The 288,358-nt window shown below is 42.9% G+C and overlaps 6 protein-coding genes, 4 long non-coding RNA genes and 1 pseudogene across 17 annotated transcripts in view; 7 read left to right on the top strand and 4 right to left on the bottom strand.

The window, feature by feature from the left end:
• Nucleotides 1-41,447, bottom strand: part of LOC103875922 — a 42,273-nt gene extending 826 nt beyond the window's left edge. Inside the window, exons 1-3 of one of the 4 annotated variants that reach the window (XR_004177294.1) lie at nucleotides 41,336-41,447; nucleotides 21,228-21,365; nucleotides 2,484-2,784 (exon numbers count right to left, since the gene is read on the bottom strand). This is a non-coding gene — a long non-coding RNA (uncharacterized LOC103875922). Of the gene's footprint in view, nucleotides 1-2,483; nucleotides 2,785-11,347; nucleotides 12,213-21,227; nucleotides 21,503-22,468; nucleotides 23,844-41,335 lie in introns of those variants that run through there. The other 3 variants (XR_002516153.2, XR_002516152.2, XR_002516154.2) reach the window with 3 other exon arrangements.
• Nucleotides 6,208-9,377, top strand: TCHHL1 (trichohyalin like 1). The gene is made up of 2 exons (XM_021923715.2): nucleotides 6,208-6,345; nucleotides 6,810-9,377. Exons 1-2 carry the CDS (start codon nucleotides 6,208-6,210, stop codon nucleotides 9,375-9,377), a joined length of 2,706 nt encoding a protein of 901 aa, XP_021779407.2.
• Nucleotides 41,448-41,784: 337 nt separating the features above from the next.
• Nucleotides 41,785-42,360, top strand: LOC103875923. Its single transcript, XR_002516155.2, has 2 exons — nucleotides 41,785-41,970; nucleotides 42,055-42,360. It is a non-coding gene; the product is annotated as an uncharacterized LOC103875923 (long non-coding RNA).
• Nucleotides 42,361-52,787: 10,427 nt separating this feature from the next.
• S100A11 (S100 calcium binding protein A11) lies at nucleotides 52,788-57,356 on the top strand. Its single transcript, XM_009181365.3, has 3 exons — nucleotides 52,788-52,924; nucleotides 56,052-56,204; nucleotides 57,034-57,356. Exons 1-3 carry the CDS (start codon nucleotides 52,922-52,924, stop codon nucleotides 57,193-57,195), a joined length of 318 nt encoding a protein of 105 aa, XP_009179629.1. The 5' UTR covers nucleotides 52,788-52,921; the 3' UTR covers nucleotides 57,196-57,356.
• A 28,409-nt stretch (nucleotides 57,357-85,765) lies between these two features.
• On the bottom strand, nucleotides 85,766-86,168 carry LOC101014696 (annotated as a pseudogene).
• LOC101018512 (putative neuroblastoma breakpoint family member 7) lies at nucleotides 85,766-166,193 on the bottom strand. Of its 2 annotated transcripts, XM_031652795.1 has the most exons (12): nucleotides 166,033-166,193; nucleotides 103,775-106,269; nucleotides 103,463-103,672; nucleotides 102,037-102,139; nucleotides 100,996-101,210; nucleotides 99,883-99,943; nucleotides 98,239-98,450; nucleotides 96,952-97,003; nucleotides 96,019-96,191; nucleotides 90,844-91,080; nucleotides 88,686-88,900; nucleotides 85,766-87,461 (listed from the first exon to the last, which is right to left on the bottom strand). In XM_031652795.1, exons 3-11 carry the CDS (start codon nucleotides 103,635-103,637, stop codon nucleotides 88,695-88,697), a joined length of 1,434 nt encoding a protein of 477 aa, XP_031508655.1. In that variant the 5' UTR covers nucleotides 103,638-103,672; nucleotides 103,775-106,269; nucleotides 166,033-166,193; the 3' UTR covers nucleotides 85,766-87,461; nucleotides 88,686-88,694. The 2 variants fall into 2 exon arrangements, with proteins under 2 accessions (XP_031508655.1, XP_031508652.1); XM_031652792.1 differs by lacking the exons at nucleotides 103,775-106,269; nucleotides 166,033-166,193 and having other exon boundaries at nucleotides 103,463-103,756.
• S100A10 (S100 calcium binding protein A10) lies at nucleotides 127,566-138,706 on the top strand. 3 transcript variants are annotated; one of them, XM_003892622.3, is made up of 3 exons: nucleotides 127,566-128,189; nucleotides 135,374-135,526; nucleotides 138,300-138,706. In XM_003892622.3, exons 2-3 carry the CDS (start codon nucleotides 135,395-135,397, stop codon nucleotides 138,459-138,461), a joined length of 294 nt encoding a protein of 97 aa, XP_003892671.1. In that variant the 5' UTR covers nucleotides 127,566-128,189; nucleotides 135,374-135,394; the 3' UTR covers nucleotides 138,462-138,706. The 3 variants fall into 3 exon arrangements, with proteins under 3 accessions (XP_003892671.1, XP_009179607.1, XP_003892673.1); XM_009181343.4 differs by having other exon boundaries at nucleotides 127,587-127,714; nucleotides 138,300-138,705; XM_003892624.4 differs by lacking the exon at nucleotides 127,566-128,189 and adding an exon at nucleotides 129,306-129,414 and having other exon boundaries at nucleotides 138,300-138,705.
• Nucleotides 166,194-169,877: 3,684 nt separating the features above from the next.
• On the bottom strand, nucleotides 169,878-215,300 carry LOC103875914. The gene is made up of 4 exons (XR_001893712.3): nucleotides 215,188-215,300; nucleotides 214,517-214,675; nucleotides 173,336-173,437; nucleotides 169,878-171,228 (listed from the first exon to the last, which is right to left on the bottom strand). It is a non-coding gene; the product is annotated as an uncharacterized LOC103875914 (long non-coding RNA).
• On the top strand, nucleotides 178,667-179,936 carry LOC116269663. Its single transcript, XR_004177273.1, has 2 exons — nucleotides 178,667-178,870; nucleotides 179,396-179,936. It is a non-coding gene; the product is annotated as an uncharacterized LOC116269663 (long non-coding RNA).
• Nucleotides 215,301-215,499: 199 nt separating the features above from the next.
• THEM4 (thioesterase superfamily member 4) lies at nucleotides 215,500-265,779 on the top strand. Of its 2 annotated transcripts, none has more exons than XM_017947118.3 (6): nucleotides 215,500-215,754; nucleotides 237,865-238,051; nucleotides 244,576-244,735; nucleotides 246,070-246,180; nucleotides 258,009-258,133; nucleotides 265,440-265,779. In XM_017947118.3, exons 1-6 carry the CDS (start codon nucleotides 215,656-215,658, stop codon nucleotides 265,553-265,555), a joined length of 798 nt encoding a protein of 265 aa, XP_017802607.1. In that variant the 5' UTR covers nucleotides 215,500-215,655; the 3' UTR covers nucleotides 265,556-265,779. The 2 variants fall into 2 exon arrangements, with proteins under 2 accessions (XP_017802607.1, XP_017802614.1); XM_017947125.3 differs by lacking the exon at nucleotides 265,440-265,779 and adding an exon at nucleotides 260,208-260,488.
• Nucleotides 265,780-276,234: 10,455 nt separating this feature from the next.
• Nucleotides 276,235-284,064, top strand: THEM5 (thioesterase superfamily member 5). Its single transcript, XM_003892620.4, is given in 6 exon segments — nucleotides 276,235-276,482; nucleotides 277,392-277,593; nucleotides 279,633-279,771; nucleotides 282,686-282,796; nucleotides 283,116-283,240; nucleotides 283,876-284,064. Coding segments are annotated over 6 exon segments (744 nt in total). The 5' UTR covers nucleotides 276,235-276,359; the 3' UTR covers nucleotides 283,920-284,064.
• Nucleotides 284,065-288,358: the final 4,294 nt, after the last annotated feature.

Below are 288,358 nucleotides of genomic sequence, written 5' to 3'. Positions count from 1 at the left end.
TTGCTAACTTTATAGCCATGAGCAAGATAATTGACCATTCTTTTCCTCATCCTTGGTGTTCTAAAATGTCCAAGGATAAATCTAGTGAAAATCTTGTGGAGTCTCTAAGAAATATTCACCAATTCTTTGATAAATGTATTTCCTTTTTTTTCCCATTTTATCTTTCCAAGTTTCTTATTACTTGAAAGTGGGATCTCTTAAGTTAATTATATATGTTTCTTCTTTTCTCCCACCTCTTACATTTCTTTCTCTTTTTGTTGTACATTCTAAACTGTATTGTCCAATAAGGTAGTCACTAGCCACATGTGGCTGCTTATATTTAACTTTTAATTAATAAATATTAACTAATATTAAAAATTTAGTTCCTCAGTCACACTAGTATCATTTCAAGTGCTTAGTAGCCATATATAGCTAGTGGCTACCATACTGGAAAGTGCAAATATATAAAGTTCTATTGGATAACACTATTGCAAAAGATTTTGTCAACTTTGTTTTTTTTTATTTTAGAAGTTACTTTGAATCTAAAAATATTTTTTTGTTCTCCAGTTGCCTCTTTTGCCTTTTGGTCTTGTCTCATTTTAAACTCTTTAGAATACATTAATTAGAATTGTTTTTATTTGTTTTTAAATTGATAAACCAAAGTTGTACAAAAAAGTATTGTACTTGGATGATGGACACCCTAAATACCCTAACTTGATCACTATATGAATTTTGTTATATGCATGTAACAAAATTTCACATGTACCCCATAAATCTGTACAAATGTTTTACAAAGAAGAAAAGAACTGTTTAAATGAAAATAATAAGAAAAGTTGCATATATTTATGATGTACAGTGTAATGTTTTTGTTTTGATACATGTATAGATTGTGAAATGATTAAATCAAGCTAATTAACACATCCGTCACCTCACATGCTTATCTCATTTAAAATCTACTCTCTATGCAATATTCAAGTATACAATACATTATTATTAACTATAGTCATCATACTGTAAAATAGATCTCCAGACATAATTCTCCTGTCTAACAGAAACTTTGTATCTTTTGGCCAACATCTCCTCATTTGCCCTTTCCACACAGTCCCAGGTCACCACCATTTTACTCTCTGCATCTATGAGTTCAACTTATGAGATATGCAGTATTTATCTTTCTGTGCCTGGGTTATTTCACCAGGCATAATGTCCTTTAAGTTCATCAGTATTGTCATAAATGACAGTATTTCCTTCCTTTTAAAGGCTGAATAGTTATTCTAGAGTGTGTGTGTGTGTGTGTGTGTGTGTGTGTATCTCACATTTTCTTTATCTATTCATCCACTGATGGACACTTAGGTTGAGTCCATATCTTGGCTATTGTGAATAGTGTGCCACAGTGAACATGGGAGTGTGGATATCTCTTTGACATACTTATTACATTTCCTTAGGATATATAGCCAGAAGTAGAATGCTAGGGGTTAATATACAAAATATATAAGGAACTCAAATAACTCAATAGCAAGTAAACAATCCAATTTAAAAATGGGCAAAGGACCTGAATAGACATTTCTCAAAAGAAGATATACAAATAGCTAACAGGTTATTTGAAAAAAATGCTCAACATCACTAATCAGGTAATTGCAAATTAAAACCACAATAAGATATCACCTCACACCTTTTTAAATGGCTAGTATCAAAAAGACAAAAGACAACAAGTTTTGGCAAGGGCATGAAGAAAAGGGAACCCTCATACACATTGGTAAAAATGTAAAGTGGTACCATCATTGTGGAAAACAGTATGGAAGCTCCTCAAAGAATTAAAAATATTAATTAGAGTTTTTTAATTTTTCTTTTGTTATCTGAATTACTTCTATTTCCTCTAGGGTCAGTTTTCTTAAGCATAATATTGTTCTTTCTCTTTCCAGCTGTTGACTTATTCATATGCTTAAATAGTCTTAGTTGCCCATTTATATCAATAAAAAGATCTGGTTTTTCCTGATTTGCATAAATAGGACCATTTTTACACTCAGTGGGAATTTTGTGGCAGGTTTGGGGAAAAAATCTTCCAATTTGCAAGTAAGTGGCTATCAGGCTGCAAACTTCCCCTACCTCTAAATGTTACCATAAAGCAGGTTTTCCTGTAGCAACAATATTAATACTAGATGTCTTTCAGACAGTCTATTAGTTGGTCAACAAATACTGACAGAGCACCTACTACAGTCCAAGTACTCTCCTAACTTCTGAAGATAAAGTAGAAAATAAAGCACACAGAGTCCTGCCCTCAAGGAACTTACATTTAGTATTTGTAAGAAGTTTGTCCAATTTCTTTAGGAAAGAGTCATGTGGAATTTTGCTAGAGAGATTAGAAAGTAGATGCCCATATATCTATGCTCTACACTATAAAGTGGAAGAGGGAGATGGGAATGACCACTAAGACAGAATCCCTTATACAAACCCTCAACTACTGTGCCTGTTTACAGCCCCATTTCTCATTCATACTTCCATCATACCTGCTAATTCTGAGTCCAGTGCTTTTCCAGGTTCAGATTTGCCTTCACCTCTGCCATGCCCTCATAATACATTCTGGGATGAGGCTTTCTCCACTTATTTCAGTCATGAACATTCTACCATCCACTTTCCATTTTCCATAAATTTATTGAAATCTCTTACTCAGTTATGATTCTCCTTTATTTCTGTTCATAATTTCAGTTTATTTTTTTCTTTTTGTATATTGATCCTTTTAGAAGATTTAGGGACTTTAGAATATACATTTTTTAGTTCATCATCATCTTGAACAAACTTCTGTTACTTCTGTAAGTAAAAAAGATAATGAAAATATAAGTATAAGCTGCAGTCCTCTTTTTTTGCTTGCCAAATTTTCCAGTATTATAATCATTAAAAATTGTTTTATTAGCCATTTCTTTTCAAAGTAGCCATCATACGTTTTATCTAAAGCCCTCATTCAAGACTTCAGTTGTGACCTTCGAAGAATAATTGGCTCTTAAAGATAGTTCTATATTAATCAACATATTTTTGTTGTGTTCTTCTCCCTCAGCCTCTGATCCCGCCTTGCCACTTCCTTTCTATACTATCCCCATATAAAATTAGACAGGGCTGTTAGAGGGATCTGTTTTGAAGGAGAAGAAAGGGCAAACAAGATCTTCTCTTTGGTAATTGTTGAGTTGTTTGTGGCTTTTTGTACAGCAATCCAAATACTTTTTTTTAAGCACTGGACAGAAAGCAATCTCTTTCCTCCTGTGGCCATCCCTCTTAGTTACCATGCACCCAGAGTATGGGTATTAATTAAATGGTCTTGAGTAAGGACTAAAAAAGCAGGAATGCCTATAAAACAGTTACAGAGCCACTGTTTAGAGGCAAGGCAAGATCCAACTCTAACTTCCTAAATAGAAACTGTAACATAAAACCATAGACATTTAAAATTGAAAGAGTTCTATACCCTTCACAGTAAGCCACTCCTGTCTTACGTCTTCCCATGGCAAGACTTCTCCCAAAACCTAGCCAACAGATCATGATTCAGCCTCTGTAGAAACACTTTATTGCTCTAGTAGTGGCCCAAGTCATTGTCAGACAACTCTGCTCCCTAGAAAGTTCTTAAGAGATAGAGTCTGCTTTTTAGAAAGTTTTAAGCATTGATTCCAGCTGTATTACCTGGCATTACACAAATAAGAAACTCAAGGTAATGAAAAAAACTATGGGTTCCGAGACATACTTTCTTGAGACATTTCATTTCTGAATCCTGGATCTGCCATTACCTAGTAAAGGTATACGTCCGTAGGTAAACTGCTTAACAGCTAAAAGCCTTAACTTTCTTATCTGTTAAAAGAGGATAATAACTACCTAAAAGGGCTGTGAGGATTAAGATAGTCCATGTAAAGCTCCTGACATGTCATAAGTGTTCAATAAACATTAATTCTTTTCTCTTCCACACCCATAAAAATCCTTCAAGTGTTTGAAGACAGTTATTATGTCTCCCATAAGTGTTTCTTTCCAATCCAGCCTTGAATATACCCAGTTCTTCATGAGACTGGCCCATGAGCTCCAGGGCAGGAGGATATAACTTACTCAACTCTAAACACTTCAGTTCCTGGCATAGTGTTGAGAAATAGTTGGTACTCAGGGGATATTAACCAATCAGAACTAAGATGACCTTCACATGCCAATTCCAATTCCCCGAAGTCTTCTCCCTTTGGTGGGATGCTGAGAAATTGTTTATAGGTGTAAATTATCAGTATGGATGTTTTTCTCCAAAATTTAGTTCCCTTGTATGTTCCTTGATAATCAGGAAATTCAGAATAAGGTTTTTGCTCAACAGTAATGCTTCCCTTAGCTTCAGCTTTCTCATATAATTACCCCCATTCCCACCCCATCTTTAACTTGGTCTGTGTCTTTTATATTTGTTTGCATTGATCTGTCTATTTCTTTCATCCCTGACAAGGAGGCAAGGGTGTTTTAAAACATACTCTATTTTTAAAAAATATTTAAGAAAACCATTGAATCTAATTCTTATTTTTATTAAATATTCTCTACCAAGAAGGATGCAGATTAGGAGACAAAATGTTTGCCAGTTCAGCATCTCAGACTCACTTCTGTTCTCAGCTTGATGATTTCAACATCTCCCTTTCCCCTTTACAGGGAGAACACAGTAATGTAGATTATCGGTTCCAAGTTCCTTGGATAGTAAAAGTGTCTTTAAAAAGCAAATATCAATCACATTTTTAAAATAGCACATCTTAGGTAAGCAAGGTTTTGCACATCAAGCAAGAGATTTTTTTTTTTTCTAACTCTGCCTCTGGGCAAGGAGAGCCGAGCATTGAAACCTCTGAATCAACTGTTGTCTCCACTTTTGTCACATGGCTAAATGGGGGCCTTTATTTTTAAACACGTGATTGACACCCCTCTCTCAGGGTTGGGTCAAATACAGGCCATCCTGCGGGCAGACAGAGGAATCAGATGACTTATGAGGTCCCTGCCAGCACTATGATTTGTCAGACAGAAATATAATTACATCCTTAGGTTAAAAAATGGGGGAGGGAAGCCAACACTACCTTGAAGAGCCTTCAAAACTATAATCTGCAAAAGTCAGTTAATGATTCAAGAAACCCCTTCCCCTTTCTTTTGATGCATCTGAAGCTAAGATTTAATTGAAACTGCCTAAAGAAGGAAATAAAATTAAGACAACTGACAACAGAGGAGGGGAGACTGGATTTGGTGGTGATGTCAGGTCATCAGACCCAGAGGGTGTCTCCTTCTTAACTGTGCAATTAGGACCTCAATAAAAGGTTCCAGCTACTGCTGTCAGATCACAGCCCGCTGCCCCACGTTCTACCTGCTCTTGTTTGTGAACTAGGTAAGTCCATCTGCTTGAGCGTACTTGGGATTTCATCTGCTGTTTTGCTTATATGTGAGATTGCAAGAGGATTTCAGAGGAAACACACTTTAAGTCTATGTCAACCCTTATTAATAATAATAAACTGGGAGTGCCAGCCACCTAAATGCATTCCTTGCTTATGGAACTTCTTTGATCATTTTCTTTTTCAAAAAAAAAATTGTTTGGACATCATAGGCATGAATATTATTCAACAAGGCACAGGATCAGATCTCTATTGCAATGAAAATGTAGAAGCATTTAAAGGATGGGAAATGAAGGGGTCGGGACATGGAATCATGTCTTCTTGGTTAAAGCATGTTGTTACCACCTGCAAACATAGGGGTTAATTTTCTTGGTGTGACTTCTCTTTCCACTAGAAACTTTACTAACTTTAAAGGTTATACCCTCCTAACCAGAGGAGGCTAGACTGAGCCAAAGAGAGAGGAAAGCAGATAGACACTCTTGGATGAGGCTGGAAGAATGGGTCCAACTCTATTGGCTTCATTTCTGCATTTCAATCCTTATGCTTGAGTTCCCTTATCACCTTCCTTTTGCAATGAAGCTTTCTCTGAGCACATGAATGTTGCTGTTTACTGAAGGTTGGGGTGAATTGTCTCTTATAATACCTACCTATGCTGGATCTGATCTCACCACAATGTCTGGTACAAAACTAAATCACCCCTGGAGTTCAGATATAATATTTTAAGATACAGAATAGAGCAGGGGTTGCAGTAGAGATGGGGGAGGAACAAAAAGGATGATTTTGGTATCTCCTCCCTGAAGGACCCATCCTGGAAAATGAGCTTTGTTTATTCTTTCTCACAGCCTCTCCTGAGTTTGTAAAGATGCCTCGGCTCCTGAGAGATGTCCTCTGTGTAATTGAGACATTCCACAAATATGCCAGTGAGGACAGTAACGGGGCCACACTGACTGGCAGAGAGCTGAAACAACTCCTCCAGGGCGAGTTTGGGGACTTTTTTCAGGTGAGCTGCTCACAGAGCTGTGGAAATTCTTTCCCACTCACCCTTTCTTTATAATCCAAGCAAGATAAGCATATGTGATCCCCAACCATTTTACATCTAGCTAACAGTTCTCAGCACGCACTGTCTCTTGAACAACTATTTTCAGTCTCAATTCCCTACTCTGTTCAATTGCTTAGAGAAAAAAGAGGTTTTCATTACTGGGATTATTGCTTCTGCAAAGCCGACTTCTGAAAGGAGTCACAAACCATTATGCATCAAAATGCAACTCACAAGTGTTGTAAATGCTCTTTCCCGGGCATAGCTCTCTGATGAAAAATGGCATGCAGAATCAATAAATTCTTGCTATTCTGGGAAAGTTAACCAGTTACTGAGGAATGGGGTCAGAAAAATAGGATTCTTGGGAGACTCATAGGAGACTGGACCACATACAGATAAGCTGACTTCTCACTGTGTTTTTCATGTAGCCATGTGTCCTTCATGCTGTGGAAAAAAATTCGGATCTTCTGAATATTGACAATAATGGCATCATCAGTTTTGATGAATTTGTTCTTGCAATCTTCAACTTGTTGAACCTCTGTTATCTTGACATACAATTGTTACTAAGTTCAGAACTAAGACAGGTGACTAAACCAGAGAAGGAGAAGCCAGATGATGTGGATCTTCAGGCAACCACCGGAGATGGTCAGTGGACAGCGGGAACTTCCCCAACTCAAGAAGAGAGGATGCTTCCTTCAGGAATGGCATCATTATCTCAGCTCATCCCTGAAGAAAGTGGAGCAGTTGGAAACAACAGAGTGGACCCATGGAGAGAAGCCAAGACTCACAACTTTCCAGGAGAAGCATCTGAATACAACGACCCTAAGAACCAACACCTGGAAGGAGATGAACAGATTCAGGAAGTGGCCCAAGATGTACAAACAACAGAAGACAATGAAGGCCAACTTAAGGCAAATAAGCCAATGGCAAGATCAAAACAGACCAGTAGTCCCACAAAGAGGAAGGGACAAGATAAGAAGATCTCCCGGGAGGGAGACGAACCAGTCAGAGAGCAAAGTGTCTCCAAGATAAGAGACCATTTTGGAGAACAAGAAGGAAACTTGGAACCCCAAAATTCACCACCAGAAGAAGAAACACAAAGATCATCTGAAGATCAGGAAGTTAGAACAGAAAAGGAGAAATACTCTAATACACAAGAACCACCCCTGCAAGAAGAAGATGAACCCAGTTCAGAGCGTGCTGACCTGCCAGAACAAGCTGCTGCCAGGACGCTATCTCAGACACAGAAATCAACTGATCCCGAGGATGTCTGTAGAACATTTGACACTCAAGAACCAGGAAAGGATGCTGACCAGACACCAGCTGAGACAACGAATTCGGGTGAACCTGAGGATTATGGCAGAACATCTGAGATCCAAGAAAAAGAAAGTGAAACAAAGGACCTGCCAGTCCAAGGTGGTAGCAGAAATGGTTCAGAAACACCTGACATGAGAGATGAAAGGAAAGAGAGGAGAGGCCCTGAGACCCATGAAACAGCAGGGCAGAAAGAACGTGACAGAAAAACTCAGACACTAGTCCTGGAAACCCAAACACAGGATGGGCAGTATCAGGAATTCCAAGGATTATCAAAATCAAAAGATGCTAAAAAGGATTCTGAGACACAATATCTAAGCTCAGAAGGAGGAGATCAGACTCACCCTGAACTTGAAGGAACGGCAGTCTCAGGAGGAGAGGCAGAACACACAAAAGAAGGCACAACAGAAGCATTTGTGAACAGAAAAAACGCACCTGCAGCAGCAAGGACACTGGGGGCAAGAGAAAGCACACAAGACTTAGCACCACTTGAGAAGCAGTCTGCAGGAGAAAATAGTAGGGCCACCAAGACTCATGACAAACCAGTTGAGGAGGAGGATGGTTACCAGGGGGAGGACTCTGAGTCACCATTCACACAGAATGATGAGGGGTCTTCTGAAACTCCCAGTAGCCTGGCTTCAGAGGAAGATAACAGCAGCTCAGAGACAGGTGAACTGCCTATGCAAGGGGACTCCAAGAGTCAAGGGGACCCACATGGAGAGTCTGTGCAAGGAGGTCACAATAATAACCCAGATACCCAGAGGCAGGGAACACCTGATGAGAAAAACAGAGCTCAGGAGGCAGTGGTGCCGGCAGTCAGAGGAGAGGATGTACAGCTCACAGACCACCAGGAACAGCCTTCCAGAGGAGAACACAAGTATCAAGGCCCAGGGACCAAAGGCCCAGGTGCAGCTGTGGAGCCCAGTGGACACCCAGAAGCACAGGAATCCACAGCAGGAGATAAAAACAGAAAGTCCCTGGAAATAGAGATCACAGGTGCCCTGGATGAAGACTTCACTGACCAGCTTTCCCTAATGCAGCTCCCTGGAAAGGGAGATCACAGAAATGAATTAAAGGTCCAACGCCCAAGTAGCAAAGAAGAGAAAGGTAGAGCAACAGAGGCCCAGAATACTATGTTAAAAAGTCTGGATGAGGACAATTCAGCCTCCCACAAGATACAACTTGAAACAAAAGAAACTGTAACATCTGAGGAGGAAGATGAAAGTCCCCAAGAGCTGGCAGGAGAAGGTGGTGACCAAAAAAGTCCAGCCAAGAAAGAGGAAAATTCTTCAGTCCCCTGGCCAAGTCTTGAAAAGCAGGTGCAGAGAGACCAAGAGCCCTGTTCTATGGAGAGGGGTGCCATCCATTCCAGTCCACTATACCAGTACCTACAGGAGAAGATACTGCAGCAAACAAACATAACCCAAGAGGACCATCAAAAGCAAGTTCAGATAGCCCAGGCATCAGGCCCAGAGCTTTGTAGTGTATCACTCACCAGTGAGACCTCAGATTTTTCTGTCTTTTTCAACTACAGCCAAGCATCACAACCATATACCAGGGGACTTCCACTTGATGAGAGTCCTGCTGGTGCACCATCTCCCCAGGCCTTGGAAGATAAGCAGGATTACCCTCAGAGAGAGAGGCTGGTACCACAAAGGGAGGCAAGCACCACGAAGCAATGAATCATTATCATCTCAACATGCACCCGATTTCTCTCCCAATCACCCTCACTATTCATGTGCACACATTCAGATGCAGATTAACAATATTTTAAATTTTCTTCCTAAATTTCTACAAGAGCAAATAATAAAGTATTCAGCAGTGGGAGCCACCACTAAAGAAACATCTGAACAAATACAGTCAGTAAAACTCCTACCAAACGATGCTACTTCCAAGTGTCAAAATGGACTTTGTCATGAGACAATTTACCTCAATGTACCTGTCATTAAAAATAGAAAAATTCCTTCCATATCTTTAGCAGGTCCCAGTTTTTCCAACTGATTCATTGAATTTAAAATGGAGCAGTAGGAAATTATGAGACTCTGCAATGCTATCTCATAATCATAAAATATTAATTCATAGATATAGATTACTCTGCTTCATGACATTTCCTAGAAGTATTTCAAGTTCATCCTAAAATTTTATCCTTCAAAATAATTTTAGACAACACCATAACTTAATTATGATTTTGTAGCACTTGATTAAAGTAAATTTATGATTCTTTGCTCATGTTCAGGTGCAGCTGAATCTATTACCATGGATTCATTCATTCAACTACTCATCCAACAAATTTTTATTAAATCCCACTCCTTATGCAAACTTATCATAGCTTTTGGCTCAAATAAACAATCAGAATAATTATGAGAGAGAACACAAATCTAAAGTATGTTTGATTTTATAAGAAGCTCTTATAACCAACCATCCAGTGAGTCTACTAAGTGTTTACCTATATGGTTTGATGAGGGCATTAAATTAAAATTGATAATTAAACAACCTGATGATCAATTTCTTTTGTTGGTTCATTTTTTTTCCCCTTCATTCTCCATCTTGCCTTGGAGACACTGATCAAAAACAAAAACAATCTTAGTTATTTGTGTTTTTTCAAAATACTATAATTAAAGTATGATGCTCTTCCAGCTTAGTCATAACCCAAGAAAGGAACAAAATTGTTATCATACAATGTTTCCTGAAGCCAAAAAGCAGTCCAATACTCCATCTCCCATTGCATTCTGCCTTCTAGGTTCAGTATTCTTCCACTTCAACCTTCACATTTTCCAGAGCCCAAAATCCAAGTAGATACCCTCCCCCTCTAATATTTTCAGCTCTTTTCATTCTACACTCAAACATGAATTATATCCCTACCTGAAAATAATATTATTTTAAATGAGCAAGAGACATGAGACAATTCATAAAAAAGAAAAATATATATTTTTTTTCTTTTAGCTTGTCTATGCTCTAGTATATATACACACAAATACACATATACACTATACTAGAGCATAGACTTACTAAAGGAAAAAAATTATATATATAATTTTTTAGCTTATAAAATTATATACATAATTTTTTAGTTTATAATACTATATATAACTTTTTAGTTTATAAAACTATGTATATTTTTTAGTTTATGAAACTATAATTTTTTAGTTTATAAAACTATACATAATTTTTTAGTTTATAAAATATATTTTCAGTTTATAAAATTATATAATTTTTATTTATATATAATTATATATAATTTTAGTATAAATATATATATACATACTAGAGCATAAACTCATCATCCCTTTTGGCAAGCAATGTGGCAATAGGTATCTGAGTCCATAAAAATGAAAAACTTCCTTATTAATAAATTCACAAAAGAAGCTATACAGATAGCCAATAAACATTTGAAATCCTCACTAGAATTGAAGAAAATGTGAATGACAAAACAGCTCCAGTGGCAATGGTGCTGGCAGTCAGAGGAAAGGATACACAACTCAGAGAAACAAGAACAGTCAAAAAGCAGAAACATTTACCTATATGGTTTACTGAGGGCATTAAATAAATGGGCAGTAATCCCAGCAGTTTGGGAAGCCAAGGCAGGAGGATCACTTGAGCTCAGGAGTTTGAGACTAGCCTGGACAACATAGTGAGATCTAATCTCTACTAAAACAGAAAAAGAAATCAAAATTTTCTGTACAATAAGCATATTTTATTTTCTTAACTGAAAAAATTAAAAACTTAATAGCAATAATTTTTAAACATTCTCTTAGTATTCTAGCAATCAGCCCTAATAGAATGGTGGGCAGAAAGAATAACAGTTAGCTGAATATATATATATGTTTTTGCCATCAACCTTCAAGAAGTATTCCTTTGAAGGTGATGTTGCCCTCCATCCAATAAGCCTAAAGACTTCCAACTTCCACAGTTCTGGACAGTGGGCACTGATGACCATCTTTCATGAAATACTCCCTTCAATGGTCTTTCCCCATCTCCCCAGGTAATTCCTCTCATCCAGTTCCCAAGACTGTGCGGCCTTTCCAAGGACTCTTCTTTTTATGAACTTTCTCCTCGTGAGAACCCATGCCTGGTCCAACTTACTATTATCTTTTTCACACTGATGAGTCTCAATTCACCTTGTTCAAATCTGACTGTGCACTTCAATCCAGTCTCTACAAATGCTCACAGATATGATGCCTTCTATTGTCAACGACTTCCAGACAAACTGGCTTGTCTTCTCAATTTCTTTCCTACTGCCATTCTCTCAATCTTCATTCTATCATGCTTCAAAGGCACAAACTTTGGAATCATCATTTGCCTTGTCTTATTCTTCACATCTCATCCACTCTGTTATCTCAATAGTTTTTCTTAAGTCTGTATTATAGATCCATCTTTCATTCTCCATTCCCTGTAGAACTTCATGTACCCTCCACCTAAAATAATATCTTTCCCCACAACTTTTCCTGAATGACCAAATTCCGTTTGTCTTATGGGATCTGATGCTGATGACACTTTATTCATTCATTCCAAATTTTCTTTAAAAAAAAAAAAATCCATGTTAGTGCCAGATATTAGGCGAAGTATTAGGGATACAGCAGTGTCCAAAACAAGTTAGCTCGTCATCTTGGAGCTTGTATTCTACTAAAGGGAGAGACAAACAACAATAAATAAACAAGACAATTCAAGGTAATAATGGAAGATAATGTGACAGAGAGGAGGCAGGGGAGTAGGGAGGCAGAGGCAGGCAGGACGCAGCTCCAGAGTACTGCTTGAACCCTTCCTGATGCTTCGGCCAGAGCAGATCTTATCCTTTTCTGAACTCCATAGTCTTTATTTGTGCTATTTAAAAAATCATTGTTTGTTGAGTTATAATTATTTGTGTGCTTGTCTAAGCTCTCCTTTTAGACTATAAACTCCTTGATGGCAAGGCTCACAACTTACACATCTTGCTATTCTTCAGCAGCATGAAGTTTGGCGCCAGATGTATTCTTTTTTTTTTTTTTTTTTTTGAGGTGGAGTTTCAGTCTTTTTCCCTAGGCTGGAGTACAATGGCACTATCTCAGCTCACTACAACCTCCGCCTCCTGGGTTCAAGCGATTCTCCTGCCTCAGCCTCCCAAGTAGCTGGGATTACAGGTGCCTGCCACCACAGTTGGCTAATTTTTTTGTATTTTTAGTAGAGATGGGGTTTCACCGTGTTGGCCAGGATGGTCTCGATCTCTTGACCTCATGATCCACCCGCCTCAGCCTCCAAAAGTGCTGGGATTACAGGTGTGAGCCACCGCACCCGGCCATGCCAGATGTATTCTACGGTTTCAATAAATGTTTGTTGAATACATAAGTGAGTGCCTATATCATTGCAACAGCCTCTTCTTAGCTGTCCCCCTGCTTCTTGTCCAGTCCCCATTCAATCACTTATGAATTTTGCAAAACACTGTTTGCACTTTTTCACCTCCCTCTGTTCAAGACCTCTCAGTGACACTTTATGCTTTCCTACATGCCACATCAAGTTTTAACTGATCAGAATCTCTATAATCTCTCTCTCTAATTACAATTTACCACTAGTTCCTGTAGAAATCTTTCAGAAGCCATAGATTGGTCATCTAATTGTCTTTTAACTTTTAACCCTCACCTTAATCATTTAAATTCTATCCTATTAAGTCTACAGGGACATTGTTGGGATTGAATTCACTCATTCATTCATTTTATTTGAACATATTTATTAAGCACTGGTCATGTGCCAGGCACCATGGGGTACACTGGACATGCCTGAGTGAATGGAACAGTCATGGTCCCTGCACTCATGTCCCTGCATAAGAGAGGTGGTCTTAAGACAGAAAAAAGTTCTGCAAAGGGCTATTCAAAGGCAAGTTGTTAGTAGTATTATTACTTCCAGCTCCGTGCCTCTGCTCTTGTGGTCACCCTCCCTGACATGTTTTTTTAATTTCCTCTCTACTTCCTCAATTATACCTATCCTTCAAGCCTTAGACTAAATCTGACCTCCACTAGAAATCTCACACGGATCTTTTAACTATTACATCATTCATAGCCTGCACCATCCAGATTAATTCTTTAATATTTACTAGCTAATATTACTCATAATTGTTCTCAGCATTATTTCCCCAAACAAGTAGATAAAAAGCCACTGAAGAGAAGGAATAATTTTTATACCCTAATACCCCAAGTGTCCTTGAGTAAATTACTTAACTTCTGTGACCTCAGTATCTGCCTGTATAAAATGTTATTATAATTCACAGTTATTGTAAAGAATTAAAAAGAAATAGAGCTTGTGTGCAGAAGTTACAAAGTATGCCTATAAGTCAATGAGTAAAAGGCAATCTCTTTTCTTAAAAAATAAAAAGGAAAAGACATAAAAGAAGATATTTTCAAAGCCAGTAAAAAAGATATTGGCTCAACCTCATCAGGTATCAGATAATTGCAAATTAAATCATATTGAGAACCACTCATACCTATCAAATGTCTGAAATTTGCAAGTAATAATGTCAAGTGTGTGCAAAGATGTAGAGCAACTAGAACTCTCACACTAGTAGGAAAATAATTGATATAGTAATCATTTAGGAGAACTGTAGGGCAATCTCTGTAAAGCTAAACATATGCAAACTCCATAGCTAAGTAACTCCAGCCCAGGCAGATAACCCAACAGAAATGCACCAAAAGGCATATTGAAAAATATTCATTGCAGCATGGTTTGTTACACCCCAAAGGAGAAGACAATCCAAAGATCTATTAACTGAAAATGGACAACAACAAATTGTGCTATATTCATACAATGCACTATTATACAGCAGTGAGACTGAAAGAATTAAAGCCATATGCCACAACATAGAAGAACTTCACAAACATAATGTTGACAAAATTAAGCCAGACACAAAGACCTTCATACTGAGTGGCTGCATTTACATAAAGCTCAAAAACAACAACCAAAAACAACACTAATCTATGGCATTAGAAGTCAGGATAATGGTACCACAAGGGAGGAGGGAGCGGATAGAACATGGGGACTTTCAGGGTCTTGATTAATGTTCTATTTCTTGATTTGGGCAGTGGTTACATGGAGGTGTTTACTTTGTAATAATTCATCATTATACACTTATGACCTGAATATTCTTCAATAAGAAAATGTGTTTAAAAGGGGATAAGTGGAACAATATATATGAAAGTGCCCAGCAAACCACCTGGCATTAGTAGGTGCTCAATATGTATCTGTTTACTATTTAACATTGAACCTGGAATAGTACCAAATATGAGAGACACTTTATTCATCTATTAACTTAACAATTGACCACCTACTAAACTATGTATACAGGGTATATGGTGAGTAACAAAACAGACAATTCATAATAGCTTTCACCAAGTCACATATTGAAGTCAGATCCTTAATTTTGTTATGTACATTGAATAAAACTCCCTCATTCATGTGCTCAATTTTTGCCAACACTATAAGAAATACACATGTGAAACTCACCACTTCTTCGGCTGTCAAAATGCTGTTGAGAACTTTGTCCATTTTATCATGTGGTACCCACCCTTATAAAGTCCCCCATGAGATATTCTTTTTAGAATTCAGTTCTGAGAAATGCTCTCTTTTGCCACAAAAAAACTTAGTTATCTTACTTTCTGATTGTGAAGGCCATGTAACTGATGGTGTTTTCCTTTGAGAATTGCTGTCAGAAATCCCTGAACCAAGATTGAAGAGCAATAACAGCAATTGTGTTGACCCTCATGGTCAACAAATTTGAATTTTCCTTTTTCTTAGTTTTAATTTTCTACTTTTTTTATGTAACCACTTTACTGTGTATGATAAGCTGCTTCAAATCCATATGAAGAGGCTGTAAATAAATATACTGAAAAGGGAAAAATTAAGTCTCTCTCAAAGACTACTTCATAAGTAGTGGATAAAGACATACTTTGGTTTATATACAGTGATCTATGTTTCTAGTTTTACAACCACTTTTAATGCCAGGAATATGTTTGTCAGAATCTAGGTTAGGAAGGTGGAAGAAAGAGCCGCAGACATTCAGACAATGGTCAGAGATATCACATACTGCAAGGAGAACCCAGGATTTTACATAAGGACCCAAATGCAGCTTCCAATAGCCACACCCACTCTGTCCTTAGGGTCAATTTGACCTCATCAGGATTTGCCATCACTAATCAATCAGTCAATAAGCAGTTAATGACCACATTGGAACAATAAACAGCTAAGCACTAATGGAATCCAGACCCATTTCAAGTGTTAAGTAGTTAAGAAGAAGAACAAAATTTGATCTCTACCCCCAAGTAGTTCACAACATAATTAAGACAAGACCTGCTCGTGAAACAACTGGAGAGCGCACAGCTCAGGGCATGAATAAAGCTTCATCATCCAACTCCTGCCAAATGCCTCAGTGCAGGCCTGGCTGGTCATGGCACCTATAATCAGTGTAGAAACTTTTTTTAAGGGGGGTAAAATATGGTAGTTAGAGTTGTTTATTTGTTTTTCAACAAATATTTACTACATGACTACCGCCTGGTAAGCAATTTCTAGGTGTTGGGAATAAAGTGGTGAACAAAGCAGAACAAGTCTCCACCCTCATGTTTCCACATTCTAATGGGGAAAGTAGAAAATAAACAGAGAGACAAACAACTGTATACTAACTCATGTGGGATAAATGTTAGGGAGAGTAAAAAGCAGAGTAGGAAGGTAGGGAGGGAGTCAGGGAAAGTGAGAGTGTTACTGTTTAAGAGAGGATGGTCAAATGATACCTGAACAGAGACCTGCAGAAGGTGAGGAAGAAAATCATGCACTTCAGAAAAGAGCACTTCAACAGAGGAAACAGCATGTACTAAGGCCCGGAAATGGGCATGCCTGGCACATTCAAGGAACAACAAGGAGGATGGTATGGTCGGAATGTTGCGAGCAATGATGATGACAGTGGGAGAAGAGGACGTCAGCGAAATGTGGACCCAACCGAGTCACCAGGGAAGGCTCCCAGGAGAAGGTGGAGTTTGGCTAGCAGAGATGGGCCTGGTTCCCCTCAGGCCAAAAGGAACAACATTAACAAAGGCATTGAGGCAGGCAAGAGGGTGTGGTGCCCAGAGAGCCAGGAGTACAGTCAATCCTATTCCAGATATGGGCAAACAGGAGAGAAGCCTGGATGGTGAGGAGGGCCTGTGGTGGAGTCTCCTAAAAACAGCCATAAACCTTATTTCTTGAGAACTTGTCAAACCACTGAGATAGGAGTTGCAACCCCAGCACTGTCCTTTCCACAGGAACCCATCCTAGGCAACATTTTAAGGAAAGAAAGTAAAAATAGAAAGAAAAGAGAATTTGAAGAAAAGACGGAATTCTTCCATTACTATCGATATATGTCTGGGTGTATATGTCATCTGAAGGGGCCAGCAGGGTTCCTGACAACATTAGGATTGTCCAGAACCTCCACAAAATATCACATGTGTTTCTTCCTGACCTTCATAAACCACTGAAGGAGAAACCAGGGAATGTTTCGGAGCCAACTCTGAGGGTGGCTGATGACACACAACTGCCCCTGAAGGGACCCCCACGAATATGGACAGGAGTTTCTTTTAGGTCTATGTCTGGGCAAGTGGAGCATGAGGATAGGGATACCTGGAGGCTGAGACAGGGAGCCTGAGGCAGACAGGAAGACTCTCAGCAGTCGTGCTTCTTTGCTGAGCCCTTTAGATCAAGCTTAAAGCTCAGGCGTTTTTGTAAAGCCATGAGAATATTCTGGTTTCCACTGGGTAGGTTGAGGCGGTTTTGAAACACAGAATCTGAAATTTGCCCAGCTGAGTTACTAGCTCTACTTGAGTAAACTGCGGGACAATAATTTTTCTCAAACAAGGGTTTAGTTAACTGTTCCTCACCATTCCCCTCACTTCTCCATGATTCTATGCCAGGCCTGGGAGTGGTATGGAATCAGATCAAGGAGCTCCTGTGGTTTCTGGTCTCAAGAAGCATACAACCTGGCCCAGGATATGAGATTAAACTACAGGGGAAAACCATGTGGAGACTTGTGTACCGTGTCCACCTTGGTTTTCTCTACCTCTAAAGATGGAAAAGCTTGGAAAGAAAAACACCAAACTGATAATGGTCATTGCCTCTGAGAAAAGTAAAAGGGAATCAGGAGAGACGGTAGTAGTCAAAGAAGTCTTAGATGTCATCAAGTAATGTTTCAATTTTTTCAAGGATCAGGAATGTATATATTATTTTTGTGTAAATAAAAATTACTTTGAGATCTATAATTACTTCCATGTTTTAATCACAAACAAGAAAATCATACCCCATACTGATTTGGGTCTTAAAATCCTTAACAATCATAGTTTCAGAAAAAGGTCTTGATACATAAGGAAAGTCAGTTAAATGTTAACATTCTTTGGCCACTGGGTTTATTATCTTCTTCTAAGAAAGACACAAGGGATGAGAACTTTCTGCTTTTTTCCATTTTCTGATCAAGAAAAGTTTGACTGAGCTAACCAAGAACATGTCAAGGATCTGAGAGTCCCCTGCCATGCCCCAGTTCATTCAGTTACATCCCTTCCTAATTGTGAACATGTTTAGGGGAGCCTACATTCCTGTAATTACTGGCCCCAGTGTATTTTTAAAAGCCTCATTCGGATGGAACAAATTGTTTGCATTTGGTCATGCTGAACCTCATAATAAACACAATAACTGGGATTTGCACGGTGCTTTTCTTCAGATGAGCTTAAAACACATTACAATCCAGTGTTTCCCTGAGCCACACCATATCCTTGTGACACATCCAAGAAATGGTGACCACTAGATCCCACTGCTGAGGCTCAGAGAGATTTAGTAAGATGCCTGAGGTTGCCGAGCAGGCAAAGTCCAAATGTGCACTCAGGATAGCCACCCCCAGCAGCAACTCCTCCGATCACCAAGCTTCTCCTACAGACAACTTGATGCCTTCAAATGACTCTGGCAGTCTCCTCTTATATGTAATCATGGCTGTGGACACTTTCCAGGAAACTCCTCTCAGGCAGTGTCAAGACAAACCTTGACACTGAGGCGCAAAGACTATGTCACCAGAAGAGTGTCACCACAGAAGTCATTCTGTCACCATTGGGCATGGACTCTGGGTCAGAAAATGTCCTGCTCATACAGGCAGTGTGGGTGGTAAAGCATGGGCCCCGGCACCAAGCAGGCCTCCCCACTGTGTGACTGTGGCAGGCTATCTCCTGGTGTGGACACACAGTAAGTGTCGCTTTCCCTTCTCGTAGCAAGAACTGGATGTATTCATTTTCAGTCTACTTGGCTTTTATTTTCCCTGATAGAAACTAATAAATTTTTAGGTAAAAGAATGAAAGAAAAGATCAAACTGAATGGAGACTTCAAGTCTGGAACGAATGGGGTGGGAGTAGAGAGGGGGAAGAGACAGAGGTAAGAAAAGGCACATGAAGAAAGAGACAATGAGAAACAGAAAGAGATTGAAACATTGAAAGGGGGGAAGACAAAAGGAAGACAGAAAAGAGAACAGAGACCACCAGAAAATGAGAAAGAGCAGAGAAAAGCAAGAAGGCCCAGGAATCAGATAAGCCAAACTCAGGAGAGAAGGGCAGCAGACCAGGTGTGTCAGCAATAGCAGCCCTGAGACCACAGGCAAAACCCAGAAGCTGCAGGTCTGGCTGCCAAAGACGATTTACCAAGAGGGTGGGGAGACATTTGCACAAGGATAATTCCCTCAAAAGCAAGGCTTTTCAAAGCAAGAATTATAATTATCTCTATTACTCTTATTAATCACCCTGACGGCAACTAATGACCACAGGGAGCCCGTTCATCAGGCTCCTGCCCTTTAGACACACAGGGCAGTCAACTCCTCCAGGGTCACCCAGGGTGGGTGGCGTGCAAGCTGGGGAGAAAGACCTCCCTCCTCCTGCTTCAGTAGTCAGCCATGCCTGGGGCTGTCTGAATACGGGCATGAAAGGGTTTCCTACACAAATTCAAAAATAATGAAATATTATTGAGTCAAGTATCTGGAATACTTCCTCACAGAAACTATTTTGTTTTGTTTTGAATAAATAATACACTTTAGACATTCTAGAAAAAATAAACTCCCCAGGGCCATGGGGATGTTTAGGAGAGAAACTGAAGACATTTTATATTTTTATTACGGACATCAGGGAAAGCTAAAAATGTCTTTATTACATACAATTTTAGAAGTCATGGAGGAGACTTAAAAACAAACAAACCAAATTAGATGTAAACAGATTTAGAATCCAGGCTTGTGTTGCTTTGGGAAACAGCAGTAGCCTAGGGCCTCAGTATCCCCACGCCCGAAAGGTGTCTCCTTGTGGAGCTATTCTCAAAATCAGGGTGAGCAACAAAAAAAAAAGGGGGTTCCATGCTCCTCAGGAAATACATTTGCCTGTATTCACTTACCTGATTTGACAGCTCTTCAATCTGTTTGTCATATCCACAGGCTATTAAAGATGTCTCCAATACTGCTTACTTCATAGCCATTAACAAGATTATAGAACTAGCTATCTCAGAGAATCCTACAGAATGCCTGCAGTAAAGGTGGGTGGAGGGGGAGCGGTGGGAGGGAGAGCATCAGGAAGAGTAGCTAATGGGTGCTGGGCTTATTATCTTGGTGATGGATTGCTCTGTGCAGCCAACCACCATGGCACACGTTTACCTGTGTAACAAACCTGCACATCCTGCACATGTACCTCAGAACTTAAAATAAAAATTGATAAATTTTTTCAAAGGTGAGTGGGAATTATTTGTAGTATCATAAAGGATTATGTTAGAGTGCATCCACCTATACATAATTTCTTCAGAAACAAAAAAACTACTTATAGGCTGGTGAAATTGAAAATGGTTTTTAATTTTCAAGAAGTGACGTTTCAACAGACCACCAACTCTGCAGCCCACAGATCCTCTCCTGTGTCCAACATTTGCTGCTATCACCACCGAATAAGAAAAGTTGTTATCTCTCGGCTGGGCACAGTGGCTCACGCCTGTAATCCCAGCACTTTGGGAGGCCGAAGTGGGCAGATCACAAGGTCAGGAGATCGAGACCATCCTGGCTAACACGTTGAAACCCCGTCTCTACTAAAAATACAAAAAAAGTAGCCAGGTGTGCGCCTGTAGTCCCAGCTACTGGGGAGGCTGAGTCAGGAGAATGGCGTGAACCCAGGAGGCGGAGCTTGCAGGGAGCCAAGATCGCGCCACAGCACTTCAGCCTGGGCGACAGAGCGAGACTCCGTCTCAAAAAAAAAAAAAAAAAAAGAAAGAAAAGTTGTTATCGCTCACACAGGGCAAACATCTTATGCTTTGACAGCTTTGACAGCAGATAGACACAGGGAGACGGGTCATGAGGCACAGAACCACCCACCAAAGGAACAGGCCAGGTGAGGATTAAGACAGACCCACATTTGTGTTTTACATCACAGTATAGCAAGCATCTAATGCAACTGGGCACTTCAGCCTCAACACATCCAAATAAAATGTACAATTGCAGACAGTGAAAGCGATCTTGTTCATGACTAAAATGGCTCAGGTTAAGAACTCACTTATTTTACTTGCAGGAGATGAGGCCACTCTTGGTTCACAAGGTTTTTCTTGAGAGTACTTCAGCACACTGTCAAGACATCCTGGTGGTACTATGGCCCCACAGGGATGTGAGAAGTAGCTGTCCCTCAGGAGCCAGGCTGTAGACACAGAACAAATGCAAAATAGGGGTGGCATTCAAGGAAATGCTGAGTTTAAAAGCCCCGCTGAGAGGGGAAACAGGTGGAAGGGGGTTTGGTTGGCAATCAGTCAGTCCATTATACACCAAGGGTGTTGCCTGCAAAAGATGGCAGGTTAAAAGCTGTTATTAAAATCCCTGTATAAGCACCAGGATCCCCAAGCCCAGTATTCCATAAGCTCTCAGGCCTGAGTCCTCCATTTCTCTTGGCAATCTAGGTAAGTTCTTCAAAAAAATTCTATTTGTGTTTTTATAAATGTTTTCCTTTCTTAGTATTCTTATGTAGACAATTAGATTGCACAGATATAGCTTTGGCTTTCTGGAAAATTCTATGAAATTTCTAACACTGACAAGTTGTAATCAGAATGACAGGAGCAATATCCTAGTGGACTTTGCCCATGTTTTAAAAATACTGCTCTATCATCTTCAAAAATGGCATCATCTAAGAAGAGCTCCTGTCTTAGTCCCTAGCCACTGCTATGTGTAAATTATGAGACTGTACTGACATAACTGCATCTCCTCCTCCAAGCTTTGAATTCCTTGAGGAAAGGAGCTATTTCTTATTCTTCTCCCAGAACACAACACAGCATTGGCACAAAGGAAATTAAGAAATACTTGCTGAGTCAGTTAATTCATTATTACTGCCATTGCAAAACTTTCTAGCTGCAAAGGATCCCAGAGGTCAGGTGGCCAGTAGTTCTTGCGGCTGCAAAGGAATCACTGGGGAGCTTTTTAAATGCAGAGTCTAGGACTCTACCCCAGACCTATTGGGCCACTCTCGCTGGAGGTGGGGCCTGGAGTCTTTATTTCTTTAAAGTTCCCCCTGATAACTCTACAGTACAGCGAAGTTTGGGAACCACAGACCTAATCCAACATCACTCAAATCAGGGTTCACTCATTTGTTTCTGCACCCATTCATCAGGTGTTTATTGAACTTCTACTATATTTGAAGCACTAGGATAAATAAAAAATAGATAAGACACGGTCCTGGCCCTCAAAAAACAATCTCTAAAGGAGTCAGATAAGAAACAATCCAATAAATCAGATCTTTACACTGTAATTTACCTCCAAGAGATGAAGAAAGAAGGGATGATAGAGATTCAGGAAAATTAAACAACGTAGGTATTCCTTGGTGCATTCCAGGTGCACTCCAGTTGGCAAAACAAGATGCCTCCCTATCTTCTGAGGAGCAGCATCAGTATCATCGATGTTTTCCACAAGCACGCAGAGAGTGATGGAGACTGCTAGAGGCTGAACAAGACAAAACTCAAGACACTTCTCAGGCAAGAGTTTGGAATGGCCTTGGAGGTAAGAAGGACAGGGACTCACTCCTTGCACATTTACTCTGTTACTTGGAACTGTCTTCTTGGCTCCAGTGACACTACCCTCTCCTAGGTGTCCTCTTATGTCTCCAGCTGTCTCCTCTCAGTCATTTCAAGTTCCTCTTCCTCTGCCCATCACTTAAGGGTTGATATGTTCTGGAATTCTCTTCTCACTCTATGCATGTCTCCTGGGGATTTCATAGACTCTCACTGCCTCAACCACTGTATGCTGAAACCACTCTCTGTATGCTGAAACTTTCAGTCACCTCATCAACCATATCTCTCTCCTGTGCTTCAGACCCGTGGAGCATCTCCATTAGACATGGCACAAGCATTTCAAATTCAACTTGTGCAAACCTCATCTTCCTTTTACATCCTATATCTAAACAAATACAGCAGCACTACCCATTCATTTGTCCAAGCCAAGAACTTGGGTGCTAGCCTTGACAGCTCCATCTATTTTACCTCTCACATCTAATTGCATCACCAAGCCCTCCTGATTCTGACTTCTAAATAAATATCTCTCAGACCTGGCCACTTCTCTCCTCAACCACTGCCCCTGAAGTGTTCTAGGCCACCAGTATCTTTGACTTGAATTATTGCAATAACCTCCTAATTGATCTCTTCCCCCTCTATTCTTGTCCTTCCCTATCAACACTATCCACAATCTATTACTTACATGCAGCCAAAGTGACCCTATTTAGGTGTTTGTCATACAGGCTCCCATTTCACCCCTGTGGCACTTATCACAGTGTGTTATAATTACTTGTTTACTTGTCTATGAAGGCAGAGACCATGTCCTTTTGTGCTTTTATTTGTTTCTCTGGCATCTGGAATCATTCCTGTTATATATTTATTAATTCATTTATTCAACTGATATTTACTTAGCATCACATACATGCCAGATATCTTTGTAGGCTCTGGGAAGAGTAGCCCACAAAATAGACATGGTTCCTGCCTTCAAAAAACTTATAGACAATAAACCAAATAAACATAACAATGTATAGTTAAAAACACTATGGCTGGGCATGGTGGCTCATGCCTGTAATCCCAGCACTTTGGGACGCCAAAGCGGGCAGATCACTTGAGGTCAGGATTTGGAGACCAGCCTGGCCAACATGGTGAAACCCCATCTCTACCAAAAATACAAAAATCAGCCAGGCGTGGTGACACGTACCTGTAGTCCCAGTTACTCTGGAGGCTGAGGTAGGAGAATCGCCTGAACCTGGGAGATGGAGGTTGCAGTGAGCCAAGTTTGCACCACTGCATTCCAGCCTGGGCAACAGAGCGAGACTCCATCTGAAAAAATAAAAAAACAGAAAAAAAAACAAAACCAATAATAAGAGTTATGTTCTGTTGGGAAGTCAGAGGAGATTCTTTAAGGAAATTACATTTAAGTCAAGACTTGAAAGATGTGTAGGAGTTGACTAGATGAAGAATAGGAAGTGTTCCAGGATAAAAAGGAATACAAATAAAGTCCTTGAGTAAGGAAATAGCTTTTGTGCTCAAGGAACTAGAAGTTCAGTGTGGCTGGGCAGAAAGAATGTCAGGAGATGAAAGTGGAGAGCCAGGCAGGGACTAAATCAGACAGAGCTTTTTCAACCATGTTAAGTCATTTAGATACTTTCCCCAAATGCAATAGGAAGGCATTAAAGAGTTCTGAGCAGAGGAATAACTAAATCTAAATCACAAATTTTTAAATTCACTTAGTGTTTGGATGGGCAAATTTTTAAATTCACTTTGTATTTGGATGGGCAAAAGAAGAAGCAAAGAAACCACTTAGAACACTACTGCAGAGCCAGGCACAGTGGCTTGCACCTGTAATTCCAGCTACTTGGGAAGCTAGGGCAAAAGGATCACTTGAGCCCAGGAGTTTGAGACTATAGTGAGCTGTGATCATGCCACTGCACTCCAGTCTGGGTGACAGAGTAAGACCCTGACTCAAAAAAAAAAAAAAAAAAAAAAAAAAAGGCTACTGCAACAGTATTGGCAAAAGATGATGGTAGCTTGGATTGAGGGAGTCCAAACAATGGAGAAGGAAAGAAGTAGATGGGTTGATAATATATTCTGGAGGTAGAAACAAAAGGCTTTATTATGGACTGGACTGTAGGGGTAAATGAGAGGAAAGAATCAAATACAGCTACCAAGCTTCTGGCTTGACAAACTGGAAGGATGGTGGTGCCATTTACTGAGATGGGGTGGACTTAATGAGAAATAGACATAAGAAGAAAATCAAGAGTTGGACATGTTGCATTTATTCTACCTGTGATATATCACAGAAAAGATGTCACCAAAGCAGTTAGACATACATGTCTGGAACTCAGAAGAGAGATCTGGCTTCCACAAAGACAAAAATCTGATTATCATCTGCTAATTGATGGTATGAAGCTATGAGAATAGATGAGAATGTAAAAACATAGGATAGGAAAAGTGTCCTATACTAAACCCTGAGTAACTCCAACATTTAGAGGCTAAGTAGAAAAGGAGAAACAGCCGGGCGCGGTGGCTCAAGCCTGTAATCCCAGCACTTTGGGAGGCCGAGACGGGCGGATCACGAGGTCAGGAGATCGAGACAATCCTGGCTAACACGGTGAAACCCCGTCTCTACTAAAAAATACAAAAAACTAGCCGGGAGAAGTGGCGGGCGCCTGTAGTCCCAGCTACTCGGGAGGCTGACGCAGGAGAATGGCTAAACCCGGGAGGCGGAGTTTGCAGTGAGCTGAGATCCGGTCACTGCACTCCAGCCTGGGCGACAGAGCGAGACTCCGTCTCAAAAAAAAAAAAAAAGAAAGAAAAGAAAAGGAGAAACAAGGATAGAAAATGGAAACATGGGGCCAAAGATATAGAATGAAAACCAGGAGAGTGGGATGTCACGAAATACAAGATAAGAAAATGTTTCCAAAGGAAGGATTAGTCAGTTGTGTCAACTGAGGCTTAGAAGTCAAGTAAAGAAAAGATTGTGTCCACTGTATTTGGTACAACGGAAACCACTTGGTATGGTGGTGAATATGGATGCCAGAATGGCACATAAAGAGTAAAGAATAAAGAGTAAAGAGTAATAAAGAGTAAAGAAGAGAATAAAGAGTAAAGAAGTGGAGAATAAAGAGTAAAGAAGTGGAGACATTTACAGATAACTCTTTCAAGAAGCTTGGCAATAAATGGTGAGAAGAGATATTGGGTGGTAGAAAGAAAGAGACATGAGATGTGAGAATGTGGTGCACAGGAAATTTTTTTCTTTTTTTTTTTTTTTTTTTTGAGATGGAGTCTTGCTCTGTCACCCAGGCTGGAGTGTAGTGGCATGATCTCCGTTCACTGCAACTTCTGCCTCCCGGGTTCAAGCAATTCTCCTGCCTCAGCCTCCTGAGTGGCTGGAATTACAGGCACCTGCGGCCATGCCTGGCTAATTTTTTAATTTTTAGGAGATATGGGGTTTCACCATGTTGGCCAGGCTGGTCTTGAACTCCTGACCTCAGGTGATCTGCCCGCCTCCACAGCCTCCCAAAGTGCTAGGATTACAGGCCTGAATTGCTGCTCCCGGCCCACAGGAAATTTTTTAAAGTATGATAGCTAATAAAGCATACTCCTTCTCTGTCCAGAATGATCCAGTGGAGACTAAAGCATCAAAAAGTCAAGAGAAAGAGAAATTATCAGAAGTAACTCAGTCTTTTATAAAGTAAATGGCATGAACTCCAGGGCACAAACAGATGGATTTGCTTTGGATAGAAAGAGAAAAATTTCCTCTACTGCTTCAGGAAAGAGTACGCATTAAAGAAAGTTTGTTCCTTTGCTTGGATAAATGAGAGAGTTCTAGTTTGGTGACTTGGATTTCATTATAAACCAGAGTCATCATTGAGAGTTGGGGGGAAAAAGGATGTGTTAGTGGTTAATAAATACGTAATAAAACAATGCTATATTTTATTCATACTAGGAATATACATTTCAGTTACTCTGATCTCAAAATATAAAAATATATATAATATTGCCATAGAAAATAATATCCAGTAAAATAGCTATAAAGAGAACTAGAAAACAGAACTCTTAAATGTCCCCTAAGGAATTTTCTTGGTAACAAAGAAAACATAAGAGAAGGAAAAAAATAATAAATGATTCATAAACTACTTTCTTGATTTTTTTCCCACAGAAAACAAATAAGTCTGAGACAACAGAAAAAGTCCTCCAACAGCTGGATCAAGATGGTCACGAAACAGTTGATTTCAGTGAATTCATTTTGCTGGTGTTTACAGTGACAAAAGCCTATTATGCATGCATTAAAAATAAATAAATAAATAAATAGCCCTTCTCTGTCCTGAATCAAAGGAAATGGAGAGAAGATCTGAAATGCAAGGCCAACAAGCAAAAGGACTCAAAGGCAGACAACTAAATAAAGAAAAATGTCAAGGGACAGATCAGAGCCCAGAGTCCCAGGATGTTTGGAGACACAAAGTGAGAGACCAAATCCTAACACCCAGTGATGATAAGAGTCATGGAGTCAGAACTCATAACCAAGAATCACAGCATGTTAGAAGACATCAAGTGACAGACCTGAGCCCTGAACCACAAAATATTGGAAGACACGAGGTGACAGGCCAAGCCCAAATACCAAGCAATGATAGGAGGGGGCCAAGGGAGAAACCAGAGCCTAAGATACCAGGATGTTGGGAGATACCAAGTGAGAGACCAGATGCCAGCACCAAGGCATGACAGAAGGCATCAAATGAGAGACTGGAACCCAGCATCCCAGGACGTTCAAAGGCACCACATGAGAAACCAGATCCCAACACTGAGGGATAATGGGACTCACAGAATGAGAAATCAGACCTTAGAATCTCAGAATGTTGGAAGACACCAAGTCAGAGAGAAGATTACAACACTGGGACCTGAGGGGAGTCACAGACCTGAGTGGAACATTGCAGGATGTTCCACGATGTGAGGCAAAACACCTGGGCCCTGAAACCCAGGATGGTGAAAGGCTCCAAATGAGAGATTTGGTCCCAATAGCAAGGCATGACAGACAGCGTCAAGTGAGAGACCAGAGTGCAGAACCCCAGAATGTTGACAGACTTCAAATAAGACACATAAGCCCTAAACCTCAGGATTTGGGGCAACACCAAGTGAGAGACCTAAATTCTAAGATCTGTGATGTTAGAAGAAATCAAGTAAAAAACCAGGTCCCACCACTAAGGAATGATGGCAGTCTTCAAGTGAGAGATCAGAGGCAAGATTCCCAGGATGTACAGAGACACCAAGTGAGAAACCAAATCCCAACAGCAAATAGTGATGGGCAACGACAAGTGAGAGACCCAAGCCTAGAATCCCAGGACTCTGGGAGATACCAAGAGAGAGGTCATAAGTCAACACAAAGTGATTACAGAAGTGTTCAAGTGAGAGATAGGAGGCTAGAACTCCAAGGTTATCTAAGACAATCTGGTAGGGAGCAGATCTTAGAACCAAGAGTTGATAGCATCGCCAAGTAAGAATCCAGAACGCAACACCAAGGAATACTGGGGTGCATCAAGTGAGAGAAGACAAGATTCTAGTATCTCAGGATGTTGACAGCAAACAAGTGAGAAACCAGGATCCAGTTCCAAGCAATTATGGAAAACATCCAGTACAAGACCACAGACCGGAACCACAAGATCAGTCAGGGCAACAAGAGCAAGCTCTAAAACCAAGAAATAATGAGATACAGCAAGTTTGTTATTAGACCACAGCACCAAGAAATGAAAAAAGAAGATACCCAATGAGAGAACTGAGTCCACAACAAGGTAATGAAGCACAACAAATTAGAAAACGAAGACCGGAGGTGAAAGATAGTGAGAGACAAGAGATGAGTGCTCAGACCTCAGCACCAATGGATGAAGAGAGACATCTAGTGAGAGAACTGAACTCATATACTCAAAATAGTGGAAGACAGCAAATTAGAGAGCAGAGACTATCTCCAAGAGAAGATGAAAGACTGGGAGTCAGTGATCAGACACCAATGCTACAGGAAAATGGGAAACACAAGATAAGGATTCAGACCGTAGTGACAAAGAATAATGAGAAATGCCAAGTGAGAGACCTGAGCCCAGAGCCCATGAATTATGAGAGACATCAAGTTAGGAAGCAGACACCAGAACCCAGAAATGATGGGAGACACCAAGTCAGAGATCTGAGCCCAGAACCGAGGAATGAAGGGAGATTTTATTTTAGGCAACAAAGATTAGCTCTAACTGAAAGTGAAAGACATCAAGTGACTCATGAAAGCCTAGAATCAAGGGATAACGAGAAAAGTCAAGTTAGAGAGCAGAGACCAGTTCCAAGGCCATATGAAAGATTCCAACATACAGACCAGATCTCCAGATCAAGGGATGAAAGAAGACAAGTGAGAGACCTGAGTCCTGAGCCCAGAAATAATGGGGAACACCAAATTAGGGAGGAGAGACCAGAACCCAGGTATGATAGGAGGAGTCAAGGCAGAAAGCAGAGACCAGATCCAAGATGTGATGAGAGAAGTTAAGTTAGAGAGCAGAAACCAACTCCAAGGCAATATGAAAGGTTCCACCACAGAGACAAGATCTCCACACAAAGGGGTGATGAGAGAAGTCAAGAGGGAGACCTAAGCCCTGAACCTGAGAATGATGGGAGATGTCATGTGAGAGACCTGGGCCGAGAATTCAATAATGATGGGGAATACTACGTTCAACAGAAACAAGGTCCAACACAAAATCAGAGACACCAAGTGAGAGACAGAACCCCAGCACCAAGGAATGATGGGAGAAGTCAGATGAGAGACCTGAGCCCTGAACCCAGGAATGATGGAAACAGACACCAGGTTAGGAAACAGAGACCAGCTGCAGGAGAATATCGAGGATTCCAGCACAGAGACCACATCCCCTCACCAAGGGAAAAGGAGAGATGCCAAATGAGAGACCTAAGTCCTGATCCCAGGAACGGTGTAAGATACCAACTGAGAGACATGAGACCAGAACCCAGAAGTGATAACAGAAGTCCTGTTGGGAGCAGAGACCAGCTGCAAGACAATATGAGAGATCCCAACATAGGGTCCAGCAGCTCACACCAAGGGATGATGAGAGAAGCCAAGTGAGAGACCTGAATCCTGATCCCAGCAATGATGGGGAACACCAAATTAAAGTGCAGAGACCAAATCCCAGGTATGATGGGAGAAGTCGGGTTAGAGAACAGAGATCAGCTCGAAGGCAAAATGAAAGATTCCAACACAGAGACCAGATCTCCACAGCAAGGGATGATAAGAGAAGCCAAGTGAGAGACCTGAGTCCTGAACCTGAGATTGATAGGAGATGCCATATGACAGACCTGAGCCTAGAACTTGATGATGATGGGAAACACCACATTCAAAATCAAATACCAGCTCCAACAGAAAATCAGCGATGCCAAGTGAGATCTCAGACCTCAACACCAAAGAATGATGGGAGAAAACAAGTGAGAGATCTGAGCCCTGGACTCAGGAATGATGAAGGACACCAAGTTAGAGAGCAGAGAATAACTACAAGAGAATATGAAGGATTCCAACATAGAGACCAGATCTTTACACTAAGAGATGATGAGAGAAGACAAGTGGGAGATCTGAGCGTTGAGTCCAGGAATGATAGGAGATATCAAGTGAGAGACATGAGACCAGAACCCAGGCATGATGAAAGAAACCAAGAAAGAGATCTGAGTCTAGGCTCTAGGAATTATGGAAGACACCAGGTAACAGACATGAGACCAGAACCCAGGAATGATGAAAAGACAAGAGGTTAGAGAGCAAAAACCACCTTCTAAAAAGGATGAGGGTCATCTTAGGGGCAAAAATGAGAGAAACTCTGGAAAAGGCATATCTGTGAGAGAATTTGACCATGAAACAAAAGAGCAGCTAGGGAGAGAACCAGATCAAAAGTATTTTCCCAAGCAGGAGGAAGCTGAGCTTAGAGATTTAGATCCTTAGGAATTAGCATCCACCAGAAAAATTGGGCCAATAACTTGTGAGGTATACTTATTTCCCAAGAAGAAAGGTAACTGGTTATGCTATTTTCTTCGTGACCCATCTGAAACAACAAATACAGGAAATCGGCTCAATTATATAGGTTTGGAGATGTGTAAGAATCACAAGAATGGGGCAAGTTATTGCTGCTACCTAATTTGGGATCCAGAAGAAGAATATATATACCAGGATGAGGAAGGAAGATGGGAAGATTATGCTGATGACCAGCAGGATGATGTCTATCATATTTGGAAATCTGAAAAGCACACTAGATCTCTGAGGATGAGTTCTAAAGTCACATCCAGATGCTGCAAAAAAATTTCACCTCCCCAGTTGGCTAAGCAGATTGTCTTAGGCATTCTCAGCTTTTTCTTCCTCCATAAACCTCAGACTCTATCTATCATAGGTCCAATTCTTCAACTTTTGGTTTCTGGGACTCTAACAGTTTTTAGGAATGGCTTATGGTAAAAAGAAAAATTAAATGTTGTATAATATTCTTCAGTAACCTGTGAGTTTAATATCAATAAATTATAACTCTCTCCAGGCTCTTCTGAAAGACATTTCAGATTGTAAAGCCAAATTATAAACCTTATAAAAAGTATAAGAAATAGTTACTAAGCATTAATTTCCCCTTGATTTTCTTCTAGTCTCAGATTGAAAACAGAGATAAAGCATCATTGTCATGGCCTCTAGAACAGGGCTTATCTTTCACTCATAAAACATATTTTTATCCATTCTTCAATAATATTCATACTCACGTTTACCTATTGGAGCCCACAAAAAGCAAAAACAAGTCCTGGTTTGTGCTTCTGTGAAAGATACCTCTAAAACAAAATCTCTCCAGTTAAAAGTCAAAGGAGGGACAAAATAGATTGCACAAATGCGAGCAAATACAGCAGAGGTTGCAATATTAAGATCTAACCAATAAAATTCAACATAAAAGCAATAAGTGAATCCATTCTTATTGTCAAACAGTAAAATCCACCAGAAAGATAAAACTGTCATTCAATCATTCTACAGCTATTTATTGAGCAACTATTATGTGTCGGGCACTATCCTAGGGGTTGAGGATAAGCTACGAACAGGACAAAGCCTTCCCGCCATGGAGTTTACAGTTAGGGGAAGAGTAATATGTCAAACATGTCCAACAATACGGGATCCAAATGAAAAGAAAATCAAGCTAGAAATACAAGGAGAGACTCACAGAAAAAATAAAAACAATAGAAGAGGGGACATATGTCTCCATCTTTAGCAGGAACATAGAGAATAAATAAGTTCATAGAAAATTTGTTGAAAATTGTTGTGAAGAACATGGGCTTTGTGGGCAAACCAACCCAGCTTGCATTTGTGGCTCCATCACACTCCTTTTATTTAGGTTGGACATGAAATCATTTTAAATGCTAGTTTTCTCATCTGGAAAATGGAAGTGATAAAAATAATATTACCTACTGAGATAATGCATTAAATGCTTCATGCAATGCCTACCATAAAGATTACTATCAATATATGTTAGTATCTTTTTAAATATTTCTATGTAATATATATGAACTCTATCCACTTTACAAAACACACATTTTTAAGTAGCATGAAAGATTCTAAAAACTGATCATAACACAATTAAAACCTCAACAAATTTCAAAAAGCGTGCCGGGCATGGTGGCACATGCCTGTAATCCCAGCACTTTGGGAGACTGAGGCAGGCAGATCACTTGAGGCCAGGAGTTTGAGACCAGCCTGGCCAACATGGTGAAACGCCGTCCCTATCAGAAATACAAAAATTAGCCAAGATCACACCACTGCACTGCAGCCTAAGTGATGGAGCAAGACTTCATCTCAAAAACAAACAACAACAATTTTTTTAATTCCAAAAGCATACATAATGCAATTAATATGTTTGATAATAATGCAATAAAACTAGAAATTAATAATAGATGAATATATCAAAAATACTTGAAATTTTTAAAAGACTCCTAAATAACTCAAGTTGAAAAAGAAAGCAAAACTGCAAAAAAGACTACATTTTTTAAATAACAATTAAAAGTCACTAAATATTAAAGTCTATAGCTGCAGCCTTAAACACTTTATTTACTAAACAAGAGGGAGTAAATAAGGAATAAAGTAAGTATTCAATTCAATAAGTTAGAAAACTAATACACAAAACAGACCTAAGAAAAGCAGGAAATTAGTCAGCTTTTTAAAAGAAGAAAATCTGGCTGAGCTCAGTGGCTTACACCTGTAATCCCAGCACTTTGGGAGGCTGAGGCAGGAGGATCACTTGAGGGCAAGAGTCTGAGACCAGCCTGGGCAACATGGCAAGACCCTGTCTCCATATAAATAAATAAGAAAAGAAGGAAACCTTGCCATTTGTGACAACATGGATAAAGTTAGAGAACATTACAAATACTGTATGATTCCACCTATCTGAAGTATCTAAAATAATCAAACTCATAGAGGCAGAGAATAGAATGATGGTTGCCAAGGGCTGAGAAGAGGAAACAACGAGGAATTATTTTCAATAGTTATAAAGTCTCTGTTATGCAAGATGAATAAATTATAGGGATCTAGGTACAATATAATACTTATAGTGAACAATACGGTATTGTACACTTTAAAATACATTAAAAGAACGTATCTCATGTTAAGTGTTCTTACCAAAAATAAACCACAAAAGAACACAAAGAAATTTTTGGAGGTGATGGATATGTTCAGTGTGGTTGTGGTGATGGTAATCATGGTGTATGCATACGTCCAAACTCATCAAGATGTATACATTAAATATGTGTGTTTTTTAATATACCAACTATACTTCAATAAAATTTGTTTAAAAGAAAAGCAGGAAAAAGAAGATTTTTTTTTTAAGTAGAAATTCAAGAACTAGAAAGCAAGATATTGTGGACAAATGGTTAAGGCAATGGACTACAAAATAGCCATGGAATCGATGAACAGGCCAAAGAACTCAAGACATTTAATAAACAATTAAAATAATTAACAAAGAAGAAAAGACTAGCTAGTTAGATAGATAGGCAGATAGATAGATAGATAGATAGATAGATAGATAGATAGATAGATAGATAGATAGATAGATAGATAGATAGATAGATAGATAGATAGATAGATAGACAGATAGATAGATGATAGAAAGATACATAGATACATAGATGTCTATATATCTACAGATAGACACATAGATACCAAAAACATCTAGCTACAAGTACAGAAGAATAGACTTGTAACAATTATTCTTAGAAAGATAGAACACAAGGAAAGGAAAACGTCTGGGGGGAAATGGATGATTTTTTTAGAAAAATTAATTCAAAAGAAGTGTAATCATAACCAATTTTAAAAAGTTGTCAAATAACTACCCTCTTACCCTTTAAGCAAGACAGTTTCACAGGTGAATGTTTTCAAATATTCACGGAACAAATCATTCCTACACTACTATTTAAACCATATCAAAGAATACAAATATCAGGAAAGATTTACGGTTTTTTTCCAAAGATAGCACAGCCCCTAACATCAAAATTCCAAAGCTCCCCAAAACTATAGATCAGTCCTACATGTAAGTATAGATGAAAATCCCTGAACGAAATACCCAAGAGCAGTTTTTCTTTTCACTTGGATTCCACGAGGAAACGCTCTGTGCTACCAGGTGTGGTTCAATTTAGAAGACCCCAGTTCTCTAAGAGAAACCCATTCATGCAACTCATTCTGAACTCAGCAGAGGAGAAAGCCTGTGCAATTAGCTCTATGGAGACATGGAATTTTAAAAATACATGTTACATGTTTTAATTTAAAATTATGAAAGCACCAGGTGTGGCTGCTCACACCTGTAATCCTAACACTTTGGAAGGCCAACGCAGGCAGATGGCTTGAGCCCAGGAGTTCGAGAACAACCTGGGCAACATGGTGAAAACCCGTCTCTACAAAAAATACAAAATTTAGCTGGGCACGGTGGCACGAAACTGTAGTTCTAGCTACTCAGGAGGCTGAGGTGGGAAGGTCACCTGAGCCTAGGAAGGTCAAGGCTGCAGTGAGCCATGGTTGCACCACTGCACTCTAGCCTGGGCAACAGAGTGAGACCCTGTCTCAAAAATAAATAAATAAAATTGTGAAAGGAGAATTCTATTTAAAATCAACAATGGTAAAACATAGCACTAATTTTAAAATTAAGAAATTTCCTTCATTCCACAAATATCTATGCAGCACCTACCATGTGACAGACAATGGCAGGGCACAGGATACACAATGATGAAAGAAACAGCTTTGCAGCTGACAGGCTAGTGAGGATTGCAATTAAGATTATAAACTATAAGAGTTATACAGGAAAAGAGTGGGCATTATAAAACAGAAAAACAAGGAGAACAAAATTCAGACTGGAAAAGGGGATAAGAGAAAGCCTGTCTGAGGATGTAACATAAGAACAAGGATATGTTCTGTGTCCACAGGATTTTTCACTAATGCTGAAAAAACAGAAAAGAAAGAAATTAGGTACACAAATTAGAAACCAAGAGGCAAAATGGTCATTGTTTAAGACACCAGTATTTCTACTGAGGACATCTAAGAGAATTGACTGAAAAGGTATGAGATCCAAAAAGTTTAGTAATGTGCAGTTATAGAACAAACTTCCCTCAAAAAAGTAACTTTCTTATATATCCATAAAAATCTAATAATTAATATCAGGGAAAGATTCTGTTTATCACAATAGTAACGACAACAATATAATATGCACTTAGGAGTAATTAATGTGAAATATGCCTCTGATACAAACTGGTTTAAAGAACATAAAGGAAACTCCGATTTATGTTTCCTTGTTCTGTTCACAGAGCCATCTTCTTCTTGGATGGGAGAATTCACCGTTATAAGGATGTCAGTTATCCCCTTATTAGTCAATACCTTGAACAGGAACTGTATAGTAATGAAGTGTTTGGAACTGTATAAAAATGATTCTAAAATTTATCAGGAAGAATATACAGGCAAGAGTAGTCAGGACAATTTGGGGAAAGGTGTCAATAAAACGGCTCATCTTATTGTATATTAAAAGTATCCTAAGCTAAAGTCATTAACATACTGTGATAGCGGTGGTAATAGGCATGAGAGGAAAAGTCAGTGGAACAATTAAAAGGCCAGAAACATATCCAAGTCCAGCTGTGAGAATTTAGCATTTAATGAAGGAAATATTTCCAAATCTGGAGGCTCACTCTTTGCAGAAGCTTGGCTGGAAAAGAAGCCGGAGACCCGACATAGCTAAATAGAGTCAGGATAGGGGAAGTATGGCAGGCTGGCTTAGGGCCGTTTATTTGGTGAGAAAAATGCAATACAGAGCAGAAAGCGGAAGATAAGCAAAGGGGATCATTGATGAATGAAGACTGAGGAGCTAGGTGGGAGGGCGTGGGGTCCAGGGCCCTGGGGAGGAGCAGGTCCCCTCTGCAGTGGGAAAGGGAGTGCAAACGGCGAAGGTGCAGACAAAACTGGATAAATGTGCTGCACAGGGGCAGGGAAGAGCTGGAGGAGTCGGCGCCTAACAGCTCTGTCTTCCCTGTGGTAGAGCAAACAAGGCCATCTGCCGAGAGAGACGGAGCAGCGAGGAACATGCTGAATCCTGAGGAGAAAAACACCCGAGCAGCCCTGAGACTTGAAACCACACTGGGTGGCAGCTTTATTCCCTCCTCACCCAGCCCTCTCATGCCTCCACCTGAGGCCGAGCCCAGCTTCAGACTTTTTGAGTCCCCTCCAAGTTACATGTGTGACAACGGCGTAAAAGATATCAACCTGCATTGAACAAAACCCAAGAATACGAATCTATTCTATGTCCGTCATTGCAATAATCTTCTGTAGAAGCCGAGGGAATGACATTAAACCTCAACTCGTTGAAGGAGTTTCTGGGGGTTTGGGATTGGTTTAGTTTGGTTTTTGAGACAGGGTCTTGCTATGTCGCCCAGGCTGGAGTGTAGTGGTGCTATCTAGGCTCACTGCAGCCTCCACCAGGGCTCAAGCGATTCTCACACCTCAGCCTCTCGAGTAGATGGGACCACAGTCACCCACCACCACCCCTGGCCAGGAGTTTCTAAAACACCCTTCAGGTGCGATCTTGTTCTCTCCTGTATTGCAGGAGAGTTGCAAGCATTCGTTCCGTAGATATCGTTACTCTAGTGAATGAATCCTAACTTCTGTCCCTGTCCGTGCTATGCAAACATTTTCCCAGCAGCTCCACGAAATCTATCTTCACCAGGCCCAGCCAGCTCACCTGCAATGTAAGTAGCCACTCAATTCCCCATTAGCGGCCATCCGGAAAGAACCCGGTCTTGGAGATGTGCGGCCCTCCGCACTTCTTGTCCATGGCTTGTGCGCCACCTGGTGGTGACTTCCTGCAATGTTTCATGTAGACCCCGCTTTAGGCAATAGCGAGTGGAGAAGAAACCTCACTTCACTGCCCTGGCCTGGGCTGATGGTGAGGGGTTAAACCTTGTGTTCCTTCTTGGAATTTATTTTTTTTAATTGAGGCAGGGTCCCACTGCATTGGCCAGGCTGGTCTTGAGCTCCTAGGCTCAGGCAATCCTCTTGCCTTGGCCTCCTAAATTGTTGGGATTACAGATGTGAGCCACCACACCTAGCCCCTTCTTGGAATTTCAAATAGACAGCAGATTCTCTCCTTCTCGTGCTCATCTTTAACTTAGATTTTAAGGCAAAGAGTGCTGCACAAGCCCTAAACTCAGTTCCTTTGGGGATACGGGGTGGTGTTCCTACTGCACTGTTAGATTGTAAAATTGTAAGAGGCATCATCAATTAAAAAGGAGCAATTGCGGGCAGGGGGTGACTATTACATTAAATGAGCACTTCAATTTTAAGACACGCCTGGATTTCAGAAATGTCAAAACATATGAATAAATGGGTATTAGAATATGGCTTTCGTCTGTGAAATCTGGATAGGAGTGCAGTGTCTAGTACACGTTTATTTCAGCATCAATTATTCTATATTATAGCTAGCTCTGGTAGGCAACTATTTCAAAAATCCCTACCCAGAGGAGTCCTCCTGCCAGCCATCCTACTGAAAAAAACAAAAAGACCAAGATAGAAACTGTAAAAACAGGCTGGGCATAGTGCCTCACATTTGTAATCCCAACACTCTGAGAGGTTGAAGTGGGAGGATTACTTGAGCCCAGGAATTCAAGACCAGCTTGGGCAACATAGCAAGACCTCGTCTCTACAAATAATAATAATAATAAATTAGCTGGGCATGGTGGTGCACACCTGTAGTCTCAGCTAGTCAGGAGGCAGTGGAATCACTTGAGTCCAAGAGGTCAAGTTTGCAGTGAGCCATTATCGTGCCACTGCACTTCAGGCTGAGAAACAAAGTGAGACCCCCATCTCAAAAAAGCTGTAAAAATAACTTGACCTTCCATTAATGGAGTTGTGCAGAGCTGACAGCTGGCAGTTCATTTGCTAGGGACCAGGATTGCAGACTGAGAATGGGCTACCATCTCCAGCCTGCAGTTTGCTGAGCGGGAACCCACGAGCCAAGAATGAATGCCCCTCCCCACCCCATCCCTGCCACAGGCACAGACTCAGGCATGTGCTTAAGAAAGGAGAAAATGTTATTAAAATAACAAACTGTCTCTTCTTACAGAGTAGGACTGCCCAGAAAAATGTCTTGACATGAGTTCAGGGTGGAGGGTGACACCTGGAGGACTCACACAAGCAGTGAAATATGACTGAGAAACTGCTAGTCATGGGAAGAGAGGAATCTGGGTTGGTGGACAGGGGAGGAAAAAAAATAAGGAGGAGTCCACAGCTGGTGGAAGGCTGTGTGAGGTGTGATATGACCCCACCCAAGACTCCCAAGTCTTTAACACACACACATACACACATATTTGCATGGGTTTTTTTTTTTTTTTTTTGTTTTTTTTGGTGGAAATCTAAGAGAAGAGGCCTAATTATCCATGTCAAGCAGGGAGATAGCCCACACTGGGAGGAGACAGCCATGAGAATGTGAACCCTGGGGACCCACTGAGCTCACCCAGAAGGACTTGGAACTTCTACTGGCATGGATTTAGTGTGGGGATGATTCATATTAATTTTATTTACTCTTGAGAATCACAGAATCTCTGGATCACACTTGGGTAATATACAGCATGGGCTTTTGCAAACTCTTTGACTTGACGCCTTTAAGCCAAACTGACCGGCCCATTGATCAAGCACTCAACAGCACTGCTGACACTAATTGACAGATATGGGTGGGACCTTCCTCCCCGCTTCGATCCTATTCCAGTTCCTCCTGTTTGTTGGCCTTCAGTTTGATCTCCTTGTTCTAAACACATTCCTGCCTCTTCGATTTGGTGTGGTATTTTCCCCAGCTCTGACTCCAGCAGTCCCCTATACCAACTTAAGCTCAATCCTCTGGTCCATTCTCTAAAGGTCTAGTGTAGCTGAAACCACCTTACCCTGAGGGGGCTGTAACTCCCAAAGCCCCCACAAAGTGGAGCAGGGAGTTGTGACCCTATAAAGTGCTATTCTATCAGTCATACCAAAGAGCCTCACCATGGGCTCTTGTGACCACCTCCCTCATAATCCCCTGTTGGTGAGTGAGAATTATTAACATGCAGACTCTTGACCTCCTGAATCAGAATCTCTGAGTGTGGTGTCCAAGGACCTGAATTGTTAACAAGCTCTCAAGGTGAGACTTGTGCACACTGAAGTTTGACAACCACTACCCTAAATAAGCATGATATTTTTCAGTGTTGACACTTGCACAGTGAGGTATGGGATGCTCTTGGTCAATTTAACACTCTGATAAAATAGATTCCAATTACACCATGAAACCATTAAAAATGACAAGGTAGAAGAATATTTAATGACAAGAAAAGGTATTTATAACAAATAGTTACGTTAAAATAATCAAGTCTTATCCCACTTTAGAGTAAAATATGAATGTTTATATGCACATAGAACACAAGTCAGGAAGAACATACCCTGGAAAATTAACCTGCATAATAAAATTGTGGGTGCTTTATTCTTTTTTCTACCTACATTTTCTACATTTTGCAAAATGTACACAAGTACATGTGCATATTGTAATGTCCGTGGGAGCGAGACTTTGTACTGCTGTTGTTGTTGTTGTACTGCACTGTTGTTGTTTTCAGTTTACTCACTTCATTTTTCCTTATATTACAATGTGTTGCTAAGGCTTCATGATCTCGCATAACAGTAAAAACCAAAATCTGTTCTCATGTTTGTGCAACAGGAAGAACTGCATCACATAATATTTTGCAAGAACTTGAATCATCCCATTTGGCTAAAAAGGTATGACATTATTCTTTATCTCTTATAATGTTTATGCACCAAAATTTACTTGATACAGTTTATAAGTTGATTAATGCTAAAGACAGGTGTGTGTAACAGGGTGATTAGAAAAAAATAGATGACACAGACATAAAAGCATTCACTGGATTGGCCACTGTAATTAATGTTTGTAAATCCACAAATGAAATATTTTGCAATTATGGAACAAAGAAGGTGGTCATCATCTCTTTAACAAAATTATAAGCCATCAAAATTTTTTAAAGTATTGCATTTTAACAATGCAGATGCAAGAAGAACCAGAAGCAATGCTAAACTAGAATCTATTACAGATGTATTTGAACTCTGGAGTCAGCTATTTACAAAATGGATATGTGCCAGGTTCATGCATGACAGGTGATGAGCAGTTAACTGCATCAAAATACACACACACATACACACACACACAAAATAAGCAAATATGTGTGTAGCTTCAAATCTAGGAAATATGGAGTAAAAATTGGGGTTTGCTATAGCTAAATTCTTATTTCTTTTCTTTCTTTTTTTTTTTCTTTTTGTTTTTGAGACAGAGTCTTACTCTGTCTCCCAGGCTGGGATGCAGTGGCGCGACTTCAGCTCACTGCAACCTCCTCCTTCCAAGTTCAAGCGATTCTCCTGCCTCTGCCTCCCGAGTAGCTGGGATTACAGACATGCACCACCATGCCTAACTAATTTTTGTATTTTTAGTAAGATGGGTTTTCACCATGTTAACCACCAGGCTGGTCTTGAACTCCTGACCTCGAGTGATATACCCGCTTCAGCCTCCCAAAGTGCTGGGATTACAGGCGTGAGCCACTGCACCCGGCCTATTATTTCTAACACAGTTTTGTTTGTTTGGTTTTTTCCTATTCTTACTTCTATAAGTTATTTATAAGATGAATCAAAAGATAGATGATAGATAAATACACAGATAACAGATAGATAATTAAAAGCGTCCATTAGACCTAAATGGTAAAAGGTGATCATTTTTCCTGGTATTCTGAGGGTTAAGGCCTCACATGATTCCTGTAACTCTACAAGTTACTTGTTAGTTGAGTAAACCTGAAAGAGATTAAGAATTCGGTGGCCTTTGTGAGGCACTGCCCCACCCTGCCCACCAGGCTCTGCCGCTCCAAGGCAACTCCAGACACCTCCTCCCTCTCCCTGCCCCCAGCTGGTGAAGTCACCAGAACTGCCACCCTCTGGCATTGTGGGGCAATGAAAGTGGGTGGAGGGAATGAGGCACCACAACAGTATTTCCCTCTAGCAGCTTCTGGGACTGGGTTTTCTGGCATTTCTATCGCTCCCAAATACCTGTAACAGGCGGTGTTCATATCCCTAAATCAGAGTTCTGGCTGCTGATGTAGCAGGACTGAGACCCCGAAGCCAGCAGCCTCTAGGCACTCCACTGGCAGGCACAGCCCAGGGACCCACCCCCCGCCCTCCTGCAAGATAAAGGAAGCAGCAACTCAGACATCAGGGTAGATGAGTCACTTCCTGGGCAGTGGCTCAGGGCCTCCACTCTGCTCCAGGCCTAAAACCCCCTTTCCGCACAGATCACAAAAACCACTCGTTTCCTGTCCACAGTTAGATTTCTTTACTGGCCAGCCTGGCTTGGAGGGAGGTGCAGAGCAGCCAGCCTTAGAGAGCTAAGGACTGAAGTCTCTACTTCAGGACTCCTCCCTACTCCCCGCACAGGCGACCAGATCCCGAGGCTGCAGGCAGAGTGTGCCTTTCTGCTGCCCAGCGCCCCCTCAGGCCCAGCAGCACATACTGTGATCCTCAACCTGCTTTGTTTCAAGCTTGCGGTTTAAAACGCAACTTGCTCTAGAAGGGCATTTATTTGCCTCTCTTCCTCTAGACAGCGCCCACCAAACCACAAGGAGAGGCCCTGAAAAGTAACTGGAAAGTCACAGACCGTTCTGGCAAGCGGAGTTGATGAGAAACAGGTAATTCCTGCTCATGGGGCTGACTGCTTTTGTGCTTTGGCTCCCAGTCAAGAGGTGACTAAACACAGAGGGGAATTTTACCAGGCCCCAGAGACTCGGATTGGAGCGAGAGATCTCCATGGGCTCAGCTGGGAAATGAGGCACAAGGAGCCAGCCCCGGAACAGAGACCCCTCCAGAGGTGACGGCTCCAGAACCGCCTCTTGCCACAACATTCGATGCCCTGGCTTTGATGTTTTGTGTCTCAGTCGACTTGCTGACTCACCAACTTGGGAGGTAACTTGCTTTCCCTATCAAAAAGTATTAACCCTGTGTCCAAGTGTTCTCATTAATAAAAAGAAAAATAAATAAATAAATAAATAAAATTTATTCTTTTTTTAAAAAAAAAAAAAGTACAAACCTTGAGGGGCAATTTCGCAACAGCTATCAACATTTTCAGTGTTCATAATCTGGACATCATTGATTCTGCCTACTTTCAGGGGTTTTTCCTCAGATATGCCCAGACATACACATGATTTCTGGAACATTAATTAGAGAAAAAAATTGATACCATCTAATTGTCTTTCATCAAGAACCCACTATTTGGCTGGGTGCAATGGCTCACACCTGTAATCCCAGCACTTTAAGAGGCCAAGGCGGGCAGATCACTTGAGCTCAGGAATTTGAGACCAGCCTGGGCAACATGGGGAAACCCTGTCTCTACTAAAAATACAAAAAATTAGCCAGGTATTGTGGCACACACCTGTGGTCTCAGCTACTCCTAGGCTGAGATGGGAGGATCACGTGAGCCTAGGAGGCAGAGGTTGCAGTGAGCCAAGATTGTGCCACTGCACTCCAGCCTAGGTGACAGAGTGAGACTCTACCTCAAAATAAAAGAACCCACTGTTAGATATTTGATAGTCCATCTGTATTATAGAATATTATGTAGTCATTAAGAAGGGAGAGGCCGGGCACGGTGGCTCATGCCTGTAATCCCAGCACTTTGGGAGGCCGAGGTGGACAAATCACAAGGCCAGGAGATCGAGACCATCCTGGCCAACATGGTGAAACCTTGTCTCTATTAAAAATGCAAAGAAAATAAGCTGGGCATGGTGGCACACGCCTGTAGTCCAAGCTACTCAGGAGGCTGAGGCAGGAGAATCACTTGAACCCAGGAGGTGAAGGTTGCAGTGAGCCAAGATCACGCCACTACACTCCAGCGCGATACTCCAGAGGGATACTCTGTCTCAAAAAGAAGGAGGAAGAGGTGCAGGAGGAGGAAAGATATTCACTGGTGTACAGATCATTCCGTGAAAACAAAGCAAGTGGCAGATGAATGTATACAGTGTGACTCCATACATGTAAATCAAACAAAACAACAATCTCTTAACAACAGAGACACTTTCTGAGAAATTTTGTCATCGTGCAAACATCATAGAGTGTACTTATACAAACTTAAATGGTATAGCCTACTACACACCCAAGCTATATAGGATAGTCTGTGGCTCCTAGGCTCCAAACCTGTGCAGCAAGTGACTGTACTGAATACTGCAGGCAATTATAACACAATGGTAGGTATTTGTGTATCTAAACATAGAAAGGCACAGTAAAAATATGGTATAAAATATTTAAAATGCTACACCTGGCATCACATGGCATCAGCTGGACTAGCTCTAGTGAGGCTAGAGGATCCACTTCCAAGATAGCTCTCTCATGTGGCTGTCACTTTGGTACTGGCTCTTGATTCCCCTCTACTTGAGCTTCCTCGCAGCATGGTGGATGGGTTCCATGAGTGAGTGTCCGAAGGGAGAACCAGGGAGACATCATCTCACCTTTTAACATCAAGTCTGAGAAATCATGTAGCATTATTTCTGAAACAGTCACAAGCCTACCTAGATTCAAGGGGAAAAAACATAGAACCTACCTCTTGATGGAAAGAGTGTGAAGGTCACTTTGTAAGAGCATGTGGGAGGCAGATATTGTTTTGCCCATTTGGGGAAAATACAATCTACCAAGCTCCTCAACATCAATTCCACCCCAAACAATTCATCTTAGCTAATTAAGGTAATTTCATCCCTTTGGCCAACAATTGGTTCAGGGCTAGGCAGGACTGAACAGTTTTGGACAGTGAGACTCAAGAGAAACTTGCTTAGGGTTTTTGAGAAAAAGAAGTAAGTTTCTCCCACTTGAACAAGGAAATACATGCTCCTTATGTGCCGCCTGCTTCTGGTAGCCATCCTATGATTTCGAGGGAAATGTGGATCACAGGATAAAAAGACTGAAGAGCCTCGTCCCTGATGACATCACTAAGATGCTGAATCAATCAGCCCTGGTGACTGCTCTGCCCTGGAACCTACTTTTACGGAGAAAATAAATAATAATTTTATGAATACTTAACCCTATTTGAGTCAAGTTTCTATCCCTTTTATCCAAAATCTCCTTAACTTACCCTGTTTCTTCCTAACATTCTGAACATTGCTGAGCTAACCTGCCCATCCCCAGGCCTTCCAAGAGCAGGAGGTGAGATAAGGGAGCTAGGGAAAAGTGAAACTAGAGGAAGTCTTATCGCACAAAAATGATAAACCATCTAAAAAGACCACAAGAACCTTTAAATTCTTCGTTTGTCACATAAAAGTCCTCATGCCTGGTACTAACCGATCATGTCCTTGCCCTGTACCTGAAGTATGAAGAAGAAGAAAGTCTTTGAATGCCCTCTAGAAGGTGGGTGGTGCTACTAACAAAAGGTAGGATGGAGATGCTGGAGCCTGTCGTTAAGGAGCTGACAGTTTAACAGAAAAAAAAAAAAGGCTATAATTCAAGATTCACTATGTAATTCAAGATTCACATCACAAGAAAAGTGCAGATACAGTGCTACATATCAATGAAAGATACCAATGAAGAGACAGATTTTTTTAGTTGGAAAAGATGAAAGCCCCAAGATAAGGTGCTTTTTGAGTTGAGTCTTCATATGGCTAGAATTTGGATATAAGAAGATGGGGAGAACATTCCAGATGGAAGGAAGGAATCACAAGAATAAAAATCAATATATGGGAAACAGATTCCTAAAGGCTGGAAGATATTCAAAATGTGACCCAGCACTGGCCAATTAGAACAGTGACCAGTCTGCAGGGCTGAAGAAAGTCCTAGAGACCCTCTGTCAAACCATGCATTAACCCTTAATGTTACTTGGTTATGGGAATTGGGTGGACCAGGAGAGGGACTGGGGTAGCTGGGACTTCAGGCGGGTGGCACTCAGGGGTCCAAGCAAGAGGCTATTTAGCAAGTGATAGAGAAGAATTTCAATATTTTAACAACCAGTGTGTGGCACCAGTTCTTCCTAGTGAGAACTGGCTAGAAAATCAACCCTGCCTACAGGAAACAGTGAAAAGTTTCACTTCACTAGAGTTCACACTGAATGAAGGGAAATAATGAAAAAATAGCTGGAATTAGGCCACAAAGGAGTTTGAATTCCAAGATGAAGAATTTGGACAAAAAAATTAAGCATTACAGATCCACTGAGAATATTTTGATGACACATTCAGATCAGAATGGATTGAACGTGGATCTGACATGGTGTGGCTTCCTCAGAGTAGAAATTTAGCATATATGTGACAATTTGCTGTGGGTCGTTGTGAAAGAGAAAATTTCTCAGGTCTCCCTAACTACAGTGAAGACCTAAAAAAACTGCAAGGGAATACTTTAATGACTTCCAACCATCAGCATGAAAGATATCTAGAAGAAAATGAAGAGAAATGTGAATGTGTGCAGACAGTGGCAGAAAGCAAATGGTTAACTCCCACCAGCAATCACAGGGACTGCTCCAAGATGCCATCCCACAGAACACCTGAGAGAGCAGAGGGCCAGGAATTAGAGCAGAGGCAGCAGGAAGTGAGAGGTGCTTGAAGGAATAACAGTAATGACCCCCCACATTTGCAAAGTGCAGTTTACAAGGACACTTTTTTTTAACACACACGGCAATACTCTGAGTAGTAATTAACATTTGTATAACACTAAACCATTGAAAGAGCCCTTTTATATTCATTATTTCCTTCATTCTCCCCATCTTACACCTGAGAAAACTGAAGCCATTAGAAAACTGGAACTCAAACTCAGGTCTTTAGATTCCTTGTCCAGCATTTCCATTTACGCTAGTGTGGCCTCAGGGACTCTGGGGACTTAATCTTACAAATGTGGCCTCAGTGCTTCAGGCAGCAGCTGTAGGTTGTAAGAGAAACCTAAGTATCTCCCCTTACAGTTCTCCAAGGGGTAAACCTTCTATCCCAGGACCTAAATAGAAAGAGGCTCACCCTAGAGACCGGGTGCACACCTCCTGGTGCAGAGGGCTCAAGCAGTTTCTGGAAGGATCCCATCCCATCCCTGTTTTGTTCATCAAATTAGATCTGGGAATCCTTAAAGGCAAGAATCACGACTTTTTGAAATCTTCATATCCTCAGACCAGTTTATGGTACTTAACAAATATTTGTTGAATAAAAATGAATATATAAGTGAATATACATACAATACCCTTGGAAATATCTTGAGATTCCCCCTCTGCCCAGAAAAACAATACAAAGAGCCAAACAATTCTTGAAGCAACAAGTTATTTAATATTAAGTCATAAGTTTTTATTTTGTTTTGTTTTTCCAGACAGGGTTTCCCTCTGTTGCCCGGGTGCGGTGGCACAATCAAAGCTCACTGCAGCGTCGACCTCCACTGCTCAAGTGATCCTCCCACCTCAGCCTCCCGAGGACCTGGGACTGCAGGCACACTCCACCACATCTGGCTAATTTTTTAATTTTTGTAGAGATGAGGTCTTGCCATGTTGCCCAGGCTAGTCTTGAACTACGGGGCTCAAGCGATGTGTCCACCTCAGCCTCCCAAAGTGCTGGGATTACAGGCATGAGCCACCGCACCCAGCTCCTCACAGCTTGTTAACCTCCTTCATGTCCACTCCACTTAAACTGGAGTCAGTTTAGCACTCATCATGCTTAGATTTTGTCATCATTTATAAGGGCTCTGCCTACAACATGTTAAACTCACTGAAAAAGTAGATTATACCAATAACTTCTCACACCCCAGCTCTCTCCATCCCTCTTTTCCACTTACCTTGCTCCTTGATTTTTGTGGAGCCTTCCCACCACCCACCTTCTGTGTCCTTGCTCCTTCCTTCTTTGTCCTGCATGCAGTGCCAATCAAGTGAATTCCTTTCTCACCCATGCCCTCACCTCCTTCACCCCTTTATCCTTTGTTTACACCCATACGCACACCCCTAATCCTAAGTTCATTCCACAGCCCATTCTCTTGAATCTGATGACTAAACTTCGAAGCACACCTGGAAGAAGCCATACAGCCACACAATCACACAACCATGTGGATTGAAGTCACCACAAAATGATAGCTCCCTAAGCTTTCACACCACTCAGCCATTTTGGGTCAGCTCCTCTTTCCATTTCCTCTGAGACCACAGGACCTCCTCAAGTCCCCTACTCAATGCCTATGCCTTCCGTGCCCTCTACCCAATGCCTATGTTCACAGATGCCTTACTTCCTGCCTCATAGCATCAAAAAGGGGATGGGAAAGGACACCCCTCTGCAGCCCAAACCTACAAGCTATCTACAGCCTCCCTCCCACTCTTCTCCTTCTCCACCTCTGTGCAGTAATTCCAGTCACCCACGGCTCCTCTGGGGTCTTGCTTTATTGTTCACATTCTTTCAATCTGGAATCTTTGACTTCTCATTCTGATAACTCCTTCTCCACAGCTTGTAAACCTACATACTTTTAAATCTACCCTTAATCCTAGATCCCCTCTGGCTACCACTTTCTCCTTTTCTTCATATTCAATTTGATCAAATGAGTAATCCATACCCCCATGTCTACTCTTTATCTCTCTTCCTCAGTCCACTGCTATCTGTCTTTCTTCCTACCACCTCTCTAAAACTGCTCCGGCAAAAGTCTCCAAGGATATGATTGCCAATCAGGTGAACATATCTCAGCCTCCACCATACTCTGCCTCGTTGAAGTCTTTCACCTTATTGACCACTCCCTGTATATTGGAAGTCTCTCTTTATGAACTTTGATGACACCAGAGAAGCCTCCTCCTGCTTCCCTGATCATCTCTCCTCTTTCTTCTATGTTGGATCATTTTCCTCCACTTGCTCTATAAATATTGTTTATTCACCTAGGTTGAGCTTGTCGAGCAGCATCTGAATAGAGACTTCATCTGTCTTGTTAACCACTACAGCCTCCGTGCTTAGATAGCTCTCCACGCATGAAGATTCTTCTTATATATCTGCTCAATGAATGAGGGCATGTTGGAAATACTGGAGTGAACAGGGCACCACCTCTGCCCTCAAGCAGCTTGGAGTCCAGTGAGGAAGATGATTAAGTAAACATAAAATAACAGTAGAGTATGATACGAATTATGATACAACGAGCTATGGGAGAACATAAGATAGACACTGGACATGCTTAATTCCTCTAGCATCGAATTGTCCCACTTACCTCAGACTCAATTTGATCAATATCAAACCATCATCTTCCCTTAAGCCCCTCAAAATGTTATTCAGTTTATGTTCTCTATCTTGGGGATGGTACCACTACCACAGGGCTATCAAGCTAGAGTCCTAGGATTCACCCTTGATGCCTCCTTCTCTCTAACGCTCCACAGCTCAACAGTGGCCAAGTTAGGTTGGTTTTGCCTTTTCAGTATTTGGCAATTCCTTCTCCCCATCTCCATGGCCATCTCACCTTGGTTATTGCAATAATATTCTAATATTCTTTGCCTCTAGTCTTTCTTCTTTCTAGAACATGTTTTCTACACTTCCAAAAGTGAAGGGGGATCACATCACTCTCCTGCTTAAAAATCTTCAGTGTTCCTTGATACATAACCCTCAGGTTATAATCCAAACTTCCAAGTATATCTCCTAATGAGCTGACCCTTCTCTCTCCCATCTCACATCCCACAGCTTCTGCCTCACATTTAGCATCACCCCACACCCTAAAGTCTGGTTCTACTGAACCACCTGCAAGTACTGAGAACATGAACAATGTTTCATCCCGAACCTTAATTCTACACAAGCCACTATGTAAAACTTCCTCTGAAGACACTGCTGTAAGTCCTAAGCATTTTACATGAATTAACTCTTAATCCTCACAACAACTACTATTCTCTCCATTTTACAGATGAGGAAACTGAGACACAGAGCCAACGTATAACTTGCTAGATTTCATGTCACTAATATGTTGTGACAGCAACATTTTAGTGACTGGAATTTGAACCCCAGTCTCGTGGCAGTCTGTGGCTGTAAATACTGTGCTATCCTGCCTGAGTTCACCTATTTTCACTACCATGTTCATCCACCTGGTGAATCCTTATTTACCCTTCAATACCCACCTCAAGCAGCACTTTTCCAGGACACTTTCCTTGCACTCCCGGAGTTAACCTGTCATTTCTTTCCTGGCATTGTCATTGAATCTTTGTCACACCCTTGCTATTGGGTTTGTCACATTGTACTGTGTCCATTTCAGAATGAACCCAATGCTACACAGAGATCAAATTGCACATAAGAATTACCTTGAGGCATGGAAGTTCCTACCTTTATTTCCTGAGCAGCCCTTTTAATCATCTGTATATCATTTTTGTCTCTTGCTGTCAGTTTACCAGCTCTCACTCATCCTCAGCTCCTTGCTGGCTCCAGCCCTTCAGTTCGATTCATTGTTTGCCTACTTTGTCAAATCTACCTGGCCTGCTACCTTTCCTGAACTCTCCCTCCTTTGGTAACCTAGAAATCCCTTTCAGCATGACCCTGGGGAGCAGCTGTCAGGCAGGCAGCACTAACTGGGTGGGGCTGATCCCCCAACCTGGCTCTGGACAAGTCATACTTATTTGGTTTAGCATTTTTCTTTTCTTTTTCTTTTTTTTTTTTTTTTTTTTTTTGAAACGGAGTCTCTCTCTGTCGCCCAGGCTGGAGTGCAGTGGCGCTATCTCGGCTCGCTCCAAGTTCTGCCTCCCGGGTTCACGCCATTCTCCTGCCTCAGCCTCCCGAGTACCTGGGACTATAGGCACCCACCACCATGCCTAGCTAATTTTTTGTATTTTTTAGTAGAGACGGGTTTTCACCCTGTTAGCCAGGATGGTCTCGATCTCCTGACCTCGTGATCCTCCCGCCTCAGCCTCCCAAAGTGCTGGGATTACAGGCGTGAGCCACGGCACCTGACCTAGCTTTTTTCTTTGGTTTCATTCAAGCTACTTCATGGGGCTGAAGAGTTATTGAAAGAACAAATGTCATAGAGAAAATAAGAAAAACTAACAACTAGGTTTAGGAAGAACAAAAACGCTAATGCAGTCAGACTGCAGGCTCTTCACTCCCAGTGGTTCACCGTTTTCACAACTCAGCGAACACCCAAGTAGCTTTTTCTTTAATTTACAGTTAGCAATTGGCTTACATTCCCCTCTGTGTATTTCTTCCAAATTTCATAGCTTCCACTTACTCATGATGTCTTCTCCATAATTTTTATTTGCCATGACTTCATGTTCTGTCTATGCAAATATTCAGCTTCGGCTCTTCTAAATGCCTAATTCTCTATGTGCTTCTAATTTCAGCTTCCCAAGAACAAGAAGCTTTTCGGCGCTAGTTCATCTTTCCGTGTTATGTCATGAAACATCTACTACTGGCCATCCTATAGATGGGCAGTGCTGGTGTCCAGAGCTAACCTCAACCCAATCCACTCTAACAGGGTCACAGTGTGTCAACTCATGCAAAACTTGGCCACCTGGGCTGCCCCTTGAGCAGAGGCTATAAGTGAGGCATTTTCTCTTAAAAAGAACTGTAGTGGCTGGGCATGGTGGCTCTCACCTGTAATCCAAGCACTTTGGGAGGCCGAAGCGGGTAGATCACAAGGTCAGGAGTTCCAGACCAGCATGACCAACATGATAAAACCCCGTCTCTACTAAAAATACACAAAAAATTAGCAGGGTGTGGTGGCACACACCTGTAATTCCAGCCACTCAGGAGGCTGAGGCAGGAGAATTGCTTGAACCCGGGAGGCAGAGGTTGCATTGAGCTGAGATCACACCATTGCACTCCAGCCACCCACCTGGGCAACGAGAGTGAAACAACATCTCAAAAAAGAAAAAAAAGAAAAGAACTGTGGTGTGGAAGGCCCCATGATTGAGTGATGAAGTAATTTAGACAAATGATTCCTTAATATTTTGGGATCATAAATGTTTCTGAGAATCAGATGAAAGATATGGATTCTTCACCAGAAAAATTTCTCTTATGCAGAAAATTTACGTATAACTTTAAGGTATTAAGGAACCCCAGCAGCCATTCACGTAACACCCACCACCACCAAAGGTTTGAAGTCTATTACCTGGCACTTGAAAAAAATTGTGAGTCAAAAAGGCATTTAGACTCAGTGGCTCCAATGCTCTCAAGCAGGGAAAATGGTAGAGTGATAGTACCCTTAGCAAAGAAGAAGAGAAAAACAGATTTGGGGAAAATTAGTTATTCTTGAATTGTTGAGTCTGAAGTGCAAGTGGGACTCTCAAGTGGATTCATAAACAAGTAACTGAAAATGTGGGTCTGGAGTAGCTGAGAACTGAGATGGAGATTTGTCTCACGTGCTCAGGGCACCTGTGAGAGCAGGTGCGGGGAAGCAGTTCACACAATGCCTACAGCCCATTATCTTTCATTCGAATCTACTCTGCAGTTTTTGGAGACCTTTCTAAGCCCTCACTTTACTTGACAGTCCTAACAATCTTATGAAACAGGAAAGGCCTATCTCAAGACCTATTACAAATAAGGAAATGGAAGCTCAAAGGAGTGACAAGTCTTGTCAAAAGTATTGCAATGAAGTAACACACAAGACTGGAATGCAGGGCTTTTGATTATTAATACAACTCCCAATTTAGTTGCAAACTGCACACAGATAAATGCCTTACTAGCACGGATCAATTTTTAAGTGCAGTAGTTTGGTTTTTGGATTTTGTCTTTGCGGCTGTCCTCAGTTTACAGAAAAGTTTGAGAGAGAGGGGCGGCAGTCGTCCCTTGACAATAATCCCATGGCAATTGATTTGGCAATACTCACCACTGTTTACTGTTAAATATCTTCTTAAATATCTTCCCTGTGGAGCAATAGACAGCCCCAACTCCTAGGAACTTGTCTACAATTCTGACCCACACTCTGTCCTAATACTCTTGCTTTTGTTGTTTGTTGTTTGTTTGTTGAGACAGAGTCTCACTCTGCCGCCCAGGCTGGAGTGCAGGGGCCGGATCTCAGCTCACTGCAAGCTCCGCCTCCCGGGTTCACGCCATTCTCTTGCCTCAGCCTCCTCAATAGCTGGGACTACAGGCGCCCGCCACCACGCCCGGCTAATTTTTTGTATTTTTAGTAGAGACGGGGTTTCAACGTGTTAGCCAGGATGGTCTCGATCTCCTGACCTCGTGATCCTCCCGCCTCGGCCTCCCAAAGTGCTGGGATTACAGGCCTGAGCCACCGCGCCCGGCCCACTATTGTTTTTGAAAGAGACCTTTCTGCCTATCTAACCTAAATGCCCAGAATGAGCTCATGAAAGACCCACGGACATGGACAGACTTCCTGAAGACTACTGTGCAAAACTTGTAATTCTACAAAGTCAAAAATCTTCAAGATTCACAGGACGGGGTGGAGGGGGCCGGGGGGGAAAGAGGAGGGAAAAGAGGGAAAGGAGGGAGAGTGAGACTGCTTAAATCTCTGGAGAGGACGGTGGGTTTGATTCTTAAAGCGCAGTTCTGTGGTTAGCGCAGGCCGCCGTCCCAGGCCCAGCCCGGGAGGCGGGGCGGGGCGGGCGCGGAGGCTGTCTGAGTAAGGCTTGGGCAAGGCTGGGCCGGGAAGGGCGTGGGTCGGGGAGAGGTTCCAGACCCGCACGCCGCGCGCACAGAGCTCTCAGCGCCGCTCTCAGCCACAGCCTCCCGCGCCTCGCTCAGCTCCAACATGGTAAGCCTCGCTTTTCTTCTTCTTCTTCGTGGTCTTCGTACATGAAAAGAAAAAGAATTTTAAAAAACATACACACACACTTCTCAGCCGACTTTATCTTTGACTTATGTGTGGACGTGGCAGGAAACTGCAGGAAAAATCAGCCTCGTGGGATGGAACTAAGGGAAGAAGGGATGGAAGGAAGAAGCCCTAAAATCATCCCTGTGGTGACAGCCTAGGGTAGCAGCGGAGGTTCTTTAGCCTTCCCAGTCACGACAAGGCCCGGGGCTGGGAAAGAGGAAGTGCTGGCAGCTCACCGCGCGGGGGCGGGGACCAGTCCTGGGTCCGTGCCTGCAGCCCCTCGCCCGTGCTCTCCCGGGAGCCCAGGGACGCCTAGGAGCAAGTTGAAGGCAGGGGGCTGGAAAGCTGCGAAGGGTCACTAGTTATTTCTGTAGACCAGAAAAGGGACATTTTAGAAATTGGTCGTCTAGCCCCAGGGAAAATCGAAGTTTCAGTAAGCAGCCGGCAGACGGCCAAGACCCAACGGGACTGAAACTTTAGCCGGTCGCCGCCGGCAGCGCTGCGGCCAAGAATGTGGGAGGAACCCGGTCCCAGCTGAGCCCTCTCTTTCCTCTTCCTTTTACCCCACCATCTTTTTAGGGACTCACTCCGTAACTTATTTTTCTCTTGTTATCTCCTTTCATGTCCCGGTTGAACTCATATTTTCCATAATTCCACCTCCAAAATCTCTTTCTTTACCTCTCCTTAGTGAAGAGAGCCAGCAAACTTTGGCCCGCGGGCCAAGTCGGGTTTTCTGTTCTACCCACAAGCTAAGAATAAAATTTACGTTTGTAAATGGTTGAAAGAAATCAAAAGAAGAAAAATACTTTCTGACATGAGAAAAGTATGTGGAAATCAAACTTCAGCGTCTATAAATGAAGTATTGGAACACAGCCACGCCCATTCCCTTCCATACTGGCTGGGGTTGCAGTCCTGCTACAGCAGGGACAGAAAGCTCCGGAGGGTGTTGGTTAAGAATGAGAAGACAATAGTTGAGGTTTTTAAAATTGCTACTTCCTTTTCATTGTATTTTTTTATTCTTTCCTCAAATGTTGAGCGCTTAGCATGCATTTTAAAAATTATTTCACAGTATCCGTTTATCATAATGTTTGCTCCTTGCTATCGCCATCCCCACCAAATAAGACTCCAAGAGTGCCATGAGGTGTGGCGAGCACCTGTTCTCTCTTTCAGCCACGGCTCCACCCTGGGCAGAGCTTTTCGGTCTCTGGGCGTCCTCAGGACCCATCTCCAAAGTGCCCTGGAGCTCTAAAGATTATGCCATTACATTTTAGTAATTTGATAATTGTATTTCTTTCTTTCACTTTGGAGAATTACCTCTGGGAGGAAATGCAAAGAGGTTTTAATTTTCTTGTGGCTGATAGCAACAGCAACAGTTTTCAAAAGAAGGTAATCTCTAAATTACATCAAGACTGATGTTAAGGAGAGAAAAATGTGTAACAGAAAGGCACTGTGAAACTGGAAAAGCAAAACTGTCTGCATTCTGGAAGGAAAAGGGGCAGGGGGAGAATCTGTAGTTCCAGAGAAAGGTGACAAAGCCCACGCTCCTCAGCCTGGTGTGGCCTGCCAGCCAGCCTCCTTCCTGTCATCTGATACCTTAGTAAGACGGAGATTTTAGGCCTGATATAAAGGGCATGTTGTAACAGAACAAACACATCTGTTTCTAGGCTGTGGTATTTTGTTTCTCCCCTAAAGGCCCCTGAACCTACCAACACTTTTCTTTTTTCTTCAGGAAAAGTTCAATTTAGGGCAAAACAAAAATAGTCATCCTCCAACCATGTGATTCTTGGGTAAAAGTGTTAGGGTTCAGGGGTTCTAATGCTGTAAGATGCAATGGGAGGCAGGATCTCAGCTAGGATCTCTGTAGCATAAAGGCTGTACAGGAAGGAGGGATCAATCTGCAGCTGTGTAGCTAAGGGCTCAGATCAGTTCTTAGCACGTGTGAATTACGGAGTGAGAAAGCCTGTAGCTCTGAGCTCCAGGAAGTCCATCCTAAGAACAAACGAAAGGCTAAATGCTAAGTTGCAAATGTCACCATCCAAACATAAATCATTGTTAATGCTGGGAGGTGAAGTCTCAGAGGAAGGGTGTGGTCAGGCCGGTTTCCCAGGAAGTCTGTAATTGCGGCTTCTATCCACCAGAGGGAGCCCAACAGCTCCTCACTTTTGGGACCCCAAGTCCCTGCTGGAGTAACCGGATGACTGGGCCCTGTAGAATTTCCCTGAAAAATTCTGCTGTGAGGAAAGATGAGCCCAGTACAAGATTTAAATATCTTACATTGTAGATGCTGTGTAAGCAACAACCTGAGAGCTTCCTGGTTTGGAGTGACCTCCAGAGAAGCTCCACCTTCTCTGTCATTATTTCTCACCAGGAAGTGGAAGCCTGCAAGGCTAAGGACTGCAGAACGGGACTGAGAGGCCCAGATTCCAGGGCTGGCTCTGTCATATCCACTCCCTTCTCCTGTCCGTTTCCTCACATCTAAGATTAATGATTCCTAACTCTTAAATATGAAAGCCATTTTCAAACATCTAAAAAGTTCTCTCTCCCACTGCATACACAATGATAGCTATGCTTTTAGTTTTCTCTAAGGAAATGTGTGAGTCCCAGGAATTTGGTATTGCTTTAAAAAGAACTGACATTTCATTAATCACAAAAGCCTCCATACACTCTTGGAAAGTTGGAAATTATTAACCTATAGACAGTGCTTGGTGTGCATATGGATTTGTGGATATAGAGTTACACATGTATTTATCCACACATTCTAAAAGTATGAGTAAACTTTGTCACCCTCACTCTCATCTAGGCAGTCTACTGCTTTTAAACATGCCGACAATGCCCCACATTTACCCTCCATATATTTCACCTGGAATAAACATGTGGAGGGGGTAGGACGGAAGGTCACAGAGTGTGACTTTTTGTGGTTGTCTTGAACCCCTCAGCCCCCTGAAAAAAATGACTCACTCTTTTAGGAAACTGCTTTGACCTGAAATAAGATTCCATGGAGTTTTCTGCAGTATCCAGCCCTTGACTTCTTCCCTTGTCTGAGCCCTGCATTTTTTTTTCTCCAAAGGCAAAAGTCTCCAGCCCTACAGAAACTGAGCGGTGCATCGAGTCCCTGATTGCTGTTTTCCAGAAGTATGCTGGAAAGGATGGTTATAACTACACTCTCTCCAAGACGGAGTTCCTAAGCTTCATGAATACAGAACTAGCTGCCTTCACAAAGGTACTGGTCCCTGTCTCCCTCACTTCCCCAAATACCCACAACATGAAACGAGACCCTGACAGAATGGCCAGGAATGAAGGACCAGCAACTGACGCCCCACACTCTTGCTTCATTTTAACTCACTCTAAGCCAGGAGTTTTTCCATTTAGGAAGAGAGATATATGAAATGGTATATGACATAATGGAATTGTTTTCAAATTTTATTCTTACACCCCAAAGGTTCTAGGGCAGCCCTGTCCAATAGAACTTTCTGCAGTGGTGGAAATACATTCTATATCTGCTCTATCCAGTGTGGTAGCCACCAGCCACATGTGCCCACTGAGCACTTGAAATGTGGCTAGTGTGACTAACAGACTGACTTTCTAAATTAGTTAATTTAAATGTAAATGTAAATGTAAATAGCCATATGTAACCAGTGGCTCTAAGTGTGTATCTGCGTTGGCAGCTTGGGCAAGTGGAGGATGAGAGTGATTAGGCAGGGCCTGTGGCCTTTTTCCACCTGGACCCGTTGCAGTTTTATACAGTTTATCTATTGGAGTTGCATGCAACACTTGAAAGAAGTGTTCCGCTGGCTTTACAAAACTGAATAACCCCTAATGTCATAGAAAAAGCCCTGGACGAGGAGTGGGAAAACCTTTGGTCCAAGCCCCAGGTCTGCCCCTTAGGCAGGTCACTTCACCTCTTTTAGTCTGTTTCTGCATCTGGAAAATGGGAATATTAATAATCCCTATCCTGTACCTTATACTCCTGTGAGAATAAAATGTGGCAGCATATTTGAAAGCACCTTAGAAGATGCAATATAAAGGTATAATTATTATTATCTCTGCAGAACCAGAAGGACCCTGGTGTCCTTGACCGCATGATGAAGAGACTGGATACCAACAGTGATGGACAGCTAGATTTCTCAGAATTTCTGAATCTGATTGGTGGCCTAGCTATGGCTTGCCATGACTCCTTCCTCAAGGCTGTCCCTTCCCAGAAGCGGATCTGAGGACCCCCTGGGCCTGGCCTTCAAACGCATCCCCTTTCCTTCCAGCCTTTCTGTCATCATCTCCATAGCCCACACATCCCCTGAGCCCAGCATACCAACCACCTCATGCAGGCCCCACCTGCCAATAGTAATAAAACAATGTCACTTTTTTAAAACATGAACTGGAGAGTTGGTGAATTTGTGCATGGGAGGGTGGAAAGTGGGAGGAATATAAATTAGATTGATAGAAGCTGCATAGTAAATAAGAAAAATGCATCTTGGGTGTACACATAATCATGACTAATAGTACAGCCAGATTCATCTCTAAATTGTTGACTGATGGAGAGATGTCACTTATTGTCATTGTTTACTCACTGCTACCCCTGTTGGCCCTGTCATAGATCCTGAGAATACAACCAGCAAGACAGACAAGGTCCTGCCTTCACTGAGTGTAACTTCTAGTTGCAGGAGAGAACAATGACTAAATAAACAAAGGACTATCAGAGTATAATAAATTCTAGGAAGGGCAGATTATAATTATGTTACAGATTCATGGGGACTATGAGAGGGCACTATTCTGAGGACATGCCATTTGTGCTGAGATATGAAGAACTAGAAAGAGCAAACATTTGAAAAGAAGGAGAAGGCATTTAAAGAGAAGGAACAGGAAGGGCAGAGGTCCTCCAACGATGAGAAGGATCTGGGATGTTTGTGGAATAGAAAGGAGGCTCGTGTTGCCAAGGTCTTCATGTTTGGCTTAAGCTAGTGTTAACACTAGTTTTAATTTTCTAAACCCTCTGATAAAGCAGCAGGGAAAGAGAGCCCAGAAAGAAGGTAAGAAGACTGACCCAGGGTTAAAGATGACAGGTTAGAGGAGAGAGAAAGAGGGGCAGGTTTGTGCAATGTGCAATTATTCCTAAGAAGCACAGGGAAGAAGTGATGTGTTTCCCGAAAACTTCTGATTCCTTATCCATTTATAATGAGTTTTAACTAATTGGCAAAAATTTCTCTAGATCATGGTTTATTCCTTCATAAATTCAGTGAAATGGATTAGACCACATCTGAGGTCATTTTTGGCTCTGACATTCCAAAATGAAGGCCAGCGCCTTAGGGTGAGCCACTGCCTCAGCCGTTTACAGTTGTCTCAGCTATACCTGCAGCAACTGCAATTATCTTCAGCACATTTGAATCATCAAGTCTTTGAAAAGAATTCAATTTGACTTTCATAAAGATAAAAACTATCTCTTCACACCCATATTTCATTGGTTTATGGGATAATTAATTAAATTATACCTTACAAGAAAAACGGACCGGGTGCGGTGGCTCACGCCTGTATTCCCAGCTACTTGGGAGGCTGAGGCAGGAGAATCACTTGAACCCAGGAGGCGGAGGTTGCAGTGAGCCAAGATCGCACCACTGCACTCCAGCCTGGGCATCACAATGAGACTGTCTCAAATAAATAAATAAATAAATAAACAAACAAACCATGTTGTATTTGAGATGTGTTCCTTGTGTGTGCCTGCTCCTTGTTTTTGCAGCATCCATCTCCCCTTCTTCCTGAATCAAGTCCTGCTCTGCACTCCCCATCTCTTGGTGTTCTTAGTTTGGGTAGGGTTCTTCCCCAGTTCTAAGAGTCAAGGACACACCTATGCCGAAACTAATGAGTGCCCTGCATTCCTTTGGACACAGCAATTGGCCGAGGGTGGTCTTGTGATCTAAGCTGGTCAAAATAAAAGGAATCTCAGTACCTTCGCTGAAAATTCTGGGATAAAGGCAATTGCTTATTCCTCCTTCTCGGTGGATTGTAATCTGAGAGTTTGTAGCCTTAGACATGCCAATAGCCATCTCAAGACAACAGGGAAGGGATCTAAGAGTGGAGCCAACATTGGAGAAATGGAGCCAAGAAATTTTAAAAAGATACCAACTCCTAGTGCTACGCTAAGACCCTTGACCCACAGAAACTGTGAGACAGTGAAATTGTGTTGAGTAATTAAGTTTGTTGTAATTTGTTACACAATAACAGATAGCTAACACACAGTTGTAATTCTTAAGCTGTGCTAAAGCTAAAGCTGTGCCTTGACTGTGCAGCTATATGAGTCAATATGTCCCTGCTTTTGCTTAAAATAATTTAAATTGAATTTTCTATCACTTGCAACAATAAAAATCCTAGCTATGGGATATTAGGTTAAACAGATGAACTGGGAATTTGAGAAAGAGAGAGCTGAGCTGGAGATATAGAATAGTATGTCATCTGCACATAGACCAAAGTCATGAGTTTGGAGGTTACCCAGGGAAAATGAGCAGAGAAGAACTTCCCAAAACATGGTCTCTAATCCACCTGCATCAAAATCGTTTGGGGGGAGGGTGTTTTAAAGGGCAAATTAGGAAGTAAAGGCAGTACAAGGTAGTCTACTCCTTTGAAAAGGTTGTGAAGTGATGAGAAGGAAGAAGGTAGGATGTAGGGGTGGGACGGTATCTTCATAAATTTCTTCCGGTTCCCATTATGTCAGTGTTCCCATTCTAAGAGCTATCTTTACTCTTAAATTCTTGCAATACAGCTTGTGGTGAGCGAATGCTAAGATAACCCCCAATAATCCCCCATTCTCATATTTACATTCTTGTGCAATCTCCTCTCACTGAGTGTGAGCAGGACCTATGACACGCTTCTAACCATTAGAATACAGCAAAAGTGATGGTATGTCACTTCCACAATTTGGTTACATAGGACTGTCTTCCATCTTGCCAGCAGGGTCTCTATTCCCTTCTCAGCTTGTACGTTTTAATGAAGCAAGTCTGGAGAGGCTGACATGGCAAAGAACTGAGGATGCTCCTGAGCAACAGCCAATTACAAGCTAATGTTCCCAGGCTAACAGCCCTCGAGGAACTGAATCCTGCCAACAACTATGTGAGTTTGGGAGCGATTCTTTCCCAGTTGAGCCTCAGGTGAGACCCCAAGCCTGGGCAACACCTTGACTGCAGCTTTCTAAGATACCCTGGGCTGTAAGCCCAGTTAAGGCATGCCCAGACCCTTGACCCACAGAAACTGTGAGACAGCGAAATTGTGTTGAGTGATTAAGTTTGTAGTAATTTGTTACACAATAATAGATAGCTAACACACACTTGTAATTCTTAAAATACATTCCCGATGATCCCCTAACAATTCCTGTAATGAATGTTATATTCCTTTACATTTTAAATCATCTTAAATTTATACTCTTCCTTAAAGGATTATCTGCTCTCTGCAACCAAAAAAGTAAAACAAAAGACTCCTCAACACTTCCACACCCTCGATTTGCTGCCTTAAATATTTCCCTTTCGTCAAAATTACTGCGCTTTTGTATGTGTCTACACCAAAGGCTTCTATTTGCTTTATTACCACTCAGTCCTGAACCCCTTGAGTTCTAACACTTGCCCTCAGCATTCTACTGAAACGTTTCCCCTACTAGTCACTGGCCCAGCAGCCTTTGTTCATCCTTCCTGACCATTGCATCATGCAATGGATATTTGAATCTCTGTAATGTTTCAGACACTGTGCCAGGGCAAAGCAAAAAGAGTATGAGCGTTATGAAGCTGCTGCAGTATCCAGATCAGAGGTGGTGGTGGCCAGGAGAGTGGGTGGCTGGGGATGGATTCAAAGGATATTTGGGTGAAGCGTCACATGGGCTTGGGGATTTGGTTGGATGTGAGGCATGAGAGAAAAGAGTCTGATGTCCAAGGGCAGGAGGAAAGGAAGGAAGCATCTAGCATGGGAAAAAGATGAAAGCCAGAAGACTCAGCAAGCCAGTTTCTTTGTCCTGCTTTGTTCTAGCCACGCTGGCAGCCGAATGGATGATGCCAACCCACATTGAGGGTGGGTCTTCCTCTCCCAGTCCACTGACTCAAATGTGAATGCCCTGTGGCAACACCCTCATGGTAACACCCGGAAGCAATACTTTACCAGCTATCTAGGCATCCTTCAATCCAATCAAGTTGACACCTAATATTAACCATCACACTACCTCACCTCTCTAATGTGGGCACATTCCCAGGCCCTCATCTCTCTCTTTCTCTCTCTCTCTCCCTCTGCTTCTCAAGCTAGATCTTCTCTCCAAACTCAAACTGTGAATGCCCACTGGGCATTACTAACAGGACCAACACAATGTGCCCTCACTGGGCTCATTATCTCCTCCCCAAACCAACCCTTCCTGCTGGTGTCTCTCTACCACTCACTTTGCTTATAGGAGGTACTCCACAGGGGTTTGTTGATCTGAATCGTGAATTAGAAGCTTAGTACCAATTAGATCTTACTTATCAAAACTTGAGGGCCCAAGTAAAGGATTTCTGGTTAGTTCCCTTTAGCCTGGTGTCTTAAAGCCATGGCCAGTGATTTCTTTTTTTTTTTTTTCCAAGATGGAGTCTTGTTCTGTCACCCAGGCTGGAGTGCAGTGGTGTGATCTCAGCTCACTGCAACCTCTGCCTCCCGGGTTCAAGCGATTCTCCTGCCTCAGCCTCCCAAGTAGCTGGGATTACAGGCATGTGCCACCATGCCCAACTAATTTTTGTATTCTTCGTAGAGACAGGGTTTCACCATGTTGGCCAGGCTGGTCAAACTCTTGACCTCGTGATCCACCCCCCTCGGCCTCCCAGAGTGCTGGAATTACAGGCATGAGCCACCGTGCATGGCCCAATTTTTTGTTAAAGTAGCAAACAGACCAGTAGGGTGCCTGATATTTTTCCATCTCTTCCCTAGCTCGCTGTTTTTTGGGGATAGTGATACTTCTTTTTTTAATACAGGGTGCACCTGCTAAAGGAATAATATGGAGACTTAATGACTCCTGATTTTTTCCTTCTTGCGCTGCTAATGAATTAAGGAACACATCCAAACCGTAGCAATAATTGTACTAAAATCCACTGTGAGTGTGATTTATGCAAGAAAGATAATATAGCAAAATTTTGATAAATATACATGTTTTAAGTTAAAGTAAATATTTTAAATATCCCTTTTATAAATATCCATTTTCACCAATTTTTTTAACTTAACCAAACCAACTACAGGTCCCTACCCTTTAGAAAAGAGGACTGCTACCATTTTGCAATAAACTATCTTAAGCTTCTCCCTGTCCAGTTCAACCTCTTCCACTCCTTTCTCCACCCTGTGATCAAAGAAAGTTTTTAAAGGCAAATGTTCTGGTATCGCTCCCATGTGTAAAACCAGGCATTGGATCTTCTGAATATACAGGATCCCCTAGAGCCCTCAAGAGCCTTTGTGGTCTGCTCCCTGCCCACCTTGCCAACCAAGGCTAGAACTGATGTCACAGTGATGTGCCTCTGTGCTTTGACACACGCTCTTCTTGCTGCCCTGAAAGCCCTTGGCCCCCTTTCCACCTGTTTCTACTTGTCCTGTAGAGCAGTGTAACTATCATCTCCCCAAGAAGGCCTTTCCTAAGACCCCTATCCAAAGCTGATTTTAATGCTCTTATTCTATGCTCCAGAGCACTCCATTCTTGCCTCTATCATAGCACTTGCCACTCTACTCATAGTGGTTTTACTTGTCTGTCTTCTCTGTCTTGACTTTGCATTCAAGAACAGAGACCTAATTAAAGGCATCTTTGTATTGCTAGTACTTAATGTGTACTACAATTATAGCCATCCTACAATAATAGCCATCCTAATGAATGTGAAATAGTATCTCATTTTGGTTTCCTTTCACATTGTCCTAATGATTGGTGATGTTAAGCATTTTTCAATGTGCTTATTGGCCATTTGTATATCTTCTTTGGAGAAATGTCTATTTGAGTCTTTTGCCCATTTTGTATTGGGTTGTTTGTTTTTTGTTGAGTTGTAGGAGTTCTTTTTATATTCTGGGTATTAAGCCCTTATTAGATATGTGATTGCAAATATTTTCTACCATTCTGTGGGTTGCCTTTTCACTCTATTCATAGTGTCCTTTGATGCACAAAAGTTTTTAGTTTTGATGAAGTCCAATTTACATGTTTTTTCTTACACTGCCTGTGCCTTTGGTGTCATATCCAAGAAATCATAGCCAAATCCAACGTACATTTTTTTAATGAAGAAAAACAAGAAGAAAAAAATCAAGCAAATATCTATCTCTTTTGATGGAGATTTGGGCCACAGTGGTAGGACTTCTGCCAAGATTTAGCATGGAGCAGCTATAGAAAGCCCCTTTCCTACCACAAATAATGCTGGATAACATAGAATCTTCCCCTTCCCCTCAAAAAGTTAAAATACTTGGTCAATCAAAAGGCAGAAAGAGAATTATTCAGGTGCCAGAAGCACAAAGGGAACTGATAGCTGTCACAGTGCCCCAGAGTGGAGGCCACGTGGCCCAGGCCGTGGTGGAGAACTAGAACTGAACTCTCAGTGAAAGGAGAGAGCTACTAAAGAGCTGCCCTATCACTGATGGAGACTGGAAAGCTCAGTCCATCACCTCTCAAGACACAGAATGAGCCCTGGAGCGAGGCAAAGTCATCTGAGAGAAATCAGAGCACTGCACCTGTGTTCCCAGAAGGCATGGGGTACAAATGCACACTATTAAAGAAATTAACCAAAAACTACCCCCAGAGTTGTAAGGGCCATAAAACCCTAGACAAATGCAAAGCCACCTCGTGGAGACGCCTCCAGACATTTGGAGATGTCCACAGGAGATAAATACACTTAGAATGGGCTCACAGGCACACGAGGGATGACAAGTACATACAACAGACTAGAGATTTCGCACCGGGTAACAAAAGGGAGAGCAATCTGGAAGGATGTCAGCCTAAGTGTGTTTAAAATGGTCAAATAAATAAAGCAATAGATCAAACGCATAAAACAAGAACAAAAGTATATGAAAAAAAAAAAAAGAACCTAGTAGAGACTCTATAATTGAAATATACAGCCATGCAAATGGACCCCGAAGCTGGGCATTCCACCACCAGTTTGTGGCCCAGCTCCAGCGATAGGGAAGAGATCTCTCCCTGCCCCACTGCACCTCAGGAAGACCTCGGTGACTCACTGCACCCACCCACCTTACAATGACCCTATTGTACCATCCAGCAACCTGGTGAGAGGTGTGTTGGCAATTCAGGCAGAGAGACTGAGAGGACCACACCTGTGCAGCAACCATGATAATTCATGCTTTGTTTCTTGGCCCTCATTAATCTCCTAAATCTCTCCCAGTCACCACCAAGAAAGAAGACTGGGAGGGAGAGGCAAGTCTGCACTGGCTGCAAACTGGATTCTGAGTGATTTGAGCTGCCTGTAAGGTTAGACAGTGAGGGCGGAGAGAAGCTGTAGTAGTCCTAATTCCTGGCCCCACCTCTCTCCACCGAGAGAAACATTTCTGTTAGCAGATTCATATTTCATCCTCACAATGACTTAGTGTCAACATTATCATTAAACATGATCTGCAGAGTCACTAGGGATTCTGGTAGGAATGCAAACAAAGACAATGACTCAGGAACGTTACAAGTCCAGTCCATAAAGAGACTAACTTCTGGCAAGGGAAGAAACACAAATGTGAAAGTTGGGGAAAGTATAAATATCATGTAGGAAGAGAAGGTTGCTTCATAAATGCTAGCTCACCGTTCTCCTCATTTCCTCACTACTAAGCATCCTCAGCTCCCTGCAGCAACGCTTTCTCCTCCCCATTGCTAAAATTGCTTTCCCCAGAATCAAACAAGTCCTTACCTACCTTATAGCCAAATCCAGCAGGCTGTTCTCAGCCGTCATCGTCCTTGATGCTCAGCACTGGTAGATGTGGTTCACAGCCCCACCCTCTTGATGCCTGCAGAGGTAGGCTCCATGCGGCAGTGAACTGAGGATTGCTCACAATGGGGACCCTAGCCCAGCGCAGGGCCTGGCACCTAATAGCCACCCTATGAATGCTCAGTGAAAGAAGGCGTGCACCACAAGGTCCTGGGGAACCAAGAATTCCACTGTGGCCCATACATTTTAAGTCCTAGAGGATCCTAGAATGGGAGATGTAAAAAGCCTTCAAAAGGACCACTCTTTTAAACCATTATACTGGCAGCTGAGCCATGTTTCCCCATCATGGACACGTCTAGAGGGCAACACCTAAAATCATACACATCTCCTCACCCAGGACAGGGCAGGGGCCTTAGCCTGGGGCATATGGGTGGGCAGAGGGGGATGAACGATGAAAGCTGAAGAAGAGAAAGCAGGTGGAAGGGGGCAGCAGGGTGGGAACAGAGAGAGAAAACAAAGGGGGCCAGGGAACAGGAGGGCAGAGGGGAGAGAGAGAGAGAGAGAGATACAGATCTAGCCACTGAGGAAAAGGCCAGAAGAGAACACTGTCCTCTATTGAAGTAAAATAACTTCCACTTGACCACGGCACTGCAGGTCCTGGGCAGCACACGCTGGCCATGCTGCAATGTTTAGGACCTATGACATCTTCCCTTCACATCCAAATCATAATAGAGAGAGGACTCTCTGTCCTCATTGAGCCAGCAATGCCTTGCAATTTTTACCTTTTGTATCTGGTAACTTTCTACGTCTGCCCACTTTGTGGGAGGTGGTCCTTGGTGCACCAAACCAGGAGGAATCAGTGTTAGAGCTATGGAGACTCCACTGAAAGCCCTGGACCCTGGGTGTGAGGAGCGCCCCCACGGTGTAGGCCAAGAACTTGCAGCACTGAGGCTCCAGACACTCAGGTAAGAGTCAGTCTCTTGGTGAACAGCTAGATCCCTGCAACCTTCATCTAGGTCTAAATGGGCATAGGGGTAGCTTTTCTATGGACAGGCCCTAGCCAGGTGTCCCAGGTGCCAGCTGCATCCTAGGTAATTCATTGCAGACCATAGGATTGCATCAATACTAATGCTAGTCTCTTTAGTGTTTTTAGGTGTGGCTTTTACTTCCCAATAGGCTGACTTCTGGTTGCAGAAATCTCACAGGAAGCAAAGACCACATGGTAAGGAGGGAAAGGCAGCAGCAGAGTGGATGCACCTGGGGTCCCACAAACCTTTGGCTCTGAACCTTCAGCTAAATGGGGGAATTGGGTGGTTATCTTTGGATCTGTCCTGGCCTGGCCTCGCTGCTGCTCCCAGCTCCTGGGACCATGGGAATCCTTGTGCACCACCCTCAGGGGCCACAAGAAAACAGCATGGTCCTTCCCCATGGAACTCCCCTGTAGAGAAGTGGGGCACCTGGAATATTCAAGTTCCCGGGAGACTGGGGGCCAGTTGTTGGCCAGGGGAGACAGGTGGTTCCTGACTTTTGGTCACGCCATATCTGAGCTTGGCCTAAGGCTCGTGCTGCCCTGGCCTCCAGGATTGGCTGTGGAGGTTCCATCCTACAGCTGGAACCATCTTACTTGGTCTCCTCAAAAACAGATCCTAATCACATAGAAATACAATTATGCTTCTCCTACTGGTGTAAAGTCTCTCTGAGCAGACTGGACTGCTGATTTATGTAGAATTTGTGGAAAATGTGGGATTCAGAGAGTGGTGAAGGGCTCAGACATAAGTGAGCTGGTGTTGATTGGTTGGCACTCAAAGCTGCTCATTGGACTGAGTTGCTTTCAACTCACTGACTTTCAGAAGTGAGGGGCTAGCACTGACTGAGGGGCTTGCAGAAATTTGTTCACCGAAGTGAGTGGCTGCATTAGGAAAAATAAACTCCACTACATGTCCCTGGAACCTGTGAATGTGTTACTTTACATGTCAAAGAGACTTTGGAGAGGTGATTAAGTTAAGGATGTTGTAACAAGCAGATTACCCTGGAGAGCCCAGTGCCATCACAAGGGTACATAGAAATGAGAGAGGGAGGAAGGACAGTCCATGTCAGAAGGATGCCATGTGACAATAACTTGAGTGTCCATGGCTGCTGTTGAAGGTGGGAGGGCTACCAGTCAAGGAATGTGGACAAACCCCACATGCTGGAAAATGCAATGACACAGTCTCCTCACAGCCTCCAGCAAGGAACGCAAACCTGTCAACAACACATTCACTGTAGTGCAGTGAGACTTCTTTTGGACTTCAGATCGTCAGAACCCTAAGATCATAAATATGGGTTATTTGAAGAAGTTGTTTGTGGTCATTTATTACAGCAATAAGAAATTATAGCAGCAATAAGAAATTCATGCAGGGCGGGCATGGCGATTCATGCCTGTAATCCCCAACACTTTGGGAGGCTGAGGCAGGCGGATCACCTGAGGTCAGGAGTTCAAGACCAGCCTGACCAATATGGAGAAACCCCATCTCTACTAAAAATACAAAAAAAATTAGCCGGACATGGTGGCACATGCTTGTAATCTCAGCTACTTGGGAGGCTGAGGCAGGAGAATTGCTTGAACATGGGAGGCAGAGGTTGCAGTGAGCAAGATTGAGCCATTGCACTCCAGCCTAAGCAAAAAGAGCAAAACTCCATCTCAAAACTCCACCTCAAAAAAAAAAAGAAAAGAAAAGAAAAGAAACTCATGCAGTGGGCACAGATGAATTAAGATGATTTAAAGATTTAAAGCCAGTTCTGGTGGCTATTTGTAACCGTGGCTTCAGAATAATTACCCTTTTTTCCAGGCATGTAAACTTTAAAATTTTTTTAACTGTCATAATAAGTAATTAAGATGACACTGGAGATTGTCCCAACTGTCCCTGTACAAGGAGTCTAAGCCCTTACCCTCTGCTCAAGGCATCACAATGTCTGGTAGTGTCTGAGGATAGGTTTTGCATGGGTGATGTTTGGGGGCAGGGTTAGGCGAGCTCAGTCACTGGATTTATCATGTTCCCCACAAGGATGGCTGCACAGTGTTAGGAAGATGAGTGTTCTTTGTCATCTAGGCCATCTTGTTTCTGATGTCTCTTTCCATGCATGAGGAATTTCCCATATTCCAAAACTATTAGGATCACATACTTGCTTTCTCAGCTTCCCTGGGGCCTGAGATGTGGGCAGATTACTAAGGTAAATTGAAACAGCTACTCCAACTTTTGATGTGAATTGAGAGATTAAAGGAATCAGCACTGGGGAAATTCATTTGGGCCCCTGCAACCTAATAATCTCCACATCCCAAGATCTTTAATAACAGTGTCCAGGGCTGCAGACGCAGAGAGAAAGGCAGTGAGAAGGAAGGAGAAAGGTGAGAGATGAAAGGGAAGGAGGAATGAGGGGATGGAGAAATGAAGGCGGGAAGGGAGGTATGTAGATGACTCTCCCTAAAGTCACCTGGTGCTGAGTTCACATCCAGGCACCCGCTTGATTCTTTTGAAGAGAATCACCTTCCACTTCTACCCAGTCTCTTCAAGGATCAAGTTACTCCACTCTCCATTCTGAAAATATAAGTTGGCTTTCTCATCCAGCCTCCATCCTCCCAGCCCCCCGTTCTAACCCAGTCCTGAGGTTAGAGAGAGAAAAAAAAAAAAACCCAAAATCTCAGTCTTAAATCAAACACCTCATCTTCTGTTGTACTTTAGCCAGCAACTTCTTCTCCTGAATTTTCTTCTCTTGTATTCTGTGTGGCAAGGAAAATTTAAAAATGGCCCTTTGGATACTATGAGAATGTAGAAGGAATGATGTACACAGAGTACACAGCTGTACTGGTACTATGAGCAGCAGCCCTGAGAAGCAGCCCCGAAGCTATGTATCTATATGCATCACACATGCTTATACTTTTATTTTGTCCATATAAATGGTATACTTTGCATACATTGTTTTACATCTTTTTTCTTTAAAGTTTTGGATTGGTGCAACAGACAATCCTAGAATCCCTCTCCATGGTGAGTAACCTGGGAGAAAGGTTAGGAACACAAGAAGAAGAGAAAGACGCGTCATTATCCTGCCTAAGATACCTGGGCACAAGTGGAAAAGGATCATGACATCACCGGCTGCGGGTTGGCCATGTGGGCTGAGTGAGACTGAGATGCGGGTGGGGGCGGAGGATGGGTTCGAGGGAAAGCAGAAGCCCTCGACGCCATCAAAGGGGTTTGTGTTATGTTGATGAGGCAGCGCAGGGGTTACCATTTAGCTGGCCACCTAAAGGCAATGTAATCCCCAGTGTTGTTAAGAAGAATTGTGTGGAATAGGATTTGGGGTGAGGCTTGGAAAGAGGGAGACCTCTGCGGAGAGTCAGGCAAAGTGACCAAGTGTGTACCACGACAGGAGTTTGAAGATGTGCTGTGGCAAAAAGTAACCCCACATTTTCCTGGTGGGGGAGATACTATGGTCAGTGAAATGATTTTTCCAGTTTAAGATTTATCTATTACAAATCCGCTTTCTTAACACCTTGGGTTTCCACAACGTAGGAAATGCAACTGAAGGACTTATATTGGGGGTTTGGGGGGTTGAATTCTTTCTCTCCTCTAGCAATCACTTTTTTCACATGGCACGCATTTCTTTCAATCCACCTTGAAACATCTCGTGGATATGATCTGCTCAACTTTGTTTGTTGTGGTTGCTTTCAAGGTTTCCATAACCACTCTCTGCACCCTACTCTAACACACATACGCATCTGTGCTACCCTCCTGTGAACACTTTAGCTGTGAATACTTTAGTGCCTGCAGATTCTGTCCCGCTGACTGGTGGCTTGCAAAACTTTGCTAACTGCAGCCAGGTTTTTCACATATCTCTCTTGCCCTCTTCTTCCTCCTGTTCCTCTTCCTTCTCATCTTCTATCCTGGGCACAGCAGTACCACTAACTTACAGGCAGTACCTAGTGCTGTTTCTGCTGCTTTATACTCACATTTTTTTTTTCTGACAACAGAGAAAGAAAGATCCTCTGAATGGAACACTTTCCCTTTCTGAGGCTTCTTGTGGAGCAAGAAGGACCTAGGAGAGGCTCTGGAAATCTTTGGCCCTGCTTCAGGGCCTGGGTTGCAGCCACAGATCTAGCAAAGGTGGTATCACTCTCTTGCTACCCAGGGAGAAGTCAACTTGGGCCCGGTGTTACCCCTTAGGTCCCACTAGAGCTAACAGAAAGCTGAGACTTCCCACCTGGCCACTTTGATGTCATTGCCCATCCTTACTGCGGAGGACCTTTGGAAGAGTAACCAAGATTAAGGCTAACATCTCATAGAGAGATACATGTCCCGAAGGACAGGTTTTCACCACAGACCTCACAGGAGCATCTGCTCAGCTCCTGGGGCAAAGGGTGATGGGCCTCCTGCACTCCCCCACATAGGGTCAAGCAGAAACTGTTTTTATAACCAGTAAAGTGCCTTTTAAATACAAGAATTAAGGGTTTTCTTAGTTCATGGTTTCACACAGTACAGAATATATTCTGAATTCTCTAAAAGTTCCTATTCGGCATCTAGATTGACTTTTTGGTACTTTGATTTTTAGAAATAGGGGTGCTGCAACCTCTATGAAGTAACAGGAATTAGATTTTACTCTCCTACCAGGAATAATAAAGAAAAAAATAAAACAGACAAAATACACAAAAAGAATACGTTCAAGATCCTGGACATAAACCCTGAGACATGGGCACCTATCAGGTGAGCCCTAAATTGTTCTAACTTACTGCCTTGAGAGGGTTTCCAAGTTAGGCACAGGAAGAGGAAAGTGAAGAGAAGCTCAGTGAACCTTTTGAGTTGAGGACCCTGAGCTGAGAGTCCAGGGAAGTTACGGTATCATAGAGTTCACAGGAAGAGCACTAGGGAGGAGAGAGCTGCAGAGAGTAAATCGGAGTAACTGCAGAACATGACCCAGCACGCAGCACAGTGCGGGTCCATATGAGGAAGGCAATCAGGTTCAGAGGAAAACGCATTTGAAAAGATTAGAGGGGGCCGGGCGCGGTGGCTCAAGCCTGTAATCCCAGCACTTTGGGAGGCCGAGATGGGCGGATCACGAGGTCAGGAGATCGAGACCATCCTGGCTAACACGGTGAAACCCCGTCTCTACTAAGAAATACAAAAAATAGCCGGGCGAGGTGGCAGCGCCTGTAGTCCCAGCTACTCGGGAGGCTGAGGCCGGAGAATGGCGTGAACCCGGGAGGCGGAGCTTGCAGTGAGCTGAGATCCGGCCACTGCACTCCAGCCTGGGCGACAGCGCGAGACTCCGTCTCAAAAAAAAAAAAAAAAAAAAAGAAAAGATTAGAGGGAACGGTGCCTGGAGCTCATGCAGAGCTAGAATCATGCCTGTTTCCAAAAGACAGACTGAAAAAAAAAAAAGGGCCTCAAAATTCACAAGGCATAGGGTAGAGAATTCAGGAAGGTTTTGTGTCAGTAATAAGAACAGATTACCCCAGGACAGAGCACTGCTGTAGACCTCTTAACAAATCATAAAAGCAAGACCGGAAATGATCAAGCTGTTTGCCAGCAACTTGACTGCATCCCTGAAGAATCCTCAAAATTTATAGGGACACAAAAATATGCAGCAACCAACAAGGTAAAATTCACAGTGTCTGGCATTCTACCAAAATGTTTAGCCATATTAAAACAGGGAAATGACCATAATGAGGAGACAAATCAATCATGTTAAACTGACTCAGAGCTGACACAGGTGTTAAAATTACCAGAGAAGAACATTAAACCAGGTATTATAACTGTATATCATAAGTCCCAAAAATTAAGGAGACAAAAGGAAGATATAAAAAGATCCAAGCTAGCATTAAGAAATAAAAACTAGGGCTGGGTACAGTGGCTCATGCCTGTAATTCCAGCATTTATGGAGGCCAAGACAGGAGGATTGCTGGAACCCAGGAGTTAAGACCAATCTGGGAACATAGTAAGACACCATATCTACAAAAAATAGAAAGAAGTAAAAACTGTGATATCTGAGAGGAAATGAACTGCAAGGGATTAACAGCAAACTAGAAAATATAGAAGAAAAAAATTGGAAATATTAAGGCATAGCAAAGAAAAGTAGCCAAAAAGGAATGCTGGGAAAAACATAATAAAGGAATAAGCATCAATGAGCTGTGGAACAATTCAGCTGACCTCAGATATGGGTGACTAGAGTTCATCAAAGGCAAACACAGTGGCAGCAGAAAAACTCTTGGAAGAAATACTAATCTAATACTTATCAAGCCAGGTGTGGTGGTACGTGCCTGTGATCCCAGTTATTCAAAGGCTGAGGCAGGAGGATCATTTAAGCCCAGGAGTTTGAGACCAGCTTGGGCAACATAGCAAGACCTTGTCTCAAGGGGGAAAAAAAAGCTACCTCCAAAGAACAAAAAACTAATCTTGTCAAATGTAATAAAACTATAAATCCACAGATCCAGAAAGCTCACCATAATCAAGCACTAAAAATATGAAGAAATGACACCAAGGCATATCATAAATTGCTCAATGATAATAAAGAAAATCTTAAAAGCAGTCAGACAAAAAACACACGTGATTACATTGAAACAAAGATAATATAAGGATGACATCAGATTTTTCACCAGCCACAATGCACACAAGAATACAGTGGAGCTACATCTTTAAACACTCAGAGACTGAAATTGTCCGCATAGAAATCTATACCCTGCAAAATTAGCTTTCAAAAAACAAAGGTGAAATAAAGACACATTCAAACATATAAAATGTGAAAGAATTTGGCTGGGCAGGGAGGCTCACACCTGTAATCCCAGCACTTTGGGAGGCCAAGGCGAGGGGATCACTTGAGGTCAGGAGTTCAAGACCAGCCTGGCCAACATGGTGAAACCCCATCTCTACTAAAAATACAAAAATTAACCGAGTGTGGTGGTGTGCACCTATAATCCCAGCTATTCGGGAGGCTGAGGCAGGAGAATGGCTTGAACCCCGGAGGCAGAGGATGCAGTGAGCCAAGATCGCACTATTGGACTCCAACCTGAGCAACAGAGAGAGACTCTGTCTCAAAAAAAAAAAAACAAAAAACAAAACAAAACAAAAAAAAAGGAAAGAATTTATTACCAGCAGACCTGTGCTCCAAAAAATGTTAAAGGACATCCTTCCTACAGAAGGAAACAGGTATGAGATGGAAATCTGGGTGTCCACAAAGGAATGTCAAGCACTAGAAATGGTAACACATGAACAAATATATACATTTCTTTTCCTTATTAGTTAAAACTCTTTAAAAGGAAATTGAGGCCATGCCTGGTGGCTCACACCTGTAATCTCAGTACTTTGAAAGACTGGGGCAGGTGGATTTCTTGAGGCCAGGAGTTAGAGACCAGCCTGGGCTACATGATGAAACCCTGTCTCTTCTAAAAATACAAAAATTACACAGACATGGTGGTGCGCTCCTGCAATCCCAGCTACTCAGAAGGCTGAGGCACGAGAACCACTTGAACCCAGGAGGTGGAGGATGCAGTGGGCCAAGATTGTGCCACTGCACTCCAGCCCGGGCAGCAGAGCAAGTAGATTCCTAAAATTCATGTGGAACCAAAACAGAGCCCACATTCCAAAGCAAGACTAAGCAAAAAGATCAAATTTGGAGGCATCACATTATCTCACTTCAAAATACACTGTAAGGCCATAGTGGCCAAAACAGCATGGTACTGGCATAAATATAGGCACATAAACCAATGAAACAGAATAGAGAACCCAGAAATAAAGCCAAGTACTTACAGCAACTGATCTTTGACAAAGCAAACAAAAACATAAAGTGGGGGAAAGACACCCTATTCAACAAATGGTGCTGAGAAAATTGGCAAGTCACATGTAGAAGAATGAAACTGGATCTTCATCTCTTACTTTATATAAAAATCAACTCAAAATGGATTAAAGACTTAAGTCTGAAACCTGAAACCATAAAAATTCTAGAAGATAACATTGAAAAACCCTACTAGACATTTGCTTAGGCAAAGACTTCATGACCAAGAACCCCAAGGCAAATGCAACAAAAACAAAGATAAATAGATGAGTCTTAATTACATTAAAAAGCTTCCACACAGTAAAAGAAATAATCAGCAAAGTAAACAGACAACCCACAGAATGGCAGAAAATCTTCGCAAACTATGCATCCAACGAAGGACTGTGGAATTTATGACATAAAAATAAAATTGTTGGCCCAGTGCAGTGGTTCATGCCTGTAATCCCAGCAAATTGAGAGGCCAAGGCAGGTGGATCACTTGAGGCCAGAAGTTCAAGACCAGCCTGGCCAACATGGTGAAACCCTGTCTCTGCAAAAAATATAAAAATTAGCCAGGCATGGTGACACACACCTCTAATCCCAGCTACTCAGGAGACTGAGGAACAAGAACTCCTTAAACCCAGGAGGCAGAGGTTGCAGTAAGCCAAGATCACTCCACTGCACTCCAGCCTAGGTGGCAGAGTGAGACTCTGTCTCAAAAAAATAAAAAAAGAAAAGAAAAGAAAATTCTTGTAACAATAGCACAATGGCAAAGAAGGGACATATGGAGATATAATATTCTAAGGCTCTTACTCCATACTTGTTTCTTTGTTTTTTTAAAACAAGGTCTTGCTCTGTTTCCCAGGCTGGAATGCAGTGACATGAAAGTGGCTTACTTCAGCTGTCACCTCTTGGGCTCAAATGATCCTCCCAGCTCAGCCTCCCAAGTATCTGGGATTGCAGGCATGCACTACCACACCTGGGTAATTTTTAAGCTTTTTGTAGCAATAGGGTCTCACCATGTTGCCCAGGCTGCTCTTGAACTCTTAGGTTCCAACAATCCTCCTGCCTCAACTCCCAAAGTGGTGGGATTACAGGTGTGAGCCACTGTGCCCAGCCCTACTCTATATTTGAAGTGGCATAATATCACTGCATGTTAGACAGTGTTAACTAAAAAATATATCATATAATCCCTAAAGCAATCACTACAATGACAAAACAGTGATGGGTAATAATGAGTTGAAATGGAATAATAAAAAACACTAGTTTAAAGCAAAAGATGGCAGAAAAAGAAGGAAGAGAAGGGACAATTTGAAAATTGAGAGCAAGCTAAAACTGAAACCTAGCCCTTTCAATAATTATACTAAACGTAGAGGATCTAAACACACCAATTAAAAAACTGAGATTGTCACACTGGATAAAAACAAGATTAACTATATGCTGCTTACCAGAAATGCACTGTAAAAATGAAGCTACAAATACATGAAAGTAAAAAGATGGGAAAAAATATTCTATGCTAAGCATAGTCAAAAGGAAAGAGAAGCAGCTATATGATACCAGGTGAAGTAGATTTCAGGGCAAACCATATTTCCAGGGATAAAGAGGGTGATTTCATAATAATAAAGGAGTTAATTCTCAAGAAGATATAATTACCACCCCCCATGACAGAACTTGAAAACATATAATGCAAAAACTGATAGAACTGAAGGAGAAATAGATAATTCACCATATTGTCAGAGATTCCAAAGCCCCTCTCTTATTAATTGATACAACAGGTGTACAGAAAATTAACAAGGTTATAGCAGACATCAACAACACCATTAACCAACTTGTCCTGAATAATGTCTGTAGAACACAGCACCCAAAAATAGTATAAGACATATGTTACTCAAGTACACATGCACCACTGATCAAGACAGACTATATTTTGGGTCACAGAACAAGCCTCAAAAGATTTAAAAGAATTCAAGTCATAAAGATGTGTTCCATGATACCAATGCAATTTAGTTAGAAATCAGTGGAAGAAAGACTTTTGGAAAATTCCTCCAAATATTTGGAAAATGGGTAAAATACTTATAAATTACCCATTGATCAAAGAATAAATCAATAGGGAAATTAGAATTTTTTTGAAAAGAATAAAAGTGAAAACACAACAAATCAAAATGAGGAAGGAGGATTCATAGCATTAAAGGTCTATATCAAAAATGAAAAAAAAAAAATGCTTTCAAGTCAGTGACCTCAGCTTCTACTTTAAGAAACTAGAAAAGAGCAAATTAATTATCAACTCAGAAGAAGGTAAAACAAAGGTAAAAATGAAAATCAATGATACAGTTTTGGGGGTAGCGACTATGTTGTCATTCCATACTGTTAGCATACAAGTTCACAGTAGTTCTTCTCTGTGGTGCCTTCTGTTAATCAAAAGGTTGCCGGTTTGAGCTCACCTAGGAGCAGAACCTACTCATAACCTATCAAAGAGTTTTGAGCAGCTTTTATGTTTCAAGCAGCCACTTCATCCTGCAACCCTTACTTCCTCCTCATGATTTCTTCCTTTCATCACCCAGGGTGTTCATGAAGCTTCTCCCTGCAAACTCGTTTCCCCAGATCTTTACATAGTGCCACTGCTCTCCTTGCACTCCCTAGAAGGCAAAGGCTACCTTCACTCACCCCATCTACCCTCCAGATTCCAGGGGAACTGCCAGGGTCGGAGGCTGAAGGCATAGGCACTGAATCCCTTCCTCAAGCATGTGACATCAGAAGTCACCTTCTAAGTCACCATTTGCTCTCACTCCAGGTTGTTGCATCTCAATACGCGGTGTTCATCACAGGATCACAGGACACCACAACCCTTTGATTTAGGGCTGTCTTGTCCTTACCTTCTTCTTTTCAATTAAATTTACATACAATAAAATTGACCCATTGTAAATATATGATTCAATTATATGGAGTTTCTCAACCTGTACTACAGTCCACTTTTAGAACATGTCCTTTACCTTCCCAAATTTTTCCACTGCCACTGTAGCAAATCCCACTCCCTCCACTAGGCTCAGCCAACACTTTTTCTATTTTGTCTGTAAATGTATCTTTTTCTAGATATTTCATATAAATGGCGTCAAACAATATGCAGTCTTTTGTGACTAACTTGTTTTACTTAGCACAATGTTTTAAGATTCATCCATACTGTAGCAGGTGTCAGATTTTTGTGCTTCTTATTGCTAAATAGAATTCCATTGTATAGATAATACCATATTTTATTTGTCCATCTACCAGTGATGGACATTTGAGTTGGAGCTAATTTTTGCTATCATGAATAATACTGCCATGAACATTTTCGAAGAAGTTTTCTGTGGACCTGTGTTTTCATTTCTCTTGGATAGAAATGAATTCTTTTAAATCTGAACACACCAATTAAAACGATTTGAATTCTTTTAAATCTTTTGAGGCTTGTTTTGTGGCCCAAAATATAGTCTGTCTTGATCAGTGGTGCATGTGCACTTGAGTAACATATGTCTTCTGCTATTTTTGGGTGCTGTGTTCTACAGACATTATTCAGGACAAGTTGGTTCATGGTGTTGTTCATGTCTGCTATATCCCATTCTAGGGATGGAATAGCTGAGTTTTATGGCAAGCTAAGGTTTAACTTTTTAAGATACTGTTGAACTAGGTTCCAAAGTGGTTTTATCATTTTACAGTCTTCCCAGAAATATATGAGGGTTCCATTTTCTCCACATTCTCAGTAACATTTGGTGTTCCCTGTATTTTTTTAACATAGCCACATTAGTGGGTATAAAGTGGTATCTTATTGTTGTTTTAATTTGCATTTCCCATGCAAATCAAAACCACAATGTGATACCACCTTACTTCTGCAAGAATGGTCATAATAAAAAAATAATAGACGTTGGTGTGGATGCAGTGAAAAGAGAACACTTCTACACTGCTGGTGGGAATATAAACTAGTACAACCACTATGGAAAAGAGTGTGGAGATTCCTTATAGAACTAAAAGTGGAACTACCATTTGATCCAGCAATTCCACTACTGGGTATTTACCCAGAGGAAAAGAAGTCATTCTATGAAAAAGATGCTTGCTCACGCATGTTTATAGCAGCACAATTCACAATTGCAAAAATGTGGAACCAATCCAAATGCCCATCAATCAACGAGTAGATAAACTGTGAGAGAGAGAGAGTGTGAGAAAGAAAGAGAGAGAGAGAGATCTCACAGTTTTATGTGTATATAAATATCATATATAAATATGATATATAATCACAGTTTTATATATATATCTTATATATAACATATAAATTATATATATATCCTATATATATATGAATGATGGAATACTACTCAGCCATAAAAAAATGAATTAACGGCATTCGCAGCAACCTGGAGGGGACTGGAGATTATTATTCTAAGTGAAGTAACTCAGGAATGGAAAACCAAACATTGCATGTTCTCACTTATAAGTGGGAGCTAAGCTATGAGGATGCAAAGACGTAAGAATGACACAATGAACTTGGGGGACTCAGGGGAAAAGATTGTAAAGGGAGTGAGGGAAAAAAATCTAAAATTTGCATTCAGTATATACTACTCAAGAGATAGGTGCATCAAAAACTCACAAATCAGCTGGGGGCAATGGCTCATACCTGTAATCTCAGCACTTTGGGAGGCCAAGGCGGGCGGATCACCTGAGGTCAGGAGTTCAAGACCAGCCTGGTCAACATGGTGAAACCCTGTCTCTACTAAAAATTCAAAAATTAGCCAGGCGTACTGACGAGTGCCTGTAATCCCAACTACTTGGGAGGCTGAGGCAGGAGAATCTCTTGAACCTGGGAGGCGCAGGTTACAATCAGCCAAGATCATGCCACTGCATTCCAGCCTGGGAAACAGAGCAAGACTCTGTCTCAAAATATAATAATAAAAAAAAAGTTTGCATTTTCCTATTAACTAATGACATTGAACACCTTTTCATATGGTAATCAACCATTTATTTGTCTCTTTTGTAACAGGCCAATTCAAGTCTTTTGCTCACTTTTAAAATTGTGGGTTTTCTTTCTTTTTTTTTTTTTTTTTGAGACAGGGTCTCACATGGACTGCAGTGGCACAGTCTCAGTTCACCCCAACCTCCGCCTCCCAGGCTCAAGTGATCCTCCCACCTCAGCTTCCCTAGTAGCTGAGACAGACACCTGCCACCATGCCCATCTAATTTTTTGTATTTTTGGAAGAGACGGGGTTTTGCCAGGTTGCCCAGGGTGGTCTTCAACTCCTGAGCTCAGATGATCCACCAGCTACAGCCTCTCAAAGTGCTGGCATTACAGGCATGAGCCACCACACCTAGTCAGTTGTGTTGCTTTATATCTTTAGGTATTGTGATAGAAGTCATTTTATTAAACATTTAATTGCAAATATTTCCTCCTAGTCTTTGGCTTATCTATTTTTTTCTTAATAGTATCTTTTGAAGCACAAAATTTTTAAATTGTGATCAAATCCAACTAATTTTTTTCTCTTATGGCTTATGTTTTTTGTGTAGCGTCTTAGGACACTTTGCTTAACCCAAAGATTTTCTTCTTTGGATTCCTCTTGAAATTTTATATTTTACGTCTATCATTTAGGTCTGTGATCCATTTTGAGTTGATTGCTGTGTATGTGTGAATTTAATCCCCAAAGTCCCCTTGGGGAGTTTTGTCCAGATATTGGCAGGGGAACTTGGTGGTAAGTGAAGTTTAAGAGTTATCCTCCCCTAGCCCAGGGAAACAGATTTCATACCCCTGCACCTGTTAGTGATTGGCTAAGTGCCTTGGGAGAGGAGAGATGAATGGGATGTGTGGGTCCCTTACTCCGAGGTATGTCTCATTTTTTGGGAACTGGGTAAGGGGTTAATATCCAAAATATCTATGAAACTCACACAATTCAATAGCCAAAACAACAAATAACCTGATTAAAATACAGGCAAGGGATCTGAATAGACATTTTTCCAAGGAACACATACAAAATAGCCAACGGGTATATGAAAAGGTGGTCAACATCAGTAATCTTCAGGGAAATGCAGATCAAAATCACCCTGATGATATAACCATCAGGGTGGTTATTATCAGAAAAACAAGTAAATGTTAGCAAGGGCCTGGAGAATCGGGAACTCTTGTATGTTGTTGGTGGGAATGTAAATTGGTGCAGCCATTACGGAAAACACTGTGGAGGCTCCTCAAAACATTCCAAACAGAACTACCAAACAACCCAGCAATCCAGCTTCTGGGTATATAATCAAAGGAAATTAAGTCAGTATCTCAAAGAGGTATTTGTACCCCCATGTTTATCACAGCATTCTCCACAGTAGCCAGGACATGAAAACAGCCTAAGTGTCTGCCGATGGTGACTGAAGGGTCACCTCAGAACTTACACCCACTAGGAGGGCATGTTGAAAGCATGCCCACTTGGCCACTTTTACAACTTTCTTCTGATCAGAAAGGCACCACCTCAACTGCCTAGTGGATAACTGCCTGGGAGCAGGGCAACCCCTGTGCTTGCTCACTTCCCCATTTACCTAATAAAAATATCCACTTTTTGCTCCAATAGTGAAGTGACACATTTAAAGCGGGATGTTTTGTGCTTCTTCCCCCAAGCTACCTTTGGAAATAAATTGACTTTTTTGTAGCAGGCCTCATGCTTAATTGGACTCTACATGCGGTGAGCGACTAACCTGCTTTTGGTTACAGAATGAGTTTTAGAGATCTGATGTACAGCATGAGGACTATTGTTAATGCTGTATTATATACTTGAAGTTTGCTAAAAGAGATCATTGGTGTTCTCACTACACTGAAAAAGGCACTATGTGAGAAGGTGAGTATGCTAATTAGCCTGATTGTAAACACCCTACTATAGGGGTAAATGGAAGCCCTGAAGGGAGCGGAGCCATTAGTTCATTATATATATGTATATCAAAGCATCATGTTGTAGACTTTAACAATATACCATTTTAATAAAAGATTTCTTTCAACAAACATTAACAATACCATTAAAAAATATGAACTACATAGCAAAAGATGTGAACACCTGTACACTGAAGACTACAAAATATTGCTGAGAACAATATAAGATCTTTGGAGGCCAGGTGTGGTGGCTCATGCCTATAATCCCATCTAGGAGGCCAGGGCAGGTGGATCACTTGAGGTCAGGAGTTTGAGACCAGACTGGCAAATGTGGTGAAACCCATCTCCACTAAAAATGCAAAGAATTAGCTGGGAGTGGTGGTGGATGCCTGTAATACCAGCAACTCAGGAGTCTGAAGCAAGGGAATCATTTGAACCCGGGAGATGGAGGTTACAGTGAGCAGAGATCATGCCATTCCACTGCACTCCAGCCTGGGTAACAGAGTAAGACTCCTGGGTAACAGAGTAAAATTAAAATAAAAAAGATCTTTGGAATAGGAGTTATTTATTCTTATTATTCAAGACTCTTTTTGCTATTTGGGGATACTTGCAATTTCTTCTGAATAAAAAGTTCTGGGTTTTTTTTATTTCTGAAAAAACAGACCACTGGAATTTGAATAAGATTGCACTGAATCTGTAGGTTGTTTTGAGCTGTATTTCCATCTTAACTATATTAAATCTTCCAACCATGGACACAGGATATCTTTCCATTTATTTAGTTCTTCTTAAGTCTCTTTAAGCAATGTTAGGTAGTTTTCAGTGTACAAGTATTTCACCTTCTTAAATTTATTCCTAGGTATGTTATTCTTATGGGTGCTATTGTAAATGAAATGTATTAATTTTCCTTTAAGATTTTTTCATTGCTAAGGAAACTGGTTTTTGTTGGTTTATTTTGTATGCTCCAAGTTTGCCAAATTAGTTTATTAACTCCAGTGGTGTGTGTGTGTGTGTTATTTGGTATTTTCTCTATATAGGATCATGTCATCGTCAAATTGAGATAATTGTTTTTTCTTTCCAAACAATTTTTGCTCACCTTCATTTTTGAAAGATATTTTTAGTTGGTATAGAAATTCTAGGTTGACTTTTTTTCAGTACTTTAAAGCTATTGCAAACTTCTTGTTTGTAATGTTTCTGATGAGAAGTCGGATGCCATCCTTACATTTAGTCCTCAGGATTTAACATGTTTGTTCCCCTTTTACTCCTCTTAGGATTTTCTCTTCACCACTGGTTTTGATAAATTTGAGTGTAGTGTTCCTTGGTGTAGTTTTCTTCATGTTTCTTGTCCTTAGGATATATTATGTTTCTGGGATATTTGTGGCTTACGGTTTTTATGAAGCTAAGAAAGCTTCCATCCAGAATGCTTTAAATATTTTTCTAGCCATCTTACCCACTCCATTCCCCTCAGGGATACCATTTACCCCTATAGTAGGGTGCTTAAAGTTTTCCCACTGATGGGCTTTTTATGTTTTCAATTCATTTTTCTCTGTGTGTTTCATTTGTGTTAGTTTCTACTACTACTCCTTCTAGTTCATTAATCTTTTCTTCTGCAATGTTTAATCAAGTGTATTTTTTTTAACTTCAGACTGTAAATTGTAGTTTTCACTTATGGAATTTGATATTAAAAATATCTCCCACATCTTCACTTAATCAAAGTTATAAAAACTGCCCTATTGTCCTTGTCTGCTATTTCTAATATGTGAGTCATTTTCAACTGAATTATTTTATTCTTCATTATGTCTCATGTTTTCCTGCCACTTTGCCTGTTTGAGATTCTGGGATTTGATGCCAGACATTTGATGTCACTGCCCAAATGGGTCTAGTGACACAACTCGGCCTCAGTGTCTATGCACACCAAAGTTTGTGCAGCAGGAGAGGCAGAGAGAGCAGAGGCGAGTGTGTGCCACACAGGGGGGTAGGGAGTACCCCACTTGCGCTTGGGGCTTTCTTCTGCCTCATTGAAAAAATATGTGTTCCTTTTCTTTTCCATATTTCAAGCCTTATCCCTCCAATGACAGGACAGTCCTCTCTCCAGTCTCATCCCCTCCAATGGATGGACAATGGTTCAAAACAATTCAAGGCAGAAAGCATTATCTTAACAAATTCTGCTAAAACAAAAACAAAAACAAACAAACAAACAAAAAAACTGGACATCCACAGGCAAAAACAGAAAAAAATCCACAACAGATGCTGGCAAGGTTGCATAGAAAAAGGAATGCTTTTACACTGTTGGTGGGAGTGTAAGTTAGTCCAACCATTGGGAAAGACAGTGCGGCTATTCCTCAAAGACCTACAGGCAGAAATACAATTTGACCGGTAATCCCACTACCAGGTATATACCCAAAGAAATATAAGTCATTCTGTTATAAAGATACATGCTGGCATATGTCCATTGCAGCACTATTCAAAATAGCAAAGACATGGAATGATCCTAAATGCCCATCAATGATAGACTGGATAAAGAAAACGTGGTACATATGCACTATAGAATACTATGCAGCCATAAAAAGGAACGAGATCATGTTCTTTGCAGGGACATGGATGGAGTTGGAAGCCATTATCCTCAGCAAACTAACGCAGGAACAGAAAAAGAACACCGCATGTTCTCACTTACAAGTAGGAGCTGAATGAGAAGAACACATGGACACATGTTGGGGAACAACACATAATGGGGCCTGTTGGGAGTCAGGGTTGGGGGGAAAGAGAGAATCAGGAAGACTAGCTAGTGGATGCTGGGCTTAATAGCTAGGTGATTGGATGATCTGCACAGCAAACCACCATGGCACACGTTTACGTGTTCATCCTGCACATGTACCTCTGAAATTAAAATAAAAGTCGAAGAAAAAAACAACAAAAAATTTAAAAATCCACTTAAACCTCCATACTTGCACTAAAAGTAACTCAAAGTTGATTACAGAACTAAATGTAAACTGCAAAACAAGAAAACTTACAGTAGAAAACATGAGAGAAAATCTTCATGATGTGGATTTAGGCAAAGTATTTTTAGTTATCACATCAACATAAACTATTAAAGAAAACATTGATAAGTTCAGCTTCATCCAAATTAAAAATTCGTGGTCAGCACCAGATACTGTTAATAGAATAAAAAGATAAGCTACAGATTGGGAGAAAAATGTGAAAAGCACACACATCACAAAGGAGTTGTGTGACGGTTAAAAATTGTGTGGATCACTGTGACTGAGCCCCAGGGTGCCAGGACATTTGGTTCATCGTTATTCTGGGTGTGTGCTGGAGGGTGTTTCTGGATGCCATTAACACCAGAACAGGCAGACTAAGTGAAGCAGATTGCCCTCCCTATGGTGGGTGGGCCTCATTCAATCAACCAAAGGCCAGAGGAGGAAAAGGCCTAATAAGAACGAAATGCTTTCCTGGGTATCCACCTTTCCATCTTAGGAATTTCCGCCTCCATAATCTCATGTCCAAGTTTATATATATACACACACATACATGCCATATACATATACACACGTATATTAACATATATGTACATACACATTACATAGGTTAAGTAGGAAGTTTTGTAGTTTTAAAAGTTCAGCTATTCAATGATCATTGCTGAAGCTGGCCAGTGATTATAGGGGAGCTCCATTACATAATTCTGTCTCCTTTTTTATACTATTGAAGTTCTGCCTTCGAAGAATTAGGATAGGATAACAGCTGAATTTCTCCACATACATTTCAAAGCCCTAAGGATTAACACAGAGTCAGAAATCCCACCCATAACCCTGTCCCCCAACAACCAGGGCTAGGGAACACTGTGGCCCTCAGATGATTTTAGTTAGCCAGGTCTGGGAGCCACACAACAGCAGAGGGAGCAGGAAACACTATTCAAATAGAGGCCAGGACAGCGGGGAGGGCCTGTTCATGACAGAACACAGGAAAAGTCATCCACAGAAAGAGTGTGTGGAGAAACACAGACCACGCCTGAGACCTGGTAGATTAGAGACCTGCTGCTGAGGAATTGAAAGGAAGGGAAAAGGAAGCGGAAATGTCAACCAATTAGGGGTGTAGTTTTAAAAGTTCAGCTATTTAATGATAATTGTTGAAGCTGGCCAGTGATTATGGGGGTGCTCTATTACGTAATTCTGTCTCCTTTTTTATACTATTGAAGTTCTGCCTTTGAAGAATTAGGATAGGTTAATAGCTGAATTTCAAACTAACTCTTAAAACTTAACCAATTAGGGGTTTCCTAATTGAAAGTAACAAGTGCAGAGGACCACAGGTGCCAACCTCAGAAAGGCAGAATTGCAGGGAGAGGGAGGAAGAGGCCTGGACAAAGGAATCACCCTCTGGAGACTCATGGTGAAGAGAGTGAATGAAGTAACTGGCAGAAATTAGAGGTCCTGGTAGAACAAAGTAGAATCCCAGAATGAGAACACACCTCATGTCTGTACCCAAAGCAAGACAATATTTCCTAAAACCTCAAGAAAAATCATTTTTGGCAAGTACCTTAAATCCAGTGATGCGATCCATGTACCAAGGTAGTGGGAAAAGGTGATTAAGCAAAACTCAGCGAGACCTGATTCCCTGATGAGGACTCTGTTAAGGACGAATTCCTCTCAACAAGTGATGCCTAGGACATGCGCTTTTGCATAGCTCGTGAGCATCTATTTCATTGTGGATCTAAACCAAAAGCCAAGGTGGAGACAAGGTGGGAAACACAGGCTGTCACTGGTATATGCTTGGGTTGAACTAACACTATAAGAAATGGCAGGTAAAGAGGTCAGAGAAGAGGAAAATAATGTCTTTGATTGTCATAGTGACAAAGATTTGAAGATGAAAGATACAATTTAACATTTATAAACCATATATTAGTAGTGTGTCAAGTTAAAAGGGGACTAGTGATGTTAAAATGTTTTTAGTGCACTGTTAAGCATGCGCTATACAACTCTTCCTAAATAAACAAAAGGCACACACACAGACACACAAACACACACACAAAGAAAACAAATCACATCAACAAGGAAATACAGTAAATACACTCTACAACATATGGTAAATATAGACAAAAATATGGAAGAGTTTAGATATAAACAGGGAAATAAGAATGTTTTTATTAATCCATATTTTTATCCACCAAAACCAAACATTATAGTAAAAGCTTAAAATATTATATGTAAAAAATCCACCAGGCCAGAGTGATAGGCCAAAACCTTTTAATTAAACAGATTTAAAACTTAAACATTCTTTTTTTTTTAACAGCTGGTAATCAATTTATTAAAATAGTTGACTTAAGCATCTGCAATGGTGACTTCCGCCTCAACTTCTGGCTCAATACTGATGGAGGTAATCTGCTTAACAATCTCAGAAGGACTCTGCAAGTCAATGAGTTGATTGTGGATTTTCATCTGGAAATGATCCCATGTCTTAGAACCTTTACCACAAGTAGTTTTTCTTGTAATGATTCTCAAAGTCTTGGGAGGCATTCGAACTGGTCATTTCACTTTGAGATTATTTGCCTTTGCTCCTCTGATCAAGTCAGCACACACCTTCTCCAGGGATTTTACATTGCAGCTGATTAGAGTAATTCGAATTTGGTGAATTCCACCTCCAGCTCCATGGGTGTTTTTCCGGTATCTTTAAAAGCCATGGCTGCTGCGCGGCTTCCTTACCGACTTGTTCCTGGGTGACAGCAAGCAGCGGTGAGCCAGGAGCAGGAGCATGCAGATCAGGGATCCGCAACACCTATGACCGCGTCTTCCTCAAAGAGCAAAACTTAAACATTCTAACATTAACAGACTAAAATTAATTTGGGATGAAAGTTAAAATTTGTGCAGGGAATATTCTTTTTATGACAGAATGCCAGCAAAAACAAGTATATACTAATCATTGAGATAGAAAATTTCCAATGTACAAACATAAATATAATAACTGACACAGGCAGGGGTGATTGATGATAAACTGTTCAGAGGAAGATCGTTAGAATACACAATATTTATACTTTTTCATGCCACTTTCCAAATTAATTATAAATAAGGTGCCTTTATAAGCGAAAGATCTCCTAGACCCCTCCTTAACCAAGTGACCAGTCCTAGTATCACGATAATGGCGATGGACATACTGGATCTTCTCTGCCCGCAGATGGGCTGAGGTAGGAAACTCACAGTAGTGACTCTGCAGTGTTCCCAGCAAAACATTTAGGCTGAATTCAATCATGAGGACATTTTCAGATGTCAGAATGTAGAACATTGAGCCAGACAGCTGACCTGTCCTCTACAAACAAGTCCATGTCACCACAATCAATGACAACAACAAAAAGATGAGGAGATACTTTGGGTTCAAAATAACTACAGAAGTGTAGCTACATTATCTTTCTATTCTTTTTAAACCCAAAATGTCTCTTCTCCTTTTTGTTGTGTGATTAGTGGTGACATGGACTGTGTGAAGGAGACAGGTCAGTTGTCCTGCTCAGTGTTCTACATTCTGCAGTTGTCTGGTGATTACCTCCTAAGAAACTCAGGCTAAGCATTTTCAGCAAGAACACGGCATTGTTCATACTCTGCACTGGCAGAGTCCTAGGTGACACACTGTCTCCTGCCAGGAGCTCCTGAGTCCTGTTCTCTACAGGATAGGAATTGAGAGAAGCAGGGTTACGGCCTCTCAATGCTGTTTGTCCGTCTGGGCATTGGTCTCCTTAGATACTGATCACAATTGATCACAATTGGAGGGGGAAGGGCTGTGGCTTCTCAAATCAAAGGGGCCCCGTGGGTTAAAATCATCAATAGCATTTCATGGTCTTAAGTTCACTCCTCAGCAAAGGATCCCTGCAGTGTTGTGTTTGATCTTGAACTTGCTTTGCTGTTTTAGTCTTTTTCAACAAGTGAAAAAACTACTTTGATGACATCTTTTCATCCTTTTCATCCTTTCAAGTAGTATTTGGTACCTGTAGGGGAGAGGGAGAAAAAAATCAAATGAGCATCTTTGTCTCATCCTGTCTGGCTGAGTCTGGAGGGACTGCTAAGTGGGGATAACCCAGGGGCAAACTGAGCTCCTGCTGGGAGGACCAGCTGAAGGCCAAGCCTCAGGCTGGCTGAAGTGGCAGGTGCCATCCACAAGTGAGAAGAAACACCCCAGAACTTGCAGTCAGCCTGGGGTGCAGAATGTAGGGACCCCACCAGCAACTGGCAACATCAGTACCTTCCTTCTTGATTAGCTCTGTTTGGAGCAAAATGATTGCTTTTCACACTTCCCAGTGAGGATGTGCTCAGCATCAACCATGCATGCTCAGAAACAGAGCACTGCAGAAGGAGAGGACCCTTTGCAGAGAAACCCACCCCCTTACAACACCATGCCCCAGTCTTTTAAGGGAGGAGTGGGAGGGGCCCAGAAAGAATCCTGGATGTGAGAATTAGCAGGGACCTCAGACCACATCTACGTCCAGTTCTGCCTTTCACAACACAGGATCAGTGATGCCACAGAGCTAAGATTAAACTAAGGCCACATGGGTTGCTATTAACCACCTGGGAACTACAGCCCAGCCTCAGGCCCTTTCAATAGCGTTTGGAAGGAGGGAGAAAAAAAGCTCCAGTCTGGAGGTCTCAACAGTCATGAGAGGCTGTTGGGTCACCTTGGCTAGGACAGGAATAAAGTTTTACAAAGAAATATTATTTCATTGCTGCTTGTTTGGTTGGTTACAAATAAAACATGAAAAAAGAGAAATATAATCATAAGTATTCTTTCCAAGGGGCTCAGGAAAGAAAGGAAAAACAAGAGAGTCTACATGAAGTTAGCAAACAGAGAGTGAGGATTGTAACCTTGGCCCAACTTATTTTCCCAATTCCCTGAAGTTGATTCCACACCTGGTTACACCTTAAGGCATTTTAGCAATATTCTCAATATCTAGACCAACAAAACTCTGAAGCGAGAGGGACTCCCAAGACAGTAGCAGTGGGAACAGAGCAGAGTTCAGAGAGCAAAGAGCAGATGGAGATGGGAATGGAAGGTCTTGGCAGGGTGGCAGCCCATGAGACACAGAGGTAAGACCAGTCAGACGTGATAGCAGTTGCTGGAGAGAACAAATAGGGAACAGAAAAGCAATGGGAGAATGAGCTGTCATCATAGACAGAAATAAGGAGCGAGTGCAGCTAACAGCCATAGATGTGATTACCTTCGTAGCCTAAGCTTGCAGGCCAGGGAATCTGCATGCCAGTCTCCACTTGCTGAACAGCAGTTTTCTTTTGATCATCTTTGGTTTTAGGACACTTGCAGCATGAATGTGGCCAATGACTTGATGCCCATGTGTGTTGTCAGCTGAGCCTTCAAGAGCCTCACCTTCCAGCTGGGGAGGGTTCTTCATTCCAAGGGAAAGCTCTAAACCCAGCTCTGAAAATGAAACCACACCCAACAGCGTTCACTGTCATCCATGATCTTACTGTGACTTTCTCTTCCACCCAAGAGGAACATCAGAGAAGGAAAGTGGCCTTGGGCAAGAAAGTCCAAGGGGTAAAGGGAAGCCAAGGAATACATTTTTGTATTTTCTGTATTGTTGATTTTTCATGCATCACCCAGTAATGACAAGATTGCCAGGAGGAAAAGGTGATGCCAATTGACAAACATATTCAAGAAACTTAGGATTAATAAACACAATAGCTTCCAGGTAGATACGGCAAAGGCAAGGAAATCACACTGGAAACAGGCTGTGTTTTGGGAGGGAGGAGATTCTAAAAATCAAGCAAAATCAACGTTAAATGAATATATGAGAGAAAAGAATTGGGAAGGCTAAACGTGGGATATTGATGAAATGATCATACGTATATTGCATATATATACATTTTATTAAAAACACATGCCAAATATGCATAATGTATATGACAAATGACATAAATGCATATATTTATATATAAAAATCTATTGGAAGAAATTACACAGGGATGTGGAAGATGTTGAATTAACATTATAATCACTAACATTATAATCTGGTCCATTGAAATTCAAAAAACTTTTAGAAAAATAAGACGAACGAGAGAGAGAAGACATGGTGAGAAACAAATGCCCTATTAGACAGCAGGGAGAAGTCACCAGGTAAAGGAGAATGAAACAAAAGGCATTCACTCTGTCCTCTTTCCTGGAGCCTGGTTAGTGCTCTGGACTCCTGGGAAAGCCAGCAGGTTAGAGTGTTGGAGCCAGAGGGGTGAGTCCTGACTGGGAATCCACGGAGAAGCAAAAGAGACATCAGTGGGAAGAAATCAGTTTAAATACTAGAAGTTATCAGGGCACGTCAGGGACTATGCATCCCCCGACACTCACTGAGCATCTTCCGTGTGTCTTCTGCAGGGACCCAGATGGTGCTCATTACCTCACGTGACCCTCCCTCCTCCTGAGGACTTGGGTCTCCTTATTCCTCAGTTGAGGGCATCGCCTGACAGAGGAGCACACTCGGGGGCTCCAGGAGGAGATATTGAGTAGGACAGAGAGTAGGATGAACACGACCTGGGTTTTAAGGAAATCTGAGCAGAAGTGGATCCCTGTGAGAATCAAACTGAGGATATGACTGTGGACGTGAGTGGAGATGATGAACTAAATGGAGTTTCAGAAAAGACACAGATTTGTACACTTTCCATGAGAAGGTTGCCCTTTTATTCCTTTATTTCAAAATGAGGGGAAGAAACAGAGCAAGAAGCTGGATATGCCAGGCAACTGACTTGCGGGCCCAGGGTTTGTGCTTTTACTGAATGTGCCTAATATGTTGTTACTGAAAGTGCTCAATAGCGGAAAATTGACTTAAAAAGGGATGCTGACGAAGAGGAAGAAAACTGGCAAAAGAGACTTTCTAAGAAAACACAGGAAGGGGGTCCCTAGAAAGTAGAGATCCTAACAGTTACTCCTCCTCAGATGAAACTGCATGTGAAGTCATGTCCTAAATGCTAATTTATCAGAAAGATAACAGAATTAGATAACATGTATTCATAGATTTATTGAGTAATTTTTATTGAATTAGCCATTTGGAAATTATCATAATTAATGCTATCAACAATGATTGAATGTAGATGTTATTTTTCAGGCCTCTCAGATGACAGAACTGAGATGTAAATGCCAACACCACAAATGACTTGGCCGAGGTGAATAATGAGTAAGGGTTAAACCCAGGACCTGAGAGCAGATTTGATCCTAAACCCCAGGCTCTTGCTCACCTCACTGGGTTGGAACATTGTGGATTTCTACTTGACTCTGAGGGAGCACGAAGAGACCCCATGGCCTCCTCCCCTCACAGCACCATGATCACCAACACCCAGATTAGAGCTTCCTGGTCCCCTTTCCTTCCCTACCTTGGAAGGGCCATTGCTTCCCAGCATCACCGTTGGCTGTGAAGCTGCAGGTGGCGGAGGAAACGCCCCGCCTGGCTAAGCCATAGCCACAGTCAAACCCTTGATCCAGCTGCAGTCGCAGACAATTGGGCACCAGGGTTCTCAGCCCTGACTGTGCCTGTGAAGCCTGCACCTCTGACAGGTGGTGGCTCAAGTCTCCGCTCCAAGGTCCGTAAGGACAGTCCGCCTGGGTGGGAGCTGAAAGGAGAAGGGGTTTCAGTAGGAACGCTCTCACTTTTCCCTTTTTTAATCATGCCCAGAACACCTATCTCTGGTGTCCCTGCCTCTGAGGTGAGCCACCCAGTGGCCCAGGCCACAAAGACAGACATCATGTAAATGGGGTGATGTCACTTCCTGTCTGTGCCCGGGGATGCTGAGATGGAAGGTACCCAGGGCTGGATGTGCCTGAAGTGAAAAACCCCCACTTCAGCCCAGACGGCTTTGGATTGGCTAACAAGGCCATGCCGATTATTCTGTTATTATTAATCTCCATCCTGCAGCCTAGAAAGAATGTTCTGGAGAGCCTTCAGGGCATAGGAAATGCTGTTTTTCTCAACACACAGGAGTATAAGAACAGGGGAAGACTCAGAGCCTCCAGGCTTTGGGAAGGAACCATAGAAAAGGCTTTTGGGACATTGTAGACCAGCAGTCTCCAAGCTTCTTTGCCCCAGGGACTGGTTTCGTGGAAGACAATTTTTCCACAGACCAGGGTTGGTGGACGTGAAAAGAGGAGGATTATTTTGGGATGAAACTGTTCCACCTCAGATCATCAGGCATTAATTAAATTCTCATAAGGAGCGCACAATCTAGATCCCTTTCATGCACAGTTCACAATAGGGTTTGTGCTTCTATGAGAATCTAATGCCACCGCTGATCTGATAGGAGGCGAGGCTCAGGCTGGAATGCTCGCTTGCTGGCTGCTCATATCCTGCTGTGCCGCCTGGTGCCTAATAGGCCCAGGACAGGTAGCTGACCACAGCCCCGGGGGCTTGGGACCCCGTGCAACAGACCAAATACTACATAGGTGAACTTTTTGGAGTTCTGAAACATTTTGAATTTCCATTGCCTATAATTACTTTACCACCTACCCACACATATACATCTTGTTGCCATATAGTGGGTGTCCGCAGCCATAAGCAATGTTGTAGAGGGACCAGTCCCCTCACGGACACTTAGGGGCCACAGGTATCACCGATCAGCGTGTGTGGTTCTGTAGGGAGATAACACCGAGTACAGTCCTCATCTTACCCGCTCCTCCAGTGGGGTCCAGGCAGCACCCCTCATAAAAATTATCGCTATTTCCACAGGAAGAGGAAATCACACTCGCAGAAAGTGGACTAAGGAAAGACTTCCGGTGGCCTCACGCCAGTCCAGATCTGCCTCAGAAGAAGGACGGGGCCTGCAGGGGTTGATCCACGTTGCTGCAGGGCTCCTCTCTCTCCTCCCCTCTGCACATCCACATTCTCATCAAGGTTTCTCTAGGCTTTCTTAAAAATGCCTTCCGTGAATCTGTTCTCCTTCATCTTCCTGAGAGCACAGACTCATCACTGATGCCTGGCTTCATACATGCCCCCAACTGCTATCTCTGATTCTGCCATCTTCACACTACCAATTGTCTCAGCGATTTTATTGCCCAGAAGTCCCATTCTTTCCATGTCCCTACTCTGCTTCTGAAAACTCTCCACTGCACACCGTGCAACTCTCCCCCCTTGCCCTGCCTTTGTGCTCCTTCTAACTTCTGTCCCATGTTCCTATCCAGCATCACCTCTCACCACTCCCTCATACAGACTCTTCCCTGGAGTCAGGCTGGCTCCTCCCCGGCACAGCCCTGCACGGTGTCCCTTCCAGCATCTGGGACTTGGTGCCCCTGAACCCTTCACTCCGCCTCATGTGGCTTCCTTAGCTGCTCAGGGCACAGTTTACTGATCATTAACCATCACTCAGGACACTCAATGCGACTTCATGGTAGTTCATATTGGGCAGTCGGGGAAACATCTCAAAAGGACAAATCTGGTTGGGGAAGGCTGGTCAAACCCAGGCTTCCCATTCTTGTCCTCTGCATGTGTGATTTAAAATCAATGTCTAGGAGTGTTTTTAATTCTAACTACTTAATTTCGTTAGGTCCTCTTATCTCTCTTTTTCAGAATACTAAGTCTTCTTAAAATTATACTGTGAATATTGTTTGCATTTTCAGGAGAAAATGAAAAACATGTTCTCAAACTTCTGAAGTACTCTACATATTATTAGCTGAGCAGGTGGGGAAAAGTCCCAATAAGTGATCAAGTTATGATTTAGGTTGTATTCTCGCTGATTCTACTGTGACTTTCCCTGAAGCGAGAGGATGGGTGGAGCACATCAACTCCAGCACCACTGCTGGGGTCACAGCTGTGAACAGTACAGACTCTTCACAGGTTATCATCGGAACCCACACACAGATGCCTCCTGGTATAATTGAGACAGTGCATTCATGCATCTCAGCCTGTCTGCATGGATGAATATGGCCTCTCCTGGCCCAAGTTTCATGATGCCCTGGCAGAGCTGGCCCATATCACAGGCATCTCACTTCTGAGACATGTGTCTGAGCATTTCTCTTCCTCCTCATGGGAGCCTGGTCCTGGCTGGGGTCTGAGACAGAGCCCAGTAACTTTACAAGGGCTCCAAGACTGCCATGTTAAGAGCAGAAACCCACATGATACAGGGTGGGAAGAGACCAGCACCTTTCATTCCCTGAGAGCCTTCTGGAGCTGTAGGTCCCCCTGGAGGGACTGGAGGAGCCACCGGTTCTGCTCACAGACAAAGTGCACCAAGGTATTTATCACTGGGTTATGCACGTGAGGGGCTACAGAAGTTCTTTGTACCAGACCAGCAAATTTTGTGTTTCAGCTTGAAATTATTTCCAACAAATTTGCTACAAAGGGAAAATGCTTGAGCAATCATCCTAGCTGAGTCTCTGAGAGATCCCACTGTAGAGAAATGACAGCAATTGCACCATGGAGTCACGCAGACATGGGGCCCATGTTCTCACTGTGACTAGTCGGAGCATCCTGGGTGAGCAAAGAGAACTTGCTGAGCCTCAGCATCCTCAGCTCTAACATGGAGATGCTACCACCCACTTGCAAGTGCCCCATGAGCACTGAATGGTTTATAGCAAGGACAGAGCTCGCTTGGCCAGGGGCAAGGCATATAACAGGTGCAAGGGCGATATGTATTTTATTTCATTTTATGAATTGCTGTGGGCCGGCTGCGGTGGCTCACACCTGTAATCCCAGCACTTTGGGAGGCCGAGGTGGGTGGATCACATGAGGTCAAGAGTTCAAGATCAGCCTGGCCAACATGATGAAAACCCATCTGTACTAAAAAAAATACAAAAAAAATTAGCCTGGCATGCTGGCAGGTGCCTGTAATCCCAGCTACTTGGGAGGCTGAGGCAGAAGAATCGCTTGAACCCAGGAGGCGGAGGTTGCAGTTAGCAGAGATTGTGCCACTGCACTCCAGCCTGGGCAACAAGAGTGAAACCCCGCTGTCGTGGGGTGGGGAGACGAGGGAGGGATAGCATTAGGAGATATACCTAATGTAAATGATGAATTAACAGGTACAGCACACCAACATGGCACATGTATACATATGTAACAAACCCGCACGTTGTGCACATGTACCCTAAAACTTAAAGTATAATAAAAAAAAAAGAAAAAGGCCGGGCGCGGTGGCTCAAGCCTGTAATCCCAGCACTTTGGGAGGCCGAGACGGGCGGATCACGAGGTCAGGAGATCGAGACCATCCTGGTTAATACGGTGAAACCCCGTCTCTACTAAAAAGTACAAAAAACTAGCCGGGCGAGGTGGCGGGCGCCTGTAGTCCCAGCTACTTGGGAGGCTGAGGCAGGAGAATGGCGTGAACCCGGGAGGCGGAGCTTGCAGTGAGCTGAGATCTGGCCACTGCACTCCAGCCTGGGCGACAGAGCAAGACTCCGTTTCAAAAAAAAAAAAGAAAGAAAAAGAAAAAAAGAGTGAAACCCCATCTCAAATAAACAAATAAATTGCTGTGATCCTACAAAAGCCTTTGCTTATTTGAAACTCAAGGGGAAATGAAAAACACGAAAGAGGATGATTCCAGCAGGAAAGGTGTTTACTGACCAAAATGGAATGGAGGACAAAAGTTTCGGTCACTACTCTCATGACAAAATATTCAGATGGGGGACACTACAGAGTTACTTGCTCTTTCTACAAGAGTTTTGATGGGTAAAACTAACAATCCACATGAAATTCCCAGAATAATGGTACAAAAAAAAAACAGAATGAATGAGAAGAAAAGAAAATTGTTTTTTTTCTTACACACCCTATGAAACAGCGACCTCAAGGGGCACTTGCTCACAGGAAGGGTTTGCCGGAGATCATGGGGATGAGAACCACTGTGCTTTGCTCATCAGTTAAGCCAGCACCTGACCAGGGACACTAGCTGTTGATGGTTTACATGAGAACATGGCACTGAGACAACACATGATTGAAACCACAAACCCACACATGAAAGAAACCACGGGGCTCTACAGAGGATGCAAGCCATGGCCATGCACGGAGGAAGGGACGCTAACTGCTTCAGTGGAGGGAAGCCACCTCAGAGGAGGTAGTAGAGAATCTGGCTTGAAACATAGGAATCACGAAACAGCCCTCCAAAATAATGGGGGAAAACTGCTGGCACAGGTGGATGGCCAGAGAGAAGGGCGCTGTTCAGGATATGTGATGAGAAGGGCACTGTTCAACATAATGTCTGAAAAGAGAGATGCCCTATCTTAAGGAATGAAGTCTGTTATATAAAATTCTCCAGGTGAGCTGTTGTGGCTGAGAGTATGCAGTGATCCCTCATCATTCCCCTCTCTGGCCTGTTTTGAAACCTACAGCCTGCTCTTGTGAGAAGGGGTAGGGTGACAGAGGAATCACCTGCCACAAGATAAAGGGGTTCCACCCATTGAATGTCTAAGCTTAAAACTGGATCCAAGAACCAGATTCAAAACACTCTGAATTTATAGGGGCTGCCTGCAGCGATGATCCATCTCACCTGCACAAGTTACAGGAAACAGAATATATAGAGGCTGCCTGGGAGAACAGTGGAGCTTTGTGACCTTCGGGCTGGAGTACTCACAGGCTACATCCAGAGCAGAGCAGCCGAGCTGATCCTCCAATGAGCACAACGTGCTGCTGTAAGGCTGCTGGCAGTCAGAGAGGTCATGGGGAAGGGAAGGAGTCAAGTAAATTTCATCCAGACAGTCCTGCGGGGCGTCCTGCTCCTCCACCTCTGGCAGCTCTGGGCTCAGCCTGGTGGGTGAAGAACACAGAAGATAAACATCAAAGGGAAGAGAAACCACAGTGCCCAACTGGTTCTACAGAGAGGCCAACAACAGGGGCCAGAGGAAGCAAAGGATAGTCCCCTCAGAGAGAGAACAATCCTTCTCTATCTCCAGCAGGAGAGAGAGCAGCAGGTGCTCAGTGCCCTGGGTAGACAGTGAGCTGGAAAGGAAGGAGACGGAATGATCCCTGTACCAAAGAGCTGTGACATGGCACACGCAACAGGCCCCTGTGTCTTCATAGACTGATAGAGTTACTGTGACCTCAACATCTCTTGTTCTCAAAATTTTAGCATGATATAAATTGTTTGTATTTACATTCCTGCTCCCAAATATTTGCAAATATAAAGGGAAAGAGGCAGATATTAGATGAGCATCTCGAGTTCACTTTAAGCCAAAAAGACTTAAAGTGAAAAGGAAACTGCAGAAAATGTGATTGATCGGTTTAACCAAGTCAACTGAATAAAGATTAGTATAATTTTGAAGGAATTAACAAGAGAAACAAATACAGGTGTAAAATGACAAGAGGCCACTTCATTAATATTCACCAGTAATATTAATTTTAACTAATAATCCTGCTTAATAATTATTCCACATTGATAATCTTAACATTGCTAATATGGCTATTTCATGGTTGGCTGAATGAATGAACAGGTATGTTCTGTTTTCCCTGGATCTGGCATCTCCAGATATCAACAGTAAGTTAAATGTCCACAATTACTCAAAGTTACCTGGGGCATGGTGAGTCTTGATCTTCTTCCTCTTCTTGATCCTTTTCAATTTCTGCAATTAGTCAGACAGGGACAGACACATTAAGATGATTCCCCTATTCATGTAACAATCCACTGTCCAATCCTAAAACAGGAATATCAGTCTCCTTGGCATGAGAACAGGACACTGTGACAGATATACTTTATGAGGCCTGAGGGTCTGTCCTGACAGAGATTCCTTTGTTTTCATCCCTGAGCCTATGGGTGAAGTATTCCTATTCTGGTACATCGTTATCCCAATATCATGTGTCCCAAATTTGTGCAAAGGGTTATGCAATATTTTTCCAATCAATTTAAAGCAAATGCCCCAAACAATTTCTAGGAGAAAAACTGCAGTATTCAGCCCTGTCTCATCAAATACCCAGCTTGTTCCTGGTTGCAAGGATTTTAGACACTGAAACTAGAATGAAGGAGGAAATCTACAAATCCATGAGTCAAAATCACAATTGTGTGAATTTGTCACATCTGCCTGGGTCCAATGTCTTGAGAGTGGGGACAGGTGTGGTGGTGAACACTTGTGGTCCCAGCTACTCAGGAGGCTGAGGCAGGAGAATCACTTGAATACAGCAGGCTGAGGTCGCAGTAAGCCAAGATCATGCCACTCCGCTCCAGCCTGGGCGACACAGTGAGACTCCATCTCAAAGAAAAAAAGAAAAAAAAGAATCTGCGATGCTACAAAGAAACATCACATCAGCCATTGATGGGGTGGAGAACCAGGGCCCAGCCTTACTTTATGGAAACATATCAGCAAGGTAAAGAAGAAATGTTTCCGTCCAGGTTTCAAGGTGGCTGTGCAGCTAAGCAAGTTAACTTAAAGGAAATCAAGACTGAAGCTGAGAACACTGAAACCTGGGGAACAATATCTCCAAATACAAAGGAAAGGCTGCCAGTTTCGTTAAAAAGGAATAGAAACTCCATGGACATTGTTTAGGGACACATGAATAATTACACGTGATGAGAGATACTGAATCAAAACTGGGAAGCCTGACAGGTACTCCCTTCACACCTCCTGCACTCAGGTGAGTATGAGTTTGTCACACTTGCCTGGGGTCCAGTAACTTGATACTGGGCCCAGGGAGACAGAGGCATGACATGGGTGGAGCAGGAGAGGAAAATTCCCTGATAAATGTATTTAGTATCCCATCCTAGTTTTTGATTCAAACCAATTTGTGTGTATAGAGCCTATCTTCAGAGTTGATCTTCCTCAGCCTAGACAGAGGTACCAGGGACAAAGAATACAGAGGCTACCTGGGAGAATGTTTAGAGCTTCCTCCCCTTCATCATGAGAAGGTTCACTGTCTACAACCAGCGCAGAGTCAACTTGGTCTTCCTCAAATGTGATTTTGGTTTTCCTGTGAGGCTGGCTGGAGTCAGAAGGGCCGTGGCTATTTGAACAAGTGAGAGCACATTCCTCCAGCAAGTCCTCCGGGAATTCCTTCTCTTCAGCCTTCTGTACCTTCCTGATGAGCCAGGTGACACAGACATGACAGAAGATTAAATAGAGAGGGATTGGACTCCAGGGGGTCCTAGCTAGTTTTGACAGGAGGCATAAGAGAGTGGTCCCAGAAAGCAAACAGGAGGTTCCCTTTAAGAGGGAACAGGCACTCCTCCACTCTCTGCAACAGAGCATGGCTGCTATGGGGGCCAAAGAGGAAGACAGTAGTTGGTGTTCATTGTACTGGGCAGATAGGAGCTGAGGAGGATGGAGACTCAATTATCCCTGTATGGTACAGGCATGACACTCAGCACATACAGAGAACCATAACAGCTGCCACATCCTGTGTCTAAGCTGGGTTGAATTTAACATACTGTGGCCAGGGGAATGCAGGCTTTTGGCCCATTGTAGTTGCCAGAGAGGGTGTGCCTCCTAGACCTTTTTCATATTTTACCATCCATTATTTACCGGGGGAACCCACCCCCGATAGTCAACGTGGGTTCTTTTCTATTTCCCTAAGCATAGGCTGGTCTGAGAAATAAAGGGAAAGAGTACAAAAGAGAGAAATTTTAAAGCTGGGTGTCCGGGGGAGACATCAGATGTCGGCAGGTTCCGTGATGCCCCATGAGCTGTAAAACCAGCAAGTTTTTATTAGCAATTTTCAAAAGGGAGGGAGTGTATGAATAGGGTGTGGGTCACAGAGATCACATGCTTCAAGGGTGACAAAAGATCACAAGGCAGGAGGTCAGGGCGAGATCACAAGGTCAGGGCGAAACTAGAATCACTAATGAACTTCCATGTCCAGTTGTGCACGCATTGTCATTGATAAACAAGGTTCAAGAGCAGAGAACCAGTCTGACTAGAATTTGTCAGGCTGGAATTTCCTAATCCTAGCAAGCCTGAGGGCGCTGCAGGAGACTAGGGCGTGTTTCATCCCTATCTACATCTGCATAAAGGCAGACACTGGCAGAGCAGCCATTCAGAGGCCTCCTCTGGGAATGCATTCTTTTCCCAGGGCTGTTAATTATTGATATTCCTTACTGGGGAAAGAATTCAGCAATATTTATCTTACCTGTTTTTGGTAATAAGAGAAATATGGCTCTGTTCCACCTGGCCCACAGACAGTCAAACTTTGAAGTTATCTCCCTTGTTCCCTAAAAATCGCTGTTATCCTATTCTTAAGGTGTCCAGATTTCATATTGTTCAAATACACATGCTCTACAAACAATATGTGCAGTTAATGCAATCATCACAGGGTCCTGAGCTTACGAAGATGATGGGATTAAGAGATTAAAGTAAAGACAGGCATAGGAAATCACAAGAGTATTGACTGGGGAAGGGATAATGTCCATGAAATCTTCACAATTTATGTTCTTCTGCCGCGGCTTCAGCCAGTCCCTCCGTCCAGGGTCCCTGACTTCCCGCAACAATTATTGCTCGTGATTATTCAGTGTTACCTGGGGGCGCATGATTCCCGTACTTTCTCAGCCTCCTCAACGTAAACATCTTCATCATTTTCTGTGAATACAGAAGTGTTCGTTCAGATATTTCCTACTTCACACTCTGCAAGCACAGTCAGCCCAATGTGCACAGAGACATGAACATCTAGGCATGGGTCACCGTTCAACTGAAAGCTCTCATGTTTTATCTTTAACAAAATGCCCTGGCATCGTTTCCTGATCCATCAGGCAATGCATTTCTGATCTGGAGGGCCACCATCAAGATGTGGCCAAATATTGAAAAGACCTTTTGGTCCCCATATCACTGGAGGCTTGTGCAGCCTGTCTCTGGACTTTGGCAGCTGTCTCCCCCATCCTGCCACAGATCTGATTCCCAGGCACGGGCTTGGTGTCCTGTCACAATTCACATTTAGAAACTAATTCTTTCTCTTAGGAGAGGACAAGCAAACTTGTCCCACAATCTTCTATACATCAGGGGACTTCACCGGCCCTCCAAGTGGCTTCTACTGTGTTATTCAGGGACATTCTCTGCATGGGGAGTGCTCCAGTCTGAAGCCCTTCCTACCACCAAATGCCCCCACATCAAGTGCCTTCTCCAACACCACATGGCGAGGGGCTTTATCTCATTTTGAAAAGCAGTTGTAAGTGTTCCCACATTTGGATGCTTCAGACCCTTGCAAGAGACAATTTGCCTGCCTTTGCAGATGGAGAGAAACCCAGGGAGGATAAATCAATCATTCACCAACAGTTACTAAGGACATTGCTGAAGATAGAGCCTGGGAACCTTCATTCTTAGTCCAGAGCTCTTTTCACTCTAACAAGTGCCCTCCCATCACAGCCTCCTTCCTGTCCTTTAAAACTAGATAGATGCTGCCTCTTGTTCCAAAGACCACCTTCCATCAAGGAAGGAGGGATATTTGCAATACTGTGACCTCCAACCCCATGGGTTTCCCAGCTCTGTTCTTACCCAGGAAGTCCTGGTCATGTCATGGCCACATATGTTTAGTGGAAAAAAACACCACCAATACAACTGTCATTGTGGAGGTCTGGAGGTCTGGAGTCTCTCATAAGCCTGGAGTTTTGGGTCATCAGGGCCTGTGGCCACCTTACCTGCGCTGAGTTTGTGGATGAGGTTCTCCGTTAGCCTGCAGCCCTCAGCCAGCTGCTCTCGGAGATCCTGCCCCTGGGAGTTGTCAGGCTCATCCGGAGTGAGGAGGGCCTGGAGATGCTGATTCAATGAGCGGGAGGCATCTCTCCCTTCCCGTAACTTCTCCCTTAACCGGGCCAGCTCTCGTGACTGAGAGTGAACCAGGACTTTATATTGCCTAAGGTGACACAGTAGAGAAAATTTAGTAGTGGAAAGGGATGAGTGATCAGTTCTAATACTGCAACAGAGATTTCTGAGACAATGTCCCTAAGGAGACCTCCAAGCAGAAGGTCAACACATGTTTGGGGAAATGCCTGTGACCAAGAGAAAAAAAATTTTTTACAGGTTTCCTCTATATCAGAGAGTGCAACTGAAAGATCCTCGACAATGCTGCATTCATCTTTCTCTTTTGTAAACAAAAGTAGGTCTTTCTAAATCAGTTTCAAAAAGACATCCTTTCAGTTCCTCACCCTGGCCACGGACATTTATTTCCATGTGAAAATACACATAGTGCATCTTGCGGCGATTAGATACAAAGCCATGTACAGAAATGAGGCCGGGTGCAGATGGGGCAAATTGAAAAGACAAAAGAAGAAAAGAATGACAGGGTCGAGAAGGCAACATTGATTGAGTGAAAGAATGAGACGCCGCAGTCAGTCAGGAGGTAATTGTGACTAAGGGTAAGTGGGGTGGTGATGGCACACCATTTTGAGTATACTGAATGCTGCTGGGTTGTTCCACTCCTTTGGTTAATTTCGTGTTATTCAAGTTTCACCTCAACAGTTACTTGTTTGAAAAAGAGAAAACAAGGTTCTGAGAAAAAACTGCAACCCATAACTTATTATTATCCTGTTCTCTGATAAATATTTGTGTGTCGTGAGCCTGCCATGGCAATTCCTGCCCTTCCTCTGGCCCAGCTTAGCTCTTACTTCTCCCCGCCGAGCTGCTGTACTTCAGAGATTTACACACCTGCCCACCTGCCTGCCCCCACGGGCCCCCCTCACCTGAGCTCCTCAGCTTGCCCAAGCTGCTCTACAAGCTTCTCCTCCATGACCTGCAGCTCATCCCTCAGCATAGATTGTATGAGGTCTTTGCATTCTTCATACTCTGAGAAAAGACAGACACGCCTGCCTCAGTGGAAGGCTGGACATGCTGCTGTGGTCACTGCCTACAAGGCAGGAGGCAGGTCCATCCCAAGGACAAAACTGTCCCCAGTACCCGGCTCTAGGCAGGGATTTCCACATCTTTACTCTTCAGTCTCCCGACTTTCTGGCATCTGATCCTCCAAAATTTAGAGATGAAGAGAGAGAAACTCAAGGGCACACCAACTAAGTTGACAAGATGATTCAGCCACAATGAAGTGGAGTCAGAATTCACAGCCCCTGAGGTCTGACTCTGAATCCTGGGCCACTTTCCCAAGCCTTCAGCCTCTCCTGTAAACACTGCACTGGGCCATGAAGCACAACTATGTCAAAGATTTTTAAAATACTATCTGGATAAATTGGATAAAATATGAAGCATAAGACCATAAAGTCATGAAGGAAATATGCCCAAATACTAACCAAGTTTCTGTTAAGTTAGAAACAGTAGAATGAAGAACTAATAGTGCTTACTCTGTGCCAACAACTGTTCCAGGAGGTTTACAAGAAACAGGTCATAAATAATTGCAGCAACTTATAGAGGTAGGTATTATTATAGTACCCTATGGATGGATGAAGAAGCTGAGGAACAGAGAAGACAAGCAACTTGGATGGAGCCCAGGACACTGGCCCAGGGTCCCTGCTCTACACACTGCTACCTTCACAGAGTCTTGGGTGCCATCTTTCTTCCTCTGTAGGAACAAGAGCCAGTGCCCCAGGAAGCAGGACTTCCCTCTTACCAGGGTACTCCCGCCTCTTGATGCTGTCACTTATAGATACCACAGGTTCCATTAGGAGCAGAGTTCTCTTTAAGCTCCTCAGCAGGGGTACTGTGTACTAACACCACGTTTCCCCCAGGGTCCCCAGAACAGAGCTTTGCCTATTGGGCCTCAACAGAGACTTGAACTGAATGGAAGTTCATGAGTCCCAGACATTTAGACCAACAGACTAGATGCTACTTGTCTGCAGAATCTTTTATGGTACAGAGAGGATTCTAGTAACATGATTTAGCCTCTTGCTGAGAAAACAGGTGGTGCTGTACAGGTGTCAGAAATCAATAACTGGGATTTGAACTCTAGTCTCACCGCCACCTGACTGCAAACATGGAAAGTTGCTAAATAATTTGGTACCTCTGTCTTCCAACCTTAACAAAATGTTAAAATTCCCATTTCTGTTTTCCTAGAAGTACGGGAAGGAAGAAATTATTTTTGATAGAGAGAGCATTTAGTTTCTCAGAGAGAAGACAGGACGTCATTCATCACTTTCGTGATGGTGAGCCTATAGATCTTACTGTATTTGTTCTGCCGGCTGGCCAGGAAGCAGGCCACTTGAGTTACAAGAAATTTCTCTTTGATGTTTTTGAACTGCTGTTTCTTCTCTGCCAGCTGGGGTCGCAATTTCTCGTTGATTTCTAGAATGTTCATCTCTGCCTTCTCACTGGACCAAGGGCCAGCAGATACCACCATGCTGACGTTTGTGGCAGAAGAGGTGGAGCCAGGGACTGGGGAGAAGAAACGCAAACACATGATGGGTTAAAAACTGGTGAAATCAAATAGGTATAATCAGGACTGAGAGATGTCAGTAACTGAACTTCTTAACTTACTGTTGAGAAAAACGTGATCACTCCCCACAGCACTTTAGAGTCCTTAACTGCAAAAACAAGGTTTGATGAGCTCAGAGCTGAAGGCACTGCCTGTAGCTCAGACTCTGACAAGAGTGAGGGAGGTAGCAGCCAGCGTGCCAGGTAACGGTCTGCAGTTGCAATAACAGAATTAGAAGGTGGGGGTGTCATGGAATCTTAGGAGCCCTGTGTTCCAATTGCCCAGGCTTTGCTGAAACACAGGCGCCATGGTCTCACCTGAGGTCACCACCGATGGGGATCAATCCTTCAGCATTCACTCTCAGTATATGTGTACCCTTGTGACAATGCCACAGACCCATCTCTTTCCCAGTACATCTAAGCATATTCCTCATTGTTCATCTCTTGTGTGTATAAAATCATAAGGCAGAAATAGTTTCCCAACAGATTATATTTTCTACATGGTAGTCATGAAGTCACTCACTCCACCTTCTCTTATGTTAAAATAGAATTTAAGGCTTTTCCACAGTGTAAGATATCAAACTTTTAGACTGCCATGATATCCTGTGGGTCTTCTGCAGTTTTTTCTGTATTCACTAGAAAGTGAATGAATAATTCACTTTTTTAAAATGTTTTATTTCCTGTCTCAGTATTCTTCTTGCTGCATCCCATTGTTGATTTCTTTTTTCTTACTGGGGCACCATCTTGGCTTTTCATTACATTTAAGACCAGTTTGACATTCCTATGTCCAAAGCTCTTCCTCTGTGTGGGATGATTTGTTTTTTAATGTGACTGAACACTACATTTCATACCTGTCACTTATGGATGTCATTCTGGGCCCACGAGAGCTCTTTTCAAGGTATCAAGTGATCAAAAGCATTTATACAGGGATCTCCTGAAAACACATGTGACCATCTATCTTGGGAAGTCTTGCAAACCTGATACTATTTTGTTGTTTTCATTCAGTTTGCCCATATATTGAAAACAACAGGGCCATGAGCAGTTCTTATGGAATACTGCTTGATATATATTTTTCTGAGTTGGACTAACACCACCGATGTGTGGTTGCATTCCACTAACAGAACATGGCAATATCAAGGTCATGGTCTTGGTGATAGTAGTTGGTAGTTGATGATCCTCAGTGTTGCTGTGCAGTAGGTGAGTTTGAGGTGAGAGGAATGAGTAGGAAAGAGTAGTCCCCTGAACCACTTTCTCAGCTTTCATCCCCACCTAGGTTTTGTGAGCCTGGAACTTGGGAGACTGTTCTGTAGCCCAGGTCTCCTCAGTTTGGCTGCTGGACTAGCCTGAGTTGAAGGTGCAGTGGGTGTGACCCTGGGCTGCCCAGCATTCATGTGGAAGTGAAGGAAGGAGGACTGGATCAATCCCATTTGAAAGCATCCCTCTCTGCAGCCCCCACCATCCTCCGACTACACTGTGTAAGGATACTGCTTTGAGATCTATCAAAGGCTTTAAGTCAATGTATTTTCTGGTGTCTGGGAGACCTGACATTCTGTGGCAGAATGAAAATCTGTCAAGTTTTTTCATTTAAAAAATAATGAAACTGCAGGTTCACAAAGTTACGTGGCTTACTTGAGGTCACACAGGGATGAATTTTGAGCACTGCCAATAAAAGCAATCACAACAATTATTCAGTAATTATTCATGGGATACATAAATTCAGTAAATATTCATATAATTATTCAGTAATTATTCATTGACCAATTCGTACCAGGCATTTTGCTCAAAACTGCACATATTTGGACATCATATCTTCATCATAATCCTTAAGGTAATGCTATTATCCATAAGAATCAGCCAAGAAAGCTGAAGAAGAGGGATAGCAAATCATGTATTTGGCCATATTTCCATTTTTTTGGTTTTTGTGATGCTGGAAGAATGACCAGAATGAGTCACGGGAAGAATATACATTCCCGTATTATTTTCCAAGTCAGAGATGTGCCCTCCTAGAGTACTGGGACCAAAATTCAGAAGCGTCTGCAACCTTGCTTTAACAGTATGGGAAATAACCTCTCTCACCTGGAATTTCCCTGGAACTTTGGAATATACAATAGAAGTATGAGACCTGGGTCTTCCCTTGGCTGTGTTTAATTCACTCTTCTATGGAATACCAGTGATTCTCACTAAGACTTTTGCCTTTTTATAATCACAATGTATGTTTTATGAAGAAGATTTTACTGTTTGCTCTATTTAGAAAGAATAAATATAAGCTACGGTTTAGGTTTTATGCCCTGGACTTAATATTTTTGTGATTTCTGTTTTGAGATTAAATTCTCATGTAAATAGAAAAATACTTGTTATTATTTATAAGAGCAAATTATTGGTTTGAGTTTTTGAAGTCGAAGCACAAACTTTTGATTTTATGTTTGTTTGTCCTCATCAGTGCCACTCATTGTCTCTTGGTATGACCTGGTTGTGCCCCTGCACTTACCTTTGTTCTGCTGAACCATTTCCACGAACTGTCCAATTCCATCAGTGATTCGGGCTCCTCCCAAGGCTGCCTGAAATGGGCACAGGGATCAGGACGTCAGACACAGTCCAGACACAAAGGCAACCCATACTGTAGAGCAGGCAGCTGTGTTCCCACTTCCTGGAGTTGGCAGCGATGTCCTAGGACAGGAAGGAATGCTTTCTCGTTTAATAGGCAGTCCGTTCTTCATGTCTCAGTGCCTCTCATCTAGTGAACACAACTGTCCTGAACATGAATGAACTTGCTAACTTCCTGGTTTCTTGCTAGGAGGCTAGAATAGATTTATAAGACTTCCTTATTTACCCATGTCTGCTGAAGTCTGAATTCTTAGCAGAATCTTAGCAGATTCCTTTTCTTGTAAGGATCAGCTTAAGGAAGATTGGCCCCATTGCCATGCGAAAGAGGTAAAGTTAATTTCTACTCAAAGCGTACTTGAATTTGAAACTAGGTCTTCCACTGTTTCAAAGTCAGACTGTCACTGCCTCAGGCATGTGTCCTGAAGGGCTTGTGTCTCTGCTGTACTCAGGATAAAGGTATTTATCATCATGGCAAGTTATAATTAATTTGCCATAATATAATTAATTATCAAGATAAAGTTGTTTATCATAATGGCAAGGACAAATTTAGAAGACTTATTAAACTTACTTCTTTATTTCCCCAGCTGGCCAGGAAGTAGTCAGTAGCTACTGATATCATTAGTGTCCTCTGAATACCTTAGCTGTGTTAACTGCTTTGACTCCATATGGAGCTGAGGTGTTGGCATACTATACCTTGAGATGCTGAAATATGGCTGAAGTCCAGGATCACTGGCCCAGGACAGGTCATCCAGCTGGTGGAAACCACCAGAAGGGGAACCAGGCCATCCACTGAGGTCATCTCATGTGGCATGGGCCACTGGTTCCAATGAACCCACCATCACTACACTTCTCATGACTCACTGGTCACTAGACTGAGAATTCTATGAAAGCTGGGATCCCATTTTACTCATCTCTCTGTTCACAGTTCTTAGCTAAGGGCCCAGCATGGAGGGGCCTCTCAGCAGTGTTCATCAATGATTGAATAAAAGTGATTGCAAACCTCCAATCCTCTCACCTACATTTTCTGTCCCAAATGTCTTGTAAGGGATGCTCTTTCTCTCAAGATGCTGCAAATCCCCTTCCCTGGAGAGGCACCTGCTTTACACCATCCATGCCCCAGGATCATCCCCTGTGGAAGCTTAGAGAAAGACTGGTCTGTCCTGAAAATTTTCTCTTATGGTTCCCCCTGTCATTAGGAGCAATGCCCTTTGGCATACCCTCCCATCCTCTGGGCTGCTACAACACCTCAGTTTGGTAGAACTACCATATTTTGTTGAAATGATCTGCTTGTGTTCTCCCACTCACTGGCTTGAGATCCTCTGGGGAGACATTAAATATCTGACTCCCAAGTACTTAGCACAGTATAAAGAAAATTAAATACCCAGTAAATATTTATGAGAAACCTCCCTCAACTGTAAGGACAGAAGAATATTATTAGTATCAGTGATTCATATACAAGCAAGGGACACTTACTCTGGCACCTGACCTAGGGCGGAGCTGTTTAATGTAAGAATGGATGTCTCCAACCCTTCTCCCAGCATGGTTATTCTCTCTAACCCACACTGACCTGAAGAGCATCCACTGCTACGGCAGCCCCAGGCTCAAGGCTCCTGGGTCTGGGGCGGGGGCTCATGGTGGCATCCTCCCCGTCTTGAAGTTGCTGCTGCCCTTCACTATAAACCAGCTCTGAGTCAAGAGAGTAAGTTTCTCTCTCAGTCCCACTGCTCAGCTCACGCTGCTCCCTGAGAGCCTGGATGATGGTGGGCATTGCCCATTTCCCCTGAAGCCTCTGACCCAATTTGTCCTTATTCTCCCCTTCTTTGGTTTTCATTTACCAATGGCTTGTGGTTATTCTCTTCCCCTAAACCTGCTGACTTTCTTTCTTCCATCTGTTCCCTCAATTCTGGGCTTCCAGGGTGTGGACTCAGCTCAGGCTCCTGCAGGAGACACAGAGTCAGGTCTCAGCTTCAGGTCCTGGGCAGCATTAAAAACCATCTCTGCTCCTCAGAAACTCAGAGAAAACACAGCAGGAAGGGACCTCAGAGAGGAACAATAAGCCCCTACTTTACTGACAAGGAAAGTGAAGTCAAGAAAGACTAAGACTCTCCCAGGCTCCGTCACCGCATGGTGGCAGCAGATCGACCAACAAGCCCTGGCCTCAGCCTCCCTGTCCAAAGCACCTAACTCACCCTCCAGGAACTCACTGCTGCATTTCAGAAAACTTTGGATCAAAAATAGCAATTTCCACTGTGAAAACAAAAATAGTAAAAGGGCATTTCCTTGGACAAACCCTTTATCACGGTTCTGTAGTCCTAGTACTTATACTTAGTCAGTTGTCTTTCGCTGGCTGGTAGATTGGGGCAGGGAGCACATAAGGATTAAATAGTGCTTGACACAACCTGCTTTCCTGGCCTGGGATCTCAGCCCCTCCATTCTTTTTCAGAAACTTTCCTCTGCTGTAACTGCTGGAGAGTCCAGGCCCTCATGTGGGTCATTTCTCGATGAAGACCCCTGTTACTTTCTTCCTCTCTTGAAGGGCAGAGATTGGTTCTGGGACCCTACAGTCCTAGGTTTTCTTCTAAGCCAGCCAGATCAGCTGAAAGCAATCATGACCGAGAGAGGTCAGGTCAGCGAAGAGAGTCCCAGAGGAGCAGGGGGTTACAAGGACAGCCCCTCATGGAGATGGTCAGGACCATGACATGGGCAATATCTGACCAATTCTGCTAGGGAAGATGCGCCAGGGATTAAGGGGAGGATGCTGCCATAAGGAGAAAGGTGAAGAACCAAAGGAGTGCCAGAAGAAGGAAAATAAAATGATTTGAATAAAGATTGAAATGCAGAGCCCGGAGGCAAAGCCCCATGTCACACACAGAGGGTTAGTTCCAGGCTGTGGATCCTAATCAACAAATTCCTGCTGGATTTTGCTTAGCCCCATTTCAAAATGATTTTGGATCAGTGACTTTGTTCCTTCCACTTTCCCTCTTTTTGAACAAGAATCACTAGTGTTGTTATTCTATGACTGTCCCACCATTGCACGTTGAGGGCAGATAAGCTTTGTTCAGTTTCACAGGTCAGCAGAGGTAAGGGAATTATGTCAAGGATTTGTACTTGGGCCAGGTGCAGTGGCTCACACCTGTAATCCTAGCACTTTGGAAGGCCAAGGCGGATGGATCTCCTGAGGTCAGGAGTTCGAGACCATCCTGGCCAACAGGGCAAAACCCCATGTCTGCTAAAAATACAAAAAAAGATTAGCTGGGTGTAGTGGCACATGCCTGTAATCCGAGCTTCTCGGGAGGCGAAAGCAGGAGAATTGCTTGAACCCAGGAAGTGGAGGTTGCAGTAAGCCACGGTTGTGCCACCGCACAGCATGGGCAAGAGTGCTGCACAGCATGGGCAACAACTCCCTCAAAAAAAAAAAAAAAAAAATCTGTACTTAATGGACAGAAGCCTCATTCACGCTTGGTGTAGATGACTTAGATGAGATTTTAAACTTTTGATCAGATTAGATCTACATGACATTTTTCACTTTGAACTAATGCATTAATGACATGAGACTTGGGAACCTTAGGTAAGAGGGTAAACGTATTTTGCATCTGGGAGAAACGTGAATGTCTGGGGACGAGAAGTTGAACTGTGATAGGCAGAATTTCTAAAATGGTCTCCAAACATGCTGTACCCTTATCTCTGGAACCTGTTACAGTGATGAGACATCATTCCTGTGATTATGTTGTTACATGGCAGTTATATGACTTTAAAGAGTGATATGGTTTGGCTCTGTGAACCCACCCAAATCTCATGTTGAATTGTGATCCTGACTGTTAGAGGTGGGGCCTGGCAGGAGGTTATTGGGTCATGAGGGTGGTTTCTAATGGTTTAGCACCACCCCCCAAGTGGTGTCTCATGATAGAGTTTCCATGAGTTCTGGTTAAGTGTGTAGCACTTCCCCCTTCTCTCTCTCTCTCTCTCCTGCCAGCCATGTGAAGACCATGCCTGCTTCACCTTCCACCATGATTGTAAGTTTCCTGAGGCCTCCCCAGAAGCAGAAGCCTGTACAGTCCACAGAACCATGAGCCAATTAAACCTCTTTTCTTTATAAATTACCCAGTCTCAGGTAGTTAATTATAGCATTGCAAGAACATACTAATACAAAGGCTGAGCTTTCCTGAGTAGGCCAGATCTAATCACATCACTCCGTAAGTGCCAGAGCTTTCTCTAGTGGGTAGGAGAAGATAAAGTCAGAGGACAGGAGCTTGAGAAGAATTCCACGAGCTGTTGTTGGTTGGAAGGTGGGAAAGACCAAGTGAGAAAGAATGCCGGTGGCCTCTGGAGTCAGGGTGTCTCCTGGCTGAGAGCCAGCACAGAAGAAGGGATCTCAGTCCTCCACCCACAAGAAGATGAATTCTACCAATACATCTGTAGTGAACTTGGAAGAGTAGCCTGAGCTCTAGATGACAGCACAGTCAGCCCATAACTGGATTTCAGTCTCCTAAGACCCTGATCAGAGAACCCAATCATTTCATTCCTGATTTCTGTGGTTTCAAACCACTAACTTGTTATAATGTGTTAATAGGCAGCAACAGAAAACTAGTTACAGATGCATATCTCTAATCTTTTTTTCTTTGAGACAGAGTCTCACTCTGTCGCCCAGGCTGGAGTGCAATGGCACAAACCCAGCTTACTGCAACTTCTGCCTCCCTGGCTCAAGCAATTCTCTGCCTCAGTCTCCCGAGTAGCTGAGATTACAGGCATCCACTACCACACCCATTTAATTTTTTGTATTTTTAGTAGAGATGGGGTTTTATCATCTTTGCCAGGCTGGTCTTGAACTCCTGACCTCGTGATCCACCTGCCTCAGCCTCCCAAAGTGCTGGGATTACAGGCATGAGTCACCGTGCCTGGCTTCTACTCTTGATTTTATATTTTCACAGACTTATGCTAATCCTTGTAAGCACAAAAAAGTAAAAAAGTACAGGACTACAGTGAAATGTTATACTCACCTTTATGTGAGTACTGTAAGGGCTGTTCCAGAGCCCTTGCAACCTGAAAAGATAATGAAGGGCATTTCAGGCAGGTGAGTAGTGTCTCTTCAATGTTACCAACCAAATTTCTGAAAGAAAAAAGATGGTAAAATACTTAATTCCTGGCCGGGCATGGTGGCTTATGCCTGTAATCCCAGCACTTTGGAAGGCTGAGGTAGGTGGATCACCTGAGGTTGGGAGTTCAAGACCAGCCGGACCAACACGTAGAAACCCCATCTCTACTAAAAATACAAAATTAACGGGTCTTGGTGGTGCATGCCTGCAATCCCAGCTATTCCGGAGGCTGAAGCAGGAGAATCGCTTGAATCTGGGAGGCGGAGGTTGCGGTGAGCAAAGATCGCGCCATTGCACTCCAGCCTGGGCAACAAGAGCAAAACTCTGTCTCAAAAAAAAAAAAAAAAAAAAAACTTACCTCCACATAACATTATCTGTAAATTCATCATCTACATTTCTAATAGAAGATTTTTTTTTTAGCTCCTTCACTTGTGCTCACCAGATAAGGTATGAGAGCAACTATCAGTCACCAGCACGAATGAAACCATTCAAGGAGAGCAATAAACAGGACTACTATTAAGTTCCCCCAAAGAAAGTCCTTAGAATACAATATCTCTTCTAGTTGCCACAAAGTAAGACAATGGTCCATTATATAAAATTCCAATCTAATAAAAGTTTAAATTTAATGTTGTCTGTTTTCCAAATTTTTATTTTGTTCAGGCTCCGTCATGGTGACCAGGGATTAGAAAATGACTACAAAGAGGCTCTGGGGGAATTTGGGAAGGTAAGAAATGTATTCTAAGAGGGGATTGAGGTGATGGCTGCAAAATTCTATATATCTACTTAAATGATTAAATTCTACATTTACAATTAGTGACTTTTATTACAAGTACTTTTTTAAATGAAATTTCCGGTTTCTACTCCAACATGTAAAGAGTTAGGAAGTCACCATTTGTCCTCACAATAAGAAAAAAGCTGAACAAACTGAAAATTATCAACCCTTCTTAGAGGGACTAGAGGAGAGGTCACAGGGCAAATTGCCACCCTGAAAACTAAAAAGACAGGCAAATACAGGGAATCAGAGGTTAGCAGGAAGAGAAGATGCTGAAGCCAGCAACTGGGAAGAGCACATAAATGGTACTAACAGATTACTAGAAGCTGAGGGTGGCCTGACTTGAGCATTAAAAACTCCCTGGGTCCCAGACTTAGGGGGATCTCACACTTTTCTAAGTTTTACCACCAGGAGCCCCACCAGGTTCTCATAGTAAAGATCAGAAAAATCCCCAGAGAACTGACACTGCCAACTTCAGTACTAATTATAAAGCTAGAGTAACCACAACTGTGTGGAATTGGTGAAGAAAGAAAAAACAGACAAATAGGTCACTGGAAAAGAATACAAAGTTCAGAAATAGACCTACATAAATAGTCAACTGATCTTTGAGAAAGGCACAAAGGCCATTTAACAGGGCAGGGATAGTCTTTTCAACAAATGGTGCTAGAATGACTAGACATCCACATGAGAAAAATAAATAAATCTAGGCACAGATTTTACACCTTTCACAAAATGGATCTTACACCTGAATGTAAGGTGCAAAACTGTAAGACTCGGGCCAGGCACGGTGGCTAATGCTTGTAATCCCAGCACTTTGGGAGTCCAAGGCGGGCAGATCACGAGATCAGGAGTTCAAGATTAGCCTGGCCAACATGGTGAAACCCCGTCTCTACTAAAAATACAAAAATTAGCTGGGCATGTTGGTGCATGCCTGTAATACTAGTTACTCAGGAGGCTGAGGCAGGAAAACTGCTTGAACCCAGGAGGCAGAGGTTGCAGTGAGCCGAGATCTCACCACTGCACTCCAGCCTGGGTGACAGAGCAAGACTCTGTCTCAAAAAAGAAAAAAAAAAACTGTAAAATTCCTAGACAATAACATAGGGGAAAATCTAGGTGACTTTGGGTTTGGTGATGACTTCTTAGATACAATGCCAAAAGCACAATCCAGGAAACAAAAAATTGATAAGTTGAACTTCATTAAAATTAAAAGCTTCTGCTTTGTGAAAGACACTGTTAGGAGAATGATAAACAATTTATAGTAAAAATATTTGTAAAATACATATTTGATGAAAGACTGGTGTCCAAAATAGATAAAGAACTCTTAAAACTCAATCATAAAAAAGCAAACAACCCAATTTTAAAATAGGCAAAAGATCTGGACACTTCACTGGAAAAGATGTATGAATGGCAAATAAGCATATGAAAAAGATGCTCAAAATCATTTGTTACTAGGAAATTACGTATTAAAACAATGAGATACTACTATACACCTAATAGAATGGCTAAAATCCAAAGAAGGGACCATACCAAAGGCTGTCAAAGATGCAGAGCAACAGGAACTCTCATTCATTGCTAGTGGAAATGCAAAATGGTAGTCACTTTGGAAAACAGTTTGACAGGTTTTTTTTACAAAGCTAAACATGGTCTTGCCATACAATCCAGCAATGGCAGTTTTAGGTATTTACCGAAGTCATGTGAAAACATGTTTGTTTACTCAAAAACTCGCATCCAAGTATTTAAAACAGTTTTACTCATACTTGTCAAAAACTGGAAGTAACCAAAATGTCCTTCACTAAGTGAATGGCTAAACAAACTGTGGTATATCTATCTATACAATAGAATATTATTCAGTGATAAAAAGAAATGAGCTATCAAGCCATGAAAAAACATGGAGGAACTTTAAATACATAATGCTAGGAAGAAACTAGTCTAAAAACTCTATACACTGTATGATTCGAACACTAGGACATTCCAGGAAAGTCAAAAAGGTAGAGATAGTAAAATGATTAGTGATTGCCAAGGGTGGAGGAGGGATGAATTGAGTTGAATACAAGGAGGTTTTCAGCAGTGAAACTATTCTGTGTGATACTGTACTCGGGATTCATGACATTAGGTAATTGTCAAAACCCATAGAACCGTAAAACTCAAAGAATGAACCCTAATATAAACTATGGAGTTTAGTTAATAATAATGTATCACTATTGATTAATCATTGTAAAAATGTATCACACTAATGCACAATACTGATGATAGAGGAAATTGTGTGCTAGGGGACAAGGGAGAATAGGGGAATTCTCTATACTATCTGCTCAATTTATCTGTAAACCTAGAACTACTCTATAAAATAATATCTATTAAATTTTATTAAAGTTAGGATGCAACAGCCCCAAATCAAAATTTTGGCGGCATCCTGTTATTGCGTGGTTAATACTGGGCGTTGAAGTGCACCAACCTGGAGTCAGAACAGTTGGAGATATCAACACCCGTGCCTTCAACCTCTGGCCCCGTGGGTGTCCCTGGAATCCAGAGAGCAGATCAGTTAGCTCGAGACAGCCTCAGTGCTCCAGACAGCACAGGCTTCTGGTAAGGACAGGGAGAAACCATCTCAGGGCAGAACTCGGTGAAGACTAGGAACCCCTGAGACTCAGCAGCTGCCCCAGTGATGCCCAGAGATCAAAGAAGAAGGAGGCTGGGAGGAGCTGAGGGCTATAGGATGAGCTCCCTGCCTGCCTAAAGACACAAGCAGTGTCCCTGCCTAAAGACTGGTAAATTTTGAGAGAGAATCAGAAGCCAGAAAAAAAAAAAACAAAAAAAAAACCTTAGGTTTCATTACAGAGTGGGCAAGAAAGGAAAGGGAGAAGGGGAAGGAAAGAAAAGGAGGTAGGGAAGAAAGGAAGGGTTAGGGAAGGGAGGAAGGGACAGACAGAGGGAAAGAAAGGAAAGGAAGGAAGGGAAGAAAGGGAAGGGAGAGAAGGAAAACAAACTTGAGTGAAGGCTAGAACATCGTGGGTGGGCTTAAACCACCAGAATTTTCCATAAATAACCACGTGCTAACCAATTATAGTACAGAGACACAATAATGTTAAACCATATACTGTTACCATAGGTGGAGAGGGGACTCCCCAACCCCTCTATACTCCTCTGAAACACATTCAAAATCGGCTGGAGCCAGAGACATTGAGTTTTGCCTTTGGGCAAGTTTGGACTTCCCCAGGAATGAGTTGGGGTACTGTGACAGGGAACACCAGGCCACGACTTTCCCTGCTGCTCCTCATCTGCCTCAGAAGCTGCCCCGCTGCAGGTGGGGGCCTCAGCCCTGGGTCTGGAGTCATCCAATTGCCTTTTTTTTTTTTTTAAGACGAAGTCTCACCGTATCACCCATGCTGGAGTGCAGTGGCACTATCTTGGCTCACTGCAGCCTCAACTTCCCAAGCTCAGGTGATCCTCCCACCTCAGCCTCCCAAGGAGCTGGGGCCACAGGCACATGCCACCATGCCCAGCTAATGCCACGCTTCACAGCATTTCACTGCTTGCACTCGCTTCTAGTTCCCCAGGATGCAGTAGGCACGCACCTGGGAAGGACACAAACTGGCCGTGCCCCTATCTCTCTGCCCACTTTTGATCCCTACAGAGGTGGGCTCCATGGGGCAGTGACCTGAGATTTGCTTACAATGGGATCCCTATCACAGAGTAGGGCCCGGCACCTTATAGGCACCCCATGAATGCTCGGTGAAAGAAGACATCCACCACAAGGTCCTGGGTAACCAAGAATTATTCAACTGTATCCGATAAATTTTTAATCCTAGAAGATACAGGAATGAGAGACATGAGGGGCTTTCAAAAGTGGCCAGCCTTTTAAACCATTATACTGGCAGGTGAACCATGTCACTTCAGACTATGCCTTAAGTAGCCAGGATGTCTAGTTACATCTATATACAGATAGATAGATATTAGGTGATCTAGACATAGCCATATCTATAGCTATGGAGTTACAGGGCTATAGATATGTCATCAAGTGTATTTACCAAAATATGCATAATGGTTGTCTCTGGATATCCTTTTTTTCTTTATATGTTTCTGTATTTTTCATTTTTCTCTCAGTGGACACTCATTAACTTCATAATCAGAAATATAAATATATAAGTGTTAAACTTTCGATGTCTCCTCACCACACTCAAAAAAAGGCTCAAATGTCTATACTCGGCATTGGAGGCTCTTAGTGATCTGGCCCTCTGTGGTTTCCATGTCCTGATCTCCAGCAGCCTCCGAACACACACCCCACGCAGCTACAAACCTCCAAATCATCTATATTGCTCCAGGGGCTTCTCCCTTACTTCGTTTTCCTCACCTTCCTTGACTGGCTCTTACTTATCCGTCAAGATTATCTTTAAGTACCTCCTCCTCCAGGAAGCCTCCCTAACACCCACTCTGGTCCAGATATCTCTGCTTTCTGTTCTGCACTCCAGCAACAATCAGAGTCATCCCGGCCATGATAATAAGAAGTAAGTGTTGCTTTATTTGTCTGCCTGCCCTGTTAGACTGAGATTCCCAAAGGCAGGGACTGTATCTTTATTTCTGTATCCACAGTGTTTAGGTAGTGCCAGGCATACAGTTGGCACTCAGCAAGCACCTGAATAAATACAGACAATCCCTAACCTACAATGGTTCAACTTAATGAAGACTTTTTGACTTTCTGATGCTGCAAAAGCAATACACAACCACAAAGTTTCAGACTTTAAGTATTGGTGATTCTTTTACCAAAAAGTCTCTGGGCTGAATTTTCAATTTACGATACTTTCAACTTATGATGAGTTTACCTGGACATAACCCCATCATAAGCTGCAGAACATCTGTATACAAAAAAAATGGATTTGTAAAATATAATGGGTTTCTCAAATAGGTGTTATTATATATATATACATATATTCCTATTCACTTTGAATATGAAGAAATAGGTGCAGTGAGGTTAGGTGACTTGCCTTAGGTCACAAAGCTAATGAATGGGAGAACCAGAGCTCAAATCAGTTCTCTAATCTGCTTTCCACTTCACCATAGCTGCCACCATGAAATAGTAACAAGAAAAAATATGGACAGGTGTCTCATACCAGGAAGCTTTTCTATCAGGAATAGACCTTTACAACCGTCACAGATAATGTATTTACTGTTATGGTTTAAGAACAGATTAAGCTAAAAAGTTTGAATGTGTTTTAAAACATTTAAACTCATTTCTTTGCTGGAATAGATGATAAATTTTAAGTCATGTTTTTCAAAAAAGAGAAACTGAGCATGTTCAAGCTGACGTGGGCTATAGGGATATTTCCATCATTGCACTCTTCCCTTCCTCAGATGCCGCAGGACCGCTCTTCTTATCATCCTGTATTGATTACTGATTTATGGTTCCTGCCAAAATCCACTGTGAGCATACTCTGCTCAGAACACACAACACACCAAGAGAGATCTCTCCCCAAGGAACCAACAGGCATCAAGGGAGACAAAGGAGCAGATAGGCCATTTCCCTACTCCATGATAAGGGCCACGAGAGGCTAAGGGAGCAACATCCAACCCCGGTGTAGGTGAGGTTGGGGAAGCTTCATGGTGGAAATCAAATCTGGCCAAAACCTAGCGGCTGTCTGGTTCTACAATCTGTCCCCAGCTGGTACATCTACCTTCTGGCCTCCTTTCACTGCCTTCCATCACGACTTGTCTCCTCGCCTGGAGTGTGAATTCCTCAAACACAAGGACCGTGCTGCCTTCATCTGTGCGTTCCCCACAGCACCCAGCCCAGCAGCTACAGCCAAATGACAGACTCCCAGTCTAATGCCCCCACCACTAGATGGCTGAGCCTGGCTGGGGAAAACTATGCTGGAGCCAGGCATCCTGCCAGAGTTCCAGCCTGACTGTAAGCTGTGCAGGGAGCCATAGAGTGTTGCTCAGGAAAGAGTTATCTATGAACTGACAACTGAGAGAACCAGCGTCTACACACTCTTCCTTGCAGGTCACCATGTCAGGGGTGGGGCAAACAATTTAAGACTAATCACAAAGCAGGTTGTTTTCACCTAAGAAACCCCACCAGCAGCTTGGCAGCTTGGCAGCTTAGTCTGCACCTTCCTTCCCAAACCAGTGCTCCTCCCTGCATTTGGCAGGTATCAGAGCACAAGGTGTCCAGGTCTGGAAACTGCTAGGCAGTTCTGCTCCTTCCTCTCCCTGTGGAGCTCAGTAGCAGCAGCCTGCAGATTCTTCCTATTCTTTCTCTCAAGTCTGTACCTTCTCATCCACCCTCGCCACTATCATTCCAGGGCAGGCCTCCCTCATCTCCTGGCCCTCGTTTTCTCCCAGCTCCACCCCATTCTCACATCACAGCTGTTCCCTCCTCCACAGCTGGCCGTGGTTCCTCCCTCTATGATTTCACTGTGTCTACCATTTAAGTTTTTAGCCTGGAATTCAAAAGCATCAATAATCTAGCCCTCATCCCTCACCCAATCCCCCTTTCTAGCCACTCTTGCTGTTCCTCTAGTGTGTCCTGTGCGTACTCCCTGCGGCATCTTCCCTCGTGTTACTCCTCCCTCAGGACTGCTCTTCTCTCAGCTCCTGTCCCATATGCTCAGTCAAGCCTATTAAATCTGACCCAACCTGCAAAGCTCACTTCAAATCCTATGTCACCCATGAAGTTATTCTTAAGGATCCAGCAAGCGGGAGCCTGCTGTTCTGAAGTCCCCCGTGCAGCACTGGCCACACACGCTACCTCCCCTCAGCGCTGGCTGTGAACACTTCTCATGTTCCTGCCCAGACTGTGGTTATGTTCCCAGGCAGCTGTCATCGCTGTGGTTCTACCAAGAGTAAGGCAGAGTGGGGTGGTGGCAAGAGGGGAGGCTTTGGGGCTAAGCTTATCTGGGTTCCAATAGGACTATATCAACGCCCTTAGGGAAGTGATGTAGCCTCTCTGAGCTTCCTTTCCACATCTGAAAACAGACTGGGTATCTATTTCACAGGGCTTTTGTCAGCTTTACAGATAATATACGTCAACCACAATAAATTATTACTATAATCATAGCACTAATCCACCTAAACCATTTCTTGGAGTGATAATAAGAAACAAATAAGATAACATATGAGACAGAACTTTGTAGAATATAAAATTATTGTGTTAATTTTTAACTAGAAGATTTGGAGTACATTTGTTTTATTTGTTTTTTGTTTTTTGTTTTTGATGGAGTCTCGCTCTGTCACCCAGGTTGGAGTGCAGTGGTGCAATCTTGGCTCACCGCAACCTCCACCTCCTGGGTTCAAGTGATTCTCCTGCCTCAGCCTCCCAAGTAGCTGGGACTACAGGCATGCGCCACGACACCAAGCTAATTTTGTATTTTTAGTAGAGACAGGGTTTCACTATGTTGGTCGGGCTGGTCTTGAACTCCTGACCTCAGGTGATCCGCCTGCCTTGGCCTCCAAAAGTGCTGGGATTACAGGCATGAGCCACCACGTCCGGCCCATTTGTGTTCTTATATCATATGACCACATGTTGGTCATATGACCATACGTTGGTCATATGACCACACGTTGGTCACATGATATAAGACCTCACAGATGCCCCACTAATTACCAGCCAGTACAACCTCCAACAGCTAAGCACTTTGACTTTCAGAATATCCGTGCTCAAAGCTGTTAGAATGAATTCACTTAAAAGTCAACCAATAAAAAGCTGGTGGAATCCCATGCCCAAACTGAGGTTTTGGTCCATATGGTACCAGACACTAGTTCAACTTAACATCTTATTTTCACCTTTTTTGTTGTTGTTGTTATATTATACACACAGCATTACTTTTCTCACTGCTGAAGCCCAGAGAAATGCTGCCAAAAGCAAGAGAAAATGGGGTAGGATGTCAACCTAAATCACAGCCTCCATCTCAAGCCAACTGGGTAATCTTTCCAGTCCCATATTCAATCCTCTGGTTTCCAGCCAAGGCTTCCTGCCTGGGCCACTTAAGAGAAAGCAAACCCCACTGCCAAGCTACTCCCACTGTGGCCACCAGAGGGTCCCACAGCATTAGTTACAAAGCAAGAACACACCCTTTCCCAGTAAATTGTCCATTTTAAATATTTCCAGAAAGCCTCACAGCAGCCTCCCCAGCTTCTAGCCAATAGGACTGCCCAGAAACCCCAGAGCTAGCTGCTGCTAACATTGTTGAGGCATCAGTTCATACCAAGCAGCCAGCATTTCACAAGGAGTTTGAGTCCCTGGGGCCCCACAGAGTCCAATTTCTGTGGGTCTGAGCCCTCCCCAGCCACATTCCAGTATCATCAATGAACAAAGAGTATCTGTGGCTTCAGTAACTGTTTCGCTTTGACACAGCATCCGAATAGTTTCCTGGAACACCACTTGCTCTCAAGTTTTAATGAAGAAAAGAGAAACACACCTTATCAGTCTGGCAGACCACAGCCCATGATGGGCAGGTCATGTCTTGCAGAGTTCTCCCCCAGTGCCAGATCACTTCACTGAAGGTGCAGAGTAAGTCATCTCCTCCTTGGAAAACGACATGTCCAAGATCACACAGCTAATGGGCAGAGAAAATGTGATTTCCTCCCAAGCCTGTCTGAAACTCCAGAGCCTGCACTTATAACCACTATATGGCATAGTTGTTTTATTTTTTCCATTACCAACAAAAAGTGTTGACCAGATCCCTGTAGCTCAGCTGTACTCCCTCTCAGCCTCATCCCATGTCACACCCGCCTTGCTTCAGACACACTGGTGGTTTTTCAATTCCTCTAACAGACCCAGCTTCTCCTCATCTCTGGGCCTTTGCATAGGCTTTTCCCTCCCCTTGGGACACTTCCTCCCATCCCTCCTTTATTTGCAATCCTAGTTTCTCTTCCATCTCTAAGTCTGGGTTTATGTATCCCCTGCTCAGAGAAGCCTTTCCTGATTTCCTACCTAAAATGGGTCCCTTCAGTTCTCTCACTCAGATTCTTGATTTCCCATGATGCCACTCATTACAAACTTACCAAATTTTTGTATTAGTTTCATTTCCCCCTCTTTCTATTTTATTTGCCTTCCTGAGGTAGGAGGTGGGACTTGACGCCAGAGGCAGAGCTCAGACACCAGACCAGATTGAGGACTCGCTAAAACAGGGCTTAGGCAAAAGCAGCTTTCAATCAGACACACCCATTAGTGTGCCATGGCAATACCCGGGCAGTTGCCACCCCTTTCCATGGCAATGACTCAATGACCCAAAAGCTACTACCTCTTCCCTAGAAATTTCTGCATAAACCACCCCTTAATCTGCATGCAATTAAAAGTGGGTTATATAAATATGACTGCAAAACTGCCCTGAGCTGCTGCTCTCTGGCTACTGGGTAGCCCTGCTCTGTAGGAGTAGTCATGGAGCTGTAACACTGCCTCTTCACTAAAGCTGTTTTCTTCTACCTCTGGCTTGCCCTTGAATTTCCTGGCCAAAGCCAAGAACCCAGTGGGCTAAGCTCCCCTTTGGGGGTTGCCTGCATCATTTCCCACTATAATGTAAGGCCTGTGAGTGCAGAAATTTGTCTTCGTCATTGACATATCTCCAGGACCCATAACATGCCAGAAATTAGCAGGTATGCAGTAAATATTTGATAGATTATAATTGTGAGAATTTGCAGCTCACCTGTAGAAAAAGACAGGTGGTTTTCAACCCCAATCTAAGAGCTCTCCTATGTTTTAAAAAAAAAATTAAAAATCTACACTCCTTCAGCTTTTGCAGCTCCAAGAGATATGTGAGCACAGCGAGCACAGCCTCGGTGGAGTCCTCCCTGTCCCCTAGATGGAAGTCTGCTCAAAGACGTTCACGAATCACACACACTAGAAACCCTGGGCGACAGAAGAGCCCTGCTTGGCTTCCTTACAACTGCCCCTCCACAGAGTGGGAGATCACACAGAGGAGGCAGGGATCAGCCTTCCAGAACCTGCTGCTTGCTGAGCTGGATGGCTTCATGTTCATTAGATGGTTCAGTCTTTTCCATCACCCCAGAAGATAGGTGGAGACCCAGGTTCATAGTGGTGAAATCAATTGCCCAGAGCCATGCCGCTAATAATGCCCTTTTTCACATTCTTCAGCGGCTCCTATCACCTTAGGAAACTCCTTAGCAGAATATCTCAGGCACCCCAGGAAAGACACCTTCTCTCAAGACTCATCCTCATCCAAGGCTCTAAAGGACGCTGCACTCTCCTCATGCAGAATTGTGGGCAGTTCCTGGCACAGACATAGTACCTCACAACTCCATCAGGCACATGCCTTTCCCTCCTGCCTGCCCCCACAGAATGGGGCTTATTCCTACTTGTCCCTTAAAATCCACATAAATAAATGAATAAAGATAGCTCCTGATAGAAACATATCATAAGGAAACAAACATGTCGGCAGATATATTTATTCAAAAGTAGTCTTTGACATATAGTTAGTTTTGACAGTAAAAAGTTAGTGTTCAAAAAATATGGGAAACGTTTAACAAATTATAGTATTTCCCTATTTGGGGGCTACTAATACAACCATACCTGGGTTGGTTGATTTGTCTTCCTTTTTGGATTGCCAGCAAAATGTCTTGACCAGATTACTGCAAATCAACCGAGGAGGCAGGAAGAAGTGCTGAGACTCCTTCCCAAGGCATTGCAATTGGTAGGTAAAGTTTTTACAACTATGATTCATGCTGTTGACGTGGTATCTGGGCAGACAGAATGTTGAGCTGGGTTTTCACAGGCTTCCATGTGGTACAGGGCACAGCTTGATACACATCAAGAAACAATGACACTATGCATTTGCTAAGACCTGTGAGAACTTTGCTTCATGAGTATCTAAGAGAGTGACCAGGGCAGCAAGTAGTTCTACTCAAACAATGACACTATGCTGAGGTGTTGTCAGTTTAATAGTGTAATTACTACACATGCAAATTAATCCTTTCAAATGTGCTGCCAAAAATACCTAGCACTTTGTTAAGGTTATTTTGTAGCAAATAAATACTCAAATTCCAAGGTTCTTTCTCACCCACATAGCTAGTCTAATGAGGATGTTGCTGCTCAGCAAGTGATTTTCCTCCATACGGTGATTCAGGTACCCAGGCTCTTTCCAACTACGACTCTTCCATCCTTAGAACCTTGGAGTTCTGGCAGGTAGAGAGAAAGAATATGGAAAAGTCACCTCTTTACTGCCTTGGCCTGCAAGTGACACATATCACTTCCAGTCCCATTGTGTTGGTGGCTAGTCACATAGTTCTACCTAGGGGCATGAGGTGGTAGGAATACAATCCCTAGCTGAGCGGCCAAAACTCTACACCATGAAAAGAGGAACACACATTTCTGGTAGATAGCCCACCTTCTGTGCCATAGCCACAAACCCAAAAAAGTTGAGAACCACAAGGTAACAGGATTTTGTGGCTATGCCACATGGAGAAGTGGTAAAATACCCAGTACTGCCTAATTAGTGGATCAATCTCTCCAGCTCCCAGCATTTTGTACATTGGAACCTACCTCAACCCTGGTAGAAGATTTGAACATTGCCTTCTCATCATTTCAGAGATCACATGGATGGGGCCTCTGCTCTCATTCCTCCAATGGCCATTCAGTTGGCTACCCTCCTGCTAGGACACTATCCTTGCTGGGCAGCTCGGGCTTAGGCACTGGTCCCTGGTGCCATCAGCTGTCACTAGGGAAGCAGAGCTGGCTTCGCTGTATGCATGTGGTTGACAAGGTATAACTACTTCCTGGAGAAAGAACTGCCTAGGACCCCTTTTCCTAGAGAGACTATAAGCATGGCTGATACTTGAAGCTTTACGGACCTGCCAGTACATAGAGTCATTAAGAAACCACATGAGAACAGGAAGAGCAAGATGGGCTGACCATTTTCACCACTGTATTCCCAGTACTTAGCACAATGTCTTAGAAACCCTGCAGCATCCTCCTGGAGGTGACTCAGGCCTCAGAGCCCTGCTGGCAGATTGGAGAAGAGAGAAGAGAGAAGCCACAGTACAGTACAGTTGAACAGTTACTTGTCAAATAAAAAGGTGAAAAGAATCAGTAAATGAATAAACACATGTTCTTGATAAATATTTAGTAACATAGGAAAGAGTAAGAACAAAAGGAAAGAGTATGGGATAAAAATAGAAACAGTCAGATGTCACTTAATGATGAAGATACATTCTGAGAAATGTGTCCTTACACGATTTCATCCTGCAATCATCATAGAAGGTACTTGTACAAACCTAGATGGTGTAGTCTACTACACATCTAGGCTGTATGGTACAGTTGAGGGCTCCTACTACCGGTACAACCCTGAATAGCATACTGTAGGCAATTATAACACAATGGTAAGTATGTGTGTACCTAAACATGGAAAAAGTGCAGTAAAAATAAGGTATAAAAGATTTAAAATGCTGTACAGATAGGACACTTACCATGAATGGAACTTGCAGGACTGGAAGTTGCTTTGGGTGAGTCAGTGAGTGAGTAGTGAGTGAATGTAAGGGCCTAGGACATTACTGTACATTACTGTAGACTTTAGAAACACTGTACACTTAAGGTTACACTATGTTTAAAACAGTTTTTCTTTTATCAATAATAAAATAACCTGGTCAGATGCAGTGGCTAATGCCTATAATCCCAGCACTTTGGGAGGACAAGATGGGTGAATCACATGAGGCCAAGAGTTTGAGACCAGCCCGGCCAACATGGTGAAACCCCATCTCTACTAAAAAAACAGAAATTAGCCAGGCACTGTGGGATATGCCTGTAATCCCAGCTACCCGAGTGGCTGAGGGACAAGAAACACTTGAACCCGGGAGGCGGAGGTTGCAGTGAACCGAGATTATACTGCTGCACTCTAGCCTGGGTGACAGAGGAAGCCCCTGTCTCAAAAAACCAAAATAATAATAATAAATTAACCTTAGATTACTATAAATTTATGTTATAACCTTAGAAATTCTTTTCTCTGCTTTTTTTTTTTTTTTGAGATGGAGTCTCGCTGTGTCTCCAGGCTGGAGTGCACTGGTGCAACCTCGGCTCACTGCAACCTCCTCCTCCCGGGTTCAAGCGATTCTCCTGCCTCAGCCTCCCAAGTAGCTGGGACTACAGGCACGTGCCACCACGCCCGGCTAGTTCTTTCTCCGTAGAAATGGGGTTTCCCCATGTTGGCCAGGATAGTCTTGACCTCTTGACCTCGTGATCCGCCCGCCTGGGCCTCCCAAAGTGCTGAGATTACAGGTGTGAGCCACCGCACCCAGCCTAACTTGTAAATTCTTTAAATGTTTGACTCTTTTGTAATAGCACTTAGCTTAAAGCACACATTATATAGCTGTAGAAAATGTTTTCCTTCTTTATATCCTTCTTCTGTAAGGTTTTTCTATCTTTAAAATTTTTGGTTTTTTATTTTTTAAGTTTTTTGTTAAAAACTAAGACACACACACACACACAAAACTAAGACACAAACACATGTATTAGCCTATGCCTGCACAGGGTCAGGATCATCACTATCACTGTCTTTCACTTCCTCATCTTGTCCACTGAAAGGTCTTTGGGGCAACACACATCTCCTATGATAACAGTGCCTTATTCTGGAATACCTCCTGAAAGACCTGCCTGAGGCTGTTTTAAAAACTTTTTTTTTTAAGTTTTACTGTTTTTTTAATAAGTAGAAGGAATACACTCTAATATAATGATGAAAAGTATAATGTAGTAAATACATAAAGCAGTAACATAGTCATTTATTACCATTATCAAGTATTGCATACTACATATAATTGGTATGTGCTCTATTTTTATACAACTGGCAGCACAGTAGTTTGTTTACACCAGCATCACCACAACACATGAGTAAAGTACTGTGCTAGACAGCTACAAGGTCACTAGGCAAATGGAATTTTTTAGCTCTATTATAATCTTATGGGACCACTGTTGAATGCATGATCCATCACTGGCTCAAACATTGTTATGCAGTGAATGACTGTGCTTAATTTTATAATCAGTATGATCACAATTATGCAAATATTTGTTACATATGCATAAAAAGACTAGAAAGAAATATGAAAATGTTTATCTTTGGCTCATGTATTTATAAATCATTTTTTATACATTATATATTTTCCAAGCCTTCTAAGAATGAAATCTTTGTACAGATTAAAAAGTTACAATAAGTGATATTGTTGTTTTCAAATTTCTACCCAATGTTGCTTCCTGCAGAAATTATCCTGTGACCACTCCAAGAGGACTTGGAAGCCCCTCCTCAGTGTTCTCCTAGTATCCATAGTATCCTCTACCATTCACTGAGCACACTGGATTTTAATTGTTTGCTTATCTAACTCCCAATACTTGGAACTCTTCAAAGGAAGAGATCCCTGAATTCCCAGGCCTACCACACACACTAAAGCACTCCTAAGGTCTGTGGACCAGATGAAGAAATTAGATGAGTAGGGGTATGCACACCCATGCATTCCCATTCTAAACCCAGTCGCACTGCAATCCCTGCAACAAAAGGGATTCAAGATTTCCTCCACTGGTGACTGTGACCTGGGGACTGGGAAGTACTGTATACAGGAAGATCTGGAAGAGCTGTCCCCTTGAATAGTCAGCACCAGGATCGCAGGGAAAGTAATAGCTGAAATCCAAGTTGGGTTTTCCTGGCAACAGCCAAGATTAGTCAGAGGTGGCACTTGGAGGATTCCCCAAGTCTGCTCATTCCTTTGGGATCACTCATTCCTCCCAAGGCCTCCCGTGGGAACAAAGGAAAACCCCAGAGTTTGGCATTGGGCTCTTTTCCACCAACAGCTGCTAGTAGTTTGTATTTAACCCTAAGTCACAATTAAAATAAAAGGGAGTGAGGGGGAGGGGCGAGGAGTTGGTAAGCATCCCCTAGGAAACACTTAGGTTTTCTCTTAATTTATTCCAGAAAATTATTCTAAAGGACTTTTAAGGGCCACAGCCTAATGCCTTGGAAACTTAGTTTTTAACTTTTTTTTTTGAGACAGAGTCTCACTCTGTCGCCCAGGCTGGAGTGCAGTGGTGCGATCTCGGCTCACTGCAACCTCTGTCTCACGGGTTCAAGCGATTCTCATGCCTCAGTCTCCTGGTGGCGCGCACCACCACTCTCGGCTAATTTTTTTATCAGTAGAGACAAGGTTTCACCATGTTGGCCAGGCTGGTCTTGAACTCCTGACCTGAGGTGATCCGCCCGCCTCGGCCTCCCAAAGTGCTGGGATTACAGGCGTGAGCCACCGCGCCCGGCCAGTTTTTAACACTATTAGCCACTGAAACTGAACTATTGATCAAGTGAAGCCACAAGAGGGGTAAATCCCCTGTTCAACAAAGGGTTTGTGACGCTCTGGGTGCTGACAAGCCAAACCGCACCCTCCCTGCGGCACCTCGCCGGCCGGCGGGGCGGGGAGCCCGGCTTCTGGGGAGGTGCCGCCCCGCCACGGGTGCAGGCCGCCGAGACCCCCGGACGGACCTCCTAGGGCCAATCTGATAGTGCCTCTGAGGTTGATAGGACTCCACGTGCAACTCCCTGCAGGGTCATCCAGCAAGTAAGTCCTAGACTCGTAGGTGCCCACAGAGCCGGTTACCTCTGGTTCTGCGCCAGCGTGCCCCACCCGCAGGACGGCCGGGTTCTTTGATTTCTACACTTTCTAAAACCAAACCCGAGAGGAAGGGCAGGCCCAGGGTGGGGATGCCCTGAAATATTCGAGAGCAGGACCGTTTCTACTGAAGAGAAGTTTACAAGAACGCTCTGTCTGGGGCGGGCGAGGCCTCAGCTAGGCTGGTCCGGTAGCGAGGGCAGGGCGTGGGCCGCGCGCCCGGGGTTGGGGGAGTAGGGGGCAGGAAGAGGGGGAGGAGACAGGGCTGAGGAGCGCCCTGCTGAGCGCCCGCCAGGCTCCACCCGCTCCCGCGCCACCTCCCTCTCCCCACCCGCCGCTCGTACTAAGGAAGGCGCACAGCCCGCCGCGCTCGCCTCGCCGCCCCGCGTCCAGCTCGCCCAGCGTCCGCCGCGCCTCGGCCAAGGTGAGCTCCGCGCGGCCCACGCGCCCCTCCTGAGTAGTCCCCAGCCCCGGACCTGCTGCCCGGGGAAACCCCCGCACCCGGCTTCGCGGGGCGTCCAGGGCACCGCGGAGCTGAGTGGGGAGCGGCTGGTGGGGAATCCACTGCTTAGTGCTCCAGGCCACACCCAGACGAGCCCAGCAGCGCCCCTTCCCGGCCCGGGCGCGGCCACCCCCAGACCCACGCGGACTGGAGGAGGGGACACTTGTTCTTTAGGAGGGGACCGTGGTGTTGGAGCCCCTGAACCTCTTCCCTCCTCCCTTTATGTTTGCTTTACTCCCACCTTTCCTGCTTTCCCACTCGTCTCTCGGGTTGCCGAACCCCTCCTGCACGCCCCTGCCCTGGCTGACGTGTTTCTTGGTGGGTTCCGCCCGCAGGCCGGGTCTGCATGTTCGTACGTCGTCCCGGCTGGACGGCCCAACCAGGCGCGGGTAGGACAAGTAGGCAGCTGGGGGCGTCCCTTCCGTACCCCTTAGTCCCTCGGCCAAACAGGCGTTTCAGGTTGGGGCTTCCTGTTGTCTGCTCGACGGGAAGGGTCTTCCTGCCGAGGGCGGGAGGTCCACTTGTTTCTTCCTAACGCAGTTTGGCTGGGATGTGTGGGAGAGGGCCCTGTGTGACGTGGTTTCTCTGCTGAAAGGGTTCCCCTGCTATCTTAATAAGTGGAACCAGAAAGAGATGGAGGAAGAGCAGGCTTGATGAAGGATCTTCCAATCATAGATTAATTTGGCCCGGCGCAGTGAGACAGACAGACGTGCCATTGGTACTTGGTTCACCACCTGTGCTTTGGCCGAAGGAATGGCGCTGCCCCTAGCCGTGGACACTGCTGCGCTGTCCAGCCTTGGTCCAGCTCTGCCTAAGTGAAACCAGGAGTTCTGCCTTGTTGGCTGGGGGTGGAATGCAGAGCGCTCCAAGCCAGGCCAGCACAGGGGAGCCCTAAGCCAGATTCTGGGATGCATTAAGCCCACCCCGCCTTCCGCCCCCACCCGGTTCTGTCCCTGCGAGAGCTTCTGCAGGGCGTGGTTAGCACAAAGGGCTCCAGGATTCTCCTAGTGGTCTGAGGCCTGTGACTCAGCTGTGAGACCATGTGGGTGTGGCCGGTTGCAGATACTCTCGGTGGATGATCTGGACAGAACACTCCCTGAAGGAAAAGGAGAACTGTGCCATCTCAGAGGGCATTTTCCAAGAGGAAGTGAGTCACACCTGGACTGGCCGCCAGTCTGCAGGAGAGGTTTCTTGACTGAATTGCGGGTGAGGGCAGATAATTAGATCTGTAGGGCCTTGGCGAGACCGCTTTTCGTTATCGGCCAGTATGCGCCTGGCAGCCTGCCTCAGCCTTACTTGGGAGGTAGCCTTTCCCGTTAAGAGGTTTGCTGTTGTTGCGGGTATTTTTCCCCAGAAGCTTGAGTTTCAGTCTCCAGGAGTGAAGTTTTATGTTGTGTGTTTTAGGTGAGGCCAGGCTCATGGAAACACCCAGTCAGTGATCTTTGCCTCCAACATGTTGCAGCAAATTGCAAAAGATAATGCCAGGGACTGGAGTGGGAATGAGTTCATATAACTTATTGGAAGTTTCTTACCCTGCCCCCACAGATTCCTATCCAGTTTCTGTTTAATCATCCCTTGCAAATGATGTATTTGTTCCTTCACAGCCAGAGGGTAGTTTCTTCACTGTGGCCCTTGATCCACTATTTGGAGTTTCTTATATCGGTTCTTCCAGTTTTTTGGTCTACTGGGCATGAAGCAATTTTTGGGTCTCACCCTGCTTTCTAGGTGATGCTCTTCCTAGCTTTTCTCAGGCATATCAGATAGGCCCCTTTCCTCTAGTGTGCTGGCCTCTGGCCAGCCTCCTAAGCAGCCACTCCAGTGAGGTCAGGCCTGAGCTGGGTGGAGCTGAGACTGTGTGCCTCCCTGCTTTCTACTGACAGTTCAAAAAATGTGACTTTTGTAGAGCACAACCCACTTGGTATACCCTTGGACACAGTCCAGTCTTTTAAAGCGTAAAGTTGAGAGAAACAATGGAATTCTTTCAGGGTTATAATGTATAAATTAGCACTCAAAGTGCTGAGAAAGCTGGACTAAAATTTTAACATCTTAAGTTTCTCATTTTTCTGGGGACTCAACAAATTTAGGAATCTCACATCAAAAGCAAAAAGAGAATTTACTTCTTTTAAACAATTTTCAGCACTTTCTATCCCTTTACTAAATATGTACCACCCATCCTACCAAAGGATTTAACAGCAGTTGTGACAATAGCTATGTTGGCTGATCAAGATGATGCCTGAGCATTCTTTAAGGAAAAATTGATGTACTCGGTTAGATTGGAGGAGGTTTCTTCCAAGATCTTTCTTCCTATTGAATTGCATCTGAAACTTTCCTTTGCTGCCCAGTTCTTTAGTGGGCAAGTTTTATTTGGTGAGAGGTGAGAGAGACAGACTGGATCCAGATCCATTGCTTCAACTCATTTTTTCTGAATTTCCTTTAGAGATCAAATTCAGGAATGCCTTCTGGGTTCAATTTTTAAAAATCCAAAATTTCCAAAGCGAAAGGAAGGAAACCTCAAACATTTTAAATAACAGATGTTTGTTTTTACTGATGCTCTGCCGTTTATTTTCTGGGTGGGCTGTAAGAAAACTAGGGTATGGACAAGATACAGAGGAGCAAAGAGTGAGTCCGACTCACTCTTCAGAAGTGTCCTCTTTGAAACTGCAGCCAGGATCTGGGCACAGGTCCAAAGCAAACATTTGAGATTGTTCAGGAGCAGATACTTTTCTGAGGAGGACTCCTGCTTCCCTGCTACTCCCAGGAAAACCAAAATACATTATTATCAATTTCTTAACAATTCATTGAGCAGGCTCTATGAGGGCTGGGGCACTGGCTACTGGGACCCTGCTCAGAAAACCTGCAACCTAGTGAGGAAAGAAACAGAAACACAAATAACTAGAATTCAGGCCAAATGCTTTAATAATATTCCGTTAGCTGGTGAACGCCTCAAAGGCAAGCACCATGGAGAGCTTTGTGTGTGTGCGTGGGTGCATGTGTGTGTGAACACCCTCATGCCTAACACCATGTCTGGGACATTCAAAGTAGGTGCTCAGGGTAGGAGAACCAAAAATGGAAAATTGAATTCCTCCTATGGTAACTACATTTGTGGAGTCCAGAATTGTTTTCTGTAGAGAAAACTATGCAGAGAAAGATGTCTCAGCCTCCCTTCTTAAGACCTGTTGCTCAGGCAAACGTGTAGAGGGCATGTATAGGCATCAGAATAAAATAATTCAATAAAAGGTGAGTGGACAGCAAGGCTGTTATATCCTGTGGAGCTCAGCAGTGAGACAGCAGCACTAGAAAAGCATAAAGTAGAAGACAGGATGAATGAAACATGAGAAAACAGCAAGTGTTAGAAGAGAAGGAGCACAGTCATGTCATTCTGACTAGACCTGTTTAGCAGGACACGTATTTTTCCTTTTGCATATGGAATGTGCACTCCTGTGTACTCTGCTGTTCCGTTCATAGTTGAACACTTTTGGGGCCCCTTTCCTGGCCCTTCCCAGCTCTCACATTGTCCTCCTGAGCTCTGAGCTACAAGGCTTTCAGCCTAGTCCTGGGTAATGACACCTGTACCTCAGCTACTGCCCAAGGGATCGTGTGGTTCATTTATGCACATAACAGTTATATAGTGCTCCATGAATAAAAGCAGAATAATTTGTAGTTCTTGATCAAGAGAAGCTTAAATCTCAGTCAGACGAGTAAACAATTAAATGGAATTGAATGTTTCAGGTACAAGAGTAAGTTATTGGGAATAGAAAGGACACTGCTGCCTCTCAGCCCCAGCCCCGAGCCCTCCTGTCAAAGTGTGTCTAACCAGGATGCAGGAAGCCCACATCTGCCCAGGAATAGAGCTTGCAGGGTGGCTAGGTGAGGGTGGAAATGCCAGATTGAAGTCCCTGAAGAGCTTCAGTTTTAGCGGCTAACAGTCAGTGTTGCAGACAGCCCTGCCCAGGCAAGCCCTACCCAAGAACGGAGGGCCAGGCAGGGCTGACTCAATCGGGTAACTGTTGGCTGCAGTCATGATTCATCCTCTAGCCAAGAGAACAGTTTTAATCACAACATTTCCCCCTTTCCTTTGTCTTATTTTAAAGCCAATGTGCAGCTCCTTCAAAACAGAGTTCCTTGCTGTGGCCCTGGTCAGTGCCCTTTGGGGCACTGGTTACTGAGGAGACAAAGGCTTCCCCCCTAGTTTTCAATGCTATTTTCACCTCCTGGCTAGCCCCTGCTCTGCATCCTTATTGCAGAAGGTCTACTGGACACATAGGGAGTCAGCTGGCTGCAGTATTCATAATCCATCCACTGAATAAAACCGCTGGGGGAGGAGGGGAGGGGAGGACCCAGTGGGAGAAGGATGTAACTTCAGAGAGGGAAGCTCCATCACTTCGTAATGGCTGTGGGCAAGAGAGACATGGGACTGAGTGACTTCAGACCTGAGCACTCACTTGCTCTCTTGAAGAAGATACTCAAGGGTGGCCAGGATTTCCTCGACTGACAACTTGTATTTCTTAGGAGCTCCTAAATTCGCCTTTTTAAAATTTAGAGGTCCTTACCCTGCTGCATTCCCTTTCTTAATTCTGCACTTTCCTTCTGCCCTGTCATCTGAAAAAGGTAAACTAGGTACCCCACCCAGTTCCAATTTCTGGGATCTTTGGGAATTGATCCTGAAGTGCTCTGCTGCTCTGAACTTGAGCACAGTTATTTTTAAACCTCTGTGGTGTCTGACTCCTTTCCTGAGTTATTTAAGAACTGGGGTGAGATCCCATGTCCTTCTCCCAGAGGTGACTCGCCCAGTTCAGTTCTCTTAAATTGCTGGACTTGGAGTACCAATCTAGGCAAGGCAGACTCTCTGTAAGCCCACTGCCATCTGAAGCCCATATGAGGGATGGGGGATGAGCCAGATCTGAGCTGTGTCAGAAGAGAAGGAAAAGGGTGTGGTTCCCCTGGAATTCATCTCACAGCAGACCCTGAAGCATTCATTTGCAGCTCTCTCCAAGATAACTAACTGCCTTTCAGATGACTCATGCCAGATTTTGATTTATAGCATTCTTTGGCCTGCTGGTTCCCATACTTTTCTGGAGATTAATGGGTAGAATTTACAATTCTTAAGTGTTAATTGCTCAATCCTCATGTTTACCAACTCCACCTTCTCCTCTGTAAAAGAAAGCATTTGAGAATCAGTGTTGAATAGGCATCTCTCAGAGACCGGAACCAGACCAAATTATGTCTCAGGTTCCTGTTAGAGTTCTTCAGCAGAGGAATTTGCCAGCCCTTCAATCTAAACTCAAAGCGTATTCTTGTGATTTATTTATTTTTATTTTTTAGTGCTATATTACAGTCTCCATTTGTGTTCACCTGTTTCCTATCCAGTAGTGATTTTAGATGATATTAGCCAAAGCTTATCTGTTCTGGCCAAATGATTCCTTCCAATTAAGCCAAAATTCACTGAGGTTCTATTAAGTACCACATACTGGGTCTTGATGAGACATATACCCCTAGTTCATTATACCTGAATGTAATGATCTGACATGTTTCCTTTCCTTTCTTATAAATGCTTCATGATGAAAGCTCTTGCTCTCCCAGTGTACCCCAGACTGTGAGAGCAGCGCATCTGTCTAGTGTCACTAAAAACATAGAAGACCCTCAAATGAGTTAGGTTATAGTATTACTTGTTGCTTCTCAAGTGAACGAGACAATGGACTTTGAGTAGTTTTTTTATTTGGGTAGATCAACTGCATTTTACTGCCAGAGATGCAGCTGTCTTTATTGCAATGAATAACAAGTTCAGAACTTTAGTAAAGAATACATATATACCCAGCAGATAAATTCATTTGTAAGCAGATTTCTAAACCCTAGAATCAGACTGAACCAAGTTACCACGTTAAGCTTAGAAGGTTGAAGTTTTCATATTCACCAGGCTTGACTGTGTGTATTGTTAGTATCAGCCATATCTAAGAATCCCATTTACTAGTGCCAAGAGAAATTATGAACTATCTGTTCTTTCAGTAGGTGCTTTGTCAGTAAAAAGAGGAACACTGGGCTGGGCGCAATGGCTCACGCCTGTAATCCCAGCACTTTGGGAGGCCGAGGTGGGCAGATCACCTGAGGTCAGAGTTTGAGACCAGCCTGCCCAACATGGCAAAACCCCATCTCTACTAAAAATACAAAAAATTAGCCAGGCGTAGTGGTGGGCGCCTGTAATCCCAGCTACCCGGGAGGCTGAGGCAGAAGAATCACTTGAACCTGGGAGGCGGAGGTTGCAGTGAGCCGAGATCACTGCACTCCAGCCTGGGCAACAAGAGCGAAACTCCATCTCAAAAAAAAAAAAAAGAGGAACACTGATCTTGCTTTTCTAAATGATTAGAGTTTCTGTTCTTTATTAGGTTATTTATGCAAATTAGCTGGAGTTAGATAAACCCCTTTATTTACAGCACCAGTACCTGAGGTGTCTATTTCTACCAACAAGAGACCCAGACTGGGGTGGTCTGGCTCTTAGATTCATTCACTGAATTTTAAAGCTGGAGAGGATCAGATGAATGATCTCATCTCCATCATTCCAATTATCCTAAAAAGGTTGGCAATACATATGGCTTAAAAGTTAATGTAAACCCACCTAGATGAACCTGGAGGACATTATGCTTAGTGAAATAAGCCAAGCACAGAAAGACAATTACCAGATGATCTCACTCATGTGGAATCTTAAACACTGAATTTCATAGAACTGAAGAATAGAGTGGGCTGGGGTGATTGCACTGGAGTGATGTTGAGGCAATGTTAGTCAAAAGATACAAAATTTCAGTTAGGAGGAATAAGTTTAAGAGATCTACTGTACAACAATGTGACTGTAGTTAATAACAATGTATTGTATTCTTGACAAATAGTTAAGAGTGGCTAAGTGTTCTCACCACAAAAGTGCTAACTATGTGAGGTAATGCATATGTTAATTAGCTAGATTCAGTCATCCCACAATGTATATATACCTCAAAACATCATGTTGTACACGTTAAATACATACAATATTATCTTTCAATTTAAAAAAAAATAAATTCATTCATAAAGTCTGCCAAAAGAAGTTAATGTAGACCCTGTTTCTTTACATCCTTTAATAGGCTTCAACAGACCACACCAAAATGCCGTCTCAAATGGAGCATGCCATGGAAACCATGATGTTTACATTTCACAAATTCGCGGGGGATAAAGGCTACTTAACAAAGGAGGACCTGAGAGTACTCATGGAAAAGGAGTTCCCTGGATTTTTGGAAGTAAGTGTTGAAAGGCTTACAAAGAACCAGACATAAAAGTCAGTGCTTCTAGGCCTTGGTTCCTTTTCCTTCTTGTTTCCTTCCCTTCCCTGTGGAGGTCACCACTAGTGAAAGAATGAATGTAGTCACCTGAAGGAAGGAATGAATGAATGAGGTCATTCATTCATTTATTAAATAATATTGAGTACCTGCTATTTGTAAGATACTGTTGAGGAAATAGAAAGTAATGAAGACACAGCGCCAACCTTCAAGGAGCTTACAGTCTGCAGGTGAAATAAGACTACATACAAATAACTACGATGTGAGCTGTTTGTTGGAAAATCCCATCTGGTTATCTGTGTCTGTTGCGATGATGTTGGGGACAGAGTTGGGAGAAAGAAAGCTTTTCACAAAAGAGTAGTCAACCAGAAAATGGCTATCTTCAGGTCCAAAAACCTGGTGGTGGAGATGCCACATCCTGGTCACATTCCATTTTGAGCAACTTGCATCTCACTTCTTAAATCTCTTCAGATAAAGGGATTGTTTTTTCTTTTTCTAATACTGAAAGGAGCAGTGTCAGTCATCTACTGAATAAGAGGCACATATCACTCCAGAAATAACTGCTTTTCACGTAATAATGCTCTGACAGCACAGGAGCAGTTTGAGTTTATGTCTCACCTTTGACAGACTGAGAGATGCATGAAGACCGAGAAGAGGACTCTGCCATTAGCTCAGATACATGACTCAGGACATGGGGCCACAAGGCACAGTTGTCCTTTTATGTTCCAGGTTCTTGAGAGATGGCTGTTGAATTCAACTGAAGGTGAAACACTGCATGACAAAATAGTAGGCTGAAATGCAAGCCCTTCTTTCCCTACCAAAATTGTAGTCACCTGAAAGGATTGTTTATGTGCTTGGTGTTGAGTAATGCATTAACTTCTAAAGGGTGAGAGGAGATACGGTAAAAGGTTGGGTCCTGCCTCTTGTCATCTGCCTCGTAAATAGCACATTAGTCAAGCCCCTGACTCCTGTAATCAATAAACACGAGGCTTTTTAGTATACTGTAATTCACATAGCATCAATATCAGTTAAATAAGCAGATATAAATAGCCTAACTACTCTCTCAGAGAGTTATTACCTAATGCTATCCCAGAATGAGCTGGAATATGCAGGTCCTCTGCTTTTGTAGAGTCCTGTGATGTAGCCCCAGACCAGGAGTTAGAAGATCTGGCTCTGCCTTAACTAACAACGGGCAGGTTGCTTCAGCTCTCTAGTCTTCAGTTTCTCCCCTGTAAAATTGGAGAAGGCTGGACATAATTATCTGCAAGGTCACTTTCACTTTCTATGATCAGTCAAGACAAGCATTTAAGACGCAAGGACAAAATGTGCTCATTGTAAGCCTGCCCGTCCTATGGACAAAGGCATTCTCAGTATGCTAAACACTTGTTAAGAGTGTTGTTAGAAGCCCGAGTGAGTATCACATAAGACACAGACCCTTTCTTCCTAAAGGTTTTGTGGCATGAGACACATAAAGGGTATATGTAGTGTGGAGCACTAAACATGGCAGGGTGATTTATTCCAGGCACAGAGTCATAATTCCGGAAACACCTACACTCACTGCATTAACAGAGCGTTTTGTTTCTAAAGTAGACCCCTTATGTCATCCAGATTGCACTCATTCTGACCACAGCCAGGAAGCTGAGGGTGAAGCCAGAATTAGCCGAAACCCACCAAGAGCTGCATAGAGCAGGTTTAGCTAGAGTAGGAGTTTGCAGTGCTTATGTGGGAAATGCTGCTGCTATACTTTTAGGAATTTCCGAGTGCTATTTAGAAACACCTAGTGCACTCTTGAAACACTGTGTATCATTTCTCTCACTCATGAATATAGTCATCAGAATTCATAAATACTTTACCTGAGCCCTTTAACAACCTAAACAGGCCATATTTCTCTCTCTGGTTGATGGCATGGACCCTACAGGAAAAACCACAGCTTACCACTTCTGACCAGCATCACTACAAAAACGAGTGATGAAGCCAAAAGCCAATCACCATGGAAGCCAGATAAAATCAAAGGGGATCTTGCGTTCCCATCTCTGTCCCACACATTCTTACTAGGCACTGAGAGCCATGGGGAGTTTAAGACTCCATCACACATACTCCTTTTGAAACTGGTCCGATGTACAACGTCCGGTGAAGAGTATAGGATGGCATAGACTTACCAATTCAAAGAATGGAAGGATTCTAGAAACATTATAGTCCAACCTCCTCAATTCATCGTTGATACACAAAGGCCCACTAAGTGGTTCACTCAGCGTGACGTGGCTAATACAATATGAAGCCACACTAGCTTGGCCTCAGCTGTGCCAAGAAGAATGAGAGCTGTCTTCTCCAAACCTAAAACAATCCATGGCATCATTAGCACTTCTTTAAAATCCACAGGACAGTGATCGAAAACTTACTCCCTAAATCCAAAATATCTTTTCATAAGGAGTTTCCTTTGCAAGGGATTTGACCATGCTATTGGGAATAAAATTTTAATAAGAGAATGTAAGTTTAAACCACAAAATGAGGAACTTAGGGTGGTTCTTAGGCAGAATCTAACTATGAAATTTCTGAAATGCTCCCTCAAGGCAAAAAAAGAAAAATACATTTAGATGACCTCCAAAGGTTGCTTATGACCTAAAACAAGAGCTCAAGTAATTGGGAGGTATGTACACAGTTCTCAGCAGTACAAATCAAATAAGCTCATCATTGCAACCTTCGATATTTCTTGCCTTTGTTCTTTGTTTTTCAGAATCAAAAAGACCCTCTGGCCGTGGACAAAATAATGAAGGACCTGGACCAGTGCAGAGATGGCAAAGTGGGCTTCCAGAGCTTCTTTTCCCTAATTGCGGGCCTCACCATTGCATGCAATGACTATTTTGTAGTACACATGAAGCAGAAGGGAAAGAAGTAGGCAGAAACGAGCAATTCCCTCCTCCCTGATAAGAGTTGTCCCAAAGGGTCGCTTGAGGAATCTGCCCCACAGCTTCCCCCATAGAAGGATTTCATGAGCAGATCAGGACCCTTAGCAAATGTAAAAATAAAATCTAACTCCCATTTGACAAGCTGAGAAAGGAAAGTTAAATACCAGATAAGCTTTTGATTTTTGTATTGTTTGCATCCCCTTGCCCTCAATAAATAAAGTTCTTTTTTAGTTCCGAATTTGAGACAGAATGTTTGTTGCTCCCTCAGAAATGCTTGTTCCCCAAGAGGCAGCTTGCCAGCACACGGCAGAGCTCTTCTCACAGAACTGGCAAAATGAGAAAACACTCTTCATTCAGGCTTGGAGTCTGACTTCTCTAATTGTTCTGCCCTTGTAGCTGTGTCTATTTGAAGGATTGGGAGAAGGCTCTACAGGAATATGTTCTAAGTTTATAATTACTGGGCACAGTTTTGCCCAGTTAAATCAGTGCTTTTCTAGCCAGGACTTTGCATGCCTGCAATGTCTGAATCCATTTTTCATAGCAAAGTGTCAGCAAACCTAAGGCAGAACTAGGAGAACCAATCGAGGAGAGGGTGTAGCTTGACACCTTGGTAATAACATCCCATTAGCATCTATTAAGTCAACTCTCAGATGTCAGGAAATACGGTAGGCATGACTTATATACGGGGCAGTGCACTTGTTTTGAAAATGAAGTGTCAGTACTGATGTCTTGACAGACAATGCAAAATGTTTCTCCTAGTCCTTTTTTTGTGCCTGTTAGGCACAAGGGTATATGTGCATCACATGCTATATGCTTATGAATAACACAGTACTCTATGCTTTTATGGAGAAGTGATACATGACTTCCATGAATTGGCACATAGCATTGTTCCAAGTAAATTAAATAGGTCAGAGAAGATGGAATATTTACTGGGTTTTTTTTGTTGTTGTTTTTTTTTTTTTTGGAGACGGAGTCCTGCTCTCTGTTTCCCAGGCTGGAGTGCAGTGGCGTGATCTCGGCTCAGTGCAAACTCCGCCTTCCCGGGTTCACGCCATTCTCCTGCCTCAGCCTCCCGAGTAGCTGGAAATACAGGCGCCCACCACCATGCCCAGCTAATTTTTTGTATTTTTAGTAGAGACGGGGTTTCACCGTGTTAGCCAGGATGGTCTCGATCTCCTGACCTTGTGATCCACCCGCCTCGGCCTCCCAAAGTGCTGAGATTACAGGCGTGAGCCACTGCACCAGGCCTGGAATATTTACTTTTATGATTGGACACGTCAATATAACTCTGGGAAAAACTTCCATCTCACTCTGGGAAAAAGTGCAATATAAAGTTATTGATAGTCACAAGGAAAAGCATGCAAAGAGAACAGGATAGTTCAAAACTAGCTTGGTAGAAAGAAATCCATAGTAAAATCAAAGTCAAGGAAAACATTCCAACGATTTTATCTCCGTCAACAAAACAATGTAAAACAAATGATAGCTTTGCAGCTGAAGCATTGTATCAGCAAGTTTACAAAGGGGTTTATTACAAGAGTATTAATGAAGGAGGGGAGTTGATAAGTTAAAGGAAGTGACTCTGGATTGACTCCAGGAATGACTTCCAAACCCATGCTACAGAACTGGGCCGCCAAGGAGCTGCTGGCTCAGGAAGCTGCCTGCTGAATGAGGAGCCATCGCCATAGCTGGCTGCTCCAGAACCACACAACCATGGCACAGTCTGCACAAGCAAACGCACATCTCATCACCCTCCCTCTTTCCACATATGGCTGGGCTCTCATATCCAAGTCTCAACCAGGTGCAGATGCCTCAACCACAACAAATTCCTAACCGCAAGGGACTCAGGGAAATAAAGTTCTAACATTTTCCAACCTTTGCACACCAGCGACTGATTCTACCACAGTGACAATTCCAATTCTACGTGAAGTCTTCCAACCTGGAAGTTAAAGAAGTTGTGGCTCTAAGGAAAGGAGGATCTGGAAGATAACATCTGTAATAGATACAGAGACAAGAAAACAACAACCTGGCCCACCACAGTAAGGCAATCTCACATCCATGAGAATTTGTGTCAGTCCAGATTCACCCCTTTGGCTTACCTGCCTCCTGGGCAACTGTGTTTACTGGGTATTAGGAAGATTAGTGGTCAACTCACAAATGAACAGGGAAAATTATAAGAGGGAGATATTATTATGTGTTCACATGTCCTGAAATCTGTAGCAAACTTTCACGCTCTAAGCCTCTTTTACCTGAAAACAAAAACACAACTATCCCAGGAGGAGGGAGGCTCTCAGTGTAGGAGAAAGGAAGCATCAACTCCTCTTCACAGTGGGTATGTAGATTCACAACAATTCTGAAGCAATGTGTTATTCCCAGCAGATTACCCCAGACTCTCATTCAGAAAGGCGCCCAGTGCCAGGGAATGATCTGAGTCACTGTATTTGGGACAGATGTGTATGTGTGTTTAGGGGAAGGGTTATGACACCTTCCTCGCTTTGGCCTCATTGCTCAAAGCATTTAGTAGGGAGCTGTATGAGGAAAATAAAAATGGTATTTATGGCTTGAAATCCCACATGGCTCTTTGTGCCAACAAAAACACACGGATCCCACAATCTGACCTGCTGAAACTGCTATCTAGGCTTCAGGGGTTGCAGCCCAATGGCTCCCAGGGGGAAAAACTGCCATTATGCCAACAGTCATCGAGAGGAACCATCTGGAAAATTCCACTCATTCTGCTACATGGCTGAGTTGTAAAAAGTAGATCCCGCCCCTCCCCACACCCTGTTATGAAAAAAGAATGAACAGCAGTGCAGAAAGTCAGTTTCAAACCCGCTGCAGAGCTGACCCTGAAAAACATCCTTTTTCTCTCTCGGACCCACTCCCTTGTCCAAGTCCCCTGAACAGCGGCCAACTACCTGTGGTTTAATAGTTTTCTACCTAACCCATCTCACTAGGAGACCAAGGACAACTCTACAAACCTCTCTCTTTCAAATTTGACCAATTTGAAAGTGATTGTTCAAGTCTTCTCCAGCTCTTAACTCCACAGGGATAGTTGTGAGTAGAAATTCATTCACTTGGCAAATATTAACAAGGGCTACTATGTGAATGGCACCAAGCAATGTTCTGTATAAAGGCAGGTACGAAGAAGCAGATGACCACAGTGCCTGCTCAAGAAGATTACACTCTAAATTGAAAGATAATAGATAAAGCAGACAAAAAGTTAACTAACAACACAACAGAGCATTGGCAAGGGAGACATGATGGGCACCTGTGGTCACTGTTGATAGGTATGTAATTTATACAACCTTTCAGAAAGGCAAAAGTTGGCAATATGTACCTGAATCCTTTAATGTGTTTTCTTTGACCCAGTATTTCTATTCCTAAGAATTTCTCTTAGCAAAATAATCAAAGATACTTATGATATTCGTATACAAAGCTATTTGATGCAGCATTATTTAGAATAGCTAAAACCTAAAGAAAACCTCAGTGTCCAACAATGAGACCATGGTTAAATAAGTTATGTTTAGATTGTTTAGATGTACATGGGATGCTATATGGCCCATCAAAACCCTCACTTTGAAAAATATTAAATGAGATGGGGAAATGTCTATGTAAAGTAAAGCAGACTGCAAAATTGGTATATAATAGAATTCCTTTCTTTTCTAAATATGCGTGTCTGCTTGAGTGCATGCCTGCACACACACACACACACACACACAGAGAGAAAGAGAGAACGAGAGCGAGAGCAAGCGAGCGAGAGAGAGAGAGAGAGAAACTAAAGGGAATACAGCCAGCTGTGTTTAGTTTCCAGAGTAGGAGTTACTGGCTGGGGAAATTGTTGCTCCAGAAAGATGTTTATGAGACTATTATAATTTTCTTTATATACAGTGCTATATTATCTTAATTTTCTATGCAGTTCTTTCCTAGCCCACCTACATGCACTTGCACTTTCACAATCCATAAAATTTTAAATAATATACTTTGAAAGAGCATGTATATTTATTGAGGGTCTACTATGAGTCAGGACCTGTATGAGATACTTTTTAAGCATTTATCTTACTTGGACCTCACAATAACCCTGTTAAGGTATTATAATACCCATTTTACAGATGACAAAACTGAGACTTAAGTAACTCCCTCAAAGTCCCACAGCACTTACTGTTTTAAGATTTAAACCCAAATATCAAGATAGTCTCCTTCCTTCCTTCCCTTTCTTTCCTTTCCTTCTTCTTCTTTTTTCTTTTTTAGAGTAAAGTGAAAAGCAAGGAAAGGAATAAAGACCGGCAACTCTATAGGCAGAGCAGCCTGTATTCTGCAGTTGTCTCAAGGTGCTATTTGAGTAAATTAACTATCAACTGTGTTATTCTTTCAGAAGAGTAAGAGATTTCATGGGTTAGATGAGGCTAGTCAGAGAAGATTTTGTGTAAGAGATAAGATGTTATCTGGTCTTTGAAGATTGGAAGAAATTTAAATTTGGATACCAACACTGAGTTCTTACTACATTGCAGGCTCTGTTCTAGTGCTTTACAAGTATTAACTCGTTTGTTCCTTCCAACAACTATGAAGTCGGTACTATTACTGTTCCCACTTTACAGGTGATTTGATCAAGGTGGAGGCAGGATTTGAACACAGGTGGTCTAAGATTTTAACCACTCTTCTCTGCTGCATCCCTTGACATAGTAATGATGGAGCAAAGGAATGTCCAGGACGCAGAAAACTCAGGAGGCCACATAGAATCCAGCAAGTCTAAAGTGGCGTGTGTTCACTGCAGAAAGTGTGTGTAGGTGAGATAGGACAGGTAGGAGGTGTTAAAGGAATGATAAATGGAAAGAATAAAGGATATGTTGTGGGCGAGGTTGCTCAATAAAAATCTCTACAGGTCCTAGGTTTGGGTTATTACTACTCCTTTGGGAAAAAGAGATGCCCTTGTCTAAAAGGAGACAATCAGACAGTATGTTCTTGTGAATGTTCAACCCACTTTTCTCCATTGCTCACATTCCAATCACATTCTGCCTACAAAAGATAAAGCAGGGTGGGGATTCACTTTTATCTTTCTGAGAAGCTCTAAGTACAGAGGAAAAAAATTTGACCTCTGGCAAGTCATGCCAAAATTGAAAGGGAAGAAAAATCAAGATGATAGGGCCACAGCATCTAGGTGAGAAAGGCATCTGATACAACATTAGTTCATCCAGTTTTCCACTGAGATTCCAACTCATCTGAAAAATGCTATGTTCACTCTAACGGCAGCTATTGTATGTTTTTTTAAATGCATATTACAAATTTACATTTTTTTAAAAAGTGGGAATTAGCCCGGAGTGGTGGTGCAAACCTGTAATCCCAGCTACTTGGGAGGCTGAGGCAGGAGAATCACTTAAACCCAGGAGGTATAGGTTGCAGTGAGCTGAGATCATGCCACTGCACTCCAGCATGGACAACAGAGCAAGACTCCATCTCAAAGAAAAAATAAAAATAAATGCATGAAAGTGGGCAAAGTCTGAAAGGGGTTATATAAAATGAAAATAAATTTCATAGCATGGAAATAGTCATGTTATCAATGTTTTCTTTAGCATCGTTACGTTGTCCTTTCAATAAGGGGGAAAATAATTTCAGTTAGCTCTCTGGACACAGAACTTGACCTGCTCAGTGTAAAAATCATATTTGCCATGTTACCCAAAGCAGCTAATCAACAAGCAGCCCCTGCATTGCCGGCTCTTCCTGCAAAAGCTCAGGCTACTCCCTTCAATCTCTTCTGGGCATTGCCATTAAGGCCCTGATGAGCATTAGAAGCACTTAGCCTCAAGCCTGTTTTTCTAGAAGGAGGTGAGGGTGATTCAGCTTTGCTCTGTGCAGGGAGGACTCTGCTTTGTCCTGCCCCACTCTGGGATGGGACGCCACCGTGAGTCAGTCCACAGAGACATTTGTGTCTTGGTCATATTACAAACTTACAAATTAAAATTTCCCTTCAATGATATGATTTAAAGCACCATAGAAAGTAGCAAATTATATAGGAAATGTGGTCACTGACATACAAAGTTTACAGTCTCGTGGAATAAGACTTCATTTCAAAGCAACAATACTTAACAATATATGTGAGTTAAAAGAATATCAGTGGTAAATGTTGGTGTTAGCTCTGCAGGTTAGGGGGTTGTGTGAAAGAAGGATTCAGGTGGGAAAGAACAGAGAGGAAGATCCACTATGGGCAGGGCAGTGCTGGGAGGACAAGGCGTCTGGCCTGGGGAGTTCATCTGGCCTGGGGAGTTACTTGAGCTGAGGAGTTCAAGGCTGCAGTGAACTATGATGGCACCACTGCACTTCAGCCTAAGTGACAGAGCAAGACCCTGTCTCAAAAAATACAAAAAACAAATTTAATAAAGTTATAATGTTTAACATAATTCATAGCTTTCAAAATATTTTTAAGAACTTTTCTATGTTTAGTAAACAAGCATTGTTTTAATAATTATATATTAATGTGATTTTTAAAGGTTTTAAGTGCATATGGTAGTAATCCATGGTAAGAGAAGCTAAAGTTCGGATGAGAGTAGTAAAACAGGAATGGAAGAATGAGATAGATGAAAACGTCATCTCCAGGGTCCCTTAAGCCCAGGCTTATCTATGGACCACACATTCTGCTGAGCTCTTAACATGCTTTATCTCATTTGATCCTCACAGTGACTCTTTGAGTTGAATATTCTTATTGGCCCCACATTACAGATTAAGAAACTGAGCTGTAGAGAAGTAATTTGTCGAAGGCCACACAACTTTTTAAGTGGTGAAGTGTGGTTCATATCCAAGTCTGAAATTAAAGTCTATGCCTTTAGCCAAACAACTGTTTAGTCCATGGGGAAGAAGTTAGAAAATCAGAATTGAGAATCAAGTCTAGGCATTCTCTTCACCAGAGACTAATTGTCCCTGACTGAGGGGCAATAGCATAATTGTTTAAGAGCATAGACTCAGGTCAGAAGCCAGATTTCTGGGTTCAAATTCTGACTTTGATATTTACAAGCTGTGTGATCTTGAGCAAATTACTCAACCTCTCTGTGCCTCAATTTTATCCTCTGTAAAATGGAGATAATAATATAATTAGGATTCAGTTACTATCCTAGAGCACCTAGAATAATGTTTGGCATATAGTTGGCACTATATAAATATTGACTAGATTAGTCCTGTAACTGTTTCTAAGTTCAGGAAGTTGAAAGAAGAAAGACATAATCCTGGGAGGCAAGTTATCTGCCAGAGGATATTACAAAGCCTCATAATTAATGCTCCAACCAGCAGATCCTTTCCTATCCCCAAGCTACCTGAAGCAATGCTTTGTTGAAAGAACAAATGCTTTGGAGTCAGAAATATTTGAGTTTAAATTCTTGCTTCACCACGTACCCTGCGGCCTGGGCAAGTCACTTGACCTCCTTGAGCCTGTTTCATTTGTAACACAGATGCAAGAGTATCTGTATAGCAGGATTGCTTGGAAAGGCTAAGAAGATAATTATATAAGATGTCCATGTTGGCGCATCTCAGTAGCACACAGAGGCAGACAAGCGTATTTATTTTAGCAGGCGTACTCAGGAAGAAAAGTCAGACCTTTGGTACTGAGTTAGTCAAACATTAATTGAGGGCAGCTTCTTTCGCTAGATCTCTACCAAATGGCACTGCATGTTTGCTCCAGTAAAATCTCTTTGCGTTCTAGTTTACCAAGTCATAAAACAAGGACCTAACTAAATTCCAGTCATTTTCAGGGCACTCCCTATAGGGAACTCGAGCTTTTAAAATATTGCAGGTAAGTGAGCATTACACTTTGGGCTCAAAGCAAGCATTAATCTTGGGGTCACACCTAGGTTCTCCTGTGTGACTTTGGGCAAGTTACCTCACTTTTCTGGGCCTCCACTACATCACGCGCAAATTGGGGGAAACAATATCCACCCTCGGAGAGCTGTGTAAGGATTAAATAACAATATATAACCTACACTCGTCCTTTCCTGCTTTTCTTCTATTAAAAAGAACTAGAAACCCTTATTTTGCTCTAAGGTTAATCCCTCCTGCCGTGCTCTGATCTCATCTCCTGCCGGCCTTCTGCAAGATTTCACTCCACCAATCATCTGCTTGCTTCCTTATCTTCTTTCCATTGCTCCCGCTACCAAGTCATTCTACTCCTTCCCATTAACGTTTTATATATGTTTAAGTCTCTTCCATTAGAAGAAGAAAAAGAAAGCCGTCTCTCAAATCCATATCCTGCAAATCTCTTGAAAGAATTGAGCTTACCGGTCGGGTGCAGTGGCTCACGCCTGTGATCCCAGCACTTTGGGAGGCCGAGGTGGGCGGATTACGAGGTCAGGAGATCAAGACCATCCTGGCTAACACAGTGAAACCCCCGTCTCTACTAAAGAATACAAAAAATTAGCCGGGCCCGTAGTGGTGGGTACCTATAGTTGCAGCTACTCGGGAGGCTGAGGCAGGAGAATGGTGTGAACCCAGGAGGCGGAGGTTGCAGTGAGTCGAGATTAGGCCACTGCACTCCAGCCTGGGCGACAGAGCGAGACTGTCTCAAAAAAAAAAAAAAAAAAAAAAGAATTGAGCTTACTTGCCACCTCCATTTTCTCACCTTTCTCAATTATTTCTGATCTGTATTATCCCTACACTGCTTCTTTAAAAATGCTTTCACCCAAACTATCCAGAATCTCCTTCTGATACACCATTTTTAGCCCTTAATTTATTTGACTATTCTGCAGGGTTTGCTCTTTTTGGCCATTCTGTCTTTTAAAACACTCTTCCCTTGGGCTCCATAAGGTTGCATTTTCCTCCTGCCTCTGGGGCTTACTCTTACTCTCCCTTGTTAGCATCTCATCCTCCTTAAATGTCAATCTTTCTATCGCTTATGCCCTCTTCTCTACCCACATTAACTCTATCCCTGGGGAATCTCATTACCATCACCCTCACCCCATTCAGTTATCATCACTAAAGAAACAACCCCATGTGGATGTTCCACAGGCCTCTCACACTCAACATCAAAGTGACACTCATCTTCCCCACCCTACCTCACTGAACATGTGAACAGGCCGATCTTCCAGGGTCCTTGGTTTCAAACAACAAAATTTGCTCAGGCTTATTTAAGCAGAAAGGAATTTTATTAAAATACTCCTAATTCATCTGTCTACTTTGTTTTGCCCACTCCAATCCACCCTGCCCATTCAGCCAAACTGGGTTTCCTTTTTTTTTTTTTTTTTTTTGTTCGAGACGGAGGCTCACACTGTCGCCCGGGCTGGAGTGCAGTGGTGCAATCTCAGCTGACTGCAACCTCTGCCTCCCTGGTTCAAGTGATTCTCCTACCTCAGTCTCCCAAGTAGGTGGAATTACAGGCACCTGCCACCATGCCTAGCTAATTTTTTGCAGTTTTAGTAGAGACGGGGTTTCACTTTGTTGGCCAGGCTGGTCTCAAACTCGTGACCTCATGATCCACCTGCCTCAGCCTCCCAAAGTGCTGGGATTACAGGTGTGAGTCACCATGCCCGGCCCAAACTTGGCTTTCTAAAATGCATTCCAACCCTGCAGTAGATTTCATTTGTTCTAAGGACAAAGTTTAGACTCTCAGAAGATGCTGTCGGAGTCCTGCCCACGTACCCTTGTCCCGTCCTAGGTGTCACTTACAGACTGTTTCCTTACTTACAATGTCTGGCTGTGTCTCATCTCTTAGCCTGAGGGCATTCTCTGAAGAGTTCAGGGCAGGCAAGAAGTGTGGGGGAGTTAAGGTCCCCAGAAGGTACCCCCAGCCAGTGAGGGATGAGAGTGCTGGATAAATGCCCCCACTTCCTCACTGGGTGCAACCACTCAGAGGCATCTTCCAAATAATCACCTTCCAAATAAACTACTTCCATCCAAACCCTTGCTTCAATTTCTGCTTTTGAAGTGCCCTAACCTCAGACAGTCTTCTTTTCTTTAACTTTTACTTTAAGTTTAGGGGTACATGTGCAGGATGTGCAGGTTTGTTGCATAGGTAAACATGTGTCATGTGGGTTTCTTATACACATTATTTCATCACTCAGGTTTTTTTGCTTTGTTTTGTTTTTTGAGATGGAGTCTCGCTCTGTCACCCAGGCTGGAGTGCAGTGGCGCAATCTCGGCTAACTGCAACCTCCACCTCCCAGGTTCAAGCAATTCTCCTGTCTTAGCCTCCCTAGTAGCTGGGACTACAGGTGCATAATTTTTGTATTTTTAGTAGAGACAGGGTTTCGCCATGTTGGTCAGGCTGGTCTCAAACTCCTGACTTCAAATGATCCACCTACTTCCCAAAGTGCTGGGATTACAGGCATGAGCCACCGCACCTGGCCATCACTCAGGTATTAAGCCTAGTATCCATTAGCTATTTTTCCATTTGTTATTAAACCTCTCCCTCTCCCACATTCCACCTTCCAATAGGCCACAGGGTATGTTGTTCCCCTCTATGTGCCCATGTGTTTTCACCATTTAGCTCCCACTTATAAGTGAGAACAAGTGGTGTTTGGTTTTCTGTTCCTGCATTAGTTTGCTAAGGATAATGGCCTCCAGCTCCATGTATGTCCCCGCAAAGGACATGATCTCATTCTTTTTTATGACTGTATAGTATTCCATGGTGTATATGTGTCCCACATTTTCTTTATCCAGTCTATCACTGATGAGCATTTAGGCTGATTCCATGTCTTTGCCATTGTGAATGGTAATGCAATAAGCATATGTGTGCATGTGTCTTCACAATAGAATGATTTATATTCCTTTGGGTATATATCCAGTAATTGGATTGCTAGGTTGAATGGTATTTCTGTAAGACAGTCTTCTTTTTTTTTTTTTCTTCTGAGATAGGGTCTTGCTTGGTCACCCAAGCTGGAGTGCAGTGGCGCAATCTTGACTCACTGCAACTTCTGCCTCCAGGGCTCAAGCGACTCTCCTGCTTCAGCCTCCTAAGTAGCTGGTTTTACAGGCATGCGCCACCACACCTGGCTAATTTTTGTATTTTTATTAGAGATGGGGTTTCACTATGTTGGCCAGGCTGGTCTCAAACTCCTGACTTCAAGTGATCCGCCTGCCTCAGCCTCCCAAAGTGCTGGGATTACAGGCGTGAGGCACCGTGCCCAGCCTGTAAGATAGTCTTCTTAGCATGGCTTATAAGTCCCTTCATCATCAGGCCCCTGCTTCCTTTTCAAACATTAGCCCTTGCTTTTCTCGGTTTGTACTTTATTTTTAAGGTACATAGAACTTCTTTCTGCCCCTTTCATGCTCTCCCTCCTCCAGGCCTTTACACATATTATCTTTTTCCTCCTAAAACCAATCCCCTAGTCTTCATCTAACTCTTCTTCAACCTTTTTATATCTGCTTAAATCTCACTTTCTCCAGGAAGTCACCCTGAATTCCCAAGTTCACGTTTTATGTTCCTTCTGTCTGCTCTCAAGGCATCCTGTTCTCCAAAAGTTTCCTTAATTCTCTGCCTCCACCAGCACTCTGTTAAGTTTCAGGAGGGCAGAGACCATCTCTTTCTTGTTCATTATCGCACCAGAAAAATTTAGCACAGTTCCAGGCACAAAGTAAAACATAAATAGGCACAGTACATATTAGGTGCCAAAAATATTGTGGAAGTTAAAAGAAAATAACTGAAACAGTGCTAAAAAGAAGTTATAGCATAACTTAGCCAAACTGGAAGGAGAAGGAGCATGAGATGCTATGGCTCAACTTTCTCCTAGTTTCCACCTCAGTTACTCTGTGGAATATAGACCTCCAACTCAAGAAATCATGGAAGACCAGATGTACCACATTTTCTTTATCCAGTCTATCACTGATAATCTTGTAATCCCAGCACTTTGGGACCCCGAGGCGGGAGGATTGCTTGAGGCCAGGAGTTCGAGACCAGCCTAGGCAACATAGCAAGACTTCATCTCTACAAAAAATTTAAAAATTAGCCAGGTATGGTATGATGGCGCGTGCCTGTAGTTTCAGCTACTTGGGAGGCTGAGAAAGGAGGATAGCTTGAGCCCAGAGGGTCAAGCCTGCAGTGAGCCGAGATCGCACCACTGCACTCCAGCCTGGGTAACAGAGTGAGACTCCCTCAAAAAAAAAAGTGAGTCCTTTTATCTCTCTCAAAAAGGAAAAAGGAAAAAAAAAGAAAAGAAATCATGGAGATAGCTTTCAACAAAAATGACAGAAGCTATGTAGGTCTATGGATAATGTCGCTGCCAAAATAATTTATAATTCATGAACTGATTTAGAGTTAGCCTTAATGACTTAGCAGTAAGTCCTCAAAGTCTAACAACAAATTTATATAATTTGGCAACAGAACAGACAGGCTGTATCACAGGAGGTTAACTGCTGAGTCAAACAGCACTTTAAAGTTCAGTGAGTCTGGCCGCTCTCCTTCAAGTGGTGACTCAGAGACTTCCAGTCAGCAAGAGGGAGGGAGTAAGAAGCGGGGACAAGAAAGTGTGAAGGAACTCACATCGGCTACTTAATTGCCTTTCATTTATGTGCCACTGCTGAGAACTGGTGACATCTTCCTCTGTGACTACTTCTTTAAATCCACCCCCCCACACACACAACAATAATTAACTATTTTCTCCTTGGAGCCACCACTTTTCTTTGTGCATGCATTAATTATCACACTCATCACATTATACTACAATTACTTGCTCATACGTCTGTCTTACCTATTATACTGTAAGTACAGGGACCAAGTCTTTCCACCGCTGTGTTTTCAGAGCCTGCTATAACATCCAGGATGTACTAGGGGCTCTGCAAATGCGTGATGAAGAAATTAACACTCATATATGCATGCGAAGGAATTGCCAAGTCATGCAGAGCAAAACGTGAATGGTGACATTCTTTTGTTGCTTATGGAAGCCAGCAAATGAAGGTAATATTTCCAAGCCAATAAATATGCCTCTGGGGCATCTAATCTTAATGCAGCTGTGACTACACAATTTATGAACAATTTCATTCTAATTTCAGATTCAGGTGAGGAGTCAAAACAGTATTTTCTCATTTCTACTGATTCTTTTATAGCTATTCATAAGTTTAAACCCAACATGAGACACCCGGATAGAACAGCAAGCAGGAATAAGTTCCTGACCAATGAAAAATCAACACAATGACGAATTTATGCCCAGTTTATACAACTCTTTATGGCTGAGGATAGATTCAAATTTTGATTAATTTTTTATCTCCTTTTTATAACAGGGTAAAATAGGTAAACTGGTTTTGTAAAAGAGCTTTTTAGGGAGAAAATGTTGAATATTCACACTTTTTCTCAATCAAAATGTCAATGCTTACACCAAAAATAGAGGCTTTTTTTGTTGTTGTTCCTTTGTTTGTTTGTTTGTTTGTTTTTGAGACAGAGTCTCAGAGTCTCGCTCTGCATGCAATGGCTCACTGCAACCTCCCCGTCCCAGGTTCAAGCGATTCTCCTGCTTCAGCCTCCTGAGTAGCTGGGATTACAGGCGCGTGCCACCACGCCGGGCTAATTTTTGTATTTTTAGTGGACGCGGGGTTTCACTTTAGTGGACGCGGGGCTGGTCTTTAACTCCTGACCTCGTGATCCGCCTGCCTCAGCCTCCCAAAGTGCTAGGATTACAGGCGTGAGCCACTGTGCCCGGCCCAAAAAATGGAGGTTTTAAAGGAGCAGAAGACAATTAATATAACCTTTCCTAACCTGCCTGTTAAACTTTAAGTCATACATCGAGTTTCAATGCTCAAGTTTAACTATATATTCGCAGTTCCATTCTTCGTGGCTCAACGCTGTTTATTTTATTAACCAGGAAGATACTGGGAATTAACATTTACTAAAGTGTAACATAAGGTACTATGTTAGATACTTTTTCTATGTCATCTTATTTACTCTCCCTAACAACTTCGTCAGGAGGTGCTATAGACCCTGGATGGGTTTTAGGCTGCCCAGCATCTGAATTCCCTTCATATGTTTGATGAATTCCCCATCTTTTGAGTCTTGTTGGGGGCAGAGTCTTCTTCCCCCTATAATGGCTGAAAGCCCAGGTAGTCGGTTCCAAGACTTGCTTACTACTAGGAAGTTAGCTCCAGGCCTAGGCCCCACCTATCAGGTAAATTGATCTAGACTTCAATCAGGAGCTAGTGACCCAGAGAAGCAAGTACTGGGAAGAATCTCAACTAATGCAATTATTACTGTGGTCACCTGGATCAATAATCCATGGAAGGGAAGTGTTGAGGGTCAAAGTACATAGACCAACATGAACAACTTGAGAAATTCAAGGACTGTGGAATGGAGTGGTTTCCTCTAAAGTCACGGGACAGAATAACCTGCCGTCTCTGTACTTTTAACTAGAGTCAGATCTTGGCATGCCCCAAAGAGCCATTACAAAGTCAAGTTCGGGAAAAGAAGCCTACACACCTGGAGATTATTAAGACTCTACTTATAGATATTGGAAAAAACTTGGAAGACTCTTCTATGAGTGAGCTATGCAAGTGGGAGATGCTGCAGTAGAAATGAACTCCCTGATTTCAACAATACTAGGATCCCAGGGCTGTAAATGCCAACTAGCAGGACTCTAGTGTCAGATTCCAACTGAACAAAACAGGCAATTTGGCTGGCCAGGTTATCAGAATAGTTTGTCCAAGGGGATCTTTGGTGGTGCCTTATTAATCATAAGGTCCCAAAGACTAATATAGTTCAACTATATCTGTATATCTGAAAATATTTCAGGTGTGAACAGAGACCTGACTTAAGTCTGCGTGGTAGAACGTCATTGCCTCTAAACCAACTCCCACATCTGAGTCAATGCACAGACATCTAGCCCCCTCAATGAAGAGGAATTCAAGTACATTTGAGCAAGAACCCTACAATAACAGATCAAGCACTAGCATGCATGTTCTTCCGAGCTCTGCCCTGAGGAACCTCAGTCATCCACTAGGAAAACCATTGGGAAGTATCGGTCTTTAGCTCTGAACTAACCCTAACTCCTGGAGACCTAAAATATCATTAATGTCCACCTGCCAGAGTGAAATCTTATGGAAGTAAGTACACTAATGATGTTTTTTTCCCTTTTATAAATATTCATAACATATTTATTGAAAGTCCAGCCATCCTAGAGGCTGCTAAAGACAATTTTATCTTTGCTTTTAGTTTTTATTATAGAAAATTTCTAAAATATACAAAATTAGGTGTATTTAATATAAAAGTAGCAATGCACCCATCATTAGCTTTAACAATGATTAACTCAAGGCTAATCTTATTTCCTCTTTACTCCCTACCTTCCTCTCTCACATTATATTGAAACAAATTTAAACAGCAATGATTCTGTCTATAAATATTTCAGTGAGTACTTCTAAAAAACAAAAACTCTACTTTTTAACCCCAATACAATTACACAAAAAATCAACGCGTTAACCAAGTTTTAAAAAATAAGCTACTACATCTATCTTAGATACTTCAGCATACAAGAAAAAGGCTCAACACTTGGTGATTGTGTCAATTAGGATAAGTCAGGAGACAGAAATCACACAGTAATTTGAACAGAGAAAGTTTAATGTAAACAAAGACTAATTAGTAACAGGAAATTAATAACTAAAGGATAAAAAGAACTCTAAAGAACATAGAAATAGTAGATACAGGAAGAAGTTACTACATCTAGGCTTGAGGCCGAGTGCCTCTGGAGATAGAAAAAATATGAACCAAAGTGTTTTTATTATTCTTGCACTCAAAAATCAACACAGAATACTTCTGCAACCTCTGGTTACCAGAATGTGTGGGGATTCTTTCCACCAGCAACCAATTAATTCTGCATCAAATTCTCCAGCAAACACTGGCTGGGTGTCTTCTAACTCAATTCAGTTCTGATACTACGTTCCCAGAGATAGCATCAGATTCCACAAGTTGAGGGCTCAGTCCCACAAAACTGCCTTCCACTTCAGATGCCAGTTCAAAGCACAGGTTGTGACCTGTGCCTCTGACCAACTGGCTATAAATTAGGGTTCCCATGACCTCCTCCTGGGTTTGATTAATTTGGCAGAGGGGCTCACAGAACTCAGGAGAGCCCTTTACTTATGTTTGCCTGTTTATTATAAAGGATACAGATGAACAACCAGATAGAAGGGATGCATCGGCAAAGTATGGGGGAAGGCAGCGGAGCTTCCATGCCCTCTATGGGTGCAGCATCTGGAAGCTCATCCAAACTCAAGCCTTTTGAGGTTTCATGAAGGGTTCATTAAATAGGCATGATTGATTACATCATTGGCCACTGGAGATCAACCTGACCTTCAGCCCCTTTTCCCTCTTGAGAAGTCATCGGGGGTAGGATGGGAGGTTTAAAGATTCCAATCCTCTAATGGAATGGTTAGTTTTTCTGGGTGACCTGCCCTCATCCTGAAGATAGCTAGAGGCCCCCAGTCACCAGTCATCTCATTAGCATACACAAAAACACTCATTACTCTGGAGATTCCAAGAGTTTTAGAATCTTTTTGCCAGGAAACTGGGACAACGACTAAATAAATGTTTGTCAATATCACAGTAACCAAGGAATTCAGAAGAGTCCCCCACCCCTGTATTGCCAGTAAGGCTGGTTAGGACTTCACTGGAAAAGGGTACAGCCACAGCCCATTGGAGGACATAGAATTTACTGAGGTACCACAGGCTGGGGCTGGTAACCAGGAAACCTCCTCCTAGGGTGCTGAAGGAACGTGGTGGGAAGCAGCTCACTGGAGTATTTGCAAGACTTTCTGGGTGTTTCTCAGAAACCTCCACAGAGATGCCAGTGTAACTCATTGGGAAGCCAACTTCTAGGATGCCAATGGAATCTGCTGGGCATCTACTCCCAGGAGTGCTACTGAAATCTGCTGGAGGGTGCCCTGCATGGTGCTAACTGCTGCATACTGCAGGTGCAAGCAGGAAGGAAGGCACAGTAGGCTCAGGAAGAGAAGCCCCTTTCACCTTCAGTGTTCCTCCAGCTCCCTCTATTGACAAAGCTAAACATTGTTCCAGGTGGCAAAAAGAAATATTTGCAAGGTCCAGCTCCAATATCACAAAGCAAAGCAAAAAAGGGAAGGGTACCTTTGGGGCTAAGAGGGAACTCATTGATAATGGGCACAGTGATATTCTTTGGATATAGGAGGCAATGCTTACCTCAATTAGATGTGCTGCTCTTTTCCATTTACAGAATAGCCCTAAAGACTGACAACTCTGATTGAAGCCCAAAGAGGCAAAGGCTCTCCAGCTAGTCCAGGCTATAGTGCAAACAACTCTGCCACATGTCCCCCATGACCCAGTGCATCTAATGGTGGAAGATCAAGAGGCGGTGTAAAGCCTAGGGCAAGCTCCAATAGGAGAATCACAGGGGCATTCCCTAGGATTTTTTGGAGCAAACTCATGTTCTCTTTAGGCAGTTTTTATTATCCTTTTGAAAAAAAGTTATTGATAGCCTGACCACATGTGGTAAGGCATGTCAGCCTTTCTGCTCCGATTCTTTGATTCAGCCCCATCATGCAGTAATGCATAAGACGTGAAAGTAACCAAATCATAGAGCCGTTGTACAAGAAATTTCTACTATGCTAGTACATTGGATCCTTGAGTGCCCTATGGCATCATTCTGCAACCTAAAGTGCTCCAAAAGGCAGAAAGCCTGTAGTTCTGGGCTCCTTTATCTCACTGAATGTCTTACTCTGCATGGGCTTCTGAGACCACTGAACTTCAGGCACAAAGGAAAAAGGGAGGCACCAAGGAGCCTGGGAAAGAAAGTATCTAGTATTTCATACCACCATCCTCGAACTGGTGACTATCATGTGCTTTGCTTGTCTTCTGGTTCTGCAGTAAACTAAAATGAAAGTAATCTTGACCAAGTCCTAATCATCATTCCTACTAATCCTTGAAGCTGGCCTAGACTCTGTGGTTTGGTCAGACTCACTGTGGAATATCAGAGTACCATGTGATCCAAACTGCCAATCATAAACTTAGGTGTTATTTTATCCCCTTAGCCAAAAAATCAGAAGTGTTGTGGAAGAAATGAGGCCAGGCCCTAGAAAGCACAAATAAATTGCACTTTCTTTTTTTTTTTTTTTGAGACAGAGTCTCACTCTATCACCCAGGCTGGAGTGCAGTGGCACAATCTCGGCTCACTGCACGCTCTGTCTTCCGGGTTCACACCATTCTCCTGCCTCAGCCTCCCGAGTAGCTGGGACTACAGGCACCCGCCACCACGCCTGGCTAATTTTTTGTATTTTTTAGTAGAGACAGGGTTTCACTGTGTTAGCCAGGATGGTCTTGATCTCCTGACCTTGTGATCCACCCGCCTCAGCCTCCCAAAGTGCTGGGATTACAGGCATGAGCCACCGCGCCCGGCCATAAATTGCACTTTCCAGGGGCTCACACTTAGAGCACCTACTCCTGCCACAGTGTCACCTGTCCTTCAATCCTCCCCTGCAACCTCATGGAAAGTTATTTCCTCTTTTTGAGAAGGAAAATAATAAAAATTTAGTTCACTAATTACTGAACTGTTTCTTGACTTTGGGGGGGAAAATTAGAGCCTAGTTTGTAGATTATTCCACACGACATGCTGACATCAACCAGAAGTGGAGGCAGCATCTCTTCAGCCCCTATGGTGGCACTGAAGGATGATGGGAAAGAGAAAGCCTTCCTGAGCATGACTTTGAGCCGTACATCTCACCATCTACTTTTTCTGAAAAAAGAGATGGCCTCATGTAAATGCCTATGCTAATTCATGGTGACTAATGGTTTTGTCTAATGATCAGGAATTTTGACCCTCCCTGATGACAAGGGGGCTTGGGGAGAGGTGTGGAGATGGTCCTCTGAGAACGTGCTTCAAGTGTGTGACTGTATATCCCATGAGAATGCTGACCAGAAGGTCTCCTCCACAGAGAAAGGTTTTATTAAACAGATGGACAAGATATGACCTGCTCTGTGGATATTTTTCCACCTCCTTATCCATCTCAGTGAGACTGAGTTTTGCTGTTTTATAAGTATTGATATCCAAAGGATCCTACCAAAAGAAGCAGTTTTTCAATTTAATTGGAAACTGAGACTGTCATTTTCAGATTTCTTGTGCCACTGGGAAAACAGGTTTTGTGCTTGTTACTGTTATTTGAGATGATTAATCATAAATATCCTGAGGAAATTGGGATGCTGCTACATAATGAACTGAGAAGAGTACAGCTGGATCCAGGAGATCCTTGGGGCAATTCCCAGTACCACCATGTCCAACGGCCAAAATTAAAAGGTATAGATATATAGATATAGTGTGTGTGTTTGTGTGTATCTAGAGAGAGAGAGACACTGTGCAAAATTCAGTTGTATGATCCAGAAAAGGCCACTGATCAAGCTGCAGAAAACTGTATCTTAAACTGTTTGTTAGGGAAATATACCATAACAAATAGACAAAGAGCCTCTAAAGATCTTCACTTGGTCAACTAAAGAACCCATATGTTAGGGCAGTAGTGTTAAATCACAACGTTTATTTGAAATTGACTGCACATTTGGTAGCATTAAAAATTATATAAAGATAAAAATTTAAAAATGAAAGATATATTGGTAGAATTGCCAAGGACTTAGATCCCCCAGGAGTGAAGGTTTGGATAATACCACTGTGTGAAGAACATCAGCCAAGGTAAAGGTTGATGGTAAGGGGATGTAGGGTGGGGAATGAAGGAGGGAAATCTAAACTACTTACTTTGGGCCGGGCGCGGTGGCTCAAGCCTGTAATCCCAGCACTTTAGGAGGCCAAGACGGGCGGATCACGAGGTCAGGAGATCGAGACCATCCTGGCTAACACGGTGAAACCCCGTCTCTACTAAAAAATACAAAAAACTAGCCGGGCGAGGTGGCGGGCGCCTGTAGTCCCAGCTACTCGGGAGGCTGAGGCAGGAGAATGGCGGGAACCCGGGAGGCGGAGCTTGCAGTGAGCTGAGATCCGGCCACAGCACTCCAGCCTGGGCGACAGAGCAAGACTCCGTCTCAAAAAAAATAAATAAATAAATAAAATAAATAAATAAAATAAACTACTTACTTTGGCCTTGTGATCTGATGCAGAAGCATGGAATATAGCATCTATCAATATTTTCTTTCTTGCTATGTCATGTATGTATTTACAAATTTTAACTAATTTTCTCTTTCCCCCTCTATTTTATATAAGATATGCCAGTGATGGTTAACTCTACAATTCAGTCAACACTGAAGATGTTACACAACACTGAGATGGGATCATGTTTGTATTAGTCTGTTTTCACACTGCTGATAAAGACAAACCCGAGACTGGGTAATTTATAAAGAAAAAGGGGTTTAATGGACTCACAGTTCCACATGGCTGGGGAGACCTCACAATCATGGCAGAAGGCAAAAGGTACGTCTTATATGGTGGCAGACAAGAGAGAATGAGAGCCAAGCAAAAGGGGGAACCCCTTATAAAATCACCAGACTTCATGAGACTTATTCACTACTACTAGAACAGTATGAGGAAAACCACACCCATGGTTCAATTATCTCCCACTGGGTCCTTCCCACAGTACGTGGGAATTATGGGAGCTACAATTCAAAATGAGATTTGGGTGGGGACACAGCCAAACCATATCAATGTCAGAACTGAAGGAGGAAATGGAGACCACCTAGAGATCCTAAATTTGGAGATGAACCCAATAACTGATGACACTGGTGCGTGCTCCTTGAGGAAGGGGTGAGAGCATTTTCAGTTACACAAAGCATAGTTACATCATGTTGGATAAGAGAAACTTTTTTTTAAGTTTAAACACAGGGAAAAGGAAATAGGGCAATGTTGGACAACCAAAGGAATGAACTAGAGTGGAAATTTTTTTCTTTTCTTTTGTTTTTTTGGTGATGGGGGAAACCACCTGGCATCTGAATCTCCTTCTTATGTTTAGAAATTCTCCATTCCTAGTAGTTTTGGTAGATGGGAAGAGCCACCTCGCACTATAGAAGCTGAAATAGTAGATCCTCGCTTTCCTGGACTCCATCACTAATAGGAAATAGCAGATGACCTAAATCCTCCAAACAGACACACCCTGCCCCAAACACTGAATTGGAAGTGAGCGCCTCTAAGAGACTTCAGAGAATCCACTGCATTGGCAGGCAGGGCAGAAGGGCAGCAATCCTGAGTTCCTGAGCAATTCTGCTCCTGAGCAGAGGGGCCAGGAGTGCCAATGAGCATTAGTGTCCAGCTACGGGCATTGCCATCTCCACCAGACCAGCTCTGTAACACCAGCTGCAGTCCTGGTGGCTCTCTGGCTTACGCTGTTCCTGTATATTTCCTTTCTAGAGACTCTGTGAGCTATCCAATACCCTATCAGTAAATTCCTATTCTGCTTAAATGTGCCTAATAAATGGGCAACTAAATGTGCAACTGGGCCAGAAGCAGCAGCTCATGCCTGTAATCCCAACATTTTGGGAGGCCAAGGCAAGAGGATCACATGAAACCAGGAGTTTGAGACCAGTCTGGGCAACATAGCAAGACCCCAGCTCTACAAAAAATAAAAATTTTCACCCGGGCATGGGGGTACACGCCTGTAGTACCCATGGGGGTACACACCCAACCTGAGTGACAGAGCAAAGACCCTGTTGCAAAAAAAGAATATATATGTGTGTATATATATAAATAATATATAGTTATATACATAAATAATATATAATTAGTTATATGTATATATAATTGGTTTCTGTTGTTATAAATTAAGAACTCTGGCTGATATAGGTGGATATTATTTCCGGATGTGGAAATTGAGACTTTAGAAAGGTTAAGTGACCTACAAATAAGACATAGCTAAGGCGTGGTAGGGTTGGGTTTGAATTCAGGCCTGTTTGTCTCTCTTGTCTGTGCTCTTTCCTTAGCATTCTGCAATACCCAGAACTAAAATGTTTTCCTCTATGAAGAAAAATTGCTCAAGTCAACAATGCTGTCAAATTAACATAGAAAAACGTCATGCACAACATTTTAATGGAAGATTGGGAAAAAATCTTTTTTTTCCAACAACATTTCCCAAATTCTGCTTATCAAAGTCAACCACCAGAGTAGAAAACATTGGAATTCAATACTTCCATCCTCTTCAAAACAAAATCTGTTTCCTTTCTCCGCCAGAGCATGCTCGAAAAAAATGTTCCTAAGAGCTGCTAAGAAAATGTTAAAGGACAGTATCTTTTTTCCTCCTGCTATGAAGTGGAAACAATCCTTTAAATAATTAATTGACTAAAGGGGCATAACTCTAGGAAGACTCAGGTTCCTGTCTTATTATTAAACAATTGAGGGAGGTGCACAAATTCCAAATGAACAAGGCCAGCTGTTTCACAGAACACCGAGTTGGCTAGGTAGCTGTTTTAATCAGAACACCACCCTGCCTTGTCCTTGGAGATCTTCGGACTGCTTGATCTTACACACAGTAGGCACCCAATAAATACTTACTGAATGAATGCATTTTCACCATTCCTGTATTAAGAGTTCCAAGCTATCTAACACGGAGTTCAGATCAAAAGTAGACGGAGGATCTGAAAAGTAGAAATTACTTCCATCTTTTTAGAAGGCAAATTCATTTTTCTCAATGCCCCAAATTCCATTCCCTTATGTTGTCACTGCTGAAGATGAGCTGGACACAAATTAAGCATGACCAACAGGGCCAGACTTTCTTTCTAAAGGATCCCTAGAAAAGCAGAGAATTCTGTGGGACTGGGATTAAAAAAAAAAAAATCTGGCCCAGAAGAGAGGGTGTGTCAGTAACCGATGCCTGCTCTGAACGAATTCACACTAACAGAATTAGGCTTGCTATTTTCTTATCCCTGAACTAAAAAGAAGCGCAAGACCTAGAATTCTCAGTGTCTACGATTCTACTCTACTTACCCCAGGGAAACCATTTATATTAGATACATATTTTCATCTCTTCCAGGATCAATGTTCAGTGGCTCAGAAGACAAAATCTATGACTTACCTAGCACCACAAGCACCAACTCCTATTCCTTGTCTTTGAAAAAATCTTTCCCTGGAGGCATAAAGTAGGCAGACTAATACACCCCTCTCCCAAAGGTGTCCTCATTCTGAGAGAATCTGTGAATATATTACCTTACACGTCAAAAGAGACTTTGCAGGCCAGGCGCGGTGGCTCATGCATGTAATCCTAGCACTTTGGGAGGCCAAAGTGGGTGGATCACCTGAGGTCAGGAGTTCAAGACCAGCCTGGCCAACGTAGTGAAATTCTGTCTCCACTAAAAATACAAAAATCAGCCGGGTGTGGTGGCACCCTCCTGTAATCCCAGCTAGTTGGGAGACTGAGGCAGGAGAATTGCTTGAACCCACGAGGCAGAGGTTGCAGTGAGCCAAGATCGCGCCACTGTACTCCAGCCTGGGCAACAGAGTGAGACTCCGTCTCAAAAAAAAAAAAGAGTCTTGGTTAAGGTGAAGGATCTTCAGATAGGAGATTTTCCTAGATTATCTGAGTAAACCCAATCTTGTCACTGTTAGTCCTTAAAAGCAGAGAAACTTTCCTGGCTGGGTTAGAGAGACGAGAGGGGAGACAAAGGAGAGAGTTGAAGGGTGAGAGGGATGCAACCTACTGTTGCCAATTCTGAACGTGGAAAAAGAAGTCATGAGTTAAGGAACACTGATGGCCTTTAGAACAGCCCTCAGCTGACAGCCAGCAAGGAATCAGGGATCATAGCTGCTCAGCAGCAAAGAATTCAATTCTGCCAAAAACTGAAATGAGCAAGGAAACAGATCCTCCCTTAGAGCCTCCAGAGAGGAATGCAACTCTATGGATACCTGGATTTTAGCCCATTGAGACTACATCAGACTCCTGGTCTATAGAACTATAAGAAAATAAATGTGTTGTTTAAACTGCTCAACTTGTGTTGTTATCGCAACAATAGAAAACTAATTCAAGATATAAGCCTCCACCTGAGAGTTAATTATTCACTCCCCATTCAAGTTCACTTTAGAAACAAATATACAGGCAAGCCAAGGGAAGGGAGCCTGTTTCTGTTGTTGCTGTTTGATTTCTCATCTGTTTTCCTCACCACCTATTAAAGTCCCTGAGTCCCTCTGGAGTGACTGCTAGTACCATCTTTCCTGTGTGAAATTACTCAAGAATGAGTGGGCCACTGGGGTGTCGTAGGTCAGTATCTGGGCTCACAAAGAGGGCAGTTTCTCGGAGAACGTAGGAACTAGTTGGGGTCCTTGAGGTCATCTAGCTGAATCTCCTTGTTTCATAGCAGAGGAAACAGTTGCTCAGAGAGTTCAGATGACTTCCCCAAGAACATACAGCAGGCTGTGTCAGAGCTGAGACTCTAAACCCAGTCTTTTGGCTTCCACTTCAGGGCTTGGTTTCCAACACACTGGTGGGTCGCAGCCCTGGATGTGCACTGAATCACCTAAGGAACTTTTTAAAAAACACCCAGAGATTCTGGCCTCTCCCCTAGAGATTCTGAATCACTTGGTCTGGGATGAGGCCCAAATCTGTATTATTTTTTAAAAGCTCTCCTATTCTAATGTGCTATACACAGTGTCTAAATTTTGGCTCGCTCTCAGCACACACTAAATTCTACTTAAAGGTCCAGATTAATGACAATAAATGCCCCATATAACAAAGAAATCAGTACCAGTTTTATTCCTGGTTACTATAGGCTTTTATTAGATGTGAAGTAAAAGCAAAATATCCCCCTGAGTTTCCACATGTGCTTTCCTAAAAGAAGTTCTTTTCCGCGTGCTTGTTTACCTTGTGAGAGGGAACATTTTGCCACTTAAAATTTCTGGCATCCAACTCCATTTCCTGCCCCTAGCCCTATGCTGTTAATGATTCTTTTTCCTCTCAGTCTTGTCAACCTAAATAACAGACAGAAAGAGGCTATCTAAAAGAAAAATGACACTAATTCAGAAATGGGCATTGCCATGAGAATATACATCCCATAGTAAACTGTGCGTATTCAGGGAGGTAAAAGAAGACAAAGATTTTTAAAAAATGGATTACATAACTGTTTTGAATCGAGAATCAATTAACCTTGGCTACAAGGATCAATAACAAGGGTGGCACCAGTGACCTCCACAGAAGTATTTGTGCAAGGTTGTGGTTTTTGCAGTATTTGGTGATAGTTCTTATTATCAGGCACCGGTGCAGGAGAACCCTCTCTTTATAGCCTTCCCTGGCTCAATTCATCAGGGTTTTTAACAAAAGGCACTTCATTTTGATTCTGACAACTTTCACATTTCCCCTTTTTAATCAAGATCTTTCTCCAAAAGCATTGCTGATCAGTTATCCTGTAGTTAGGTTTTGATTGTCCCCTCAGTGTGTCTCAAGTTATTGGTCTGGTCCTATGTGGGAGGGAGTGATTGGCAACTGGGAATCAGTGTCAAAAACCCTTTTAGACATATTTGAGCAATAAAGGAAGCTTGGAGGGAGTAGCTCTCAGGCTAAGTCTACCTGGAGTCCATTGCTAAGTTTAATTTTGTCTGTTCCATAGGTATTGGCTATAACCTTAAAATGCTGGGCCAGGCTGGGCACAGTGGCTCACACCTGTAATCCCAGCACTTTGGGAGGCTGAGGTGGGTGGATCACCTGAGGTCAGGAATTCAAGACCAGCCTGGCCAACATGGTGAAACCCTGTCTCTACTAAAAATACAAAAATTACCATTTTTTTTAATTGGCGGGTGCCTGTAATCCCAGCTACTAGGGAGGCTGAAGCAGGAGAATTGCTTGAACCTGTGAGGCGGAGGTTGCAGTGAGCCAAGAACATGCCATTGCACCCCAGCCTGGGTGACAGAGCAAGACTCTGTCTCAAGAAGAAAAAAAAAATCCTGGGCCAACATTATTCTGTGAGGAGTTGTACTTTTATAGAAATTTAACAAGTAGCAGGCACTAAATTTAAAAATAAAAATACAAAGTTAAATTAACAGTAATATGATCATCTCAGTTTGAACAATAGGTTTGAGCCATGAACCTAGACTTACAGGCAACCAATTGCATGAATCAAATGGCTATGGGGAGTTAGGTAAGCCCTGTTGTAACCATGTGGTCTATTTTCTTATTTTGTGTATATGGTTCTAAACTTTCTCAGAGAAATTTATCCAGATATAGCATGTAGTATTAGTAATAGTACAAGACATTTCACTATTTAACCAATAGATAATGTAAAATAATCTTACTATCTAGTATCCCACGACTGGGTTGAGCTAAAGCAGAGAGTGAGCAACAGTTGTATTAGAGATGCTGCCAGAGTTACCTACTAGGTAAAGAACCCCTTTGGTCAGGTTTTGTCGAGTTACCAGCAGAATCCACTGATTGTGAAATTTCAATTACGCCATCAACCTGTCAAGTGAAAAAGCGGGATTAAGAGGGCATTAAGGCCGGGCGCGGTGGCTCAAGCCTGTAATCCCAGCACTTTGGGAGGCCGAGACGGGCGGATCACGAGGTCAGGAGATCGAGACCATCCTGGCTAACACGGGGAAACCCCGTCTCTACTAAAAAATACAAAAAACTAGCCGGGCGAGGTGGCGGGCGCCTGTAGTCCCAGCTACTCAGGGGGCTGAGGCAGGAGAATGGCGTAGACCCGGGAGGCGGAGCTTGCAGCAGTGAGCCGAGATCCGGCCACTGCACTCCAGCCTGGGCAACAGAGCGAGACTCCGCCTAAAAAAAAAAAAAAAAAAAAAAAAGGCATTAAGAGGGATAAGAGCATCATTATGATATGGATTCTGGTTCCAATGTCTTGGAGAAAGCTGTCTGCAGTGGGAAGCTGTCAACTTCTTGTCCTGCTTTGCAGTTTGAATGTCTCTGGTTATGGCATCAGACAACTTGGGGGATTTTCTGTGTGGCTCATAAATCAGGCATGAGACTTGTCCCTTAAAATGTATCTAGTTTCGCCGGGCGCGGTGGCTCAAGCCTGTAATCCTAGCACTTTGGGAGGCCGAGACGGGCGGATCACGAGGTCAGGAGATCGAGACCATCCTGGCTAACACGGTGAAACCCCGTCTCTACTAAAAAAATACAAAAAACTAGCCGGGCGAGGTGGCTGGCGCTTGTAGTCCCAGCTACTCGGGAGGCTGAGGCAGGAGAATAGCGTAAACCCGGGAGGCGGAGCTTGCAGTGAGCTGAGATCCGGCCACTGCACTCCAGTCTGGGCGACAGAGCGAGACTCCGTCTCAAAAAAAAAAAAAAAAAAAAGTATCTAGTTTCAGCTTATAGAGCTTCAGGAAAAGAACAGTTCCATTTTTAGTAATTCAGTGGAAGAAAGTTGGATTGGAAGAATCTAGAATAATTTAGGATCCAGTCCAGTCTACAGGTAAATAATGAAAACTAAAATACAATGTACAGGGCTACAATAACAAGTGTATTAAAACATTTTTTAAGAAAACATAAACTTTTCTCTCCATAGTTATCCTGATCGCTACAAAGGTAATCAGAGTAAGACAAATTTGTTTATAAAAAAATTTAGTTTTATCAAATTTTTGTAGCATGAATAGTGATTGGTCACATAGAAATCTCAGATTTAAAACCTCTCAAGGTTAGAAAGCCAAACCAAGGCAGACTTTAGATTTTGCCTACTGTCCTAAGGTTCCTGGGCCTTCCAGGAAGTCACAATTTTTATTCACTCACTGTAAGGCTGGGAACTCTTGAAGTCAGGCATTTCATGTACATTCCCAAATAACGATATTCCATTGAAAGCCTTGGAATAACCAGTGTTTCCAATTGTATCCTGTTATAAAAAGAGAGCAAACTGTTATTGAACTTAAGCAAAGAACCATATTGCCATTAAAAAAAAAAAAAAGAATATTCATGAATAGTTTCTGAATTGTGGAGGGATCAAGTAGAAAGAAAAAGTAAATGCTTTTACTTCTTTTTTTTTTTTTTTTTTTTTTTTTTGAGATGGAGTCTCACCCTGTTGCCCAGGCAGGAGTGCAGTGGTGGGATCTGGGCTCACTGCAAGCTCCGCCTCCTGGGTTCATGCGATTCTCCTGCCTCAGCCTCCCAGTGGCTGGGTTTACAGGTGCTTGCCACCACGCCCGGCTAATTTTTTGTATTTTCAGTAGAGACGGGGTTTCACCGTGTTAGCCAGGATGGTCTCGATCTCCTGACCTCGTGATCCGCCCACCTCGGCCTCCCAAAGTGCTGGAATTACAGGCGTGAGCCACCGCGCCCGGCCAATGCTTTTAGTTTTGTTTATAAAAGTATACCTTGGCCAGGCATGGTGGCACACGCCCATAATCCCAGCACTTTGGGAGGCCGAGGCAGGTGGATCACCTGAGGTCAGGCGTTTGAGATCAGCCTGGCCAACATGGTGAAACTCCGTCTCTACTAAAAATACAAAAAATTAGCCGAGTGTGGTGATAGGCGCCTGTAATCTCAGCTACTCCGGAGACTGAGGCAGGAGAATTGCTTGAGCCTGGGAGGTGGAGGTTGCAGTGAGCCAAGATCATGCCACTGCACTGGCAACAAATGCAGCCTGGGCAACAAGAGTGAAATTCTATCTCAAAAAAAAAAAAAGTATACCTTGAAATTACTGCAAACTATAGATAATTTAAGAGAAAAAGTCTTTTTAAATGTGGAAAACAAAACATTTAAGTATTTCATTCAATAAAACATTTTTTAAAAATTTAAGTAAAGAACGAACAATGTTTCAAATAAAACATATAAAAACATCTTTACCAGTTATTTAATCTCATGTATTAGTTTTCATTTTGCTTGATCTTGATTAGCAGTTTCAAATCAGTTTTTTCATTTGAGTTTTGGAAATTTTTACTTACTCCACTGGTAAGATCTTAAAGTTATCAGAAACGTGTATTAACGAATACTTGTTAGAGTCTTTTCCATTAATCTGATCATAGATGCCTTTAGAAAAAAATTAAAACAATGATTACAAATGACAAAAACCTTAGATTAGCCATGATTAAAAATTCGATGAGAGTTCATAATTGACAAGGAAATTTAGTTATTTTTGTGACATACATACATAATAGCCAGAATTATGGCTGAAGACATAGTAAATGTTTAAGAATTTTATACAAATTTTGAACATTCATATCAATAATATGCCCATAAGTGTAACTGAAAGAAGAATCCAGCATCACTTATTATTTGACAATGTTTTCCACATAATTCAGCGTCTCAAATAAGCCTGATTTAGTTTAATATTTCTCTTTTATAAACCTTTGAGACATTCCAGGACTCTCTGAAACATCTCAACATTAGTTTGAGGTCAAGAAAGACTTAATTTAGAAATTGATCCTGGGGAAGCCTGCCAAAGATGCCAAAAGGTTTAAAATACCTTATCAAAACAGGATCACAGATTACTGTAAAATATTAGTCATTTATTTAACCAGAGTGATAATCAAAAGACTTCAAAAGCAATACATAAATTTACATGAATGCCAAAAAAACTCTTTTTAACCACAGTTCTCCTAAGTAATAAAAAGTAATAATAAAAGCAACATGAAAGAGAAGGAATTATCTGGATAAAACATAAAATCTTTGTTTCTTGGGCCAGTTACCAAAAAGGTAAATAAAAACCTCCTACAATGTGACTGCTTCTCCTTCTGGGAAGCTCATTTAGATAACCTGGAAGTCAAACCTGATGAAAAGGTGTTTTAATTTCATTGGACATAGGAAGAGTGTGTGTCCAAGGTTATGAGTGTGCACCATATTACAGATGAATGCAGACAAGAATACCAGTACATTGAGCGTGGGAATACATGATTCTTAGTAAAAGCATGGAAAATCACCTGGTCACATGTAATAATTCAGACACAAGAGAAAAGCCAAGAGTACAGAATCAAGTTCTATTAAAAAAACATTGCTGTAAACTGTAAAGTTGCAATCCAGAAGATGACTAAAAAAAAAACCAAAAACCAAAAAACAAACAAACAGATTTCAGATTTAAATTAAAACCTCTTGCAAATATTACTAAGAGCAGATTAATACTTTAAGAAAACCTTGATGTTTTAACATAGGGGACCAAATTATAGTTTTGTATCAGTGTATTTATACATACTTTTAAAATCAGGCTGGGTGCAGTAGTTCATGCCTGTAATCTCAGCACTTTAGGAGGCCAAAGTGGGTGAGTCACCTAGGGTCAGGAGTTCGAGACCAGCCTGGCCAACATGGTGAAACCCCCATCTCTGCTAAAAATACAAAAATTTAACTGGGTGTGGTGGCACGTGCTTGTAATTCTAGCTACTTGGGAGGCTGAGGCATGAGAATCACTTGAACCTGGGAGGCAGAGGTTACAGTGAGCCGAGATCATACCACTGCACTCCAGCCTGGGCGACAGAGCAAAATTCTGTCTCAAAAAAAAAAAAAAATCAAAGCTCAATCTTTAGAAAGACTTATAAATAATTCCCTTTTAATTATAGCCAACTTTATCACATACAAAGTTTCTTTAATAAATTCATCCTTCATAAATCTTCCACATTAGTTTTGTCTTATACTTCCTTTTTTAAATAACCAGTCATTTTACTTTAGGACAAAATTTTACCATCGATGATGCTTTCTCATACAAAATTATTCTCTTTTATTTTTAACCTTCTTTACCAAAAATGTATCTTCATATTTGTAACTTTTTTTTACATCTGTGTCTCTCATACTTACTGGCTTCTTTTAATCTTGTTTTTATTTCTTTTTTAAACTTACTTTTTGAAACAACCTTAAATAATGTCTGAATTTAGACAAAACTACTTTTTAATAAACAACACATTTTTATACTTCTATTTTTTAATAAAAAATTAGAAAAAAAATATATGTATTGGATTTTTTTTTTTTTTTTTGGAAACAAGGTTTTACTCTATCACACAGGCTGCAGTGCAGTGGTATAATCACAGTTCACTGCAACCTCAACCTGGGCTCAGACAGTCCTCCTGCCTCAGCCTCCCAAGTAGCTGAGACCACCAGCATGTGGCACCACGCCTGGCTAATTTTTAAATTATTTATAGAGACAGGATCTCCCTATGTTGCCCAGCCTGGTCTTGAACTCCTAGGTGCAAGTAATCCTCTCGCATCAGGCTCCCAAAGTGCAGGTACAAGCATGGGCCACCATATCTGGCCAGAATTGTTAAATCTTAATAACATTAATTTTTAGCAAAAACCTAGGAAGCAAGACATTTTGAACTGTCACATACATTTTATAGACAGGAACCACTGTATAATTTTTAGAAACATGTTTTTCTATATATTAATAAGCCCAAATATATTTAGTCTAGTCTTTTTATTAAATTTTAAAAGCCAGCTGGGCACAGTGGCTTTTGCCTATAATTTCAGCACTTTGGGAGGCCCAGGTGGGCAGATCACTTGAGCTCAGGAGTTTGAGACCAGCCTGGGTGACATGGTGAAAACCCCGTCTCCACTAAAAATACAAAAAATTAGCTGGGCATGGTGACAAGCACCTGCAGTCCCAGCTACTTGGGAGGCTGAGGTGGGAGGACTATTTGAGCCCAGAAGGCAGAGGGTGCAGTGAGCTGAGATTGCACCACTGCACTCTAGCCTGGGTGAGAGAGCCAGACTTCGTCTCAAAAGAAAAGAAGCCAAGAACAAACTTATATTTATGTTCAACAATTTGTGTTTTAGTATTTTATCTTATCTGGAAATGACCCAGGCATTTAATGAATATGTATTACTTAATTTGATGTAACATAACTTTCAGATTCTAAATTACATGAAAAATTTATTTAAAAATGTTTATCCTATTATGTTTACCTAATTTAATTATTGTTAGCAATTATACCTAGATTACTTATGAAAACTGAGCTATTAGACAAAGCTAGTCATCATTTCAAGCTTTTGTTGTTGTCATTAACTAGTTTTACAGTATGTGAATTTCAGGTATTCATCTAAGTAAGAACTTTACAGTTAAACATGGGTATTTTGCTTTTGCTGAAAACAAGATAACAAAAATTTTGCTGATAATAGCTGCTTTATTAAATTAACAATATTAAATTCGTCTTATTTATTAAAGAGTTACACAAAGATCATTTTATTTTTAGACTAGATATACAGTTGTATAAACTTTGTGTCAAAACCTGACCCCTTAAAACATTTAGTAGAGACAAATATAAAACTTTCTAATCAGTAAACTCAGTCAAAAACATATGCTGACAATTCTGAAGACATTTCTATTTTTATTTTATCAACAGAATTAAAACTAGCATATTTATCAAAGATTTATTTAAGTCACATGAACTAAAATGCATTTAGGTTAGTTACTATATATTTTAACAATTTATATGAGCATTCACTTATCTGAGCCAATCTGAATAGAATTTCTTAAGGGAATTCTACTGACTACATCAGGTTTTACCATGTAGATACAACACAGAAAATAATAAATCTACATATGTGTAAGCACATCTAAACACAAAGATTTTACGGCTTTTATTTCAGGATTTTAGTCATAGGACAGTAAAACATAGTAATACAAACCCACCCGTTATGGAGGAAACGTTAAATATTAAATTTGAACTCAATTGAACATGGACACAAACAACAGTCACCAAGTCCTAAAACAGGTTGTGTGAGCCCCTTGAGGTTTTCATACAGCGCTGTTACAGAGAAATCTCTATTTTGATCTATTCCTATATGTTAGTTATTGAAAAACAACAGACAATGACAAAAACAAGTTGACTTCTTTGTGTTCCTTGAGCCCAGTTGCGAAGGGCCCTCCTGACTCTTATAAAAAGAGATAGGGTCCCTGACTGCACCAAAGCTTCATGAGACCGCTTCTCGTCTGTGCACAGATGAGTGGCAAACTCTGGAGCCCAGGCTGTTGCTTCCCAGTCTGGTGGTGAATCCTCCACTGTCTGGCGACTGTAAACACATATATATTTATATATCTTTTCCCTTCTCCCCTTCCCATTGCAATTTGCTTATTATATCAATTTACTTATTATATCATTTGCTTATTATATCATTTGTAAAATCTCTTTTACCCCCTTTTTTGTCTCAAATGAGTTTAGGGGGTTAAATTTTTAAATGTTTACATTTTAGCTAGAACTGGCTGAAGAGTATAAGAAACCAAAATTTCCAAGCAGCCTTGAATTAGTAACAGCCTATCTTTTGTTTGTCAGTCTGGTTAGCTTGAGTAGTTAATGTAGTTGAGGAAGCATTTTAGAAAAAGTTATTTGTAGGTTTTTTCCTAGCTATTTCTGCCCCTGCATGGCAGATTAATTTTTTTTTATGCCAGAGAGAGTTACCTTATATTATTGCTCAAGATTTTTACCTGTTCAACCTATGAGCCTAACTTTTATAAACATTTATTTAGTTTATTTCTTTCAGAATAGCAATCCTTCAATTAACTGTTTCATTACTCTAAGCAATTCTTAGCCAAATTTACGTTTTCAAAAGGTTTGACTCTTAGGTGTCTAGGTTATTTATTTCCATAGAGCTATTGTAATTTGTAAAGTCATTAATTTGAAAGTCTTTTAAGACTTCTTTTTTTATGCTGGCTGGAATGTCAAAAGCAGTGAATAATACCAGCAGAAAAGTCAGCAGATTCAAAGTAGGCAGAAAAAAATAGAGAACTTAGAAGGCCCTACATGTTAGCTCTATAGTTGCAGGCAGTTTAAAAACTAAGCTTAGAGAGTTCAAATAATGTTCCTTGAGCTCTGAATTTTTCTTGATGTAATTTTCCATCAGTTTAAAAAATGTGCTCAGCCAGGCGTGGTGGCTCATGCTTGTAATCTCAGCACTTTGGGAGGCCGAGGTGGGCAGATCACGAGGTCAGGAGTTCGAGACCAGCCTGGCCAATATGGTGAAACCCCATCTCTACTAAAAATACAAAAATTAGCCGGGTGTGGTGGTGCACACCTGTAGTCCCTGCTCCTTGGGAGGCTGAGTCAGAAGAATTGCTTGAACCCGGGAGGCGGAGTTTGCAATAAGCCGAGATCATGCCACTACACTCCAGCCTGGGCGACACAGTAAGACACCATCTCAAAAAAAAAAAAAAAAAAACTGTGCTCAAAAATGAGCCATAAGTTTTGAATGTATAGCCAGCTGCAGTACTAAAGGGTTTGATATGCTTTTGAATCTTGAAGACCCTGTTCCATTTCTTATTAATCTCTCCAGAGCAAAGAAAATCTTATAAACCCTGTCAGAAAATACCAGGAGTTTGGACTGGTGCTTTGATGGTGGTGACCACCATAGTGGCTTTCCATTCCATCTTGTTTCCACCATATAGAATATTTATTTTTTGCTCTTGAAAGATGTTCAGAAATAGGAGTTAGGGGCTTTGGAGGGTGGGGTGGGAATTTAAAAGCCAAATCATTTACAGATACATATAACAAAACCAGATGAAACCAAAATAAAAGTTCTCACAAACACTTTAAGCCAGGCATGCCAACCAAAAAAACATACTGAACCAAAATTGAAATCAAAGAACAAAAAATGAATTCACAAGAAAAGACACATCTCACAGACAGAATGTAATTCTGGTGAAGCCATAGTACTTTCCAAAGGACATGGCTTGACAAGAAAGTCTTCTATAGTCCTAAGACGGATCCAAGGTCCTTTACTTAAAGCAGCCTTATAACCAAACAGATCCTGAATAAAGTCAAAAGAACCCATTCAGCCAGGCGTGCTGGCTCGCGCCTGTAATCTCAGCACTTTGGGAGGCTGAGGCGGGTGGATCACGAGGTCAGGAGATCAAGACCATCCTGGCCAACATGGTGAAACCCCATCTCTACTAAAAAATACAAAAAATAGCTGGGCGTGGTGGCGCATGCCTATAACCCCAGCTACTCGGGAGGCTGAGGCAGGAGAATTGCTTGAACCAGGGGGTCGGAGGTTGCATCGAGCACCACTGCACTCCAGCCTGGCGACAGAGCAAGACTCCATCTCACAAAAAAAAAGAACCCATCAAAGGGAGAGAGTTGGATAATCCAAAAGAGAAGTCAGCAGGGCAGAACAGGTGACTCACACAAGCAAAGAGCTCGGTCAGAACTGCACTCAATTCCAGAGTCTGCGGATCCATCTGCGGTGAGCTCGCTTTGGTCTTGCTTCTGGCACCAGTTATGTCAACCTAAATAACAGACAGAAAGAGGCTCTCTAAAAGAAGACAAGGCCCACCTAGAAGCAGCTTCTCAGCTCCTTCTCGAGTCTCTATGTGGTTCCACTTGCCTGCCTCCACTTCTGCCTCCACCATGTCTGCCAGGGTGATCTGGAAGTCTTACAGGGTGTCCCCCTTGGCCCCAGGGCCCTCAGCAGCTGCTCCTACATGAATGGGCTGGTTCCTGCAGCAGCTCCTGGAGCTCCTTCCAAACGGGCAGCAGCAGCTTCCGGGGTGGCTGGGTGTCAGCATGGGTCTGGGTGGAGGCTATGCCAGGGCCAGTGGTATGGGAGGCATCACAGCTGCCATGGTGAACCACAGCCTGCTAAGTCCCTTATGCTGGAGGTGGACCTCAACATCCAGGCGTCAGCACCCATGAGAAGGAGCAGGTCAAGACCCTCAACAAGTTTGCCTCCTTCATCAACAATGTGGAGTTCCTGGAGCAACAGAACAAGATGCTGAAGACCAAGTGGAGCCTCCAGCAGCAGCAGAGGAGGCTGGGAGCAACATGGACAGCATGTTCCATAGCTACATCAACAACCTTGGGTGGCAGCTGGACACTTTGGGCCAGGAAAAGCAGAGGCTGCCGGAGGACTTCAAGAAGTAGGAGGATGAGACTGATAAGCCAACAGAGATGGAGAATCAACCTGTCCTCATCAAGAAGGACGCACATGAAGCTTAAGTGAACAAGGTAGAGCTGGAGTCTCGCTTGGGAGAGCTGACTGATGAGATCAGCCTCCTCAGGCAGCTGTATGAAGAGGAGACCCCCAGACTCGGACACATCCATGGTCCTGTCTATGGCCAAAAGCCACACGCTGGACGTGGACAGTGACATGGCTAAGTCCCCAAGTGGGAGGAGATGACCGAAGCAGCTGGGCGAGGCTGAGAGGGCACCAGATCTAAGTGTGAGGGGTTGCAGACACTGGCCGGGAAACACAGGAATGCCCTGTGGTGCACGAAGAGATCTCCGAGATTAACCCAAACATCATTTGGCTCCAGCTGAGACTAAGGGCCTCAAAGGCCAGAGGGCTTCCCTGGGGGCCACCATCGCAGAGCCGAGCCGCATGGGTAGCTGGCTATTAAGGAGCCAGTGCCACACTGGCAAAGCTGGAGGCCACCCTGCAATGGGTCAAGCACAGCATGACATAGCAGGTACGTGAGTGCCAGGAGCTGATGAACACCAGGCTGGCCCTGGACACTGAGGTCACCACCTACGGGAAGCTGCCGGAGGACAAGGACAGCAGCCTGGAGTCTGGGATGCAGAACATGAGTATCTATACAAAGACCACCAGTGGCTGCTCAGGTGGGCTGAGCTCAGCCTACTGGGCCTCACAAGCTCTGGACTCAACCACGGCCTGGGCTCCAGCTTTGGCTGTGGCAAGAGCTCCAGCTCCTTCAGCCACACCAGCTCCTCCAAGGCCGTGGTTTTGAAAAAGATCCAATAACAAGCTGGTGTCCAGCCCTCTGCTGTCCTGCCCCAGTGAACGGCCATGGCAGCCCCTCCCAGCCTCCTGCTCCTGTGGCTGCCCCAGAGCCTATAGGGGAGGCCACTGTGTAAGGAAGCAAGGGGAACAGGAGACCCACCTGATGCTCAGCCCTATCCTCCCCTGGGGTACCCCCTCTTGCCCATACCCCCAACTAAAAAACAATTCGATTTTTTTTTTCCAAAATAAAGTAACAGGCCGGGCGCGGTGGCTCAAGCCTGTAATCCTAGCACTTTGGGAGGCCGAGACGGGCGGATCACGAGGTCAGAAGATCGAGACCATCCTGGCTAACACGGTGAAACCCCGTCTCTACTAAAAAATACAAAAAACTAGCCGGGCAAGGTGGCGGGCGCCTGTAGTCCCAGCTACTCGGGAGGCTGAGGCAGGAGAATGGCGTGAACCCGGGAGGCGGAGCTTGCAGTGAGCTGAGATCCGGCCACTGCACTCCAGCCCGGGCGACAGAGCCAGACTCCGTCTCAAAAAAATAAAAATAAAAAAAAAATAAAGTAACAGCTAGCTCTGAAAAAAAGAAGGAGGAGGAGAAAGGGAGGAGGAGGAGGAAGAGAAGGAGGACGAGGAGAAAAAGAAACAAATAAGGAAAGAGAAAAGAAAACGAGGTCAGGCAGTGAGTGGCTCACACCTACGGCCTCTAATCCCAGTACTTCAGGAGGCCAAGGCAGTAGGATTGCTTGTGGCCAACAGTTGGAGGTCAGCCTGAGGTGGCACACCCTGCAGTCTTAGCTATTCGGAAGGGCAAGTGAGAGGATAGCTTGAGCCCAGCAGTTCAAGGTTGCAGTGAGCTATGATGTGCCATTGCACTCCAGTCTGGGTGACAGAGCAAGACCATGTTTCAAAATAAATAAATTATATTATATCATATTTATTTGGGAATGGGCATTGCAATAGGAATGCACATGCCATAGTAAACGTGCATATTCAGGGAGGTAAAGGAAGATAAAGATTTTTAAAGGATAAAAGAGGGGGATTACATATTTGTTTTGAATCAATTATCCTTGGCTACAAGGATCAATAACACTAGTGGCACCAGTCCCAGGTTGGACAGGCAGTTGCTGGCAGATGTCCTCACAAAAGTATTTTTTTGTGTTAAGTTTGCGATGGCTTTTGTGCAAGATTGTGGTTTTTGCAGATTCTTTTCTAACAGTTCTCGTTATCAGGCATTTGTGCATGAGAACCTTCCCCAGCTCCATTTGTGAAAATTTTTAACACAAGCGACTCAATTTTGATTCTTTTTTTTTTTTTTTTTTTTTGAGACAGAGTCTTCCTCTGTAACCCAGGCTGGAGTGCAGTGGTGCGAACTTGGCTCACTGCAACCTCTGCCTCCCGGATTCAAGCAATCTTCCTCCTGCCTCAGCCTCCGGAAGAGCTGGGACTACAAGCAGGCGCCATCACGCCCAGCTAATTTTTTGTATTTTTAGTAGAGACAGGGTTTCACCATATTAGGCAGGATGGTCTCCAACTCCTGACCTTGTGATCCGCCCACCTTGGCCTCCCAAAGTGCTGGAATTATAGGCGTTAGCCGCCACGCCCGGACTCAATTTTGATTCTTATAACTTTTACAATACCTTGAGGGACTAAAGTCCCTCCCCAAGCTCCACCCCCAAGGATTGACAGACCCTGTATCTAGTCTCCCAGTACCGCCCCTGCTGGTCTGAATCACCTTTGGCCTCCATGGACAGACACCCTCCATGCTGTGCTGACCTGCAGCAATCTCAGCCTTCCCCATTGCAGCCCACCTCCCCGCCGCACCCGACTTGCTCCCTGAAGGTCTGCTTCTAGAACTGGCCCCACAGTGATGTGGGGCTGTTGGTGTCCTTGAAGGCAGCAATTGTACATAGAAAAAATTATTTGCAAAATTTTTATTTTTAAAATTAATATTTGACTTATTAAAATTAAATTTAAGAAACCCAGGTTTGGCCGGACGCGGTGGCTCACGCCTGTAATCCCAGCACTTTCGGAGGCCGAGGTGGGCGGATCACGAGGTCAGGAGATCAAGACCATCCTGGCTAACACAGTGAAACCCCGTCTCTACTAAAAAAAAAAAAATACAAAAAATTAGCCGGGCGTGGTGGCAGGCGCCTGTAGTCCCAGCTACTCAGGAGGCTGAGGCAGGAGAATGACGTGAACTTGGGAGACGGGGCTTGCGGTGAACCGAGATCGTGCCACTGTACTCCAGCCTGGGCGACAGAGCGAGACTCCGTCTCAAAAAAAAAAAAACAAACAAAAAAAGAAACCCAGGTTTTTCATCTTTTTGTACCTTAAGTATAAATTTTCATATCCTACTTTTTAATCAAGCAAAACTCAACAATCACTTTTAAAGAGTGCCTTTCATAATAATCAAATGCCCTTAAATGTTATAAAACTGATGTTGAAGATTTAGTATATATATTTTTCTGATTAAACAGAGCTTTCATTTGGCTCTTGAGTCACCGTAATGTCACCATGCCGATTCATCAGATCCTTCACACCTTATAAAATTATGTTGTTAATTTCTGCACTTGATTGTATGACTTGGGTTGACTGAAATCGCTATTCTTTTCACTTTTTCCTTCCTTGGCAGGCCCATAACTTGCAAGTTTTTGAATAGCCTCCTTTGGATTCCACATAGTTCCTCTAGTTTTGTTTGGCTTCACAAGTACTACCCTCTGTACTAATGACCCTCCATGATATGCTAATAGCACTCCACTCAAATGACTTATCTCGTCCCCAGTTTCTGGCCCTCCCTTGGCTGGTCCTCACATCCTTACATGGACCATGTTCCAGGGATGAGGCCCAATCTTGGTGCTGTTGCTCTTTTCTCCTTTCCTGAATGCCCTCACCCTCTTCTCTACCCATACTTCAAAACTCATGTCAAATCTCACCTTCCTTGACCACCACAGCCCATGGTAATTTCCCCCTCCTCTACACACGTATCACCCATTTCTGGTACTATTCATTTAATATTACCATGTGCATCATATTATTGCTAGTTATTTTTTCCTACGTTTTTTCTCTTCCTTCTCACTTAAGATTATAAACTTTCAGTGGGAAAGAGCTGTGTTTTACTATGTTTATATTTCTGATTATATCCTAGCACGGTGCCTTTCTCATGGCAACAGCTCTGTAAGACCTAGTTAAGTGATTGAGTGACATTTATTAGCATGTCATTTTCTAGAGGGTATGTCCACACTCTGCTCCTGCCCAATATGCTATGAGTAGTCAATGAGAATTGAGCAATATTAATCATAACTAACCACTTGAGGTGTATGACACACCCTATCAGGAGGCAACATGTAACCACTTCTCAGTGTGCTTGAGGCAGGTTTACTGACTTCAACCAGCACTAAATTTCAGAGAAGTCATGTAAAGTATAGATCCTCCATCCTGAATTACGTTGCCTATAGTTGTTTAAACACTTCCAGCTGAAAAGTTTAGGAAAATGCTGAATAATATGTTTTGGATGCCTTACTCATGGACAATGAATATATGCAAAGACACAGGGGATGGAAGAAAGTCACAAAAATCCTTTCACTAGCTTTAGTTGTATCAAGACTTCACAAGAAAACAGAACTTATTTTTTCAGAACTAAGTTGGAAGTTTTTTAGATAAGTGGAAGAGCAAAAGGGAGTCTACTGTATTGCTCCCTCTACCCAGAGGAAGGAAATAGAAAATGTCCACACAACAAATGAACCAAGTGTATAATCAAACCCTCAGCCCCAAGGTGTCTCTGATGTACTGCAAGAACCAAGGCAGTCTCCCAGTTCAACTATTATTGGCCTGTCCCTTTTAATTGAAGGCAGTTGCCCTTTCCCCACCCATCCCTGAGTATGACTCATTAACTGCCCCCAGGCCAAGTGTTTTACACAATACTCTGCATCACCATGGCAACAGCCCTGCATCTGCCCTCGCTTAGGGCGTGGCTACAGTAAGTACTACCGCTTTTCTTTTTGTTTGTTTCTGTTTGTTATAAAGTGGAAACTTTAATCACAGGAAGAGGCTGTTTGGCACCCGAGAGATGTCAGCAGTGCAAGAAGCAAAGAGAAAAAGGGGAGAGCCAAAATAACATAATTACTTCTTCACAGCTAGTATATGTCTCTACCAGATTACACTACCTGACGATGACGGGAAACAGAGATTGTGGTCATTATTAAGGTCTTACTATGAAGCACTCTTCGTCCTCCATTATCATTATTCCTATTTTAAAGATGAAGAAACTGAGATACCCAGAGCTTAAGGTTATGCATCTGGTGAGTCACAGGGCCAGGATTCAAGCCATGCAGTCTTCTTCCAGGGACCCACACCCTTAACCACTGTCTGACCTCGGGTTATAGGAAAGGAAGAGCCTCACAAGTTATTGTTGGGTTTTGTTCACTTGTTTGTTTCTGCTGACTATAGTTAAATTATATCAAGGCTTTAAAGACTAAAACAGGTTGGATTTCTAATTTGACAGTTAACTGCTAAGGGAGCAAACTCTGAATTGTGTAGTGGAGACCTGGCTACCAAGATGGACATGTTCCAGTCACAGGCATGGAGAAAGTTCTCTGTTTGGTGCCCATCAACTTAAGTCCTTCCTTACACCTGGCAGTGTCACCATCTTTCACAGTCACAGATTCTGCCACTTTGGCCAGGCATCTCATCAGTCCCACCCCTCATCACAAAGGAGTCTACTGGGGACAGGTCAGCACAAGCCCACCACCATGACCAGAAGCATAACTCACAGAACCTATCCTGCTGGCAGAGGGGAGCAAGGGCACCAAGGACAGCCTCATCCCCTGGAGAAATGTCCTCATTTGCCAGGATGCCTCATTGGCTGCTTGAATTGGTTGGACTCGGGAAGTCTATTAGCTCTGAGTCCAGAGCTGTTGTTTGAGACTCAAGATGAAAAAGGAGGCAATTTCTACATTTATCTAATGCACAGCTAAGAGTGGAGGTTGGGTGAACCTGATTTCAAAAGCATACTGAGTATTAAATTTCACCACTTTTTAAAGCGCTGACGTGATGTAAGGATGCTGTCATTGTGGGCTAGCAATTTTCTTAGGTCTAATTTGGATTTTTAAGGGTTACATGAAGCTCTTCTGGGCTCACAGCATTGTGCTGTAAGCACTGTAGCTATGCTGTGTCACAACACAAAAGCATCGTGCCACAGTAAGCAAGTGCAACAGGTTTTGTCACGACATTAGGTCTGCCTTGGAGAGGTCAGCAAAACGTGCTTGCCAGAAATTCGTCTCATCGTCAGAGTGCAACCTGCAGGCTGCCTGGGTCCATGCCCCACCTCTGCCATTTACTAGCTGTGTGACTGGGCAGTTACTTTCCCTCTCTGTCCTTTGGTTTCCTTACTTGTAAAAGGGGCACAATAATATTTCCTACTTTTAGGGCTGCTGCGAGGATCAAAGAAGTTAATTCATGCCAACTGCTTGTAAGAGTTCCTGGCACGAATTGCCACACACTTCAATCTTGGACTGAAACGTGCCATTCAGTTGAACTTACTGTATTTCTGCCTGAGCGCCCCTCAGCCTGCCCTCTGAAATAGGGTATGTAGGGAATATCAGTTTGCTTGCTTACTGAGACACTGCTATATACAAAGCCATGTTTATCTAATTCTTCTCTATTTTGCTCATGTACAGTTTTTCTAAGTATTTACAGCCAAAGGGGCCTCGCCAGAATTTTGGAGTCTTAACAGGGCTAAGTCAAGTACGATTACTTTTTTTTTTTTTTTTTTTTGATACGGAGTCTCGCTCTGCCGCCCAGGCTGGAGTGCAGTGGCCGGATCTCAGCTCACTGCAAGCTCCGCCTCCCGGGTTCACGCCATTCTCCTGCCTCAGCCTCCCGAGCAGCTGGGACTACAGGCGCCCGCCATCTCGCTATTTTTTGTATTTCTTAGTAGAGACGGGGTTTCACTGTGTTCGCCAGGATGGTCTCGATCTCCTGACCTCGTGATCCGCCCATCTCGGCCTCCCAAAGTGCTGGGATTACAGGCTTGAGCCACCGCGCCCGGCCACGATTACTTTTAAAAGTAATTCTGGGCCAGGCACAGTGGTTCATGCCTGTAATATCAGCACTCTGAGAGGCTGAGGTGGGAGGATCACGTAAGACCAGGAGTTCAAGACCAGCCTGGCCAACATAGCAAAACCCCATCTCTATAAAAATTTAGAAAATAAAAATAAAAAAGTAATTCTGATCACAGTTCCAACCAAGCACCTGGATCATGTTCAAAACAGGGAGTCAGATGGACTTCAGAAAAACAAACCATAAACCCACATAATGTACAATAAATTCACTAATGCAGGGATGAATGACTCTGTGGAATGAGACTTAATTCCTGTTGATTTAATTCACAACTCCCTTCAGCGAGAGGGGTATAGGCCGCCATCAACCTCCTCATTGTCCCTTGGAAATTTCTAAAAAGGTAGGACCTAGGGTAACAGTCTGGGAAGAGATGTGGCACTTGGGCACTTGTCTTGCCCCTCATTTGCAATGGCAAAAAAAATCATTATTTTACTTGGATTGAATATTTATTGGGGAGTGGGGTGTTTTGTGGGAGTAAGGGGCTGAAGTCCCCCAAATTGCTACTTGGTTATTGCCACTTTGCTCATTCCCTACTAAATGACAGAGTGTTTAGTTAAATCAAATATTTACCTTAATTATGTTTTAAGATTATTTTGAGAATTTCAAACATTCCTATTCTTCCCTTCCCCAAATAAGATCAATGAAGCACCCTCAGAGGATTTTTAAATTAGACGTTTCTAGATGTATTAGAAAAAGGAAAAGACAAATCATAGAAATGTTATTTGACCAGAGTCATTTTCCTGATTCAAGGACTTCCTTTTGAGTATATAACTGAATGCCCTGATATGACAGGCATGAAAACACATTCTTGTTCACTAGCTTGAAACATTTCTGATGAATGGGCCTAAATGTTTCTGGTGAATAGCTAAGATTACTGATGTTCTACTTCAGTTACAGGAGTTCTTAGATGATGTGGTTAGTAACATTCAGTATTGGGTTCTTGCTTTTCTGTCTCCACCACATGAGAAGGACTTAACCCCTGCTGGCTCTTATCATTACTATGTGCAGTTATTGGGTAAGATGTTCTGCATGCCAGGCAGCAGCCAATTCAAATGCCTTTGAGCTGCAGATCACAAGTACTTAAAGCGAGAATGCCCTTGGAGGTAGTCTCTACCCAATTCCTATCTATTGTGGCCATATAAGAAAGAGGGCAGAGGATTTTTAGACCTTCCCAGTTTCAAGATAAGTAAAATTCAAGTTGTTACATGAAATCTCCTGATTTTAAGGTAGGCAAATTACTAAAATGTTTTTAAAGAACTGCATGAGCCGGGCACGGTGGCTTGCGCCTGTAATCCCAGCACTTTGGGAGGCCAAGGCGGGAGAATCACAAAGTCAGGAGTTTGAGACCAGCCTGGCCAACACAGTGAAACCTCGTCTCCATTAAAAATACAAAAATTAGCCGGGTGTGGTGGCGCGCACCTGTAGTCCCAGCTACTCAGGAGGCTAAGGCAGGAGAATCGCTTGAACCCAGGAGGCGGAGGTTGCAGTGATCCGAGGCTGCGCCATTCACTCCAGTCTGGGCAACAGAGTGAGACTCTTGTCTCAAAATAAATAAATAAGAACTGCATGGATGATCAAGCCTGTAGAGACCACTGATTCATAACCTCTAGCCACTAATGGCACCCCCTGTACATTTGCTTCAGACCTTTAAAGTTGGGTGACCTTGGAGCATGTGTGATCTTTACTGCTTGTTCCATGTAATCACTTGCCTTGGGTGCCCAATGTTCTGGTTGTGGTACACCCATCCTCTCATTTCATCCCCCACAATTACAACACTATGAGTTAGGAACTAGTGTTATCTGCCTTTACAGATAAGAAAACTGAGTCTTGAGGAGCTTAACTAATTTACCTAAAGTCGCAGAGAAAGCACACGGCAGGGATTTGTCCTGGGGCAGCCCTCTGTTCTGAACAGGGAATTCACTATTTCCTCCAGCCCTAATGTCCTGGGATTCCACTGAGCCCGCCTCTCAGAGTAGGGAACTAAAACATCCAAATTCAGTGTGATCAGGTGTCTTCCATTCAAAATATGAAATTTATTTAATTCTCCTCCTTTAATAAGGGACAGCAGTGTTGGAATTTTGCCAATAAATATCTAAAAATAGCAATTTTAAGAGCTATTAGAAGTGTTTTCATGCCATGGGTTCAAATTCCTAACTTGCAGAACTTGGCAAAAGAATGTTATGAGTCGATGCCAAACACAAAGGCGGAGTGTGGGCAAAGGTATGACATAAGGACTCTGAGATTTTTGTTGCCCTGTTACAGTAGTGAGAACTAGAGGCTGCAAAAAGAGGTGGAAAAATCTCTGTGGGCATTCACCAAAGCCAGTTTTTAAGGATTACTTGGAACAGTGTATAGTTACCAAGCAACTGTAACCAAGTTACTACATTAGTGGTGAAAATACAATACATACACTTACACAATCTTTCCAATGAATGGCTCCTGACTCATTTTCACCAGTCCTTACTGGCATCCTTCACAGATCTGGAGCAGCTATGACACTGCCATTTCTTCCAGTGAGCCAGACGGGGGAAGAAATACTATGAGAGTGTGTGTGTGTGTGTGTGTGTGTGTGTTTAAGTGAGAAACAGGCAGGGCAGCTAGAAAGGGAGTCAAATGACCTTGAAAAAGACTATGAGTGTATGAGAGTGTGTGTGTGAGAGAGAGAGAGAGAGAGAGAGAAACAGGCAGGGCAGCTAGAAAGGGAGTCAAATGACCTTAACCGATTTCTCCAACAACAGGCTTAGTCAGATTCACTTAGGATACACTGATAAATTTTATTTAAATCACTGTATTTTTGGGGAACTGATTCAGGACTGACCAGCTTCTACCATAACAGAGTGGGGTGCAATGGTTACTCACACAGGCTTTGGCACCAAACTGCCTAGGTTTGAATTCTGATTTATTTACTTACTAGCTGTGATTTCAAGGATGAGTTACTTAACCTCAATGAGTTTTAATTCCCCCATCTCTAAACTGGGAATAATAATAGACCCTAGACTATAGGGTTTTTGTGAGGATTAAATGAGTTAAAACAGACAAGATGTTTAGAACAGCATATGACATATAACAAGTGGTCAACAAATATCAACTTTATTATTGTCATCTCTCCTAATGAAAATCCCAGGTAACTCAAAAATGCTGACCCACTGACCAGTGATTCTCAACCAGGATGATTTCACTTCTAGAATGAGTCTCAACCTTTTTTGGTTGTCACAATGACTGGCAGGCACTGCCAGCATTTTTTGGGTAGTGTTAGGGTTACACATTAGATGTTCTGCAATCCATGGGTCAGGGCAATGGTAAACTGCCCCCATGTCCTACATAACTTTATAAATCCTCTCAGTCTTTATGTAAGTAAAAACACTGTTTATGAATATCTGAACCTGGAGCCTAATTTCATTTTACATACAAACACAAAGCATTTTTGTACAGCGTAAATATTACTAAATTTTCCAGGAATGCAACTGTCATGTAAATCAAGTAAAACTAAACTTCATGTTGTTTGGAATGTTCCCAAGAGTTTCACATTTTGTAAAATTAGATGACTAACAACAGATCTGAGTTGCCAGCATAATTAATCTGTATCATCCAGTATCTGTAGTTATTGCAATCACAGTGATTCTATGTGTACTTGCAAGAGTCTTATTCCATCATTATGTCTTCTAAGTAGCTATGTTTGAGAAATTACATATTGGAATTAACAGCATTTTTTTAAGGTTATAATAGCCATATTCTTTGTTACTTTATTGAGATATAATTTACATGCTATAAAGTTTACCCTTAAAATATACAAGTCAGTGGTTTTAGTAATATTCACAAAGTGGTACAGTCATCATCAGTTTCTTGGAATTAACAGCATTTTATCATAAATTACTTCCCTTTTATTTCTCCTTTACATGACCATTTGGTTTTTTAAGTTAGGCATGTATGTTATATTATCTATGAACTTCATTTCAGGAGAGCAAAGAGAGCATTACAAAATGTTGGTTACAAAAAGGGGATGTTGGACCATTATGATGGAAGGACATACTCACAGAGCCCACATTGAAAAGGGAATTCAAGGCTGAGAGCAGCAGCTTAGCCTGTAATCCCAGTGCTTTGGGAGGCTGAGATGGGAGAATTGCTTGAGCTCAGGAGTTCAAAACCAGCCTGAGCAAAATAGTGAGTCTTCATCTCTACTAAAAATCAAAAAAATTAGCCAGGCATGATGGCACAGGCCTATAGTCCCAACTACTCAAGGGGCTGAGGCAAGAGGATTGGTTGAGCCTGAGGAAGTCAAGGTTGCAGTAAGCGATTACTGTGCCACTGCACTTCAGCCTGGGTGATACAGCAAGACTCTGTCTCAAATAAATAAATAAATAGGACATTCATTAATTGCCAGATTGTACAAACAGTTAAATTCTTTTTTTTTTTTTTTTTTTTAAGACAGAGTCTTGCTCTGTGGCCCAGGCTGAAGTACAGTGGTGCAATCACAGCTCACTGCAGCCTCGACCTTCCAGGCTCAAGCGATCTTGCTACCTCAGGCTCCTGAGTAGCTGAGACTACAGGCACATGCCAGTACACCCAGCTAATGTTTGTATTTTTTGCAGAGTGATGTTTCACCATGTTGCTCAGGTTGGTCTCAAACTCCTGGGCTCAAGTAATCCACTAACCTCGACCTCCCAAAATGTTGGGATTGCAGCTATAAGCAACTGGGCCTGGCCAGCTAAATTCTTTAACTAGTCAAATGATGTTAAAAATGTCAACTATGTTAGTACTCCATGAGGAAGGCAGAATAATGCCCCCCGCCCTGCAAAGATGTCAATGTCCTAATCCCCAGAACCTATGAGTATATGAGATTACATGACAAAAGGGAGTTAAGGTTACAGATAGAATTAAAGTTGCTAATCAAATGACCTTGCAATAGGAATTATCTAGGTGTGCCCAATGTAGTCACAAGAGTCCTTAAAAGTAGAAAGGAGAGGCAGAAGAGTGAGAGCCAGAGGAAGATGTGATTATGAAAGTAAGGCACAGAGAGATGCAATGTTGCTGGTTTTGAAGATGCAAGAAGGAGACACTAGCCAAGAAATGTGGGTGGTCTCTAAAAGCTGGAAAAGGTGAGGAAACAAGTTTTTCCGTGGAGTCTCCAGAAAGGAACATAGCCCTGCTGACACCTTGATTTTAGTCCAGTGAAACCCAGTTTGGACTTCTAATCTACAGAACTGTAACGTAATAATATATTTGTGCTGTTTTTCCTTTTTATTTTTAAATTTATTATTATTATTATTATTTGAGACAGGGTCTTGCTGTGTTGCTCAAACTGGAGTGCAGTGGTGCAATCAAGGCTTACTAAAACCTTAACCTCCCAGGCTCAATTGATCCTCCCACCTCAGCCTCCAAAGTAGCTGAAACTACAGGCACATACCACCATATCCTGCTAATTTCCTTTGTCTTTTTTGTAGATACTGGGTCTTGCCATGTTGCCCAAGCCGATTCTCAAATCCTGGGCTCAAGCAATCCTCTTTCCTCAGCCTCCCAAAGTGCTGGGATTACAGGTGTGAGCCACCACACCAGGCCCATGTTGTTTAAACTACTATATTTATGGTAATTTGTTACAGCAGCAATAAAGAACCAATATATCTGAAATATACATATATGAAAAAAGCAGAATTTGGAAAACACACACACACTGCCTGAAGCTGAATTTAAATAGACAAACAGATGAAGAGTGTGGAGCTGTGGTGACTCAAAATGAACAAGCCATAAGCTTCAAGTCCATGACAAGCAAAAAGGACAAAAAAAAAAATTTTTTTTTAATGGACAAGGCTCAGGAAACCCCAGTCCTAGGCCCATCTCCACAACAAACTTGCTATATGAAGTTATGAGAGTCAATTATCTCTCTGGGCCTCACATTTTCTCATTCAGGTAAAAAATATTTACAGAATGCCTAGTACTAGCTGGGCTTGGGGTTTGGCTTTCTACAGCCAAAGAACAAGACATTGTCCTTGGTTTCTGTCATTAGAGTTTCTGTCACTGTAGAAGAAAAAGTCTCTGAGATCTCACTCAGCTTTAACAGTCTGTGATTCCATTAATCTAAATAAAATTTAATGCTTCATACCTTTTATGTACGTGTCGTGAGGCTGCCTGAGTTCATAAATTTTTTAGATTGCTGGGAACAGTTTTGCGAAACCGCTGGAAAATTTTCTCTAAAACAGCAAAAGAAATCACAATCTCAATTTCTCTCTTAATTTAATTTCCATGTTAAACTTTCCTTTTAAGTTATAAGTATTGCTGTTACTGTTTTAAATTTTTTTATCTTTTATTTTTTATTTTTTTTGAGACAGAGTTTCACTGTTGTTGCCCAGGCTGCAGTGCAATGGCGCGATCTTGGCTCACCACAACCTCCGCCTCCCAGGTTCAAGCGATTCTCCTACCTCAGCCTCCCTAGTAGCTGGGATTACAGGCATGCGCCACCATGCCTAGCTAATTTTGTATTTTTAGTAGAGACGGGGTTTCTCCATGTTGGTCAGGCTGGTCTCGAACTCCCGACCTCAGGTGATCTGCCCACCTCGACCTCCCAAAGTGCTGGGGTTACAGGCATGAACCACCGCACCCTGCCATATTGCTGTTACTTTCAATTACATTTTATTTTAATTCAGTTCTCCCCCAATCCCCCCAAAATTAGTGAGTACCTATTAGCACTCTCTTCTCTTGGTAGTAATTACATATTTTATAATATCAGTGCTGCTAATATTATCAGTTACCTTCAGTTTACATGTCTAGAGACAATTTTAAGAGTATATTTAAAATTTAAAATTTAAATTTAAGGAGTATACTTAGATTCTTAAAAATAAGGGAAATAATCTTAAGAGGGAAAAAAGGGGGGGAGAGTGGATTATAAGAAATAGAGAAATTTAGTTAAGGTAAGAAGCAAATTGTAATTATAGTGGACAGGGTTAGGAAGAAACGAAAGGGAAACGTGACAGGGAAACGGCAGGGAGGCAAGTGAGACATCTCTTCTTTCCATCTGGAAGTTTCCCTTTGTCTTACTCCTGCCCTTCATCCCCCAACAGAGGGCTGTCCCTATCACAGTGCCCTTTGGCCCTATTGAACTGTGCTAAAGATAAATGAGTTGCAAGGTTCAATGGGCGTCTGATGCTCCCTGCAGGACCTCAAGGCAACTTGCTTTCTTTTATTTAACAAAGCTTATCAGACCACGTTTGATCTTCATATAGAAACCTGGGTCTAACAATGAGAGAGTAAGTACAGGTTTCAACAGTTGTATTGTTACGGGATTTTTAAGGAATTAGAGAGGCTGATGGGGTTAGGAGGATATTTATTAATGATTTAAGTGTATTGGCCCAGTCGGATTAATATTTAAAGGACTGAGTTTTGAATAAAGAGTTATTTTTTAAGTATTTTGTGGGGCAGGGGGAGATTTGTGCAAGGGGAAGCATATTATAGAAGCCAGGAACAAAGGCAGTTATTTAGTTAATTGAGACATGTATTACATTGCTTTTTATTTTTTAAGGAAAAACATGTTTTGTGACTTGAGTTTATTTGTTTAGTGACTTTGTAGTTGTATAGCTAGGGAAACAGGGTTTTTACAACGTTTAGGAAAGGAGGAGAGATAAGGCTTATTGGCCACAGAAAAACAGGCAGTTAATTTTTAAAGGACTCCAACTCTTTCTCTTTCTCAGGAGGAACTGGGTTTTTTAAAATATACAACTGAGTTTTTGCTTATACACTCCTTAATTTCTTTTAATTCCTGTTCCAGTATGTTTCTGGGAATAATGAGATTAGCTTTGGCACACTCCATATTTATTGAGAGATTTCACCATCATGTATAAAAGACTGGTAGTGTAGTTTGCTGTGATTTAGTTAAAAAGCATGAACCTTGTCGTAGAGATTGGGGTTTTAATTCCTGCTCCATAACTTACTAGCTGCGTGATCTTGGGAAAGCTCATAATTCTCTTGGAGCTGTTTCCTCATGTTTAAAAATGGAGGTATCTAAATAGGCATGTGAGAATTACGTGACATATTATGGGTATTAAATGTCTCTCTTTTTTTTTCTTTTTCTTTTTTTTTTCTTTTACCTTTAAACTCTGTTGAACTTGAAAAAAGTGCCTCATTTAATATCTAGTACCTGGTAGCTGTAAGTGGTTGCTTTTATTACCTTTTCCAGACACAGATATTGCACTTCAATCATTCCTAATGTGTCTGCTATACAGTACCACCTGGCAGAGTACCCAAAAAGCAACAACTCAAAATCTATCCCACTAGATATTCCATGAGATTTGATGGTGATGAGCATTGCAGTCCAGGGTTCAAGGAAAGCTAGGATGGGTATTCCTTGTGGTAATTTCTGAGCTACTTTGAGTCACTCAACATATTTCATTGTCTTCTAGGTATATTTAGTCCTTCTACTGAATGTAAGAACTGGACAGAGAGGTGGGGAGCATCTTATTGCTCACTTTACAAAAGAGGAAACAGCTCCAAGGTCTCATTTTATGTATCTATTGACTATTTTATACTCAATTTGGAAACAAAATGATAAATAATAGAGCAATCTATCACTTTGTAAAATCTAGAAGACTAATCTTTGAAGTTCTTCCAAGTCCCTAAGCAGACAGTAGTCATTACTTAAAGAATAACTGTTAGGTATTGAGATAGACATAACCTATTCATTTATTGAGGAATATTAGCGTAAAAGTTTGCCAGGAAATAATTTAAAATCTATAAAATCTTCCTAATTACTCAAAAGAAATTTATAATAGTCAAAAATTTTACCTACTAACCAAAAATTCAGAAGATTCAGGACAAAAATAAATGGAAGAACTAGATAATTATCTTAAATACACTTGTGGAGGTCAGAATAATGGGCCCCCAAAAAGGTCCAAGTAAGTCTCTGGAGTCCGTGAATACGTTACCACACATGGCAAAAGGGATTTGCAGATGTGATGAAGTAAGGATCTTGAGATGGGAAGATTATTCTGGATTACATGGGTGGGTCCAATGTAATAACGAGGGTGCAGGGTGCAAGGAAGAAGGGTGCAGAGGAGTTACAGAAAATGTGATGACAGAAGCAGAGGTAGTTTTACAATTGCTGGCTGAGGGACCAAGCCAAAGAATGTGAGCTCCCTCTAGAGGCTGGAAAAAGGAAGAAAACAGATTCTTCCCTAGAGCCTCTAGGAGTGCAGCTCTGTTGACACTTAGATTTCAGCCCCTTGAGACCCACTTCAAATTTCTGACTTCTAGAACTGTAAAATAATAAATTTGTGTTGCTTTAAGCCATTAAGTTTGTAATAATTGTTATAGCAACAAGAGGAAACTTATACACACTCTTTTGGCTCTTTCGGGTTAATGTGCAGTTTTGGTGAGAACATACTGATCAAAATTGTCAACAAATTATGTGATCTCCCCCTTGTGTATAGTCAGTGGTATTATAAGGTAATTTCAAAAGAAATGGGAGGAAAAAAATTTTTAAATAAATGGAAAACAGTTACTATTAATATAGTCTGATTGGAAAGGTTAAAACCACTTGGAAAGGTTAAAACTTTATGGAACATATAGCTGCAAAGAGTTCCACACAAAAACAAAAACAAAAAAGGTCGCAAGAAATAAGGTGCTATTCCCAGTGTTTTTCTACACTAGCTGGTGAAATGTCACATTTGTCAGTGGACTATTACCCATGTTTAAAGCCCATCTCTCTTCTTGCAGAGTATCAACCTTGAAACCCACACTTAGAATCTCAAGCAAAACAATGGCTTGCATTTGAGAAAGAATGTTTAATAAGCAAACATTTACATTGTTGGTGCTGCCTCTCAATATCTATCAAAAAACTTTATGCAAGATTATCTGAAGTATATATAAGTCACAGTACATGTTTCTCTGAGTTAGGCCAGATTACCAGAAAGCTGAATAACTGTACTACATTGTTTTGCCCTCTCTGCTGGGTCTCCTCCATTCCCTTTGAATTTCTTTCACTGAAATTTGATGCCATCAGCTTATATTAAGAGACATTACATGGTTTAGCCCTGTGAGACTTTTTGTTGTCTTTACAGTTAGGATTCTTTGAGGTTGTTATTTGTTGCATTACATAGAATCCCCTCCATGAAAACCCTTGCATAAATTCATGTGTTAAGGTGTCCATACCAGAAGCAGGTAAGCTGCTTCTAAGCAGAGGGTCATTCTTCTTTTTAACGCTCACAGAAATATAATACACATGGCACTATACAGCTGTCAAAAGCTATGGAACTATACAACAAAAAGAATGAGCCCTAATGTAAGTTAAGGACTTTGGTTAAAATATGACTGCTGGCTCATCAATTGTAATAAATGCACTACACTAACGTATGACATTGATAATAGAAGAAGCTGTCTGGGTTTGAAGAGGGTAGGGGTAAATAGTAGTTCTCTGTACTTACTACTCAGTTTCTCTGTGAACTAAAACTGCTCTAAAAAATAAAGGCTATTAATTTAAATATATGTGTGTGTATATATGTGTATATATATACACATATATACACACACACACACACACACACAGCAAAGTACACTGTAGCATAGTAGATTCTGGGAAGATGGCAGCAGCAGGGGCAACAGCATAGGTGTTCAGTCTTTCCTAATCCTAACACAAAAACAAACGAGCAACTTGCTATTGTCTGAATGTTTGTGACTCCCCTGCCCCCAAAATTCACACGTTGAAACCTAACTCCCAAGGTGATGATATTAAGAGATAGGGTCTTTGGAAAAGGATTAGCTCATGAGGGTTCTGCCCTCATGGATAGGATTAGTGCCCTTATAAAAGAAGCTCAAGAGAGCCTGTTCACCCCTTCTGCCATGTGAGGACACATGGAAGGCACTATCTATGAAGAACAGGCCCTCTCTAGACACTGAGTCTGCCAGTGCCTTGATCTTGAACGTCTCAGCCTCCACAACTGTGAGAAATAAATTTCTGTTTTTTGTAAATTACCCTTTCTAAGGTATTTTGTCATAGCAGCTTGAACAGGCTAAGTCTTAACTAGCCTGTTAGCAAAACCAAACCCTACAGACATTTACAATAAAACAAAATGACAAAGTATTCCCATGAGCCTCAAAATACAAATAAGTGGCGACAAACCAGCAGTCACAAAACTTGCATGGTTTCTGGATCAGGGTGTAAGGAAGAAGAATGAAGAAATGGAGACGGTGTCTGATGGACCTGAGAACTCTCCAATAGTAATAGGTATGGAAGACACAGCTGAAAAGGGAAAGATCTGATCTCTCCAATAGGAGGTAAGTACAAGAGGCCCACAGTAAGGACTCGAGAGGGCTGGAGCAGTCTGGCCCCTATGAATTCAAAATTCATCTGCCAAGGCTCCCTTCTAAGACAGGGACCCATACTAGGGAGAAACTACAGGGAATGCAGTTTTAAAAATGAGCAGTATAGAGACAAGAGAGATGATCCAAAGAGAAGATCGATATCCAAGTTGAAGAGAACAGCCTGGAATCTCAGAAAGCAAGCTTCCACGCCAGACGCGGTGGCTCATACCTGTAATCCCGCCACATTGGGAGGCTGAGGTGGGTGGATCACTTGAGGTCAGGAGTTCGAGACTATTCTGACCAACATGGTGAAGTTCCCTCTCTACTAAAAATGCAAAAATTAGCCGGGTGTGGTGGCGCACACCTCTAATCCCAGCTACTCAGGAGGCTAAGGCAGGAGAATCTCTTGAACCCAGGAGGCGGAGGTTGCAGTGAGCCGAGATCATGCCGCCGCACTCCAGCCTGGGTAAGAGAGTAAGACTCCATCTCAAAAAAATAAATAAATAAAATAAATAAATTATCTTGTGAAAGTTATGCCAAATAATGGAATTGCTCTAGATTACTAACTGGCTAAACAGAAAAGTATCTGTGCAGTTGCTGGCACTTCTTGTTGCCTGTGGAGAAATACTTACAGTATTATAAAGACTCAGTTGTAGGGGATTAATAAACAGGCTGCTTGGTCAAAGTGAGTAGACTATTTATCTAACTCATTCTTTGATCTATTTGATTTTAGTTGGTTTGGTTCATGGGGACCCTGGCTAAGGAGCATACGCCAAACTCTTGGCATTATCCTTTTGATAGTCATGATAGTAGTCTCCCTGGTGTGTTGTATTCCTTCAAAACCTTTAAATATTTGCATGCAACCATCTCTAGAGTGTTAAATGGTCTCTCTTCCACTAGAATGAGAAGAGCTGAAAGAAATGTGTGACCACTGTAACCTATGAATGACATGCTGAGAATGAAAACTCAAAATGATGGTAACTGAGAGTGGCGTAAAGGCTCTTAAGTTTTTGGTCATACTCTCACCTAAGTGAGAACCTGACCACAAGCAGGGAATTTTTAAACAAAATTATGAGAGGCCATTGTTTTTGATTGAGCTCATGCTGTAGGCCCCAACAGACCAGACCAAACCAAAATGGAATCATTCATGCTAAATGTGACACAATCAAACTAAGACTTTAAGGAAACAGATAGATCTAAAACAGACCAAGTTTTGTTTTTCTCCTGTAAACAGAAGATTCCAGCATAAGGAGGTATCCTCTACTCTAGCCCTTACCAAAAAAATAACATGAAGTTCTTTTTCCCACCTTACAAAACCCACTGGTCTGCCATTTATCAGTGGGTTTGAAGACCAAATAAGTACATTTATGATGATGACAATGAGTAGTTTTGGTCAATTTCTCAAAATTGAGAAGATGACCAAAATAAGGACACTGTTAAATCAAGTTTAGCCTAAAAGTGCCTCCTTCCATATTTTAAGTTCTGCCTAAAAGTTTCTCTGTACACAGTAAACTATAACCTAAATGGAGGTTAAACAGATTGCGATATACTCTCCTGACAATCACCGAGTTTTGGCCAAAGGGGGCCAACTTTTCAAACTGCGTTTAAATTAGGCAACACTGAGCTGTAACCAATCCAGTTATTTCTGTACCTCACTTTTGTTTTGTGTATATCATGTTCCTTTTTCTGTGTATAAATATTTCACCATGTGTCTCTGCTAGAGTCTCTGAGCCTACTGTCAACAAAAAAATCACTCTGTGAAATATTGGAAGAGTTTTATTCAGAGCAAAATGTGAGTGACCATGGCCTGTGACACAACCCTTAAGAGACCCCGAGAACATGTGCCCCAGGTGGTCAGGGTGCAGCTTGATTTTATAATTTTAGGGAGATTTTAAACTACTGGAGAGAATTTTCAGATTAAATACCAAATTAATCTTACCAAAGACGATCATGGTCATGTGAATTAAAAGGCATCTGAGCTAGCTTCTAGCAGTCTGATAAGTGCTTATGTTTTTTAAAGTCAACTAACTAGAACTCTTTCACATAGTTTGGTAGTGAAATATCACTTCCACATGACCCATATAACATACAGATATAACAGGCATGTAGAATAAAAAAGGCAAGTCAAAAAGATTTTTCATTTGCCTGTTTTAACAAAAGTTATGTCCCTTACTTTAGATTATTAATTAAAAAAAAAAGTTACAGGAGCCAACAAAAGGTGAAGAAGCGAGCAGGTGCAGTGGCTCACACCGGTAATCCTAGCACTTTGGGAGGTTGAGGCTGGCAGTTCACTTGAGGTCAGGAGTTTGAGACCAGCCTGGCAAACATAGTGAAACCCCATCTCTACTAAAAATACAAAAAAAAAAAAAATAGTGGGGCATGGTGGCACATGCATGTAATCCCAACTACTCAGGAGGCTGAGACACAGGAATCGCTTGAACCCAGGAGGCAGAGGTTTCAGTAAATGGAGATCATGCCACTGACTGGACAACAGAGTGAGAGTCCATCTCAAAAAGAAGATAAAGAAGAGAGTTACCTCCCAGGCCTTTTCAAAACAGAGAAAGAGCTAAACTTCTGATATAGTAATCTGAAGAATTTCAAAGAGACAGATTATAGAATTTAAAAATTAAAAACTTCTTGCATTAAGGGTAAATCAATACTTTTAATAAAATCTTGTTCTAACCAATTCTTCAGTTTTGTACTCATGTATTTTAATATCAAAAATCCCATCTCTGGAAAGCCTATTATATTTAATTAGCACCAACTGAATTATATAACCTTTTTAAAAAACAAATTCCTTTTTTTACTATCCTTGTTTACAACTTACATAGGCCATTCATGACATGCTTCAACTTTATGGTTTGTCCTAAACACCTCTCTGTCTGGAGCAACAGTCATCTTATTTTAGTACAAAAAAATTCACCATACAAGATACTTTCTCATATAAAATAACTTTTCATTTAACCTTCCTTAGCCAAAATACCTCCTTATATCTATAAATTTACATTTCTCTTACTTCCTGGTTCCTTTTACTTAGTTTTATATATAATCTTTAAATAACCTTTGAATTGGCCGGGCACAGGGGCTCACTCCTGTAATCCCAGCACTTTGGGAGGCCAGGGCGGGTGGGTCACAAGGTCAGGAGATCAAGACCATCCTGTGAATGGTGAAACCCCATCTCCACTAAAAATACAAAAAATTAGCCGGGTGTGATGGTGGGCGCCTGTAGTCCCAGCTACTCAGGAGGCTGAGGAGGGAGAATGGTGTGAACTCAGGAGGCGGAGCTTGCAGTGAGCTGAGATTGTGCCATTGCACTCCAGCCTGGGCGACAGAGCTAGACTCCATCTCAGAATAATAATAATAATAATAATAACAACCTTTGAATTAGACAAAAAAATTTGCCTTTAATAAGAACACTTTTTTAAATGTTTTCCTATAATGTTTAAATTGGAAATTATACATTTAATTAATATTTATTTAATATAATCTTAGATTCCAAATTACGACAAATTTGTTTACAAGCATTTATTCCATTACACTTACCTGATTAAATTATTTAGTAGTTTACCTATATTATTTATGAAAACTGTGACAGTCATTATTTAAAGTGATTTCCCTGTTAATCATTTTTATAACCTATTAATTTCAGCCATTTACCTAACTAAGGAACTTATGGTTAAAAGTATGAGTATTTGGCCGGGCGCGGTGGCTCAAGCCTGTAATCCTAGCACTTTGGGAGGCCGAGATGGGCGGATCACGAGGTCAGGAGATCGAGGGCTTATGCAGCTAGCAGGTGAAACCTCTACCTAAATACAAAAATAGCGAGGCTGAGGTGGCCCAGCGCCTGTAGTCCCAGCTACTCGGGAGGCTGAGGGCAGGAGAATAGAAAATGAACCGGGAGAGCTTGCAGTGAGCTGAGATCAGTGCTGCATCCAACCTGGGAAACCCTAGCTTGGCGAGACTCCGTCTCAAAAAAAAAAAAAAAAAGTATGAGTATTTAACCACTAACTCTCAGGATTTAGCTGTTTTCATTAAACCAACATTAAATGTCTTTTTTTTTTTTTTTTTTTTGAAGTCTCAAACTGGAGTGCAGTGTGATCTCGACTCCTCTGTGGTCTTCTCCAATGCTTTCAGACTACAAAGCGCTACGCCGGCTAATGTATTTTAATAGAATGGGGTTCCTGTATTATCAGGATCTCTATTTCCGACACCTCAACGAAACTTCGCATAATAAATAATATATTATCAAAAATTAAACAAAAAGCAAAGATCATTCTGTTTGTGCTAGGTTTGTGGATTTTATAATCTTTGCATAGCAGAATTACGACACCTTATAGTATTGCAGAACCGAAGCCATGAAACTCTCATCAATAAATGCAAAAAAAAATACTAACAATTCTTAAGATGTTTCTAATAATTATTTTACCAATAATTTTAAAGCCAGCTTAAGATTTTACTTACGTCATGTGAACTTGAAAGAGCATGTGACTTAATGTCTCTATTTTTTAAGCACTTTTTTCTTTAAGTCAATTAATTAGAGCTCTTTTATATATTTGTAGTAGTGAAACATTATATACACAACACATGAATACATAGACATGTTGGGCACACAGAAGTAAATGTTACAGATTCGTAAGACTTCTTTTTTTTCCTCTTATTTTAAACTTCTAATATTTGAATAACCTGTTTCATTACCATAGGCAGTTGTTAGCTAGATAGCCTAAAATTTGCATGTTAAAGGAAACAACTCTTAGCTGAAAAAATTCAGCAAAATTTACATCTCAGAATACAGAGAGAAAAAGTCCGTTGTGTTAGAGGAAAATTAAAACAGATGCCAGGCCAGGTGTGGTGGCTCATGCCAGTAATCCCAGCACTTTGGGAGGCTGAGGCGGGTGGATCACTTGAGGTCAGGAGTTCAAGACCAGCCTGGCCAAAATGGCGAAACCTCATCTCTACCAAAAAAATTAACCAGGTGTGGTAGTGCATACATGTGGTAGCACCTAACTGTGGTCCCAGCTACTTAGGAGGCTGAGGCACAAGAATCACTTGAACTCAGGAGGCAGAAGTTGCAGTGAGCAGAGATTGTGCCACTGCACTCCAGCCGGAGCAACAGAATGAGATCCTGTCTCAAAGAAAAAAATGCCAAGTCAAACATAAAATTATAGAAATCTATCATAGAGTTGTATAATGAGACCAATTTCATTTAGATAGGTAGTTCTAATTTTAGTCTCTATCTTTTAACAGGATCTCTGAGCTCTGGGAAGAGCCCACAGTGGATCCTGGGTCTCCAAAAATGAATTTTCATGAGCCTAGACCCTGTGATTCTTTTACAGTGCACTTTTTTTTTTGACAAAGGCATTTCTCTAAGTGTCTAAACTACACTCTTTCCTACCTTAAACATCCAAGAGTAGCTTCTGTTGTAATAACTATTTTCACTTAGGAAAAAAAAAAAATCAGGTAGCACAATACAAAATCAAGAAGTTTAAGATCTGAGAGGAACTTGTCTATTTATACTCATGAGGTTTCATAGGGGAAAACAGAGGTTTCTCCCCAAAAAGGAGTCTGATGCCTTCTGTACTTTAATCTTTTTCACAAGGCAGTTTATAATTAAACCTCGAACTCTGACAGGTACTCTTGAATACCAGTCTCTGATAACTTTAGAAATTGCACATTGTAATAGAGAGGAAAAAAAAAAACTTCTAAGACTCTCATGGAGAGGTGATAATGTTAAATGTTATTAATCCTTTTGTTTTTCAGTTAATAAAAGTTTTTTCTTTTGAACTATTTACAACTTTACCAATTGAGTATACTCCTGTGAACAAAATTTGGAGCATATTGCTTTCTCACTACCTGATTTCTCCAGAATTTAGAAACATTCTGTGAGTATTCTCAACTTATGGCGGTATATTTATGTGCATAAGTGCAAAAATATTGTTTTCTTTTGTAACAGAACACAATTAGAGATTCTGGTTATTTTACCAAGGCTTTGACTAGAATGGCATGCTTTCAAATATAAACAGATTGCTTTAAGGAATCAAATTTTACTTACAGAGCCAATGAAACCCCCTTGGGATAGCTGGCCTTATGCTTTGTCTACACAGTCCTTGTACAGAGTTCCTGACCTGTGTTAAGTAAACAATGTCACTTTCTGACAGGCCCAGGAGCCCTACATTATCTTAGGACCTCAAGAGGAAGAACATTCATCCAACTCATACAGATATTTTCAGGCATAGATAAATCCAAGGCTGGACTCAAGGCTTTAAAAAGTATAATCTGAGATTCCTTATAGAACAAAGTTTCAGCAAAGCCAATTCTAAAAACAGCCTATATGTCAAATAATTATTCTTGCTACACTGTAATATTCCTGCAACAAAATGGCCCCCTGAGTGGAGTCAATAAAGGCTGTAAATGGTCTCGTAGACCTGTTGTATAATAACTGCCAGTCTGCTCTGCTTTGCTGATTTTACAAGGTGCTTTGTGATCATCCAGCCCAGGGAGTCCTAGTCTCTTGCTATTTCCTCTAAGGAAGAAAGCCCACAGTTTTATATAGTGCCACAGTCCCTGATCAATAAAGTTCCAGATTTGGGGTCAAACCCCACCTTAAGTGCTCGTTAGTCTCTTACTTTGGTTTGTCTTCAGCACCCAACTAATGCACATGTTTCTCAAGAGTCCACTGAGACTAGAAACCCCCCAAACACTGGAAGTACCTTAAGAATGTGTATCCCAAGACCTGCAATGACCAAACACAAGGCCTACAAGTACTTTTAATTTCAAGCCCTGGAACTTGTCTATACCAAAAATCTTGATACAAACAACTTTTTAAACCACTCCCTGCCAAGTCTCTTTTCAAGTTTCAGAATAAATTAAGAGATCAGCTTTCATTTTTCTAATCCTAAATTCCACCCCTCCTACCCTTCCTAGGCAGAATTCATTGTTTTCAGAATTCCAACATTCAGTTGGATGAATGTTCTTCCTCTTGAGGTCCTAAGATAATGTAGGGCTCCTGGGCCTGTCAGAAAGCGACACTGTTTACTTAACACAGGTCAGGAACTCTGTACAAGGACTGTGTAGACAAAGTATGAGGCCAGCTATCCCAAGGATGTTAAGAATAGACTGAGTCCATCATACTGCTCAACACCCTTGTCCCACATTCTGGATTGGGGGTTGTAGGGGATGCAGGTGTATAACTTTTTAAAGCTTTTAAAATAAGTTGCTGTGAATACTTCAGGTATGAAAAAGCAGATTGGGGATTGGGCGATAATCAACCAGCATTCCTACCATTCTCATCTGCTTATCAAGACAAAACCTGCTGATGTCCCTGCCTACCTGCATTCCAAGTGTTTTGGAATTTGGTGGTAAGACCTGATCTTTACTCAGTGGAAATACGCATAGAGTTTACTACAGCATATTGTGTTTACTTAGAGGAGCTGCCCTGGATCTGTGGGGGATGGGTCTTTTCTAAATTGCTAAAAGCAATTAATGCCATTATTCTGAATAAATATTTCTAACATGCAAAAAAGTTACTCTTGCTCTACTTTTTACAAATAATTGGGCCAAGCATAATAAGTCTTAAAACTAAGACTTATTTTGCAAGTAAATTTGTCCTATATTTTGTCTTTAAAAAAAGGGGGTGCTGGAGAGATAAAAATTATGTTTCAAAAGAACTGTAGTATACTTGTTAAGATGCTAGTCTTGGGCCTGGCACAGTGGCTCGTGCCTGTAATCCCAGCACTTGGGGAGGCCGAGGCAGGTGGATCACGAGGTCAGGAGATCAAGACCATCCTGGCCAACATGGTGAAACTCCGTGTTTACTAAAAATACAAAAATTAGCCAAGCGTGGTGGTGGGCACCTGTAGTCCCACCTATTCAGGAGGCTGAGGCAGGAGAATTACTTGAACCTGGGAGGCGGAGGTTGCAATGAGCAGAGACTGCGCCGTTGCACTCCAGCCTGGCAACAGAGCCAGACTCTGTCTCAAAAAAAAAAAAAAAAAAAAAAAAAGATTCTAGTCTTGTCTGCTGTTCTTGAGTTTTTATTATTTTCTACAATGTGGACTAAATTCTGAATTCTTTGTGGGCTATGAGCCCCCAAACTAATGCTTTCAAAGTTTTCTTCCACTTTTCTGACTTCCGCTCAATGAAATTTCTACTACCTTTTTCAAGAGACCCTGCAAACTAAAGCTTATTCCTTGTCCTATGGGTGACAAAAATGTGTCAGATTGCCATGCCTTCCTTGTCTATAATTAAAGGTATTTTGAGTCTAACATCTGGATAAGTTAGGTCCAACATCAACATTTTTCTTCTGTTCCGTAGAAATGCCTCTTATTTAAAATCTGTGTGCCTTCATCACATATAGAGGCCTAGCCCATCTGCAATGCCACTCTCCTGATATGGGAAATAGCTATTTAACTGAACTGATCTAGTCTCAGGACTAGGAAACTGACTGAAAATATATGGAATGGTATATTTAAATATGCTCTTTCCCATCTATCCCAATCGGTCTAACAACCTCTGACCTAAATCTCTCTCTGCTAGTGTTCCCATGTCTGACTGGTTCTTGGAGCCATTTGCCTGGATCCCTCAGAGATCAAGATCAATTATACAAAGGCTTCTGAAGCCAGGAGTGTCACTCTTTATCCTAGGACTCACTATTTACCTTATAATTCACTGTTCACTTAAATGCTGTGCTAAAATTATAAATGAGAAAACTAATGCCTTTATCATGCAAGCTTTGAAACCCCAACCAGGCACTTGAGTATGTGCAAACAGCTGCAAAGCAGTTCCACTCCTCCTACCTTGGGGTCAATACCTACTCCCATTATGCCCCATGTTGGCAGGAAGTAGCTAGAGTGGTCATTAATTGCCCTTTCCCATCTTCATAGCCCACATCTTAAGAAGAAGGTGTTTTATAACCTTATTTACTCCTGAAATTTACTCCTGCCTTTAGAAACCCAAAGGGAGGGGCTGAAACTGCCTTTGCAAAAATTATAACTCAGAATATTATGACGGTGAAAGAGATCTGACCTAACCAACTCCATTTTGCCTCTACCCTCCAAGCTGTCCTTGTTCATTCCTGGGCACAGGCTGAACTAACTTTGGGAGGAACTCATTATAGTTTAACTTTGAAACAAAGATTATAACAGCCCTTTCCCCCCAAAAAAAAAAAAAAAATCCCCTTCCTGCCTGGGGACTAGATTGCCTTTGTAAGACTACCAAATCAGCCACATGAGTAGAAATTATGGTTTAGGAGTCATGCAGCTGGATGCTGCCAAGATTCCGAATATCCCCCAAACTGCTCCTCAGGATAACATCACTATTATAAAACATAAGACCAATACTTGATATATTTTGCAGACCCTGCACTCAGTGATCAGCTGGCACCACCCAGATCAATAAACTGCCTTATTTGGTCTTGTGGCCCCCACCCAGAAACTGACTCAGCACAAGAGGACAGCTTCAATTCCCTATTTCAACTCCAACCCAACCAATCAGCATTCTTGCTTCCCAACCCTCTACCCACCAAATTATCCCTAAAAACTGCAGTCCCCGAATTTTGGGGGAGACTGATTTGAGTAATAATAAAACTCCAGTCTACCATACAGAGGTTCTGCACAAATTAAACCCTTTCTCTATTGCAATTCCCATCTTGAGAAATTGTCTCTGTCTAGGCAGCAGGCAAGGAGAACCCATTGGGTGGTTACAGGAGCACTGAAGACTGAACTCTGACCACTCATTCTGTTACTGGATAGACCTGCACAGTTCCAGGCCCTTGGTGTCCTGAACAAAGAAGTGGAGGTGACACGCACAAATAGCAAAGCAGCAAAAGTTTGTCAAGCACAATAATACACACTCAGAGAGGGGAGAGCAGGCTGACTTCTGCAAAATGAGATCAGTTTGGTGTATTCTGGGTCCTTGTTTTTGAGACAGAATCTTGCTGTGTCGCCCGGGCTGGAGTGCAGTGGCACAATCTCAGCTCACTGCAACCTCTACCTCCCAGGTTCAAGAGATCCTCCTGCCTCAGCCTCCCGAGTAGCTGGGACTATAGGTGTGCGCCGCCATACCCAGCTAATGTTTTTTGTGTGTGTATTTTTCAGTAGAGACAGACTTTCACCACATTGGCCAGGCTGGTCTTCAACTCCTGACCTTAGGTGATCCACCCACCTTGGCCTCCCAAAGTCCTGGGATTACAGGTGTGAGCCACTGAGCCCAGCCTGTTTTTTTCTTCTCTTCCCCAAACTACCTAATCTCTAGCCAGCATGTGCTTTTTGATTGACAGGTGGGTTGCTCAGTTTCTTGGCCTCTGTGCATTTCCGTGTCACTTCCATTCCATAATTTTAAGTACATGCATGATATGCAGCCCATATGCGTGATCCTTAAGTAGCTAATCACCATGGCTAATTGTGGGGTCATTTTAAGGATACATTTTCTCTCTAGTGGGCATGCCCATCTCTTAGGAGCTGCCCCTTACTGGTTTGGTTCGGATCTAGCCAACCATGGGGTTCCTTACTCACTTCTTTATCTTACTTCTAGTTTTCTAGTTTTGCTCAACTTCTGCTTCTTATCTTGCTTCTGCTTTTGCTCACCTGCCTCTTTATCTTTCTTTGCTCCTACTCATTCCACCCTTTATCCAACCTCCAGTTCCCTCTGCTATGTTCCTGCCTCAATTCTTTGTTCTAAATTTCTTCTTGAGGAACCTGGAGGGAGTCACAACCACAAAGCAAACCTAACATTTCCTGTTGACCCCAAATTTTAAACAAAGCTTATCTTCCTTAACCAATTGCAAATCAGAAAATCTTTGGGTCTACCTATGACCCTGTAAGCCATCCCCTTCAAGTTATCCTGCCACTTTAGGCCAAAACCAATGTGTAACCTTCATGTATTGATTTATGATCTTGCCTGTGGGAGGCCGAGGCTGGCGGATCACGAGGTCAGGAGATCGAGATTATCCTGGCTAACACGCTGAAACCCCATCTCTACTAAAAATACAAAAAATTAGCCAGGCGTAATGCAGGCGCCTGTAGTCCCAGCTACTCGGGAGGCTGAGGCAGGAGAATGGCATGAACTCGGGAGGTGGAGCTTGCAGTGAGTGGAGATGGTGCCACTGCACTACAGCCTGGGGGACAGGGCAAGACTCCGTCTCAAAAAAAAAAAGAATAAATAAAAATAAAAACCATTACCTGCAAGCCATCAGGGGGTCAGGATTTTAAGCACCAGCTGTCTGGCGCCCTGCAAACAAATGCCTTCCTTTCCATAGCTGCAAAACCTTGGTGTGGATATCTGCTGTTACTGAACGGGGCTAGTGGACCCCAGCTCGGTTCTATAACATGGGGAGCTTCTAAGTTGGTGAACTTGATGTGCTGGAAGGATCGCATGCGCAGAGAGGGCATGGAAGTTATGTCACCCTCCCCGTACCCCACACCCCTATCCCTGCCATATCTCTCCCCATACATCTCTTTTTCCATTTGGCTGTCCTGCAGTTGTATCCTTTATAATAAAACTGTTAACATAAGTATAGTGTTTCCTGAGCTCTGTGAATCATTTTAGGTGTCATCCAAAAGACCATCAGAATGGCTAAATAGTAGAAAGGAGAATTTTATTGGTGGTATTAGTTTGCAAGCCAGGAGAGAGGCTCTAGTGTGGACCAAAGGTGCTCTCTCTTCCAAGAGGTATTAAAATAAAAACCTTAGACAAATTGAATTTATCAGAGTTTAATGGAGCAAAGAACTTTTCATCAATCAGGCAGCCCCCGAGCTGGAATAGACTCAGAGAGACTCCAGTGCAGCCAAGTGGTGGAAGATTTATGAACAGAAAAAGGAAAATGACGTACAGAAAACGGAAGTGAGGTACAGAAGCAGGTGGGTTGGTTACAACTTGGCAATTGCCTTATTTGAACACAGTTTGAACAGTGGTTCCATTTGATTGACCAAAACTCAGTGGCTGGCACAAGAGTAGATTGCAGTCTGTTTACACTTCTATTTAGCTTACTGTTCACTATGTACAGAGAAACCTTTAGGCAGAACTTAAAATATGTAGCTTTAGGCTAAACTTGATTTAACAAAGGCAAAGAATATGTTGGATTTTATGCCTCACTGGACCAGTATAATAGATAGATATTCAGCAAGTTTGAGAGAAAGGCTATACATATATATGAGGGGAACCCCATATATGTTTAATGGGTAAACATAGTTACATAAATCCTATGTTCACTTTGGGGCAGAATTTTAGAATGAAAATGAAGTAGAAGTTGGCCTTTATGTCAAAAGGTGAGCTGTAGGACACAAAGATGGTTTGCGTGCAGCATCCATAAGCTGGCTAAAACTGGCTTGAGGTCTGTAGTTGCTTATTAGGAAAGAATGTTTGTAAGACTGGTCCTGTGTCCAATCAGAGTTGCAGTGGTCTTGGTTGTAAATCAAGGTGATAGCTCTTCTTTTTTTTTTTTTTTTTTTTTTTTGAGACAAAGTTTTGCTCTTGTAGCCCAGGCTGGAGTAAAATGGCACAATCTCGGCTCACTGCAACCTCCGCCTCCCGGGTTCAAGAGATTCTCCTGCCTCAGCCTCCCAAGTAGCTGGAATTACAGGCAACCACCACCACGTCTGGCTAATTTTTTGTATTTTTAGTAGAGATAGGGTTTCACCATATTGGCCAGGCTGGTCTTGAACTCCTGACCTCAGGTGATCCACCCATCTCAGCCTCCCGGAGTGCTGGGATTACAGGCATGAGCCACCGCGCCTGGCCTGATTGCTTTTTTTTTTTTTTTTTGAGACGGAGTCTTGCTCTGCCGCCCAGGCTGGAGTGCAGTGGCCGGATCTCAGCTCACTGCAAGCTCCGCCTCCCGGGTTCACGCCATTCTCCTGCCTCAGCCTCCCGAGCAGCTGGGACTACAGGCGCCGCCACCTCGCCCGGCTAGTTTTTTGTATTTTTAAAGTAGAGACGGGGTTTCACCGTGTCAGCCAGGATGGTCTCGATCTCCTGACCTCGTGATCCGCCCGTCTCGGCCTCCCAAAGTGCTGGGATTACAGGCTTGAGCCACCGCGCCTGGCCTGATTGCTCTTATTGTTAGGGAGTTTAGTCATAGGAATTTTGAAATGTGCCATGCCAGCCAGGCCCTGAACTCTTAAAAGGCTAAACTTGACCTTAAAAGGTCAAGACCCATAGCTAATTTTGTTTCCTTAACTTTGGTCCATATTAGTTGATAAAGGGGCATCTATTTTGTTCTTTCTGGTCACATAGGGAATTACTAAAGAGGGAAGAGGTCATGGGAACCCCAGAATTAACAGTCAGGTAAAAGTGTAGGTAGTCTGGGAATCCCATTTGTGGTGTCTGAAGTGAGGGCAGTCTTGTGCGATTAAGCACAAGGTTAACATGGGGTCTGCGCTAACATGGTGTAGTTAGTGTTGGATTTTAATTCAAATGCAGAACACCCCGTTGGTCTCAGAAAACTGAAGAATTGGTTGTTATTTGGAAAAACCAGTCCCTCAGCCAGGAAGGGTCAGAGTTCAATTAAAACCCAAGCTTTCTATCAGAATCTAGGCAAAGAATAGCTAATGTTGCCAGAAGACCACACAATGTGAGAAGAGAGTCCAAAGAGCAAATGTTCCCACATTTAATAAGAAAGTAGGTGATTCCACGAAGAAACAAATTTCCAGAGATACAGGAATTAAACTTAGATGAGTTAGTATGGAAACCAAAAGAAAAGGAAGTTTAAAGAAAGGTGATTTATACTCTTAACTGCTGTGAAGACATTAAGTAAGACAAGGCTTGACAAATATTCCCTGAACTTGGCAGTTGTGAATGACGATTCAGTAGTACCTGGGGCCAGAACAAAAAGACTTTTTTAAATGTAGGTTGGTTTGGGTTTGTTTTTTTTTTTTTAACTTTGTCTTTGGTGGAAAGAGAAGGTAGCAATGGATGAGGGATATAGGTGTGAGGGTTTCTGCTGTCATGATTGTTGTTTTATGTGAAGAGGTTTGAGTATGGTGAAACAGACAGAGGCTAGATATAGAAAGTGCTCAATGGGGGTGTCAAAGGATACAATTACAAAATATTTAGTTTGAAGATCTCAATTGGCTTTATTTGCAATTCTCGAATAAGACAAATCCTCATTCTATAAAACAGAATGAGTGTTCCGATGAGCTGAGCAGAGGAGATTGGTTTTACAGAGAAGGGCTGAAGAAAGCAGAAACAAAGAACAACAAGCAGATAACTCATTTCACAGTTACTTTCCTTGTACAGTGAGAACAGGAAACAGAAAAATAGAGAAATAACTAATTGGTTAACGTTGGGTTACATTTTTTGGTAATGATGAGGGCAGACAAAACTTTATTATCATGCCCATTTGGGAAATTAGGCTGTTCTCTCCTGATTTTTAGGAAGGTCAGGTAACAACTTAGTTTTGGTTTGGTTACATTAAACTTTAGTGTGACTGACTCCATTTTTATTTTTATTCTGATCTGCTGGGGCCTAGTGCAGGAGCTTAGTCCAAAACAATGGCCTCCTATAATTTTTATTTAATAATTTTCCCCTTTTGGTCAAGGCTCAAGTGAGAACCTGACCAAAACTAAGGGCATTGGCACTAGTCTCAGTTACCATCATTTTAGGTTTCCAGTCTCAACACATCATTCACAGGTTACAGTGTCCTCATCATCATGCATTTCTTTGAGTTTTTTGTTATTCCAGCCAAAGACAGACTATTTGACATTCAACAGATGGCTGTATGCAAACATTTAAAACTTTTTTTTTTGAGACAGAGTCTCACTCTGTCACCCTGGTGGAGTGCAGTGGCGTGACCTCAGCTCACTGCAACCTCCGCCTCCCAGGTTCAAGCAATTCTCCTGCCTCAGCCTCACGAGTAGCTGAGGCTACAGACATGCACCACCATGTCCAGCTAATTTTTGTATTTTTAGTAGAGACAGGGTTTCACCATGTTGGCCAGCCTGGTCTCGAAATCCTGACCTCAGGTGGTCCGCCCACCTCAGCCTCCCAAAGTGCTGGGATTAGAGGTGTGAGCTACCACACTCAGCCACGAACATTTAAAACTTTTTGAGAGCATACAGTGCAACAGAGAGACTACTATTATTACTCTCAGGAGGATAATACCAAAAGTCTGGAGTATGCTCCTTAGCTAGGGTCCTCACGAAACAAACCAACTAAAATAGAATAGATTGGAGAATGAATCAGATGAGGAGTGTATCCATCTTAACCAAGTAGCCAGTCTATTTTTCTACCCAGTCTCTATGATACCTGATGTATTTATCCCTGTGCAACAAGAAGTGTTAGCAACTGCAACGATTCCTTCTTGTTCAGCTAATAGAAAATCTCATGACTGAGTTAAAGTATGGAATGACAATTTGCAAGTCACCCACAGAAGCCACTGATTGTGAAATTCTAACTATGGCATTATTCTGCCAGACAAAAAAGATAGGCATAAACAAGGAAAAATTAAGGGAAATAATAGTCTCATTATGGCAGGGTCTTGTTCTGACAGTTTTGTCTGTTTGTTTGCTTATTTGTTTGTTTTTGGAGACAGGGTCTGGCTCTGTCACCCAGGCTGGAGTGCAGTGGCAGTGGCATTGGCATGATCTCAGCTCATTGCAGCCTCCACTTCTTGGGCTCAGGTCATCCTCCCACATCAGCCTTTTGAGTAGCCAGGATTGCAGGCATGCACCACTGTGCCTGGCTAATTTTTGTATTTTTTGTAGAGTCAAGGTTTTGCCATGTTCCCCAGGCTGGCCTCGAACTCCTGGGCTCAGCAATTCACCTGCCTCAGCCTCCCAAAGTGCTAGGATTACAGGCATGAGCCATCGCACTCAGCTATTCTGACAGTCTTGAGAAAAACTCCCCACGATAAGGTTAACAACTCATGTGGGTTTGCAGTTTGAATGTCTCTGGTTATAGCATCAGGCAGTTTGGTGAACTTGATGTGGTCCACAAATCAGGCATGAGGCTTGTCCCTTAAAATTTACATTGAGTTGTCCAGCTTCAGCTTTGGGGCTTTAGGAACAGAGCAATTCTTGTTCTTAGCTGGAAAATTATAGCCAGATACTGAAGGAAACTAGAATACGGGATCCAGCCCAGTACACAGGTAGATAAAAATTTGAAAACAGTGAATAGGAGTACAACCTAATAACAGGTGTACTATAGTTTTTCTTCAGAAACATAATTATTTTCTTTATAGTCATCCCCATTTCTATCGAAGATAAACAGTATAAGACTAATATCTTTGCAACATAAATTTAGTCTCATCAAACTTGATCTGTAGACTTTCTTCTCAGTATTTAAAAAAAAGAAAGAACCATGTTTCTTTAAAAACAATCCTTTCTTCACCTCTGGCTGCTGTCCTCTCTTCTCACTATAAGAGGTCTAAAGAGTAGTCAATCTACTCCTGTTTGTATGTTTACCTCCCACTCATTCCTCCAGCCTCGCCTCCCCACCTCAGCTGCTCTTACTGATGTCTCTAATATGTTCTGTGTTCTAAACAAAGGACATTTTCAGGTCTTCATCTTAAGTTCCAAACTATTCTATTATCTCTGTGGTAGATACTTCAACACAACATATCCAGAAAAGAACTCAGTTTTCTTCCCTCTGCCCCCAAACATACTCCTCCTTTTACCTTTCTAAAGAGTACCTCCACTATTTGTAGTCCAAGAAACCTGGATGACATCTTAGTCCTCCTTCTTTCCCTTGCCCTTGGCCTCATCCATTACCAAATTCCCTCACTCTACCAACCCCCACAAAGCACTCAAATGTTTTCTTGATTCCAATGCAATTTCCTTATAGCCTCTATCATGATTCTTCAAATCAGATAATGCCAGTCCTCTACTAACAGTCTTCCTGTAGCTCTCCATTGCCTCCAGAGTGATCTCTAAGCACACATAGGAGAATAGAGTCCTTTGGGATCTTGAAGTCCCAGCCTGCTTCTCCAGCCTTTTCAGCCTCATCTTTCACCACATCCCCCTCTTACTGGATGCCCAAACTCCACAGAAACTCTCAGTAATGTCCTGATCTTGCCAGGTGACTTCAGGCTGTCCTTTGACATAGAACCTGCAATGTCCTCTCTTGTCTCATTTGCTGGGCCAACTCCAACTTGTCCCTCAAGATTTAGCTAGTACTTTACCTGCTCAGGGACTTAGTAACTTGTACAAGGACAGTTTCATTATTCATCTATTGTAGGTTTTCTTTTTGAGACTCTTAAGATATTTGAATTAGTGTCAACCCTAAATGGTTTCATACAATACTAAAGGAAGTCTGGCCTGAAGTGATCCCACAACTACAGAAGTGGATTTGTTCCTTTAGTCACATGTTGGTGACTCAAATCTACATTAAGCATTTGTAAGTATTTACAAATGATACTTTTTTATTATTCACAGTATACCAAGGCGAAAATAAGCTTTCTTAAGTTAGAATTCTGTAAAGATTGCTGCTTATCCAGTTCATCCCACCTCACTCATGACCAGAATCTTTATGTAACAGCTTGGTTGGTCTGTCAATCCAGGTGTCTTTACATAACAAATCCTACAGATGCCCTTAACTCTGAATTCGACAAAGCAATGTTGAAAAAGACCAACCCAGCACTCTGTGTTTTTCATTTTTTTTTAAATGTTCACCCTGTCTTATGGTGCTGCAGCACTCTGTAATGACAATGATATAGCAGAACTTTCTTAGGAATATATCATAACATCCATGAAACCCTACATTTGAAGATGGCATGGGAATATATAATTTTCTCCAGATGTTTCAGCTGTAAAATAGGGATAATAATGGTACTCTCACATGATTATCCTGATGACTAAATGAAGAGAACTTTGAACTAGAGATACAAAGTTAAGATTCATCAGCAAATAAAAGGTATTTAAACCATGGGAATTGATGAGATAATTAAAGAGAAAAAGTTGAGAGAGAAAAGAAGATCTCAGCCCTCCTTCCAAATGTTTCCCACTCATTAGTTCATTCAACAATTATTTTTGAGTGTCTAAGATCTGCATGTCACTGAGGATGCATGGGTACACCAAAGAGACAGGAAAAAAGCCTATAGTCTCCTCAGAGAGACAGGCAGCACACAAATATATATTTAACTACAAACTGTAATAATTGTTTTAAAGGAAAAGTTTCAGCACTCTGAGAGAATTTAATGAGGACCTAATTCAGATTAAATAAAATCATGTATATAAAGCACTTAGCATACTGTTTGAAACCTAGTAAGCACTTTGTTCAGGGAAGGCCTCCCTAAGAAAGTGGCAATTATGCTGACGCCAAAAATTTAGTAGAAGTTAGCTAGGAAAGAGTAGGGGGAAAGAGCATTACAAGCAGGGCATCAACACACAAGAAGGCCCTTGGGCAGGAAAGAGCCTGGGGCACTCCAAGAGCGGAAAGGAGACCTGTGCAGCTAGAGCATATGACAGGTAGTAAATGACAATACCATCTACCTGACACCCCCTCAAGTAGAAATCTCCTTCTCCCCCATGTGATTAAAATGACTTCAAGAACCACACAATATTACATGGACATATTGTATGATGGTTAAAAAAAAAAAAAGAACCACACAGTAACTCTGTGCATAATATTAAAATACTAATGATGCAGATAAATTGTATCTACCTAAAAATGAGCCTGCAATTCCTGTTTTCAACCTCTTTCACAGTCACCCTTTTTCCACTATTGAAAGGGAAGAGGGACCCTTCACCCATCCGGAGACTCATTTTGGTGCCTTGCCCCATGGATAACAATTCAAGAATAAATCCTTTCCAAGAGTGAGACTGATGACAACAAATCCAAGAAAAATGCAGCAAGAAATATTAAAGCGGCCAGCATCACATTGTCATTCAGTTTTCTTATAAATGCAAGGTTTGAAATTTAATTTAAAATTTAGATGTGAAATGGTTATCAGAGGGAAACACAAAAAGTGCAATAAGAATACAAATACCTCAGGCCGGGCGCGGTGGCTCAAGCCTGTAATCCCAGCACTTTGGGAGGCCGAGATGGGCGGATCACGAGGTCAGGAGATCGAGACCATCCAGGCTAACACGGTGAAACCCCGTCTCTACTAAGAAATACAAAAAATAGCCGGGCGAGGTGGCGGGCGCCTGTAGTCCCAGCTACTCGGGAGGCTGAGGCCGGAGAATGGCGTGAACCTGGGAGGCGGAGCTTGCAGTGAGCTGAGATCCGGCCACTGCACTCCAGCCTGGGCTACAGAGCGAGACTCCGTCTCAAAAAAAAAAAAAAAAAAAAAAAAAAAGAATACAAATACCTCATTATTTTAAATGGGCAAAACATTTGAATATACATTTCAATGAAGAAGATACACAGATGAAAAATAAGCCCACAGATGTCCAACATTATTCATCATTAGGAAAATGCCAATTAAAACCACAATAAAATACTTACACACATCTAGTTACAATAGCTAAAATATAGAAGACTGAACACACCAAAGGTTGGCAAGGATGTGGAGGAACTGAAATCCTTATACACTGCTGGTAAAATGATACAACTAGTTTGGAAAAGTTTGGCAGTTTCTTAAAAAGTTAAACATACATCTACCACACGATCCAACCATTCCACTCTTAGATATTTACCCAAAAGACAAGAAGGCATATATCCATACAAAGACTTGTACTCACAGCAGCTATATTTGTAATTCACAAAAACTGGAAATAAACCAAATGCTCATCCATGGGTGAGCAGAAAAACTGTGGTACATCCATACCATGGAATACTACTCAGCAATTTTAAAAAATAAATTCTTGACATAAGCAAAACACGGATGAATCTCAAAATAGTTATAGTGAATTTAAAAAATCCAGACCACAAAAAGTACATACTATATAATTCCATTTATACAAAACTCTAGAAAATGCAAATTAATCTACGGTGACAGAAAGTACTATAGGATAGAAGGGAGGGTTTACAAAAAGGCATGAGCAAATTTGTGGATAATAGATATGCTCATTATCTTAATTATGGTGATGTTTGCATGAGTGTAAACTTGTATCAAAACATCCAATTGTATTCTTTAAATATGTTCAGTTTATGTCAACTATCTCTTTTTTATGTTTTTTGTTTTTTTTGAGACGGAGTCTCATTCTGTCACCCAGGCTGGAGCGCAGTGGTGCAATCCTGGCTCACTGCAACCTCTGCCTCCCGGGTTCAAGCAATTCTCCTGCCTCAGCCTCCTGAGTAGCTGGGATTATAGGTTCATGCCACCATGCCCAGTTAATTTTTGTATTTTTAGTAAAGATGGGGTTTCACTATGTTTGTCAGGCTGGTCTCAAACTCCTGACCTTGTGATCCACCTGCCTCAGCCTCCTAAAGTGTTGGGATTACAGGCATGAGCCACTGCCCCTGGACTTTTTTTTTTTTTGAGACGTAGTTTCGCTCTTGTTGCCCAGGCTGGAGTACAACAGTGCAGTCTCGGCTCGCTGCAACCTTCACCTGACAGATTCAAGCGATTCTCCTGCCTCAGCCTCCCAAGTAGCTGGGATTACAGGCATGTGCCACCAAGCCTAATTTTTTTTTTTTTTTTTAGACAGTCTCGATCTGTCACCCAGACTGGAGTGCAGTGGCGCGATCTCGGCTCACTGCAAGCTCCACCTCCCAGGTTCACGCCATTCTCCTGCCTCAGCCTCCCGAGTAGCTGGGATTACAGGTACCCACCACCACGCCTGGCTAATTTTTTGTATTTTTAGTAGAGACAGGGTTTCACCATGTTAGCCAGGATGGTCTCGATCTTCTGGCCTCGTGATCTGCCCGCCTCGGCCTCGCAAAGTGCTGGGATTACAGGAGTGAGCCACTGCACCCGGCCTTAATTTTTGTATTTTTAGTAGAGATGGGGTTTCACCATGTTGGCCCGGCTAGTCTCAAACTCCTGACTTCAGGTGATCCACCTACCTCAGCCTCCCAAAGTGCTGGGATTATAGGTATGAGTCACTGTGCCCATCCCATGTTAACTATACCTCAATAAAGCTGTCTACAAAATTAAAGAATGGTGAGAAGACTATTAAGTTTCGTATCATTGGCTTATTCAAAGCATAGTTCTATCAAGATTGAACATTTGTTCGTCTAAACCATACAAGCTTCAAACTCCTCCACTTCCATAGCTTATCAATCCTATTTCTAGACTGTAACCTGCCCTTCCTCTTCCAAATCTGACCAGACATTTTATATGTGCTGTCAACATGAATATCCCAGAGTAAGCCTTGCAAGAGTGTGGATGACTTAGCTAAATGCACTGCCTCTACTTGAAAAATTTAGAGTTAAAATTTAACGAAGTTTAAACTCAGTGTAACTGACCTATAATTGCCCTAAGTCTAAGGTCTTTTAAGAAACTGATGGGTGCCAAGTGCAGTGGCTCATGTTGGTAACCCCAGTACTTTGGGAGGTGGGTGGATTACTTGAGGTCAGGAGTTCGAGACCAGCCTGGCCAACATGGTGAGAACCCATCTCTACCACAAATATAAAAATTAGCCAGATGTGGTGGCACGCACCTGTAATCCCACCTACTCAGGAGGTTGAGGCAGGGAAAATCGCTTGAACCCTGGAGGCAGAGGTTGCAGTGAGCCAAGATCGTGCCTCTGCACTTCCAGCCTGGGCAACAGAGCGAGACTCTGTCTCAAAGAAAACAAAAGGAAGCTGTTAGGTGAGCTATTGGTACATTAATCATATAGACAATCTTAGTAGGGTTGAAGTCTATAGGTTTTGATTGACTTGACTACACTGTAAGTTGTAAATAGATGCAATTTTAAGTTACTTGAATAAACTTTTCTATTAATTAACAGTAGTCATCTCAATTTTAGAAGTTTATGATATACTCGTGCCTCCATCTGCATGCACAGCATGGGAAGACAACAGACACCAAAGATACTTTGGATTCTTGCTGCTAAATAAGTATTCAAGCACTATGTGCGCATTGTTACAATTAATAAGGCAATCTGATCCCATCCCTGCCACCAGGAAACTGCAATACTATTAATATATTCAAAAGGAAGACAACTGAGATAAAGGGATAAAGGGAATGTGATGGGGGGGGTTTAGGAGATATCAGAATACAACCTCTTAGAAATACAGAATCTCAACATCCATCATTTATGTCTGGTCTTCGGTTCAGTAGCTCTGGGATTCCAAGGGCCCCTCCTAACTGCATTGCCTTCTCTCTCCAATTCCCTTTGTCTCAGAATGTTACACCTTCCCCCAGTTAATAGTATAGGCTTAAAATATATCTAGGTGTTCTTACCTACTGACAAACTGCTGGAATTGTTCATGGGAAAGGAATCAACGCAAAATATCTAATGCATTCAGGTCGTTGGAGTTTTCTTTTGAATTTATTGCTTTTTTGAGATGGGGCATCCGTATGTTGCCCAGGCTGAAGGGCAATAGCGATATCTCTGCGAGACTGTCTCAAAAAAAAAAAAAAAAAACAAAAAACAAAACCATTAGAGTCTTCACCTTAGGATGGGCTATGGCATACTGGTAAGCACTTAAGGGGTAGGATGGCCCGGATTTGCAGTATCTGAGTAATGGGAATACTCCAACCCAGTCCGATTTCAAGGTCCCAGTGAGGTAACTGAATACGAAGTTCCGAAGGTATGCGCCTAGTATTCCCACCATACGAATACAAGAGAGGTAAATAACCTCAAAAGCATTGATAACAGTAAAATAGTTACAATACCTATTACCTTTTTAGTATCCATTACCTTCGTTTGTAATATAATTTAACTGTCAGTTTACATAACAAGAGTCTTCTAAGGCGCAAGCTCCTGGGGAGGGTATGGGGCTATTGGCAGGGAAAGCAGCTTTTCAATCGTATAAATGCTCTTTGTGCCCAGACTGCCTTCTATAAACCAGCACTATCCACCCTGTCCCAGAGACTTGTCCACGACCTTCAATAAAACACTTCATTCATACCACTTCTAGCGTGCGCTCCCACTCGCCCCAGGGAATTCAGTCCCGCGGGAGGGATAACTACTTGGGGACACGGAGCACTGCGTTCGCCCTGGGTCACGCGGGAAGGATGACTGCAAAGCCTCCAGTTGGCGCGCGGGTTCCGGGGCTGAGGGGCCCAAGGCGGTAATCGGGATCCGCTCCGGCCGCGCTTCCCTTGCCTTTAACAAGCCCCAGAAGTGGTTCGGCGCTTGGCCGCAGCGGGAAGTCTTCGGAAAGAAAAGACCGGAACTAAAAGATAGACACAGCGATGCCCTCCCCGGACTCCACCAGCCTCACACCCCTGCCAGCCCGCCGCCTGTAGTGCGCACCGCCTCCTCGCCAAGCTCCGCCCTGCGTCCACCCCAGGGGTTAACTCGGACGAGCGGTCGTGTGGCAGAGCTGGTGTGCGCCGTCCGGGGTAGAGCAAGCGCGCCCGCGCGGCCGGGAGCCATGCTGAGGAGCTGCGCCGCGCGCCTCCGCACGCTCGGGGCCCTGCGCGGGCCGCCGGGAGGCCGGCGCCTGCCGGGTAGGGAGCCGCGACCCGCGCTGGTGAGTCTGGGCACCCTCGGGCATGGAGCGGGAGCAGGACTCACAGTCAGAAACACGCCTGCGGCAACAGAGCCTTTGATTGTTTCTCCGTACCCCAACCAGCCAATCTCAGAATAAAAGCTCACTTGAGCACCACACGGCAGCGTAAGCAACAGGGGCCTAGGAATACTTAGTCCTGAGATTCAAACCGTTAGAAAACGGATGGAAAGATGACCCCCCTTTTTTTTTTTTTTTTAAGAGACAGGGTTGGCAGGGCGCGGTGACTCACGCCTGTAATCCCAACACTTTGGGAGGCCGAGGCGGGCGGATCACTTGAGGTCGGAAGTTCGAGAGCAGCTTGACCAACATGGCGAAATCCCCTCTCTACTAAAATTACAGAATTAGCTGGGCGTGGTGGCGCATACCTGTAATCCCAGCTACTTGGGAGGCTGAGGCAGGAGAATCCCTTGAACCCGGGAGGCGGAGGTTGTGGCGAGCCGAGATCGCGCCATTAGTGAGACTCCGTCTCAATAAAAAAGAGGGTCTATCTAGCTCTGTCGCCCAGGCTAGAGTGCAGTGGCGATTACTGTAACCTTGAACTCCTGGGCTCAAGCGGTCCTCCCACCTGAACCCCACAAAGCACTGGGATTACAGGCGAGTCACTGCTCTCTGTCCGGTTTTTTTTTTCCCCCTAATTTGTCTTTAATTGACAGATAAAATTGTATGTTCAACATGAACAATATGATGTTTTGAACTCTATATACTCGACTCAGTTTTGAAGCAGAGTGCAGTATGCTGGGATCTGTTCAATTCAGCAGGGAAAGGACCACTACTGCTACGACTGATATTAATAAAGGTTCAGCAGGGGCACACACAAAATACGCGACAGAGCTGGCCTCTGAACCTAGGCAGTCTGGCTTATAACCATTACAGACCTCAGAAGAAGAGCACCATCTCTTCCAATGGTTTAATCCTGATTGTCTCTGACTTGTCTTATTTCTGAGAAGCAAAGCAGCCAACACTGGAGTGAGTAGGAGGCTTCTGGATGTCAGATAATCATTAATACCCTCTCCTAAGCCAGTTTCCTCACCTTTAAAGGTTGTTATAAGATTAAATGACATAATGCAAGGAAACTTTAACGCAGTGCCTAAAATAGTATTAAATGTTACTTGTTTATATATCCCTATTTTGTGCTTTATTGATATATTCAATTAATACTGATTAAGCCCCAACACTGTGCCAGGCATTATTGGCCACTGATGATGTACCGGTAAGAAACAATCCTTTCTCTTAAGAAGCTCACAATCTAGTGTAGGAGAATAGGGTGTCAAAAGACAAAATTATAACACATTTACTTTGAAGATCTTAATTGGCTTTTATTTGCAATTGTAGAATCAAGCAACTCCTCATTTTATAAAATAGAATGTTCGGATAAGCGGAGCAGAGGAGATTGGCTTTATAGACAGAAGGGGAGATTCCATCTCTACAAAAAATTAGCTGGACATGGTGGCACATGTCTGTGGTCCCAGCTACTTAGGAGGCTAAGGTAGGAGGATCTCTTGAGCCTAGGAGGTTGAGGCTGCAGTGAGCTGTGATCACACCACTGCACTCCAGCCTGGGCAACAGAGTTGAGACTTTATCTCAAAAAAAAAGGGGAATGCCACAGGATTGGGTCATGTAATGCTTTCACATGTTCCCTCCTTGCACAGAAGTTTTCTTGAAGCTGACCCATTTCCATGACCAGATTATCCTAACCCAAGAGTCTGTTTTTTGGTGGCAAGCATTCTGATGCTCTCAAGTGTCTGACTCATGCCCACCAATCACATTCTGGCTTTGGCATTGAGATCCCCTTAACCAAGTCAGCCAATGATTTTTCCCTACCTAAGCACACAAGAAAAATAAATTAAGATAATAGAACATAAAATCCCTGTGAATTTCTGAAAGCCAGAGTTCACACCCCCTGCAGTAATTGCCATTTATTGCCCATTTCTGTCTGACCCAGTCAGACACCTGAGACCTCCCTACGGGATCAAGTTATGTTTCTGTCATGACTTCCACTCTTGCCACTGACTTTGTCAAGCCACTGCAAACCCCAAAAGGTCATATGCTGTCACACAGCACAAACTAACCCTTGGTACCCACCCCAAGTTCATGTGTCCTCTCATAGCACAAACTAATCCTGGAATTGGAAACCAAAATGATTAAGGGGATCTATGCAAAAAGAGCAAAGTCTAGGCCAGGCACAGTGGCTCACACCTGTATTCCCAGCACTTTGGGAGCCCGAGGCAGGCAGATCATGAGCTCAGGAGTTCAAGACCAGCCTGGCCAACATGGTGAAACCCTGTTTCTACTGAAGATACAAAAAATTAGCCGGCATGGTGGTGTGCGCCTGTAATCCCAACTACTCAGGAGGCTGAGGCAGGAGAATCTCTTGAACCCGGGAGGTTGAGGTTGCAGTGAGCCAATATTGCACCATTGCACTCCAACCTGGGCGACAGAGTGAGACTCCATCTCAAAAAAAAAAAAAAGCAAAGTCTGACCTTGGATGTACAAGCCTCAGACTCTGAAGAAGACAGGGGAGCCTCAAAAGACATGGGCATTGCCTCTGTTGCACGCCTCAAGGGATTTTAAGAGTTGTCAGCAAAATTCCTCTAGTCCCTTTGTCCATGTTGGCCAGAACTGTCAAAAAATAAGATGACAAATTTAGTTTAAAGATCTTACATGGCTTTTATTTGCAACTCTAGAATCAAACAACACTTCCTCCTATAAAATAGAATGACCGTTCTGATGCGCTGAGCAGAGGAGGTTGGCTTTAGAGACACAAAGGGGCTAAAGAAAGCAGAAACAAAAAAGCAGATTGGTGGTTTCAAAGTTAATTTCCTTGTAAAGGTTAAAGCAGAGGAGACACCCTTATCATGCTAGCTAAAACTGGCTTGTTTGGGTATTTGGCTATTGTCTCTCTCATTCTCCTTCTTAAAAGATCAGATAAGCAACTTAATTTCCACTTAAAGGTGTGGAACTTCAGCATGAGTAACTCCATTTGGTTTGGTCTGTTGGGCCTGCTGTAGAAGCTCAGACAAAACCAATGGCCTCCTATAAATTTTATTTAGCAGGAATGAAATTGCAAAATTAAAATAAGTATGTACTATGTGCTATAATGAAGTACTAAGGGAACAAAGAGGAGGGAACAGCTCTGTATTGATAAGAACTGAAAGACCAAATAGTAATTTAGATGAGTATAGTGTTTCTATTAAGCTACTGTAGCTTTCTTTTAAAGAATAATGAATACAGATTAGTCACTAATCCTGTGCCATCTTGCACATTGGGGAAAAAATGTGCTAATCTTACAAAGATGAATTCATTTATTTAATTATATGTTGGTACCTTGTAATCTGTGCTGAGAATAAGCATTAGTATTTACAGGCTTTATAAATCATGCTTCTTTCGGTTCAGTAACTTACTCTCAAAAAAGAAGACACATTTAAAGAGTCATAACTTTTTTTTTTTTTTTTTTTTGAGACGGAGTCTCGCTCTGTCGCCCAGGTTGGAGTGCAGTGGCGCGATCTCGGCTCACTGCAAGCTCCACCTCCCGGGTTCACGCCATTCTCCCGCCTCAGCCTCCAAGTAGCTGGGACTACAGGCGCCCGCCACCACGCCCGGCTAGTTTTTTGTATTTTTAGTAGAGACGGGGTTTCACCATGTTAGCCAGGATGGTCTCGATCTCCTGACCTCGTGATCCACCCGCCTCGGCCTCCCAAAGTGCTGGGATTACAGGCTTGAGCCACCGCGCCCGGCCAAGAGTCATAACTTTTAACAAGCCCTACTATTGTAGGACTTTCTTCTCAGTTCAACTAAAAACCGAGTTCTTGTCACATGACTAGGAAAGATTAGGCTCATGGACACATAGAAAGGTGAGAAAACTGGAATTTACTGGGTGAAAAAGGAAAAGGAGAAAAACTTTCAGCAGAGTGAGAGGGAAGCCTGTTACCTGGCTCCTGCCCCACCACCGGAACTCACGAGGTGAAGTGCCTTCCTTCTGCAAACAGCACGAACTTCCATGGCTCCGCCCTGTTCTCCTGGTGTGCAGGCCGGTTAGAGATTCTCCGGGGACACCTTTATACTTGGTTGTCTCATTCCCCCTCTAAAGAAATACATTTAACTGCCATTAGGATAAGGATAAGGATGAGGACTTATCTTAACTGCTTCCTGCTGACAGGGGGTGCTGTTTTGGAGAAAAGGCAGTCAGAGCTCCCTCAGAGGCCTATCTGAGAGTCCTTTGCAAAGGGGTCCCTTGTCCAAGGCTCTGGTTGCATGACTGTTTGGAGTTTGATGGCCTGAAGGCAAGAAGAGACAAACTGGGTTATTAGAAGACGTGTATCAAAACAAAACAGGGCCGAGGTAAGGACAGCTCAGAAATCCCAAGGCCTTTTACCAGTTTGTACAGGGAGAGGGAGGCCAAAAGCCCCACTAGTACAAAAAAAAACAAAAAAAAAGCCCTTTTGCCAGCATGTCAGGTTTCTGGGTTCCCTTTCCCTGAGCCAAATCCTACGCCAACCAGTTTAAGGTTTGGGAAATTAACTCTTCCCAGTTTGGAGGATGCATCTGAGGGGAGTGTCCTGTAGTAAGTACAGAGATACAATTACGTATCAGTGAAGAGAGGACAGAGGAGGAGAAAGGAAAAAGAGGTTCTCTTTTTTCAAAGGAATCCCAGGGGTTCAGGATGCATTCGAAAGGGGTACAAACTGAAGATGGATGGCTACTCATCTAGAAAGAGGGGAGAAAGTGTCTCTTCCTAGCAAATACCTGGGGTATGTGAGGGAGGGAAAGTGAGGTGTTCCTCTTTCTTTCCTCCGTCCTTGTATCCCCAAGTCCAGGCAACCATGACAGGGTGACACCCATGGGTGCCAAAGCAGCTTGTACCCATGAAGCAGGGAGGTGCTGGAGAATAGGAATTATCTGCTCTCATCTCTGCCTCTATCCCCGCTACTGTCAGTAACCTGGGAGTTCTCTAAACCTCATTTATGCCATGGATATTAGCACAACCTTTATCCATAAAACGGGAGGCTTGGCTTAATCAGCAGGAATTAGCCATGCTCACCTGCACTGTGCAATTTAACTTCTGTTATCGTCTGCCTCTGGATCCCTTAGATCCAGTTTTCTTTCCTAGGGCTTTGACCTGAAGCTTGGAATTGAGTTTAGGACAGTGGCTTATGCCTATAATCCCAGCACTTTGGGAGGCTGAGGCAGGTGAATCACCTGAGGTCAGGAGTTTAAGACTAGCCTGGTCAACATGATAAAACCCCATCTTTACTAAAATTCAAAAACTAGCCAGACGTGATGGCGCATGCCTGTAGTCCCAACTACTCAGGAGGCTGAGGCACAAAAAATCTCTTGAACCCAGGAGGCGGAGGTTGCAGTGAGCCAAGATTGCACCACTGCACTCCAGCCTGGGTGACAGAGTGAGACTCCATCTCAGAAAAAAAGAGTACCTTGTTGTGCTTTTATTTCAATGCTCAATTTACAGAAAAACCATATAATACCTTTTTGAATTTAGTCAGTATTTTCATACCGAATATAAGATTAATTTTGCAAGATTCTTACAATCTTTTTACCACTTGTTTGAACTTTTAGCCTTATCTGCAGTAGTGCAATCTTGGCTCACTGCAGCCTCCACCTCCTCTGTTCAAGTGATTCTCCTGCCTCAGCCTCCAAGTAGCTGGGATTACAGGTGCATGCCACCACGCCTGGCTAATTTTTGTATTTTTAGTAGAGACAGGTTTTCACCATGTTATCCAGGCTGATCTTGAACTCCTGACCTAAGTGCTAGGATTACAGGCGTGAGTCACTGCTCCTGGCCAGCTTTATCTTACCTAAAACAATTCAAGTAGTCTGAATTATATGTCATGCAGGTAACTCCTAGCAATTTTTAACTTTAATGTAAAACCTGGTAAGTTGTTTTAATTATGTGCTAGGTGCAGCTAAGGTTTGACTCCTTCCAGTATAATTAAGGGCGTGGTTAGTTTTATATGTCCCCAGGCCTTTCAAAGTTGTACAGTTCTTAAAAACCAAAAAGCAGTTTGTAACTGCTTTTTTAAGCAAACTTAGTAACTGAACTGCATAATTTAGTCCATCTATTTATATTTTGACAACATCTACATTTTAGCAATAATGTGTGAGGCTGTTTTTATTTTTCAAAGATTAAAGTCACATAAACTAAAAGGTACCGCAGCTTTTATCTTCCCTTTAAAAAAAATAGTCTATCCAAGCACTTATCTTCCTTTAGGTCAATTAATTAGAGCACTTTTTGTAGACATCACACACAACACATATGTAACTACACAGACAGGCAGAAGAAAATCCAGTTGCCATAAGATACTTCATCATAGGGAGAGGGATCTATCTGCTTTTAATTCCTGGGGTTCCATGAGGAAAACAGAGGTCCACCCTCTCGTGCGGGCATTAAAAGTGGCAAGGCAAAATGGAGAAAAATAACTCAGTCGACTGAAAAGAAACACTTTTTCCAGCAAAACAAGGTCCAAGAAAAGGAAAACATAAAGGCCTTATAAAGATAATTACAACTTAGATATCCACTTTTAATTAAGCTGAGCACTCCTTAAGAAAATTATTTTAACTCCCTTATTATCTAACTTTAGCTCCACCAAGCAGCCAATATTTCTGGCTTTCAAACTTTACTTAAAGGCTCAAGAAAGGAAAATCCAAGGTGGTTGGTAGAGGGCAGGGGAACTGACAGATAGCAAAAGGGCATACAGATACCAAACCAGAAAGAACTCATTTCCTAAGCCAGGATGAATCTGGGCCTCACCAGGCTAAACAAAGCCATGCCATGGGGTTACAGGCCACGCCCCCAAGGACGTAAAACAAGATGGAGGCCTGCAGCAAAGTTTGCTATGGACCATACAGAAAGACATGCAAAACACACAGATTGGTTACAGCTTAAGACTAACCTCACAAATCCTTTCTCACAAAACTCTACAGAAAATATAAACAATAATCCTCATCATTCTCAACAGAGCAAAATGTCTTCCAAAAGGAAAAGGAAAACCTCCTTTAAAAGTATACTGCTGATGGGGTGGAGAGGAGATAAGGATGCCTGGGGGAAGATCCTCTTACTCTTCTGCAAATGGTTCCTCCACCAGAGAGAGGAGCTTAATTGCTGTGGGACAGAGCTAGACTCCCTGGAGGGGGGAGGGGGAGACTCTGTAGGCACCTGGTGAGGAACACCAACCAACCTTGCTGGCGCCTTGGGGCCTGGTCAGTGGCTATGGCTCATTCCTGCCCTGTGTGGCCATTGGACACCACACACACATGCTGCAGACACTGCCATGTACCCCAGCCAGTAAAGAAGTGGGGACAGGGAGCTACCCACCCAACTGTCTTGTGAGTGCACCCGTGACCATTGGGGTGGTTGTGGACCACCTCCAGTATTGTAAAAGGAAAAATAGGTGCCATTGCTGTCACCCCAAAAAGAAGAGGAATGCCATAAGACCAAAAGGCTCAGAAATGAAAGTGAGAGGTTTTGAGTCCCCATTTGACTCACCCTTCTGTTGCGGGAATGAAGGAGGACTGGAGAGGCCACGGGGTGAAACAGGAGAACTTTATTGAGTGCACTCAGACCCAGCACATTAACATCCAAAAACTAGGCCCAGAACAAAGACAGCACTTGACTTTTATACACTTCTAAAAGGGGGTGGGCTAGCTTGAAACAAGCTTACAGTGGCACAAAGCATAGTGGCGTGAAAGCAAGGATACAGAGGCAGAACAAAGGCAGTTAATCAAATTGTGACAGGTGCATTATTCAGGATTACATATGACCCTTGCTTATGCAGCCCAGGTGGCTGTTTTCTAGGCTTGCTCAAAAGAGCCTTGCAAGTGCTTATCTCGTAACCTTCGCTGTGGTGCTCAGACGGCCGCAGCCTAGGCCTACTCAGGCATGTCTTATAACCTTCAGTGTGCTGTTTAGATAAAACAATACTGGAAGTTACTAGTTACAAAAAACAAGTATCTATAAACTGATAAAACTTGCGGAGCAAGGTACAATCATACAGAAGGAGGATGGGATTCAAGGGGGAACTTTACTTTTTCTTATCCTTTTGTTGAGGGAGTGCTGGGAGAGTCTCCAGAGCACATCCTTTGAGCCCTGGCTTCTTTGAGAGTGTTATCGAGACTTCACCCAGGTCCAGGCTTTGCCTGTTACTGCCTTTGGGATGAGTCAGTCTCATATAGAAAGCTTGTTTTTCTCTTTTTTAATTTTATTTTTCTTTCTTTAATTTCCTGCCTCACTTCCTCAGGCCCCACATTTGAGCGCCAAAGATGGTGTAGGACTTTCTTCTCAATTCATCTAAAAATTGGGTTCTTGTCACACAACCAGGAAAGATCAGACTCATGGACACATAGAAGGGTGAGAATAATGGAATTTATTGGTCGCAAAAGGAAAAAGAGAAAAACCTCAGCAGTGGAAGAGGGACCTGTTCCTACTTTGCCACACAGGAACTCAAGAGGCTGGGCTCCTCACCTCTGCCAATGGCATGAACTTCTGTGGCTCCACCCCATTCTCCCAGTCAAGGGCCAGTGGGAGGTTCTCTGGGGAGCTCTTTTTACTTCACTGTCTTACTGCTTTATAAATGTATAACCAAAGGTCAAGCAAGACCTTTCCTGTGTTCAGGACAAGAAAATATAATCGTTGTCCCAAACATTTCTACTTCATATATAATCTGTGCTTTGTCTTTACTTCAGGTATCTCTTAGTTTTCACCTCCTTGCTTTATTATTTCTATTTCTACATTATTATAGTGTTCATCTGGAGTAACAAACTCAACCCGTGCCAAACTAAAATAGTTCCACTCCTGTTTTCTCTCTCCTGATCCACATGTGCACACTAAGAAAAATCTTTTTTTTCATTCTATTCACCCTAGTTTTCAAAGCCATAGCTCTAGATAATCATTCAAGACTCTTCTGCTTTCTGTTTCCCAGTCAGTAACTCCCCACATCCCTCAGTCCCAATGTCCTAAGTATCTTAAAACTTTACTTCTCATTACTCAGTACCTAGTTCAGATTCTGACCATATCTGACCTGGGCCTTTGCAACAGTCTTTTAACTGGTTTCCCTACCATTGCATTTCACCATTTTAATTCATTCATTATACCAGATGGAGCTTTCTAAAACCTATGTTCATATTACTCCCTTGCTTAAAACTCCTTAAGTCTCCTCATAAAGGAAAAAGGTGCTGTATCATTCAAGTACTTTCATGATTCTTTAAAGACTCCACTTCTTTAGTTAACTTAATCCTATGTAATAACATTGGTGAAATCACATGTGGGTTTTCTACTTATATCCTTTTATAATATATGAATATATTTTGTTATATTTTAAAATACATATATTTTTGTCCTTGTGCCACCTAAAATCATTTTTCATGCTGGTCTTTGGAAATACTGACCTAAAAGATGAAATCTAAGCCCTGTGATATGATCCCTCTTGTTCTTCACATCTTGCTGCTCTTCCTTTCTTTCCACCTTACATGTATGAAGGCTGAAATCCTAGCAGTTCCCCAGTGTGATATGGTAATTTCACTCTCCTATGCCTTTGCTTGGAGCAGGCCCCCCTCCCCTGTTCTGTCTTTAATGAACTTTTTATCCGTAGGAAATCACTCCATCATTTTAAAGTTTTCCCTGAAAGTCACCCCTTCTTTGCCTGCATCTACTTCTCTTGTAGTATTTTTCACATCCAAGGCTGCTAACACTTGAAGGCAGGGTCTAAGTCTTCTCTGTGTTTTACCTGTCCCTCACATAGAACCAGGGCATATAGTAGGGCTCAAAAAAAGTTTCTTGGATTTTGCTGAATCCCAGACTTTAAAAGTTAAAATTAGGAGAACCCACAGTTAAGGGAGTCATTCTAATTCCTAAAAGCATTTAATTAGTTCTGTATCACTGGTCCATAAAAGGACAGTGGAACTGAAGGATCCTAGAGTTGCTTGTTTGAGATGAGACCAGTGGCTAATGAGATGAGTTCAAATTCGTAACTCCAAAGCTTATACATACTATTCTGCCTCTCAGTTGACATGTTTTGGTCAATACATAGTAATCTGTGATGAATTGTCTTTGTTGGGTTACTTCTAGATTCATATTCTTTAAAAGTTACATAATCAGGACTGGATTCTAAGGAAATAATCCAAAATAGAGGAAAAGCTATATTCATAATGTTCCAGTGGACATTTTCATTTAGAGCAGCAAAAGATTGGAAATAATTTAAATGTCTACCTTAATGGCTAATTATGTAGTATATCCGTTTAATGGACTATTTTTCTGCTGTTGAAAATAGTGGTAACTGATATTATGGAGAAAGTGAGCACTAAATAATTTCAAGTGGTAAAAGCAGAAAGCAAAATTGTGGGATTTTTAAAATTTTGTTTGTTTTTGTTTTTACTGAGTTTACAAGTATATTAGGAAAAATTATATTTTAAAAATTTGGAGGAAAGAAAATTTGCCCTTAGTTATTTTAAGAGGGAGAGATGGGTGGGTTTAAAACTTTTTCTTTTCTTTCTTTCCCAGATTTTCTGAGCTGGGTTCTGAAAGGATGAGCCGATTAAAAAAAATATGGAAAAAAATTACAAATCCTGGGCTAAGGGCAAAGTGGTTTCAACCCTGATCATGTATCCCCAACCCTCTGGTACTCCAAAGTCAGGACTTGCTTTTGTTCAGCCAGGAGGCTTTTATTCTGTAGAGTTTTTTGTTTGTTTGTTTTTGAGACAGAATCTCACTCTGTTGCCCGGACTGGAGTGCAGTGGTGCAGTCTTAGCTCACTGCAACCTCCACCTCCCTGGTTTAAGTAATTCTCGTTCCTCAGCCTCCCAAGTAGCTGAGACCACAGGCACACACCATCACGCCCAGCTAATTTTTGTATTTTTTGTAGAGATGGGGTTTCACCATGTTGGCCAGGCTGGTCTCAAACTCCTGACCTCAAGTGATCCACCCGCCTTGGCACCCTCAAAGTTCTGGGACTAAAGGTATGCCACCATGCCTCGGCTTCTGTAGACTTTTATTTTGATTTGTTTTGTTTAATTTTTATTTTTTAATTTTATTTTCCCGTAAGTTATTCAGGTATAGGTGGTATTTGGTTACATGAGTAAGTTCTTTACACTAGTGATTTGTGAGATATTGGTGCACCCATCACCCGAGCAGTATACACTGCACCATATTTATAGTCTTTTATCCCTCATCTCCCTCCCATTCTTCCCCCCAAGTCCCCAAAGTCCATTGTATCATTCTTATGCCTTTGCGTCCTCATAGCTTAGCTCTCACATATAAGTGAGAACATACAATGTTTGGTTTTCCATTCCTGAGTTACTTCACTTAGAATAATAGTCTCCAGTCTCATCTAGGTCACTGCAAATTTGGGTTGGTTCCACGATTTTGCAATTGTGAATGATGCTGCTATAAACATGCATGTGCAAGTATCTTTTTCGAATAATGACTTCTTTTCCACACTGTTTTCCATAGCAGCTGTACCAGTTTACATTCCCACCAGCAGTGCAGAAATGTTCCTTGATCACTGCATCCATGCCAACATCTACTATTTTTTTATTTTTTTTATTATGGCCATTCTTGCAGGAGTAAGGTGGTATCACATTGTGGTTTTGATTTGCATTTCCCTGATGATTAGTGATGTTGAGCATTTTTTCATGTGTTTGTTAGCCATTTGTATATCTTTTGAGAATTGTCTATTCATGTCCGTAGCCCACTTTTTGATGGGATTTTTTTCTTACTGATCTATTTGAGTTCGTTGTAGATTCTGGATATTGTCCTTTGTCAGATGTATAGATTGTGAAGATTTTCTCCCATTCTGTGCGTTGTCTGTTTACTCTGCTGACTGTTCGTTTTGCTATCGAAAAGCTCTTTAGTTTAATTAAAGTCCCAGCTATTTATCTTTGTTTTTATTATATTTGCTTTTGGGTACTTGGTCATAAAATATTTGCCCAAGCCAAAGTCTAAAAGGGTTTTTACGGTGTTATCTTCTAGAATCTTTATAGTTTCAGGTCTTAGGTTTAAGTCCTTAATCCATCTTGAGTTGATTTTTGTATAAGGCGAGAGGTGACAATCCAGTTTTATTCCCTATATGTGGCTAGCCAATTATCCCAGCACCATTTGTTGAAAAGGGTGTCCATTCCCCACTTTATGTTTTTGTTTGCTTTGTCGAAGATCAGTTGGCTATAAGTATTTGGGTTTATTTCTGGGTTCTCTATGCTGTTCCACTGGTCTATGTGCCTGTTTTTATACCAGTGCCATGCTATTTTGGTGACTATGGCTTTATAGTATAGTTTGAAATCAGGTAGTGTGATGCCTCCAGATTTGTTCTTTTTGCTTAGTCTTGCTTTGGCTATGTGGGTTCTTTTTTGGTTCCATATGAATTTTAGAATTGTTTTTTCTAACTCGGTGAAGAATGATGGCGGTATTTTGATGAGGGTTGTGTTGAATTTATAGATTGCTTTTGGCAGTATGGTCATTTTCATAATATTGATTCTACCCATCCATGATCACGGGATGTGTTTCCATTTGTTTGTGTCATCTATGATTTCTTTCAGCAGTGTTTTGTAGTTTTCCTTGTAGAGGTCTTTCAACTCCTTTGTTAGGTATATTCCTAAATATTTTATATTTTATTTTTTGCAGCTATTGTAAAATGCATTGAATTCTTGATTTCATTTTTTGCTTGGTTGTTCTTGGTGTATAGAAGAGCTACTGATTTGTGTACATATCTTGTATCCGGTGGTCGGGCGCAGTGGCTCACGCGTGTAATCCCAGCACTTTGGGAGGTGGAGGCAGGTGGATCACCTGAGGTCAGGAGTTTGAGACCAGCCTGACCAACATGGAGAAACCCCGTCTCTACTAAAAATACAAAAATTAGCGAGGCATGGTGGCACGTGCCTGTAATCCCAGCTACTCGGGAGGCTGAGGCAGGAGAATTGCTTGAACCCGGGAGGCAAAGGTTGTGGTAAGCTGAGATCGTGCCATTGCACTCCAACCTGGGTAGCAAGAGCAAAAATCTGTCTAAAAAAAAAAAAAAAAAAAAAGTCTTGTATCCAGAAACGTTGCTGAATACTTTTATGAGTTCAGGGAGATTTCTGGAGGAATTCTTAGGGTTTGCAAGGTAAACGATCAAACAGGGATGGTTAGACTTCCTCTTTACCAATTTGGATGCCCTTTATTCCTGTTGGCTGATTGCTCTGGCCAGGACTCCTCCAGTTGAAGAGGAGTGGTGAGAGTGGGCATCCTTTGTCTTCTTTCCGTTCTCAGAGGGAATGCTTTCAACTTTTTCCCATTCAGTATTATGTTGGCTGTGGGTTTGTCATAGATGGCTTTTATTACATTAAGATATGTCCCTTGTACGCCAGTTTTGCTGAGGGCTTTAATCATAAAGGGATCCTGGATTTTATTGAATGCCTTTTCTGCATCTATTGAGATGATCATGTGATTTTGTTTTTAATTCTGTTTATGTAGCGTTATCACATTTATTGACTTGCATACATTAAACAGTGCCTGTATCGCTGGTATGAAACCCACTTGATCATGGCAGATTATCTTTTTGATATGTTGTTGGATTCGGTTAGCTAGTATTTTGTATTAGGATTTTAGCATCTTATGTTCATCAAGGATATCAGTCTGTAGTTTTCTTTTTTGGTTATGTTCTTTCCTGGTTTTGGTATTAGGGTGATGCTGGCTTCAAAGAATGAATTAGGAAGGGTTCCTTCTTTCTCTATCTTGTGGAATAGTGTCTAAAGGATTGGTACCAGTTCTTCTTTGAATGTCTCGTAGAGTTCTGCTGTGAATCCATCTTGTCCTGGACTTTTTTGTTGTTGTTGGTAATTTTTAAATTACCATTTCAATCTCGCTGCTTGTTATTGGTCTGTTCAGGATATCTAATTCTTCCTGATTTAAGCTAGATGGGCTGTATTTTTCCAGGAATTTACCCATCTCTTCTAGGTTTTCTAGTTTATGTGTGTAAAGATGTTCATAGTAGCCTTGATCTTTTGTATTTCAGTGGTGTCAGTTGTAACATCTCCTGTTTCATTTCTTAGTGAGGTTATTTGGATTTTCTCTCTTCTTGGTTAATCTTGCTAATGGTTTATCAATTTTATTTATCTTTTCAAAGAACCAGTTTTTTGTGTCATTTATCTTTTATATTGTTTGTTTCAGTTTCATTTAGTTCTGCTCTGATCTTAGTTATTTCCTTTCATCTGCTGAGTTTGGGTTTGGTTTGTTCTTGTTTCTCTAGTTCCTTGAGCTGTGACCTTAGATTGTCTGTTTGTGCTCTTTCAGACTTTTTGAGGTAGGCATTTAGGGCTATGAACTTTCCTCTTAGCATTGCCTTAGCTGTATCCCAGAGGTTTTGATAGGTTGTGTCATTATTGTCATTCAGTTTGAAGAATTTTTAAAATTTCCATCTTGATGTCGTTTTTGACCCGAAGCTCATTCAGGAGCAGGTTTTTTGTTGTTGTTGTTGTTTTCTGAGACAGAGTTTCGCTCTTATTGCCCAGGCTGGGGTGCAGTGGCATGATCTCAGCTCACTGCAACTTCTGCCTCCTGGGTTCAAGCAGTTCTCCTGCCTCGGTCTCCTGAGCAGCTGGGATTACAGGTGCATGCCACCACTCCTGCCTGATTTTTGTATTTTTAGTAGAGACAGGGTTTTGCCATGTTGGTCAGGCTGGTCTCGAACTCCTGACCTCAGGTGATCCTCCCACCTCAGCCTCCCAAAGTGCTGGGATTACAGGTGTAAGCCACTGCGCCTGGCTTATTTGCATGGTGTTGAAGGTTCTTTTTGGAGTTGATTTCCAGTTTTATTCCACTATGGTCTGAGAGAGTGCTTGATATATATCCCGGCCCGCGGGATCGTCGAAGCAGGCCCTGGAGGAGGGAGTGGGAATTTGGGGGACAAGAGACACGAGAAATGGAGACAAGACAGTGCTCTGATCAAGTCTCGTTTAATGGCGGTAATGCAGTGCCTTATATACACTTGGAGGGGAAGGGGTTGGGCCAGAGGCGGAGATGATCTCATCGCGGAGGGCGTGACCAAGTAGGTATTGGTTTCTCTGGTCGGAGGTCATGTTGCGCCTGCGCTGTCAGTTGGAAACTTTCCCGGGCGCAGGATGGTGCCTGTGCTACAAAGTAACAATTTTCCCAGCGCGGGGGGAAAAACAGGTGAAGAAAAAACAGGAAGAGCGCCATCTTTTATGAGGTATTGATACAAAAGAGAAACAACAAATCTAGGGAGGAGGTAGAAGGTGGAAAGGAATAGAGCTCGGGCGTTTAATCATTAATTATTATTTGCTATGGCCGGGGCGCGCAGCTCCAGACAGATATAATTTCAATTTTCTTAAATTTATGGAGGCTTGCTTATGGCCTATCATGATCTGTCTTGGAGAAAGTTCCATGCATTATCAAATAGAATGTGTATTCTGTGGTTGTCAGATGAAATGTTCTGTATATATCTGTTAAGTCGCTTTGTTCCAGGTATAGTTTAAATCCATTGTTTCTTTGTTGACTTTCTATCTTGATGACTTGTCTAGTGCTGTCTGCCGAGACCAACTCAGTTGTGGAGTCCCTAACCCAGTGGCGCTAGAGGAATTAAAGACACACACACAGAAATATAGGGTGTAGAGTGGGAAATCAGGGGTCTCACAACCTTCAGAGCTGAGAGCCCCGAACAGAGATTTACCCACATGTTTATTGACAGCAAGCCAGTGATAAGCATTGTTTCTATAGATTATAGGTTTACTAAAAGTATTCCTTACGGGGAAACAAAGGGCTGGGCTCTGGCTAGTTATCTGCAGCAGGAACATGTCCTTAAGGCACAGATGTTATCCTTAAGGCACAGATGTCCTTAAGGCTCATGTTATCGTTTGTGGCTTAGGAACACCTTTAAGCAGTTTTCCGCCCTGGTTGGGCCAGGTGTTCCTTGCCCTCATTCCGGTAAACCCACAACCTTCAGCGTGGGCATCATGGCCATCACAAATATGTCACAGTGCTGCAGAGGTTTTGTTTATGGCCAGTTTTGGGGCTAGTTTATGGCCAGATTTGGGGGCTTAGCCCTAGCAGCTGTCAGTGGAGTATTGAAGTCCCCCACTATTATTTTGTTGTTGTCTATCTCATTTCTTAGGTCTATTAGTAATTGTTTTATAAATTTGGGACCTCCAGTGTTAGGTGCATATATATTTAGGATTGTGATATTTTCCTTTTGGACAAGGCCTTTTACCATTATATACTGTCCCTCTTTGTCTTTTATGTCCGCTGTTGCTGTTTGTTTTGTCGATGTAAGAATAGCTACCTATCTCTGCTTGCTTTTTGTGTCCATTTGCATGAAATGCCTTTTTCCACCCCTTTATTTGAGTCCTTATGTGTTAGGTGAGTCTCTTGAAGGCAGCATGTAGTTGGTTGTTGAGTTCTTATCCATTCTGCAGTTCTGCATCTTTTAAGTGGAGCACTTAGGCCATTTACATTCAATTTATTATTGAAATGTGAGGTTCCATTGTGTTCATTGTGCTCTTTGTTGCCTGTGTACTTTGGGGTTTTTTTGTTTTGTTTTGTTTTTTTTGAGACGGAGTCTGGCTCTGTCACCCAGGCTGGAGTGCAGTGGCGGATCTCAGCTCACTGCAAGCTCCGCCTCCCGGGTTTACGCCATTTTCCTGCCTCAGCCTCCCGAGTAGCTGGGACTCCAGGCGCCCGCCACCTCGCCCGGCTAATTTGTATTTTTGTTTTATAGGTCCTGTGTGATTTATGCTTTAAAGAGGTTCTGTTTTGACATGTTTCTGGGATTAGTTTCAAGATTTAGAGCTCCTTTTAGCAGTTCTTGTAATGGTGGCTTGAAAATGACAAATTCTCTCAGCATTTGTTTGTCTGAAAAGGACTGTATCTTTCCTTCGTATATGATACTTAGTTTCACTGGATACAAAATTCTTGGCTGATAATTGTTTTGTTTGAGGAGGCTGAAGATAGGGCCCCAATTCCTTCTGGCTTGTAGGGTTTCTGCTGATAAATCTGCTGTTAAACTGCTAGATTTTCCTTTATAGGTTACCTGGTGCTTCTGTCTCACAGCTCTTAGGATTCTTTCCTTTGTCTTAACTTTGGATAACCTGATGACAGTGTGCCTGGGTGCAGGTCTTTTTGTGATGAATTTCCCAGGTACTCTTTGTGCTTCTTGTATTTGCATGTCTAGATCTCTAGCAAGACCAGGGAAGTTTTCCTCGATTATTCCCCAAATATGTTTTCCAAGCTTTTAGAATTGTCCTCTTCCTCAGGAACACTGATTGTTCTTAGGTTTGGTAGTTTAACAAAATCCCAGACTTCTCGGAGGCTTTGTTCATGTTTTCTTGCTATTTTTTCTTTCTCTTTGTTGGATTAGGTTAATTTGCATTTCTAAAAGTGTGTCCAGAATTTCCTGAATTTTATATTGTTTTTTCTTTTTTTTTTTTTTTTTTTGAGACGGAGTCTCGCTCTGTCGCCCAGGCTGGGGTGCAGTGGCCGGATCTCAGCTCACTGCAAGCTCCGCCTCCCGGGTTCCCACCATTCTCCTGCCTCAGCCTCCCGAGTAGCTGGGACTACAGGCGCCCGCCACCTCGCCCGGCTAGTTTTTTGTAATTTTTAGTAGAGACGGGGTTTCACCATGTTAGCCAGGATGGTCTCGATCTCCTGACCTCGTGATCCGCCCGTCTCGGCCTCCCAAAGTGCTGGGATTACAGGCTTGAGCCACCGCGCCCGGCCATATTGTTTTTTCTTTAAGCTGTCTATTTCCTTGAATATTTCTTCCTTCACTTCTTTTTATTATTTTTTATTTTTATTTTTTGACGAAGTCTCGCTCTGTCACCCAGGCTGGAGTACAGGGGCACAATCTCGGCTCACTGCAACCTCCATCTCCCAGGTTCAAGCAATTCTCCTGCCTCAGCCTCCGGAGTAGCTGGGACTATAGGCGTGCGCCACCACACCCAGCTAATTTTTGTATTTTTAGTAGAGAGGGGGTTTCACCATGTTGGCCAGGATGGTCTCGATCTCTTGATCTTGTGATCTGCCCACCTTGGCCTCCCAAAGTGCTGAGATTACAGGCATAAGCCACCACACCCGGCCCTCTCTTCACTTCTTGTATCATTTTTTGGATTTCCTTGCATTGGGCTTTGCCTTTCTCTGGTATCTCCCTGATTGCCTTAACAGCTAACCTCCTGAATTCTTTTTCAGGGAAATCAGGGATTTCTTCTTGGTTTGTATCCATTGCCGGTGAACTAGTGTGATTTTTGGGGGGTGTTGACAGGCCTTGTTTTGTCATATTACCAGGGTAGGTTTTCTGGTTCCTTCTCATTTGGGTAGGTAGGCTCTGTCAAAGGGAAGGTCTAGGGCTGAAGGCTGTTGTTCAGATTTTTGTGTCCCACAAGGTGTTCTGTTGATGTAGTACTCTCCTGCTTTTCCTGTGGATGTGACTTCCTGTGAGCAAACTGCCGTGATTGTGGTCTCTCTTCTGGGTCTAGCCACCCAGCGAGTCTGCCCAGCTCTGGGTTGGTACTAGGAGTTGTCTGCACAGAGTCCTGTGATGTGAGCTGTCTGTGGGTCTCCCAGCCATGAATACCAGGGCCTGTTCTGGTGGAGGTGGCAGAGGGTGCAGTGGACTCTGTGAGGGTTCTTAGCTTTGGTTTAATGCTCTACTTTTGTGCTGGTTGGCCTCCTGCCAAAAGGTTGCACTTTCCAGAAAGCATCAGCTGTAGTAGTGTGGAGAGGGACCGGTGGTGGGCGGGGCCCTCGAACTCCCAAGATTATATGCCCTTTGTCTTCTACTACCAGGGTAGATAGGGAAGGACCATCACGTAGGGCTGGGGCTAGGCACATCTGAGCTCAGATTCTCCTTGGGGGGATCTTGCTGTGGCTGCTGTGGGGGATGGGGGTGAGATTCCCAGGTCACTGGAGTTGTATACCCAGAAGAATTATGGCTGCCTCTGCTGAGTCATACAGGTTGTCAGGGAAATTGGGGAAAACCGGCAGTCACAGGCCTCACCCAGCTCCCATGCAAACTGAAGGACCGGTCTCACTCCCACCGTGGCCTTCCAATAGCCCCGAGTCTGTTTCCAGGTGGAGGGCAAGATGGGCTTGAAAACTTGTCTGAGGCTTTCCACCTCCCAGCTGCAAAAGAAGGAAGGGCTTTAGTTCTTCCCCGACCTCTGAAGTCTGCAAGCTGGGTTCATGCCCTCCCCGAGTTCTGGCCAGTTGAAACTGTTACAAAGTTCAGCTAGAGAATTCCTTCTCCCTGTGGAATTTTACCCCCTGCTCCTTTGGCCACCCTCCTGATGGATCCCTGTGGTGCCAGGCAGGTATGGGCTGCTTGGGGACCCAGTGAGCTCCCAGGGCCTTTCTGCTGCTTCCTCTGCCCCTGTATTTCGCTCGGCTTAGCTCTCTAACTTGACTCAGCTCCTGGTAAAGTCAGAAATTTCTCCTGCAGACAGACCAGTTTCCCCAGTGGGGGTGTGTGTTTGGGAGAGAAGGGTCTTTCTTTCCCACGTCCACAGTTGGGGCACTCATAGTGTTTGGGATGTCTCCCGGTCCTGCAGGAGCAGTCCGCTTCCTTCAGAGGGTCTGTGGGTCCTCTCTGGATTGCTGGTTTTTGCAGTCAATCTTGAGCTAAAATTCACAATGCATGCCTCCACATGCTCAGCTAATACAGTTTTGAAAAAAGTTGGAGGAATCACTCAGCCCAATCCGACATGTATTATGTTCCTACAATAATTAAGAACGATCACAAGGTCCCACAATAGGCTGTCTGCAAGCTGAGGAGCAAGGAGAGCCAGTCAGAGTCCCAAAACTGAAGAACTTGGAGTCCGACGTTCGAGGGCAGAAAGCATCCAGCATGGGAGAAAGATGTAGGTTGGGAGGCTAGGCGTCTCCTCTTCCATAGAGTTTTTGAGACAGGTTCCCTGTATTCTTCCCACCAAGCCAGCATTGGAGCCAGCCCCTGTCAGCAGAAAGCTGGTTCTCCCATCATACTGTGACCTCCCTGTTTTGGTTTTATGGTGCAGTCTGTGTATTGTAGGTACATTAAATCTGAATGAATTGTAAGAGTGGCTGAAAGTAGAATGCCATGGAGTTAATAGCTTCTGTGATCCTACATGTTCCAAGATATCTGCAGCAGTCCAGAAAGCCAGTTTTCCTTTCTGGTGTCTGTGGGTATACACTTTGGTCTGCTCCTTAGTAAATCACACCTTGTCTTCCAGGTCCTCTAGGATCCCTGTAATGTTCTAGTTGTTGCCTGGGCATTGGAGTAATAGCAGTGCTTGGTGCTACAGAAATAGATGGATGGAAGCTGTGGTTACTGTGACACCAAGAACTTTCCCCTGAGCTGCCTACTCCACTTTCTCCTATATTTTTTGGTAATTGGCTCTGTCATTCACCTCATTGCAGGATTCAGAATCCTGGGACTGGGTCTTGTACTTCTCTTTTTCCCTTACCCTCCTTATCCAAATAGTCACCCACCAAGTTCTGCTTCCTGCGCTCATGATTTCTCACCTGAATTACCCTAGTAGCTTCCAGATAGGGCCCTCTGATTTCAATCTTGGACACTCCCACTATCTTTTATGTTATGGAAAGATCTAATCATGTTACTCCACATTTAAAATCCCTCAGAGAGCACTGCAGATAAAATTCAAGCCAGTTAGCTTAGTATTAAGGTTTTACATGCATTTCTGCAGCCATCTGCTCCACTCTTGTACCCTAATAATGCCAAACTTCTTTTAGGCCTTAATTTTATCATCTGTAAAATGAGGATAATAAATAGTACCTCCTTCATATGATTGTAATAAGGCCCCTCAAAACTGTTTCATGCCTCTTTTGCAAACTGCATTAGGCTGTTCTCACGTTGCTATAAAGAAATACCTGAGACTGGGTAATTTATAAAGAAAAGTTTAATTGACTCACATTTCTACAGACTATACAGGAAGCATGATGGTAGCATCTGCTTGGCTGCTGGGGAGGCCTTAGAAAACTTACAGTCAGCCAGGCACAGTGGCTCACTCCTGTAATCCCAGCACTTTGGGAGTCCGAGGTGGGCAGATCACCTGAGGTCAGAAGTTCGAAACCAGCCTAACCAACATGGTGAAACCTCATCCCTACTAAAAATACAAAAAATAGCCGGGCATGGTGGGGCTGTAACTCCAGCTACTTGGGAGGCTGAGGCAGGAGAGTCACTTGAACCCAGGAGGTGGAGGTTGCAGTGAGCCAAGATCATGCCACTACACTCCAACCTGGACAACAGAGTGGGACTTTGTCTCAAAAAAAAAAAAGAAAAGGAAGCAAGAAAACTTACAGTCATGGCAGAAGGCACAGTGGGAGCAGGCATTTCACATGGACACAGCAAGAGCAAGAGTGCAAGGCACGAGGTACTATACACTTTTAAACGACCGGATCTCATGAGAACTCACTATCATGAGGACAGTACCAAGGGGTGGTGCTAAACCGTTCATGAGAAATTCACCCCCATGATCCATTCACCTGTCACCAGGCTGCACCTCCAACATTGGGGATTACATTTCAATATGAGATTTGAGCGGGAACACACATCCAAACTATATTCCAGTGTTCTTTTTGTTTTGTTTTGTTTTGGTTTTTTGCCTGTAATACTTTTTCCAGCTGGCTAATTTCTGCTTATCTAATCAATATTCAAGTCAAAGGACCCCTTCCTGAACCCCTAATCCTAGATGAATACTTCTCCCGTATCCCCTGACTTCCTGTGCATAGCCACTGGAAGAGCTTTTAACATTTAAGATAATGTCTGTTCTTCACCTCCATCTCCAGTGTCTTGGGCTCACCTGTGCTTGATTAAAGTTTGAAAAAAAGAATGGAATCAGCAGACCTGAGCATAATGCTGGCTCTGTCAATAGCTCGCTGAGTGATGTTGAGCAAATCATTTTCCCTCTCTCAATCTCTCATTTTCCCAAGGAGGTTGGACCAGGTGATCCCTGAAATTCCCTTCCATTTTGAAGTGACAAGCTTATGGGGAGAAGAAAGCAGCAAAATAGTCTTAGAAATTGGGAGAATATGTTATGAAATAGAATGCACCTCCCATTACTCACTCTTCTTTTTCTTCTGTCTTTCAGAGGTCATTTTCTTCTGAGGAAGTCATTCTTAAGGATTATTCTGTCCCCAACCCCAGCTGGAACAAGGACCTAAGACTGCTCTTTGACCAGTTTATGAAGAAATGTGAAGACGGCTCCTGGAAACGTTTGCCTTCATATAAACGTATACCTGCTGAAAAGATTCAAGACTTCAAAACCCATTTGCTTGGTAGAAACAGCCACTTTCTCATTAATATATCTGAGCATCAAATATAAAACTAAGAACAGATTGAAGTACTAGTTACTACCTGAAAAAAGAAAGAGTATAATGCAGGATTATATTCTATAGTCACCAGTTTTATAGACCAGAAATCACAATAAATTTTGCAGATTGGAGCGCATAAAGCCTATTGTCAAGAATAAGACTGCTCCCACCCTGGCATTCTTATCACCATTAGCAAGAGTGAAGAAAGGGCCCCAGAGAGCTTCCACCCTCCTACAACCTCATCACCTCTATGTCTCGAGGCTATCATCTAATCTCATTTCGCCCTTTATCCCATGTTTGTTTATATCACCCTAAGAAGCTCAGAACACTCAGGTTACACCCACATCTCCCAGTATCTAAATCCCCAGGGCAACCCACCCTACACCCAAAACACACACATTGCACTTCCTATCCTTCTGTGTTTTTTTACTAATATACTTTTTTAGCATTATAATTTTATAGAAGAATTAGCCCAAAGTACAGAGAGTTTCCATATACCCTTCATCCCCTCCCCACCCCTAATTTCTCCTGTTATTAACATCTTGAATTATTACTGTGGTGTATTTGTTACAATTGATGAGCCAATATTGATATATTACTCTTAATTAAGGTGCATAGTTTGTTTTAAGGTTCACTCTTTGTGTTATGTTTTCCGTGGGTTTTAACAACTGTGTAATGAGAGATGTCTGTCATTATAGTATATTGAATCATTCACAGATATTTCTGAGTTACTCATTATCTTTTTTTTTTTTTTTTTTTTTTGAGACGGAGTTTCGCTCTGTCGCCCAGGCTGGAGTGCAGTGGCCAGATCTCAGCTCACTACAAGCTCCGCTTCCCGGGTTCACGCCATTCTCCTGCCTCAGCCTCCCAAGTAGCTGGGACCACAGGCGCCCGCCACCTTGCAGCTAGTTTTTTTGTACTTTTTAGTAGAGACGGGGTTTCACCATATTAACCAGGATGGTCTCGATCTCCTGACCTCGTGATCCGCCCGTCTCGGCCTCCCAAAGTGCTGGGATTACAGGCTTGAGCCACTGCGCCCGGCCACTCATTATCTTTTAATCATCCAAACACATCTTTAGGTGGTGGTGGGTTTTTTTTTTTTAACTGACTTTTAAGAAGGCCCTTGGGCTGGGCACTGTGGCTCGTGCCTATAATCCCAGCACTTTGGGAAACTGAGGCAGGCGGATCACTTGTGGTCAGGAGTTCAAGACCAGCCTGGCCAACATAGTGAAACCCCATCTCTACTAAAAATACAAAAAAAATTAGTTGGGCGTGGTGGCGGGGACCTGTAATCCCAGCTACATGGGAGGCAGAGGCAGGAGAATTACTTGAATCCAGGAGGCAGAAGTTGCAGTGAGCTGAGATCGCGCCACTGCACTCTAGCCTGGGCAACAGCCTGTCTCCCCCCCACAAAAAAGAAAAGAAAAAGAAGGCTCTTAATATTGCCCAACAACCTTCCTTCATGTTTCCCTGGTTTATTCACTCTCCTCCCTTACTGGATGACTATTTTCTGCCTTTTTCTTTCTTCTTATGCCTCTAATACTTTCTTTTCCCTTCTCACCCTCAGTTGGTCTTGCTTCCTATCTCAGTAAGAGGCAATAAAAGCAGTCAGAAGAGAACTTCCAGTCTCCCATTGCCTCACATATCCTCCTCCCTGCATCTGTGCCTGATGTTCTGCTTCTTCCTGCTATGAGTGAACCATCCACACTCTCAGGGAGACCCAGCCTTCCATTTGTGTGCTGCATTCCATTTTCTTTGGCCTACTGAAGGACATCCATCTCTGCTAGATGTTTCTTGTCAGCATATAAATATGCCACAACTGCATTTCTCTCTTCCCAGTCTCTCTCTCTGTTTTGTTTTGTTTTTGTTTGTTTTGTTTTGTTTTGTTTTGTTGGTTTCGAGAATGAGTCTCCCTCTGTCACTCAGGCTGGAGTGCAGTGGCATGATCTTGGCTCACTGCAACCTCCGCCTCCTGGGTTCAAGTGATTCTCCCACTTCAGCGTCTCAAGTAGCTGGGATGACAGGTGCACACCACCACACCCGGCTTATTTTTGTATTTTTAGTACAGACAGGGTTTCACAATGTTGGCCTGGCTGGTCTCGAACTCCTGACCTCAAGTGATCTGCCCCACCTTGGCCTCCCAAAGTGCTGGGACTACAGGCATCAGCCACTGTGCCCAGCCTATCTTGAACCCACTCCCTCAAAACAGCTCTTGCCAAGGGTACCAGTGACCTTCATGTTGCTGAGTCCACTAACCTCTCAGCTTTTGACACAGCTGGTGACTCCTTTCTACTTGAACGTAATTTCCAGGACACCACATTCTCCACTTCACTGGTCCCTCCTTTTCAATTTTTTGTGCTCTTTCCTCCCCATTCTCAAACCCTTCATGTTAGGGTGCCCTCAAGTCTCAGTCCTTAGTACTCCTGTCTTCTCCACACTCCATTGGTAATCTCATGCAGTCTCTCAGCTTTAGAGACCATCCAAAAGTTGACAACTTCTTAATTAAATGATTGAAATTTAGTGCCTGGGTTTAAATTCTGGTTCCACAATTTAAAGCTGTGCAACTTTGAGCAAGGCACTTTACCTTTCTTTGCCTCAGTTTCCTCATGGTAGATACTTTAGTATTTGCTGAAGGAATTAATAAAACAAAAATAAAACTAATCAAGAAAAATTATAGAGTTCTTAAGATTCTTTGCAGAATCTCTGATATATCTCAAGGGAATAATTATTCTGTTTTATAAATGAAGAGGAAAAATGTGTAGTTTGTATTACTAATTCTCTTCCAACTGTTAGCGTATCACACAACTGACTGTCCTTACCCCAGCACAATCTGACTTCTACCCTAACAGCTCTACTGAAATGCCTTCGTTGAAGCTACTAGTGACTGAAGTGCCAAATTCAGTGTGCATTCTTCAGCACTTACTGTACTAGACCTCCCTGTCTTATTCTCATTGAAACATTTTCTCTTGGCTTTCATAAACCTTTCAGACCAATCTTCCCTCCTCCTTCTACTTGCTCCTTAAATGTCAATATTTTCCAGGGTTCCATTCCTACATGGTTTTGCTCATTTCTTCATCCAACCCTCATTTGCTCTTGACTAAGATTTGACCCTCTCAGAATCAAGAGGAGTTTGAGGTCCTCTTTGCTACCCACACTTGTTTTCAAACCATTACTTCCCCTCATCTTAAAAAGCCCTCTGGGCTGGGCACTGTGGCTCAACACTTTGGGAGGCCAAAGTGGCGGATCACTTGAGGCCAGGAGTTTGAGACCAACCTGGGTGATAGAGCAAGATTCTGTCCAAAAAAAAAAAAAAAATTCCTCTGTTTCTTTGAGTTTATACCATCTAAATTTGTCACCCTCCTCCTCTTCCCCTCCTTGTTGCTGTCATCTGCCAACCTCTCCCTCAGTGTTTGAGTATTTCAGCAGTTGGTCCACTATCTACCCAACTCCATTCAGCATTCTCAGCAACTCGAGCATCCACACAGTGGCTCCTCAGTTTATGTGCTTCCTCATCACCCATGAACTTTTCTTATCCCCCAGCCCCAGGCACACACTCCCATGAACATCTTGAGCCTTATCTTCAGACAGTACACAGCCTCCAAATGCATACATTTAAACATCCTCTTTTCTGATGACAGCATTTTTCCTTTCAGCAGCTTACTTATTCAAAGGCCCCTCAGAAACAATTATTATTTCATTAAGACCTTCTGAGTTCATTGAATCCTTTACTTTCTCATGGTCCCATAGCCCTCATCTATCTGAACTTCTGTAGTCCACTTAACCTAGAAAAACCCCAGCCCTGGATGAATCCAACCATCTGCCATCTTTACTTTGAACAGGCTTTCATGTAGTTAAGCATTGCTAGAGAAAATCACACCATCTAGCAGATAAGTTTGGTGATTGTGATTTTTGTAGTTTCCTGTCTCCATTCTTATCCTCCTCAAAGCCCTTCCTCCACTCAACTGTTAGAATGATTCAAAATGCAAATATCATTTTCAGTGTTATCCCATTTCTTAAAATACTATTGCCTTTCAGGCTTAAAAATGAACATGAAGCACCTAGGAATCTTGTTAAAATGCACGTTCTGCTTCAAAAGGTCAGAGGTAGAACCTGAGATTCTACATTTCCAACGAACTTCTTTCACCATCACAAAGGACAAATGCATCCTCTTGAGAGCAGTCGTTTTTGGTCTTTATTTTGAAATGACCTACATTTTAATTCAACCCAGACATTATTTTTCTCATTTTTATGAAATAAGCTCAAGGTCTGATAATCTAGACTAGAAATTTCAAACTCCTAAGTAAAAAAATTAGAAGCGCTTAACACCTATCTTATCCTGAAGTCCTGGAATGTCAGAGTTGGAAGAGATGTTTTTTGTTTTTTGTTTTTGTTTTTTTTTTTTTTGTGAGGCGGAGTCTCGCTCTATCGCCCAGGCTGGAGTGCAGTGGCGCGATCTCTGCTCACTGCAAGCTCTGCCTCCCGGGTTCACGCCACTCTCCTGCTTCAGCCTCCCAAGTAGCTGGAACTACAGGCGCCTGCCACCTTGCCTGGCTAATTTTTTTGTATTATGGGGTTTCACAGTGTTAGCCAGGATGGTCTCCATCTCCTGACCTCGTGATCCCCCCACCTCGGCCTCCCAAAGTGCTGGTATTACAAGTGTGAGCCACCGCGCCCGGCGGGAAGAGATCTTAGAGCTCATTTTATTTTATCTCCTCATTGTATGGATAAAGTACGGTACAAAAGAGTGAGTTATAGGCCAGAGGTAGGCCAGTAATTTAATTTTCCCAACTCACGGGCCAAAGTTCTTTCCACTGCACCATAATACTGATCCCCAACTTTAAGTTTCCTTGTCCGGCCTTCTAAACCATCAATTCACTCAACAGCTGCTTAAGTGTATATAGTATGTGCACATTTGTGCCATTTGTTGGGTATGCAAGGTCTAAAAGACAGGGTGCCTGCCCTGGGATGCTCATGACCTAAGTAAAAGGCATCCTTCCTGTCCCTCTCCCCACTTTTCCTGGATGCTCTCATCTGTATCCTTTTCCACGTTTGTAAATATAAATTCAATAGAAAGAGTTTTACATGTGGCAAATCATGATGAGATATGAAAGAATGGTGAGTAGGGGGATTAAATTTTAAAACAGATACAAAAGGATAAATGCACCATTTCTTTTTTTTTTTTTTTTTTTGAGACGGAGTCTTGCTCTGTCGCCCGGGCTAGAGTGCAGTGGCCGGATCTCAGCTCACTGCAAGCTCCGCCTCCCGGGTTCACGCCATTCTCCTACCTCAGCCTCCCGAGTAGCTGGGACTACAGGCGCCCGCCACCACGCCCGGCTCATTTTTTGTGTTTTTAGTAGAGATGGGGTTTCACCGTGTTAGCCAGGATGGTCTCGATCTCCTGACCTCGTGATCCGCCCATCTCGGCCTCCCAAAGTGCTGGGATTACAGGCTTGAGCCACCGCGCCTGGCCGCACCATTTCTTGAGAGCAATGGCTTTCAATCTTTATTTTGAAGTGACCTATATTTTGACTCAGTCCAGTTCCCCCAACTTGCTCACAATTTTGTAAGTGAAAAAAAAAATTGTCTAAACAAGTGCAGTATTATTTACCCAGAGTATATGGTTCTGTTATCTAAGTGTTCTGTTTCTTTTTAAAGCCTGGTAAATGGCTGGGCACCGTGGCTCACGCCTATAATCCCAGCACTTTGGGAGGCCGAGGCAGGCGGATCCCTGAGTTCAGGAGTTCAAGACCAGCCAGACCAACATGGAGAAACCCCATCTCTACTAAAAATACAAAATTAGCCGGGTGTGGTGGTGGGCGCCTGTAATCCTAGCTACTCCTGAGGCTAAGGCAGGAGAATCGCTTGAACCCGGGAGGCGGAGTTTGCAGTGAGCTGAGATCACACCTTTGCACTACAGCCTGGGCAATAAGAACGAAACTCCGTCCAAAAAAGAAAAAAACCTGATTACAACCCACAGTCTGATTTCATGAACCCTAATGGTTCTAACTGCCAGTTTTGGGGGCTTAGAATCACAATCACATGAGTATTGGGCTGAACTGACCCTGTTGCTGATTCAAGCTAAACTCATGTCTGCCAGGGAAACCTCCTTTCTATTAACATTTTTTATTTTCTGTAAATTGCATTTAAACCACAGTTCTTCCAAGAAGGGTTTCTGTCTTTACCGTACCATTTTATTCAGTATATTGTTAGCATTTATATACTGTATTCCTGATTGCCATGTGTGGGTACTTTGATTTGATTTCATGTCTGTTTGACTCTGTCCCCAGTTGGACTGTTAATTCCACAAGGGCAAAGATCCTATCTTCTGTTTCATTGAGACCCTCCCATTCCTTTTAATTTTGCACCCTGTGGACATTTGAGTCAATCATCCATTGACATGTGATTCTAGCAGGGTACAGGTGCTTGGCTCTGCCATGGCATTTCTCTCACCCTTGGTTCTCATTTGCCATCCACTTCATTTTCTATAGACCCAAAGCTTGTGAAAGAAGAACAAATGTCACAGACCCAGCTCTTCACCAGAAGCTTTGATGATGGCCTGGGCTTTGAATACGTGATGTTCTACAGTGACGTCGAGAAAAGGATGGTTTGCTTATTTCAAGGAGGCCCTTACCTGGAAGGACCACCTGGGTAAGAATGATAGCCTGAAAGTGTGGATCTAAAAAAATGTTATCTTACAGTGCCACCATGTGTCCTGTCCATGGACTACAATGAAGATTTTCAAATGGTCATGTAGATGTATATTTATTGACATGGAAAGATGTTTATAATACATTATTAAAGAACATCTTATCTATATTATTAATATTGATTAAATATTTAATATATTAAAGAGCATTATATTATAGGGCACAGGGCAACAGTATAGTTTGAGAGCATATCATTAATGTGTTAACAGTGGCTTGTCACTGACTAGGTGGGTAGTATTATGGCTCTTAAATTTTTTTTTCTTTTTTTTCATATTTGCATTACCTAAATTTCTTTTTTTTTTTTTTTTTTTTTTTTTTTTTTTTTTTTTTTTTTTTTTTGAGACGGAGTCTCGCGCTGTGTCACCCAGGCTGGAGTGCAGTGGCGCGATCTCGGCTCACTGCAAGCTCCGCCTCCCAGGTTCACGCCATTCTCCTGCCTCAGCCTCCGAGTAGCTGGGACTACAGGCGCCCGCCACCACGCCCGGCTAGTTTTTTTGAGGCGGAGTCTCGCTCTGTCACCCAGGCTGGAGTGCAATGGCCGGATCTCAGCTCACTGCAAGCTCCGCCTGCCGGGTTTACGCCATTCTCCTGCCTCAGCCTCCCGAGTAGCTGGGACTACAGGCGCCTGCCACCTCGCCCGGCTAGTTTTTTTTGTATTTTTTAGTAGAGACGGGGTTTCACTGTGTTAACCAGGATGGTCTCGATCTCCTGACCTCATGATCCGCCCGTCTCGGCCTCCCAAAGTGCTGGGATTACAGGCTTGAGCCACCGCGCCCGGCCGCATTACCTAAATTTCTAAACAATGAGTATGTATAGTTTGTTTTGTTTTGTGAGACAAGGTCTTGCTCTGTTGCCCAGGCTGAAGTGCAGTGGCATGATCATAGCTCACTGCAGCCTCGAACTCCTGGGCTCACGCGATCGTCCCACCTCAGCCTCCTGAGTAGCTGGGACTACAGGCACATGACACCACACTTGACTAATAATAAAAATATAATATAAATGTTCTAAATTATATTTTAGCTTTTTGCCTGCTTGTGATCTGGTTACTATTAAGTTCTGGTTTTATTACAAATACTTAAGACTATACTATTATGCTGTGAACAAAATAAAGTTGGGGACATAAATAGTGTTTGGCATTCAGTACGCTGAACATGGGCTAACTGGACCTTTCATAAGTAAATTGTGTGAAGATGCTTGGATAATTTCTCTCTTTCAAGAGGCTCTCTATCTTCAGAACTTCTGAAAACATTTCTCCTCCACTCCTGTTGTAACCAGATTCGTTCATGGAGGTGCCATTGCAACCATAATTGATAGTACTGTTGGTATGTGTGCATTGATGGCTGGGGGAGTCGTCGTGACTGCCAATCTCAACATCAATTATAAAAGGTAAATTCATAGTAATTCTCTATTTATCCTTAGGTGTTGTTAAGTCAGGTTCCCAGTTGCAGATCTTGAGACCATAATTTGTGTTCAAGTGATTATTAAAGAAGTGCTCCCAGAGGAAACTAGCAAGGGAGTGGGAGAAGCAGGACAGGGAATATGAAGAAGTCAACCAAGGCTGAACTCTCAAAAGTCCAGCAAAGCATAGCTTTAGCTGGATCATACAAGGGAGCTCTAGAATGAAATTTATGCCTCAGAATTGTCTCTATCTCAGATGAGGGAGCTAGAGTCTTCATACTCTCACATGTATCGGTCATGGGATTGGGGCCATCCGAGGGACCATAAAGTTCCAAGTACTTCTAAGGGTCTCTGTGTTTGAGCAAAGCAGACTCTAGGGAAAATAACCAAAATAAGTGAAGAAAGAATCTAAGGGGCTCTGGGTGGAGCACCAACATCAACTACGTAACAAAATTAACTTTTTAAAAATTTAGCTGGGCCCAGCATTGCACATCTGTAGTCCTAGCTTCTTGGGAGGATTGCTTGAGCCCAGGAGTTCGAGGCTACAGTGAGCTAGGATCATGCCACTGCACTCCAGGGTGGGCAACAAAACAAGACCCCAACTGTAAACACACACACACACACACACACACACACACACGCAACCCCCCAGGTCTTTTCAGTCCACAAGCACAGATGTCTTTCCATTTGTTTGTGTCTTTAATTTTTTTCATCAATGTTTTGTGGTTTTCAGTGTATAAGACTTTTACTCTTTGGTTAAGTTTATTCCTAAGTATTTTATTCTTTGATATTTTTAATTTATTTTTATTATTATTATTATTTTTTGAGACAGAGTCTCACTCTGTTGCCCAGGCTGGAGTGCAGTGGCATGATCTCTGTTCATTGCAACATCCACTTCCCAGGTTCAAGCTATTCTCATGCCTCAGCCTCCCAAGTAGCTGGTATTACAGGCATGCACCACCACACCTGGCTAACTTTTTGTATTTTCAGTAGAGACAGTGTTTCACTTTGTTGACCAGGCTGATCTCAAACTCCTGGCCTCAAGTGATCCGCCTGCCTTGGCCTTCCGAAGTGCTGGGATTACAGAAGTGAGTCACTGTACCTGGCCTTAATCATTTTCTTAATTTCCTTTTAGGATTAGTCATTGTGTATAGAAATGCAATTGATTTTTCTGTGTTGATTTTACATCTTGCAGCTTTGCTGAATTTGTTTATTCATTCTAACAGGTTTTTGTGGAATCTTTAGGATTTTCTATATACAAAGTCATGTCATCTTTGTACTTCTTCCTTTCCAGTTTGAATACCTTTGATTTCTTTTTCTTGCCTAATTGCTCTGGCTAGGACTTCTAGTACCATGTAGAATAGAAGTGGCAAAAGTGGGCATCCTTGTCTTGTTTCTGATCTTAAAGAAAAAGGTTTTAATCTTTTACCATTTAGCATGATGTTAGTGGTAGGGTTTTCATAAATAGCCTTTATTATGTTGAGAGAGTTTCTTTCTATTCCTAGTTGTGCCTTAGATTTTTAACGTTTAAACCCAGATTGTCATTGTACCTCCTTTTAATGATTTTAATAGCAGTTACATTGATTCTAGAGATTAATTTGGGGAAAGTTGACATATTTACAGATGGTCAATATTTTATATTAGTTATGACTATAAATTAGATTCTAGAAATCTGGGTTTTCTTAACATGATAAAAATATATTAAAAATTAAGTTTTTAATATTTTTCCATGTCCCATGTTTTCAAAAATATTTTTCCATGTTCAAATAAAGTTGAATAATGAAGTACAACATCCTTCCTAAAAAATAAAATGTAAAAGGTTACTTTGAAAACAAGCTGAAACGAAGTATTTAGATTGCGGTTTATCTCAAAAAGTGTTTTTGTCTTAAGCACATACTCCACATACTCAAGTGCAAAATGGGGAACAGAACCTGCCAAACTCTATGCTTAGTGCTTGTCCCACCCAATAAACCATCCACAAAAGTCAGTTGCATTGCTGTTCATTTGTTCCCCACAGTTGGAAAACATACTGAAAAGAAGTTTTACCTGAAGTCATATGGATAGAGAGCAATTTAGTCAGGATTAGAGCTCACATCTTATGACACCAAATCTGATACTTTTCACTACAACACACAGCTTCTATTGTCTTCTGTTAGTTGATGACTAAAGACCAGAATAAAGTATTGGATTTTATAAGTAGTTTAGAATTGAATATTTATTGGGCTCTGTTTTTTTGTATACAGTTATTTGGGTTCATAATAATAGTAATAATAACATTAAATTTAATATGATTACTTGATTCAGGATGCTACAGGTAACAACCTGGGATTATATTTTAATTGAAAATAATTTGCAGTGTCAAAAAAAAAGAAAATAATTTGCAGTGTCAATTAATCATCAGATGCCTTAATGTACCTTACTTCCTTTAAGAAGCAAGATTATTCCTTAATGATTTCGAATAATTTCCAGCCCTCTGATCCAAATATCCCACTTGATTATTTCCTTGTGCCTAGCACATTAAGATAATAGACAAAGCAGGTCATAACTAGTGATGACTAGCTAGCTGAAAGGGTAAGTATCTCAGCATGCCAGTGACCCACTCATGACACATGAGTTGAGAAGCTCCTAATTCTATTTCTTCATGCAACATGGCAAACAAGAAATGCTAAAGGACATTCCTTCTTCAAAACAAGTAGATCCTGTATCAAATACACAAAGAAAGAAACTACCAAGGGTGACTATCAACAGAAACAATAAGATTTAGACCTCAGGGATCTAAGATATCATGATAATCAATACACAATATAAATGAATAAAGTATGAGATATTTAAAGAAATAAAAGATGAGGCTGGGCACGGTGGCTCATGCCTGTAATCCCAGCACTTTGGGAGGCCAAGGCGGGTGGAACACCTGAGGTCAGGAGTTCAAGACTAGCATGGCCAACATGGCAAAACCCTGACTTTACTAAAAATAGATTCCTCAGGTGTGGTGGCACGTGCCTGTAATCCCAGCTATTTGGGGGGCGGAGGCAGAAGAATCACTTGAACCTGGGAGATGGAGGCTGTGGTGAGCCAAGATTGTGCCACTGCCCTCCAACCTGGGCAACAGAACGATACTCCATCAAAAAATAAATAAATAAAAGATGAAATCACAAAAAGAGAAAACAACAATAAACTATAAAAATTATTAGGCAGGTTTGCACGGAACCTAACAAAACTTTTAGAAATGAGAGTGTAGGCCGGGCATGGTGGCTCACGCCTGTAATCCCAACATTTTGGGAGGCTGAGGTGGGCAGATTATGAAGTCAGGAGTTTGAGACCAGCCTGACCAACATGGTGAAACCCCGTCTCTACTGAAAATACAAAAATTAGCTGGGTGTGGTGGTGCGCACCTGTAATCCCAGCTACTTGGGAGGCTGAGGCAAGGAGGCGGAGGTTGCAGTGAACCCAGGAGGCGGAGGTTGCAGTGAGCCGAGATTGCTCCATTGCACCCCAGCCTGGGCGACAGAGTGAGACTCCATCTCAAAAAAAAAAAAAAAGGAGATGAAAGTGTAATTGTTTTTAAAAACAAAAAAAACACCTCAGTGAATATGTTAAAGGACTACTTTAACACAGCTGAAAGTGAACAGAAATATAGAACTGAAGAGATTACCCTGATAGAAAGGTAGGCTGGTAAAGGTCAGAACCTTTCCTCTGAATTTACTAGAAACTCAAAAACTGTGAAATGTCATTTCTTTCTCTCCATTTTCCTATTATAACTACCCTACCTTGTGGGCAGTCTATATAGAAAGGTTTCTTTGATACCTGACTGATGTAAGAACAAGAGGGGTAAATGTGAATTCTTGTGGATAGATAACACAGGAGTTACTTCTAAATATCACTCCACTGCAAGAATTTAAAACAAAGCTTTAAAAATGCATTCAATAGTTTTCTTGAAAAGGGAAAATGATAATCCCTAGGCTTCTGGTTTCTGTTTGCTTTTTAGAGTTTCGATTGCTTTTCATTCTGTATTTTTTTTTATCAGAAGCTCAGATCACTTTAATAATCTTGTGGCACTGTGTTTCTAATTTGTAGCCAACACATTCTGGAAGCTTGTTCCTTCCTTCCTTTATTTATTTATTTTTTTTTTATTTTGAGACAAGAGTCTTACTCTGCCACCCAGGCTGGAGTGCAGTGGCGCAATCTTGGCTCACTGCAACCTCTGCCTGCTGGGTTCAAGCGATTCTCCTGCCTTAGCCTCCCAAGTAGCTGGGATTACAGGTGTACACCACCATACCTGGCTAATTTTTGTATTTTTAGTAGAGACAAGCTTTCACCATGTTGGCCAGGCTGGTCTCAAACTCCTGACCTCAGGTGATCCACCCACCTCAGCCTCCCAAAGTGCTGGGATTACAGGTATGAGCCACCGCACCCGGCGCTTGTTCCTTTAAAATGCACAATTAAGGCCGGGCTACTTGGGAGGTTGAGGCAGAAGAATCACTTGAACCTGGGAGATGGAGGTTGCAATGAGCCGAGATCGTGCCACTGCACCCCAGCCTGGGCAACAGAGTGAGACTCCATCTCAAAAAAAAAAAAAAAAGCCCAATAAAATCCTTTGTTTTCACTAAAAATTTAGTTAGACATTTTGTAACTTTGATATGGTTTGGCTTTGTGTCCCCACCCAAATCTTATCTAGAATTGTAATTCCCATGTGTCAAGGGAGGGACCTGGTGAGAGGTGACTGGAACATGGGGGCAGTTTCCCCGATGCTGTTCTAGTGATAGTGAGTTCTCACGAAATCTGATGGTTCAAAAGTGTTTGGCAGGCTGGGCACCATGGCTCATGGCTGTAATCCCAGCACTTTGAGAGGCCAAGGTGGGTGGATCACCTGAGGTCAGGAGTTCAAGACCAGCCTGACCAACATGGTGAAACCCCATCTCTACTAAAAATTAAAAAAAAAATTAGCTAAGTGTTGTGGTGTATGCCTATAATCCCAGTTACTTGGGAGGTTGAGGCAGGCAATCACTTGAATCTGGGAGTTACAATGAGCTGAGATTGTGCCACTGCACTCCAGCCTGGGCAACAGAGCAAGACTCCATCTCATAAATAAATAAATATATAAATAAATAAATAAAATAAAATAAATAAAAGCATTTGACAGATCCCCCGTTGCTCTCTCTCTCTCTGTCTCTCTCCTGCCGCCATGTAAAACGTGTCTTGTTTCCCCTTCCCCTTCACCTTTGCCATGATTGTCTCTTGAAGCCTCCCCGGCCATGCAGAACCGTGAGTCAATTAAACCTCTTTTCTTTATAAATTACCCAGTCTCAGGTAGTTCTTTATAGTAGCATGAAAACAAACTAATACAAACTCTCATGATTTTTATAATCTCACAGTCCAGTAAACCTTCAAATCATTTCTCCCTACAAGTTATTTTCCCCTTCCACTGAAATTTAATCAAGAGTTCATTTATCAGATCCATATGCTCGGTGATGGTGGTGGTGGTTGTATTACTAAAAACACTAAATTAGTCACCCATTGTTCTAGTGTGGTATTGAGATATATCCCATAAATACATCAACATGCCCACCTCAACTAAGTCATTTGGCAGATGAAACAAGCTCAAATGCAAAGTGGGAAGCAGAACTTTGAATCAGACTGATGATGTGTGCCACCAAATAGCCATATAGCTTTATCAAATTACCTAACCTCTCTGGGCCTCAGTTTCCTCATCCATTAACCAAAGACAATAATACTTTTCTTAAAAAGATACTTTGAAGATCACAGTTAATATATTTAGAGCTAGCAGCTTAATATGTTAAATGAAGCTTTTTTTTTTTTTTTGAGATGGAGTCTCTCTGTCACCCAGGCTGGAGTCAGTAGTGCAATCTCGGCTCATTGCAACCTCCGCCTCCCGTGTTCAAGCGATTCTCCTGTCTCAGCCTCCTGAGTCACTGAGATTACAGGCACATGCCACCATGCCCGGCTAATTTTTGTATTTTTAGCAGATACGGGGTTTTGCCAGGTTGGTCAGGCTGGTCTTGAACTCCTGGCCTCATAATCCATCCGCCTCGGCTTCCCAAAGTGCTGGGATTACAGGCGTGAGCCACCATGCCTGGCCTAAATGAAGCTTTTTAATTATTATTTTCAGATCTAGGTTTAGCAGAGAGAGGAAAAAAAAAAAAACTATCCTGAATCCAGCACAGAGAAAAAAGAAAATGGAAAATATAGAGAGCGTAAGCTATAATGGACAAATAAAAAGATCTAACATCCTAATTAGAGTCCTAGAACAAATAGAATAAAGAGAATCGAAGAGATTCAGTATTTAAGGAAATAATGGGTCAGCATATTCAAGAGCTAAAGAAAATCATGATTTGACAATATAGAAAGCAATATATATCAAGCTAGATTTTAAAAGTATATCTAGAGACATTATAGAGAAATTGGAGAATACTTAAGACCAAGAGATCTTAAAAGCAGAGCTAAGACAGAACAGCCATTGCAGAGCACTCTTTTTAGAAGCAAGAGGGCACCGTTACACTGGCAGTAAACCTCTCAATAGCAGCAGTAGAAGCCAGAAGACAATAAAACATCTGCCGAAAGAAAATGTCAATCTGAAATCATGCTCTCTGCACAGCTAAAGTTCAAAAATGAGGGCAAAATGAAGGTACTGTCATTCAAACAAATGGAGAAAATTTATGGAACAGCAGGACAACACCCAGGGAGCTCCTAAATGGTGGACTTTAGAAAGAAGGAAAGCAATCCCAACAGGCAGGAGGATGAAAGGAGGAATCATGAGCAAATGAATTGGTAAACATGTAGATAACTAAAATCTAAATAGAGTCTATAAGGAATGTTGATGTCTAAATTTTGAGGATTGGTGTGTTGCAGTGGCTCGTGCCTGTGGTCCTAGCTACTTGGGAGGTTGAGGGAGGAGGATCACTAGAGCCCAAGAGTTCAAGGTTGCAGTAAGCTATGAGTGCGCCACTGCACTCCAGCCTAGGGGACAGATGGAGAACCCGTCTCTAAAAATAATAAAAATAAAATTTACAATAAATAAATTATAGTGATTAACAAAAGGACAGCTAAAATACTGGATAACAGCATGTAGTTTGGGAGGAGATGAACAGAATTAATGTTTATACATCCTCATATTTTTCAGTATAGAGAATGATTAAGAGAAAATGAGTGTATAGTATCTAAAACAGTACAAGATCAAACAAGTAGTAAAACTCAATTTTTTAAAAAGCAAAGAAAAAATGGTTAGAAAAAGCAAGTCAAATAAGCCTAAATCAGAGGATAGAAATAAGTCTAAATAAATCAGTAATGACTCTCTATAAATAGACCAAACCATCAGTTCAAAGACAGATTATAAAATTGAATTTTTAAATGTAAAAAACTGGAAACTATATGAGACATATTTTTTAAATGACACCAAAAAGTTTAAAAGGAAGAGAAAATATGCTACACAGAAGTTAACCAGAAGAAAGCTGGGATCAGAAAAATAATGAACTGTCAAAAAAGTAATATTGGGGATGGAGAAGGCTACTTTGTAATAATAAAAGATTCGGTTCAATAGTAGGTAATTCTAAATCAATATGCATCTAATAAAGAGTATAAACAAAATTGATGTAATCATAGGGAGAAGTTGACTAATCCACCTTTATATAGTGGGAGATTCCAACACATTGTTCTCAATTTTTTTTTTTTTCGACACAGAGTCTCACTCTGTCACCCAGGCTGGAGTGCAGCGGTGCGAGCTCAGCTTACAGCAACCTCCACCTGCTGGATTCAAGCAATTCTCCTGCCTCAGCCTCCCGAGTAGCTGCAGGCACCCACCAACATGCCTGGCTAATTTTTTTCTATTTTTAGTAGAGGCAGGGTTTCACCATGCTGGCCAGGCTGGTCTCCTAACCTTGTGATCCACCCACCTTGGCCTCCCAAAGTGCTAGGATTACAGGTGTAAGCCACAGCGCCCAGCCTGTTCTCAATTATTGATAGGTCAAGCAGAAAAAAAAAAAAAAAAAAAAAAAAATTCAGAGCCAAGTGAGGTGGTGCACGTCTGTAGTCCCAGCTATTTGGGAGGCTAAGGCAGAGGATTGCTTTAGTCCAGGGGTTCGAGGCTGCAGTGTGCTATGATAACTCCTGTGAATAGTCACTGAACTGCAGCCTGAGCAACATACTGAGACCCTGTCTCCGAAAAAAGAAAAAAACAATTAGAAAATGGAGGATTTAGGCCAGGCACAGTGGCTCAAGCCTGTAATCCCAGCACCTTGGGAGGCCAAGGGGTGGATCATGAGGTCAGAGATTGAGACCATCCTGACGAACACAGTGAAACCCCATCTCTACTAGAAATACAAAAAATTAGCTGAGCATGGTGGCACACGCCTGTAATCCCAGCTACTCGGGAGGCTGAGGCAGGAGAATCGCTTGAACCCAGGAGGCAGAGGTTGCAGTGAACCGAGATCGCACCACTGCACTCAGCCTGGGTGACAGAACAAGACTCCATCTCAAAAAAAAAAAAAAGAAAAAAGAAAATGGAGAATTTAAACACCACAACACAAGATAACAAGTATGGTTTATTAGACAAACATAGAACTCTGTATCCAATAATTAGAGAACAGCACACTTTCTTTTTCCCAGCACACATTTGCAAAAATTGATCATGTATTGGCTTATAAATTAAGTCTCAATAGATTTTACAGAATCAGAACCTTACAAGCTACTGTTCTGGCCACATTGAACTTGAGGTAAAAAAATAAAAGAACTTTTTTTTAAAAAAAAACTATAGTAAATTAGGGTAACATTAGCTAGGGTAACTCCTACATCTCACTACTTTAAACCTATAGGCTTTTTTGGTTTACCTAACAGTCCCATGTGGTTATCCTGGTCAGTGAGGGTTTTACCCCCATGAAGTGATTGAGAGACCCAAGCTCGTTTCAGAGTGAGACTCCTCCTTCCTCTTAGAGTCTCAGTGTCTTCTTTACTCAACTATTCAGGCTTTCTAATAGTTTTATTCTTAATTTTAATAAATTTTTGAAATTTTTTCTATTTCATCTGCATTTTCAAATGTATTGACATAAAGTTATTCATAATATTCACAAAATTCTCAATTTTTAAAAAAAATTCAGCTAAATCAATATTCTTTTTGACCCCAATAGTATTTATGTATGCTGTTTCTCATTGTCTTGATCTGTCTTGCCAGAGATTATTAGTCTTTTCAAAGAGTTATCTTTTGGCTTTGTTATGCCTTTCTGGGGTGTGTGTGTGTGTGTGTGTGTGTGTGTGTGTGTGTAGACATATATAAACATAATAAAATAAATTTTTTTCTTTTTAAATGTTGCTTTTATCTTTGTTATCACTTTTCTGCCTCTGATACAAATCTAATTAAGTGTTCTAGCTAAATGAAGGAAAACAAGCTAAAGCCAGTTTCCTGTCCCAACCAAATTGATCTGTGCCTTAATATTAGTTACATTTAGAAAATTATGCTCTATAGTTGTTACATTATTTTGTATTTTCTGAAACATTTTTGAGACGGAGTTCACTGTGTCTCCCAGGCTGGAGTGTAGTGGCCGGATCTCGCTCACTGTAAAGTTCACTGGTTCACGCCCCATTCTCCGGCCTCAGCCTCCCAAGTAGTTGATTCATAGGCGCCACATCACACTCGCTAGTTTTTGTATTTTTAGTAGAGATCGGTTTCACCCATGTTAGCTGTAGGATAGTCTCGATTTCTGACCTTGTGATCCACCCGCCTGGGCCTCCCAAAGTGCTGGGATTACAGGCTTGAGCCACCGCGCCCGGCCCTGAAACATTTTCTGTTAGTCTCTTTACTAGTCTAGGACTTTCTGTTACAAGGGCAACTCTTAACTCTCAGTAGCTTAAGCAAAAAAGGGAACATATTGGCTTGTATGGTTGAGAAGGCAAGTGTTGCTGAGAGCAGGTATTCAGTGATGTCATTAGGAATCTCAGCCACATTTTCTTCTAGATCTGCTTCATCCTCCCGTAGCCTTTCCCAGTGTAGTGGCACAATGGCCACCAGCCAGGCCAGCCAGCCTTGTGTCTTGTAAGCCTAGCACCTCAGAGAAAAAGAACCCAGCCCAAGGGCTCCAGCACAAGTTCCAGGATTGACTGTTTCAGCCTGTGCCCACCCCCATAACTGGTCACTGTGTGTATGTGGAGTGGGGGGATCATTATTCAATGCCAGTCAACCTGCATGGGCTAAGAATGAGGGAGAGGTGGTTCCCTAACAAAACGGGTACATGAGTGTATCAAAGAGAGAGAGATGAAGAGAATGAAGGGAGGGTAGGGGGTGGATAAATGAAGAGAGTCATGTTAGTAGAAAAGGGAGATGCTGGGCTGGAGAGAACACCTGATGTCCCCTGGTTCTTAGTAAATGTTGAATTGGCTCAACAAAAGAGCAAAGAAAAAGCTAATGGGAGTGGAAGTATTAAAAGGTCATTGAAAGGAAAACTGGGCAGAGAGATCATCACAGTGATAACTTCCTTCCTACCTGGAGTAGTTCCATCATCTGCTGAGTAGTACCATAGGAGCACGAAACACATTTCCGTGCTCTACCTTCTGTTTCAACCAACTGAAATTTCAGCTTTAAAGAGATATCCTTTTCTTTTTTTTTTTTTTTTTTTTTGAGACGGAGTCTCGCTGTGTCGCCCAGGCTGGAGTGCAGTGGCGCGATCTCGGCTCACTGCAAGCTCCGCCTCCTGGGTTCACGCCATTCTCCCGCCTCAGCCTCCGAGTAGCTGGGACCACAGGCGCCGCCACCTCGCCCGGCTATTTTTTTGTATTTTTAGTAGAGACGGGGTTTCACCATGTTAGCCAGGATGGTCTCGATCTCCTGACCTCGTGATCCACCCGTCTCGGCCTCCCAAAGTGCTGGGATTACAGGCTTGAGCCACCGCGCCCGGCGAGATATCCTTTTCATGGTGATATGTATCTCCAGGATTCCTAGAAACGTCTGTAGCCACTAGTCACATGTAGCTATTTAAAGTTAAGTATAAATTAATTCAAATTAAATAAATTTAAGGACTCAACTTCTCAGTTATGCTAGCCACATTTCTTTTTTTTTTTTTTTTTTTTTTTTTTTGAGACGGAGTCTCGCTCTGTCGCCCAGGCTGGAGTGCAGTGGCCGGATCTCAGCTCACTGCAAGCTCCGCCTCCCGGATTCACGCCATTCTCCGGCCTCAGCCTCCCGAGTAGCTGGGACTACAGGCGCCCGCCACCTCGCCCGGGCTAGCCACATTTCAAGTGCTCATTAGGCACATGTGGCTACCATATTGCATAGCTCAGATATGGAACATTTGTATCATCACAGAAAGTTCTATTGGACAGTACTGACTTAGAGCAGTAGGCTGTTACCAGCAATTTGTTGTTATTAGGTGTCTGTCTAGTGACCATTACTCAGAATTGGATGAGAAATGTTGATTATGACAGAAGAAATGAGAGAAGCTGCCTGGGACCATCTGTTAGCCCTGTTTTCACTTCTTTAAAGGATTTCAGCTCCCTTAGGACTTTGCAGTGGATCTCCAGATGGGATGGTCTCTGCCATCACAGAGCTGGAATTCCTGATGATCCCTTTGAAACAAGCCCAGAGAGACATCCAGGGACTGTAGCCCAGGAGCCACCTGAGAGCAGTGGTGCTTGGGAGAAGAGGAGCTTGAGAGGCTCTTGGTGTCAGAGCCCTTGAGGAATGTATTGTTTAAGGCAGTCAATACTCATTGTCAGGTGTCATAAATGTCTACCCCTTGTCATGTACTTGATCATCTTTTAATGTTACATAAGTGAGATAAAAACTGATTTTTTTCCTTTTTCTTTTTATTCTGCAGACCTATCCCTCTTTGCTCTGTTGTTATGATAAATAGCCAACTTGATAAAGTTGAAGGAAGGAAATTTTTTGTTTCCTGTAATGTTCAGAGTGTTGATGAGCAGACCCTATACTCAGAGGCGACAAGTAAGAAGCTGGTCTTATCTCTTTCTTGGGGTTTAGTTGGGTTGGGTTGGGAGTTTTGGTTGATTTGGGTTTTGTGGGGGTCAGGGGGGTGTTTTGGTTTGGTTTGGTTTTTTGCCCGGGTATGATAACCCACACATGCCAAAAAATTCTTAATTCCCTGTCATGCAAAGAACGAGTTAAAGATATTCTTATACATTGCTAGTAAAGGGCGAGTTGCCAACATCTATCAAAATTACAGCCCAATGCAGAAGCTCATGCCTGTAGTCCCAGCACTATTGGTAGGCTGAGGTGGAAGGATCACTTGAGCCCAGGAGTTCGAGACCAGCCTTGGCAACATGGCAAGACCCCATCTCTACAAAAAACACAAAAAATTAGCTGGACGTGGTGGTGTGCGCCTGTAGTCCCAGCTACTTGGGAGACTGAGGTAGGAGGATCCCTTGAGCCCAGGAGATGGAGGTTGCAGTGAGCTGAGATCGCACCTCTCTGCACTGCAGCCTGGGTGACAGAGCCAGACCTTGTCTCAAAAAAAAAAATTTACAAAGTGATGTGTCCTTTAACTCACCTCCAGGACTTTATCTCACAGGTATAATAACTGCAAAATTATAATGTGTTAGATTGCTATCAGGTTCCAGTGATTGTGTCACTCATGCAACATTATTTGCAATAGCAAAAAAAAAACAAAAATGGCAAAACATGGCAAACATAGCTATCCATCAATAGGAGACTGGTTAAAGAACTACAGCTCACCTATAAACTATATTGTATGTATGTGCCATTAAAAAATGGTGAAATACTGTGATGCCATAAATAAGAAAAATATGTCTATACTTATGTGTGTGTAGACTGTCCCAGGAAAATCACACACATGACCTGTTACTTCCCAGGAGTACTGAGGTTCATCCATGTTGTTGACTGTGTTCACTTGTTTGTACCACTGTGTAATACTCCACGTGTGACTATCCCACAATGAATGTCTCTCTTCCGATGACAGGCCTCTGACTATTACCAACGGGGCTGCTATAAACATTCTTGTTCATGTCTCCTGGTGGTGTGCATGGGCAAGAGCTTGGTATATACTTAGGAATAGGATTTCTGGGTGGTAGAGTGTTGCGAGTGTTCAGCTTTACAGAGGAATGCAAAATTGTTTTCTAAGCCTGTACCAAATTAAACTCCCACCAGCAATATATGAGATTCTTTAGATTCCCATCTTCTCTAGCAATTAGTGAAGTCAGACTTCATTGTTTTTGCCAGTCAAATGATTATGAAATGACTTCTCGGTGTGATCTTGATTTGCATTTCTCTGATTACCTGTGTGGTTGAGTGTCTCTTCATATGTTTATTGACCATATTTTTTCCCATTCTGTGAAATTTTTGTTTGTTTAGCTTTTTTCCATTTCTCATTTTCTTACTGATTTATAGACATTCTTTGTATATTTTATATCAGAACAATTTTTTTTTGTTGGATATATAAGTCGCACATACCTCCTTATGGTGTGTAAGTTGTCTTTTATTTGCTTTAAGGTATCTTCTTTATGAACAGAAGTTTTTAATGTCAATTTAGTTGCATTTATTACATTTTTCCCTTTATGGCTAATGCTTTTTGTATCTTGTTTAAGAAATTTATTTTTCCTCTTAAGTATGAAGCATTTGCAGGAATGACGGATAAAAGGAGCAGGTAGAAAATAATAATTTAAATCCACAGTCAATTTAAGTACTCCATTCCAGGCTGTGGTTTATACTTCCTGTCTCACTAAACCTTTCAATATCATAAAGGTGCCAAATGGCTCTCTTGTAATTTTAGTTCTTTTCATTTCCCTGACTATCTCTAATGGAAGTAGTAATGAACCATGAAATGGCCAAGTGGTGAGGACCTGGTTACCCAGGGAGAGGTAATACAGTATTGTGATAGTCAAAAGTTGATTCTTAATTTGGCTGCAAAATGAGAGTGGACAGATAGACTGAAGGGACAAATGTGAATCTAATCCCTCTTTTGTATATGTCTTTCCATTTAGAGTAGTCCATCAGATTGAAGTCAGTTGACAAATAATCATCTGCTGTTATTTTGTTTGTTTAGGCATATTTATAAAGCTGAATCCTGCTAAGAGTCTGACATAAAGAGCTGCTGTTGAACTCCATCCCATTCTCTCCCCTCCAGAAGAAGCAGTTGTCCCCCGAATACTCTGCTTCCTCACTGCTGAATCCTCGTAGGGAGAAGCCTGCCAACAGTGACCTTCCAAAACAGCCAAAAAGGTGTTAGCATTCAGAATATATAAGGAATTCTTACAACTCAACAAAGAACCCAGTTTAAAAATGGGCAAAGAACTTGAATGGACATTTCTCCAAAGAAGATATGGAAATGGCTAACAAGTATATGAAAAGATCCTCAACATCACTAATCATTAGAAAAATGCAAATCGAAACCACAATGATCACACCTACTAAAATGCCTATAATTTTTTAATTTTATTATTATAATTATTTTGAGGTGGAGTTTCGCTCTTGTTGCCTAGGTTGGAATGCAATGGCGCGACCTGGGCTCACTGCAACCTCCGCCTCCCAGGTTCAAGTGATTCTCCTGCCTCAGCCTCCTGAGTAACTGAGATTACAGGCACCCACCACCACACCTGGCTAATTTTTTGGTGTATCTTTTGTAGAGATGGGGTTTCACCATGTTGGCCAGGCTAATCTATAATTTTTTATTTTTAAAAATAGTGTCAAGGAGGATGTAAAAAAAAATAGAAACTTCATACATTGCTGGGTGAATACAAAATAGTGCAGCTGCTACAGAAAAGTTTGGCAGTTCCCCAAAAAGTTACCATATGACCCAGCAATTCCACTGCTAGGTGTAAATACAAGAGAAATGAAACATACATCCACACAGAAGCTTGTACACTAGTGTTTATAATAGCATTATTTGTAATAGCCAAAATGTGGAAACAACCCAAATGGCCATTAATGAATGAAGGGATAAACAAATTGTGGTACACACACACACACACATACATACATACATACATACATACATACATACATACATACATATAATAGACTATTATTCAGCCATACAAAGGAATGAAATACTGAAACATGCTGCAGCTTGGATAAACCTCAAAAGCATCACATTAAGTGAAAGAAAACAATACTATGTTTAGAATAGGCAACTCCATAGAGACAGAAAGTGGATTAGTGATTAATATGGTTTGGCTGTGTTCCCACCCAAAATCTCATCTTGAATTGTAATCCAAATTGTAATCCCCATGTGTTGGGGGCAGGACCTTGTGGGAGGTGATTAGATCATGGGGGTGGTTCCCGCATGCTGTTACAGTGGTAGTGAGTGCATTCTCATGAGATCTGATGGTTTTATAAAGGGCTTTTCCCCGCTTTGCTCAGCACTTCTCCCTCCTGCTGCTGTGTCAGGAAGGATATGTTTTCTTTCCTTTTTGCCGTGATTGTAAATCTCCTGTGTCCTCCCCAGCCATGCAGAACTGTGAGTCAATTAAACCTCTTTCCTTTAGAAATTTACCCAGTCTCGGGCAGTTCATAGCAGTGTGAGAATGGACTAATGCAGTGCTTGCTAGGGGAATGAGGGTGGTGGGCATGGAGGAGAGAACAGGAAGTGATTCAAGTGATTACTTACAGTACCGTTTTTCTAGGGTGATAAGTTTTAAAACTAGAGAAAGGTGGTAGTTACACAACATTGTGAATGTACTAAATGCCAATGAGTTGTACATTTTTAAATGATTAGGCTGAGGGTGGTGACTCATGCCTGTAGTCTTAGCACTTTGGGAGGCCAAGGCAGGAGGATCCCTTGAAACCAGGAGTTCAAGACCAGCCCAGTCAACATGGCAAACCCCATTTCTACAAAAGAAAAATTTTGAAAATTAGCCAGGCATGGTGATGGGTGCCTGTAGTTCCAGCTACTTGGGAGACTGAAGTGGAAGGATTGCGTGAGCCCAGGAGTTCATGGTTGCAGTGAGCTATGAACATGCCATTGCAGTCCAACCTGGGCAACAGAGCAAGACCCTGTCTCAAAAATAATAAGAATAATAATCAGAAAATGGAACCCTCATACATTGCTGGTTGGAATGCAAAATGATGCAACCATTCTGGCAGTTCCTCCAAAAGCTAAACAGAATTACCCAGCAATTCTAGTGGTAGGCTTATACCCAAAGGAACTGAAAAGAGGGATTCCAACAGATCGTTGTACTTCAGTGTTCATTGCAGAATTATTCATAATAGCCAAAAAGTAGAAACAACCCAAATGTCTACCTACAGATGAGCAGATAAACATAATGTGATATATACATACAATAGAATATGATTCAGCCATAAAGAGGAATGAAGTTCTGATACATGCTACAATATGGATTAACCTTGAACACATTATGCTAGTGAAATAAGATTTTAAAAGGACAAATATTGTGTGATTCTATTTAAATGAAATATCTAGAATAAGCAAAATTGTAGAAAATATATTAGAGGTTACCAGGGGGAGGGGAGTGGCAGGAATGGGGAGTTATTGTTTAATAGGTACAGAGTTGGGATGATTACGTTTGGGAAATAGTGGTAATGGTTGTACAATATTGTGAATGTAATTCCTGCCACTGAATTGTACACTTAAAAGTGGTTAAAATGGCAAATTTTATGTTACATATATTTTACCACAACTTCAGAAGGTTATTGTAATTTACCAAAAACCATTGAATTGTACACTTTAAATGTGTAAATTGTGTATTATATGAATTTTATCAAAACAAAGCTATTTAAAAAAACAAAAAAGATAATACTAAAACTGCAAGTAGAGGCTGGGCACAGTGGCTCACACCTGTAATCCCAGCACTCCAGGAGGCCGAAGCAGGTGGATCACTTGAGGCCAGGAGTTTGAGACCAGCCTGGCCAACGTGGTGAAACCTTGTCTCTACTAAAAATACAAAAATTAGCTGGGCATGGTGACGGGCACCTGTAGTCCCAGCTACTCGGGAGGCTGAGGCAGGAGAATCACTTGAACCCAGGAGATGGAGGTTACAGTGAGCTGAGATCGCACCACTGCACCCCAGCCTGGGTGACAGAGTGAGACCTATCTCAAAAAAAAAAAAAAAAAAAAAAAGCAAGTACAAGCAAACAATAAGAAGATGGCAGAGCTGACACTTGTACTACCAGGAGCCCTTTGCCAGCCACGTTACAAAATTAAAACAGCAACTGACATGTTCAATTTCACTGATCTCGCTTTAAATACTACTGTAAGATTTTTCTAGTAGAAAAATGTGAAAATATTATTTGTATTGATACTAAATAAAACTTTTAATTGTTAAAATTAAGTGGTCTGGAAACTTACCAATCTCGCGTGTGTGATATTTTGTTTTAAAGTGTTTTGTAGATATTGTTTATTGCTTAAATTAAAATTGCCCAACCAAGGGACCTTGAAAATATATAATTTCTGCGTCCTCAGGTCCTTCCTAAACATTCCCTTCACCAGCAGAACTTTTTCAGACTCATCCCACTTATCTTTAACTCTCTAAAATCTTACAGTACTATGACCTGAATCTTACTTAATTCTCTAATTTTTTAACAAGCTAATAAGCCAAAAAGCTCCTCCGGACGGACGGACGGACGGACGGACGGATTTGAGACAGGGTCACACAGTTTGCCCAGGCTGGAGTGCCGTGGATGGATGGATGGATGGATGGATGATGGATGGATGGAGGGATGGAGGGAGAGAGGGAGGGAGGGATGGATGGATGGATGGATGGTTGGATGGATGGATGGATGGATGGATGGATGGATTTGAGACAGGGTCACACAATTTGCCCAGGCTGGAGTGCCGTGGCACAATCACAGCTCACTGCAGCCTCAACCACTCGGGCTCAAGTGATCCTCCTACCTCAGCCTCCTGGGCTCATCCTCCTTGAGCTCAGGATTTCGAGACTAGCCTGGGCAACATAGCGGAGGCTCCATAGGAGGAGAAAAGATGGCGAAGAGAAGCGATTCACAGTTTTTGGAATGTGTCTAGAAGCAGCTAGGTGGAGTGAGGGAGTTGCAGCAGGAGGGAGGAGAGCAGAAAGAGGCAGGAGCAGGGAACAAGAATTGGAAGGGGAAGGGGTTCGTAGAGTCAGGGCCATGAAGTAGCTCACCTCCAACGTGGGCCCCGTTCATCCCCTTTGGGTGGCGGAGTCTGAACTAGGAGAAGCGGCCATGTGTGACCACAACCGAAGAACTGTGTCTGTCTGTTAAGCATCACAGCAGTGGGAACCCAGGCCCACCTACTAGGAGCACCCAGAGGTGAGCCTCACTCTCGGGAGAGGAACTTCTTCACCCGATCCTGAGAAAGCAGTGGTGGCTGTCATCATGGAAGCAAGGGTGTGCTTGGGTAGCCATCACCACGGAAGAAAGTGGAGGATGTGCCTCTGTCACCACAGGGAGCCATTGGAGACATGACAGAGGTGACAGCAGCACCAGCATCCACACTGGGCCCCTCAGCAGCCTCCACCCTGTTTTCCATGTGAGGAGCTGGGGCTGCCCCCTTGGCCCTAGTGGCTCCTGGCTTCTTGGGCTGCCTACAGGAGGCCAGGAGGAGCAACCCTGAAGCAGGGTAGGAAATGACACGTTGCCTACCTGCACAGGTTGGAGGTGGCTTTGCAGCTCATATACTAAACTTGGGGCACCTTCTGTTAGACCAGTATTCACACCCCAAATAGTGTATGCACAATTATGAATGACTTTAATGAAAATGAAGGTCCCTGCTGGCTGCCCTGGGAACATGTGCCCAACCTTGAACTGTGGCAGTTCACGCGCCTCCTGCCAGCCCTCCCCAGTCCTCACACTTGTGCTTCCAGAGCATAGCAGTCTGGCCAAGTGCAGATGGGGAGGGACAAAAACAGGAATGTCAACTTCCAGGGGCAGCTGACCTTAACCTTTTCATGAGCATATGTGCAATAGATTTAATGCAAGACTTTTACCCTACTTGGGAGAAGCAGTGTTAAAGAAGACATATAGAGGCTGTTTATGAAGAGGCAGTATCCATCTGCAAGTGAAAAAAAAAGATGAATTGGCCCATAACGCTTCTCTTGAGTTGTTCAAACCTACTGCAATACAAGTAATTAATTGTGAAAAAAAGAGTGATAGCTATTACTCAGTTACAATTTGCTAGGCATTGTGTAAGCACATTATTTGTGTCACCTTCTTTACTCCTTAGATACTATTGATAGCCTCAATTTACATGTGAGCAAACTTTGTGAGGCTTAAGTAAATTCCCAAAATCACACAGCTACTCTATTAAGTAGGTACTCTTATTATTCCCATTTTACAGACGCAGAAGTTGAGGCAAACCTGGGATTTGTATCTGGGTCCTCCTGGCTTCAGATCCCAAACTTCCAGCACCAGGATTCACTACCCCTCCGCAATGGCCAACACAGAAGTGCGTAAAGGTGTGATGGTGTAAGTGACGGATCTTGGAGAAGACAGAGGTGGAAGAGACATTTCCTTTATCACTGCACTTAAGGCCAGAGTTTCCAATTTGCAATTTTGAAGACATATTTTATAAAAAATAATACCCTGATCAAGAAATTGATAAAGTTTCAGGCCAGGCATGGTGGCTCACGCCTATACTCCCGACATTTCAGGAGGCCAAGGTGGGAGGACTGCTTGAGCCCAGGAGTTCAAGACCATCTTGAACAACACAGCAAGCTCTCATCTCTATAAATAATTTTTAAAGTTAGCTGAGCATGGTGGAATGCACCTGTGGTCCCAGCTACTGAGGAGACTGAGGCGGGAGAATCAATGAAGTCCAGGAGGTCAAAGCTGCAGTGAGTCATGATCACACCATTGCACTCTAACCTTGGTGACAGAGTGAGACCCTGTTTCTAGGAGAAAAAAAAAGAAATTGATAAAGTTTTGAAAATAAGGAAAATTTTGATAGTGGTATATCATTAGTGTCAATGTTAGGATCAGAATAAAACTCCTCTAGAATAATAAAGTAATGAGTAAATAAAAGTGTTAAGGACTGGAGTGGATGTTACAGAGTGGTCACTAATTATACATTAGCCTAATGTACACTAGCCGAGGCAGAAATAGAAATGAAATAAATGTTCTAATTTAGGAGACAACACTTGGGCCGTTGATTGCCTCTGAAATATGTTATTGTTCTTCAGAAAAAAAAAAAAAAAAATCTCAGCAGGTGTAGATAAAGGTGACAAAAGGAAAACATACTGGAAACAAGATTCAGGAATAATATCTACTTCACCCAAATCTAAAATATAGGAAAAATGTTTTCATAAAGTCACCCAAGTGCTCAGTGCATTTATAAAACACCCCCCGCAAACTTTAGCGATTTTCTAAAGAACTCTAGGGTTGAAACACGAACTGTAGCACTTGAAAATGAGCCTTAGCCAGAAACACCACCTTCACCCCTCCCCTCTCTTATTTTGTCTCTGTTTCATCCCTTCTCTCCCAAAACACAATCTTCACAATGGGGACATGCCTCCTCCATCACCCCCACCCTATCCATCTCTGGGTCAGAAATGTCTAGGCTGTTGCTAAGATACAATCATGGACACCAGTTGTTTTCTTGTCTGTCATCTTCTGTCCCTTCCTCCCAGTCTTCTGAAAACAGAACCATGCTGACTTGGCAGAAAGCCCTTAGAGTCAAGCTGGGTGAGAGGACTGCCAGTCAAACCTGGCCACTTGACCAGCTTTGATCATCATAGCTCCCCACCCCCTTGACCACAGACATTAGTCCAAGGAGGAGGCACATAACCTAACATTAGAGTCTTTCCTGGGATTTCATACGTGGATGATAGGTGAAGGAGAAAACAGATTGAGATGGATTTTGGAAATGCCATCCCTGAGGCTTGATGTGTGGATGGACAAGTCACGTAACCTCAATGAACTTGAGTTTTCTTCTCTTTACAATGAGGGACATGAACCAAAAGCTCTTGGAAGCACCTCCAAATTCAGTCTGAGGGTTCTGTGGGGCTTCACCTATGATTAGGTCAGTTCGTCTGGTCCAGTCATGCCCTTTCAGGGACGAGATACCTGGCAAAATTATGCATCTAGGGAAAATTTCTCTTTCATAAGCTCAGATACAAGGTTGTCCCCTTTGCCATCATTTTGCCCTTCTCCTTATCAAAATCTACTTTAGGTTCCCATTTAAACTAAGAAGTAAAATACAATAACTAATTTTATGTTATTGTATGATATAATAAACTAATGTAATGTACTCTTACATTATGACCCTTCACAGGAATATTTATATTTTATTTTATTTATTTATTGTAACAGAGATGGGGGGGTCTCACTATGTTGCCCAGGCTGATCCTTGAACTCCAGGGCTCAAGCAATTCTCCTGCCTCAGCCTCCCGAAGTGCTGGGATTACAGGCATGAGCCACCCAGCTCAGCCAGAATACCTACATTTTAAAAGAGAAGCAAAACTTTATGATGAACGATGCATGATGCAATAACTATCAACATCACAATTTCTTAAACTCATTCCAAGGCTCCCCCACATAGAAACATATACACAGTCTTCCTTCCCTTCACAGACTTTGGAAGGTCTGTGTGTGCTTGTGTGTGGTAGGTATTATGGAGGTATTATAGAGTCAATGTGGGAGTGAGCAGATATATATGCGAATGTGTGTATGTGCATGTATGTGCATTTGTGTTTATGTGTGTAAGTTTATGTATGTGTGTGAGTGTGCATGTATTTGTGTGTGAGTGTGTGTGCACACCTGTGTGTATATTGTATAGACGTGTGTGAGTATGCATGCATGCGTGTATGTGTGTGAGCGTGTATATCCACATCTGTGGATGTGTGAGTGTATCTATGTGAGTGCAGGTGACTGCATGTGCCTGTGCATGTACTAAAAGAGCCAGTTAACTCTGGAGCTGCAGTTGCTGAAGGTGGGGCGGAGAGGAAAGCCCACAGTGCCAAGGAGTCAGGCCAGCTCAGGCTAATAGAGGGTGCTGGGGAGAGCGCAAGGCTTTCTCTCTCACCCTGGCACCAGTAAACTCTACACTGAAGCGGTTATAGCTGATGGAGCCACCAAGGCACAGTGGCCATGCCATGTGCCCAGTGCCCAGCTGTGGGCAGCAGAAGTGCCCCTCCAAGGAGGCCACAACTCCAGAGTTTCCCTGCGCTGCTGAAGGCCAGGAGCCACAGCCACAGGAAGGAAAGGACTTCCCAATGAATTATTTCTATGTCTTCATAGACAGAACCCAAGACAGCCTCAGAGCTACACACTTGCAGACAGCCCAGCTTCCAGGAGGGAAAGCCATGGTCAGGCTGGTTTAGTGTGACCCAATCTTTTCAGGGCACTCAAAGAATGGAGTGTCATTGTTTTCCCTCATCCTCTAGAAGCCCAAAGATAGAGCCCTACCAGCCCCCAGGGGAAAAAGAACCTGTTTTTCAGTTGCTAATTATTCCTGCCTGGGCTCAAATGGGAAGAATTCTGAGAAGAAAGGGGCCCTCCCCAGCGCTGACTGAACAGAGTCCTGAGGACTGGCTGGGGAGAGGGGAGGTAGAGAACCGTGGCTACAGGGGATCTGGACGGGAAAGGTACCCAAAGAGGGAAAGGGCTCCTTGTCTGGGGAACACAGAGGTAGGTAGGGGTGGCTAGGGGAGAACCTTGGGAGGCTCCCCTGCAGGGACAGTGCTCAAGAGCCCCACAGGAGCCTCCTGGGGCCTGAGGAGGACTTGCCTGCACCCCACCCTCGTCCGGCTGCTACTGTGACTATCAGCAAGGACAATGCCCTACTGGGGCCACGAGACTTGCTCCATAGCCATCTGTTAGCCTGTGTTGAACACACTTCAACCCTGGGATGTCCCTGACCTTGAGGGAGGGGGCTGGTTCCTGGGCATCCTCAGCAGCTGGTGAAGTCCACATCACCTGTACTTGGAAGCCTCGGGAGCGTGGCCCCTGAGCTGGCTCAAGCACCTGAACAGCCCTGCTTCAGAGTTCTCAGAGAAGAAAGGGGCTCAGGATGTCAGGGGTGCCAGTCGTTTAATATGCTTCTTAACACGAAAGTGGCCTTACTTTGTACCCCAAGCTGGTAAAGCAGATATGCTAGTGGCACTGTGTGGCTGTCCCACTGGTTTGAAAGTATCCCCTCTCAAGCTGTGATCTGGATTTGAGGAGGAGAAGATTGCAGTACAGGGCTGGCCAGGGCCTCTGAGCCCCACCTCAGCATGTACGCATGCGCGCACGCGCCACACGCACACGCGCGCACACACACACACACACGCCCCTTCAGGATGTCACCACAGCTTTCTGAGCCTGGAGGTCGTGCCTCGCTGCCCCTTAGCATTTCACAAATAGGAACTCAGTTCTAGTTGAGCAGTGGTCAGGGCTCTGACATTTGTGGAATGGCCTCGGGTTTCCCCTCAGTCCCAACAGAGCTCCTGTTTCTGTTCCCTGCTGAGACCCCTGCATCAGCCCTGTGATCACACCGGCAGCTGCCCACACAGCCAACTCCTGCCTACCAGCTGTGTGGCTCCCCTAGGCAAAAAGTCCCTGTGCCATGGCCCAGTGGGCCCTTCAAGTCCAGCCTCCCAGGGTTCCTCTGGGCAGAGCGCTCAGTAACCATTTATTTTAGCTCCCATCCTGTGCCCCATGTTTTGTCAAGACAGTCTTTTCCCTGGTCGTGGTGAGTCCTCACCAGCCCTGGACAGTCTGAGGGTGGGTTTGTGCCTTTCCCAAAGCTGCCCATTGGCACCTTTCTCCTGTAGCAAAGACCAAAAACCTTAGAAACCAGATGAAGCACAAACACTGAGGTACCATAGAGCCAGCTGATTCATTAGTTTCAACATGCAACAATTACTTTCCTTTTCAAAGAGTCCTCTGTGGGTGTCCAGGTGTAGAATGAATCTCAAGAAGGTCCCTCCCAGAGGGAACCAGGAAAAAAATGGCTAATCTGGGAAGAGTCACAGACTAGATCTGGGGCGGGCAGACAGGCAGCAGACTCCTGGAGGGCCTGGGAATGAGCTGAGAACGAGCGGGCAGGACCGGCAGCCCACAGGATAGGATCCAGTCAGAGGCATTTGGTTTGGCTCAGGCAGTATTGTTATAAATTACGATAGCAGCATCTGAAAGTTAGAAGTTTTCACATAAAAGTCTAGATTTGCGCCAGCTTTTCTTGAAAAAGCAGAGACACTGGCAGCTGGGCCTATATCATGGTAACTCCCACATGGAGTGAGGCCAGGGTTGCCCCCAAGTCCCCGTGGGTCTGCCCGCCACCCCTATTATGCACAGCTGCTCTTGCCCAGCTTGCCTCTGACCCTTAGCTCTGCAGGTCAAGGAACCCAGCTTTCCTGAGGGCAGGGCAGCCTTGGCAGGAGTTTGACAAGGAGCCCTCCAGAAGTTGCCCGTGGTAAACCTGCAGGGGCTGAATCTTCAGGTGGGATCTGACGTCTAGAGAAGGTCCTTCCTCATCCAGAATGGCCAGATGGGAATCAGCCCGGACAGCACCACTCCAAAGTGCTGGGAGTCCCACGATCCCACGGGGAGCCAGTCAGTCCACATCAGGGGAGCTCAGCACATGTCCAAGGTGATCTGAGAAGGGCTCCCAGGGCCACCCAAGACAAGGAGGGCTTTGGGAGACTTCTGGGAATGTTAATCATCTTCATGTTTCCTCTTAGTGGTTAACAGTAAATGTCTTTGAACAAAACATGTCCTGTGAATTTGTTCAGGGGGCAACAAAGAGGACAAGGTGGGGAGACTGAGTACTTCATAGTCAGCCTTACAAGGGAAGGAAACTCCAACTCCAAAAGATAGAGAAGTGAGAGTGAGTTTAGATCTGGAACCAAGAGCTGATCTGCTGAACCTACCAAGGCCTTGGTTACTCCTGCTCTTGCACTGTGAGCCAAAGAGGTTGCTCACGCAGTGGTATTGCTGGAGCCGGGTCCTACTGGTTTACAAAAGCTGATTGGGCTCACCTCCTCCCAACTGCACAGTGACTTCATATTGAGAGCTAGAAATCAGCCACCATGGGAATATTGACACTGCAGAAATGGGCAAATGCTACAAATCAGAGCTCCCCCAACCTCACCCCCAGCCCCAGGGCAGACTGTTACATGTTTGCCTGCACACCACTGCTGGCTCTGCTGTGGACCACCGGCAGATCAGGCCCAAGACGTGCTTCTGGGCACAGGTCATACCCCAGGAAGAGAAGCTTTCAAACTCAACATGCACCCACATGTCCCAAACTGGAAATGAACCAGGCCGGCAGTAAGCTAAACCAAAACTCAGCAGGAGTTCTCAGTTGTGCTTAACCGGCACTGGCTTCCTCTTTTTTTTCTGATTGTTTCTCCAGAGACTCCAGGCCTGAGGAGGGGCTTTCTTGTCTCTGAGGTGAATTTTCTTTATTTTCTCTGAGCTAAATTCACACAGAAGGAGAAGGGTTGGGGCTAAAGTTCATGTTGTCACAAAACCCATCCAAAGTATTAGCTGAGCATCTTTCCACCTCCCTGGAGAGTTGACCAGTTGACCCACATCCAGGAAGGGCTTTGCATTGCAGAAAGCATCCACAAGGCGTGTGGAATGGTGGGAGGAGGAGTTGGAAAGGCGGAAAGGAGCACTTTCTCAATAATCCTAATTTTCTCTTCCTGGATGGCCTTGGAAACCTCCTTCACTCTCCTCCAGCCAGCCTAAGGGCCACATCCATGGTTGTACCATCAGTTATGGATGTTCTTCTCAAATACCCTAATTCTTTCCTTCTGTCATGCCCTTGATCCAGCTAGAGCTGCTCTGCAGCATCACAGACAGTGCCAGAGCCTCCTGGTAGGGAAGTGAAAGTTGACGTCCACCAGTTGTCAGCTCCTTCCCTTCGCCTGTTTTCCCCTGGACCACATCATCCAGCTGAACCTTGGTAATTATCCACTCAAGAAAATAAAGTGATACAGGAAACAAATGTAACTGTAGTATGTGGCAAGGCTGAGAGCAAAAGTTACATAATCATAATTCTGTGAATATTTGAAAGTCAATTTAACCAAAAATCGTCAAACAACCAACATAGGAGGCAACAAGATATCCAGACCCCACTGGGCTCACCATGGGAAAATCGCTGGGCGACAACCCAGCTGATGCGGCGCTCAGCCAATGAAACAGCAATTTCCTTTCCCAGGTTCACCAACGACTTTTTATTTTTCTTTTAATTGAGACACGGTCTCACTCTGTCACCTAGGCTGCAGTGCAGTGGCACAATCTGGGCTCACTATTGCCTCAAACTCCTGGGCTAAAGTGATCCTCCTGCCTCAGCCTCCTGAGTAGCTGGGACCACAGGCACACACCACCATGCCCAGCTAATTTTTTTTCTTTTTTGTAGAGTTGGGGTCTCACTATGTTGTCCAGGCTGGTCACGAACTCCTGGGCTCAAGTAATCCTCCCACCTCAGCCTCCCAAAGTGCTGGACTTAACAGGCATGAGCCACTGCACCTAGCCACCTACTGGCTCTTTATTTTTTTTGAGACAGAGTTTCACTCTTGTTGCCCATGCTGGAGTGCAATGGCGCGATCTCGGCTCACCGCAACCTCCGCCTCCTGGCTTCAAATGATTCTCCTGCCTCAGCCTACCAAGAGCTAGGATTACAGGCATGCACCACCATGCCCAACTAATTTTGTATTTTTAGTAGAGACGAGGTTTCTCCATGTTGGTCAGGCTGGTCTCGATCTCCCAACCTCAGGTGATCCACCCACCTTGGCCTCCCAAAGTGCTGGGATTACAGGCGTGAGCCACCGCGCCTGGCCCTACTGACTATTCTTAGGAGGACAGCTCTTTCCTCCTGGGGCCACCTTGCTGGATCCAGCTCCCAGCTGTCAGGGTCGCCTGAAGATCCATCCCCTCTTGCTCCCCACTCGCCTTTCCTCTGACTTCTCTCCAGTTCACCTACCCTTCTTAGGATTTTTCTTTTTCTATCCTGTCTTCTCAAGTCCATCCTTCCAGATCAAGGATGGACCCAGAGAATGAAGGAACGCCAAGTGCCAGGGGAGGCCTGGGCAAGCCACAGGCACAGGGTACCAGCTACAGCTGTTGCAGTAAACTGAGGACCAGAGAGACAGATATGGAAACACAGGAGGATGTTTATTTTAAGGTAGGCACTGGCTCAGTGAATTCACATCCAAAAAGCTGAGCATTGAACAAAGACTGAGCAGGATTTTTATAAGCAGGCTTACAGAAGCAAAACAGAGGCAGTTCATCATATAATGACAGGTCACATAATCTATAGCATAACTGATGACTTGGCATAACTTGTGTCTTTGCATAGCTGGTGGCCTTGTAGCTGTGTGGAAAGAAAAAAACAAGAACTGGCTAAATACAGACAGACATTTGTCCATTTTTTTTCCCTTCATCCTTGCTCCAGACAGGGGATGTCTGGAGCCTATCCCTTTGGTTTCGACTTCTCGAACAGCGTTATCTTATAACTGTCTTTGAAGTGAGCTTGCTAGGCAGAGGAAAACTTGTTCTTCCTTTCTTTTTAACTTTTGCCTTGTCACATTCTGGGCCTTGGCTTTTACTTCTCAGACTAGGTCACTACGACCTTCTTATAGCCTTGTCTGTTACTTTTCTTGGAGTGAATGAATGTAGTACTTATTATTATTATTTTTTTTAAATTTCTGCCTCACAGCAACGGCTGTGGCCCAGGGCTGAAAATGAGTGCTGCCAGATCTTCCCACTTATCTGGGGATGGCAACCAATTCAAGTATCTTTGCTTAGACCCAGAGCCTGAATCAATAAAAAAAAAACTGGTTCCAGCTGGGCACGGTTCCTCATGCCTGTAAATCCCAGCACTTTGGGAGGCTGAGGCAGGTAGATCAGCCAAGGTCAGGAGTTTGAGACCAGCCTGGCCAACATGATGAAACCCCGTCTCTACTAAAAATACAAAAATTAGCCGGGCGTAGTAGCAAGCGCCTGTAATCCCAGCTACTTGGGAGGCTGAGGCAGGAGAATCACTTAAACCCGGGAGGTAGAGGTTGCAGTGAGCCGAGATGGTGCCACTGCACTCCTGGGAAACAAGAGTGAGACTCTGTCTTAAAAAAAGAAAAAAAAACTGGTTCCCCCAGTCCTTGAGGATGTTTAATTCAAACCTTTGCAGGAGGTGAGGAGAAATATTTATATTCCAGTCTTCTTCTAGGGCAACAAAATACAGAGGGTGAACCAAATCTTTTAAATTTCCGCATTAAATCAGTTTCATCTTTCGGAATCTGCCAAAATTTCATAATCATCACAACTATTATTATCATCATCATCATTGTTATGATTCCACCTTTGCACAGGTCTGATTTTTTTTTTTTTTTTTTTTCTGAGACAGGGTCTCACTCGGCCTTCCAAAATGCTGAGATTACAGCTATGAGCCACCGCATGAGGCCTGATCTTTAGAGCATGCTTTTATTTTATTCAATTTAAAACTGGGACTTTTTTTTTTTTTTTTTTTTTTTGAGGTGGAGTCTCGCTCTGTCGCCCAGGCTGGAGTGCAGTGGCACGATCTCGGCTCACTGCAAGCTCCGCCTCCCGGGTTCATGCCATTCTCCTGCCTCAGCCTCCTGAGTAGCTGGGACTACAGGCGCCCGCCACCACGCCCAGGTAATTTTTTGTATTTTTAGTAGAGACGGGGTTTCACCGTGTTAGCCAGGATGGTCTCGATCTGCTGACCTCGTGATCCACCCACCTCGGCCTCCCAAAGTGCTGGGATTACAGGCTTGAGCCACCGCACCTGGCTGCTAAAACTGGGACTTTTAATTGAAAATTGGCAGTTTGAATTCAATAGAAGACACAACGCCACCAAATAAAGCCCACCGCCTTGCAGATGTTGGCTGAGTGTCCCTTCCCACACACAAAGCCTCACTGCCACGCTCACCTCACTCCCAGCACTGCCTGCTGACATCAGCCACTCCCTGGGCATGGGGTTCCCAAAGCATGAGAGTATACCTGCCAAGTTGTTTCCTCCCAAATTATGTTCTGCCCTCCCCATCAAGCCCTCCCCCACCCCAACTCCTATCCCCAGCCAGAGACCAACAGGTGAGACTCTTCTGTGCTAACCCTTGTCTGGGATATAAGAAGAGGTGTCGGCCGGGTGCGGTGGCTCATGCCTGTAATCCCAGCACTTTGGGGGGCTGAGATGGGCAGATCACCTAAGGTCAAGAGTTCAAGACCAGTCTGGCTAACATGGCAAAACCCCATCTCTAGTAAAAAAAAAAAAAAAAAAATACAAAAATTAGCTGGGTGTGGTGGTATATGCCTGTAATCCCAGCTACTCCGGAGGCTGAGGCAGGAGAATCACTTGAACCTGGAGGCGGGGGTTGCAGTGAGCCGAGATTGTGCCATTGCTCTCCAGCTTGGGCAACAAGAGCAAAACTCCGTGTCTCTCTCTCTCTCTCTCTCGCTCTCTCACACACACACACACACACACACACACACACACACACAAAAGAGGTGTCTAAGGCTGTGAGTTGGTTTTCTGAGTCACAAAATCATACCAGAGTTTTCAGTCTGGTATACACTGCAGAGCACATACCACAAACACTCCACCAGCACCCTCCAATCAAGGGACAGGCTTCCCTTATCCTTCTGGAAATATTCTTGGATTTTCCCTCAGAACCGCCAGGCAGGCCGGGCGCGGTGGCTCAAGCCTGTAATCCCAGCACTTTGGGAGGCCGAGACGGGCGGATCACGAGGTCAGGAGATCGAGACCATCCTGGCTAACATGGTGAAACCCCGTCTCTACTAAAAAATACAAAAAACTAGCCGGGCGCGGTGGCGGGCGCCTGTAGTCCCAGCTACTCGGAAGGCTGAGGCAGGAGAATGGCGTGAACCCGGGAGGCGGAGCTTGCAGTGAGCTGAGATCCGGCCACTGCACTCCAGCCTGGGCGGCAGAGCGAGACTCCGTCTCAAAAAAAAAAAAAAAAAAAAAAGAACCGCCAGGCAGCTCTCCAAGGCTCTATATACCCCATACTATTTGTTTATGTACTTGTTTACTCCTTTTGCAACTCAAGCCAGTCCTGCTGCCTTTTCATGCCCAAGCAGCATCTGCCCCTCCCCAAGCACTGGGTGGGGCTCTTAGACCAGTTAAAGGCGCTGAGCATCTGTGGGTGTTGCAACACGCCAGCCCAGCCTTGCCTAACGCTCTGAAAGAAAGCCTGCGACAGAAGGGAGAGAAGTGGCCCCAAGTGCAGCTGAAAGCACTCCTTGGGAGTCAGCCAAGACCCTCCATCCAAGCAGGGCCAGATCCTTGCACTTGGCCATGATAAGGAGAGGCTTCCAGGTGGCAGCAAGACTTGGCCACCACAGACGCCTTCTTGGGGCCCCCCGTATCCTGCCCAGACTCAACCCTGCCTCAGCATTTGGATCCTCCACAGACTCCATGGTAAATGAGTTCCCAACTCAGCCAGATGGGCACTGTTTTCCCAGAAGCCTAGGGCTTAAGGAGCACCCCAAATCTCTTCTTCCCAGCCCATGGCCAGGGCAGGTGGGCAGTGTTCGGAGGAGCAATTTGATTTGGAAAAGAGAAGGTGCTCTGGGATACCAAGTAGCCCCCATTCAAAACTAAAACCACCAGGAGACCTGCATCTGGCTCTGAATCTTGTGTGGCCACCAACAAATTGCTTTCCTCCTGTGGGACTCAGACTATTGCAGCAAAGCTGAGGTATCCCCAGACAGAGGACCCAGTCTGTGGCATTGACAAGCAGCTCACATGCTGCCTACAGTTGTGACTGGTGTGTGAGCAGGTGATGCTACAGAGGACTTCCTTACGTCACAATACCTCTGTGGGGGCCCAAACGTGTTTCAAAGGAGCCACCCTGCCCAGGCAGGCCCACAGCAGTGGGCAGAGCTGGAGTAGCCCCTGAGGTGGGGGTTGCTGGAGTGGTCCTCAACAACTGTGGCCCTGCCCTGCAGAGGAGACAGCATCTAGTGCGACCACCAGCTCTCACATTCACATGCTTGGCAACCTTGGCCATATTCCCTCAGTTTCCCCATCTGTACAGTGAGGCTAACATGAGCAGTTGTCAACTTTAAAGAACTGCTCACATGTTTTCAACAGAACAGGGGTACATCGAGCAGCATGCCCATCATCTCTGGCCCCACTCCTTGCCCACCCTTCCCTTGCTCTTTAGCATCCCTGGGCCCCATCACCCATACCGGTCCGCAAACCCCCTGCAAGGAAGATGGGCCCTTTCCCTTGGATTGATACTCTGGCAGAAGGGATGGAGAAGCCCCAGCACCCAGGAGCCCCACTCCAGGACGCTGTCTAGTCATTCTGATTTTTCCTGCCCAGTTCTCAAGATTCTTGCCAGAGAAGACAGAGTTGAAGGATGATGCTCTTCCCAATGCCAGCTGGTGTTTGGACATGCTGTGCCTGTACCAAGAATTTCTGGAGAAGACCAAGTCTAGCGGCTGGATCAAGCTGCCCTCCTTCAAGTCTAACGGAGACCACATCTAGGGACTCAATCCTCCATCTGGACTGGCAGTTTCCTCGGGTAAGGATAGGGCCATGAGCACACACATCCCAGCCGCCCTTCCCTGTGTTCTAAGACTCTGAGAAGCAACTTCACAGACCGCCTTCCAGTTCTCAGCCCAGTTCTTCCTGCTGTCCAACTCCACCCCTCATGCTGCAGCCCCAGGTAATAGGCGGTGGGTGTCCTCTCAGGTCTCCAGTTCCCCTCCTCCCATCTGAAGCAGCACACCCTGGTGGGCCCACCTTTGCTCCCAGCCAAGCATGTCTCCACTGGAAGACAGCCAGCCCAGCTCCCGCCCTGACTTCTCACTGACTGCCCCTCCCTAACTATCAAGCCTCATTCCAAGCCTTCTGCCCCAACCCCATGAAAGCCCTTGGACCCCACACCCCTTCCACTGGAGGCCCTGCACATCATCCCTGCTTTGCCGGGTCTGGAGCAGCACTTCTGAAACACCTATTGGATCCTAATGATAGAGCTTCCACCTTCGTGTGTGTGCACACTCGCACGTGCACGCATGTGTATCTTCCTCATAGTGTATCTCTCACTCATATATGTGGTCTTCCTGCCTAGTGATGAAGGAGTGGTACAGGGGACAGATTACCCTTGGGTTTATGGCACAAACAAAGCAGAGATACCAACATAATTTTTTTTTAAAAGAATTTGGTACTTCCAAAAAAGGATATAGCAGTGGTAGTTGTCTTGGGAAAGAAATCAGAACTTTGATGGATTTTCTGCTCTTATTTTACTGTTTAGTATTATTCTTTTGAATTATATGTGAGTTACATGAGTAATTACATTTTCAATTTTCAATGCTTATGGTCTCTTAAAGTCTTGCCCTGGCCCTGATCCTATCTCCATTCTCAGCCAGGGCACTTCCTGCATGCTTCTCCCCGAGAAACTTCCTGCATGCTTCTCCCCCAGACGGAAAGGCTCTGTGAGGACAGCAATTGTGCCTCTGCTCCCAGAGGGAAGGCTCCCTGGGGGTGGACCTGGTGTCCTGTGGGGAAAAGAAAGAGAGTTCAGACTATTACTGTGTCTATATAGAAAGAAGTAGACATAAGAGACTCCATTTTGTTCTGTATTTGAGATGCTGTTAATCTGTGACCCTACCCCCAACCTTGTCCTTGAAAGAGACATGTGCTGTGGTGACTCAAGGTTTAACGGATTTTGGGCTGTGCAGGATGTGCTTTGTTAAACAAGTGCCTGAAGGCAGCTTGCTGGTTAAAAGTCATCACCATTCTCTTAATCTCAAGTACCCAGGGACACATGCACTGCGGAAGGTCACAGGGACCTCTGCCCAGGAAAGCTAGGTATTGTCCAAGGTTTCTCCCCATGTGAGAGTCTGAAATATGGCCTCGAGGGAAGGGAAAGACCTGATCGTCCCCCAGCCTGACACCCGTGAAGGGTCTGTGCTGAGGAGGACTAGTACAAGAGGAAAGAAGGCCTCTTGGCAGTTGAGATAGAGAATAGCATCTGTCTCCTGCCTGTCCCTGGGCAATGGAACATCTCCGTATAAAACCCGATTGTATGTTCTATTTACAGACAAAGGAGAAAACCGCCAAGGTGCTAGCGGCAATGCTGCTCTTTATGCACTAAAAAGGTTTATGGAGATGTTTGCATATGCATATCAAGGCACAGCACTTTTCCTTAAACTTGTTCTTGTCACAGAGATCTTTATTCATATGTCTTACTGCTGACCTTCTCCCTACGATGATCCTATTATCCTGCCACTTCCCTTTTCTAAGATAGTAAAGATAATGATCAATAAATACTGAGGGAACTCAGAGACCAGTGCTGGCGCGGGTCCTCTGTATGCTGAGCGCTGGTCCCCTGGGCCTAGTTTTCTTTCTCTATACTTTGTCTGTGTCTCATTTCTTTTCTCAAGTCTCTCGTTCCACCGAACGAGAAACGCCCACAGGTGTGGAGGGGCAGGCCACCCCTTCAGTGTACTCTGGTTTTCTCTCCTTAATCTTGTACCAGAGGCAAGACTCAACCAAATGGTGCTGTATCCTGACCATGCCCTCCCTTCTCCGGCTGCGACACTGCCCATCTCTCCACAGACAAGGGTGACTGTCGCATCTTCACCAGGTGCATCCAAGTGGAAGGACAAGGCTTTGAGTATGTCATCTTTTTCCAGCCATCCAAGAAGAAGTCGGTCTGTCTTTTCCAACCAGGCCCCTACCTGGAGGGGCCCCCAGGGTAAGGTCACTGGTAGGACCTTGGCTGTCTCCTGGGCTTGACTCAGCAGGCAGGTTCAGCATCCATCAGGCTGGCACTGGAGACTCCATCTTTCTCTAAGCGGGGAGGATGAGAGTGTGGGGCACTGGGCTTCAGCCTCACAATACCAGGCCTGGAAGGACACACAGGGTTATCTGGCCTAATCCCCAGTGTGCAGATAAGGGCTCCTCATCAAAGTCTCAAAATTTTCCAGACAAAAGACCTGAGAGGCCACTTTGAGAAGAATGTGGTACACTTGGAAGAGGGCAAGATCTGGAATCTAGACTCTGACTTCCTGTCCTGCTCGGCTGCTGCTGGCTGTGGGACTCCGAGCAAGCAATTTGACCCCTGGTCTTTAGTCTTCTTACCTGAAACCTGGGGCAATAATATCTACCTGCCAGGATGACCAGAGATATGATATTATGGGCCTACGTGTGCATGCTCATGAACCATAAAGCACAGTATAGCTATCAGACACTTCTATCCAAAACCCACGTTCTACCCATGGGGAAATGGAGGTGCACACAGCTAAAGTAACTTGCCCAAGGCAGCACTGCAATCAAAGTCAGATCCAGGACAGTCGGATCTGGCAGGTGAGATTCCAAGTCCACTGTTTTCTCCACTCCACTTTCCACTCCATGGTTGTCCCCCTTATCCTCTATCCCTATGCCTGCTCCAGATGGTCACTGAAGGCTGGAGGTGGTGCTGGAGCTCCTGCAAGGGAAAGAGAGACAAGAGAGGGCAGGAGTGGCTTTAGGGTCCTGAAGCCTGACAGAGGCTAAACTGGGGTTAAATAGAATCCAGAGTGCTAAATAGATGTCAGGGCCTCCAGAGGCTGTGGATGCCAACTGCAGCCTTCAGTCACTTTGGCCATAGGATGTGCAGATACTATGAATTGTTCAAAGTCCTGTCCAGGCCATGGACTCCCTCCCTTCTGAAGCATGGCTGAAGCATGGCTGACTTTTATTTAGGAGCTGATGGAGGTGAGGCCAAAGAGGCAGAGGAGGACCATCCAACACTGAGGCTAGTCAGTGGATTGAGGGGTTGGGGGTCTAGAGAAGAGATTAGTATCCACGAGGCCCCTAGACCATGGGGAGTGGGAAGGAGGAGTTACTCGCTGGCCAAGAGCTACTCTCTAGATCCACATACTAGCCAATGGGTCCCCAGGTTGGCCAGTGAGGACAACGTGTCCTTTGACACCAACTCTTTTCACCCTCTTTCAAGCAATTTGGGAGGCAGAGAGGGAAGTGCTTAAGAAGCCTATAATCCCAGCACTTTGGGAGGCCGAGGCAGGCGGATCACCTGGGGTCAGGAGTTTGAGACGAGCCTGGCCAACATTGCGAAACCCCGTCTCTACTAAAAATACAAAAATCAGCCGGGCGTGGTGGCAAGCGCCTATAATCCCAGCTACTTGGGAGGCTGAGGCGAGAGAATCGCTTGAACCTGGAAGGTGGTGGTTGCAGTGAACCGAGATCGCACCACTGCACTCCAGCCTGGGTGACAGAGCGAGACTCCATCTCCAAAAAAAAAAAAAAGAAGTGTGTAAATTACATTTGCAAACATTTGTTTATTTAATCCGCTGAGATCGGAATTGTGAAATTCATGGTGGAAAAACTAAGGCTCAGAAAGGTTTAGCAATTTGCTCAAGACAAACAGGTAGTGAGCTGTGGGACAAGGAGTCCAACTGGGTGGGTAGAGACCAAAGAAGCAGGGAGGGAAGGGTCTGGAAAAGCCACTGGTCACAGGAGCGGGAGGGTAACCCATGGCAGTACAGTGTGCACAGCTGATCTGGCTCCGTGGAGAATTGGGACTGTGCTTTTGAAAATCAGGGACTCAAATCTGTTTGATGTTAATTGAATTCTAAAATTGGGTGCCTTTCTATTTTCCCCAAATTAGCCAACCATGAAATAGCTGACATGAAGCTTGCATAAGCAAGAATGAACATTTTATGGGTTTTTTTTGTTTGTTTGTTTTATTTTGAGACAAAGTCTTGATCTGTTGCCCAGACTGGAGTGCAGTGGCGCAATCTCAGCTCACTGCAACCTCCATCCACCAGGTTCAAGCGATTCTCATGTCTCAGCCTCTCGAGTAGCTGAGTTACAGGCACTTGCCACCACACCCATCTAATTTTTGTATTTTTTAGTAGAGACAGAGTTTCACCATATTGGCCAAGCTGGTCTCGAACTCCCGACCTCAAGTGATCCGACTACCTCGGCCTCTCAAAGTGCTGGGATTACAGGCGTGAGCCACTGTGACCAGCCATTCTGTGCATTCTGAATAAAGCAAATATCTGCAGCATTTGAGCATTTCAGCTCAATTTCAGCATTGAGCCTGCTGAAGTGGGCTCTCTGCTTTCTGTGGCAATGCTGCACAGAAGTGTGTCATGCCAGCCCTTGATAGGTCATAAGTTATGTTTCACATTTACTTATCTTGAGATGTGGGCCCCGCACTGGCTGTAGTGACTGGTAAGGTGAGAAACAGCCCAGGGTTGTGCCTCAAAGACTGAGTCACAAAGTTCAGGGACTTTTTCATTTCCTGTATATGCCCATCCTTCCAAATTATGGCAGTTGTTGCCAGCAATTAGGTAATGAATCAGAAAAATGTTTTCTATTAACTTTATCAGAAAAAAACATTTTCCCTGATGGAGTGTCAGTGGCTACAAAAGCATGCTGAAGCAAACCAGAAAAGCTTAGTTGATTTTGACAGGTCTGATCAGATGGGATGCACCTGTTTCCTTCTTTTCTATTTGGCTGCCCTGAGGCTGAAGGTCTATGTTTGGAAGGGTCTAGGGAAAGGGAGAGGTAGGGTCGCCACAGGAGGAAGGGAAGGCCCAGTGAGGGGGTCTGCCCAGTGGCCCCAGCCCAGGCCTTGCTCCTCACCTTACCCCCACCCCCAGGTTTACCCACAGCGGGTCCCTGGCAGCCATGATGGACGAGACCTTTTCTAAAACTGCCTTCCTGGCTGGAGAGGGGGTGTTCACACTAAGCTTCAACATCAGGTTCAAAAAGTAAGTACGGGCCTTCGGGGCATTGACCAAAGTCATAGCCCTTTTCATCCCTGGGGGTGGCCATCCCCAGCAACTGGGGTGTGGGAGCCCTGCCTGCCACTCTCCTTCCCCAGCCCACTCCCAAGCAGTTCCTCTAGTCCCTGGCCAGGACACAGCCTCTGCTGTCCAACTTTGGGAGCTGACAAAAAGGCCGTGAGCCCAGGGCCACCTAAGAGTCCTCAAGGCAGGGAGGGATGAAGAGAGGGAAGAGGACACAGAGAGTGAAGGGATGGGGAGCCAGGTTCACATGAAAGATGGGCTAAGCTGCCTCCTCTCCCAGCTTGATCCCCATGAGCTCTCTGGTTGTAATGGACATAGAAGTGGGAAAGATTGAGGACCAGAAGCTTTACATGTCCTGCATCACCCACAGCAGAGACCAGCAGACAGTTTACACCAATTCCTCAGGTAAAGGAGCCCCCAGCCCAGCCCCAGGCCCTGTCCTGCCACCACCCACCCCCAGAACAAACAGGAGGAAGGAAAGATGCCAAGGATTCTTCCCAAGCTGCAGTCCAGCTTCTTTTTTTTTTTTTTTTGAGACGGAGTCTTACTGTGTCGCCCAGGCTGGAGTGCAGTGGCCGGATCTCAGCTCACTGCAAGCTCCGCCTCCCAGGTTCACGCCATTCTCCTGCCTCAGCCTCCCAAGTAGCTGGGACTACAGGCGCCCACCACCTCACCCGGCTAGTTTTTTGTATTTTTTAGTAGAGACGGGGTTTCACCATGTTAGCCAGAATGGTCTCGATCTCCTGACCTCGTGATCCGCCCGTCTCGGCCTCCCAAAGTGCTGGGATTACAGGCTTGAACCACCGCGCCCGGCCAGTCCAGCTTCTTTAGGGGAGGGATAGGGCACCTACTGGGGACACAGATGAAGTGAGGGAGAGCAGAACTAGGATTTTTTTTTTTTCTATGTATGAGTTATCCAACCTGTAACAAAAGGACAAGACCCAGGTAATGGGTAATTTGGAGCCAAATGCTCAGAGTGTCCATCAAACTCCTGCCATCTCAGTGCAGCTCTTGCAGCTCAGCTCACCCTTCTCTTACAGGTGTTTTCCTTCAGCTGCAGCTGGAAGAAGAGTCTCCCCAGTAACAGTCACTCTGCCTGCAGGAGAGCCTCCCACTGCCTCCCTGCCTGCCTGGGACCCACCAAAGAGCAAGAAGGGGTCCTCAAGAAGCAGTTGGTGAGGCAAGGGAAAGGACCCTTTTCTCTGAGTAAATAAAGTCTCACAGCCCCATTCTCGGCCCAAGGCTTTTCTGTGGTTGGAAATCAACATCCTTCCAGGGCATCCCATATACCCACCTTCCCACTCAGCACCGACTGTAAAGATTTACTGAGTACCCACCAGGTGTCAGACACTGTGTGAGGCACCAGGCATCCAGAAGTGAAAGACAGGGCCGCAGCCTCAAGATGCACAATGCGGAGGCGAGGTGCCAAGTCACAGAGTGCCCTATCATGCTCCTCCCACACCCACTCTGGCTTCTATCATGAGTGCAGTGTCGTCTCAGAGGAAGGAGGGGGCAATTTTACTCTACAAAAGCAATCAGAAAACATCTTCTAGAAGAAGCTCTTCCTGAACTGTCTCAAAAGTTAAGTGCTGGTCACTAGGCAGGCAGGGGAGGGGAGGATATCCCAGGCAGAGGGAAAGTAAGACAAAGCAGCAGAGGTGTGAAAGTGTACAGGGACTTTGGAGAAGAGCAAGGTGTTGAGGAGGGCAGGCATCTAGGGAAAGATAAGGTGGGCAGGAGCGAGCCACGGGAAGGCTTCATAATCCCTGCCGGAGAGCTGGAACTTTGTCTTGCAGGCAACAGGGAGCCTCTAAAGGGCTTGGGCTGGGGAGTGACAGAGCTTTGTTATTTAGAAAGATGACTCAGTGACAGTAAGGCATCAGCAAGACTGAAGGCAGGAGCGCTGGTTAGGAGATCCCTGCAGGCTTTACACTAGAGAGCCTGCAGGGGTCAGAGCTGCGAAGCTGAGAGATGTGGAAAAATGTTACAAATACAGGAAGTGCAGGACTTTGCCACTAGTTATACAATGTGGATCTGTGAAGAAGAGCTGTCTAGGATGACTCCAAGTTTCTGGCTTATGGGTTTCCAGGTGGTTATCACTAGAAATACAGAAAGAGATGGGGGTAAACAATGAGCTCAGTTTTACATGCATTGAGCTTGAAGTGCCCATGGAACTTGCACCATGTGGCAAGTGCCAGCAGGAACATGAATATTGTGATATGGAGCTCGGAGAGATAAGCTGCTGACTCAAATTGTGAGCCAATATAAAATGTGACATGAGGCTGGGCACGGTGGCTCATGCCTGTAATCCCAGCACTTTGGGAGGCCGAGGCAGGCGGATGATCTGAGTGATTTGAGAGTCGAGAAAACTCAACTCATGACCAACATGGAGAAACCTCATCTCTACTAAAAACACAAAAAAATTAACCAGGTGTGGTGGCACATGCCTGTAATCCCAACTACTCAGGAGGCTGAGGCAGGAGAATCACTTGAACCTGGGAGACAGAGGTTGCAGTGAGCCGAGATCATGCCATTGCACCCCAGCCTGGGCAACAAGAGCAAAAATCCGTCCCAAAAAAAAAAAAAGTGTGACATGAAACCCCTGGGAATGCCTTATGCAGAGTGGAAGTGAGGAGGAGGCAAGGAGAAAGACAGAGGTAGGGAGGGAGGGGAAAAGGGGAGGGAGGGAAGAAGGGAAGAGGTCAAAAATAGAACCAGAACCTTATGTTGCACTAAGGCTGAAAGTTGGGATAGAAAACCAAGGATCCACTAAAGAGGCTGAGAACAGGACAGGAGTGACCATCCTTAAGAAGAAGAGGTCAGCGGTATCAAATGTTGAAGAGAAGGCAAGGAAGATGAGAATTAAAAAGAAGCTTTTGAGTCAGGAGTGGTGGCTCACACCTGTAATCCCAGCACTTTAGGAGGCCAAGGCAGGAGGATTGCTTGAGGCCAGGAGTTTGAGACCAGCCTGGGCAACAAAGTGAGACCCCCATCTCTACAAAAACAAAAAAAGATAAGAAACTAAAATAAGTAAGTGCATAATAAAATTAAAAAGAGACCTTTCGATCTGGTCATGAAGAAAATGTAGTTTCCTTTGCCAGAGCAATTTTAGGAGATGGGACAAAAATCCAGATTACAGTGGATGAAAATATGAACAGGGAATGAGGAAATGAATGTAGATGCTTCTTTCCAGGAATGCTGTTGTTGTTATTCAAGGAAAGATATTTGACTGTATTTTTTTTTTTTTTTGAGACGGAGTCTCGCTCTGTCGCCCAGGCTGGAGTGCAGTGGCGCGATCTCGGCTCACTGCAAGCTCCGCCTCCCGGGTTCACGCCATTCTCCCGCCTCAGCCTCCGAGTAGCTGGGACTACAGGTGCCCACCACCACGCCCGGCTAGTTTTTTGTATTTTTAGTAGAGACGAGGTTTCACCATGTTAGCCAGGATGGTCTCGATCTCCTGACCTCGTGATCCGCCCGTCTCCGCCTCCCAAAGTGCTGGGATTACAGGCTTGAGCCACCGCGCCCGGCCTGATATTTGACTGTATTTTAATTGCTAGTGGAAAGAGGCTAAAACTTTTAGGAGAAAGAGGGACAGAGGTGTCATCCAACAGAACAGCTTTCTTAGAGCTGCCTTGGGAGCCATGGGAGAGCGTCAGCATGACTCTGAGACCGAAAGGAAGGAGGTAGAGTGCAGAGCAGGACGGGAAGTTGAGGGGATTCAACCCGGAGTGCTTCAACTTTCTCAGTGAAATGGAAGGCAAGGCCATCAGTGAGGAAAGAGGTCGGGAGGAAGGGGGATGGTTTGGAAAAGCTGCTGTAGGGATCAGGAAAACAGGTACCAGGTACATGTGTGACCAAGACCTCCTGAGCACCCAGCTGCTGGTAAAAAACAGGTATCTGGAGTGGCACCAACCTTAGGAGAAAGGAAGGTGGGAGCCAGCTGGCAAAACCCAAGGGCGATGGTGGACGAGTCAGATGAGAACAGTGGAAGGGGAGGAAAGACAGCAACATGGCTGGTACACATTTCTAAGGAGAAAAGATTTGCCGTGAGGGAGAAGAACAATGGAGGAGGCAATGGCTATCCAGAAGAAGTCTGTAGCTCCTCTGAGCCTGGGGAGGAGAAGGGTGAGACCAGCTTCCACAGGGACGGCTGTAAGAGAAGAGGTGTCCTGTCTCGAGACAGCCAGAATTCCACTGAGGCTAGTAGGTGGAGGGGATGTTCAGGAAGAGGTCAAGATTAGAGAAGGTTTACCAAAGAATTAAGGCTTCCGGGCCATATTATAAAGGACTTTGTTATTAGGTATGGTAAAACCAAATGTTGAAACAGATAAGCCTTTAAATCTCAGTAGCTTAACCCATATCTTCAAATAGAATGCATTTCTCACTCAAATAAAGTCCAGCCCGTGGTTGTCTAGGAGTCATTCAGGAACCTGGCTGACAAAAGCTTTGTCATCTCCAACACGTGACTCCAAAATCACCCTTGGTGTTGGCATCCAGTTGCCAGATGAGAGAATCCACAGGGAGATGTTCTGGGCCAGGCCTCCAAGTGGTTCCATTGGCCAGAACTCAGTCACAAAGCCCCACCAAACTGCAAAGAAGGCTGGTTAGAAAGTATGGTCTAACTCCAGCCTGGCCAATACGGTGAAACCCCGTCTCTACTAAAAATTAAAAAAAAAAAATTACCCAGGTGTGGTGGCACTCGCCTGTAGTCCCAGCTACTCGTGAGGCTGAGGTAGGAGAATTGCTTGAACCTAGGAGGCAGAGGTTGCAGTGAGCCAAGACGGTGCCACTGCACTCCAGCCTGGGTGACAGCGAGACTCCGTCTCAAAAAAAAAAAAAAAAGAAAAGAAAATATGGTCTAACTATATGTTTTTTGTCTGTTGTTTTTTTATAATCTACAAACTTTATTCAGATTTTGCCAGTTGCCCACTAATATCCTTTCTGTGGTTCAGGATCCAATTCAGAATCATATGTCACATTTAGTTGTCATGTTTAATCCCCTTTAATTTGAAACAGTTCCTCTTTCTTTGTCTTTCATGACCTTGACATGTCTTTTTTTTTTTTTTAATTTCCTTTTTTAGAGACAGGGTCTTGCTCTGTTGCCCAGGGTAGAGTGCAATGACAATGATCACAGATCACTGCAGCCTCAAACTTCTGGGCTCAAGGGAGCCTCCTGTTTCAGCCTCCCAAGTAAATGGGACTACAGGCACATGCCACCACACTCAGATAAATTTTATTCGATTTTTTGTATAGATGGGGTCTCCCTATGTTGCCCAGGCTGGTCTCAAACTGTTGGCCTCAAGTGATCTGCCTACCTTGGCCTCCCAAAGTGTTAAAATTACAGGCATGAGCCACTGTTTGGAATTCAGTCCACTGATATGTTTCTCAGAGTATGAGTTAGTTGTTTCGTAGCATGTTCCAAGGTCTGGATTTCTCCAATGTTTTTTTTTTTTTTTTTTTTTTTTTTTTTTTTTTTTTTTGAGAGGGAGTCTCGCTCTGTTGCCCAGGCTGGAGTGCTGTGGC

This window comes from Papio anubis, chromosome 1 (genome assembly GCF_008728515.1).
Source record: "Papio anubis isolate 15944 chromosome 1, Panubis1.0, whole genome shotgun sequence".
Lineage (NCBI taxonomy): Eukaryota > Metazoa > Chordata > Mammalia > Primates > Cercopithecidae > Papio > Papio anubis.
This window is presented reverse-complemented; position numbering and strand designations above follow the sequence as displayed.

Coding starts and splice junctions, on each gene's coding strand:
- TCHHL1 (XM_021923715.2), top strand. CDS start 6,208: ATGCCTCGGCTCCTGAGAGATGTCCTCTGTGTAATTGAGACATTCCAC. Junction 6,346..6,809: donor AGTTTGGGGACTTTTTTCAG/GTGAGCTGCTCA, acceptor TTTTTCATGTAG/CCATGTGTCCTTCATGCTGT.
- LOC101018512 (XM_031652792.1), bottom strand. CDS start 103,697: ATGTGTTTGCGTTTCTTCTCCCCAGTCCCTGGCTCCACCTCTTCTGCC. Junction 98,451..99,882: donor CGGGAATCATGCGCCCCCAG/GTAACACTGAAT, acceptor CTGGCTCATCAG/GAAGGTACAGAAGGCTGAAG. Junction 88,901..90,843: donor GAAGCAATGGCCCTTCCAAG/GTAGGGAAGGAA, acceptor TTTCATTTTCAG/AGCTGGGTTTAGAGCTTTCC.
- S100A11 (XM_009181365.3), top strand. Junction 56,205..57,033: donor AACTAGCTGCCTTCACAAAG/GTACTGGTCCCT, acceptor TTATCTCTGCAG/AACCAGAAGGACCCTGGTGT.
- S100A10 (XM_003892624.4), top strand. CDS start 129,343: ATGATCTGGACAGAACACTCCCTGAAGGAAAAGGAGAACTGTGCCATC. Junction 129,415..135,373: donor AGGGCATTTTCCAAGAGGAA/GTGAGTCACACC, acceptor ATCCTTTAATAG/GCTTCAACAGACCACACCAA. Junction 135,527..138,299: donor AGTTCCCTGGATTTTTGGAA/GTAAGTGTTGAA, acceptor TTTGTTTTTCAG/AATCAAAAAGACCCTCTGGC.
- THEM4 (XM_017947118.3), top strand. CDS start 215,656: ATGCTGAGGAGCTGCGCCGCGCGCCTCCGCACGCTCGGGGCCCTGCGC. Junction 244,736..246,069: donor TACCTGGAAGGACCACCTGG/GTAAGAATGATA, acceptor TGTTGTAACCAG/ATTCGTTCATGGAGGTGCCA. Junction 258,134..265,439: donor CCTATACTCAGAGGCGACAA/GTAAGAAGCTGG, acceptor CCCATTTTACAG/ACGCAGAAGTTGAGGCAAAC.